Below are 243793 nucleotides of genomic sequence, written 5' to 3'. Positions count from 1 at the left end.
AATATTGTTAAACATCCCTAATACCTATATTATAATATCTGAGTATAAGCTAAGAGGTATCTGTTTAAATGATAAAATAAATGATAAATTTAAAACTCACATATTTCCTCCTTTTCTCTCACTGATAGAGTTTTGTATGATCCATTTGGTCTTACCTATTTGTTCATGAAGTAAAAATTCGGACCGATTTTGATAGATCATTTTGTAATCAATGTTTTTAAATGTTCACTGCTTTTATGCAAAGTTAATAATCTTAAATTATTTAAATATATTGTTAGATCACTGATTACTCTCTTTACAGTTCATTAGTCACATTCCTAGAAGTAAAAAAAATAACTTAACATAATCAGCACTCTTTGTAATCAACATAAAGGAAAATCCATTTCCATTTCACTCTGATAATAAAAATTCTACGCTTAGTTTCACGCGTAGAAATAATCAACGCGCGCTGAAATTAAATTACTTACACTTTATTTCTTACGCGTCCACCGCCATCTATCGGCAGCACGGCGTACTATTTACATATAGATCGATGGATCACGTGGTAAAGCGAGTTGTCGGAGTGCGATGTGAAAAAAACAAAAACCTGTTTAGTTCAGTGACGTCTATCGTGTTTCTGTGTCGTGCAATAGTTTAGTGAAAAATATTACCTATTTAATGTACGATAATATTGAAACAGATGCACCGATTCTGTACATTATAGACATTCCTATCCGGTGACTGTGTCGGTGCAAGTTTTAAACACATTTTGTCCTGTGTTGCGACCAAACGAATGTCACAGTGTTTCGTATCATACACAAAACACGGAAAAATGAGTGTCCGATGATACTGTTTGTTTCGTAGTGCAATAAATACATATTAATGGATGTGTACAGTGATAATAAATCGGCGGTATGTGATACGACATAGTCATTGAGAAATGGGTGACAGGTTAAAGCACCCATTTAAGGTGAAAACAAAAACATTACTAGTGGTTGTCGAAGCATTAGAATGGATTTAATTACGGACCTATCCCCCCTAAGTGAGTACTTCACCTTAAGATTTTTTTTTTAAGATTTAATGAAACAGGATCAGCGGTCAGGACATTTTAGTTAGGATTTTTTGAACAGATTTCAGTGAGTTTTGAATTTAAATTTAAGTTTGAACAGGTTTGATTAAAATATTGCAATATTTTATTTATTTTTATTATCATTAATAAATGTTCACGCCTAATACCTTAATGAGATAATCAGAGCTATTTGGGTACTTATTATGTTCTTGGATATATATTCACTTGGTAAGTAGAAGCTCTATTCGCCACTTTTAAACCTGTCCAATTGATGTCAGAATTAGCATCACACTATATTATTTATGATATGTCCATTTTACCCCTCATGCTAATTCTCTAAATGTACCCATAGATTAAGAATATGTAGTACCTTTATAAGTGTTGTGTATACCAAAGATATTGAATACAACTTAGTAGGGGGGAAAGGGATTGTTAGTAATGGAGACTAAGAATCCCATTGCTAGCAATATACCCCAGGTCGACCTCCTCGCGGTTCTCTCTGTAAACTATCATGGTTAATTCCTGATGAATTCATCATGATGGGCTAACTGGCCTGTTTTCATTCTCATCTATCACCCTTCACTGGTGCTCCGCCAGCGTATCCCGTTAGCGCAGGCGGGGTTACCATACCATTTTCATCCATCAAAAAAAAATACAACTTAGTTATGTGTTGTGTTCACCCGTATATTTTTGTGAGACTTACAGATTAAGTAAGACCTGTCGTATTGGCTCTTAAGTAGCTTGCTATATGTTTAGGGCCTGATGTGATGTAAAGGATGTTCTAGAACCGCAGGAACTATCTTAAATCTATGGATATTAAACATTGATATGTAAAATAATTTAGATATACAATCAGAGAGTAAAACGGTAAGTGGAGCGCATATAATCAAATTTCTATATTCATTTCTAAAAGTCCAGTTACATTTGTAGTCAAACGTGTTGTTGTTTTTATAAATTTTGTAAAAAAATTTAAGTCTAAACATGTACGTAATTTCATATTTACGGTAAGTATTCACTACGAATAATGATTTTTCCTATCCAGTGATAAATAAATGGGTGGGATTGTGTATCTTGACTTTTTTGTATATCAATATGAACAACTACATTAAATTGCATTAAAATAAAATAAAACATATGGAAATAAAAAAAAATCGTTAAGATAATTAAATTAATTTGGAATTTAATTCAAATTTAAATAAATTGATGGAATTGAAATTGAATTATTTAAATCTTTATGAAAATTTAAGGATCAACGCCCTCCTCGCCTCTAATTGCTGTGTCCGACATGATCTATAACGTACTTTATCCATTATTAACATGTTTCATAATAATATTGTAGAATATAATAAATAAATTGAAATTGAAATATTGCTAACAAAACATATTAATACATACGATATCGAAACCATCAAGAAAAGAGCATATTTCTTTTTAAAAGGCCTGCAGCATACTGTAATGCCTCTGGTGTTGCGTGTGCTCATGGGCGGCGGTAGTCACTTACCATCAGGTGAGCCGCATGCTCGTCTGCTCACTGTGTTATACAAAAAAAAATGTATTAATACGTAGTGCAACAATTTTCTAGACTAAAATACAGAAATACACGCATTTCTGCTTGAAGGAAAAAGTAACTAAAACAGTTGAACTGATCCTTAGGAGACGGATTTTTTCAACAGCATAATATGAATTAAATTTTATTGTTAAAAGTTTCATAAGTACACATTATGTTTTCAACCGATTTCAAAAAGAAGGAGCTTGTATTTTTTTTATGTTCATAATTCTGTCAGTTCTAAACCGATTGGAAAATTCTTCGTTAATCTAAAAGGATATACTTACAGATTGGTCCCATAGAATCAAAATTGGTACAGTAGTTTAATTTTTAGACCAAAACAACTGGTTTTGTGACAATTGAAGTCAGTTTTTTGTGAGACACAATTTTTATTTATAATGTATTAACTACCAGTTTAACTTATGTTTATTTTAGTTGAAGTAGCTCCACTAGTTTAGGGTTTATTCGGGACCTTGATTGGGAGCGCCAGCTAGACTCGCTTCACAGCCCCACAAATCTCGGATGGTCCCAAAACTAGTCAAGCTTTCACGAGAAAGCTCGTCGAAATAAATTACATACTTGAATATGTCTTATTTTGCAAGAATATAAACGGAAAATGTTCTAAAGCAAGAATTACATATCTATTTCGATCGCATCAGTAAAGGTCGCCCATTCGGAGTCTAGCCACGCCGTGCGTTGCTTAACCTCGAAAGTTTAGTGAATATTCGACACTACGTTATTGCTAGATGTCTTGTAGTGATTTAAATATGGCTTTGAGACCATACACTTTTACACGCGACTTTATTATTTAATTGGGTAATATGGATACCGATCTGATATCTGTATATTGGGTTGCTTTGGACAATGATGGCGGAAAAAACATCACCCATTTCGATATCGCCCATATCGGTCGAATACCTTTTTTTATTTTTTTTATACAACTTAGAATGGCAAACAAGCTGACGGCCCACCTGATGAAAAGTGGTAACCGTCGCCTATAGACATGAGCAGTACCATGAACATAACAGAGTATACTGTTTCGCCCATGATACCCCCCATGCGTTGCCATTCCTGAGGACTCAGATGTTATTTCTCTGTACCCTGTAAATTCACGCCATATCCCACCCTTCAAACCGAAACACAGCCATGAAAACACAACTGCTTCACGGTAGAAACACGAATGGGACAGAGGTACCCAAACAATCGACTTTTGTACAAAGTCTCCCTCTGGTATATCTTATGTATCTACGTATAAGCTGAATAAATTTTGTATTATAAAGAAGAATTCAAGGTATCATTATTACTCTGCCATAGATTATCAAAGCACAGTTTGAAAACTAATTAGAAAAGACAGACTTACTATTATAATAATAATTATTATTATTCAAAAATACATTTGTAATTATCACTACTCCATTACAAATATTTATTTGAATTCCAGGGAGGTCCATGCACATCGAATGAATTTAAGGGGCCATTGGACTAACTATTAAAAAGCGAAAAAAATAAAAAAATCATTTTAGTAAATATCGCGTAACACATAAACAAAGAAACTTAGGCTCAACTCGAATCCTTATTAATATTAAATATAAATGCGAAAGTAAGTTTCTTTGTTTGGTATTTCTTGGCACCTTAACGGCTTAACCAATAACTATAATGTTTTGTATACAGGTATTATGTGCGATAGAAAAGGATATAAGGTTACTTTTTATTCTATCTAGTGAATATATTCTAGTCATGCGGACGAAGTTGCAAGTAAAAACTAGTAAACCTATAATTTCAGAGTTAAAGTTTCTGGAGTTTTGTATTAAAAAAAATACTATTTAACTGTTACTTTCTGCTTAAGATTAGGCTGTATGGCTTACTTTCTTTGCTTTTATCATTGTGAAAAAATTGATACTAGTACTACTCAACTGTTCGTCCTACAACAAAAGAAAAACAATTCGATTTTTAAAATTCTTTAAAAATTTTCTTTTTGTAACCTTTTTTTTAAATCTCCTTTTCAAAGTAGCTTTAAAAGAGACCTTATAGTCTTATATTTATAACGTAGCTAAGGACGTACCCTCCATTTATAGGTTAAACTATATCTACACGAGTACAGGAACAGGACCTTCTTATAGTAACAACGATGATAGATGTAATTTCGTCACAAAGATCCTTAAATGGATATACAATGGTCGACGCTTCGAGATATCGTACTACCATTATCCTGTTGCGATGTATTGGTACCAAATGCTGCACTGTAGGGCTGCCATCCATGAATAATGGCTCCCTTTACAAACTAGGATTGAAAAGAAGATATCTTATTTTTAACTCTCGTTATCAATTTTAAGATTTATATGTGGCCAATTCTAAATTAAGAGCTTTAGTTACCAAATGGATAAAGACTTTGAATTTGTGTTTTAGTTTGAAAGGTGTCTTGATTGAGAGTGTTATTATATCATCATCATCATCATCATCATCATCATATCAGCCGTCAACTGTCGACTATTGAAATTATTATCTTCCACTTGGAGGGATTTGCAAGTAGTTGCTACGCTCGGCAAGTGGTTTGGCAACCGCAGTTAAGCTTTATTTTAATGGTTGATAATGAAATGGTAACCCCGCCTGCGCTAGCGGTATACGCTGGCGGGCAGTCAGGCTTAGGTGACGTTTTAAAAGGGACACTGCTGCCCATCCCTCGTCCAATAAGTTCCCTTAATTTGCCTCTTACGACACCGTGACTGTAGAAAAGGAAGGGGCGGCCCATGTTATACAGGGACCACTCGGTACGGTATTATTATATATTTAAACCCATTTCATTTCTTTTATTTATGTATTTAGGGACAGCTAATAAAGCATATATACAGTATATTTATATCTACTTAAAATACATGATAATATGGTTACATTATAAAATGCTGCCTCAATTAAAGGCTGCCATACGACATTCGTATTCATATTTTATATATATAAGAATGCAAAATAATAAAAACTACAGTACTAGGTATACAATAAATAGTTAGACTACAGTAATATACTAAATTTGTGTACTTATACTTTATACATATATGCGATGATACATACCAACTGATTAAACAAAACTATAGAATTTACATAATATGGAAAAATCCATATTATCCAGGAGATGAAGGAATGTGAACTAATTCGACTGATCAATTGATAATTTTGTATCCACTTATTTTTATTGCAAACATTTTTTTATCTGATAAAGATAATTATGACTAAGTTTTTAAAAAAAAACCTTTATTTGTGGCAAAACAGTTTTTTTTTTTTAAACTAAACTACTCAACTGATTTCGATAAAAATTCAATCAAATCTGCAAGTATATTATTATATTCCTTTCATATAAAAATAATTTTCCTAATCTAAGTTTAAAATTGACGGAGTTATGAGATAATTAACATAAAAAGAATATAACCGAATTCTGGACCTACTTTTTTTAAATTCGGTTAAAAATATGTAACCTTACTTTAATCTATCGTATGATAATACAGCATCATAATCAAGATATCTAACTCACAAGCGTATCATTCTGAAAATACATTCTCGATGTGTTAAAAAAATTCAGTCCACGAACTTTTAGGAAGCACTTTCCCAGAATAATCAGACTTCTCAAATAGATAGATATATAGATAGATACTCTTTGTTTTCTCCAAAAAAATTACAATAGTAAATTTATTATATATGGGGTATCATGGGCGTAACAGTACACTCTGTTATGTCCATGGTACTGCTCATGTCTATAGGCGACGGTTACCACTTTCCATCAGGTGGGCCGTCAGCTTGTTTGCCATTCTAAGTTGTATAAAAAAAAAAAAAAATTATAAGCCAATTTGGAAGATCCTTTTTTATCTGAAAGGATATACTTTTTGTCAGGTATGAAGTCGGTGTTTTTTTATGCAAAAAAAAAATTAAATTAATTAAGTAAACAAACTATGTTATAGTTGAACCAACTTATGTGTGTGACAGCCCTGAACTAAGGAAATTGATATTGTTTATTTTGATAGTATCATCATGACAATTGGTAGGTCAGTCCGCTGTCGGCGGATTCATCCCAATAATGATCTTTGGACCTGTTGTAACCCAATACAATTGGGGGGAAGGGATTGTTTGTAATGGGGAGGTTAGTCCTCATTGCTATCAATATACCGTACCAGGTCGACCTCCACGTGGTTCCCCCTGGAAACCATCGTAACTAATTTATCGATGAATTTGTCACGATGGGCTAACTGACCTGCCTATTCATCTTCACCAATCATCTCTCACTGGTGCCCCGCTAGTGTATACCGATAGCACAGGCGGGATCATCATTCCATTATCATCCATTAAAAAAAAAAACCCAATACAATTTGGAAATTGACAAGCGCTAGTTCCGTGGTGGATGGATCGTAGTAAAGTTCAATGCTTGTATTGTCTATATTAAGTCGGTTGTAAACATGAGCACAGACTCTAGTAAAGAACGATACCATAAAGTCTTACAGATTTTACTCACCGTTCTAAGTTTTAAGCGACTAGCTGGTATGTGTGTATCTGGATTAACCAACGGAAGGCGACCGGTTCGGTTCCGCAATTAATTTTCTAAGAAGTGATTATTTGATACTATCGACTCGGTTCGTGGCTCCATCTATGACAAGTCAAAAACGGAATAATTTAATTATTATCTTAATATTATTGAATATTTAATTTAATTATCATTAATAATACTGTTTATACATATATATATATATATATATATATATATATATATATATATATATATATATATATATATATATATATATATATATATATATATATATATATATATATATATATATATATATATATATATATATATATATATATATATATATATATATATATATATATATATATATATATATATATATATATATATAAACGAAATTAAAGAAACAATATTTTAACATTTTTAATATTTTTAAACGGTATGTATTATGTAATTTTAACATGAATTTAGTGTTTCGTTCAGTCCGGAAATTTCGGAAAACATTTCATAGTAGGCCCTCTAATCAGTTATTCGTTCGGTTACATTTTAACTTCTAATGATACAAACTGTAGAACGTGGAATTGTTTGTTTAGTACTTAGGTAATAGAATTTGTTTCATGACATGTAGTTTTTGTAATGTAATAACAACTGGATTAATTTACGAGTAATTTAGTTGAGAAAGTTTAAGCTTAAGCTACTAGTTTCGGAATCATCCTGGGCTCGTAGTCGTGAGCGACTGTGACGTGAGCGCGAGCTTGAATAAGTTATTATGTTCTGATAAAAACATACGTCACAAAATTAATATGGACTCAACACCGTTGTAAAACAGTGATGATTGAAAATTAATCATCTAAATCGGCCCAAGACTGATGACGTAATAACCTAACATAGTTACAAAAGGGGGGAAAGGGATTGTTGGCAATAGAGTTTGACAGCCCCTTTGCCAGCAATATGCCCTAATAGGTCGACCTCCACGTGGTTCCCCCTGGGAACCATCGTGAACAATTCTTGTTGAATTCGTCACGATGGGCTAACTGATCTGCTTCATCCTAATCTATCATCGTTCACTGGTGCCCCACCGGTGTATTCCGATAGCGCGGGTGGGGTTACCATTCCATTATCACCCATTAAAAAAAAAACATAGTTACAAAAGAAATTGACACGAACTGAGATACTTCCTCTTACTCGTATATGCAGTTCAAAAATAATTAGAGAGATTCTCAAGCATGTTATGTCATTTCCTATGGAGTTTTTGCGGATATCTTTTTTTAATGTAGTCGGTTAAACAATAAAAAACAATATTTTAAATCAATGTCGAAAAGTCACTGGCTCTCTCTCTTATCAAAAGTAACTTGCGTCGATCGACGCTTATCTGTCTGTCTGTCTGGTGTGCTGCGTCTGTTATAAAGGCCAAGGTGAGTTAATTTTTATATTATATTTTAATAGCTAATCTATAATTGTGGTTATTTGAATAAACAAAACATAAATGTTTACAAATATGCGTGTTTTAATTGTGAATTTTAAAGCAGTTGATTTTTTCACTCGCAATCCACGTAGAAACGTCGGAAATAAAAAGTACTATTTGCCTACAAAGGTTTTACATTGCATTAAGCCCCTATTGTGTATTTAAAATAATTTTAAAGTATTTAAAAAAAGGGCCAGCTTACTAATTTGACGATATTTTTGTGTATGTACGAGACTTGTCCGAGACTTGACGATGTAGGAATTCGGAACTGATTTTGATATTTCTTATTTATAGGCAATAGGATCTAATTTTGTCACGATTAAAGTGCTTGTTTTTCTTGGAACTTTTTAAAATATTATATGAGAAACGTCAAAAAGATTTCTTAAATTCATTAAAATAAAACAATAAAATTATGAAGATTGTGTAATATCTTAACTCTAACTTAAAAAGTAACGCCGTTTAAAAATATATTTAGTTAATATAAAATTAAAAAAAAAGTAAAAGTAAAGCAGTTGTGTTTGCATGGCTGTGTTTCGGTTTGAAGGGTGGGATATGGCGTGAATTTACAGGGTACAGAGGAATAACAACTGAGTCCTCAGGAATGGCAACACATGGGGAGTATCATGGACGTAACAGCATACTCTGTCATGTCCATGGTACTGCTCATGTCTATAGGCGACTGTTACCACTTTCCATCAGGTGGGCCGTCAGCTTTTTTGCCATTCTAAGTTGTATAAAAAAAATAAACTATACCATATCAGCCGTTTTTGTCCACTACTCATGACTACTATGAGGAGTTGTGCCAGTGGTTACCACACTTGACAGGTGAGTTGACCACCGCAGTTAGGCTTTAGAGATGTTTTAAGTAGGACACTGCTGCCCAATCATCGACTGTTATGTTCCCTTAGTCGCCTCTTACGACTTCCACGGGAAATGAAGGGATGGCCTATTCTATTCCGGGACCAAACGGCTACGGTTTTTTCAATTTAGTAACAAAATACAAAAAGTGAGTATCATCACATAACCTTGGTTTGTACAACAATAGATGACTATGGTACTGGGCTATTGATAGAGTAACGTTCTATTGACAATGGCGTCACTGTATAATTTTTTCACACGAAACAATTTAAGTGTTGATTTTGAACAAAATTTGTATTAGTTTATACTGAAAGGAAATTTTCGATTAATAATCGTTAATAGTGGTTGTACCCCGCGACTTTGTTCGCGTGTTTTAGTATATAAAGTGTCCTATGAGTTAATGGGCCACCCCTTCCTTTCCCGTGGGTGTTGTAAGAGACGACTAAGGGAACTTAATGGTCGAGGAATGGGCAGCAGCGACACTCTTAAAACGTCTCTAAAACCTAACTGCAGTTGACAATTCGGCTGCCCAACGTGGCATCTACTGGTATCTCTTTATGGGGAAGGCCTATGTTCAGCAGTGGACAGTTAACGATTGATATATATAAAATAATAGTTAATTTTTAATTTTCGTGTTGTTTACACATATTTAAATTTATGATCTTTGATTTCGATATTAGATTCCAGAGTAGGCCTAGTGACTTCGATTTTTTTTTTATTTCAATTACTTGCAACACTGAATTATAAATTATATATTTTATTTTTATTTAGAAAAAATTTAGTCAGACGAATGTCAAATTAGTTAAGTCTATTAATTAATTTGATAGCTGAGTAAGTTTTGACCCATTTAACTAAATAAAACTAACATTATTTTAAATAAATACCATTAAGTCTTAGGAGAGATTTTGCCTCACTCTGCGTGTTTTACCGCTTGAAAAACGGATTTTTTTTTTATGGGTAAAAATGGTATGGTGACCTCGCCCGCGCTAAAGGGTACGCTCGATACGCTGGCGAAGCACCAGTGAAGGATGATAGATGAGAATGAAAACAGGCCAGTTAGCCCATCATGATGAATTTATTAGGAATTAACCATGATAGTTTCCAGGGGGAACCGCGTGGAGATCGACCTGATTGGGTATATTGCTAGCAATGTGATTCTCAGTCTCCATTACTAACAATCCCTTTCCCCCCTGAACAACGGATTGTGCTACCATCGTACGGATCGCCATCGACAGGGAGTTCACCCCCATACCCTACAGCCTAAATGGTCGCGTACAACGCGCTTTCAGAGATGTTTTCTCCCATGAACATTCAGGTTATGAAATGAGCTCCTTGTCTAGGTTTTCCCAAGAGACTACAGCATGGAGTTCTTCAAAAGGGGTAAAGATGTTTTTTCAGGGTCGACAACGCGCACATAATACCTCTGGTATTGCAGGCGTTCATAGGCTACAATAACCACTTTCTATCAGGTGGGCTGTAAGCTTGTTTGCCACCTCAGTGGTATAAAAAAAATTAAATTGCAAGTATGTATATAATACCTATGTATGTAATATACATAAATGGCGTTCCTATTTGATTATATGGGACTATTGTATTGTAAAATCTTTATTGTACAGAATTGATACGAAATACATCAAAAGACAGATACAATGGCAGACTTATCCCATAAAGGGATCTCTTACTCTCTTGTCATTAATAAGAGTACATGTGAATTTATTAAGCACATTTTTTATTTGAATGTTCCTTGCATCTAACCTATTGTTATCTAATATTTTTGCGTACTTTATGTCTTTAGCGGTATGTACCACTAAAAATACGACGTACGCGAGCACACTGTCGCTGGCGACACGTGATGCTGTGGGATGATTATATATGTACGTATACCTACATACAATTGTATTATGTACAATTGTATATAAGTACTATTTATAGGTATTATCTAGTTTTACATGAAAACATCGCGTGGATAATTTATCCGTGAATATTAGAAACAGACAGTGTAATTTGACTGGCGGAATAATATTGACATGTTACTTAATTATGGGGATAAGTATGGAGTTTTTATAGGTGTTAATGGAATGATAACTGCTCTACGCTATCGGTATACGCCGCCGGCGCACCAGTGAGAAATGACAGATGTGAATGAAAGCAGGTCTGTTGGCCCATGGTGATAATTGAAGAATTAACCGCAGTAGATTTTATTGGAAACCGCGTGAAGGTCGATCTGACATGATTATATAGACTGTATTACTAGCAATACTAGTTCTATATTCCTAGCAATATAGCCTTATTACTAAAAGAAAAAACTCCCAAGATAGATTTTTTTTTTAACGAATGATAATGGAATGGTAGCCCCGCCTGCGCCAATGGTATACACTGGTGGGGCACTAGTGAGGGATAAGTAAGAATGAAAAAACAGGTCTGTTAGCCCATCGTGATGAAAACATATATACCTAATCCAGCACGATGGTTTCCAGGGGGAACCATGTGGGGGTTGACCTGACATGGTATATTGCTAGCAATGAGACTGGTAATCCGCATTACTAACAATCCCTCCCTCCTCAAGATGGAATTAGAATGAGTGAGTTCAAGGTTGGAATAGGCCCGCAAAGCCTGGGTATAGAATCTTATTTATAAGGCCAAAAATAGATTCAGAATTAAGCCCATAAGGATAAAGATGGATTTAAAAATACGTGTGCCCGGTGTGTAGAATCTGATTTTTGAGGCTAAGGATGGACAGAAATGGATTTAACAGAAATAGCCCTTAGAAGATGAAAAATTAGCTCTCTTTCGAAAGTTACAACCCTCTCGAAATGGAATTTATTTCTAATGAATTTAATTCGAATTCCTAATAATTTCAGAAGCGTAAAATCTCTTTCATTAACAAACAAATATTGTCAAAGTTCATGGGAGTTCATTTACTTGGAATATATTTATTTTTATATTTTAACACATTGTTTATCATTAGTGGCGTCAAATTACCAACAAAGTAGCCTATTTGTTATTTCATAATATTTACGAGTATAAACAAAATAATAATAAATAATAACTTTTAACTCCTTAAACAAAATTAGCCTGTAGTACAATATATGACCCCACACTAGGCAAAGCCTGTCTCGTGGAAGTCAAAGCTAGAAATTTCACAGTTATAGTGCGGCGAACAGGGTTAATTTAAATATGTGACATTGAATGTGAATTTGGATATGTATAGGTGTTTTTGTATGTGTGTGCGTGCCTGCGTGCGTGTGTGCGTGCGTGAGTGTTTGCATGCGTGCGTGCGTGTGTATGTGTGTATGCGTGTACGTAAGTTAGTGCGTAAACATTTGGGTATATCTATATATGAAGGTCGTAAACTTTTAGTTCTGTCCCATAAATCACAATGCGCTTTTTAAGATTTTAAGAAGCGCATTGTAATAAAACCGAGTTGGATAATACTTTTTTATCTGAAACGATATATTTTTAGTTTTTTTTTGTTAGGGAATACAGTTTTCCTAAGTCTGGGAGCCATTTGCGTTTCACCACTGGGATACTAAGTGTAAAGGTGTTTAACGATTTTTCCATTATTTATTTAATTTTGTTTTCATTTTTAAACAATCTCAGAAGATAGGTTTTTTATGCAACTTAGAATGGCAAACAAGCTGACGACCCAAGTGATGGAAAATGGTAAACGTCGTCTATAGACCATATAGTACCATGCAGTGCATGCAGTACCATACACATAACAGAGTATACTGTTTCGCCCATGATACCCCCATGCGTTGCCATTCCTGAGGACTCAGATGTTATTCCTCTGTACCCTGTAAATTCACTGCCATATCCCACCCATCAAACCGAAACACAGATTTTCAGATTAATCCCATAGAAATTCTATTAAAATCGGTTTAGTGGTTAAGTTTTAAAACAAAAATAACTGGTTTTGTCATGATTGAAGTTGGTATTTTTATTTGTGGAGCAAAAACTCAAATTATTACTAAGTACCTACCTACTTCTATCTGTTCTCCTTTAACCAAAGGTTGTGTGTAAGAGATTGCCCTAGTGATAAGACCGCCTTTTGTACCTTTATGTATATATTTTAATCTATACTTTATGCTACTGTATTTCACATGACATGCTCAAATATCATCGTATATTTTTAAAATTTTGGTACAATATAGAGTTAAATAAATAGTTAAAAACTTTGCCTATCTGCTTGAGAACTTTTTGTCGTCAGTGTAATCAGACACACATACTGACTGCCGCGTTTGCAATTTCATGATTGTTTGATAATATAAACAAGCCGTGATGATTATTAAGTATGCATTATTAAATGGGTTTTGCCAGCATCTTGTTTATGACAGAAACCTGTTGTGAAGAATTAACAGGTTTAAATAAAAAATGAGTGAACGCTTTGATAGACGCAGCGCTTGACTAATATTATATGATGATTTGTAAAAAGATTAATATTGTAATTTTAATCAACTTAAAAAAAAAAAGGATATTAGAAATTATCAATAGCAGTTGTTTTTTGTTATTTTTCTGTAGTTTGTAATAATATCAATGTTTTACTAATAAAAATTAGTCAATACATGGGAGATATTTAAGAAAAAATGGTTTTTTTTTTTTTATTGGATGAAAATGGAATGGTAAACCCCGCCTGCGCTAACGGGATACGCTGGTGAAGCACTAGTGAATGGTGATCGATGAGGATGAAAACAGGCCAGATAGCCCATCATGATGAATTCATCAGGAATTAATCATGATAGTATCCAGGGGGAACCGCGAGGAGGTCGACCTGGTTAGGTATATTGCTAGCAATGGGATTCTTAGTCTCCATTACTAACAATACCTTTCCCCCCAGAAAAAATGGTATTAGATGATGGTACATCATCATATTAGCCCTTAACCGTCCACTGCTTACCAGAGGGAGATTTTGTACAAAAGTCGTTTGCTTGGGTACGTCTGTCCCATTCGTGTTTCTACCGTGAAACAGTTGTGTTTGTATGACTGTGTTTTGGTTTGGTTTGGTTGTACAGAGTACAGAGAAATAACACTTGAGTACTCAGGAATGGCAATGCATGGGGGGTATGATGGGCGAAACAGTATACTCTGTTATGTCCATGGTACTGTTCGTGTCTATAGGCGACGGTTACCACTTTCCATCAGGTGGGCTGTCAGCTTGTTTGTCATTCTAAGTTGTATAAAAAAAACTGCTTAACATAAGCCGGGGAGGCTATGTTAAGCAGTGGACTGGTAGTAGTTAGTAGCCAGTTGTTGCCACGCTTGGCAGGTGGATTGAATGAAAAATGGATAAATTCATAATTTCCCATCATATTCTTATGTTTCGAGCGTACAAATACTTAAAAGCATATAAACTATCAAAATCAGTACAGGCACATCACAATTTTCCAGTTAATTACCAATTTTTAATTATATTTCTATGACTCTAGACCAAAAGAAAGAAAGAAAACATTTATTGCCAACAACAAAAAAGTTACATAAATTATCAATAAAAAAAGAAAAAAAAACTTTACATTTGTTATAAAAAAAACCTTACATTTGTTATAAAAAAACTATACATTTGGTATCATTACCAAAGATTTGTAATTCCTTCTTCTTAGCTCTAGGCTTAATAAATATTTTAATAAATGTCAATATAAAACATCAAAACTAAAATTTAATGGAAATACATCACAATTGTGGTAATAAGTTGGTCAATACACACACATTTTTTTTATTTCAGTTTTGAAATTAATTTCTTTTAAATATTAAGAATAGCACTAGAGAAAAAATATACTAGAATCGACTTATGAGTTAGACTTTGGATCCAAACGATCTGAGGGAAAATCAAAATATTTATAAAAATAAAAATATTACTTATATAAATAAATGTATGTGTATGTAATGTATGTGTTTAATAAGTAAATAAATAGTATATATATGTTTAGATGAAAATAAATGCTTATTACCGTCTGTGCTATCGGTATCTGCTGGTAAGGTACCTGTAAGTGGTGGTAGATAGGAGAGAATGAAGTGAGGTCATTTGATTGAATTCACCACGACGCTTTCCATTTGAAACTGCATCCAAATTTTTTAGATCGACCTCCAGGTCGATCGATTGATATATATATATATATATATATATATATATATATATGTATTTCTAATATTGGTTACCATCAGTTGTAAACCGATTTGGAAATTTTTTTTATTTGCAAGTGTGTACTTATAGATTGGCCTTATAGAAATTTTATCATAATCGGTTCAGTCGTTTAACTTTTAAATCAAAATAACTGATTTTGTCACAATCGAAGTTTGATTTTTCGCGGAGCACAATCTTATAGTTATTCAAATGCCTGCACGCTGACGGTTTATGTATATTTTACGAACTAACGGTAACTCGACAATGCGACAGGAAACCATGTTCTGTCCCGCTCTAACATGTACGCTACTATATTTGCTGCCTTTTCAATAAACGTGGTCCATGACCTATCGAATACCTTCGCTAGAGTTGTACATGCAAGACGATTTAAAAAAATAAAAGGTTTTCAATTCGCCTGGATATTTTGTTCTAATATGATTTCATTAATTACGTCATATTTCAGTACTATGTTTTTTTTTAATTGAGGTGGGTAACCCCACCTGCGCAATCGGTATATGCTGGCGGGGTACCAGTGAAGGATGATAGGTGACGATGAAAACGGGTCAGTTAACCCATCGTGACGAATTCCACTATAATTAATCACGATGGTTTCCAGGGGGAACCGCGTGGAGGTTGTATTGCTAGCAATAGGGCTGTCAGACTACATTGCCAACAATCCCTTTCCCCCACTAAAATTTATTAAAACATGAATACCAAACATACAAACATGTTTACAAACTTTCACATATAATTAATAGGTTTAAATCAGGGAAACTCTATGGGAAAGATGATACATGATGTGGTACATACATGATGTTATGAGTAGCGAGCACAATTCCTAGTGTATAGTTACTCAACGACATAGAAACAATTATAGTTGTTCCCACGGTTGGTAAAAACTTAGACAATGCATACAAAACGAGCTAGACACGGGCTTTGTGCCAACAGCATGGTCATAAATGCAGCTGCAAATATCGTTACAAGTGAAAATCTCGTAATCTACGCAATGTTTTTTTAATGGAATGGTAAGCCCGCTTGCGCTATCGGTATACGCTAACGGGGCACCAGTAAGGGATGATAGGCGAGGATAACAGCAGGTTGAAAGCTGTTGGCATTTATTTTTTTTATGCAACTTAGAATGGCAAACAAGCTGACGGCCCACCTGATAGAAAGTGGTAACCGTCGCCTATAGACATGAGCAGTACCATGGACATAAGAGAGTATACTGTTTCGCCCATGATACCCCCCATGTGTTGCCATTCCTGAGGATACAGGTGTTATTCCTCTATCTATCTATTCTATTTGAGAGCTGCGCTCTTGTCGGTGGAGCTCTTACCACTTACTACGATTTTCAGCGAGTCTCTTCACCTCTTAATACGACACGACACTAACTCCTTCCTTGATCTGTGGTTCCCCCTGGAAACTGTCGTGAACAATTCTTGTTGAATTCATCATGATGGGCTAACTGACCTTTTTTTTTATCGTGGGGAAATGCTTGGGCTGACCTGCTTCATCCTCACCCATCAATTCTCACTGGTGCCCTGCCGGTGTATACCGATAGCGCGGGTGGGGTTACCATTCCATTATCACCCATTAAAAAAAGACAGTACAGATTTGACGGCGATAGTCATTTACCATTAGCAGGTTTGCTCCACTTAATATTTAGTGTTTGTTTTATTTCAATCGATTTTAAATAAAAAAAGTTATACCAATCTAAAGATTCACATATAAAATGCTATAAAATAACAGATCAGTTGAATTGGCTGAAACTTTATGAAGGTATTAGGTACGTAATTATCATTTAAGTATATAATACAATATAAGACCGGATTCATGAAAGGCAATGGTAATGTTATACGGGAACTACATACAAGCGGGCATGGCCGCGGAAAACGGCTAGTATAGTCCCGGTGTACTTCGTATCACCTACAACGCCATCTATTAAAAATAATCCGAATTAGTGATTTCCATACAAAATTATTTATTTTTAATTGCTCTGTTGAGTTTTATTATTTTTTTACATATTAGATAGATAGATAGATAACCTTTATTACCAGTATTAAGAAAATTGAAAAAATAAAACAATAAAAAGAAAAAAAAAACAATTATTGTTGCTGGTAATAGGAGCCGACTGAGCTGTTGCTATATATGTACAGCTCCAGCGAGATGTACCTATATAGCGCTGATTTTCAGGCGGCCCTTTAACTCTTTTACCTTTAGCATGCGTACCAGTCGCTAATACCTATTTCTCAGATGCGAGACTCAACACGCTTAACAACAAATACATAAAACATTACAACCAAAACTGAAAAGAACAAACTCTGAATAAATTATCACACTTTAAAATGACAGCTTAAAAAAAAAATAAAAAAAAAAGAACGTAAAGCGTCAATTTCTCAACTGTTTTGAATTTGTTTCTCCAATAAGACTTTTTTAAGTTTATTTTTTTAAAGTAATAATAATAATTATACTGTATTATAACGAACAAAACAAAACATATATTTTTAATTTGCAAAAGATGCTTTTTTAATATACAGCACTATCATACCTACTTGTACAACAATTAGTCCATTACCTTAAGGTTGTCTTGAAAAGATTGCTCTCAGCAATAAGACCGCCTTACTGTACTTATACAATTGTATCGTTGTGTTTGTAAATTGCCTTGCTTATTTCCTATATTGTATAATGCAAATAAAGTATTTTCTCTCATTCATTCATTCATACATTCATTCATAATATTCAGATCGGTGTTCATATCAAAATACTAGGATAAACTAGTACATATATTAACTTTTTAGTATTTGAGGACACAATTCCACAAACTAATGTAAGGCACAAAGAGCCACCGTGAATACGAGACTGCTTCAATTATACGGTGAAACGGTTACACCACGTAGTACGTCGACTTGGCACACTTTTGATTTATTTACATTTGGTGAAACTATTCAGTAGTTTATTTTATTGTGATGAATTTTCATTTGTTTGAACTTTATTCATTTATTTAAACAGCCAACTTATTTATTTTATTAAGTGTGTAAATATAATGTGTGTGTATATATTACAATTAATATAAAACACATAAATTATTTACTTACCATATTTTTATTTTAATAGAAATTTATTTCTAATCAATTTTTAACTTTCTTTTACTCACAAGTCTAAATCTTTTCCAAATAAGTGTTTGTGGTAAATTTCATTAAATGTTTGATAAATTACATATGTTTTTAATAAGTTTACTTAATATTTATTGTAAAATCCTTCTACTTAATTTAAAATTTAAAGGAAAATCATGAAGATAAAATATAATATTATTTACTTTGTTTTTTTTTTGTTTTTATGATACAATCTATATCTGTAGTTGTAACCTATAGACATAAATTATGACATACGTAACGGTCGATCAATTCAAATTAATAGTTTGTAATTTTTATAGTACTTGAAATAATTTTTAACTATAACTCGTTGTGTAACCAAGCATTTACTTTCCGGTCAGTGCCGACATAAAAAATAGATGAATTTAATTATGAAGAGTTCCGTATAATTTATTGCTAAATCTGATTTTTAACGGATAATAATTTGGTGTAAGTATTTGTTATAATAATTTTGTGTAATTAAAAATTATTGTTTTTTTTTATACAACTTGGAATGGCAAACAAGCTGACGGCCCACCTGATGGTAAGTGGTAACCGTCGCCTATAGACATGAGCAATACCGTGGACATAACAGAGTATACTGTTTTACCCATGATACCCTCCATGCGTTGCCATTCCTGAGGACTCATGTTATTCCTCTGTACCCAGTAAATTCACGCCATATTTCACCCTTCAAACCAAAACACAGCCAAGCAAACACAACTGCTTCACGGTAGAAACACGAATGTGACAGAGGTGTCCAAGCAAACGACTTTTGTTCAAAGTATCCCTCTGTTAAATTTTATTTTAATTGAAGTTTCTTTGAATATACCTACGTGTAAATGAATATATGAATACCTATGTGTAAATTTAAGTTGTTTGTGAGGAGAAAATATCCCACCCTTCAAACCGAAACATTGTAGTATATGTTTAATTTTAATTAGGCACAAGTTTTATCTTGAGCTCGACAGCTTTTACCCTCGAACATTCTTTTCTTTTAGCTTCTTAAAGGTTGACTGTAAGAGATCCGTTTATGATGTAAATCCGTCATTTTAAATTAAATTATTTTTATGTGTCCAGTGTAAATTATATATACTCGAACAATAAAAATTTTACAATACCAATACAGTTATACTTTTTAAAAGTTATAAATTTGAGTAGATTTTTTTAGAAATTATATAAAATTATGCCGATTTTGCTTAAAATAGTAGATTATTTATTTTTTCAAATACAATGTACTTATTATACAAGTATTAAAAATCCCTTAATATTTAAATTTTCTACGAAACCCCGATAAAAACCTTGTAAAGTTTTTTTTACTCAAATTTTAATTTTCTGCTTTACTACACTTTATTAGCCAAGTTCGTAGTTTCGGTGGTCGCATATAATTCAAGGATGTACAATGCCGAGGTCTTTCATTTATTACTAAAATGTCCACTATTCGCTTGGATGGATCTAGATGCAGAAAAAATGGTTGTAAGTCTGTTTGTATATATATTAAAAAATGTATTTTTTAGTGTAATTTTTAATACACGAAAAAGAAAATGTGTTGATTTTACCAATTCCGAAAGTGTAAAGATTTTTTTTTATCGAAATTAATATTATAAAGGGGAAAGATTTTTCATTAAGGTCATATTTTGTATGATTTTCAGAAGGTACTGCATGGGGGTTGATCTGTCCGTCTGTCTTCATTAAAATTGTAAATATGTTTGGATATTTGTTACTTTGAATTAAACGGATTCTATGACACGAAAATACCCCAATAAAAAGCCTATAAACAAATTAGATACAAAAAGAATCATTAAAAACGGTTTAGACTGAAGGAGATATCGCGTAAAAGACAAACAAAAAACAAGCGAATGAGAACTTTATCTTTTTGAGTTCTCTTAAAAAACATTTACAGTTGAAATCATTAACATAATAATTGTTACTGTTTAATACTTCTTTTTGATAAAATGACACAAAATTCCATCAAAGCATCTACTATTACCTATACAATCTCCAAACCACCATATGAACAATAACCAGAGGGAAACTTTGTACAAAAGTCGATTGCTTGGGTACCTCTGTCCCATTCGTGTTTCAACCGTGAAGCAGTTGTGTTGGCATGGCTGTATTTCGATTTGAAGGGTGGGATATAGCGTGAATTTACTGGGTACAGAGGAATAACATCTGAGTCCTCAGGAATGGCAACGCATGGGGGGTATCATGGGCGAAACAGTATACTCTGTTATGTCCATGGTACTGCTCATGTCTATAGGCGACGGTTACCACTTTCCATCAGGTGGGCCGTCAGCTTGTTCGCCATTCTAAGTTGAAATAAATAAATAAATAAACAATAACAAAGGCATACAAAAACCTTAAAATAACTAATAAACTTACGGAAAAAAAAGAAATTAATAATATTTTTTGTTTATTACGATGTGAATACGTAATTTATAAGTTGGTCGATGTTCGTGAGCCGTTAACGTGATGTCATGCGCTACAGGCTGATCAAATATAAATATATAGGATAAATAGTTCTAGAATATAAGTAAACATGACTATAGATACGGATGCTAGTTTTAATTGAAACGTAAAAAAGCCGGTCAAGTGCGAATCGGACTCGCCCAACGAGGGTCCCGTACAAAATTATCAAATGAAATGTTTGCATGAAATGTTTTCGGAAATTTCGGAGCCGAACGAAACACAAATTTGATGTTTTTTTTTTATTGGATGAAAATGGAGTGGTAACCCCGCCTGCGCTAATGGGATACGCTGGCAGGGCACCAGTGATCTATGAGGATGAAAACAAGCCAGTTAGCCCATCATGATAAATTCATCAGGAATTAATCATGATAGTTTCCAGGGGGAACCGCGAGGAGGTCGACCTGGTTGGGTATATTGCTAGCAATGGGATTCTTAGTCCCCATTACTAACAATCCCTTTTCCCCCCTACAAATTTGATTTTAAAATCACATAATACTTACCGTTTAAAAACATTAAAAATATTAATATATTATTATTTTGGATTTTTATAGTAGGATTTATGATAAACGAAATGTTAAGCTCCGTTTACTGGGCCGATTTAGGTATGAACGAAAACCCGAAATTGAGTCCGAAACTTCGGAATTTCATTTCATGGCGGGCCCCCAGGGTTAATTTTTTGTGAAATTTTCGATTTTCATATTTTTTCCGTTACTTGTGCTTTATGATATTGTTTCTTACCAATTTTCATGATTCTAGGTCAACGGGAAGTAAGCTATAGGTTCTGATTTCCTTTGCTAATGTCAAAATATGCGATATAAATGGAACATAAACGGCCGTATCTTTTGATTGCGTCGATTTAGAAACTTGATTTTTTCACTGTTTTAAGAGATTGCAGACCTGATTATATGATATTAATTTCAACTTGATACCTCAACGCGTTTCTAAGTAAACGGGTCTTGACAGACGGACGGACGAACAACTAAGCGATCCGTTTTTTCCTTTGGTGGTACGGAACGCTAAAAAAAATCAATAAATTCATTTTACTGAATAGTTAGTTTATTATTATAATATGTATAATTATAATATATATATATATATATATATTTTTTTTTTTTTTGATGTATGAAAATGGTATGGTAACCCCACCTGCGTTAACGGGATACGCTGGCGGGGCACCAGTGAAGGATGATAGGTGTTGATGAAAAGGCAGATCTGTTAGCCCACCGTGAAGAATACGCCAGGAATTCAGCACGATGGTTTCCAGAAGGAACCACGTGGAGGTCGACCTGATAGGGTATAATGCTAGCAATGGGACTGGTAGTCAGCATTACTAACAACCCCTTCCTCCCTCAAAGGACGGGTTGGCAACTTGCTTGCTAAGCTTGGCAACTACTAGCTAAACCGTTAAGGAGGAGGCCTATGTTCAGCAGTGGCCAAGTTAACGGCTGATATATATATATATATATATTCTTTATTGCACTTGTAAGTTACATATAAAATAATCTATTTATAAATGTTGTGAGCAAGGGTGGACTTATCTCTGACAGAGATCTCTTCCAGTCAATCCAGTACAGTAAGAAAGCATTTCGTTAGCGGGCAGCTGAAGTAATACAACTATTAATACATAAACAAATATACAGTTAAATAAAGTATTAAAATATATAATAAAATATTACATAAATACATACACTATAAATACATATAATACTTACCTATTTATATAATAAATGTTAAAATAAATGAATATACTACTTACATTAGAAATTTCGTTTAATGATTTTAAGATTTGACAGTTCAATTAGAAAAATACAAAAAAAAATATGTATTTTATATTGTATAAATATACAGTAATAAGTTTAGATAATAAAAACAGCTTTTAAGAACATCTTATAAAATATTCAAATAGTCATTTTACCTATCCAGGAAGCTATTTTAGTCTCCATGTTTGTGTTTTAAAGCATAATTAGCATTAATAATGGAATATTAAAAATAATATAAATCGTCTGATGGAAAAACTAGTGTTAAAGGTCGAATCTTAAAAAAAACTATTCGAAAATATTTAAAATTAAGTTTTTTTTTGTATGTTACTTAGAATGACAAACAAGCTGACGGCCCACCTGATGGAAAGTGGTGGCAATCGCTTATAGACATGAGCAGTACCATGGACATAACTGTTGTAATAACAATATAATATTAAAACATAGAATAGATGTAAATCGTTTAATGTTAATGTAATCGTGACATAAGTTATTAATGACAGATCGCTTAGATGATAAAAAGACTATGATAGTAGGAGGTGTTATACCACATTACTCCCCCCCAATGGAAATACAGTTTTTAGAAACCGTAACGTGCTGGTATTTTCCGCTGGCGTAGTGAGCGACGTAGTAACTGTGGCCGCGGATCAGTAGGGGTAATTTCATCGTTTCTCGATGCTGAGGTGGCAACAAAAATACCATCATGTGGTGTTGAACCTTCAGGGTGTTGCCTGCTGGTAGAGGGTACTGGTGATGATTGTCTTCCACAATCACCACTATGTTGTAGTCGAGCTTCTCTATCTGTGATTCGTTGATAGTGAGTATATGCTGGAATGCCATCTTGACTGCTAGATAGTCTTGGGCGTAAATGATCGGAATGTTTGCGTTGTCGGACTCCGTTCGAAAACTGTACCTCATAGGAGTATGGTCCGTTGCATTTTATTATTATACCTGCATCAGATCCCTTCCCTGTGGGTTTATTTACCCAAACTTTATCTCCGTGTTTGTATGTTGGCGGAACGACTACCTTTTGTGTTGGTCTTATTTCTTTATACAGCCTCATCCGTTCTAAGTCGTCTTGTATGTTTGGTTTTAATAAATCGAAGGTAGTACGCATTGGCCTTCCAAACATTGCTTCAAAAGGAGTTCGGTTTGTTGATCGACGGGTTGTGTTCCTATAAGCTTGAAGGATCCTGCTAAGTCGTTCATGCAAATCGATACTCTTGTCCGAAGCTAACAAACGTTCTTTAAATGTACGAACAGCACGTTCTGCTAATCCATTTGTTCTAGGGTGGTATGGGGTCGTTCTAATGTGTGTTATACCAATATTTTGACAGTGAGTTTTAAACTCGTCAGATATAAATTGAGGACCATTATCGGTAACGATATATTTGGGCACGCCAAATGTTGCGAATATAGTATCTAGATGAGATATTGTTGATCTCGATGTTGTTGATTTCATTGGTATAATCTCTAGCCATTTTGTATAGGCGTCTATTACTATGAGCCACATATATCCAAAAAATGGGCCCGCAAAATCTATATGTAACCTATACCACGGTTCTGGTGGTACTCCCCAAGGATACACTGGCGCAGCATTAGTATTACTCCTTGAAGCTTGACAGAGTGTGCACCGTTTTAAGAAATTCTGGATGTCTTTGTCTATGTTTGGCCAATAAACATGCAGTCTCGCTAGTGACTGCATAGCATTGACGCCGTTATGTCCGTCGTGTAACATTTCAAGCATAGCAGGCTGTAACTTCTTGGGTATACATAATCTTCCATTCCACAAAATTATTCCATCTTCAAATGACATTTGTTCTCTTTTTTCGTAATATGTATGCATATCGTTTGATAGTTCTTTCTTTTCTGGCCAGTGGTTCGTTAGATATTGTTTAATTTTGTTAAGGTTTGTATCGCTACGTGTTTCTTTTCTGAGCTCATGTTTTGTTACAGGTATGTTACTTAGTCTAAGGTGTAGGAGATGTGAAAATTTCGGCAATCCTATTCGTTCTTCTATTGTTGTATCACAATTAGGTAGTGGCAGTCTTGATAATACATCAGCTGGGCTATTTTCCTTGGCTGAATGGTAGTTAATAGTATATTCGTAACTATTCAGAATCATGGCCCATCTAAGCAGGCGATTGCTTGCAATTTTAGGTGTCTCTCTATCTTGGCTAAAAATACGTTCGAGAGGTTTGTGATCCGTTAAAAGAGTAAATTTCCGACCATAGAGATATTGGTGGAACTTTGTTACTGAGTAGACAATACCTAATGCTTCTTTATCGATTGTTGAGTATCTACGTTCCGTTTCAGATAATGTTCTGGAAGCAAAAGCGACGGGTCGCATTGTATTGTCTATTTTATGAAAAAGGACTGCACCAACTCCCTTATCGGAAGCGTCACTGCTGACGTAGATGGGTTTACTCTCATCATAGTGAGCAAGGGTTTCATTCGATGTCAGAGTGTTTTTCAGATCGTTTGTTATTTGCGTGTCCTCGATGGTCCACTCCCACTTTTGATTCTTTTTTAAGTGGCGATACAAGGGAGCGCATCTAACATGTAAATTATCAATAAATCTACCATAATACGTAATAGAACCCAAAAAGGATCGTAATTCAGCTACGTTGGTTGGAGTAGGCATCTTCTTGATGGCTTCAACTCGTTCTGATGTTGGATGTAACCCATTTTTGTCAATTTTATGACCGAGAAAAGTCACACTTTCCTGTAACCAAGAACATTTGGAAATTTGACTTTTGATACCTGCTTCTTGTAGCCTTTGTAATACTGTTCTGACTCGTTTTATGTGTTCTTGACGAGTACCAGCTGTAATTAATATGTCATCGAGGTAGCATACAACTCCATCCAACCCACTTAGGATTTGGTGCATGATTCTTTGGAAAACTGCTGGTGCAAAAGATATACCAAAGGGTAATCGTTTATACTGGAAGTAACCTTTGTGTGTTGAGATGGTTAAGTACCTTCTAGACTCTGGATGTACCAATAGTTGGAGATAGGCATCTTTAAGGTCTATTTTAGTGAATAATTGTCCTCCTGCTAGTTTTGAGGTAATTTCTTCAAATCTCGGTAGTGGGTAATCATCTACTTGTACGTATTGATTGATTGTTACCTTGAAATCAGCACAGATGCGTACGTTTCCATTTGATTTTATCGCAATAACTATGGGTGATGCCCACTCAATCGGCGTTGCCATGGTGTCTATTTGTTCTAAGACCCCCTCACGTACTAAACGCTTCAGCTCCTCATTGACTTGTTCTTGTAATGCGAGAGGAACTGGTCGCGGCCGGAATGCCTTCGGTCGTATATTACTGGGGATATGGATTTTCGCGCTATGACAGTTAATTGTTCCCAACTTTCCGTCAAACAATGTTTCAAAATCTTTTAGAATGAGGTCAATCTCATAGCTATCTTTGGTGTTCATATCGGACTTCGTTTTTGTTGTGGGTTCCTTAATGTTGCACAGACGGGCACCAGGTGGCATAGGCAAGTTGAATTGTAGACACCAATCTAAGCCAAATAATGGCAGGTCATTATGTTGTGTCACATAAGCCGACAATACTTTCACTGTGTTAAAAGCCTTCACGGAAATGTCACAAACCCCTAACGTTTCAATCTTAACGTCAGTATAGGCAACAAGATTCTTACATGTTTTTAATGATGGCCGTCCAATTGTTTCCCAAAGTCTTTTACCAATGACGGAGCGTACAGCTCCAGGATCATATAACATTTCAACTAACTTATTGTTGAGTTCTGTTGATATCATAATTTTGCTAACCGAATTTGGGAACTTAATTGTACAGGTATGTATGCTCTCATCCCCTGAATTTTCATTCTCACTATCATTGAGATTTGATTGTTTTTTGAAAGCAATATGCCTTGTATTATATTTATTGATTTTAAGACGGCCACTACTAATGCAAACGTTTGAGAAGTGGTTCAATTTGTTGCAAGCATTGCATCTCTTCCCTTTTGCAGGACATTCGTTTATGTTTTGGTGAAAATTTCCCCCACAGAATATACATTTTTTTGATGAATTTGGCGTTTCTTTTACAAATCTCTTGCTGGTTCGAGTATTGATTTTGTTTACGGCTTGTAATTCGGCAGTTGTTTCAATGGTAGTGGTGTTTGTTATACGTTGGCTCTGGATTTCTGCTTGTTCTAGTTTGTTCAATGTAGCTATAACATCAGCGAGTTTGGAATCGTTTGTTGGGTGTTCTTTTATAAGTTCTTGTTGCCATACAATATTATTAATACCAATTACTAATTGATCTCTAATACGTTCTTCTAGTGTGTTACCAAATTCACAGTACCCGGCGAGTGAACGAAGTTGTAATATGAATTGTGAAATCGTTTCGTTTTCATTTCTATATCTTGTTGCAAAAGATACTCGTTCGGAAAGGACATACCGTTTTTTGCCGTAATATTCATGAAGTACTTTGACAAGTTCATCGTAGGTTTTTGACGTTACTGCAGATGGGCGAAAATAATCCACAAGTATCTTGAATGCTGTTGAACCAACTCGGGAGAGAAGTAATTGTTTCCTCTTGTTATTGCAATCTGGGGATCTTCCGTCGAGGCCATGGAGTTGCAGTTCTATTTCAAATCTTTGTATATAGTATTCCCAATCTTCTGTGTTATTGTCGAATGTATTAAAATTAAAACGTTCTAACGACATACCTCGTCGCCAGATTAATGTTGTAATAACAATATAATATTAAAACATAGAATAGATGTAAATCGTTTAATGTTAATGTAATCGTGACATAAGTTATTAATGACAGATCGCTTAGATGATAAAAAGACTATGATAGTAGGAGGTGTTATACCACAATAACAGAGTATACTGTTTCGTCCTCGATAACCCCTATGCGTTGCCATTCCTGAGGACTCGGGTGTTATTCCTCTGTACCCTGTAAATTCACTGCCATATTTCACCCTTCAAACCAAAACACAGCCTTGCAAACACAACTGCTTCACGGTAGAAACACGAATGTGACAGAGGTGCCCAAGCAAACGACTTTTGTACAAAGTCTCTCTCTGTTAAATTTTATTTTAATTGAAGTTTCTTTGAATATAGATTATTTATACTCTATGGCATAGAGTCTATGCTATTCGATGCGACAAGGCTGCCATTTCTCGGTTAAGTTTGGATTGCTAACGGTATCTAATGATTGTAAAGCATCGTTAATAAACCAAATAAAGTCAAGAAACTGGTCGCCAACTTATTATAGATATCAATAAAATTATTTTTAGAAATGACTTAAATTTAGTCCATGAATAGACTATAGATATTTGTTTACGCGGACAATGTCACGAAGTACAGTAATTTATTGAATTTTTTTATAAGTAAACTTATTTTTTTTATGTTACTTAGAATGGCAGACAAGCTAAAGGCTCGCCTGATGGAAAGTGGTAACCGTCGCCTATAGACATAACCAGTACCTACTGATTTTCACAAAATTTCAATGAAATGAATCAAGTATGTTCTTTTAAATAAAAAATAAGAATTTTCCAAATCGGTTTATTAGAACAGGAGTTATGAAGTAAAAAACAAACAAAAAAATACAAGTGTATTAAGAAGTTTTTTTTTTTAAGTCAGTGGATTATATATCTATAAACAATAATAATATCAATATAATACGAAATTGTGTGCTAATAAATATATTTGGCCATAACAAGAGATAATGCCGCCTTGACATTTTAATCAGCCATTTTTGTGACACAAATACAATTTAAAAACTTATATGAAAGTGCTATTAATTTATTTACGTTCATACAATGCAAGAGAATAAAGACAAAAATAATGATATATTATTATTATAAACTACCACTAAAAATTTTGCATCTAAGTTTCTAAATTATATAAAGATCTAATTTTTGCATGTAAGTAAGTTTTACAACTTTTAAAATTAAGCTTTTTAATTGGCTAGCAGAATACTTTTTTTTTTTTTTTAATCAGTCACAAATATTGAAAAGTGTTCACTTATTTTTGAAAATTGACAGTTAATTCGGACGTTGTCATATTTCGGCAAGCGGCAATATGAACACTCTTAATCAGGGCTGGATTGACCATGTCGGCGCTCCTAGGCAATGCACGTCTCGCTCACGAAAAAAAAAAGAAAACAACAATATTATTCTACATAACACGTTACGATTATGAAATATATTAAAATATTCTAAATAAACCCTCCTACCATCAGGTGGGCCGTATGCTTGTTTGTCACCTTAATGGTACAAAAAAACCCTCCTTATGGGGCCTATTTCAGTAGTGAATAATTAACGGCTGATGATGATGCTAAAGAAATAAAACGAGAGGTATCATTCTTAATCTTTTATTTCCAATCTAAAATTAGAAGTATACTAAAAATATCGATCATTTCTATGGTCCATTTTATTTATTTACATAAAATTCTATTCAATATAAAAGCAAATAAAAGAAAAAAAGAAGAAGATAAAAGTGAGACAGTTTTCTCTCATTTAAGATTATTTTTTTAGTTGCGTCCAGTAATAATTATGACAGGGTTGATTATTATTAATTTATTATAATAAAAATTTAAAATTATTAAAAAAAAAACAAACCGTTATCAATGTTTTTTTTTAATGGGTGAAAATGGAATGGTAACCCCGCTCGCGCTATCGGTATACACCGACGAGGCACCAGTGAAAGATGATAGGCGAGAATGAATGCAGGTCAGTTGACCCACCATGATTTATTCGACAAGAATTAAACATGATGGTTTCCAGGGAAAACCGCGAGGAGCACGACCCGGTTGGGTATATTGCTAGCAATGGGATTCTTAGTCTCCATTACTAACAATTCCTTTCCCCCCCCCCCCCCCGTTATCAATGTTGTAAAAGTTAATAAGATCTACTTGAAAGAAATACTTATTAAAAAAAAATCATAAAAGCCATTCTGAAATGGCGAACAGAGAGACATACAAACAAAGGAAATAATCGAGTTGGTGACACGATTAGCTAAGTAGTAATAATTTATATACCTATAGAAATACCTATATAATTGTTATAAAAATGCGTAGGTAGACAATTCAATACCTACATGTACTTAAAAAAGGATCTTCGAATTTATACATCATAATGAATTCAAGGACAAATGACTAAGTAAACATTAAAATATTTATATATTTTTATGTATTTGTGTAGACGTTTATATGTATGTATATGTGTGTGTGTGTGTATATATATTATATAATAAAGAGTAGGGATATATATTTACATTATTACATGTGTTACATCTACATATTTAAAAATAATAGAATTTTCATCGTGCCTCCGATCAAACTGTTTATAATTACTTTTCTCCATTCCAAAGATTGCCAGGAAGAGATCGCTTTTAGCGATAAGGCCGCCCATTGTTTTCTCAGTGTGAACATTTCTTGTAATTGTTTGTATCTATAATTAGTTAACTATTGTAATCTTTTGGGAGAAACAATAAAAAGAATCTATCTAAAACGGCAGACTTAATTTACATTATTGTAATTTTTTATGCACAATATTAAAAGTACTATGGAATATTTTTACGTTTATATATAGACTAGCATTTAGCTCATCATTTCACGAAATTTTATCAATCAATTGTTTAGTTTTTAAATCAAAATGAGGTTATACCACAATTAAAATCGGTTTATAATTTAACACAATCCATAAATCATGATTATTATAATCGATTAGTTAGAATTTGACCTCGAAAGTTAATATCCAGAATCTTCAAATAACATCAACCTGTACAATAACTATTTTGGGTTAAGCGATACGTCAATTTGACATTATCCAGTAGCGACGCACCGTCACGCGTTCGCAATTTAAATACTGCTTTTTTATTGGTCAATTTCAAACCCCCAACAAGGCAGGCCCCGCCCACTTTCGACTACTGAGGGGGTTACAAAATTGTTTGATCGATAAATGCGCGGTCGTGCGATTAAATACGAAATACCCTTGAACATGCAACCTTGAAGTAAGATTGTTTTGATACAAAACAAACTTATGAACGTAAATGGTACAGTAACGTTTCAGAGGAGTTTCCTTCCACAAACGCTCAGGTTGTGGAGCAAGCTTTCTGCCGAGGTTTTCCTTATAAACTACAATATGGGGTTCTTAAAAAAGGGTATACGAGTATTAAGGTTTCTCCAGAGTCGGCAACGCGCACGTGACAACCCTTGTATCCCCGGGGGAAGGGATTATTAGTAATGGGGAGGTTAGTCCTCATTGCTATCAATATACCATATCGGTTCTAACGCGGTTACCCCTGGAAACCATCGTGGTTAATTCTTGTTGAATTCATCAGTGTGGGCTAACTGGTCTGCTTTCATCCTAATTTATCTTGTTTCCCTGGTGCCCCGCCAACACATACCAATAGCGCAGACGGGGTTACCCTTCCATTATTATTAATAAAAAAACTCTTGTATCCCGTTAGCGAAGTGTAATTGGCTACAAACATTTTGAGAAAGGGCATTCCTTAACCCTTCTTTGCATAATGGTGGAAATTTCCATCATAACATTGAATGCCTAAAACTTATATAAAAGACCAAGTTCACTCTAAGATGATTGTGTTTGAATAACATTTTAATGTCCATTGCAGAAAAAAAAACAACTCAATTTTTTTGTTTTAACCATTTTTCCTTTAATTTTAAACATGAATTATATCACTTTGATTATTTGACTTTGATTTAACCAATAAAAAAATATCATGCAAAGAAGGGTTAAAAAACACTAATTAAAAAAAAACATCCAAAGGTTGCCTGGAAGAGATCGCTCTTAGCGATAAGGTCGCCCATTGTTTTCTCATTGTGATTATTTCTTGTAATTATTTATATTTATAATAAGTTTACTATTGTAATCTTTTGGAGGAAACAATAAAGAGTATCTATCTATCTATCTAATTTTACAGGCGTCTATAGGTTACAGTGACTGTTTACCATCAGACGAGCTGTACGCTTGTTCGCCACCTTCGTAGTATAAAAAATTTTCAAATTATCACATATTTCGTTCGGTACAAGTGTATTCTCCTCTTACTAGAGACAAAGTCGCATTAACGTTACTATATTTCGATATCTTGTAACAATAAGCGAAACTAATCTAATATTAAAAATATATTTGGTTATTTATTTATTTAAACTTTATTGACCATTATATTAAAGTGGCGCAAAAGGCGTGTGGGAATTTTTTTTTTATCTTATACTAAAATATAAATTTTTGAAATCGCCATCGAGTGTCTCTGAATATTCTAAAGGTTGACTGGTAGAAAACCCCTTTAGATACTTTGTCCGCCATATGCACCTTTGTTATGTACATGAAGTTAAATCGTACAACTAACTCTCCAGTGACTGTGAACACTTAAAACAAACCTAATTAATATGATGGTTTCAAATAAAATCAAATATGACCGTTGAAGAAGAGTTACTTCTTTATGTTAAGAACCTATAAAAACGGCCGCCATATTGAATGCGAGATATTTTTTTCTTACTTTAAGTCGCCGAAGAAAAAGTTGAAGAGCTTCGTGACCACCGTCACAATTTTCCTGTAAACGGAATCGATCCAACAATATTTTGCTATGGCAACCATCTCGATGACGTGTCTCAACGTTTGTAAAACAGGCGTGGGTATTGATTATTCAAAATACAAGTTGCTTTCCGTTGCTTTGTTTGTGCGAGATTTTTTTTGCTATATTTAGAATGGTAAATGACCTAGTTAAAGCGGCAACTGTCACCTATAAATATGTATAGTGCTACGGTTATCACAAATGTATGTAGTATTTAACATATGTATATATATTCTTTTATATTCATATATATGTATTAATATTGTATCTATATATATAATATATATATATATATATATATATATATATATATATATATATATATATATATATATATATATATATATATATATATATATATATATATATATGTAAATATTTATTTTTATTTTAATTTCTGTTTAGCACTACTACTGCCCACTCGCTACTTCCTATGCCACTGTGTTAGGTTGTCTGGAAGAAATCTCTTTTCGAGATAAGTTCGCCTTTGCTAACATTGTGATTAACTTATTGTTGTTACTGTATGTTTTAGTGCAATAAAGAATATATAAATGTTATATGCCAGATGCCCATAGCACCTCTCATACATTGTCATTTTTAAGGACTGTGCTTTTATGTTTTCGTACTGTAATTTTACCTCTATATTTGACCCTTTGCCGTGTGATCCCAGTATACAATGGATCATACTTTCCTTTCCCATGGGTGTCGTAAAAGGCAACTAAGGGAACTTAACGGTAGAGGGTCGGACAGCAGCGTCCCTGTCAAAACATCACCAAAACCTAACTGCAGTGGAAGGAAAGAGATTGTTAGTAATGGAGACTAAAAATCCCATTGCTAGCAGTATATCCAACCAGGTCGACCTCCTCGTGGTTCCCCCTGGAAACTATCATGGTTAATTCCTGATGGATTCATCATGATGGGCTAACTGGCCTGTTTTCATTCTCATCGATCACCCTTCACTGGTGCTCCGCCAGCGTATTCCGTTAGCGCAGGCGAGGTTACCATTCCATTGTCACCCATAAAAAAACCTAACTGCAGTTGTCAATCCGTCTGCCAAGCGTGGTATCTACTGGGAAAATCCGTCTTATGGAGAGGCATATGTTCAGCAGTGAGGAGTTAACAGCTAATATGATGACAATGATGATGAACCCTCCTTCCAAACCGAAATACAATCATGCAAGCATAGCTGCATCCCGGCAAAAATATAAGTGGGACAGTAGCGCTCAAGTAGACGACTTTTGTACAATTTTTTCGAATGTTCTTTATTATTCATACTCGATGGAAAATAGACTATATAAGTCAGGAATATAATCGCTTTCTCTTTTAGTATTACCTACTTCAATAGTTTCAAAGATTCTTTTATCATCGCACCGTTCGCCATCGACAGGGAATTCATCCTCACACGCTAGAACTTAAATGGTTACGTACAGTGTGGTTTCAAAGGAATTGTCTCCCGCGAACGCCTAGGCTGTGGAATGAGCTCCCTGCTGAGGTTTTCCCTAGAGACTACAGTATGGCGATCTCCAAAGAGAATATATTAAAATATCTTCGGGATTGGAAATACGCCTGTGATGTGTATTGCAGGCGTTCATTGGCTAAAGTAACCATATCATTACATTTCTGTTTTGCCAAAGGTTGACTCTGAGAGAACGCTATATAGTATTAAGTCCGCCTTTTGTACTAGACATTTTTTTGTAACGTGGTAAATAAATAAAAATAAACCATTTACCATCAGACGGTCTGTGTGCTTGTTTGTTACGTTCGTGGTATAAAATAAAATCTTGATTAACAAGTTCATTTTTAACAACATAGTCACTTTCATATCGTGAGACTCTTTAGTAGTTACTGCAAAACAAAAAAACAAAACAATATTATGTTTCTACGTTCAAAAAGAGAACATATTTAAAGAATGACTAAAATAATAATAATTAATATTCACAATAATTCATCGTTTTCTATTACAAAATTAATCAAAAATTACACCTGCTTGACGAATTAGCTGTATTAATATACACCGAACACATTCCCACGGCTGCAATTATCACGTGAGCGTTTATGGGGCGGCCAGTGATCGGTGTAATCTATGTCACAGTAGGGACACGACCAGTAGATCGGTTTAGTTCAGAATACTGGTCTGTTTTAATAAAATTTCATGGAAAGTTCAATATTCTTAACACAGAAACACCATGTAAATGAAATCAGTAACGAATGGAAATATAAAATAAATTAATAGATTTTTGATTTGTATTACTTAGTATAGGACTTCAGAAGACTGGTGATGGACTCTTGTGGTCGAGACAAATTCGTTTGTTTACATTGTTAATCAGTTATATTGGAAGAAATTATACTTACATTATTCCATTAATTTTTGCAACTTGGAATGGCAAACAAACTAATGATCAGGATCCCACCTGATGGAAAATGATCACCATTTCCTTAAATAACATCATTAATTTAATTGCTGTACTTGAAGACAAATGTTGTGCCTAATAATGAAATAGGATCATGTAAGAAGTTATTGTTAGCGTCAGTATAAGTATTCCTCAATGTTCTTGGCAGCAGAAGTGTGAATATTAGGGCAGAGGCACCCATATAAACTGCTTTTATCCGTGATCTCTTTTATCTCTAATGATCTTCTTCCACGTTACCCAGAATCCTGAATGTAGTCAATTTCCACAAATTGGTTGCTAATTAAATGCTATAATTATTATCTTTGTTAAATAAAAATACAAAAATCCAGATAAATTGTACTACTGCATATTTTTTGCTATGGCATCAGTAGGGTGACCAGCGATCGGTGGTGACCTTTGGAATGGCTAAGTAATTTGATACTGCAATTATATGAACTTTGATACGGAAATGTCAATATTGTGATATGTTTAATGTTAGTAAACGTTTGTTTAGTAAACGCGAGTTGGAGTAATTAATTGCGATTAGCACGATTTCGAAGCGATACAAAAAAAGAATAGAGATATCAATATGCATGTATTTTTGTACTTTACGCGATATTTCCGATAATTGTGAACAGATTTTAATTATTCTTTTTGTAGATGAATAAATGGAATTGTTGTCGAGTAATCCCGGTATAGAATAGGCCACCCCTTCCTTTCCTGTGGGTGTCGTAAGAGGCGACTAAGGGAGGGCAAGGGATATATGCTTTCAGTTAAAAAAAAAGAATTTTCTAAATTAGTTTATGAATGACGGAGTTGGGAGAAATGGATTGTTGTCTTGTATTAATTTGTATATATTCGTGCGAGGCCGCGGCGGATCGCTAGTCAAGTATAAATCTGCCGGAATCTACTCGTAGAGGCATACTTACTCATGGTGGGTCTCACAATAGTACATGGAAACAGATCAGCACACTTCACGACTTCGTGCTCGGCTAAATGTTTTGTGAATGTGTATGTATTTGGGTGGCTTTTCAGGATTCTGAAAATAAATTCATCGCTTATTATAAATTGCCAGCTAACCTTATGAACTGGGGGGAAAGGGATTGTTAGTAATGGAGTCAAATAGCCCCATTACTAGCAATATACCCTATCAGGTCGACCTCCACGTGGTCTCCCCTGGAAACCATTGTGTTTAATTGTAGTTAAAATTCGTCGCGATGGGCTAAATGATCTGCTTTCATCTTTATTTGTCATCTCTCACTAGTAACCCGCCAGTGTACACCGATAACGCAGGCGGGGTTACTATACTATTATCACCCATTTAAAAAAAAAAAGGGACAGTTCTGTGAGTTTGAAATTACCCCGTTTTTTGAAGTCGATTTAAAAGAAAACAAAAAGACCCGAATTATTCAGCGAAATTGTTCGGTCAGTTGTAGCGAACGTGCTCACTGCTTGCCACTTTCTTTCGACGAAGAAATAAAACCGTTCAAAAGAAGTAGTCTTTTCGCCTGAATTTTTTACTAGTTACTAGTTTTTACTTGCGACTTCGTTCGCGAGGCCGGGATATTTTTTTTATACCACTGAGGTGGCAAACAAGCATACGGCCCACCTGATGGTAAGCGGTTATCGTAGCCTATGAACGCCTGCAATACCAGAGGAATTACGCGCGCGTCGCCGACCCTGAAGAAACCTCTTTCCCCCCCCTTTGAAGAACCCCATGCTGTAGTCTCTTGGGAAAACCTCGGCAGGGAGCTCATTCCATAACCTGAGTGTTCGTGGGAGAAAGCATCTCTGAAACCGCGTTGTACGCGACTATTTAGGCTGTAAGGTATGAGGGTGAACTCCCTGTCGATATGTTTACTGACCCGGATAAAAAGTAGCCTGTACGCTTTCTATATAGCATTGTACTTTGTGGCATAATATAGGGGAAACCTATATTCAGCAACAGATTGTAATGACGATGAAGAGCTACTCTTCTTACTGAACCAGAAGCCTAGCAAAAACGCTGCTTGTTGACAAAAACGACTGAGATTGACAAAAGTCGATTGCTTGGGTACCTCTGTCCCATTCGTGTTTCAACCGTGAAACAGTTGTGTTTGCACAACTGTGTTTCAGTTTGAAGGGTGGGATATAGCGTGAATTTACTGGGTACAGAGGAATAACAACGAAAGGGGGTATCATGGGCGAAACAGTATACTCTGTTATGTCCATGGTACTGCTCATGTCTATAGGCGACGGTTACCACTTTCCATCAGGTGGGCCGTCAGCTTGTTTGTCATTCTAAGTTGTATAAAAAAAAACATGTGTAAAGCATAGTCGTATCCAGCTGTTTGATACGTTACAGTCGATCGATTTCGATTATCGACAGATATTGCACCCTATCTGAACTACCCTTTACACGCTTCACTGACTGTGGTGGTGCAGCTTTAGATGACTTGACCGCAGTGCACGGCGATTGGGCTCAGTGCTTTATTCTGATGATATTATATATTTTTTTTTATTTAAATTTCCTCTTTTTGAAGCAACTAATTCTCTTTCAGCCAGCTCTATTCGAGGCCATATCTTTGACCTTCATATACGACTTGACACCTAGTATTTTCTTTATCTAATATAGATATTTAATAATTTTATATTTTATCTCTGTTTACAAATACTGTAATAAGGGGGGAAGGGATTGTTAGTAATAAGGAGTTTAGTCCCCATTACTACCAATATACCCTATCAGGTCGACCTCCACGCGGTTCCCCCTGGAAACTATCGTGACCAATTTATCATTGAATTCGTCACAATGGGCTAACTGACCTGCCTTTTCATCCTCACCTATCACCGCTTACTGTATACTGATAGCGCAGGCGGGGTTACCATACCATTTTCACGCATAAAAAAAATACTGTAATTAACCGTGGTATGTTACCGGTTGTCAGATTAGACTGGTTTGTTTCTAATAAACTCTAATAATAATCTCTTAGAGAACATTTTAAGCAAACAGGTATATTTACTGTTCCCTCGCAATATATATACGAAAACATTATGTATGTACGTAAAAATATAAATCTTTTTAAAAATAACAGTGACACACACAATTTCAATACAAGAAATAAAAACAAATTGAATGTTCCTTGTTATCGCCTTAGAAAAGTCAGTACATCTTTCATGGGGAACTGTATACGTTTTTATAATAAACTTCCAGATGACGTTTTAAATTTAAATGAGAGAAAATTTAAGACATATATAAAAAGGACTCTCTGTACAAAAGACTGTAAATGACAAAACTGCATGGATTTGAATTTTGTATTAATGGGAATTGTATTGTAAATGTAATTATTGTATTTTTTTTTAAATCAATATTATTTTATATAGTAATTATTATAATTATAGATTGTCATATCATAAGAATCTGTAACAGATGTATATGAATAAAGATGATTGATTGATTGATTGATTGAAACGATATGTAAAAATGTTTGTAAAAAATTTATTACCAGAAGTTACGAAAATTCCATTTGGTATTGTGGGCTTATTTCGTTGTAAACATATTAGGTGGAAACACGGTGATAGGAGTTACTCCAAATTGTAATAATATGAATATAACCGTCGTATTTGCATGGTCCTGGCATAGAATAGGCCACCCTTTCCTTTCCCGTAGGTGTCGTAAGAGGCGGCTAAGGAAACTTAATGGTTGAGGGATAAGTGACAACGTCTCTCTTAAAATATCACCAAAGGTAAACAGCGCCAACTCACCTGTCAAATAAGTAACTACTGGCAAAACCTTCCAGAGGGGAGACTTTTGTTCAGCAGTGGACAGGGGGATATAATAATGATGATAAGTATAATGAGAGTGGATCTTATTTGTAAAAGTCTGCTACCTCTGTCTTTTTTTTATACAACTTAGATTGGCAAACAAGCTGACGGCCCACCTGATGGAAAGTGGTAACCGTCGCCTATAGACATGAGCAGTACCATGGACATAACAGAGTATATTGTTTCGCCCATAATACCCCCCATGCGTTGCCATTCCTGAGGACTCAGATGTTATTCCTCTGTATCCTGTAAATTCATGTCGTATCCCTTAGGTGCAATTCTGTGGCACTTACCATCATTAAGCCATATTGTTTACGTAGTCAAATTTATTGTAATATTTTAAAATAAATTTATGGTTCTTAACTGGTTTCAGAAATAAAGATTGTGTTCCACAAAGAAAGAAAGTTGACTTTAATTAGGGGAAAACCAGTTATTTTGATGTAAAAACTAAATTATTAAATTGATTTTGATAAAATTTCTAAGGGACCAATCTATAAGTATATCTTTTTAGACAAAAAAGGATTATCTAAATCGGTTCAGAACTGATAGAATTATCAAACAAACATAAAAAAATACAACCGAACTGAGAACCTTCTTCTTTTTGAAGTCGGTTGAAAAGGAGGATTTGTAACAGATTATTGATACATGAATTTTTATTCTATATTTACATATTTAAAAATGAAACGTTTACAATAGAATATATTTAAACAGTTAAAAAAAAATCTTTGAGATCACTGCCAGCTGGTGGGGTACTTAGGAGACTTGCTGCATTTCCACGCTGAATAGCTATGGAAATGCGTAAAAAAAAAGTAAAAGCAAAAGTAAAAAAAAAAATAGTATAATGTAATAGTTTAGTGAGTTTTTTTTTATTTTTAATACATGTTCAATTTTGTAGTCGATATATTTAAAAAAAAAAAGTTGTTTATTAATAATTCGATTGTCGTGAAATAATAAATAATAAACCAATTTGAATATTCAAATTTGAACGCGCATTAATATTTGTTTTTATCTGTCGCTACTTAATTACAATAATTGCTTTTTACATGAAACCTTTTCCCTTAAATGTTTAATAAATGTTTAACAACCCTAACAAACCTCAGTATACAAATTAGGCTCAACCCCCACCCTTGTGAAGGGAAACACGATTGGTTCCCACCGTTTTTCCAAACCACCAATATTTTTCGTGAAAACCGTGAAAAGTTAAATACGGCTGTCTCGCTCTGGCGCGTGTACCGTTCCGCTAGCTTGCTCTATCGCACGCAAGGGTGGCATAGGAGAATTTCGCGGTATCTCAGTGCCTTCTAAGTTTAATTTGTTGACGGACGTTTATTTGAACGAATAAGATTTTTTTTTAAATAAAGAACTGTGTTTGCCTGCCAGTGTTTCTTGGCAAATATTTATAATTCTAAGTAGTGGTTTAGGAAAAACAATAGAAAAAACATTACTAGATTAGAACAATAATTACAGGATAAACTCAGAAGTAAAGTGAATACAGATTAACTACGTAATAAGTAGAAAACGTAGTATTATAGACTTTGGCGTTATTTAAATACTTCTTTATTAAACACAGTGAATTAAAGTGTTAATTACTTTGTCTGTGAAACAATGCGTTAGCACAAGTTTGCATGTATATGAATTAATAAGTAATTTTGAGTAACGCGATGTGTATTATAGGATTTTTGGTAGATGCGACATAAAAGTGAGGATGACAATGTTTTTCTAATAATAAAATGGAATATTCTTGGCATATGGAGGACACCGGGGCTCAAGAAACTAATATAAGGACTGCAAACAGATTACCAACGAGAAGTCAAGGTATATTTCCCAATATAAATACATAACACCATAGATAAAAAGCATTATAAAAAACGCACCAAGTAATTTGAAAACAAAAAGGAAAATTGTACAATAACCAATTAATCATTTCATTATCATTTTATAGTTATAGTTTATATTTTATAATAATTTTATTATAGTTTATGTATATTTTCATATCTAAATATTATATTTTTTATGCAAAAATATTTTATTAATTATTTACTAGTTATTTCCCGCACGTTTTTCCGCATGAATCAGTATATAAAGTATCCTGTGTGTGTGTGTTTAAATATCTATAAAATTCTTTTAACAAAATTAGGTAACACACATACAAATATTTTTAGAAATTTTCATTTATAATATCTTCTCCCTGTTATTTCTTTTATAACATCAGTAAGATGAACCACTCAGTATAAGTTATTCTCTTTTAATTTATCGTGAGTTATTTTTAATTAGGTTTTAACTTACATTTTTTTATGTATTGATTTACTTAAATAATACATATATAATCCAAGTACATATAACACTTGCTGAAACGGGAAACGTTTTGCTCCCTACCGCCATCTACATGGTCCATTTTCTCTTATCGTAATAAAAACTATATTATCTCAATTTGAAACAAATACATTATTTATACGTTTTCATTAAAATTTATTGAACGGCTATTATCGTGAACGAACGTGGCGATACGGGATTTTTATATAAATAAGTTTTTAAATATTATTTTACAAAAAACACGGACCCTAATTACGACATGATTATAAAATCCAAAAATTACTTATTATGATCATAACTCATCCTTATCATCATCATCTTCTTATCCTTATCTCAATTATTATTTAGGATCTGCGTAATATGTTTTTCTTTGTTTTGGGGGGTATAATGGGCGAAACAGTATACTCTGTTACTGCTACTATGGTACTGCTCATGTCTATAGGCGACGGTTACCACTTTCCAGCAGGTGGGCTGTCAGCTTGTTTGCCATTCTAAGTTGTATAAAAAAAAAAAATTGTCCATTCATCTCTATTCACAGTCATTTCCGCATTCACTCCCATTCTGACCATATTATCTTTCACAGAGTCCATTCATATTTTTAGGCCTTCCTCTGCCCTTATAGCCGTCCACATTAATTTTTTATACCTTTCTTAAAACATCACCTATAATTGAGTATCATTAATCAATATACATATTTAGAATTGGCTATAACCTAATTGTGAACTTTCTCCATTTCGAAAATCGTTGAAAAACAGTTTTAAATAGCTTTTAAATAAAATATAAATTGGAATAACAAAGACAGATTGTATACTATATTATACGTATAAAAGTTAAGTTTCCGAAATATATATAAAAAAAACGGAAAAAAGTTTTGTGACAATTAGTTCATTACAGGAGGCTTTTAATTTTCTAACGATTCTTGACCAATTTTTCAGTTGGAAAAATCGTTAGATTCAGTAGTGAAATACTAACTTAAAAGAGTGCTAAAAATTCAAATTTTGAATGGATGAATGAATGAATATACATACTTTATTTGCATTATACAATATAAGAAATAAACAAGCTATGTAATAAATATAAAATCGTATAAGTACAGTAAGGCTGTATTATTGTCGACAGCAATGTTTCCAAGACAACCTTTTAGCAGTATATATAGTAATAGAAGATTTAAACATGTTTTATTTGCGTGTATAAATTGTACAAGAATTCCTGCATAGTGTTAGAACACAATTAGAACACTGTTCAACTGGTTTCAAAATAGATATTTTAAAATTAGGTGAAATTTTTTTATGAGATATGATATTTTTTTTAATTTTTAACTAATGATGATTATTTTATGATTAATGAATTTACTTCTTTATAACCGTTCATTACACATATATAGTCTATATTTAAAGGTTTTCTTTTGTTAAAAAAATTATTTCTTGTTTTTTTTTTATTCGTGTTGCCATTATACGTCATATCATTCAGACTATTTTTTAAAACTGATAAATTTAATAAATACAAAGAATCGTCTAGAAGGTACCGCGAGCATATTTATTTTTTTCTATAGAACAATTTTGAAGTGTGACCCCCTTCAAAAAACTACAAAAAAAAAAAACAAAATAGTGCGTCGTAATTTGCGACTAGTTTACCGTATCCAAATGAAATGGAGCGTTAACACTGCCTTGCTTTCATTACAAACACACAAATATTAATATACCTACGTATACAGTCCAGTACAGAAGTGTTTTCACCATTTAATATTTTGGAATAAAAAATTAACAAATAAAAAAAAAAATTATACAAAAAATAAAGTATTATATAAATAGATTCAGAATAGGCGAAGTTATCGCGTGACATACGATTTCTTTTATGTAACTCAGAATGGAAAACTAGCTGGTGGTCCACCTAATGGAAACTGGCAACCGTCGCCTATATACATGAACAGTTCAGAGTATACTGTTTCACCCATGATACCCCCCATGCGTTGCCATTCTTGACGACTAAGGTGTTATGTCACTGTACCCTTATAGATTTACATAAAAAAAATTTAACTAAGTTGATACCCTCCTACTTTTATTGAAGTTGTTTGAAAAAAAATATGAATATTGGTTTAGAATTTGCAAAATTATTAGATGAACTTTAAATCTCTTCTTTTTAAAAGTTAAATACTAATTAATATGTGCAATTAATACATGTAATTAATTAAAATTAAAATTATTAATATGCAAGTAAATTTAGGATGATATTATAACAATATTTTTTCTTTCTTCTTCTTCGAACAATAATAATGATAAATCGTTTACGGTCGAAAAATGTAACACTTTTCAATTGGTCATTACTCATTCAGGACCGGTTTACGTTATAGGTTATGTCGCGTGCCAACCACTTATTTACCTATTTACAGTATTTATTTATGTAAATAACGGACAGACATACAGCGATTGAGGGAAGTCCGGGCAATAACCGACTGTGGAAAAAAGATTGATGGCTTTCAGTGTTCTTTGACAAAACCGTGCGTGTGTTTAAAGTATCACTTAAACTACACCGATTTAAAAAAAAAATGGAGATTGATAATTGGGCTGTATTTTTGTATGCATGTTTTTTTAATTGATGGTAATGGAATGGTAACCCTGCTTGAGGGATTGGTATACGCTGGCGGGCTCCAATGAGGGTGATAGGTGAGGATGAAAATGCAGGTCAGTTAGCCCATCGTGATGAATATACTTGGAATTCAGTATGATTGTTTAATATGATGTCCATGGCCACTTTCTACCATCGTACAGTTCGCCATCGACAAGGAGTTCACCCTAAGTTCCCCTAACTTTTCATCAACATCACGATTAACTTGTGCATATAATGTGTCATTCGGTTTAATGGATATATTCAATTGTACAAAAACAGCCTATAAAAAAGGGGTTATTCAAATTGTAAGCAAACGATATGCTTTTGATATATTATTGAGCTTTTCTGCATATTTTTTTAATATAACACGTAAACTTAATATAAGTAACTCTTTTTTTTTTTTGAGCTAATTTAATTTGTGGTTGCTATTTAGTGTATGTGTGTGTGTGTGTGTGTGTGTGTGTGTGTGTGTGTGTGTGCATATGTGTGTGTGTGTATACGTATATGTATGTATGTATGTGTGTGTATGTGTATATGTATGCGTATATTTGTGTATTGGTGCATATGTATGTATTTGTTAAGGAATGTATATATCTGTTGCGTATGTGTAAAAATATTATTGTGACTTCAACGATTGCCTACCTATTTGATTTGTTTATTTTTTCTGCTTTTCCTTTAACAATTGTCAACTACATAATCTACAGAATTTAATTAAAAAAAAAACCTGTTATTGACCATACTGCTTTGTTTTTTTTTATACCACTGAGGTGGCAAACAAGCATACGGCCCACCTGATGGTAAGTGGTTACCTGCAATACTAGAGATATTACGCGTGCATTGCCGACCCCGTTATAAAATGTTTGTTAATTTTATTTGTAAACCGCTGTTTCTGTTTTTTTTTTTTAATAAATAAATAAATAAATAAACATCTTACTAGCTATATCCCGTAGCTGTGTCCACGTGAAACAGTACATTGAGTATATTGCTAAATTACGATGTAACCTACCCGTGTGTTAAATTTTTTTTTAAATCCTCCAGTAGTTTTTGCGTGAAAGAGTAACCATTTACCCAAATATCTATCAATCATTACAAAATTTCGCATTTATTCAATTAATAGGATTTTCCTTTTTTTATATTGGTATTTTTTACTTTTTTTATACAACTTAGAAAGGTATACAAGCTGACGGCCCACCTGATGGAAAGTGGTAACTGTCGCCTATAGACATGAGCAGTACCATGCACATAACAGAGTATACTGTTTCGCCCATGATACCCCTCATGCGTTGCCATTCCTGAGGACTCAGGTGTTTTTCCTCTGTACCCAGTAAATTCACGCCATATCCCACCCTTCAAACCGATACACAGCCATGCAAACACAACTGCTTCACGGTTGAAACACGAACGGGACAGAGGTACCCAAGCAATCGACTTTTGTACAAAGTCTCCCTCTGGTATGTTGTGTTTAATTACATTACTCAACTTTTACAATGGTCTAGGAATGAGACGTATCACATATCACACTGTATTATTATCATACTTTGTCATCATAATGAACAGTTTTTATAGTTTTGCTCTAATCAGACATGTTCCGGTAAATATATTTACTGTAATATTGTATTTGAACGTATCATTATGTCCCTAACCAATGTCTCTACGCATCGTGCGCAAACAGTGATTAGAAGGTAATACGATATTATTTAGATAATTTCTGTTAGAACACGAGTACCTACATTAACATGGATTCCAGACAGTCGAATGACGTATAAGTTATTTTTTGTAGACGTCATTATGACGTACGAGAGCGGAATGTTTTGGGACGTAGATATTTGATGACCTGATGACAGTTCATAGAAATTGATAAATTTATTTAAAAATTAGTTTTATAAATTAGAATACACTAGTCTACTTTCATCGATTATTTTAATGGATGATAATGGAGTGGTAACCTCACCTGCGCTAACAGTATACGTTGGCGGAGCACCAGTGAGGGATGATAGGGGGGTAATGAAAAAAAGCAGGTCAGTGAGTACACGTGGTATTCAGCACTATGGTTGCCAGGGGAAATCGCGTGGAGGTCAACCTGACATGGTATATTGCTAGCAATGGGATTGGTAGCCCGCATTACTAACAATCCCTTCCCCCCACTACCATAGATTTACAAGTATAAAATGTGTTCTTCATCATCATCATATCAGCATCACGTAACCTTCAAGAAAAGAGCATATTCCTTTTTAAACCTGCACCTGCAATACTTACCTTGGTGTTGTGGGCGATCATGGGCGGCGGTAGTCACTTACCGTCAGGTGAGCTGCGTGCTCGTTTGCCCCCTGTGTTGTAAAAAAAATTAATTATCCACTGCTGAACATAAGCCTCCCACTTGGGGGGGTATTGCCAGTTGCCACGCTATAAGCAAGCGTCTACTAGTGCTTAATCTGGAATTAAGTTAGTAAGTAATTACCAGAGGGAGACTTTGTACAAAAGTCGATTGCTTGGGTACCTCTGTCCCAATCGTGTTTCTACCGTGAAGCAGTTGTTGTTCCGGTTTGAAGGGTGGGATATGGCATGAATTTACAGGGTACAGAGGAATAACACCTAAGTTCTCAAAAATGGCAACGCATGGGGGGTATCATGGGCGTAACAGTATACTCTGTTACGTCCATGGTACTGCTTATGTCTATAGGCGACGGTTACCAACCTGAAATTCATCACGATGGTTCCCAGTGGGGACCACGGGAAGGACGACCTGATATGATATATTGCTAGCAATGGAACTGGTAGTCTGCAGTACTAACAATCCCCCCCCCCCCTTGGAGGAAACAATGAAGAGTATCCAATTTATAGGTTCGCCTACTTCTAAAATTCACATGTTCCATTTAGTGAACATAAAGTCAAAAAATAGTGAATAAATAAAAATAAAAGGGGCATTATTATGTTTTGTATTTGGGTGCTGGACAAGGCTAGAACAGTATTATCATACAGTGAGCACGATAAGCGACGCAGTATGTCGACACGTGGTAATGGCGTGATAATTCATTCCAATACTAGCGACCCAACCCGGCTTTGCACGGGTATACATTACATCACATCACATTAGAAACCTCTAAAATTATCAGTGTTTATTTATTTATTTATTTAAGGCAAACAAACAGCTAGAACAATACATAATTACACACTTAAATAGTAATTTAACAGCCACTAAAGGTTGCACAAATGTAATACAAGTGAAGGAAACACAAAATTAAACAATACTAAATTAAACAAATTAAACAATACTATTGAAAACTACAGCAACATTGTCAATAATAATGCTCAGATGTTAACAAAGTCATCCATTTTTTTTTTATACAACTGAGAATGGCAAACAATCTGACGGCCCACCTGATGGAAAGTGGTAACCGTCGCCTACAGAGATGATCAGTACCATGGAAATAACAGAGTATACTGTTTCGCCCATGATACCCCCCATGCGTTGCCATTCCTGAGAACTTAGGTGATATCCCACTGTACCCTGTAAATTCACGTCATATCCCACCCTTCAAACCGAAACACAGCCATGCAAACACAACTGCATCACGGTTGAAACACGAATGAGAGAGAGGTACCCAAGCAATCTACTTTTGTACAAAGTCTCCCTCTGGTTTTTGACGACATTTTTTGACACATTATTTGAGAATAATACCTGTATTACAATTATAAAAAAAAATAAAATGGTATAATTTGAAAATAAATTTAAATTCAAAAGTGTTTCTCTATTATATTATGCATGTATTATACATATAAACCTTCCTCTTAAATCACGCTATCTATTAAAAAAAACCGCATCAAAATCCGTTGCGTAGTTTTAAAGATCTAAGCATACATAAGAACAGACAGACAGAAAGCGACTTTGTTTTATACTATGTAGTGACGATGATAAATCAAACGGATTTATTCAATATTTATACAAATTACCGGTTTTATATTTCCAGTTTAGTATAAACAATTTTATTATTAGTATTAATAAAAATAATTCACATGCCGGAAAGTAATTAAAATTCTTTTAACAAAAAAAAAAGATTTCAATTGTGACAAAACCGGTTAATTTTTTACGGTTTTCAACGGTTTACGGTTTTTACGGTTTACAAACTAAAGTACTGAACCGATTTTGATAAAATTTCTTTAGGACCAATCTGTAAGTATATTCTTTCAGGTATACGCCTTGTGGTCCTGGCATAGAATAGGCCATCCCTTTCTTTCCCGTGGGTGTCGTAAGAGGTGAACTACGACCTAAAAACCTAAAAGAACTTAATGGTCGACGAATGAGTAGCGGCGTTTTAAAACATTTCTAAAAGCCTAACTACGATTGCCAACCCGCCTGCCAAGCGTGGCAACTGTCAAAACTCCCCTTATAGGGTAGGCTTATGTTCAGCAGTGGACACAACGGCTGAAATAATGATGATATTCATTCTTTCAAATAAAAAAAGGAGGAATTTTCCAACTGGATTTAGAATCGACGGAGTTATAAAGTAAGTATAAAGTAAAAATATATAACCCAAGTGAGAACGTCCTTTTTGAAGTCGGCTAAAAATAACTCACCTGCCGAAAGAAAACGACAAATAACAAGGTTGACCGAGCAAGCCCGTACTACACCCCAGCAATATTACTAATTTGTTAACAAAATTATGTGAAACGCGCCCCGATTGTTTTTGTGTCCATTCAGCCGTGAAAATGCATCTGGTCCGTGTATAATTTTTGTTTTAATCGATTAACTATTTTTTTTATGCAATGGTAGCTGGCGGTCCACCTGATGGAAAATAATAACCGTCGCCTATAGACATGAACAGTACCATGGACATAACAGTGTACACTATTTCGTCCACGATACTCCCCTTGCGTTGCTATTCCTGAGGAATCAGGTGTTATTCCTCTGTATCCTATAATTTTACTGCCATATCACACTCTTCAAAACGAAACACAGCCGTGCTAACTGCTTCACGGTAGAAACACGAATGGGATAGAGGCGCCCAAGCAAACAACTTTTGTACAAAATCTCCCTCTGGTTGACGGCTGATATCATGATAAGGACGAATAGAGAAGTAAAATAAGTTTAAATTTGCGTTTAGTAAACATCCCGTCGTTAATGTACGTAATTTCATGACAGAGGTGTTTTTTTTTTTAGCGAAACAAAATGTATGTATAAATATTCCACACTGAACACTTGAACACTAAGTTAATAATTTAGTATAACTTTTTAGAGCATAAATATCTATTTATGCTCTAAAAAGAAAGAATCGCTGATCGACAAAAATTTTCACGTTTGGGACAGAGGAAAAGTTAAGTTCTTATGCTTTATCTAACCAGTCTGTCAAGGTGACTCTATGTTAATTATAATTATACCATTTTCAAAGCAATTAACTGTATATTTTAGTGAAATTAAAAAGGAAGTGATTCTTAATTCGTTTGCAGTTTTTTTCATATGTAAGTTACGCAATATTTTTGCCAAGTATGAATTTTTCTTGATTTTTGTCAATAAGGTTACCTTGAATTTGTTGTGATTGAAATCGTTACTTTTTACGAAGCAAAATTTTATGGTCATCTTAAATCTTGATTGATAAATAACTTTATATAATATATAGCATCATAAATAAAATAAATAAATAACTACTTAAAAGGTCTGTTTACTTCTTTACATTATTTTAAATATTTTATAATAACGTGACTAAGGGAATTTAATGCTGGAGGGAAGGATATAAGCTACTTTTTATCCTGGTCACGCGGACGAAGTCGCGTGTAAAAGTTAGTTAAAATATCAATTAAATATATGTATTATTATTACGTGTAAGGAGCAATGATCGCCACTGAAACATCGACTCAATCTACTCTCACTCATGTACTGAATGAAATACTAAATGTTACAGTGTCAATGACTCCTAGTTGTCTTGTTAGGGTACTGTAGTCATACATACTAAAAGGAAAAATCGAGAAAAAAAAGTATATTCTTTTAAGAAAGTATTCTGATAGTGTAACAGGACATATTTGTACAAAGAAATATAAATACCTTTGAAGAACCCCATAGTAATCTCACATTTGGACGCGTCATGTTAGTATGGTCCTTTTGATAACACACATTTCTTTCACCTTATATTGAAACATTTTTGGATGACGCAACGTTTAGATTCTCAGTCTCTCTCAGATCGTAAATCAAAACAAATGCTCCCCACCGCTGCAGGTTAACGTCAATATCTTGGGACACCATGGCCTCTTTTACTTTAAGATACTGGGCGCTTGCTGCGCCGCTCAGTTATTAATGACATTCTTCGTCAGGCTATTGTCATCCCAGGCGTGCTTGCCATTCTAGAACCTCCAGGATGTCCTTGGTACATTAGAGGATGAGGCGTCCGCTTGTATAGGACTTAGGCCTAGGTCGATACGGTGGCGCCGTCTCACCTTCCAAGTATATCCATGAGGGCTGGTACCGCAAAACACTAAGAGACTATCAAGCGCCGTAAATATTCATTCCTTGAAAATGGATATATATTTATAGCGTCTGGAGTTGAGACTCTAGGCCCGTGGGCTCGTGGGCCCAAGGACATGAGTCTTTTCAAAGAGATTCTTTCATTTCATGCGTCTTTTCAAACGTCTGATGGAAACCTCTGGCGACTAGAAGGCTGGTCTGTACTTTGGTCAACGCATCTCCATAGCCATTCAGCGTGGAAATGCAGCAAGTCTTCATTTGGCAGTGATTTCAAAGAAATTTTTTATCTTTAAGTAATTTTTTAAGGTTTTGTTATTAATATTTATAGTATGGCGAGCGTGTATGAAAAGATTGATGAATGTGGAAGAAGCGAAAGGGGTTCGTTTGAATTGAAGCATTTGGCGTTCCATTGTTTCTGCCTACCCTAATGGGAGATAGGCGTGACAGATATGTATGTATTTTTTTTTGATCGGTGAAAATGGAATGGTAACCCCGCCTGCGCTAACGGAATACGCTGGCGGAGCACCAGTGAAGGGTGATAGATGAGAATGAAAACAGGCCAGTTAGCCCATCATGATGAATCAGGAATTAACCATGATAGTTTCCAGGGAGAACCGCGAGGAGGTCGACCTGGTTGGATATATTGCGATATGTATGTATTTATAGTACTTAAATGTAAGGTGTGTATATAATAGATATATTTTTTACGCCATGTGCCAAATATTGTAATTTGGTGAATAATATTTGAAAAAAAAAATCTAATAGGCAGAACCTTCATTCTATTCCGTATATCACACGTGTTCTTATAAAACATTTCTCAATCGATCTGCCGTGATATAATGTTAAGTGTAATAGATGCAACTATTTCAAACTTGTCACGGCCTGCCGGTCCCGAGTGGCGATTGAACATAATTTACAACTAGAAACGACACGTATGATAATAGGTATATGTCTATCAAAATGTTACTTTTTTTTAAACGATCAATGAATTTTCCAGAAGGTACGATTAATTTTTTGCTAGTACGAGTTAGCGGGAATAGAAAACTTAGTTTTAGTAAGTGAATCGACACTAAGCCTGTAAAGACGTTTCTATGTTTGTCGTAACTTTATACAATTGTAAATAACTGTGAATACAGATTCTGTTGTTGTGTACTTGTGTATGTATCAGTCTGTGACATCGCAGCTCTGGAACAGATGGGCTGATATCTCCGTAGTTTTTTTTTTTATTTTAATTGTTTGTTGATAATTTGTAGGAAGTTTTTGTTTTAATTTCTCAATCATGAAAATAATTAATTGATATGTTGGTATTTAATCGGCTTAAAAAATATTATTTTGATTGTTATTGCATTTGTTACGCAATATTTTTATTTATTGTGCACTAATTTGAATGATTATTTTTTTAATAGACAGGATTTATGTCCTTTTTGATCCAATACTAATTTTTGTCACTAGACTATTTGCTTTTTGCGGAAAAATCTTTAATTTATTAAACTGTCATCTTTGTACCAGGTCCGGGACTGATTGACGAGTTGGAAGCATATATGGCCCCCGTCGGCGAGAGCTGCTACCCGCCGCAGCCTATAGACGCACGCCGACTTGGGTACGTACCCTATGTTTTATTGTTTTGGGGTGTTTATGATGCTTTGTTTAGGCAACCAGTCCTCACTATTAGTTAGGTGCACTATGTTAATTAGGGCTCAATACAGTTATTAGGGAAGCATAATTTCCTATGTACAGTTATACAGTTTTTCTTTTTAATTCTTTATTGTATTGTTAAAAATTTCGTGAGTACGCTTTATATTTTAACTATAAGAAAATTGACATACTTGTATATATTTTTTACGAAAATGGTTGATCATGTTTCGTTTAATTGTACTTTAACTTACTAGAATCATGAACCTGTTAAACGTTAAATGCTGTTTTGAAAAGTTCATCCGCATCAATTTTTAGACAATCATCAAGTTAAGTCAATCATTTATTTGCATAACACACATATTTGCAAACATTATTTATCCTAAGATTGATTTTTTTATAACTAAGATAGTGCTAGATACTTTCTAACCACATAGTCCATTTAATATACAGGCTATGCAATATCACCAGTAACTATGTATTTTGGACTTTCAGTATACACAGAATATCAGATGAAAATTATTTTATGATTTTATCCAAATGAGATGAATCATAATGAATTTAGACAATTAGTACAAATTTTGTAAAAAAAATTAATCACTAATTAATGTTAAGTAATAGCTAGTATATCTTTCATAAAGTAAAGTTTTAAAATTCATCTTGATCCACCATAGACTAAGAACTCATAAAATCTAAAAGCGGTCTTATTTGAACAAAACATTATTCGTCCTTCATTAAATTGTTCATTTCTTATTGAGTTAAAGCATTGAAGTTGTAAAATAAACTATCTCTTTATAGGGGCCACCAACTGCCAGAAAGTCCACCGGACTCCGGATCGGAAAACCCATACAGTCCTGAACAAGTACCTCATGCTATCGCCGTTTCCCAAACCGTTCTAGGTTCAGACTACATGCTTGTACATGATCACATAAACCATGAAATTCTACAACAGGACGGAGATTATATTTATGAGGAATTGAAATCTGATAACTTAGATCATGAAGTACTAAGGAATAACCTTAGCGATGTAGTAGTTTTGCCACCAGATCCAAATATTGTGGAGATGGGTATCAGAACTGTGAGACACGACCTCAATTTGGATCCATACCACAATAGATACAATCAAATGAGAGTAGACATGCCTGAATTAGAGCAGGGGATGTTGAATCCACAGTTGGTTGCATTAGGACATGAAACCTTGACTCCAGTCTACACAAGCCTACAAGAACCTAATGTTAAAAAGAGAAAGCACTCGCAAGATACAAATTCTCAAGTTAAATGTGAACCTGGTAAGATATTTAATATAATGATGCATGAGTTTAAAGTATTTACAATAGAATAATGCTAAGGGCCTATTGTTCAATATTATGTAAGAAACATTTAGACTTGTATTTTATTGCTTAAATTTGTAAAGAAATAACTTTAGATAATAAAATACAAAATAGATCGGCCATTTTTTCTATACTGATATATTAGATTTCATGTTAAAATAATTTAATTTAAATTATATACTCGTAGTTGTTTATGGTATTAATTTTAAATTCTTAGCAAAGTTAAACTATAATTTGTATTATTTGATAGCGGCTTTGTCTCCTGAGAGTGTGAGTCAAGTACCTCGTCCAGCGCCACCTTCGGTAGACGGCTCTGAGGCAGGTGATGATGCTCCACTGCAGTGCATCAGATTTGCCACCTTCCAGCAGGGCTCTTGGTACTCGTTGTATGATTGCAATTTAAAACCACTGTGAGTATTGTTATTTTTAGAATTATATACGGGAGAGTTGTGGACATATTTAGTCAAATAGTAAGGTGTAAATAATTACAAAAATTATAATAAACCCCCTTCTTTTGCCAATACATCAAAAGATATAATAAGGTTAATGCTTTTTCGTGCAAGTATAATTCTATACGTGATATTTATAAACTCATCTGAACTTTACATATATTATGACTTTTTTATTTTCTGTAGCTAGCTTGGGATATTATTAGTAATAATGCAGTGAATTTTGTAAATAGTGTATCATTACTTATTAAATATACTTACTGTCCCATGTAAATATATATATGAAGTATGCATATTCGCGAAAACACATTTACATTTATTTAAAAAGAAAAGTGATCTCTGTAATTTTAACACAAGAAATCCTCAAAACTTAGTACTACCTTATAAAACTACAACTTTGTATAGCAGAAATGCCTACTGTATGACAATAACCATTTATAATAAATTAACGGACGACATAAAAACTTGAATATATTTAAAAAGAAACTAAAAAGATGGCTGATAAAAAAATGTTTTTACTCGGTTAATGAATATTTTGAATATTTTAAAGCTTAAATATGTGACTCAATTAAAGTAATTTGTAATCTGTATAATTTATTATTAATAAATACGTAAATATATTGACATTTATATAATATGAGGATTTAAATAAAATAGTATTAGCATAGTATTAGCATAGTATATTAGCACAATTAAATAAATTTTGTATGCCACATTTTGGTGAAAAATGTGAACAATATTTAAATATTATATACCATCTTTTATACCATTTTTCAAACAAAATAAAGCTATTTGTATTTGTATCCATTTAGTGAAAGGTTTTTCTTCAGATCATCACCCTCTTATGTTGTGGGAGCGGACAAAGGATTTAACTACTCTCAAATAGACGAGGCGTTTGTCTGCCAGAAGAAAAATCATTTTCAAGTAACATGCCAGATACAAACACAGGGCGATCCACATTACGTAAAGACGTCAGACGGATATAAGAAGATTAACAACTTCTGTCTACACTTCTACGGTGTTAAGGTAACGCAAAACGAAAAATAATTTCATGTTTTGATCATACATAGTCTTCTAAGGTTATATTGTTTATTTAGTCTACTAAATTATTTATATAAAAATTGTGTTTAAAAAAAGTCGATCAAGTGGCTGTCGGACTCGATCAACGAGTGTTCCGTATAAACTTATTAAATATAATTTTTTTATGATATTTCACTACAAATTTACGGTTTTTAGATTTCCTTTACTTGTGCTACATGACGTTGCTTCTTGCCAAATTTTATGATTCTAGGTTAACGGGAAGTACCTTTTGATTCCCTTTGCGAATGTCAAAATATGCGATTTAAATGGAACATACATGGCCATATTTTTGAATTGCGTCGATTAAAAAGTTTGAATTTTTCACTAGTTTAAGAAATTGCAGACCTGAGTGTATGATAGGGTCTTGACAGACGGATGGACGGACGGACGGACAACGAAGTGATCCTATAAAGGTTTCGTTTCTTTCTTTGGAGGTACGAAACCCTATTAAAAAGTGATATAAATTAAGAATATTAGAACAGAGAATATACTTTTTTAAACAACTATTATGCTTCAATTGCGCTGTTAGCAGCATACAGACACTTTACTTGTTTATAATCTTAGACCAACACCTTATAATACTATTTCACTGTAACGATTGACATAGACAACATTTTGGTGTGTAAATCTCTTATAAACTGACCATATATGAATAACATCTATAAACATTACATCCATAATTGTTTACACAGGCGGAGGATCCAAGTCAAGAAGTGAGAGTAGAGCAAAGCCAATCAGATCGGACGAAGAAACCATTTCATCCTGTCCCGTAAGTATTTACTTAAGCGTTATTATTCAGTCAATATGAGCAATTAAAAGATTTGCTGCTTCAAAATTTTAGAGACTTAAAAATATTGGTTCAATGATTTTGGTTATCTTATAATATGCAATCAAAATCTTTGCCTGCTTTGCCCAAATGGACATTATATCCCATATCATAGTTTGTCTCTAATTTGGGAACCAGGTAATTATGTGACTATCTGACATTAACACTGACCTGATTATGTTTTAGAGTGGAACTCCGTCGGGAAGGTACTAAGATCACCGTAGGACGTCTCCACTTCGCCGAAACAACTAACAACAATATGAGAAAGAAAGGCCGACCTAATCCCGACCAAAGACATTTTCAGCTAGTTGTGGCTTTGAGGGCACATACTTCTCATGCAGACTATATGATAGCAGCTCATGCTAGTGACAGAATTATAGTTAGGGTGAGTTATCTAAGTTTTTAAGCAAGTTAAATGTAATATTACAGACACAACTTAGAAATGGGATCGTATAAAAGGTTATAGAGTCTCACAATGAATTCTGCGACAACAATGATGTTATTCATATCTATACGCGGAGATTGATGGTTACCGCTTTCTATCAGCTGGACAGTCAACTTGTTTTTCAAAGTTTGCTCATATAAAAAAATAATAACAGATATTATCAAATCTACTTAACTTCTTAATATTTTTGGAATAGCAAACAAGTTCACAGTTCACTTGATTGTAAGCAGTTCCCGTAGTCTTTATACATAACAATATTAAGAGCGTTGCAGAATATTTGTGTCGATTCACGCACGTGCGTTAATATCCTTGAATACCAGGGTGTAATGTATAGATTACATATTACCAAGATTTTCTTTTTTATTTATTTTTTATGATACTTAGAATGGCAAACAAGCTGATTAAAAAGGTAACCGTGACCTGTAAATATGAACAGAATCATGAACATTATGTATGGTGTATAATGCATGTATTTCTGCTGCACGGCAAAAATAATTCAATAACAATTTCACTCAAGCATTTCTCATAAAACTAACATCTCACTCTTACTTGTACTTATAAACTGGTTACGAGTCTTTGCTAAAAGCAATATCTAAAAGTTGTCTTTAATTTTTATAGTTTTTTTCCTCCTACTTTTTTTTATTTTTTTCAATGTCTTTTTATTATTTACTTTAATATTACCTTCTTTAATTAAAGGCATCGAATCCCGGACAATTCGAGTCGGACTGCACGGAGAACTGGTGGCAACGCGGAGTCTCCGACAATAGCGTCCACTTCAACGGACGTGTTGGAATAAATACTGATAGGCCGGACGAATCATGCGTCGTTAATGGTGAGTAAACATTATAAAAGTGATATAAAAATATTATACTAGATATAGTACTCGTATATTAAACTAGATTAGAATTTACTGAAATTTTAATACTTTCATAAATATTGAATAAAATGTTTAGTCGAAACGATTGAATTTTGTAAAGGAGGATGCGTGCAACAGGAATAAATAGCGCCAAATTTACCAGAGGGAGTCTTTGTACAAAAGTCGTGTGCTTGAGCATCTATGTCCTATTCGTGTTTTCACCGTGAAGCAGTTGTGTTTGCATGGCTGTATTTCGGTTTGAAGGGTGGGATATGGCAGTGAATTTACAGGGTACACCCGAGTCCTCAGGAATGGCAACGCAAGGTATCATGGGCGAAACAGTACTGCTCATGTCAGTGTTTCCATAGGCGACAGTAATTACTGTCCATCAGGTGGGCCGTCAGTTTGTTTGCTATTCTAAGTTGTATAAAAAAAGTTTTGTGCCTTCGATCAAACTGTTTATAATAATTCCACTCCATCCAAAAGTTGCCTGGAAGAAATCGTTTATAGCGATAAGGTCGAATTGTATCATAATTGTAATAAGTTTAGTACTGTATCTTTTGGAGGAATCAATAAAGAGTATCTATCTATCTATATTTAGGGCCAAGAAATTTGCATATTGCTTTCATTGTACAAAAGGCTTTTAATATGCTTTACCACACGATGAAGACGGATTTATATACCCTCTAAAGCACAAAGCAAGTAATAATCATTTTAATTTAATACAATTTCTTGATACGACACTACACCAACTTTTTCCTTGATTTGCCTGATGTAACTATGCCTTGGTCTCTCCCTTTCCCTCCTTCCTTCTGTCTTACCGTCTGTCGAATCAAGTGTCTCAATATTTTTTCCCTTTTCACCTCAACAGTTTTTACAATTTGTCTCTTTTCCTTAACCCTAAGCAGGATCTCCTCATTACTAACTCGATCTTTCCAGCTAATTTTCTCCATCTATCTCCCTTCAATCCCTCTATGTCGAGGCTGTTTCGACGCTGAAGAAACGGCTGCTCACATAATCCTAGAATGTGAAGCTGTGGCCCATCAATGTTTAAAAATTCTCGGAATGGTGAGGTCGCTCCGTGAGGTCTGTGAAGATCCCAGGAAGCCTCTGTGCTTCTGGACGAGCTAAGTTGGCTGTACTAGCCTCGACTCTAATGAGAGGCTAAGCGCTGAAAATAGAGTCCTATTTACATTACAATACATTCTTCATCCATCTCCAGCACCACATTTCAATGGTCATATATATTATTATTTGCTGACAATGGTAATGAGTTTTGCGGTTAAATATATTAACTTCTACTCATAAATACCTATATGTGCTGGGTGCTTGTGGTTATTACTGACCACTATCGTTTAATATCAGTTTTTATCAAGACATTTGATACGCTTCACTAGCCGTACCCTGCGGCTTCGTCCATAATTGTATCATAACATATTGCTCACTACATCTCAAATTAATACTTCAACAAGAAATAGTAATATTATGTGGGATACTTTAATATTTGTTGATAACGTTTATATTTCCATATTCCATATATGCATATGCATACATCACGCTCGTCTCCCATTGAGGTAGGCAAAAGTATTTCATACGTGTACCTATATGCATATACATTGATATCAGTTTCTTTTCTTTCTTTTCCAACTATTTCTAATGTATTCCATACATACATAACATATCTGTCACGCCTGTCTCCCATTAGGGGTAAGCAGAAACAACGGAATGGCATTTGTTTCGATTTAAACAAGCCTCTTTTGCTTCCTCCATATTTATCAATCCTTTCATACACGTTCGCCAGTTATGGGTAAAATATATATATATATATATATAAGATATATACAATGCCAACCTAAAATAATATGTAAAGGCATATATAAATATACATGCATATCTTTTTACAGGAAACCTAAAAGTTATGGGTCGAATACTGCACCCATCCGATGCAAGAGCTAAACATAATATAGAAGAATTGGACACAGCTCAGCAACTACGCAATGTGCAGAGTATTAGAGTCGTTAAGTGAGTTTTTATAGATTCGTTTGACCCTCTGTAGTACATAGTACTATATTAGTATTAGTATTTATATCAGTTTCTTATTCAACGCAAGTTATAAATAACCTAATGCAGGGGTCGGTAACCTTTTGAGTCGAAAGAGCCAAAAATTACAATTTACAAAAATTTAAAATTTTTAAAATCTACAAAAATAATTCTTATCAACAATAAATAGTACTTGCATAAATAAAGTTTGGTGCCTGTTTCTCGTTAATCGATTCAGAACGATTTTTTTTTCATAAAATAAATAATATTTGTGTATGTATCTAAATAGCGGCAGCTTTACAATTATTTACAAAGAGCCGCAGGTTGCCGACCCCTGACCGAATGAGATTTTATGCAATTAAATTATATTTCATATATGAATTCTATTTTCGATATTACTAAATTAAAGTCTCTCTTAACTCTTTTTACTATTATTTATTTACATGATATTTTTGCATAGGTTTAACTACGACCCTTCTTTTGCTGAGCATTCCGGTTTATTAGGCTATGACCCCACTGCGCCGACCCCCCAACAGGACACAGGGGTCATAGCCCAGGAAGTAAGGAACGTGCTCCCCGAAGCTGTCAAGGAAGCAGGAGACATGATTCTGTCTAATGGGGATACCATATCCAAATTCTTAGTTGTTAATAAGGTTAGTCTTTAGCCAATTTTGAAATAATCTAAAAAATAAATTTTGTGTAATTCTAAGTTTTAATTCGAATAAATTGCTTTAAAGGTAGAGCAAGTATCATAATATAATGCTATATGTATTTCGTATTAACGTCAAATAAAACAAATAAACTAAATTAAATGGTGAATCACGAAAATGACGTAGAGACCTTTTTTTTTGACAATTAATAGATATATGGGCTTTTTTTTACTAACTACTTAACATTTTTTTTTATCAGGATCGTATTTTCATGGAAAATTTAGGAGCCGTCAAAGAACTGTGCAAGGTGACTGGCAATTTGGAGTCAAGAATTGATCAACTCGAAAAGATCAACAAGAAATTGTGTCGAATAAGTATACTGCAGCGAAGAGACAGCTCCAGGTCGAGTGTCAGCAATGGTATGTGATTTTTATTTAAAATTTTAATGTTAAAAATTTACAGTTACTCGTCAGTTCTAGGACTAAGTATAAAAGTGACAAATAATACAAGAAGTCCTCTTGCTGTAACTGCATATTTTTTTATTCTTAAATCAAAACTCAGATATATTAAATTAGACTTAAATTAGAGACTATTACTGAAAAACAACACATTTCTGTCTTCAGATTCACGTTACTCTGCGATATCAAATACATCAAGAACAAACTACAGCGATAGTAAAATATCCATTGACCCAATTAGAGGTATTGCCCGGAATATCCGAAAACATGAATGTTGCCATAAACTAAGCCATAATTCCCCCCGTTTCACAAAAAAACAGTGCAAGAACTGTCAAGGGAATTCCAAGTATGGCAAGTTTTACAATTACAACAAAACGTGTGTCCGCTATCATTCCAGTAAAGAGGATAAGACGGAAAAATTAGATGCAAAATATGTCGAGACAGACTCGAGTAGGGTCGAAAAGTTGCCAGATGAAAATTACAGTTCAGTCTCGAAGAAAGATTCTTGTCTCTGGTTGAGGGATGAGGACGATTTTTCATATAGCAACTCTCGATTACCCTTTTGTTGTCAAAGGAAAAATACTTATGACGCCAGCAGCGAGTTGATCTCAAACAAGTTTTTGCAAATTGTTATAACTATATTGATATTTATTATGGCTGTATGGTGAGTATTTTTATAGATTTCTTATCTTCTTTAATGTAATCCCATGACAGGTGAAATCTATAATATTATAAACCACTGCACATGACTTTGCTTATTGAAATTATAAACAGTAAGAAAGTGTTACCAGGAAAAAAAATATAATTTTTAACTAAGATCTATTCAACTATATTGAAACTGTTTTATACTTCTATATTTGCATTAATTAAACTTCAAACACCTTTTGCAAAATAAAATTACATGTAATAAATTATAATTTTATATTTGCAGTCTAGTTGTCATGTCAGCATTATACTTCAGAGAGCACCAAGAATTGCTCTCTATGAAAGAAACGAGGATGCACGACAAATACACGAACTACCCGCATTATAGTAAAATTAATATGAACAACGCGCATAGAGCGCCGCCGGACCAAAACCAAATACAGGTAAATTAATACTGTTAATATTATGGTCCTGATTAGAATACTTGGAACGTAATCGAATGATCTACTAACTAAAGTGAATGACAATTATTCAATAATTGATGTATTTCTATTTCAGAATTTAAAACCTTCCCAACATGCCACTGTAAAGAAAACGGTCAAAGGTTAGTTTAAGAATTTTATAAATATATCTTGAAGTAAGTAAAGTAAAATTATATAGAATATAAAATATTTTAGGCAAATTTTCAAAATAAAGGAACACAAGAGATATGTGCACATAAAGACTACTGGAACTTTTAGCATGATTTTTTTATACTTTTTTTATTTTATTTATTACGATTTGCGTTGTATCAAAAACATAATTGCTGTATAACTTTTTTTTTATCTATAATAATAGAATGGTAGCCTGCACTAATGGTATACGATAGCAGGCTACCAGTGAAGGATGATAGGCGAGAATGAAAAAGCACGTCAGTTAGCCCATCGTGAAGAATATACCTGGAATTAAGAACGATGATTTCCAGAGGGAACCACGTGGACTTGACAGTGTATATAGCAACCATTGGGAGTAGCTAACTGGCAGTTCGCATTACTAACAATCTTCATCCTTACTTTATGTATTAGGAATGAAGATTTTGGATTTATAATTCGTACAGTCAAATGGAAAGATAAACTATTACTTTATTACAGAGAAAGGTCCTCACAAAACTACGCAGGAGTACAGTACCAGTCCACCCACTGATCTGCCTCATACCATCGCTACAACATTACTAGCCTCAAGAAACTATGTCAAAAACTTCATTAGCAACAGTGAGTATCAGACAATAGAAATAATAGTAGTGCTGAATAGTTACTGGCTTCAACGATCATCATCATCATCATATCAGCCTTTAATTGTCCACTGCTAAACATATGCTTCCCCCTTGAGGGGATTTGCCAGTACTTGGTCTTGGTTACTATCATTCTAGTACAAAGGACAAATATGCTGAAATTGTCAAGTGATGGCAACTCACATCGTAGTCTACGAAATAGATTAAAAGGGTTTACCTATGACCGTCGTTGAAGACCATCTGAGAAGAATTGGCTGCATGGCCCAGGCATAGAATAGGTCACCCCATCCTTTCCTGTGGGTGTCGTAAAAATCAACTGAGAGTTGGCAAGGGATGGGGAGCAGCGTTCCTCTTAAAACATCTCTAAAGCCTAACTGCGATTGCCAATTCGCCTGCCAAGCGTGGCAGCTACTGGCAAGACCTTCCAATAGGGGGGGGGGGGGACTATGTTCAGTAGTGTACAGTAACGGCTGATATCATCATCATGATAATGATAATGTTCTTTAGAATGAGTAGATTCTTAATTTTATGTACTGTTCCGATATTACCCTATATATTCAGGAACGAAATGTATCACAGCTGCTTTGCAGATATTACAAGAGTAAACGTAAGAACTGATCCATATATCTTAGATCTTGGATTTTCATTGAGTTGAAATGATAGATTCCTTTATTTGATGGTAAGTACCTTATATAGGCTCGTACCTCGAAATGTCGGATTTACCTCATTAGTGAATATTTTCTTTTGTTCAGATATAGAACAGACCTCCCAAGCACCACTGGAACAGCTGATCGCGTTATCCAGAACCTCGGACGTGATAGGCGCCGGTTGCGCGTTCCCAGTCAACCTGAACGAATTGGACCCTGAGTGTCAGGTAAACAATCAACGCACATCTTTTACTTTTTTTGACCCTAAGCATAAAACTCGTTCGATGCCTTTATCTTTGGAGATATCATGTACGCATTCAAGACCTTAACGAATTTTTTTAAATTTGGAACATCAGATTGTAGATTTATTTCACAAATTGGACGTTCGCAGAATAAACTCTTTTGCAAACGCAGTACACAATGTAAGGTGTAAATGTTACTATTTTACTAATTAGAAAATATACATCAAAACGTCAGTAATAAAAATCAGGTATGTAAATTCTATTTACCTGTAACTGCGTCGCGTTAATGCCCAATAAATGTATTTTAAACATACATCTACGAGTAGAAGAAATTCTAAAAGACCTTAAATTATGACGAATACAATGGATGTTGTAGTGTTTGTGTGTAATCTTTGATGTTTATAGTATTTGGTCATTATATACATTTATTATTTAATTGTAAATTTTTCACGCTGCTTTAAAAAAGGATTTTAAGCATGTCATTCGATGGGTCCAAGATGTTTTGGTAAGATTAGTTAAAGATACTCCTTCTTTTAAGATAGTCCTAAATACTGTTTATCTATACTTAATTTTATTTTACGTAATATTGATTTAGACCTTTCTTTCTCAGTCATCGTGCGGCCTTGACTCACCTCAAACATACGAGAACCAAGAACCGTTAGAAAAGACAAAACCAGATAAAGAATTGAATGAAACTTTCGCCAGACCTCTAGAGCCCTTACCCAAGGATAAACTACCTAATATCCCGGTCCTTGGAGATGGGGAGAAAAACCATTCGTCGTTTAAAAATGACAATGACTCTTTCAAGAGTCAATTGCATGACGAAATTATAGCCGAGTCCAATCTTTTAGACTCTAATAAACAGAACGGAACAGAAAGTGCTAGAATGAAACGGGATATAATTCAGGCCCTTGGTGTAGTGAAGAGGACCGCTAGGCAAACGAATCAAGAGGTACTGAAGACTAGCTCAGAGGAAAATTTTAGCGATGATGGTTAGTTTCTCTATTTAATTTAAAAAAGTATACAGACATAATAATACAGATAGAAAATACAAGAATACAGACAGAATGCGGCAAGCTTCCTAGCTACCCTTCCAGTTGGTAGTAAGATTTTTTTACATTTAATTAATGTAAATCATTCTTTTATTTTTTTTTTCCAAATTTTATTGTATTTCATTGGTGTGAATAGGTTTATTACATTAATAATAAATTGAAGTAGAAATGTAATCACCTCCATAATTTATTTTTACTGTAATAATATAATGTGAAATATATATGTAAATGTCTTATGTTGTTAAACATTCGCACGCCGACATAGAGGCAGGAAGTAAGTATCCCTCATTTATCTAAAAATTATAGCAAATATAAATTCATTTTATTTCAACTTTTTGCCTATTAACAACAAAATATCAACGACTGCTTTGATTAAAATGTAGATCCAGGAATAGTTGGAGCTAATTATTCAAAATACAGCCGCATTACTTGGAATGTCGATTTCTCCTCTTGAATTCACCGGACACTTATTTCTTTCACAAGTTTACGTGTATACAGGGAGTATTTATATGAATAAAATACAGTATGAAGTGTTTTTCAGAATGCGAGAAAGTCAACGTGGGCATACTGTCCAGCCAAGCGATAACAAACACCTCTATCTTCGTGGAGACCGTTTGCCCCAGGGTATCATATACCTTCAACTACACCGTAAGGGTGTCTCACTGCATGAATTATAAGAACATCGATATTACATTTAGGCAAGTAATTTAAAGATATAAACTTACTTTAATTGCAAGATACCAGAGGGACACTTTGTACAAAAGTCGATTGCTTGGGTACCGCTGTCCCATTCGTGTTTCAACCGTAAAACAGTTGTGTTTGCATGGCTGTGTTTCGGTTTAAAGGGGGGGATATGGCGTGAATTTACTGGGTACGGAGGAATAACACCTGAGTCCTCAGGAATGGAAACGCATGGGGGGTATTATGGGCGAAACAGTATACTCTGTTATGTCCATGGTACTGCTCATGTGTATAGGCGACGGTTACCACTTTCCATCAGGTGGGCCGTCAGCTTGTTTGCCATTCTAAGTTGTATAAAAAATAAAAATCACAGCTGCGAGTCGTCTTAACGGTTTGGTATCAATACTGCAAAAGAAATACGTGTCGCAAAACGTATAAAAAATATCATTTTTGATAACTATTCGTGAATTAATAACTTCCCTTCACCCACAGGTCATCCAATCGGCGAGAGTTCCGTCGATGCGACCTTCATAACTGCAAACACGAGGGCTGTCACAAACTGATCCCGAATGGGGACATGTGGACATCTAAGATGCCTCTTCGCACGGACTGCAATATCGAGAGCCTCATGAGAATAAGGGGCGTCGCTATACCCGTTGAGGTCGGTAAAAATGTCATTTGAGGGCTCAACGATATGGCAGTGTAGTTGCAGTCTTTATTTAAAGTACATTCAAAACTATTTTGTACAAGAAATGGTAGAAAATTAATTTAACTTAAATAAAGTTCTGAATGTCCATGAATTGAAATTAAAATTATAATAAATACATTAATTTATGCTATTTTTATAACTCTAATTTGATATGAATTCAGACCTGTCATATGCACACATTTACAATTCACGCACACTAGTGCAGTAATGTTCTTTTTTCCTTTTTGTGATTGCATTGCCAGTTTGTCAGTACTTAATACGTTATACTAAATACATTTATGGGTAAGAAAAGGGTTGGATATACTTTTTAAGCAAACACACAAAAACAAATGAAAACTTATTTATCTTATATATATAATTTACATATTGCTTCCTTTTACAGGATATCTGCAACTTAACCGCTGAAGATAAGGTATCCTTTCTGGAATACAACATTCGTATATACAGAGATTGTCATAATTAATCATATATATGACATAGGTTAATGAAAATACACGGACAAAACAAATAACATTAATGTCTAAATTTATGTTATCAGTCATCGGGCATTGTATTAAATTATTTGAAATAATTGCAAAACTAACATAGGTACAATATTAAATGTTAAGATGTTGTATTGTAACTTGTCACATAGTAGAAAAAAAAATGTTTTTATAATGACGTCAGTTTAAATCTGGACCTATAACATTCCTATAACCGCGGATCCTTCAAATGTAGCGTGAAAAAGCACTTAGTTAGCCGCCATAGTGCTGCCAACCGTTGAGAGTGGAACATTCTCTCTGGTTGACCGCAGTCTATACTATGTTGTCTCTGTGTTAGCTCAGGATAGTGTGGTCACATAATAAAAAAAAAAGTAAACTGGTGTTGATTTTTTTTCATATTCTGAAATATTGTGTTGATAAATTAAAACACAATATTCGAGTGTACAGTATCTTTGTCGACAACATATTTTGAACGAATACGAAAAACATAAATCTCATTTTAAAATCATATTTTATTTTAAAAGTAAATAGTTTAAATATACACTAATATAGTTTGGCCGTGAGAGAATTGTTAATGAATTAATATTCTCAAATTATTCGCAACATATTGACCGCAATTAAAATAAATGACACACATTTTTGTATAACAATGTAATATACATTAATTATATAATTAATTGATTACAACAGTGCATATAAAATATATACAAATCATGTTTAAAATATATACAAATTATAAGTTTAAAGTATATTAATTAAGTATATAAAAAAAGTTCTTTACTGGTAGCCTTCGTAGCATCATATAATTACGTTGTTGCATAAACATTTATTAGTTCGACAAGTGAAAATATTTAAAATGTCCAGAGACATCAGTACTAAGACAAAGTACTAGAACGTTCAATCACCATTGTGGTGCACTTCAATAGAAACACAAAAAATAATCGAAAAGAAATACAGCTTTATTTAGTTTTAAATTTTAGTTTTTATAGTTATTTGTTTACGATATAATATCGCTGGCTGAAATTTTTGGTAATACAAACGTAGTCTTTAAATTTTGTTTCAGTTCCTCTTATAATGTAAGCATTCACTAAGAAAGTTTTTTTTTGGATTTTTTTTTTAATTCTGCTGATTCTTTTCAATAGGTATATACATTTTTATTTAAAAATATGTATAATTTATATTTACGTCCAATGAATCTCTAAGTGTGTAGATATATCGTCGTTGTGCAGCGAAAATTCAACAACTACAAAAAACAGATTCTGAGAATAATCGCGTTTAAATATCTTTTTTACGTAAAAATCTATATAGCTTCTAAATGCTAAATGCTATCAAAAATATTTGTAGGAAGAAAACATTGCTTACAGTTTAATAAAACTACGTATAATGAATGAAATTCAAACAGCTGTTTATTTGTTTAAACTAAAATAAAAAAATCAATTTCGCGGTGAAATGTCCGGTAGAATTGGTACTTAGGTACTTAATGACATTCTGTAATTTCAAAATGATGAAAAAAAAGCTCATATTGTTTAAAATAGGGTAGATTATTATATTTCAAATCAAATGGGGTAAAAAAATTGGGTTCACCAAAAATGTTAGTGATATTTCGCTGCACAATGACGATATGTCAGTGTATTATAAAAATAATAAACCATTTATACCGTCTTTACTCTTTATTGCTTCGTGGTTTCATTCTTTTATATACTTGTTTTAATATGAATAGGTAATAATGATATACTTAACATTCCAAAAAGTGCAATTATATTAATGTATCCGTCCTGATATAAAAATATATGTATATTTGAAATTTTATAATGAATTAGCTTCTTGCGTGCTTTTACGTACGCGTGGATTTCAGAAGTAGAAAAAGCAATTAAATACACTACTTCTTTACGACATATCAAGATAAAACATATATTAGATTTTAAGTTAGACCTTCAGGAATATACCTGAGATAACAGCGTACAATTTGGTGTTGTAGTTTTTGCGTGAAGCCGGAACAAACATACCTACAAGATAAAAAACATATTTAAAAAAATTTTATTGCGGCTTCTATTACTCTTATTAAGACTCTTCATGTTATTGTTTTTAAAATATCTCATGTACAGATATCGTTTAGTTACAGTTTTAATATATTAAGTAAATCAATATTGAATTTCAAACGAATCTCCAATGAAAATAATAACTAAAACAATATTAAGATTGCTGTTAAAATTCTTGGTAAAATTAACAATTTACGATTTATAAGGTATAAGTAATTTGAAGATTTATCAACAAAACTCAGTCTATAAATCTATGCTATCGACGTAACGCTAATCACAACCGAAACATTTAAAACGACACTGACGACGAAAGACTTTATCAAAGACAAATTTGTATGTATTAAAAAGAAAAATTGCTTACATTAAAAACGCATCAATTTATTTATAGCGCGTTGTAATTATGTTCAACGCCATCTAGCGATGTACAATCGAATTAATCTCTACATTTATCTATTTCATCTAATTCACTAAAATGGTGTCTATTTTTTCTGATTATTATGTTATTATAATAATTTTTATTTCGTAATTTTAAATAGAAAATTATTGTTAATCAGGAATTGGTGTTTGATATAAGTGATGAATATATTGTAAGGTATTTTGTAGTCAATGTTAAGAAAAGTAAATAATTTCTAAACAACATTATATTATATAATGAATCTCTTTTTTTTTTGTAAGACAGTTTATAATAGTTTGTATACAACTTATATATAGGTACATACATAATTTTATTTTAGACTGCAAAAATCTTTTACATTCCAGTAAATAAGAGATAAATATTTTAGCTTTATTTTAAGAATATTGTAATTTAAACCCATTAAGTGTAATACTCAACGTTACATTTATTGATAGGTATATATATTTTTTACTTTTATTAATTTTTAAGGCCATAAATGAGCCATATTGTTTAAAAAATATAAGTGAACGTTAATATATTTTCATTATATTTAAAAAAAATAATGAGTAGGTATACTGTAAGTAACCCAGATTTTGAAACAGTACTTAATTATATTATTTTTTTATTATCTGTCATATTTTAATTTAAGTAATTTTTTTTAATAAAGCAATTATTAATTTTACTGTAAACGGCAATACTTGTTATAACTGCTATTTATGAATTATGGAATTATAAATAATTGGAAAATAGTTGGAAAAATATATTTTTTTTTCTACCAACTTATTATCAACTATAAAAGTTGGTACAATTTTAAATTTATTGTATAATGGTAAGTTAATAAATAGAAAATAATTATCTAAATATTTACAATTACTTCATTAAATATTCATATAATATTGATAAATGATTGTGTCTTTAAAATTAGGTTATTTTTATATATTTTTATATTTATTTCTCTTTCGAAATAAATTTGTGAGTTGGAAAAAAATATTTTTCTCCTAGCTGACCTGGCAAACGTTGTATTGCCATGTAAATAGATATTTTTTCCTTAACCTAATCACTTAGCGGTATGAAATATACTTTACGACCTTAGATTATATAAATAGAGCCTCGAGCCTTAAAAACGAGTCAACTTTTGTCAGCTAATTATCAAATTAGCTGACTTGTTTTTTTTTTCAGTATTCTATATATTTACGCATAAAATGATGTATTATTTAATAAATAAAAAGTGTTTACGCGTTATAAAGATGCAGAAATTATAAGGCAAAATAAATATAGAAGTTATAAAGGAATCACTCATGACTATTTATCACACAAAATTGTATGAAAAAGTTGACTCGTTTTTCTCAAAGCATTTCTATGGAAACACTCTATCTATACAATGTAAGGTATTGCCGTATAAATATTTGTTTCTGAATAAGGACACCTTAATCACACAGCGGTATGAAATATACTTTACGACCTGTTCTCATACCTATCAATTATACATAAAAAAATTTCATAAACATCGGTCGAGTCGTTTCGGAAGAGTTCGATTATAAACACTGTGACACGAGATTTTTATATATAAGAATATTATTTTTTATAATTTTTACTCAGTATTTTTTATTACTATTTTTTTTTTACAGTGTATAAAGAGTAGTTAAGATAATTATAGCGTTACAGTAAGCTTAATAATATCACAATAGTTAAATTTAACTTTGAAAACGTTAATTTAGTATTAGTAATCACTAAATAGCAATTAGTATATTTAGTGTTCTTGCCATATTTTAGTATTTCCATAAAATATTTGTCAAGTCTCCTTACCTGATTTGTTTACTATTGAAACAGCTCCATAGACTTTCATCCAGTGTTTTGGTGCTTTTAAATTATGGGTTTTTAAGCAAAAAAAAAATGTGTAATTTTTCTGTAGCCAAGTCCTACTTGAAATACTAAGAACCCACACACTGTTTCTATTATTAATTTTTTTATTTTCTGCATAATTTTGTATATTATAAATCAGTTTATTTTACAACCCTAATTACTTTTAAAAGCGAGACTTTTATTTCTAGAAATTGAAACCATTGAAAGTAGTTCTGTAAAAAAACTTCTATATATATATATATATATATATATATATATATATATATATATATATATATATATATATATATATATATATATATATATATATATATATATATATTTTACATTTTGATATTAAAATTCAGCATCTTACACAGAATAATATTTTATTCTTGACATTTCAAAATAAGTATAGATGAAGTAATAACAACTTTTTCGTCAGGAATATGATATTTTGAAATAATTTGAATTTCAAACAACATTTTACAATGGCGAATAATTAGCAATAATATAGCTAATGTTATTTATATGATATGATAATCTGTTTTAGCATACATTTAGTAGTATTAAGTGTCCGCAATTTAGTATTTTTAAGAAATAAATAATTAAAAGTAGTAAATGATTTATTGAAGTTTCATTTTTATGTAAGTATTAGCTTTTACCCGCGACTTTGTCCGCGTGACCGGGATATGTTTATTGATCGGGATAAAAACTAGCCCATATTCTTCTCCGTCTCATTTTTTTTTATCTTTTTTATTTAGAGGCATTTATCCTATAAGGATATGTCAGCCTCATCAAACCCTAATTTTATAAAATGCCTCGCATACTTAAAACATTAATACATAAATAAATAATACATAATATCTTAGTAGGCTATTTTCATAAAGGGAATTATTGATACAAAAATATAGTAATTAAAGATTTCACCATTCCGGAATGTGGTTCTGTGAGTATTTCTCCATCTCATATAATACGTGTATATAATGTAAAAATGTGTTAAATTTTATAGTGATTGATTAAGCTGTTTAGGCGCTATAAGGTACCGCACCTCTGTCGTGTTGGGTTAAAACGGTCCTGAATGAAAATAAATCCAAGTAACAGCCGAACGTTAATCTGTGACTCCCGCAGAGTCCCGTTCGAAATAACGGAAATGTAAGTATGAGCGATCAAATAATCTTATGAGTGTATATGTATAAATAACGTACCCCGGATACAACAACAACCTGATAGGGTATATTGCAAGCAATGGAACAATTTTTTATTAAATGGGTAATAATGGTATGGTAGCCTCGTCCGCGCCATCGGTATACACTAGCGGGGCACCAGTGATAGATGACTGATGAGGATGAAAGCAGGTCAGTTAGCCCATCCTGACGAGTTCAATTAAAATTAACCACGATGGTTTCCAGGGAGAACCGCGTGGAGGTCGACCTGACTGACATGTCAATATACCCCTGCTAGTAATGGGGCTATTTGACCCCATTACTGACAATCCCTTCCCCCCCTTGACGTTACATTATTATTTGCAGTATTTAAAATAAGATTTGCTCCAACGGACACCTCGTGAAGGTACTTTTAGAAATATTTCGAAAAAGGGTTCTTTTAGATGAGGTCCACAAGAGTTACTATAAATTACTGTATAAATAAAGATTGTGTCCCATAAAATAAAAAAAAAAAACCGATTTCAATTGGCGAAAAAAAAACCAGTTATTTTTGTTTAAAAATTGAACTGCTACACATATTTTAGTAAAATTTCTATGAAACCCATCTGTAAGTATATTTTTTTAGACGAAAAAAGAATTTTCCAAAACGGTTTAGAATTGCCGTAGTTATGAGGTAACAGACATAAAAAAAATACCTACAAGCGAATCAAGAACCTCCCTCATTTCGAAGACGGTTGAAAATCTAATGTTGTTTGTTGCATCTCGCCAACTTGGGACCAATCCAGTAATGATGGTGTAACAAGGAAATGTACAAATGAGATAATAAATATTCCGTACCAAATGACTTGAGATCGCTTCCCGCTATGTTTGCGAACGCTCTCGCAACCGCAGCTTGCAGCGGTTAGGTAACTGCACAAAACTGTGGATGTCGTGAGTTTTCAAATAATATTCCATACCGCAATATTGTTTTACTAGTTTATTTATTTATTTATTTATTCATTATTACATATATGTGTACATGGCGAACTTAATGCTAAAAGCATTCTCTCCCAGTCAACCATAGGGAAGTGTCAGAATACTCGAATGCGGTACTAGTAATTATTGATATACATACATACTAAAATCACATATATAAACGAATAAATATATATAAAAAACAAATATACTTACACATATATTAAATATAGTATATTATACACGAAATTAAGAATAATATAAAGTACTTACTGCTCGGATAAAGTAAAAAAATGAGCATGAACGTGTTTTTTGAAAGACGGTTTAGTTTGTAGTCCCTAAATTAAGTGAAAAAATTACCGTTTTTGATGTAACTTACAATGGCAAACAAGCTGACGGCCCACTTGATGGAAAGCGGTAACTGTCGCCTATAGACATGAGCAGTGGACCATGGACATAACAAAATATACTGTTTCACTTATGATATCCCCCATGCGTTGCCATTCCTGAGGACTCAGGTGTTATTTCTCTGTACCCTGTAAATTCACTGACATATCCCACGAATGAATATTCAATAAAACAATTTTTAAAATTGATTTTAATATGAATGAATCAATGAATGGTTTATTTTCACTTCACAAAAAAGAAGTAAAAAGTAAACAACTTGAGGTACAATTAAATATGTGAGACCGATTTTGTGAGAGACTGGTGCCTGTAGTCACTAGTGCCCTATCTCCATGGACTACACAAATATACATGTAAGAACATAATATAATAACAAAATTACATGAATATGAATTCAATACTAATTTTACTAAGCAAAAAGTCCTCTAAGTACAATATTAAATCGCAAAATCACTAATGATATTATTAAACAAAAAAATAAGAGGAATAAAGATAAGAATCTTTCTGACATACATTTCTTAGCAAAACACTGGTGAGTGGCCAGTCAATGAAATACAATGCACGTTTTTTTTTGGCTAGTAAGCTGGTGTCTTCTGCTTCTGGCACTAGCCCCATTTCCCCTATCTATGACCATTGTAAATGAATAGAATTTAAGGGCCGCTACTAGAATGTGCCTCCCCACTTCTTTAAACTTGTTCTACGTCGAATACGAACCGGAAAGCGGTATTTTACTCGTAGAATAGTTTTTGCTTGACCACGACAGCGTTTGCACCTGTGAAAGTTTTGTGATTGGTTCTCTATGAATTATTTTTACGAAAAATCAGGTAAGTTTTAGTTGTAATTATTCTGAATTATTGGATGAGTGTTATACTAGTGAATTAATTAATGTAATGTATAATAAAACAAGGAAACCTTTTAATTTATCAACTTTAGTTATTGTCAATTTGCAAGTACTAAGTCACTTGTTATATATAAATTATAAAGTTGGTAAGTAGCTATTTATTTTTAAACTTATTTATTCAAAACAAGTTTAAAATGATTTTATTATAAATGGAAAAAACCGTAGGTTCCACTTGCGGCATCACTATGTATCTATCGACACCATTATCATCCACACTTCTATAATATTTTCATTTTTGCCATACATTTTTCTTTTTATGAATGACAAAGATTATAAAAAAAAAACTATTTCTTATTTTTTGCATCTGACAAGTTTACGAAGGACATTTCAAGATGACTTAATAAAAGACTTTTTCAATAAAAAAAAAAATACTTTATTCACAATTTGCAAAAATATGATTGCTCGTATCTAAAAGACACGTGATCGAATTGAAAACTTATTCATTATTGAAAGTCGGTTAAAAATGTTAGTTACGTGAATATAATGATGACGGTGCGATAATGAACAATACTACCTTTATATAGGTATGCCTATCGGTTTAGCGAATCCATACGCGTATTGTTGGTTAAACCGTTATCTTTAGTAATATTACCTACCTTTAGGAATATACCTATTATAAACATCACATTTCATCACATTTAACCCTTCTTTGCGTGATTTTATTTTATTGGTGAAATAAATTCTTACCAGACGGAGACTTTGTGCAAAGTCTTTTGCTTGGGCACGTCTGTCCCATTCGTGTTTCTACTGTGAAGCAGTTGTGTTTGCATGGCCGTGTTTCAGTTTGAAGGGTGAGATATGGCAGTGAATTCACAGAGTACAGAGAAATAACACCTGAGTCCTTAGGAATGGCAACTCATGGAGGGTATCATGGGCGAAACAGTATACTCTGTTATGTCCATGGTACTGCTCATGTCTATAGGCGACGGTTACCACTTTCCATCAGGTGGGCCGTCAGCTTGTTTGCCATTCTAAGTGGTATAAAATAAAAATTAAGGTGATATAATTCATGTTCAAAATTAAAGGAAAAATAGTTAAAAAATACATTTGACAGCTATGTTCAGTATCCAGACACGATCAACTTAAAGTGAACTTGTTCTTTTATATAATTTTTGGGCATTCAATGTTATGATGGAAATTTCCACCATTATGCAAAAAAGGGTTAACCCTTTTGCACTCGTATGCCCCAATATGGGGGGGCATCAGTCGTTTTATCGTTATTGGCAACATTCCCATCCTAAGTCATAGGGTGTATTCAGGGGGTATATTTTGAAATTTTTGATTTAAGGTTGATGAACCTTCTAATTACATTGGAATACATTTCCATACAAAGAAATTCATCTTGATCGAATATGAAAAAAAAATCCGAGTTATTTGCTAACTTTCTAAAGCATAATTACGAGTACAAAGGGTTAATTATCTTGTTTCGATTACGAAGTTCCTGTAAAAACTAATTAAATATATAAACAACATATGAAGAATACTCAAAACAGTTATTTGTTTAAAAAAGAAAAATACAAAAGAAATGAGAAATAATTAAGAGCGTTCAATAACAAATAACAATATAAATATAAAACATAATTAAATAAAAATAAAATACTTACCGAAGTGTGGTGACGTCAATATTAACTCTCAATTAAAAAAAAAATACAATTGTAAATTTTTTAGTGCTTCCGATTGATTCTAGCGAACTAACACGCTGATCATATATGTTACATAAAAATGTACCTCGTAAAACCTTCCACCTATTTCATATATTGTTTCGGAATTTCCCAAAATAACTTTTTCCATCAAAATACAATTTTTCCATCTAATCATCGTCATCATATCAATCGTTAATGTCCACTGCTGAACATAAGCCTCTCATAATCGCAGTTAGGCTTTAGTGATGATTTAAGAGGGACGCTGCTGCCCATCCCTCGATCATTAGGTTCCCTTAGTCGCCTCTTATAATATCCACGGGAAAGGAAAGAATGGCCATGCTTTGGATGCAAGGGCCACGTGGCAATTTCTATCTAATGTTTTGTTACAATTGGAGTTTTTTGGGGGAAAGGAATTGTTAGTAATACGGACGATTAGCCCCATTACTAGCAATGTACCCTGTCAGGTCGACCTCCACGTGGTCCCTTTGGAAACCATCGTGCTGAATTCCAAGTGTGTTCAACACGATGTGCTAATAGACCTTTTTTTTTAACGTCTGGAAAATGCTTTATGCAGACCCATACACCTTGTGGGAGGTGAATGCATACTGTGTGAATCCCCCCGTAAGGTGGGGGTGTACCCACCAAAAACCAGACGATATACCTTCGAGGTGCCATATGTTCGCTTTCGCACTCACCACATCTCCGACGGCAGCAACCCGCCCCCTGATGGTAAGAGCAGGTCTCCTCTCTCAAGATAGGGTGGATGGCGTGCTCATCCTACCATTCGGGGGATGCGCCGGTATATTAGCACATCCCCCAGGATGTGCTAATAGACCTGCCTTTTCATGCTCACCTATCATCCTTCACTGGTGCTCCGCCAGCGTATACCGTTAGCGCAGGCAGGGTTACCATTTCATTATCATCCATTAAAAAAAAATTGAATTTTTTTATGGGACACAATCTTTTATTATTAGTGACAGCTTAATAAGAATATTATCTCATGATTAACGTTTCAGATCGCTATTTAAAAAGAACTATTTAATTACTCAGACAGAAACATTGTTTTTTTTTTTTAATTGGCATATAATTGCGACGTGACCACACATCGGTAAAGTTATGGACGCTTTTAACCACATACTTAATTAAAATAATACATAATTCCACTAATAACATGATTCAATTTCCATTGAAATCGTTTTAATGTAGAAGGACGGAGAAGGTCAGCCGTCAAATAAAAAGTACATAATCATTGTTTTTTTAAAGCACACTGACACACATAGATAGTACAAATTTAAAAAAAATAGTAGATACAATAGGTACTTATGTATAAAAAGTAGGTACATTTAAAAAAAATATCCTATACACTCAATACGGTCGATTATCTCTCTCTCTCTTCAGTCGTACACTCTTGACAGAGTGGTCGTGGTTTTCACAATGACAGTGGCTCGTCGATGAGGCTCTCCTTCGCGATTGAGGTCCTCGCAATATGTCTCCATCTACTTCTGTTCGCCACCGAGCGAGAGCATTCCACAATTGACTGCTGTGTGGCCGTTTTGATGAGATCAGTCCATCGTGTTGGTGATCTACCCCAAGAACGTTTACCTTGAGAGAGACATGTCACAAAATATCGTATACACTCAATACGGTCGATTCTATGGAACTATTTTTCTAAAGTATTTTTTTAATATTTTACTTTGATACCACACCACATCAGCCGTTAATTGTCCACTGCTAAACATAGGCTTCTCCGCATTGGGAGGTTTTGTCTGTAGTTGCCATGCTTAGCGGACGCATTAGCAAACGCAGTTAGGACTTTGTGATGTTTTAAAAGGGCTGCCCATCCCTCGACCATTAAATCTTAAATCTATAAATTATACCAGAGGGGAAATCTGCAAAGTCGTTTGCTTGGGTACCTCTGTCCCATTCGTGTTTCTACCGTGAAGCAGTTGTGATTGCATGACCGTGTTTCGGTTTGAAGGTTGGGATATGGCGTGAATTTACAGAGTACAGAGAAATAATACCTGAGTCCTCAGGAATGGTAACGCATGGGGGGTATCATGAGCGAAACAGTATACTCTGTTATGTCCATGGTACTGCTCATGTCTATAGGCGACGGTTACCACTTTCCATCAGGTGGACCGTCAGCTTGTTTGCCATTCTAAGTTGTATAAAAAAAGCCTTAAAATCAAAGAAATTGTCATTGTAAAATAACTTATAATTGGCCTAATTATAAATAGTATTTATAATTAAATAATAAATTATACGGAATAAATAAAACAAGTACACAGTTAATTCATTATAATCATGATCAGTCAATTAATGCCATGTCACAGTTGAACACAAATAACAATACATTTTAATTGTAAAACACAATGTGTAGTTACGCAACTTTGAACAATAAAATTAAAATACAATAGTGATGAAATTTGTTGTTGGATAGAATGAATTTTTTTATTGGTGTTAGTTAAAGAAAGTACTAGAGTTTCAGAACACGTGGAAGCTAAAATAAAATATTAGGTCAATTAGACTAGGCTTCGTGTCGTATCAAGAGGTGAAGGGACTCGCTGAAAATCGTAGTGAGTGGCAAGAGCTAACTAGACGATGTCTATATATGGGAGATATTTAAGAAAAAAATTATATTATATGAGGAATCTTAAGACCAATAGATGCCAAAACAATAAATTTTAGATAAATTTTTCTGTCTCTCTGTTTGTTCCGGTATTACGCGACAACTACTGCGTCAAATTACATATGTTTTTCATAGAGGTATTTCTGAAGGTCTAACTTCAAAACTGGTGCATATTGTATCTTGATACATCATCTAGAAGTAGCCTATTTCAATGTTTTTAACAAATACTCACGCACGCACGCACGTACGCACGCACGCACGCACGCACGCACAAACGCACGCACGTTTGCACGAACCGCATACTACTATAGTCAACTTTCTGGCTCTGACTTCCACGCGACAGGCTTTGTCTAGTGCAGAGTCATATCTATATTATATTATAATCTAATCTTATTTAATAAAATAAAATATTCTTAATCTTCTGAAATATAGGTACGTGTTCGAAGAAACGAGCAAAAAGCTTGTATTGTATTATTCTTATGATTATGCCATATGCGACATTTAAGATGAAAAATAATGATTGTAAAGTATTTCATTAATATTTATGTTTTTTGATGTCTGATAAATACTACCTACAAATATGTGCATGCTATTCAATATGGCGAAACATGCTGAACATTTAAAAACAAATTGTAACATCGTATTATGTATCTATGTTTCTGGCAAATAAATTATTATTATTATTAATAAAAAAGATCCAATTTCTTTGATCGGATATTTATAAAATATAAAATAGAATTGCTTGTTATTGCATTAATTGCATTTCACATTTTTTTTTTCACACTTCACTTTCCTTCCGTCCGATGTCTATTAATATCATCATCATCATCATTAACAACAAAATACTCGTTAACTGCCCACTGTTGGACATAGGCTTTCCTCTAATGAGGACTTTGGACAATAGTTGACACTCTTGCCAGGTGGGTTGGCAATTGCAGTTAGACTTTGGTGCCGTTTAAAGAGGGACGCTGCTGCCCATCCCTCGATTATTAAGTTCCCTTAGATGCTCTCTTATTATTACTTTTTACTTTTACAGTTGCGTTACCTCTTATACCTACGGGAAAGGAAGGAGAGGTCCATTTTATGCCGTGAACACATAGCAACTATTAATATATGTTGGGTTATCATGATTCAGTCCTTTATGTTGGTATTATTGTGATTTCGAATTTGCACAGCTCACAGAACTAACAATTCGTACTCCGCAAGATTTAATAGCAATAGGCTTTTTCCATTACTATTAAAAAATAAAAATAAAGAATAAAAACGTAATAGGTGATTCAATAACTAATATAATCACGCCATTTATGTAAGCGATGTCGTTTGGTTGTTTAAATATTCCGAGAAACACAGTGAAAGTAAAGTGCTGTTTACGAGTATATTAATGGGGACAATGAAATAAGTAGGCACTAAAAACGATTTACTGATCAGGGAGCTCTTTTTTTTAAAACTATATAATCAATTTGAAGTTGTTACCTTGAAGATCCGTCACAATTTCATCCTTCCATTATTCGACTGTTCAATATGTTCCTCTCCCATATAATGCTGTAAGAAACGGTTCAGAGTCATCTGGATCCATCCACTTTTTTATGGATGAAAATAGAACAAGACCCTGCTGCACTATTGGTATGTGCTCGCGGGGTACTAGCGAGCAATGGAGATGAACTGATAATGTCAGATCAGTTAGCCCATCGTGACGATTTCAACGATAATTAACTCCAATCGTTTCCAAAAGAAACTGCGTAGAGATTGCCTTACAGGTTAGGTATATTTTTAACAATAGGGCATTTTTTATGAATAATAATGTAATGGTAATCCCGCCTGCGCTATCGGTATATATTAACGGGGTACCAGTGAGAGATGATAGGTGAGGATGAAAAAGCAGGTCAGTTAGCCCATTGTGACGAATTCAATTATAAATTCGAATTAATTATACATACGAACACTCAGGTTATGGAAGGAGCTCCCTGCCGACATTTTTCCAAGAGCCTACAGCATGGGGTTCTTCAAAAGGGGGGTAATGAGGTTTCTTCAGGGTCGGCAACGCACGCGTAATCCTCTGGTATTGCAGGTATTCAGAGGCTAACCGCTAAGGTAACCGCTTACCATCAGGTGGGCCATATGCTTGTTTGCCACCACAGTGGTATAAAAAAAATTGTCACGATAGTTTCCAGGGGGAACCGCGCGGAGGTCGACCTGACAGGGTATATTGATAGCAATAGGGACTAACCTCCCTATCACTAACAATCCCTTCCCTTCCCCCAACAATGGGGCTGTTAGACCCCTTTACTAATAATCTCATTATTCTCTTGTAATATATTTGAGGTCGGCATTTCATTTAAGGTTATCTACACTAGATGGAGCGACAATGCCACTCTGTCCTGTGGAGGAGGGGATTTTTAGCAGCGGGGACTAGCTGTCCCATTGCTAGTAATATATCCTATCAGGTTTTCGTCAATGCGATCCTTCTAGAAACTATTAGTTTTTGGAGATCCTCTAAACACTCACTGGTGCCCAGGCATCGTGCATCGAGAGCACAAGCGGGGTTAACATTCTATTTTCATCCTACGTCCGCCTGTGAGTATGGAATCAGAACTTTTATCAATATTTTGAGTTATGACCAGCTTTTTGTATTTCAAATACGGCTAACATTTTACAGATCCGATCACTGTTTTTTTCTGACCATATTGAATGATAATTAATTATATTTAAAAAAAAAATGTTATTTATGCAGACTCTGCAGACAATATACATGCGCACGAATATCATATATATTCATATACATTTTACTCACGTGTACATGAGATCATAAAATTTCTATGGATTAATCTATAAGTATAGCCGCTTTCCATCAGGTGACACCGTCTGCTCATTTGCCTCCCTAACAATAAAAAAAATACTTAGAATGGCAAACAAGCTGACGGCCCACCTGATGGAAAGTGGTAACCGTCGACAATAGACATGAGCAGTACCATGGACATAACAGAGTATACTGTTTCGTCCATGATACCACCCATGCGTTGCCATTCCTGAGGACTCAGGTGTTATTCCTCTGTACCCTGTAAATTCACGCCATATCTATATCCCACCCTTCAAACCGAAACACAACTGCTTCACGGTAAAAACACGAATGGGACAGAGGTACCCAAGCAATCGACTTTTGTACAAAGTATATGTCATCAGAAGTTATTATTGTATATCTTTTTGTTATTCGCGCCAAATAAAACTATTAAAACAGCCATCAGCTTGACTTTATAGTTCCAGTAAAACGTACGTACTTACTGTTTCTCTGTATTCACGACCAACGCTATTAAGCGAACAAATAGGAGTAAAAGTAAGCACTTTCCGCAAGCACGTAATGGTTATTTTACATAGTAGTTGACGTAACGCTATAGATGGCAGACAAAAAACCGGTCAAGTGTGAAATTAACACATAAGAAGGTTCAGTTTTAAAAATAATTTTTATTCTGTTTTCTTTACTTGTTAATTTATTTGAGTAAATAGACATCAGATGTTGTTAATATTTTTCACATATGATAAATATCTATACGATATAGAAGCGAAAACGATAATTTTCAATTATTTTATCTGTTTGTTCGTTTGTATGTAACATTTTTTTTGTATAGTACTTAAATCTTAAATTATAGGATACAGAGTTCTTAAGAAAATATTTAGTACAATGGTGGACTTATCTCATAAAAGGGGAGACTTTGTACAAAAGTCGATTGCTTGGGTACCTCTGTCCTATTCGTGTTTCAACCGTGAAGCAGTCGTGTTTTCATGGCTGTTTCGGTTTGAAGCGTGGAATATGGCGTTAATTTACTGGGTACAAAGGCATAACATCTAAGTCCTCAGGAATGGCAACGCATGAGGGGTATCATGGGCGAAACAGTATACTCTGTTATGTCCATGGTACTGCTCATGTTTATAGGCGACGGTTACCACTTTCCATCAAATGGGCCGTCAGCTTGTGTGCCATTGTAAGTTGTATAAAAAAATTTACATAGTTGTATTCCTTAAGCTCTATATGTTTTATCTTGATTTTTTTTATAGCTTATTTCATTAGTTTTCCTTCTGAATTCCACGCGTACAAAATAAAGAACAAAAGGTTAATATTATTCTATAAATTTTCAATAATTATATACTTATAAATTATATACTTTTAAATTTTAAATGTTAAAGTTGGTCTAACTTCAAAGAACACAAGTGTGTGTTGGAAAATGGCATCCAATTTGGTGTTGTTGTTTTTGCGTGACGGCGGACCAAATATATAGACAGGCAAAATTTATAAAAATTATTGTTTTGGCATCTTTTGTTCTTATATAGGTATAGACTTCTTATATATTTTTTCTTAAATATCTCCCATGTACAATACAGACATAGTTTTATTATATTAGTAAGATAAGATCAGGGAAAACGACTTTACAAGTTTTTTTATTTCATTTTTTATTATGTTAAATAAAACGAGTTCTAAATATTTTATCTCTCTAAATTACTAGCTTTAGAGACTTGAAATCTCGAATGGAGCGACTTCAAAAAGCAGAGGGCCTACCATGAAATGTTTTCTGAAATTTCGGGGACGAACGAAACAAAAATTTGATGTTAAAATTACATAATACATGCCGTTTAAATTTATTAAAAATGTAAAATATCGTTCCACTGAACTATTAGGATAGAATTTATGGTGAACGAAATGTTAAACTCCATTTACTGGGTCGATATCGGTAATAAATAAATTAATAAAAATATTTTTCTATTCAAGTGAACAAAATTATCAGCAGTTTTGAATGGTAATTTTTTTTAGGAATGTACTGAACATTTCAGAAAACAATTTCAGTTATGAAGAAGCAAGAATCTCAGCTGCTTTTTTTCCAAAAGTTGAATTTATAAAAACAAATGCTACAATGGGTGATCATGGGTGGCGGTATTCACTTACCATCAGGCGAGCCGCATGTTCGTTTGCCTCCTGTGTTGTAAAAAAATAACTATCACAAACTTCATATAGATAAATAAAAATTACGATCAATTGCAATACTGCAGTATTCTTGAATACACCAATCTGTACTATAAGCGTTTGTTCACGAGTATGATGAATAAGCCAGCCATCTTTATGTTCGACCATATTATGCTGGAACAAAAATATAGACACAAAATTTCCAAAAAAATATTATTTTGGTATCTATTGCTCAATTTAATTTTTCTTAAATATCTCCCACATTATGAAGATTTTTTTTTTTATATTATTTGGTCAGCACAAAATAATGGAGATAAGATTTTTTTTTATTAATAGAATAATACTTACCTATAGTATGTTTTTTAATAATTAAAATTACTATTTTTAGTAATTTAAATAATTTAAACCTTAATTTTGTGTTTATAAATATAATTTCCGTGTGATAAATTTGGCTTAAGTACGACATATGAGATGACGACACATAATAAAGGTAATTTTCCAACGACCTTTACCGAATCAGTGTCACAAATAACAAATGTTGCAAGAGGTTGCAAGTTTTTATTTTAATTTTAATTTTAAACGGATAAAAATGGAATGGGAATTCCATCTGTGCTGTAGGTATACTATAAGTTTTTTTTTCGGTAATTTGTGGGATTACAATGGAATGGCCTGCGCTATTGGTGTACGCTGGCGGGGCACCAATAAGTGATGATAAATGAGAATGAAAAGGCAAGTCAATTAGCCCAACGTGATGAATACACCAGCAACATAGTTTCCCTTCTCCCCCTCCCCCCTCTAATCCCAATTAAGCAATCAGTAGTGTCATTACGTAAATAAAAGTGCTTATTATTTACATGTAGCATGGTATAATTATTGTGGATCGTCAAATAGAACGAGAATGGAACAAACCAATGAGTATATTATGCTACGTCTATGGAACATACCATAGAGACCGAGTATAGACCAGCCGCGACAGTTATAGAGCGATTTTTTTTTAATTATGTCAATGATTGTATACTACTGTGAATATGTCTATGTATTTTAATTTAATAACGTCTTTGAACATGCAGTGGTATTATACTTGTAAAGTATCTAATATCTATAGTAATATTATGAAGAGGAAAGATTTGATTGTTTGTTTGTAAAGGATAAACACAAAAACTACTCAACCGATTTTAAAAATTCTTTCACCTATAATTAGCTAAATTATTAGTAAATAACATATGCTGTATAATATTTTTGAAAATTCTATTTACCTTAAGTCGGGCTGCTACCTTTCTTTTTCGTGCCGATAGTCTTCTGCCTAATGCTCTTAAAATAAATTAAATAAGTAAATCCATGTCTCCGCCTATAGAAAAAAAAAAAAAAAAAATGAAAATAGCTACCAATTAGAAGGCGTCAAGATTTTCATATAATGTCGTTTTTATATTTCGTTCTATATAGCCTTTTTTCTCTGAACTATCTTCGTGAACGATTTGATATGTGTGCATGCGTATGTGCGTGTCGTTTCACCAGAGGGAGACTTTGTACAAGTCTTTTGCTTGGGCACCTCAGTCCCACTTGTGTTTCTACCGTGTAGCAATTATGTTTGCATGCCTGTATTTCGGTTTGAAGGATGGGCGTGAATTTACAAGGTACAGAGGAATAACACCTGAGTACTCAGGAATGGCAACGCATGGGATGTATCATGGGCAAAACAGTATACTCTGTTATGTCCATGAGCAATAGCTCATGTTTATAGGCGACGGTTACTACTTTCCGTCAGGTAGGTCGTCAGCTTGTTTGTCATAAGTTGCATAAAAAAATATGTCTTTGTATGTAAGTATGTGTGTATATATACGATTAAATATAATATAATTAGTTATATATAAACATAAGATCGTTTAGTTTTTTCGTTTGAAAATTGTCACAATATTGTACAAAGCTTTACCTGCTGATTGATGCTCCTTTACGCTTTGGGTTTGCTGGAAGAGAACTCTTTTAGAGCTAAGCTCACCTTTGTACATTGAATTACCTCTGTCATATTTTTATGTATAATTAGTGTGTACAATAAAGTATTAAATAAAAAAAAAATTACACTGCAAAAACAACGTCATTAATTATCACAAAATAAATATATGTTGTTTTGTACTACTTGGATTGAAGTTAAAATTTAAGTTGTTACTATGTAAAAAACATATTTGTAGCTTTTTAAAAATTAAATTTTGTTTACATAGATATAATAAGTTTTAATAGAACTTATTAAAAAGATTGTGTACAGTAAAAAAAAAAAACTGATTTCAATTGCGATAAAACCAGTTATTTTGATCTAAAAACTAAACTACTTTTTATTTTTTATTTATGATAAAATTTCAATGGAACCAAACTGCAAGTACATCCTTTGAGATAACAAAATTTACATCGGTTTATTACTGGTGGAGTTGTGAGGTTACAAACATAAAAAAAATGACAACCGAATTAAGAATTTCCTTTTTGGAATCGTTTGAAAATGTAAACAATGAATAATTGATTCAACCATAGACAGTCTGCTGATATCAAATAGTAATACAAAATAAAAAAAAAAAAAATAGAACAATCGATTGAACGTTTCGATTTGATACTAATATCATTAGTGTTTCTGTAATAATCTAAACAAAACCAGTTTTTTTTTTTCATTAAGTTCTGTTGAAACTGATTAAATAGGTATGTAGAAAAGTGCGTCCAAATTAAAAACCTCTTTATTTTTTTTAGTCAGCAAAAAATATTAAATAAATAAATAATATAAATAAATTGGACAATTAGGAAATATCCAAAATCTTGTAAATAATAATAATAATTTTTGTACTAGGAAAACCCATGGCGAAATTCTTATAGGTACCTAGATACTACTGCTGATAGCGCAGGCGGGGTTACCATTCCATTTTCACACATTAAAAACCCTTCATATATTTCATACTACTAGTCTTAGATCTTACAGTTTATTCTTAGATCTTAAGCAGTGATTATTACCTTGTAAACAACTCACGTGTACTGGATTAACCGTTAATTATTTCCTATTTGTATATAATTAAGTCGCTTGTAAGAGGTTTATTTTAGGCATACCTAACCCCAGTCTACCATCATGGTTAATTCCTGATCAATTGATCATGATGGGCTAACTGGCCATTTTTCATTCTCATCTCACCACCCTTTACTGGTGCTCCGCCAGCGTATCCCGTTAGCGCAGGCGGGGTTACCATACCATTTTCATCCATCAAAAAAAAAAAATATATATATATATATAAAATGCATTCGAATCGAATACCTCCTTTTTGAAGTTTGTTGAAAATTGAATTTTTCACCTACATAACATATAAAATGTAAAAAAATTCTTTAAAATTTTTCATAGAAATGAAGTAAATACATTTCGTTTATTATAATAATAAATATAAATGAATAAAGTAACTATTTTTATGATAAATATCAAGAATGTTCTATGAAAACGGGCGGATACGGTTTTGCGTAAGTAAAACTACGGGTAGCAGCTTGTTTTTTTTAATACTCGTATGCCAATAACTAAAGTCCACGTTCTATACAAAGGAAAACATCTTTTCGCCTTGAATGACGTAAATCGTCGGCTTGACCAGCGTTTCATTCTCGTGTCCACTGTTTGCACATTACCATGTCAATAATTGTGTACCTATACCTTTTTATGTATATATTTACATCTGACATTGTGCTGTGAGATTCATAATTTTTATATAACTTTAAAAAAATATATCATATGTATACTACCTCTGTCCCATTCGTGTTTCTACCGTGAAGCAGTTGTGTTTGTATGGCTGTGTTTTGGTTTGAGGGGTGGGATGTGGCAGAGAATTTGCAGAGTACAGAGGAATAACACCTTAGTCCTCAGGAATGGCAATCCATAGGGGGGTATCATGGCCGAAACAGTATACTCTGTTATGTACATGGTACTGCTCATGTCTATAGGCGACGGTTACCACTTTCCATCAGGTGGGCCGTCAGCTTTTTTTTTTATACGACTTAGATGGCAAACAAGCTGACGGCCCACCTGATGGAAAGTGGTAACCGTCGCCTATAGACATGAGCAGTACCATGGACATAACAGAGTATACTGTTTCGTTATAATATAATTATTCACAAAAATACAACCTCACCCCGAAACCCCGTGTACAAATAGCGACGATAGATTCTAGACGATACGTTTGTTGTTAAGATACGCATAAGAAAGAATACGATGCCAAATATCGCTGTCTCGTTTCATCTTACACACCGTTGAACACGGTAACGATAACATATGTATGTAACTATTGTTTCGATCCGAAACAGATTTATTTCCTTTACATTATTATTGTATATAAAAAAAAAACTTATTAAAATATTACAATAAAAAGTTATTAAAAAATGGCTCCGTAAGGAAGGAACAGGGTGAATATGTGGTTTTATTTTATAAAATTTCCCGAAGTAATATTATCTACCTAATAGCCTGCGGAGACAAACTAGCTTTCTTCTTGGACTATCCACCTATCTGGGAATACAGTCAGTCCGGATAGCACAGAGATGTGGGTTCGGATCCCATAAGATCAAGTCAGAAAATATTTTTGCAACCTTTTAATACCTCTATTTATTATTCGTAATATACACATAGTTTTCAAGTTTTCCCAAAATGCACTCCATCTTCGTAATGTATCCCAGTAAGATTGAAATAAAATCACAATGTTTATTGTATATTCTGTGATATCTTCCTAAATCCTGAACCGATTTTGGTAATTATTTTTGATTGCGATATTGTCGTTTTTGTTCCATGATATGAATTTTATTAGGATTGAAGTCATCGTATTTGCGAATTATTTATCTCGGTAAAACGAGCAAAATCGCGAGTTAAAGCTAGTAGCTATATAATAAAAAATACAATAATATATATAATAAGTTTACTATTGTAATCTTTGAGGGGAAACAATAATAATACATTGCTGCAGCAGCTGAGGTATTCATGGACGAACGTGCAAATGTGGGCCGAGGCGTAGCCAAGGCACACATACGTGAGTCCATCAATGCCTAGTTGTGGCCAAGGCTTGTATAGTACTTTTTTCAAACAATGCGCGTAAATCAAAAACACAATTTTACTTTTTAAATTCAATGACGAATAACGAACAATAATAATTTTTCACGCGCCATAATGTTCCTTTGTTTTTTTTTTCAATAAACAGCTTTCTATTTGCAAGACAGTTCGAAATTTAAATAAAACCTTTTATTAGTTACCTCCTTGGTAGCCATGTTTCGAAGTAACAGGTCATTCCATTTTTAAATTACAGGACAGACAGACAGACAGTTTACATAGTAATTTATCTGGCCGCAAAACACGACAGATATGGATTTCCATTCAACTTTTGCTGGCCGCTGCCCATGTATCTGGCCAGTATGGCAATTTTGATTTATCTCGAAGAAGATTGTCAAAGTAATGCTCACAGTTCCAAGCATGTTTGAAAAAAATATTATACAGGCACCTTTATTTAATAATTTTTAATTACAGTTGTTAACCCTGGAAATCATCGTGGTTAATTCTTGTGGAATTCTTCACGATGGACCGACTAACTTGCCTTTATCCTCATTTATCATTTTACATTGGTGCCCCACCGGCATATACCTACTGATAGCGTAGCCAGGGTTACCATTTCAACATTTCATTATCACACATAAAAAAAACTAGTTGTTACTTATTGTAATATCTATCTACGACAGATTTACAATATACTCCATATGTTTATGTTTAATATATTCATATTCTGCAATTTGATGGAAAAGTAGCCTACATACCTAGCAATTTAATTATCATATAAGTATCATAATACTTAATTACGTAGGCATCATCAAGTATTTTTCCATTTCCATCAAGTGACTGCGTAAAACGTAAATTAAGAATGCTATATTTCTGTTTTTTTATTGATATATCACATCGAAATATTTATTTCATATTAGTCCACACAGGTGTAATCGTTAACATCTTTTTATTAATATTTTGACCAAAGAAACATTGACAAAAGTTTGTCTTTTTTTTTAATTCGGTCCTAATATGTTTTAAGGATCCTAATAGATTTTTAGATTTACATACTGTTTATTATTTCAGTTTTCACTTATAAAATATTAATTTTGAATATCTGATATTGAAACTATATATTTCAATAACTATGTATTGGTATATACTGAAATTCAAGTAGTACTAGAGGATATTATGATTTTCATTCAACACTTCATTTTATTTTAAATTCTTATGGTTTGTTCTAATTAAATACCTATTTACATATAGTACACGATTACAATTTCTTTGTACATTGATTATCGTTTGTAGAGTTATTGGAAACGGTTGTCAGGCGCCATTTCATTAATTTTATTTCTAAAAATTTTAATTTGATGTCACAGCGAAATCTTTATAGTAAAAATTATTATAGTTTAAATTTATGATAGTCCACAAAATAATAATTTTGTCTAATTATCAAATTAAAATATTATGTTAAGACATAGATTTAGAGAAATGGCGTTTCAGAATCGGTATCATTCTATTTATTTATGATACCTACGTATCGTTTATGACCTTTCTTATGTCGGGGTCAATAACATGAATACATAGTGGATAGATACCTACGTACTTACTTAGTTGCCATACCATACCATGCAAATTATATTAATTAGTGATGATGAGACGGATTTTCTAGTGAGTAATAAAAATACTTACACACGATCAGTGTTCGAGTACCGTAGTTACTTAAAAGTGTTCTAATACCGTATATTCGAGTTCTGTTTACTGTCACATCACTAATGTCACGTCATTATTTATTTATCGTCACTGTCATTCGCATCGCTATTCATAGATAATGAAAAAAAAAAAGGCGGGAAACTCGAATAAGAACAAGCGGGTTTTTTAAATTTTTTTTATTAATTTATTAAAACTATCTCTATCAATTCTTATTATTTAATAAAATATTATATTTTCACTAAATTCAGCGACAGTAATATAATTAGCATTCATGGGGAAGCGCAGTTGTAGAAAAAGGAAAAAAAAAGATGACGATTCAGGTGATGTAGACCATGAACCTTGTAATGACAAGGATATATATTCGGAAGATACTTCTACTGACTCAGAATCTGAAATTGATAAGGCCGATAAGTATAAACCTTACTACGTCACAGATTATATTAGAAGATATCCCGAGGAATCCCCTGGGACAGAATTTGTTGTCTTTGTAGAATCCTCAGATAGTCAGAAAACCATTGGATCCAGAGACTTGCTCTCACTCTCCTCCTGTTTAAAACGATTTAATAAAGGGGTAACTTATCTTAGATCTATAAATAAATTCAAAATCGGAGTATACTTTCAAAAGCCAGACTTAGCCAATGCTTTTTTAAATAATAAAACTTTTTTAAATGACTACCATTTTAAGGCCAGTATTCCTGCTTCTTCAACAGAAGTTACAGGCGTTATTAGAAATGTACCTACAAATATATCTAATAAAAAAATATATACTATGATATCGAGTTCTAAGAAAATTATTGCTATTAAAAGAATTTTAAGAAAAAATACCTTGACTCATGGATATGTGTTACAGCCAACTCTAACCGTGACAATTACTTTTGCTGCATCTGTATTACCTGAATATCTGGATATTGGAGGTTGGCGCCACAATGTCACTCCATATATACCACCAGTTAAACAATGCTACCGGTGCTTGAGGTATGGACATTTAGCTAAATTCTGTAAGAATTCTGAGCGTTGCAGCATCTGCAAAGGTGAGCATAATTATAAAACTTGTACAACTGGAATGGAAAACGCTATTTGTGTACACTGCAATGGAAATCACACAAGTGTATCACCGCAATGCCCTGTTAAACAAAAGAAAATTGCTGAAAATAGATCTAAATTCAGACCTGCTTCTTTTGGAGATATACTTAGCACTGAAATATTTCCTAAACTGGGTAACAAACCTAAAAAAAATGTAGACCTAATTTCAATTCTAAATTCTGATAACAAGAGTTTATCACTTTTAATAGAAAGCATAATCAAACTTATTTCACTACATAACACAAAGAACACATCTATTAACACTAAAAGTGTTTTGAATGTGTTATATGATACTTTTGGTAATACACCTATTTCACAAAATTCAATCGAGACCAATTAACTATCATACAGTGGAACGCTCAGAGCCTACTGAGCAATCGACATATTTTTACACAATTTTTAAATGAACATCATATTCACATTGCTCTCATCTCAGAAACTTGGCTAAAACCACATTACAAATTAAAAATTAAAGATTATTGTATAGAATTTAAATGATTGTGGTAATAACCACAATGGAGTAGCGATTATTATACATAATAGTATTAGATATAAAAAACTTCACTCTTTTTTCGACAATTCTTTGCAAACTATAGCTATTAGTATTGAAGTTAATAATTCTTGGTATTCAGTTGCCAGTATTTACTGTCCTACCAATAGTACACCTAGTTTTACTAAAGCCAAATTTAAGTTCTTTTTGGAGTCTCTTCCTAAACCCACTATCATATCTGGAGATTTAAATGCACATCATACTATGTGGGGTTGTACCTCCACTAATACAAGAGGTAAAGACATTCTTGATTGTTTAGATGAATGTAATTTGGTACTATTAAATGATAAGCAAGTTACTACTGTTGGCTCTCATATTTGGAGCCCCAATGGCCTTGATTTAACTATGGTATCCCCATCCATATCATTAAAATGCGAGTGGTCGGTTCATGATGATCCGTTAGGAAGTTATCACCTGCCGACTTTTACTAAAATAAACACAAAGAACTCTTCATCAACTCCGTCAGGTGAACAACATGCTCCTATAGATGAAGTTAATAAACTTTTGTTAAATCGTATAAACCTACGTCTCGTTAATTGGGATCTTTATTCTGAAACTGTTAATCGATTACTTTTGGATTTCGAGTATGATGTCAATGAACCCTTAAACAATTACAATAGGTTCTGTAAAATTATTTTGACAGCTGTGGAACGTTCCGTTCCACGTAGGAACTTATCAAATAGCGGTGCAAATACTTCAAAGAGGCACAAACATATTGCAGTACCTTGGTGGAATAACAGGTGCGACAGCTGTCAATGATAGTAAAGCGGCTTACCTTAGGTTTAAACAAAATCCAACTCTCGATAATTACATAAATTTTAAAAGAGTTCAAGCTGTTAAAAAGTTAGTAATTAAGGTAAGACAACAGGGGTGGCAGGAATTTTGTTCCAAATTTAATAGATTAACACCAATTTCCACTGTTTGGCAAAATATGAGAAAACTAAATTCAAAACATCGTCAAAATCATTTTAAAGATATATCATGGGTCAATGATTTTTTACGCAAATATACTCCTGATTTTGTACACTCACCTTTTGATGACAAACAGTTTAATTCTGTTAATTCATGCCCAAAATTTCTCACTGACCCATTCTCAATTGATGAAATATCCAGTGCAGTAAAATCTAGAAAAGATACAGCTAGTGGCCTTGATCGCTTAACATACAATATGTTTCGATTGCTGAATAAAATAAACCTTACTAAACTCTTACAAATTTTTAACGATTTATGGAAGGACTGTATTATCCCACCAGAATGGAAAATGGATTGTTTGATTCCAGTAATTAAACCCGGTAAAGATCCTACAAATTTCGACTCCTATAGACCTATAACATTGACGTCCTGTGCAGGCAAATTATTCGAACAATTAATTAAACAGCGTTTAGAGTTCTTTATTGAAAGTAATAGTATATTACCATCGAATCAATTTGGTTTTCGCCGTGGATATTCAGCGCGCGAAAGTTTAGCGAACTTCTATGTCGACCTTAGTACTGCTTTGAATAACGATGAATATGTTCTATCTGTTTTTTTAGATGTCGTAGGAGCTTTTAACAATGTAAATTTAACAGTTCTATCTTCGATTTTATCCTCATTTCTTCCAATGAAACTTATCGAATGGATTTATAATTTTCTTAGTAATAGAGAAGTGTATGTTAAAGTAAATAGTAAATTAATAGGACCTAGGTTAAGCTCTAAAGGAGTATGTCAAGGTGGTATTCTAAGCCCGCTACTATATATTTTATATATCTATAAACTTAATTCAATTTTAGGAAACAGTGTGAACAACTTGCAATTTGCCGATGATTTATTAATTTATATAAAAGGAAAGAATATTATTGATATGCAATTAGTGTTAAATGAGTCATTAAAAAGACTTGAGAAATATTTTTCTCTTCTTTCCCTCGATATTAGTTTAACCAAAAGTAAAGTAGTTGTTTTTCATCAAGTTCATAAATATGTTCCATTAATGAATATTATATATAATAATCAAACTCTTCCAACAGACTGTAGCGTTAAATTTCTGGGGGTAATTTTTCATCAAAATTTAAAATGGGATCTATACGTTGATTGCTTAGTAGATCGTGCTTTAAGAGCCACTAATATAATAAGATCTGTAATTGGTCGTAACTGGGGAGCTGATCCTAAAATTATCCTTTTACTTTACAAATCTCTTGTTAGAAGTAATTTTGATTACGCTTTGTTATGCCTCAGAACATAAATTAGTAGAAAAACTCGAAAAAATTCAAAATATGAATTTAAGACTTATTTTAGGTGCTATGTATACTTCTCCAATTATCTCAATGCAAGTAGAATGTAATTTGCCTCCTATCCTTCTTCGTTTCGAATACCTAAAACTCAAATTTCTCTTCAAAGTTTTTTCAGTTTCCAATAACCCACTCATACTCAAATTATTAAATTGCCCCATTTCTATGTTTTTGAATAAAACTATTGTCAATGATTTGAATTTACGAGATGAATATAACATCTATAGTAGTAAGATACTTCCTTGTTATAATGGCCTTTATGAGAGTAAGTTCTGTAAGATCAAAATTGTTATACGTAAAGACATAAAAGAAAAGCACGATATGTATGAGACTTTATCAGAATTTATTGACTACAGGCAGATATATACAGATGGTTCCAAAAATGCACTTAGCACTTCAGTGGCTTTTTACGATTTGTCAAATAGATTTGGTCACGGTTATAAAATTTCAACTTTGGCTAGTATTTACACAGCAGAAGCAAAAGCTATATTTTTAGCATTAGAATACATAGAAAAACAGGTACTATATTCGAAATGGATTATAATTACAGATAGTATGAGTGTTCTTATGGCATTAAAAAATAACACATTCATTTCATCATCAAACTACTTAATTCAAGAAATTCGTAATAAATATTATCATCTCTGTAATATATATGGAAAAGATATTATCTTCACATATTGGAGTGTTTGGGAATGAACAAGTAGACACTTTGGCTAAAATTATTAATTCAAGTGCTGCTCGTGTTCAAGATTTACCCCTTTGTTACTCAGATTGTAGTATTGGAATACATAAAATCGTTACAACTAAATGGGAGGAGCATTGGACTCAAATATTACAGACTAAAGGCAAATGGTACCGCAAAATTAATTGGCGTATTGGAAAACCGTGGTTCTGCAAAGGAAAGGATACAAACAGAAAATTTTACACCAATATTTGTAGATTACGAATCGGCCACGGACATTTCAACGAACACCTGCACCGAATGGGCATGATCGCTTCCCATCATGCACATGGTGTAACTCAAATACAGCCCAATCTCTACATCACCTTTTTTTTGATTGCTCTGAATTTGTCATTCAAAGACACATTATGTTTGACGAACTTAGGATTATCTTCAAAAAACCCGAAAATATCCCGCACTCAATCCCGCTTCTCTTAAGATTTCCTTCTTGTTTCAAAGCTATTTTCACTTATATTACTACAACATTCAAGGAGCTATAAGAATACTTTTATTGAATTGCAAGACAATGATTTTTTATAATTATTTATTTTTAATTTGATAAATCCACTGGTTTAAGAAAACTCAAGAAAAGATATTTATGAAAATGTACTTACCGGATTTGACAAATGAAATATTGAAGATTATGACAATAATTGAAGCGACATTAGAAAAATAAAATTCCAGACAATTTATCTTTTTGAAGACTAGGCAGCATGGTCTCCGACCTTAGCCTGTTCCAAACGGAACAAACGTACTAAAAAAAAAAAAAAAAAATCATAGATAATCTAGGTATTTATACCTAATTGATTTACAATTGTTTGCACTATTTAATTACTTAGGTACGTGTACACCCACGGTTTACGGTATTAGCCCTCTTATTAAAACCAAGAATAAAGCATTTTATAAACTGAAATATTTATATTTCCAGTGATATATCAAAATGTCTGAAGAATCGCAAGTGCGTGCTTTTTACTCCGGTAAAAATTTCTTCATCACCGGCGGCACCGGCTTTGTAGGATTATGTTTGATAGAGAAGATACTGAGGAGTATACCTGAAGCTGGCAAATTGTACCTACTTATGAGACCTAAAAAAGGCAAGGAAATATCTGAAAGGCTGGAGGAATTCCCAAAAAATCCAGTAAGTTGTTTTATCCTATTCTATTAATATTTTAAACCTTATATTGTTTGTTATTCAATCACGCTTGAATTTATTTTAAAGTAATTTCATTTTTTAGTGTAAATTGAATCCGTGCAGGCAGTATGCCGGTATACTGTTAGTATTTTACAAGTTGCATTTAGGTTATAAAAAAATTGCAAGAATCTAGAAATTTAATATTCTCCTAAAATAATGGTGAACACTGCAAAATCTTTTGTAGTAACAGCATTATTTTGTACTGCCATTTTGACATTATTTTAATACTGTTGACTCATATTTATATAAGTGAGTGTAACTTGTATGAACAAAAATTTATTTTTTGCATAAATATTTTTATATGTTTATAAATAGGTACATAAGTTACATTAAACAAATAGCAGATGAAAATATATTAGAACATATATATCTATATAATTATTGCATCAATATATATATATATATATATATATATATATATATATATATATATATATAATTTATATATATATAAGTAAAAATTACTAAAGCTTAACTGCAATTGCCATCCCATTTGTCAAGCGTGGCAACTAGAGGCAAAGCCCCCCTTTATGGGAGAAGCCTATGTTCTATAGTGGATAGTTAATGACTTATTTTATGATGAGTAACAAACACACTTAAATAACGTTTTTGCTGAAAGCATTGGTTTACATGGCTGTGTTTGTTTTGGTTTGAAGAAGGGGATATGGTAATGAACATACAAGGTATAAAGCAGACATAATACCTTAATCGTCAGGAATGGGAACACATAAACGGTATCATGAGCGACACAGACACCGTTAATTTCTATAGGTGATGGTTACCACTTTTTGTCAGGAGGAACATCTGCTTGTTCATCATTTTAAGTAGCATGAAAAACAAAATAAAAAATACTTTTTTGCAAAATTTCATAGTTATAATAATAGGTAGGATTAAGTCATAAGAAATTTAATATAAATATGTATTTACAAGTATAAACTATTTATAACATTTATTTTTTTAATAATATCATTTATAAGTCAGTCAGTTTAAATTCCATTAACGCATAGACCTGCTCTTTTTCTATCTCTCCCTATCTTGGACCAAATCCACTATATATGTGCATATAATCATAGGTATATTTAAGGGGGCCAGGTAGGGCCTACCAACACCAGAATTTTGTCAGGGCCTAAGCAAAATTTAACAAAAGACATGTCTGACTGTATATATACACAATGCCAGGTCCCCTCTGAAAAATAATCTTAAATATATCAATGTTATATTTTAAACTAATTTACAGATATTCGAAAAACTCATAGAAAAAGAAACAACAGATGTGTTCAAGAAAATTGTTCCAGTGTCCGGCGATGTTGGGCAAGAGAACCTCGGATTGAGCCCTCAGGACCGTGAGCTGCTTATCAATAATGTAAATGTAATAGTGCACTCGGCAGCCACCCTGGACTTCCAGGAGTCTCTGCGGCCGACAGTGAAAATTAATCTTTTGGGTACAAGGAGAGTGATGGAATTAAGTCGTCAAATAAAAAATTTGAAGGTATGTTTTAATTTTAATATGCTGATTATTATATATTTATATATATATATATATATATATATATATATATATATATATATATATATATATATATATATATATATATATATATATATATATATATATATATATATATATATATATATATGATATGCTGTCAGACAGATTTGTGTAAAGTTCATTTTTATGAACTGATTGTTCACACACACACATGCACGTTCGCACTTTTTTTTTTAATGGATGATAATGGAATGGTATCGGTATACACCGGCGGTGCACCAGTGAAGGATGATAGGTGAGGATGAAGCAGGTCAGTTAGCCCATCGTGATGAATGCAACAAGATTTGTTCACGATGGTTTCCAGGGGGAACCACGTGGAGGTCGACCTGATAGGGCATATTGTTAGCAATGGGCCTGTCAAACTCCATTGCTAACAATCCCTTTCCCCCCACGTTCGCACGTTGCACGCACGCACACACGCACGCACGCACGCCCGCACGCACGCACGCCCGCACGCACGCACGCCCGCACGCACGCACACGCGCGCTTAGTATAGATAACACTTATGTTTATATATGTAGAGTAATAAAAGATTTGACATCTTTACTAGATATTAGTGGCTATGATATAAATCATGTAATTGCTGATATATAAACAATCGAGTGCGTGATAAGCAAGTAATAAAATTAATCTTATTTATTTTTGCATATGTTTAGTTTATATTATTATATCTCAAATCTTGATAAACAAATAATGTATAAACTATACTATCACTAAATTATATAAAACAATCTCTGTTTGTTCTGTCCGTTTGTTTGTTTAGATCTAAATAGTTAAAATTTTTATTTCACGACCTTGCAGGTATAGATAGTTCTTTGAAACACTGCCTTACCCTTTGATGGTTGAGAGTTCGATTATCACATAGTAACAGTATTTGTTTGTTTATAGTCTAGGTGTTTATAAGTGTTCTAAGTATTTCCGTATTTACAAAAATATATATATATATATATATATATATATATATATATATATATATATATATATATATATATATATATATATATATATATATATATATATATAATATGTTGTTTATCTGTAGAGAGGTTAATTCTGCACATGAAATATATTTCCAAAATAACTATCAGGGGGTGATTAGTGATCGATACTGATGCCAAAAATGCAATTAGTAAAATTTTTTTTTGTCTGTCTGTCTGTATGTTCATTATAGAAACAAAAACTACTCGACGGATTTTAACGAAACTTAATACAATTATTCTTCATACTCCTAGGCAGGTTATAATAATGATAATAATACGGTTACCACTTTCCATCAGGTGGGCCGTCAGCTTGTTTGCCATTCTAAGTTGTATAAAAGAAAAATGTTAGAATAAAGTCGCGGGGTATAGTATATAGTTGTATAGTATAATGAAATCGGTAATAACGTAATTAAAAATAGGTTATCACAAAATTGACTTATGTTTTATCAACTTGTTCGAATTAATATTGTATACAATAATATATTATTGTCTATTTAAATTAATATTCTATAATTATATATTTATCGTATTTTATACGGAATTATAAGTTTTAATGAATCAATCATAAAATTTATTTATACTCGCAAAAGACGTTCATGATTATAAGTAATAGCATACGGCCCGCCCGAACTGCCACCGCAATATATATTTATATCCATACACCTTATATAAAATGTGTAATACTTGTAGAGTATTTATATCCAGAGATATATAATACGTAATACCTCTGATATTGCAGGCGTTCATAGGCTACGGTAACCGTTTATCATCAGGTAGGTCGTATGCTTGTTTGCCACTTCAGTGGTATAAAAAAATATATATAATTGTCTTAATTCTTATACTTACTAACATTGTAAACCGCGGGGAGGGGGGGGGGGAATTGTTAAAAATGCAGACTATAAGTCCTATTGCAATATACCCTGCCAGGTCGACCTCCACGTAGTTACCCCTGGAAAGCATCGAGTTGAATTCCAGGTGTAGTCATCACGATGGGCTAACTGACCTGCTTTTTCAATCTCACCTATCACCCCTCACTGGTTCCCCGCTGCCGTATACCGTTAGTGCGGGCGGGGTTGCCATTCCATTATCAACGATTAAAAAAAAAAAATGTAAAAACCCTATGTCTTTATTCATAAAAATACCCTTATTTTTACCCCGTTATATTCTGTCACAGACAAAGTCGGCAGTAAAAATTAGTTTGTAAATAAATGTTTGAGAAATAATGTTATTGCAGGTGTCACACAGACGTAGTTGTACTTATAAATTGGTATTTAAATAGATATGTTTTATTACAGGTGATGATTCACGTTTCATCAGCATATGTCAACTCGTACCTGACAGAGGCACACGAGAAGGTCTACGAGGCGCCTGATGACGCCGAGAAGATCATAGCACTGATAGAAAATAAGAATGACGAGGAACTGTTGCAATTAGAACCCAAGTGAGTATACAAATCATCAGAGGGAGACTTTGTACAAAAGTCGTTTGATTGTGTACCTCTGTCCCATTCGTGTTTTAACTATAAAGCAAGTTGTGTTTGCATGGCTGTGTTTCGGTTTGAAGAGTGGGATATGGCGTGAATTTACAGGGTACAGAGGTTTTACCTGAGTCCTCAGGAATGGCGGTGCATGGGGGGTGTTATGGGCGAAACAGTACAGTCTGTTATGTCCATGGTACAGCTCATGTCTATAAGCGACGGTTGCCACAATTTTGTATGGGAATCGCTACTTCAAAAAACTTTTAATAGATGGTGTTGTAGGTGATATGAAGTTCATAAGGTATTTTTTTAAATGGGTGATAATGGTATAATAATAATCCCGCCTATGCTATCGGTATACACTGGCGGGGTACCAGTGAGAGATGACAGATGAGGATGAAAGCAGGTCAGTCAGCCCATCCTGATGTATTCAACTAGTATTAAACACAACGGTTTCCAGGGGGAAACGCGTGGAGGTCGACCTAATACGGTATATTGCTAGTAATGGGGCTATTTGACTCCATTACTAACAATCCCTTTCCCCCCAGTTCATAAGGTTAGCTGGCATTTTATAATAAGCGATGAATTTATTTTCAGAATCCTGAAAAGCCACCCAAATACATACACATTCACGAAACATTTAGCCGAGCACGAAGTCGTGAAGTGTGCTGATCTGTTTCCATGTACTATTGTGAGACCCACCATGAGTAAGTATGCCTCTACGAGTAGATTCCGGCAGATTTATACTTGACTAGCGATCCGCCGCGGCCTCGCACGAATATATACAAATTAATACAAGACTAGCATGGGATTCTACAAAAAGGGCGTATTAAATTTAATTGATTATATATTAAAATTAGTACGAGGGAGGGGGGGGGTGATGTAACCAAACTGTACTGGTATCAATATCAATATACCAGAGGTAGACTTTGTACAAAAGACGATTGCTTGGGTACCTCTGTCCCATTCGTGTTTCAACCGTGAAGAAGATGGCTGTGTTTCGGTTTGAAGGGTGGGATATGGCGTGAATTTACTGGGTACAAAGGAATTACACCTGTGTCCTCAGGAATGGCAATGCATGGGGGGTATTATGGGCGAAACAGTATACTCTGTTAAGTCCATGGTACTGCTCATGTCTATAGGCGACGGTTACCACTTTCCATCAGGTGGACCGTCAGCTTGTTTGCCATTCTAAGTTGTATAAAAAAATGCATAATTATATAGGTGTTTAATTTGATTTAATTCGAAATTGTATTTTACAGTTGTCGGGTCTTGGAAGGAGCCTATTCCTGGATGGACTTGCTCCAAAGTGGGACCCCAAGGATTCCTCATGGGCGCTAGCAAAGGTATTTACTGATATTCGCCTATATGTTATCTGTGATAGTCACAGATAACATACGGGGAAAATATTGTATTAATAATTAACCCTTCTTTGCATGTTTTTTTTTTATTGGTGAAATAAATCGAGGTGATATAATCCATGTTCAAAATTAAAGGAAAAACGGTTAAAAAAATAAATTTGACAGCTTGTTTTTTTCTGCAATGGACAATAAAAAGGTATCCAGACACGATCAACTTAAAGTGAACTTGTTCTTTTATATAATTTTTGAGCATTCAATGTTATGATGGGAATTTCCACCAATATGTAAAGAAATGCATGGAGGTCGAACTGATAGCAGCTAGCATATCATTAAACTAATATTGCTGGCAGTGAGTTTGATAGTTTCTATTACTAACAATCTCTTCTCTCCCTTACCAGGCGTGGTGCGACGGTTGCCGCTGGCGACCCAAAACGTGGCCGACTACATCCCCGTCGACGTGGTGGTCAACCAGCTTCTAGTTGCCGGCTGGCACGCCGCCCAGTCTAAGTAAGTACTTTTTTATTTATCATATTAAGAATGACAAACAAACTGACAGCGTATCTAATGGAAAGAGGTAGCCGTCCTAAAGAAATGAATGGTCCCATCGGTATCAAAGAATGCATTATAATACCTATGCTTAGATTATATAGAAGCATTTGTATATGCTTCGGCAATACCATAACACTAATTTGTTACTCAGAATATGGGGGAATTATATTGTAAGATTGATGTGAAAAATAAAAATTATACTAAATATTTACAAATATTTTTGAAATAACAGGGTAAATAGTGCATAAAGATTTATTATTTATTTAATTACTCTTTACTGAGTTACTGATTGAAAATTTAATAAATCGACCGGAATTGGTAAGTTTTTAATCCAATTACTTGCAACACTGAAAAAATTGCGCGTTTTGTTTTTATTTAAAAAATATATGTATCAAAGTAGAGTTAGTGTTTTTTTTTTCTTGTATTATGTAATACTTTTTATGCAACTTAGATTGATAAAAAAATGACGGCCCATACAACTATGTAATTTTTTTTTTATACAACTTAGAATGGCACACAAGCTGACGGCCCATTTGATGGAAAGTGGTAACCGTTGCCTAAAGACATGAATAGAACCATGGACATAACAGAGTAACATACTGTGTCGCTCATACATTTGTATTCTTTAATTTCATTGCCATATGAAATTAAAGAATGCTCACCCTTCAAACTGAACCACACAGCCATGCAAATACAAATGGGACAGAGATACCCAAGCAGACGACTTTTTTTACAATGTTAATTACCAGAGAGAGCTCTGGTAATTGCTGTACAATAAAGGATGGTGTTTCAGGTCCGGTCTAAGCGTATACCATTGCTCGTCGTCTACGTGCAGGCCGTTCACCTGGTCGCTCATAGAGTTGTCGGTCAACGAATTACTGCACGCTTACCCGCTCAAAAATGCTGTATGGTAAGGATTCAAATATTTCTAGATCAATAACATCTAGATGGAGTATAACAGATTAAAAAAAATAACAAAAAAAAAAAAAACAAAAATAACCTTTTACAAGAAAGCCACTTTCAAAATAAGTTTGGTGATTGTTATAACAGGACTACTACAGGACCCCAGGGGGAGGGGTCCCCCATCTCTCTCTTCCCCTTTTGAGATTCGTTGTGCACCCCTTGCATATGATAGATTTGGTGGGACCTTCGTACTACTCCCTGCTCTATACAGAGGGGGGTCAGTGGAGATATTAAATCAAATTAAGAAAACAATGAACGGCATTACACCTAAAAGCGATTTCGATCAACCTTTAGATGAAGACAAGTGATTATAACTGATTTGTTTTTGCAGGTACCCGCATTTAAAATTCGTTTCGTCGCTGTGGTTGTTCCGCTTGTCGGCCATATTTATCCACTTCTTCCCCGCTATATTACTAGATACACTGCTTCGTATAACTGGCGGGCGTGCTATGTAAGTGTTATCATAATTTTAATCTATTTACATTGGTTGATATCCGTACCGATGTCTATATATTGGGTTTCTCTGGTAATTTACGGTGAAAAAAAAAAACAGCGGGTCTACCATGAAATGAAATTCCGAAATTTCGGACTCAATTTCGTGTTTTTGTTTATACCAAAATCGGACCAATAAATTCAGTTTAACATTTCGTTCGTCACACGTCCTATCATGAAAGTCTAAAGGAACAATATTTTAACATTTTTAATATTTCCAAACGGCATATATTATGTAATTTTAACATCAAATTTCTGTTTCGTTTGGTTCCGAAATTTCGGAAAACATTACATGGTAGGCCCTCAGGTCATAGCCCATTTCGATATCACCTATACTAGTCGAATATATCAATTTGTTTCCATCGTGTGCCTTATTTTAATGAAATACATACATAAAATATTATACATTTGATAACATATCTTTAATTGGACCAATATATAGATATTGAATCTATTTATTATATAATATTTTTGTATATTACCTATTTTTTTTTATACAACTTAGAACGGCAAACAAGCTGACGGCTCACCTGATGGAAAGTGGTAACCGTCGCCTATAGATATGAGCAGTACCACGGACATAATAGAGTATACTGTTTCGTCCATGATACTCCTCATGCGTTGCCATTCCTGAGGACTCAGATGTTATTCCTTTGTACTCTGTAAATTCACTGCTAAATCCCACCCTTCAAACCGAAACATAGCTATGCAAACACAGCTGCTTCACGTTTGAAATACGAATGGAACAGAGATACCCAAGCAATCGACTTATGTACAAAGTTTCCCTCTGGTATATATATAATAAGCTAATATTGAAATATTATACATGTCTATAGGCGACGCTTACCACTTTCCATCAGGTGGGCCGTCAGCTTGTTTGCCATTCTATGTTGTATAAAAAAAAAAAGATAACCGATATATAACATATTTTTAATCGGGCCAATATATAGATATTGAATTTATATATTATGTTGTCTGTTCTATTTATCATATTTGTTCTTCTCTTCTACAGACTGTTCCGTTTAAATAAAAATGTATGGAACTCACTCAGCCGCTTGGAGAGGTTCATATTTTCCGAATGGAAGTTCTACAATCCGAACACGTTAGATTTGTGCAAACAGCTGAACAAGACAGACAGGGAGTTGTTCTTTATAGATATCTCCACTTTAGTTGTGAGTATTAATTTATTTGTCTATTATTATAAATTAAAAAAAAAATGGTACGACCACGGGCGAAGCCACGGGATACAACGAGTAATGAATGTCAGCTTTCTTTTCTATGCAAGTCAAGCCTATTTGGGGCATCAAGTTGTATCAGTGTACGGACCTCTGGAGAAAAAGAGTAGATTTATTTTATTTAGTATGTAATTCTAGTATTTAAGCCCTGTTTAATATTGCGGTCGATTCCATGGAATCGTGTCTCATCAAAGTGTGTTAAACTTGTGATATCAAAATTTGATATCACAACGTAATCATTATTGTAAAGACGTATTATAAACGGTTTTTTTTTCAATATCTATTAGAAAAAATCGTTTATATAAGTCTTGTCTTATATCTATAAGTCAATATTATTATAATTTAATTTATAAAGGTCTATAAAACAGTCATTTTGCAAAATTATCATTTTAAAATATTAGGTTAAGATGTAAGTTTCAAGAAATGATACCTCTGAATGAGCCCCACAATAAATATGTATTTATGGGTAAGTTTAGTTATATAGTTCTGTATTTTAAAGAGGTCTGATTGAATCGCAGCATTTGGCGTTGCATTATTTCTGCCTACCTCAGTGGGAGATAGGCGTGACCAATATATTTAGATATGTTATTTTATGTAATTTAGGATTCCCAACAAACTGACGGCCTATCTGATGATAAGTGGTAACTGTCGCCTTTAAACGCTATACAATACCATGGACATCACAAAATACGCTATCCCCCATGGTACCATACCCTACTCATGTATTCCTGAAGACTATGTTGTTTATTTTCTGTATATTAATTTGTTAATATATAATTTCAGTGGAAGGATTACTTCACGAACCTGCTTCTAGGCGTAAGGAAATATTTGAATAATGAGAAGGAAAGCTCACTGCCGGCAGCCAGGAGGAAAGATTCTGTGTAAGTAGCATTTACTATGAAAATTTATGTCTGTAGTGATCATAGGTACATATCAACTTAGGGTTGCCAACTTTCGAAAGGACAAACCCGGGAGAATTTTATCGGTATATCTCCAGATAATCATAAAAGTGTTTACATGAAAAATCAAAGTTTGTAACTACTTATAACTTTGCTTTTACTAAAGATTACTCATTCGGTTTCTTTATTTATTTCATACTTGCTACATAATGTCGAATACGCGGTCGCATGAAGCATTAGAGATAGGAGTGGAAAGAACATACGTGAACATTTTGAGCGATGGATCCATTTAATTTTTATAAAAATGTTAGAAATTATTGCACTCCGGGATCATATCTTCGGTTTTTCTAAAAAATAAATACATTCGGCAAGTTAACCATTATTACCGGAGCCTCCCGGGCAATGCGGGAGGGTTGACAACCCTAGCTGTACTGTATGTTTGTGTTGTGAAGTATCTTATTCTGATCTGGCAAACATTCATTTGCCCCCTACCACCATCTACCGGATTTATTTTGTCTTGCCTTAATAAAAACTATTCTATTTCTCAAGTAGCAAATAATACAATGAATTTGCATGCTATAGACTATAAGGCGAACATGTGTACTTAACAATAAATCAAAACCTGTAAAAAAATCTATCTATACACATTTAAAAATCTCATTAAAAACGGTTAAGCAATTTCGGGAATTATCATTAATAAACGTCGTGACATTGGTTTTTTACGGGTTTAGGTATTTATTTTTTTCAATAGATTTACAATCACTGCTAGAGAAAAAAGTATTAACTTTATTATAACAAAAAAATGTCAAATTTAAATTTTCGCGTTGTTAACACATATTTTAAATACACAATCGGGATTTAACGTGATGAAATATTTTATGGATTGTACCACGTCCTGTCGTGACCATGACGTGGTGCAATCCAAGTCGAAACGTCGGTAATAAATTAATAAATTTTGTTCTAAGTTAACTATTATCATTACATTAACTTGGCAGATGGGTTGGTAACAGTTTAGGCTTTGTTGATGTTTTAAAAGGGACGCTGCTGTCCATTCCTCGAGCATTAAGTTCCCTTAGTCGCCTCTACATACTATATATGTACATTAGATTATATATATTACATATATATGTACTTTTTATTATTACTTTATTTGCAGATTATTGGTGGTTCATATAGTCTGGCAGATTTTCATCATCGGATTGCTGTGGTATGCCTTCGCAGCTCTCGCGGGCCTCACCATGATACAGAGCGCTTGGGTCGCCCCCGCTATATACATGTTGTACAGTTTATTATAAGTGTATTATAATATAATGGGACAGATATAATGATTACCTGCGACTTTGTACGCACTTTGACTGTGACGCAGAGCGTGAAGTTATGAAAACGTGTAATTTTTCTATACTATTATGTCACTATGATCGATTGGAAATCTTAATCTCTATCTCTAAAACTACAAATTTGATATTACCAGCGATTAAGAAACTGGTGCTTAAAAATAAATAGTTTCAGTTTATATTGATAAACTAAGTTTATAAAAGAATTAGATGATCCGGTGAACTTCGTGTTACATACAACGCCATCTATTGAAAGTAATCCGAAGTAGCGATTCTCATTAGAACATTATTAATTTTTAATTTAATTTCACTTTTTATTTCTTTGACACCACCCACTGTAATGCAACGAATAAAACGGCAAAAATCAATATCGGTCAAGCTGTTTTTATTCGTAACATAATAGTTCAGTTAAAGTACCAAATAAAATGTGCGTTCACGGCATAATGAAATCTTCAACACAATAAGATTTTTAGTATCGTCACGTCATGATTGGATATAAGCTATATAAATATAAAAATTTCATAATCGTTCAATAACTGTTTACTTATATATAAACAAATTGTGTAGATAACTGGATTGGGACCAAAGATATTTAACATATAGTAATTTGAAACTTCAAAATTTACGCTCAAATTTGACGTATGTGCCATGTTATCTTTTGTCGTGTCTTAGAGGCTAAACTATTTTATAATGAAACTGGTTAATTGTTTATATATAAGTAAATTGATAGATAGGTGAATTACAAACAAAATATAGCATGCAGTGTGTTAATTAATGAAATTCATGCCTTAAAAGTAGTGTTAGTAATCATTAGCAAGGTCTCAGTTTTTTTTTTTCTATACCAAATATTACCAAAAACAAAATTCTTTAAAAAAATTTATATCCTTACCAACGACTCGATGTAACATAAGTACAACATATGTACATATCTATTATTATGCATTGAAAGTGGTATAAATGCAGCTTGTACATTTTTTCGGGAATATTATTTATTTATTTATACTTTATTGTACACACTGATAGTACAAAAAAATATGACAGAGGTTAGTATATATACAAAGGCGAGTTTAACTATAAAAGAGTTTTCTTCTAGCAAGCCCAAAGTGGAAAGAGTATCAATATCAGAGGGTAGAGCAAAGTAATATTAATTTATTTTTTAATATTTGGTAACATAAAAAAAATTCTAGGTAATAATAAATAAGTAATAAATTTACCAGAGGGAGACTTTGTACAAAAGTCGATTGCTTGGGTACCTCTGTCCCATTCGTGTTTCAACCGTGAAGCAGCTGTGTTTGCATAACTGTGTTTCGGTTTGAAGGGTGGGATATGGCGTGAATTTACTGGGTACAGAGGAATAACACCTGAGTCCTCAGGAATGGCAACGCATGGGGGGTATCATGGGCGTAACAGTATACTCTATTATGTCCATGGTACTGCTCATGTCTATAGGCGACGGTTACCACTTTCCATCAGGTGGGCCGTCAGCTTGTTTGCCATTCTAAGTTGTATAAAAAAATTTTTTTTGATACTATATTAATGAATAGTAGCACTAGTTTTAAGAAATTTATTTTGTCAACACACTGTATATTAGTATATAGTAATTCATTTGAGAAATAACAGTACATGCGATTGTAAATCAAATTTGACGTATTTCATATCATATATTTCACGCATACAAAGTTGTGGGTAATATTGAAACATTGTAAAATTAAAAACTAACCCTCTTATTTATAAAGACTAAAACATACAAACTTTATTTCAAATATTTGAGTGTTTTGTCACCTTTCAAATTGGGAATTTAGTGTAAGCAGGAGAAAGTAGTTCAATAGCTGAAATAGATTTGAGAGACGTTTGACCTTTTTATGAATAAGGGGGTGAGTTTATGTAGGTGACTTTGTGTGGACCAATCACGGATCAGCTCATCGCAAATCGACTAGAATACATTTTTATTACTATACCAAAAGGAGGAAAATTTTGTATGAAAAATGTGTTATCTCGATCATCCATGTCTTATCTATCATCTACAGATAAGAGCATTTGCTCTTGATACACGTAAATGGAATCGAAATATTTAAATATGGAAACCATATTACAGTCATTATTATGTCATCGCAATTAATCATTTTTCAAATATATAATTAATCTTCTGTACGAATATTTCATAGTTATTTGCAAAAGTTAAAAAGTAAGTAGAAAAATTATGTGTTATTTTTTCATAATAATTATGTTTAGTAATCGAATGTTACTATATTACTTAAATATTACTAGTTCGCTAGTAGAACAGTTTTTTTTTTTAAATAAAAACATATTGTTTTGAAAAATTTACAGACGATTGCTACACTTCTAAATCTACAGTATGAAAGTACTTAAGTTCTATTCAAGCCATAGACATTTCTATTGAAACCATAGACTTAGTACAACGTACTATGTACTGAGAGAGTAGCAATGCAATCACAAAAACGAGACAAGAAAATAATTACACCAGTGTGCGTATTTTGTAAATGTGTGTATGTGGCAGGTCTGAATGTATATAGAATTGAAGTTGCAAAATAGTGAAAATTCACGTATTACATTCATTATATTTTTAATCCATGGACGTTTAGAACATTGTTTGGGTCATATTAGATACGTTTTCTACTAATTCCTGTATAAAATATTTCTGATTATTTTATAATATTGCATTTAAATAGATAAATCTCTAAAGCGTTAATACGAGAGAAAATTTGCAATTTTGTGGTTCTGTTATGTTAGAGCATAGAAATGACAAGTATATACACTATACTACACTCACTTGAAACTAATTCCACTTCAAAATATAAAAAAAAATAATGAGAAATTGTTTAATTCATACTATCTATTATGTGTCTATTATATATTGCGTATCTACTTGTTTGTCTCGCTCTAACGTATGTTATTATGTTATGTCTCTTTTACATTATCAATCTGTATCCTTTATAATCTAAGATTGAAACAGATTATACTAGACGAGTTTTAAAGTTCCATCGTCGAGTATTGAACGTTTAACGTAAATTTTATCATTTTACTAACGTAAAGGATGGGTCTCGAATAATTATCAACGTTAAGTATTGTCTATAATCTCAAACTTTAATACATTCATCTTTTCAGCCTTAGTTTTTGTAAGAGCACTTCTAATAGCATTTTAATATATTAATTTTATTTTATATTTTATTTTATAAACAAAAATTATTCCATTTACATAAATAATGAATTGGGGAATTATGTTAGTTCTAAGTAAAGCTATTATTTAATTGCATCATTTGCCTTTGGCATTTTGGCGTGCTTTTTTTTATCGAAATAAATTATTATTTGCCAGATGGTCTTTTTATTATACTTCACCCATACACTTCTTACAAATATTGTGATTTATGGTTATTTCTACATGAATATATCTGTGTATATGTACACTCTAGATAGCTTAAAATTTTTAATTTGATTGTTCTATTAATCACCGTTTTATGGAGTGTCTTAAAGTTATATTTTTAATTTCTAATAGATTTCTATTATAAATTTTTATTTTATAGATATTGTTTTTGCTTGGAATGGATGTTAGTTCTAGATTTATAATGAACTTTTCATCTGACTATTGTCGAATTTTACAAAAAAACGAGATAATCCAACGTACACTAATTTCCACCTTTTAAATGTAATAAATAACAAATTAGTGATGTAACGTTAGTCGACCGTGATCGACTAGTGATGCGCCTAAACAGACGTGTAGAAAAATTATGCCTCACAATCGACCCCATCGGTTGAGACGGCAGTAAATAGATCTTGAAGACAAGAAAGAAATGAGATACAGACAAGACGATAAAGGTATTCAATAGTAAATAAAAGAACAAGTAGATACGTAATTGATTTATATTTTGTTGCAGTAGTTCTTAAATAAAGAAAAAAAAAATCATATACAACACTATTCTGATCAAACCCTCTTAAGATTTTATTTAAAAACCACCAGAGGGAGACTTTGTACAAAAGTCGATTGCTTGGGTACCTCTGTCCCATTCGTGTTTCAACCGTGAAGCAGTTGTGTTTGCATGGCTGTGTTTCGGTTTGAAGGGTGGGATATGGCGTGAATTTACTGGGTACAGAGGAATAACACCTGAGTCCTCAGGAATGGCAACGCATGGGGGGTATCATGGGCGAAACAGTATACTCTGTTATGTCCATGGTACTGCTCATGTCTATAGGCGACGGTTACCACTTTCCATCAGGTGGGCCGTCAGCTTGTTTGCCATTCTAAGTTCTATAAAAAAAAAAAAAAAAAAAAATTTAAAAAACATTTTTTATTTTTTAAATGTATTTATATTAGAAAATATATTAATGAAAAAGTATTGGATATAATCCATAAGTACAACCATGTACACAGACATTAATGTGATACTGGGGTTTCTATAATACAATAAATAACCAAACTACCTGAATACATATTGTAAGTAGGCAAACAAGTACAAGTCTCATAGCTCGGCAAACGCCTTCATTACGGGCTCACTACAGTTTTACCCAAAAATTATAATGTACATATATAATAAAAAAAATATAAATAACCTTGCTACACATGGCAACACTTTGCAATTGCATAGAATTCTATTTGTGAGTTTGATTGGCTAACACGCATCACATTTGTCACTATGACAAACTCCATTTTTAGAATAACTGTATATAATTACATATTTTAATAATAGAAATTGAGTGATTTTTGTCTAATTTTGGTGAACTTATTTGGTTTTGAGTCGACAGACAAGTTGATATCCCTAAAAACATTTTATAATAGGTTTCCTTCTAATACTTCGGAGGTATCGGCTTTTTCGAGAATTCGAAATTGATAGGTTCTTCGAAGTCGGACAGGGGTCGCACTTACTGAAAATCATCCAAGACAGCACTGCTCTGCCCTTTTAAGAAAAATTTTAAAATATAATGAAAAAAAAATGGCATTTAACCTTATTTCTAATGAGTTCAATAAAACATAATATAGTTTACCTAAATTTTTATTTACAGCAGCTTTATTTATAGAAAAGAAATCCAGATACAACATGTATTTATACTGTTTTATATGCAACATCTTGTGTCTCATATTTCAAGGGAATCATTATTAATATCAATAATAATAGAAAAAACAACATATTTTCCTACATCCGGGAGTATAATTGACACAATTTTACAAAATTTGTGACTTGTTTATCTTAATAGGACAAAATTGAGATTGTATTAAAAATGTAAGTACAAGAGAATAATGCAATTATAACTTTTTGGGTAAAAACTGAAGTACAATGATGGATCAAAGTAAATGTAACAAAACACTACCAAACTACCTAAATGAATTTGACTTACACAATCATTAGGTATTGCTTGATACGTATATACAAAGACAAACGTTTATCCGGCGGTGGGACCAAATTTTGTGCTACTTGAAACAATTACGCTCACTTTTATATAAAAGCTAAGCTTATAGATTATAAAGTAAATATTGCACTGTGAGATAAGGGGGGTAAAACCTCAAATGCAATATTGAAAGACGAGAGAAGGCCTTCCCGTCACTGAGTTGACAAAAGAATCATCCCAAATTGATTTTTAAGGTTATAGACTTTTATTATCTGTTGATGTAAATATACGGTTTAATAATGTTATGGATGCTGACCGCATTTTTAAATTAATACATTACGCATTCAATTTTAAGTAGATAAAACATTTATCTATGGCTCCAATAATTAGGAATAATACAATCATCACCTTAGCAGTTATATAAGTGGCGCTAAGTCCTTCTCTGTACTAATAAATCTACCGATCTTAATACATAAATTGTTCCTTATTTACACAATGTAAATAACCTATACATCTATAGTATCATATTAAAAATATGATTTTGTGACTTAAGAATATTCAGAAATCTTATTTGCATACATACATACATACAGAGTTTCACATAATAAAAATATCAGTTAAAAAAAATAACAGAAACAGATAATGTCGTTTGTATAATGGCAAGCAGAGTGCGTAATTATTACAAGGGTTTTAATACCTAATTGTCTATAGGATAATAGAAACCATTTTAAAAATATAAGGATATTTTCTTGAACTTTGTGTGTATGTATGTATACATCAAGACTGCATATGTATATTCACAACTACATAACAATATAGCACAAAAAAGCACCCAAAATATATTCATATTATGAAAATATCCCATATGGGGCTCTCTTAGAAGATGGACGGCAACAAAATGGTCGTAAATAAAAATTGGCAATATTAATAATATTCATACACCTGTAAAGTCCATTGCAAGGACTTGCAAACCAATATTTTGTAACACTGACGTTACTGATAATTTCAAGATCATTTTATTGCAAACAAAAAATGGCAATAACGATAATAATCATAAACTTGTAAAGTCACTTGCAAAAATTTGCAAACCAATATTTTGTAACACTGATGTTACTGATAATTCCAACATCAATTTATTGTAAATAAATATAGAAAATAATGATAATAACCAAACACTTGTAGTCACTTGCAAGAACTTGCAAACCAATAATTTGTAACACTGATTTTACTGATAATTCCAACATTAATTTATTGTAAACAAATATCGACAATAATGATAATAACCAAAACTTACTTGTAAAGTCACTTGCAAGAACTTGCAAACCAATATTTTGTAACACTGACGTTACTGATCATTACAATATCAACTTGTTGTAAACAAAAATTGGCAATAATGATAACAACCAAACACTTGTAAAGTCACTTGCAAGAACTTGCAAACCTTAATGTTTTGTCAGATTGTTCTTGACAATTTCAAGATAATTTTAGTGTGAAGTGGGTGGTTTTATTACGTGCCTTTCGCTTTTTTCGTTTGTAACATTTCCGAATGTAAAGCATTGAATGTATATGCCATTCGGCCAGTATTGAAGTTAGTTTGTTTTAAATTGTTTCCAATAACTTCCTCTCTCCTATAAGTTCTTAAATTTTAATGAACTACAATTGCATAAACTGTAAAACATGGCTTAGAGTTATAACGACTCCAATGCCATCTAGTAAGACAGTTTTAAACTGTGAATGTTAAACGACCACAAAACAATTATCAGCGCAGCTATCACACGTCTGGAGTTACATCATTCAGGTATTTATGTACTATGAATTCGACAGACTGTCTTTGATAGATTACAAACATTTTTTTGAGAGTAAATAATTTGACTCGAAGAATATTTCGATTTCAACGGTTTACCTAATAATTTACATAAGAATTTTACAGTATGGGGAGGGAAACGAGTGCCAATAATAATAACTAGTATCATTTAAAATTTTGAGAAAAAAAATTAAGAGTTTACCCTTCCATGTAATAAATTTGGAAGGAAATTATGCAAATAGATTAACTTAGACCTACAACCTTTTCAAATTAGTTACGAATTTATAATTAAAGTTTAATTAAATTAATCTTATTTGTAAATTTTTCAGAATACAATTAACATCGAAACATTGAAATGCACACCCAATTTATATTTACTTAAATTTATAAAATATGTATATTATTATAGTATCTAATACATATATATATCTATATGTATATCTAAAACAACACCAATATTTTTACTGAACTGTACTTCATTTTTGTCACGATTCAAAATAAATATTTATTCATTTGGTAGAGGGATGGACAACATCGTTCATGTTAAAACTTCTGTAAAAGCCTAACTGCGGTTGCCAACCCACCTATTTTAGCAACTGTTAGCAAAACTCGCTTTATGAGGAAGGTTTATGCTCAGCAGTGGGTAGTTAATGGCTCAAATGAATTAATTTATGCAAAGCTAGTCCTGACAGAAGTGTACAGTTAGATTCGTCGATATTGTAATATATCGTATAAGACTACTTACACATAATGACAAAAAGGTATTTAATATATATATATATATATATATATATATATTATGTTTTAATTAACTTAGCAGTAATTATAACTTATTTTATTTACAATATATACTCGATAGGCATTTAAATAGTTGAGAAATATTGACTTAGTGATTGTAAGCATTTTAAAAAGTTTTTCCTTTTTTTTTTTTATAAATATTTTGCAATTACGTCTAGTATCTACTACAGTATATTTATATTAGATAATTTGAGACAGCACCTATATCTTGCATAAGACTATGATGCAAAATTGACTTTAATTTTCACTTAAACCAATTTAAATTGGTCATAGAACCGAAACGTTCGTCTAAACATGAATGATGGTGATACTCCTACAAAAATATTTTATAAATGAAATGATATTATATTTATATTGAAAATTAATGAACAAACATTTCTTTGTTTATTTAATACACAAGGTTTATAATGAATATTAGAAAGAGTTAACAACGCTAGCAATAAAATAATATGAGGCCAGAGTGTTATCAAAAATAGACAACTTGCTTAAATAACTAAACGTTTTTCCTTAATATTTTTATTATATTAATTTATAATTAAATAGAAATAAAATATATGAAGAGTTTATCGCAAATAATATCTTTAATTTTTTTTTTTTTCAAGCGAGACTATACATTGAGGACCCTTGAACGTTAACCAATATTCTAAAATGTATTATGTTATGTTATAAATTTAAAAATAGCTTTGATAGTGTCGGGGCGTATGTAATGTACCAATTAGTACTAAAGTTACAGTAAGTAGTTCTAATATTTGAAACCATTATGTTCAAATTGATTGATTACTTCTACATTCAGTTACATTCAAATAATACCGGAAACGTGATAAACCTGTTCAAACATCTTATCTCTGTGTCTTTCAATATTAATAACTTAAAAAAACTATTACAGTTTAATAATAAAAATGCGTAATTGACTTGAAGTTGTTATTAAGTATGTTGGTTTATTAGAACAAAAACTTTGGGGGCACTGACCATAAAATCGTGAATGTGAACATTAATTAATATTTAATTAACGAAAAAATTATTAATTAAATTAAATAATATTTAATTAAATTTAATTAAATAATATTTAATTAATATTATTAATAAAACTGGATGCACCGACCACATAATTGTTAAATGCGAATATTTAATAATTAAATTAATACTTATTAATAGTATAATTAATTATTATTTAATTAATATTATGATAATTACAAAAGAGAGATGAAAAAAAGAGAATAATTTTGGACATTGGATCATAGAGTGTATAGAACATGACTGTTGTTCAGGCTGCCTCTATATATATGTACATAGGTATGCTAAAAATAGCATTAATATTTTTTATATAAAGGAGCGTTAAATTAAATTCAATATGAGTTACTAATAATACATAAACATTTTAATGACGCGATATAATTTTATGTAATAACTAGAACAAAGAATTATGTAAACACAAAAAAAAAACAAAAGAACAAAAAAGAAAAAACAAAACATTTAGAATGTATATATAATTAGTACATGCTTTTAGGAAATAAACCGTTTTGAGCAGTATACTAAACAAAAAGTTTTAGGATATACTAGGATATACTATTGTGGATTCTACTTTATATATTATTAATTTAATTTCCACCTAAGCAAAGTAAAATCTTCATATTGATTGAGGCAATGACAGTCTTTATTAGTATTGTGTAGTATTCAATATGGTATATTTTAAACATTAAATTATCCATAATTACTTGTTTCACTACCGTGGCTCTAGAGGGCAGGAGATTGAATTGAAGATAATATTTGGTCCTTTGAGCCGGATAGTCTTCGCTAGCAACCTAATAGTTAAAATAGGAACTAGAGGAAACAGGAGGTAAGCATAGAGTAACTATAATGTTTAAATATTGTTTATATAGATACTAGTAATAAGTAGAAAAATCAGGAGGTCAGTCTATTTTAAAAGAAATACATGAATTTAAATATAATTTCGTGTACTCTACTGAACAAAACGCATATTTATATTTTCTATTAATTATATATGTGGTATAATTTTTATTTGCTATGGCAAACGTAACTTAAATCTGACACAAGTAAACTAATTATTGTCAAACCACGAAGCAAAGTACGATCGAAGTTGTTTTATCAGATTAATTCATTAAAATTGGCACAATATGTATTGCACTATATTTGTGTAAATAAATTAATAATTAAGTATAACAGAATGATTGTAATTTCTCCCCTTTTGTTGGGTAAACCATTGTTCTTACAGTCTTAGACTTAAGAAACAAACCCGGTCAAATTATAATTAAGTAGCACGATAAGCTATATCTTAAAATCTAAGCTCCGACCTTGTTCCGCCGTTTGTTTAACAATGTGTTGTTGCTATGTTCTAGCGCTTTGATTTGTACCTGAAAAGAAACATATTATGAAAATTTATATATGTTAACAATGCACTTTAATTATAGTTATATATAGATTTTTAAGTCACTTCCATGAATGAATATTCTTCTCAATTACTGTATGTTTTTTTACAACTCATATGATTATGTTGGTAACACTTAATCTATTTAATTTTTTTCTCGCAAGTAATAGGCTTCTCTCCCGTGTAAGTCTCACTTAAATTTAGTGGCGATTAAAACTGCAGTTCTTTTGCGGACCAAAGATCTACTTGTTGCGAAGCAAAATCTATATGTAAACACACAATATTTACAATGTGAGTGTATCTAAAAGCAACAGTATTAGCAAATGATCCATTATAATAAATGACTATTTTGTTTTGTTTTGCTCGCCTTACCATAATACAGAGAGTACTAACACCAACACTTATGTATGGAAACGAAACGTGAGAATGGCAGAAGCTGTTTGGAGGTAAGTGTGGACAAGAAGAGAATGTAGTGACAAAGATCGAAAATGGAATGATGTGTTTGGTCATTTGGAGAGAATGGAAGAAAGAAGAATTATGCAAAAGATTTATCGAGCACAAATGAAAGAGATGTCGGTAGGGGTCGCTCTACGTACTCAATAGTCCATGTGCTGAAAAAGGGCCAAATTAAAAGTACCCGTAACCGGCAAGCGTGTATGAAAATATTAATGATTGTAGAGGAAAGTGTGATATGGTAACGTAACTAATGACACGTTCCATGAACATAGCAAAAAGTTTGAAATAACTTCCTAATAATACATTCCATATTAGCACGTAGAAGTTAAAATAAGAGATATTGTAATTGGTTATGACCAGAGTACTCATCATGTAAATCTGAAGTGTGTTTTACTCTGCTCACCTCCCTCATTGCAAAAGAAGTCTGAATCGAAGCATTTGACGTTTCATTGTTTCTGCCTACCCCAATGGGAGATAGGCGCGATGGATACATATGTATGTCTATATCTAGCAATGTTAGCTTACTTACAAAGAAAAGGCGCTTTAAAAATATTTAAAAATGCACAATCAGATTCCTAAATTATTTGCAGCATCAAAAATTTACTTTCCCATAACTTGATCAGATGGGAATCGAAGCCAGATTTTTAAATAATACAAAATGTGTTAATGTAAATAAATTAAATAAAGTTTTGAGGTAATGAAGCATGATTACAGGACATACTTGATCATAATCGACTCGCATCGTGGCCAACGATCTTGTCATCTCATCTTGGACATCCGCCCACGCCTCGCCCCCTTCGCGAAGTAGCGTGTGTGTGTATAAGGGCGTCTGTGGTACTTGCGTGTACTGTCGGATCCAGGGGCTGGCCATTACCTGGAAATATTTATAAAAAATCGTATTTTAAATACACTATCGGGACTTAACAGGATGAGATTTTGTTTGCAGGAAAATAGTACATAATATTTATATTATTATAAATATCCTGTCACTTTCCATTAGGATATTTTTAGCTTATTGGACAATCCCGAAAAAATATATTCCTGGACATATCGCATAGTATCATCTGATCCGAAAATAAAAAGAGCATATACTAGACGACTGATAAGAAGCAGCTGTGTTTGCATGGCTGTGTTTCGATTTGAAGAGTGGGATATGGCGTGAATTTACTGGGTACAGAGGAATAAAACCTGAGTCCTCAGGAATGGCAACACATGGGGGGTATCATGGACGAAATATTATACTCTGTTATGTCCATGGTACTGCTCATGTCTATAGGCGACGGTTACCACTTTCCATCAGGTGGGCCGTCAGCTTGTTTGCCATTCTAAGTTGTATAAAAAAAAGCACACATACTGAAATAGTATTTTTTCAGCTGATTTCAAAAAGAAGGACGTCATAACTTCGTCAGTGGTAAACAAATTTTGTAAACACTTTTTTATTGTATTGTGTTAATTATTGTAATGTTTAACCCAGAAAAAAAAAAATAACAGAACACCCAAAGTAAAGTCGCGCTTAGTTGCTAGTATTACATACTTGATGTATGGTGAGGCGCTTGGCCGGGTCCACGGACAGCATTCCCTTGATGAGATTCTTGGCTTCCGATGACACGTTGGACCACTCTGGCTCAGGGAAGTCGTATTGACCCAGCCTTATACGCTGGAAGGGAGAAAAAAATTATATAAAAAAATGGTATGGTATAAATTTGTTCATAATAATATAGAAAAATGTTTGTTTGAACGCGTTAATCTCTGAAACTACCACCAGACGGATTTGAAAAATTCTTTTTGCATTAGATAAGCGGATTTCACGAGAAAAATAGGTTAAAATATTTATAAAAATAATAAAAAAAAACCGTGACAAAAAACAGGACAACATTGTAGGTATACAAACCTTTTTCATTCCGGGCGATATGGCAAGACCGTGGTTGGAATAGAATGGAGGGAACCCACAGAGCAGAATGTACATCACTACGCCCAGAGACCAAATGTCGCACGATTTATCGTACTTTTCGGGACCCAAAACCTGTAATTATAAAAAATCATTTTATTACAGTACAGGTTTATAAATGTAGAAAACGGCGAGGCACTTTTTGTACTACGAATGTAGCAAGCATACGACCCGCCTGGTATTCCATAGACATCAGTAACACTGACTGTGGCACCCCTTTTAGATGTCGGCGAGTTCGGGCACTACTTGATTAACTTTATTACTTCAGTAGTTCCATAGCTAGCAATATTTCCCAATATCCATGGATACCGTGTTTAATTCTTGTGAAAATTGTCATGGTGGCCAACTGACCTGCTTTCATCTTCATCTATTGTCTCTCACTAGCGTCTCGGCAGCGTGTATACCAATAGAGCAGGCCACTCCATTTCTATCCCGTAAAAATACCTCAAGACCAGTTTGCTTATAAGGAAATTGGGGTGATTTAAAAAAAGGTAAAATAGTTTAGTTCAGATCTGATCCTTGTTTTATAAAGTCACCATTATTTACTTAATAACTTTTTAATGGCTGATAATGAAATGGTAATCCTGCCTGCGTTATCGGTATACACTGGGCATCTGTGAGAAGTGATAGGTGAAGAAGAAACAGGCCTATAGTGACGAGTCCATAAAAAATAAACAAGATGGTTTCCAGAGGAAACAACATGGATGTACAGGGGGAAAGGGATTGTTAGTAATGGAGACTGAGAATCCCATTGCTAGCAATATACTCAACCAGGTCGACCTCTTCGCGGTTCTCTCTGGAAATTATTATGGTTAATTCCTGATGAATTCATCATGATGGGCTAACTGGCCTGTTTTCAATCTCATCTATCACCTTTCACTGGTGCTCCGCCAGCGTATTCCGTTAGCGCAGGCGGGGTTACCATTCCATTTTCACCCATCAAAAAAAAAGAAAAATTTAGATACAACAACGATAGTAATTCCCTTCTTTCTAATAATAATGACGCTGTCAGATCCCCATTACTAATAATCCTGCCCCCCCTCCATTATCTACTTCAATTTGTTGACTGTATGAGGAACATAAATCCGTTACGAACCTCGGGCGCAACGTAGTACGGTGTGTAGCAGGGAGTCTGGAGCGTGTCGGCGGGTGTTAGCGTCTCCTTTGCGAATCCGAAGTCTGTGAGCTTGAGGAGTGCGTTCGGTTCCATGCTTGTGTACAGGAGGTTTTCGGGCTTGATGTCGCGGTGTGCAATGTTGGAGTCGTGCAGATGTCGGACCGCGACGCAGATGGAGTGCATTATCTAAAAATATATTTATATAAGGATAAGCTTTTGCCCGTTATATAACATGAGTGGATATCAGGGGTCGTATTATGAACTCTTATTTCCAGGCAGATTACGGCGTAAATTGAACTGCCTTGCTAATTTATATTATGAACGTTACAAACCAGTCATCGGTCACGTGACAGTTGAACGTCATCATTAGGAAAACTAATGACATAGACTACTTTTAGATTGCGTATCAAGTAGAAAAACCCATCAGATTTTAAGTTTGACATTTAGGAACACAACTGTGAAACTAACACAGTTTTGAAAACTGGATCAAATTTTGTGCAGTAGTTTTTGTGTTGCGGGAACAAAAATACAGACTGACAGATAAAAAAAAAAAGATTGCCTTCAACTCTTTACTTCAACGTGTGACCATATACAGATGTGATGCTCTGTTTGTGTGCGTGAGGAAATGTCTTCAATAGGTGTCCAGATAGAGAAGTATAATATTATAAGCCTTGGTCGACAAGGTTGCGACCAAGGCATTTAATATAAGATAGAATAATTACATTCCCACATTTTTAATTTTTTGGATTTCGAAGGGGCGTGCCATGTTATTGTAGACAATCTATAGACACAGTATCTAGACCACCATTGTAAAAAAAAATACTTGCAATAAATTTATAGTGTCACTTGGATTATTTTTTTATCTATAAGCGACGATTACAACTTTTCATCAGGTGGGCCGTCAGCTTGTTTGCTATTCTAAGTTGTATAAAAAAAAATTAAGGTAAGAATTCAAACAATACCCCATACATCAAAATCTGTACAGGCATTTAGAAGTTATGGTGTAATAAAGAAATCACTCACATATTTAAATTCTGAAAATGGTATTCTTTTAGGCAGTCGTTTAATAAGATTTTTTTTTGGGTGACAAAGGTACTTGGTTTAAGCATTCCATCCTCGCTATGGGATATAGGGGCGCAATATAATTATTAGGGGGGACCTTTAATAAAGTCAGTACTTACTTCGGCAGCTTGTCGTTCAGTGAATGCTCCCTCGCTGTTGTCTTGTATTCTCTGGAACAGCTCGCCTCCGGCCATGCATTCCATTACAACCAGCAAACATCGTTTCCCGCCGTAGGTGTTGTCGTACACATCTATTATCTGTGGTTTAGAAAAAAAAAATTTTTACTTTTTTTATTATGATTAGACTTAGTTATTAATATTAAGAAGAATCTTTGAAAATACTGTTGGTATAGTTCCGGCATAGAATGAGCCACCTAGCTGCATTAGTAGCAATATACTCTATCAGGTCGATCTCCACGCGGTTCCCCCTGGAAACCATCGTGGTTAATTCTTGTTGAATTCTTCACGATGGGCCAACTGACCTGCTTTCATCCTCACCTATTATCTATCACTGGTGCCCCGTCAACGTGTACCGATAGCGCAGGCGGGGTTACCATTCCATTTTTACTCATAAAAAAAAAGAATATTATTTGCATTTGTATATACAAAACATATTAACTAAACATATAGATGACGCACATGCCACGAGGATGACATTACGTGCGAAGTAATTTGTTACAAAATTAGATTTAAACATCGAGATTTATAAAACAAATCTGCACTACGATGGAGTTTAGAACAATGGTTCAATAAATCGTCTAGACGTAACGGTATTAGTTTATAGAATAAAATCATTTGAGCGTGAAACGTCTACAGAAGATATTGAAATCTCCGAGTAGGTATTTGGACAGACTAAAATATATTTTCGATGTTTCGTACTCGATTCCTGGTTGGGCCAATTTAGAAAGAGAACTTTTCTGAACTATCCGGGATCTGGGAGTCTACCATGAAATGTTTTCCAAAATTTCGGTGCCGGACGAAACACAAATTTGATATTAAAATTACATAATACATACTGTTTAAAAATATCAAAATCTCGGTCCTTTGGATTTTTATGGTAGGATTTATGACGAACGAAATATTAACTTGCATTTACTGAGCTGATTTCGGTATGAACGAAAACACGAAATTTAGTCTAAAAATGTGGAAATTATTTTATAGAAGACCACTTGGGTATTTTTAGTTTGGTTCTTTACAAAGGGTATCCTAACTAGGACCAAGCGTTTGGGGTGATCGTGTATCGCTAAAAACAATAATGTATGTTATATGTCTGTCTTCAATTATATTTGGAATTTTTTTGTAACTATGCCTAAAGAAGGCAGTGTAGGCGACCCTTAACCAGATGGAGCAACGACCTTAAATACGTTGCAAGGAGTCAGTGGATGCATGTGGCTTGGGACCGTTTTTTATGGGGAGAAGGCTTATGTTTACCAATAACTTTATTTTTAATACAACTGAGAATGACTAACAAGCTGACGGTTCATTTGATGAAAACTAGTATTTATCATATATAGGCATGAACAGCACCATAAATTTGAGTATATTAAGATGGTTATGGTATTTTATTATCTGTGTTATAGTACGCCTTTTTTTTCGTGGGGAAATGCATCATGCAGAGCCAAACGCCCTAAGAGAGGCGCATGGGTACTGCCGGACTCCTACGGGCTAAAACCACCACGGCATCCCTCGCCGCGCCATAATGTTGGGGTCCCGGGTTCCGTGTTATAGTACGCCTATAGCAATGGAGGTTAACCCTTCTTTGCATGATTTTTTTATTGGTGAAATCAAAGTCATATAATTCATGTTTAAAATTAAAGGAAAATTGGTTAAAACAATAGATTTGAGAGCTATGTTTTTTTTTCTGCAATGGACATTAAAAAATTATCCAGACACAATCAACTTAGAGTGAACTTGGTCTTTTATATAAGTTTTAGGCATTCAATGTTATGATGGAAATTTCCACCAGTATGCAAAGAAGGGTTAAAGGGATTTTTAGTAATAGGGTTTAACAGCCTCATTGCTAACAAAATACCCTATGTGTTGAACCTCCACGCGGTTCTCTCTGGAAACCATAGTAATTAATTCTTGGGGAATTAGTCATGATGGGCTAACTGACCTGCTTTTACCTTCATCTATCCTTTCTTACTGGTGACCCGCCAGCGTATGTTGATAGTGCAGGCGCGGTTACCTATTCTATTCTCATTAAAAAAATCTATAGTGACGTCATTTGTGAATAAATCAAGCACACTAGGTACTTAGATATACGAGAAATATGTATATAATTTACATAAAAAATATATCTGCAGACTAGTAATTAATAAATGCGAGTTCAAACCGTACTCATTTGAATTTTTATTATAAAAAATATCATATTTATCGTAAGTATATTGATTATATTTAAATCTACAATGATTATTCGTAATTAATCATTGCCGAGTGCTCAATCATTTTAATATGGATTCATTTTATCGCTGGAGATACGGAACTTTAAATAACCTAGAAAATGTTGACTTTACATTGAAGATTGTTTATACTTATATTACTTATGAGATATTAAAATATATATATGTATATATGGAGTCTTAATAATTATGTTCCGGTATCATGCAAAAATTAGTGCAGCAATGAACGAGGTTTCTAAATAGCTAGTTAAAAAGTAACTGAAAAAAAGTGAAAACTCTTAGGATTTTTTCTTTAAAACTAAGCTAAGAACAAACTGAAATTAAAACCTAAACTGCTTTGGAATTTATCTATCCGTTTGAAAATTCGATACTAGAGAGTTATTCCGAATCCGAGTTCCGAAGAAATAAATATACAAAGGCTTCAAACTTGTAATACTACTTTGCGCCGAGAGTTAAAGTTTAAAAAGGGAACGATAAAAAGTTAGTATTTTCTAGTTTCTAACGGTTTTATTTCTATGCTATTTGAAAAAGAAGCCTCTTACTGAAGTCTACTTACTTTATTTTATTCATTTATTTATTTTGTTTTATTTCTTTATTTGTTTTATCTCTAATAACGTGATAACCACGCCAATTATAAATTGATTTTGATAATTATTTTTCCGATCGATAGATTATTTTTACCATAGATAGAGAACATACTCCCATGTTGCAGATGTTCTAAAATCTTTAATACATTTTCTATTTTCTTTACAACTGTTCGCATTTCATTTAATAATATCTAAGGAATTTACTAAGAAAAAATGTTGGGACACTTGATACGACACGACGAACTTATGAACATTATAATAGAAGGTAAGATAGAAGGAAGGAGGGGAAGAGGGAGACCGAGGCATAGTTATATCAGGCAGATCAAGGAAGGAGTTGGTGTCGTGTCGTATCAAGAGGTGAAGAGACTCGCTGAAAATCGTAGTAAGTGGCAAGAGCTTCACCGACAAGAGCGAAGCTCTTAAATAGGATATATAGAAGGAATTTACTAATGGATACATAATGTATACTAACTTCCACTATGTGCCTACAACCGCTGGCTCTCCAGTGAAGTTCTACCTCTCTTCTGGCCTTTGCGCTGTCATGCAGAACTTTAAGCGCCCGTTTCTTTTGTGTTCTCTTCTCGTGACATTCCACCACCTGAAAGATTGAAATATGTTTGTTATAGAGAATTACTTATATCGCTGACATATAACATATATATTAATCTCGAGCCAGGTTTATTTTTTACTTAAGAGCTTTTACCTTTTGCAGGTATATCAGCCCTATTGTACCCTGAACTAATTTCTTAGATAAGGTTTTATCTACTCTCCCTAGTTAAAGAAAGAAAGGAATTAATGGGTATCAATAATGTACAGAGGTGTTCAAAAAGTTCCTATTTATAAAAAAATAAAACTTAATTTTTAGAGTCGGTTGAAAATGTAATGAGGATATCTGTAATTGGGAGATATTAAGGAAAAATTATATGAGGGGTCTTATATGAGCTATAGTAAAAAAAAAAAAAAAATTTTGAAATATTTGTCAGTCTGTATGTTTGTTCTGGCATCACGTAAAACTTACTGCACCAAATTGAATGCAATTTTCACAGTTATACTCCTGAAGGTCTAATTTAAATTCTGGTATTTGTTTTATTTCGATACTCTATCTAGAAGTATTCTATTTTTTTCTACTTTTGAAATCCTTGCGTACGAAATAGCAGGCAAAACGCTAGTAAACTTTATTTATATTATTTATTAAACACAAGTAATATACTATAAGAATATAAAATTTTGTTGCACAAAACAAAAACCGACTTCAATTGTGGCAAAATCAATTATTTTGGCCTAAAAAGTATATTATTGAACCATTTTTAATAAAATTTCTATGGGACCAAACTGTACATATATTCCTTCAGATAAAAAAAAAAGAATTTACTAAATCGGTTTACAACTGAAGGAGTTATGAGGTAACAAACATAAAAAAAAAATACAATAGAACTAAGAAGCACCTTTTTGAAGTCGGTTAATGATACGAACGACGAATGAGTCTATAATAGATACGTACAAACCACAACCACAAATATAATGTTTCAATATAGATAAGCAAGTATCCTATTTGGTTTACAGTAGCGAGATATTAATTCCGTTGTTCTCGTTAAAAGTACAATCATAGCCATTTGACTCACAATCTAAACGAGGTATTGTAAATACAGTAGAAACTGGGATTTTACTAAGAACAATCTGTTTACTGAACTAAGATATTTGTTGTTTATTCTTCGAAATTTACAACATGTTTACACCAAATGATAGGTGGCAAATGTAGGCGAATTACGTTCTTTTACGCATTCATATGAAATAAAAACCAACATAAAATTGGTTAGATTTACGACCGCAGTTAGACATTAAGTGGCTAACAATAAAAAAAAAACTTGTGATAGATATAATGTTGTTTATGTCTATTACAAGTTTTTTTTTTTACATAAACCACATATAATTTATACACCATAGACCGCACAGAATGCATTGTGATACTCATGGTATTCCTCGTGCGTTCTCATTCTGGAGAGCTAGAATGAAAACATCCTACGTGGCTTGTAATTTTCCTATTAAGTTAGGCTTTGGTGATGTTTTAAGAGGGACGCTGCTGTCCATCCCTCGACTATTAAGATGCGTTAATCGCCTCTTACCACACGTAAAGGGTGGCCCATTCTATGGCACAGCATAGAACGTGGTCCCGACAACACGACAAAAGATACGATATAATAAATATTAATACACAATAAATATTAATAAGGCGAGGATTCAGTACAGAGAAAGCACATGCTTTGATCCTTGTGAAAATTTTGGATGGAGCCTACATAGAAAATTTCAATTTATTTAGCACCTACGCGCTAAAACTACGGTATAATAATATTATACATAGTCGTCTAGTTTATTTTCGTTTATTTATTTATAACTGGCTGTTTTCCGCGGCTTTGTCCGTTTAAATCAGTAAGTATAAAGTATTTTATGTACAAAGTTACAATATTATCTATCTGTGTTTAATACACAGGTTTTTCTATAACTAATAAACAGATTTCATTCAAATCTGTTTATTAGTTTTTGCATAAAAGAATAACAAACATGCATCCATGCATCGTTACGAACTGTCGCATTTATTATATTAATGGGATAACTAAATACTTATTGAATCATTAAATTTCCAAAGCTTTGCTTTTTTAAATAAATTTCATATATTGCTCTCAGAAATTCGATGAAACGTGAATTTTTTTTTTAATACCACAATGATGACAAACAAGCATACAGCTCGTGTGATAGTAAACGGTCACTGTAGCTTATTGAATATGTAAATATATATCACATGAAATTTATTTTACTGCTGACTTTTTTTGGATGATAATATATTGATAAGTTCACATTTTATTTTAATGGGTAAAAATGACCCTGCCTGCATTATCTGTATACACTAGTGGGGCAACAATGAGGGATGAAGCAGGTCAGTTGGTCCATTTTTCCAGGGGGAACCGGGTGGATGTCGACCTGATAGGGTGTATTATAGAACCCGTGAATCACCATTGCATTATTTTTATTTAAAAAGTTTAAAAGAAACGCTCATGGTCACTACAGTTAACAGTTGAAACGTCAGCTTATTCGTCATACTTTGGCATTTCATTAGTAATGGAATAAAAATACCGCAATCATTAATTCACTGCAGTAATGGTGAATAAGTTTACACTCCTACAGTGGCGTGGGTACATTAGCGCCGGGCCAATAATCAAGTTGCAGCTCTACTACGTAGTTGGCGTAATTTCCGAGCATTTTCCGTTCGCGAACCGGTTTTCCGATAACGTAGGCACTATCTGTTTACATAAAATTACATACGGGAATTAGGCGGAGATAACAATGCGCAGTATGAGGCATTGACATTGTGAACAATGTGCGGTGATACGAAATCTTTATTTTTACATATATTGGAGGCAGACTTTGTACAAAAGTCGTTTGCTTGGCACCTCTGTATAATTTTTTTTTGATGAGTGAAAATGGAATGGCAATCCCGCCTGCGCTAACGGGACACGCTGGCGGAGCACCAGTGAAGGGTGATAGATGAGAATGAAAACAGGCCAGTTAGCTAATCATGATGAATTCATCAGGAATTAACCATGATAGTTTCCAAGGGGAACCGCGAGGTGGTCGACGTGGTTGGGTATATTGCTAGCAATGAGATTCTCAGTCTCTATTATTAACAATCCCTTTCCCCCCAATAATGGACCTCTGTACCATTCGTGTTTCTACCGTGCAGCAGTTGTCTTTGCATAGCTGTGTTTCGGTTTGAAGAGTGGGATATGGCAGTGAATTTACAGGGTACAGAGGAATGCATGGGCGAAACAGTATACTCTGTTATGTCCATGGTACTGCTCATAGGCAACGGTTACCACTTTCCATCAGGTGGGCCATCAGCTTGTTTGCCATTCTAAGTTGCATAAATAAAAATTAATAAGTTGCTATATGTACGTGTACCAAATTTAAAATAAACCCGTTAAGTAGTTTTTGCGTGAAAAAGCAACAAACATCCTTCCATTCATCGTTATAAATATTTCGTATTTATTATATTAATAGGATTAGAACAAATTACGAATGACGATCTTTGACAAATAATGAGTATAGCTATTTCCCTTGGTTTTGCCCACGTCAATCAATATATCAAGTATTCTACGCGATAAGTTAATATATAAAGCACTTGTGTACCAAATTTCAGCCGTTTAAGCATGATTAACAAATGTACAAATATAATATAATATATATCATATTAATAATAATATAACTTAATATAATATATAAAAAGTAGTGTATCAAAATAGTGATAAGTGTGGAAAATAAACAATGAGTACAAACAATAATTTTTTTTTTCTACTCTCTATTTTTTCTCTTCAATTGGAATACACAAACATAGAAACATGAAATCTCTCGTACAATAAAGACATCTACTAAAAATAATCGAGTTTTTGAAATCCTCGTGAGAAAGCTATTAAATTTCATGATAGTAATTATTAGCAAAATTTATCATCGTTAAGTTGGCAACGTAATATCGAAATAGCATCACTTTACACCAATTAGATACCGTCTAAGGGCCTCATTTGCAACTTTATGAAAACTTGAGATAAAGACAAGCAATCAGGCTACAACGATAGTTACAGATAAGTAACTAATGAGGTTGTATATTTATATTTGGATTAGTAAACATCCTTGATTAATAGGTAATTATAAACAACTCTGCTATTTCCGATTCACCTCGATTAAAACTATTTGGCAATAAGTCAAAATTTGTACAACCTCTCATTAAAGGAAGAATGCGTTTCCTCCATGACGGACGGCGTATAAATACCGTTTCATAATTTCATAATGTTTTAATTGATGACCACCAACAGAAATAACCTATTAACATCTACAGACAGACACGGGATTATCTCTGTATGTAGACAATTAAAATCGTATAACTTTGTCGGGAGATAGGTTAGCGATAAAACCGCCATTTGTGTCATTTATCATTAAAATTTTATGTATTATTTATTTATGTATTAATGTTTTAAGTACGTGAGGTATTTTATAAAATCAGGGTATGATGAGGCTAACATATCCTTATAGGATAAAAGCCTCTAAATAAAAAAGATAAAAAAAAAATATCATTAAAATTTACTGTATTCTTTTGTAAAAGGTCCAATAAAGTGTAAATAAATAAATAAAAACTTATACTATTTGAAGTTGAAGAAAATTACATGACTTCAATTGACTTCAAATTCTGTCCAAGTGGCAAACGAAATTACCGGAATTAATTAATTATTCTCATTTTATTGATTCGCTAGCGTTAACGATTCTATTGTTCTATTCGTTTGCTATTTATCTAGAGAAGCCGTTTGCTATTTATCTATTGTGACTGATAAAATATTACTTATTATTGTAATATACTCGCCGTGTGGTCCTGGCATAGAATAAGTTACCCCTTCCTTTCCCGTGGGTGTACCACGGGAAAGGAAGGGGTGACCAATTATATATCGGGATCAAGCGGTACAAATAGGTATATTACATTAAAATACTGCAATAGCAAGTTAAGTCAAAATCACATAAATACGTCTTGTTTATTTAATCATAGGGTAGAGTTTTTATAACGCCAATGAGAATGCCAATGAAAACTCCCTAATCCCAGTGCAATAAAACTGTAAATTACATTTTTTACTTCGTTCATTGATAAATCTTATTGAACTAGGTTTTATCTTGCGGAAGTCCATATCACTGTTTATTTGATTAGGCTTATTTTGTTTAATTCCGCTAACATTAGCCAACACTTGAAGAAATAATGATAATTAATAGTAGTGATCAATCTTCGAGTGTTGGCACTCACACACATACTAACGGTAGCGGATTTAAACAAAACAATTGTAATCAAGTTACCAGTAATAAGTCTTTTCATAGGAGCACGCAGTTTGTATGTGAGAAAAAGAAAGGCGAAATTTACTGCAAACTGCACTTATTCGAAATAACCCACGTACTCTGAGTCCTCAGGAATGGCACCGCATGGAGGGTATCATGGGCGTAACAGTATACTCTGTTATGTCCATGGTACTGCTCATGTCTATAGGCGACGGTTACCACTTTCCATCAGGTGGGCCGTCAGCTTGTTTGCCATTCTAAGTTGTATAAAAGAAAAAAAAAAAACTCGTAGTTACTATCACAGCCATGGCTCGCTATAGTAAGCAACATTTTTTGGAAATTTCTCGACAAACGATCATAGGAAAGTTATTCTTTAATTTGCATCAAGACAAGAACTCCTACACGTAAGAAACGGTGCGTCACGGTACTGAATAAGTGCGCCAAGAATTAGTCAATACTTCCCAAAATTATTATATACATAGTCGTATCTATATTTATAGAAAGACAATCTTGTGTTTATTTGATTCTGAAATTTGAATTTACCAAATTTCATTACGACTTTCTCTGCACTATAAAAAAGCTCTCATATACAAGTATGTCAAAAATCAAGAGGTAAGAGGCAACTATGGGAACTTAATGGTCGAGAGTTGGGCAGGAGAGTCACTCATAAAACATCACCAAAGTCTAACTACGGTTGCCAATACGCTTGCCAAGCGTGGCAAGTACTGGCGAAACTCCTTTTATGGAGCTTTATTACGTTCAGCAGTGAATAGTTAACGACTGATATATTTTTTTTTGATGGCTGAAAATGGAATGGTAAACCCGCTGGGATATGGGATAGGGAATGGGATACGCTGGCGGGGCACCAGTGAAGGGTGATCGATGAGAATGAAAACAGGCCAGTTAGCCCATCGTGACGAATTTACAAGGAATTATGCCATTACCATGATAGTTTCCAGGGAGAACCGCGAGGAGGTCGACCTGGCTGGGTATATTGCTAGCAATGGGATTGTTAGTCTCCATCACTAACAATCCCTTTCCCCCCTAACGGCTGATATTGTATGCTAATATAATACTTATACCATTAAAAATAAAACACTAGCGAAACAAAGAAATGTTATTACTTTTGGAGTCTGTTTAGTGTGATAGGCATGACATACCTATATAGGGGGAAAGGGATTGTTAGTAATGGAGACTGAGAATCCCATTGCTAGCAATATACCCAACCAGGTTGACCTCCTCGCGGTTCCCCGTGGAAACTATCATGGTTAATTCCTGATGAATTCATCATTATTAGCTAACTGGCCCGTTTTCATTCTCATCGATCACCCTTCACTGGTGCCCCGCCAGCGTATCCCGTTAGCGCAGGCGGGGTTACCATTCCATTTTCATCCAATAAAAAAAAAAGACATACCTATATGTATGTGTATTACTATACGCACACATATAAGAAAGTAGGAGAGAATAATTAAATTACATATTTCAACATTAACCGTAACCCAAAAACGTCATACTATTCTCGTGCCGCCCTCCATGTGGTAATTCAGACGCTTTGTCTTGACTTCTTGGCACAATTAACTAGATGATTAACAAGGCAGGTGGCTTAAACGTTAACACTATGACGTAATCTGACCAAAAAGGATCAAATAGGTTAAGCAAATACTTGTCGTAGGTACTCGTAGATTTAAAATGAATCAAGGAATATAAATTATTTTTATAAAGAGGATAGATTTGATGTGTTGCATATGTTTGTTTGTTTGTAATGGATAATCTCAAAAACTACTCACCGATTTTAATTATTCAAAGAACAAAGCTACATTGATAGTAACATAGGCTGTATTTTATTTAAAAAAAAAATTTAAACCTTCAAGATTATTACAATAATTTAATCTAAAATACCATTTTCTTTATGCAACTTAGAATGGGAAACAAGCTGACTGCCCACTTGATGGAAAGTGGTAACCGTCGCTTATAGACATGAACAGTATCATCGACATAACATATTATACTGTTTTGCCCATGATGCCCCCCATGCATTGCCATTTCTGAGGACTAAGATGTTATGCCTCTGTACTCTGTAAATTCACTGCCATATCCCACCCTTCAAACCGAAACACAGCCATTATTTTAATACTACTGCTATTTGCCAACAGCAAATTATCTTCTACCAATAATTTACTACCATGAACCTACATAATAGTAACATTTCAACAAAAGATGAAGGCAACAAGACAGGCATTCAGTAATAGCTATGCTCGCCCCTGACATTTCGCAGTGTAGTTTTTGTTCTTTTAATTTATATAAAGCCAGAAATCAGTCAATTGATTGTGCGGAACCTGTTACTTTTAACATAGTTATGTTTGTAAATTGTCTTGTTTATTTCCTATATTGTATAATGCAAATAAAGTATACTCATTCATTCATTCATAGTTATGTACTTTCAAAATATTTATAAATTTTACGATACCTATATACAGGGTGAAATCATTAGCATCGATGGTGTTCTATTTTTCTTTCTTTTCTAATGGGTGAGTATAAAATAGCAACTTCGCCTGTGATATCGGTATACATTGGCGGGCGGGACATCAGTGAGAGGTGATATATGAGAACGAAAGCAGATTAATTGACCCATCATGACGAACCGCGTGGAGGTCGAACTGATAAGGTATATTGCTAGCAATAGAACTTTTATACCCTTTATCAATCCCAATACGTTCCTCCAGGGAGTGTTCTATAAGTGAATATATTCACCAAAGAAACTTGAACAGATGTCGAAAATTGACAGAAAATTTTAAGCCTCCCATACTAACACGGGGCTGTTGCTGCAGCTGTTGGGTTACGAGTTTGTTTGTAACACTTTATTGTACAGTAAAATCTTAAATTATAGGATACAAAAAAAAAAAGTAATGTAATGAGTACAATGACGGGAACCATTAAAGGGTTTCCTTCCAGTCAACCTTTGAATGTCTGATAGAAATTGTGCATTTGTAGAGACAAAAAAAAAAATAAAATAAAAAAAAATACAATAATAATGGGTGTTACAGTTACAACACAAGAACAACATAACACATCTGAATAATTCCTAATACATCTAAAAGGATTATATCTCTCGAATAGTATACGAGACTGAACATTTTATTTATTTATATATATTTTTAGAGATTTTGAATCTTTGATTGACGAAATTTCTGTCTTATACTGTGAATTCATTCTTAGTTTTACGTACCGTTATTGAATTTTACTTTACCCTGTATAGTTTAAAAATGAATTGAAAAGGACAGTTTTTTTGAGGTCGTTTGCCTTCAGCTGCTCTGGGTAAAATAATACATATGCAATTTGTGTGAAGCAATCGTCAAAAAGACACATTTGGCTGTTCATTGCTGACAAAAGTGCCAAGAAAATAAAGTTATAAACAGTAATAGCTGTCCGTCCATGACATTTTGCGGTGTTCACCTTTACAGTGTATTGCACTTTTGTATTGTCAAAAGGTAGAAGTTAGTCAATATTATAATTTGTATTACTTAAAACGATTATATATATTATATATGTAACATAGGGGGAAATCGAGCACGCGGCTCACCTGACAAGTAATTACTGTCGCCCATAGGCGCCTGCAACGTCATGCACGTGGATTGCTAGCCTTTTAAGAAGAAATATGGTCTTTCTTGAAGGTTTCAATGTCGTATTTGTTCGGAAATACTGCAGCTGGGAATTGATTCCATAATTTAGTTATGCGTGGAAGAAACGCACGATCGAGGATCGTCACTTATTCAGATGGCGGCGATAGAACTTTAGCTTGTGTCGGTTGTACGGTGACGAAATTCAACAGCTGGTATTGATCCAAAAGACACGTGTCTACGCAATACCAATGGATCGAAGAGTCGTTGATAATCGATAATTCGAGTCGAGATATAATACTCTAAGTAATATATAAATATATACTATTATTATATATAATAAATAAATAATAATATATAACTTATATATTTTACGCGAATTAAATTAGATCTAAGTCGATCTAAACTACCGTGGTAATAAATTCAAATTAGGGGCAAGAAAGCAATACGTATCCCTTCTGAAGGATTTATTTATCTAAATGTAGCTCCGAAACATATTGATGTTTCCTTTGTTAAAAAAGAAAACTAAGTCATATACTCACGACAGTAATCATAGACGTTTAATTTTGAGATATTATTTTTATTTATTAAATTACTAAAAATAATTATCTTTTTATTATAATTTTAAATAATAATATTGAGAATTATTCTAAATTTTTTATTTAAGTTTATACTAAAATATAATTGTATAGTAACTAAACAATGTTTATATAATACAGAGGAGATATTTACGAAAAATTCGTATGAGGTTTTATTAATAAGAGCTAAAACAATTTAGAAATTTCGTCTGACTATATATCAGTTTGTATGTTTGTTCTGGTGCCATACAAAAACTACTGAACAAAACTAGATGTGGCTTTTACTGTTGTGTTCCTAAAGGTCTAACTTAACATCTGGTTTTTTTAAAGTCATGAACGCTCTTGACCGGCGATATAAGTACGAATGGACGGATGGAATACAACTTAGTATCAATAGGGACAATCGAAAGGTAAATTTCATATAAGGAATAGTAAAACCTTTTAAGGGCAGTCTGTCTTTGTACTACAAAAATAGTCAAATAATTAAATAACCAGAGGGAGACTTTGTACAAAAGTCGATTGTTTGGGTACCTCTGTCCCATACGTGTTTCAACCGTGAAGCAGTTGTGTTTGCATGGCTGTGTTTCGGTTTGAAGGGTGGGATATGGCGTGAATTTACTGGGTACAGAGGAATAAAACCTGAGTCCTCAGGAATGGCAACGCATGGGGGGTATCATGGGCGAAACAGTATACTCTGTTATGTCCATGGTACTGCTCATGTCTATAGGCGACGGTTACCACTTTCGTCGTCGGCCGTCAGCTTGTTTGCCATTCTAAGTTGTATAAAAAAAATGCAATGTTGCCACACTTATCGGAAAATAAATAGGTACATATATAAAAAATTACATACATAAATCTGACCCTTCAGATGAGACAATGATATAACTGTCACGTGATTGGTGAATGATAACAGTGTCGTGCACGACAAAAAGACGAGCACGATAATGCCGTTCAATCCCCTAATCGAGCGGGCCAGTCGTAATGAGTCATTGTTGTGCAATTATCAAACCACGATGGTGAAATTGCCGGCAATAGATAAAATGAACGTTACATAAAATTACTAATGGTTTGTATGACTTATGACTCAACTATTACATAATTGGTCGTAGCATATTAAGTATTAACACTAGCGACGCGCCCGGCATCGTCTGTACTGTATCTACTGAGCATTTAAGATATTTAAATGTATACTTCCATAACTAATAACGCAATTGTTTAAATATTTGTCGCCTAGTATTATTTAATTCCTTAAAATTGTTTACTTCATTTCATACCATATAATTATTTTAAAGCAAATGCTGTGAATACCTTTAATAGGCATTTGTATTAATATTGTATTGTATTTAATGTTTGTTATATGTTTTATAATGCAATATGCTGTTAGTGTTCCTTTAAATAAATAAATAAAAATAAATGCGTTTAGATATTTAAGAATTCATAAGTTTTTTTTTATACAACTTAGAATGGCAAACAAGCTGATGGCCCACCTGATGGAAAGTGGTAACCGTCGCCTATAGACATGAGCAGTACCATGGACATAACAGAGTATACTGTTTCGCCCATGATACCTCCCATGCGTTGCCATTCCTGAGGACTCAGGTGTTATTCCTCTGTACCCAGTAATTTCACGCCATATCCCACCTTTCTATTTCTCTCGTGGTTCCCCCTGGAAACCATCATGGTAAATTCTTGTGGAGTTCTTCACAACGGGTGAACTGACCTGGTCCCTTTATAGCTTATCATTTTTCACTGATAGCGCAGGCGGAGATACCAATCCATTTTCACCCATTAAAACAAAATCATTTCAGACTACAGATATGGTAAACAAGCCCCTCTGATATTTTAAATACATTATTTTTGCAGGTAAATAGTACCTACTTACAAGACGTCTGCGATAAAGAAGCTGGTACATAGTTACTATTTACCCGCATAAACAAATGTATCCCATTAAGTTGCAATAGTGTATTTAAAATATGTGTAAATCGTTATTTAAAAGGCGTTCCTTTTTTAAATTAACAATCCCGATTTTGTAATGTTTGGATGTTTCAATCATGTAGAAACAGCTGAATAGTTTTGTATGTATATTTGTTTATTTGCATTCCATAATGTTACAATAGATGTCTACTAACATAAACTAACTAACATAGTAACTTAGTTATTATTGCTTACTATTTACCTAATAATTTTATAACAATTTATCTGAATAACTAAAGATGAAAAAAAAAAAACAACTTCAATTGTGACAAAACCAGTTATTTTGATCTAAAAACTAAACTGAACTGAACTAATCTGTAAATAAATATATCCTTTCATAAAAAAAAATCCTACATTGATTTATAACTGATGGAGTTATGAGACAACAAACATAAAAAAGACTGAATATTTTTTATTGAGTATTTTTTAACCACTTGAAAAAGAAACAGGTTCTTACTTTTTTTTTGAAATGGTTAAAAAATACTCATTGATGTTATAATATGTTTGTTTACTAATAAGTTTTTTAAATTATATGCAAATGATTTTGCATTGTTTATAGTTTTAATGGATTGTTTTATAGATACTAATCTAGATTAACACATTGGGTAATTTTTATCAATATTTATTACAGTCAAATTGCAAGAAACAGTCATGTTTAAAATGTAAGAGTTTGTAAAGACGTTTGTTACTTAACTATGTTCGAATGGCTTAATAGATTTCAATAAAATTAAGAACCAATAGATAAGATACTTTTTATCCTAATTCACATAGATAGAGCCATGGTGCAAAGGTAGATCAGTGTATATATGTGACAGTATATATTATAATAAACTAACTACTCCTCATTGTTCTTATTCAACTCTTAGGACAAAGTCCATATAAAGATAATAAGTGAATATTCATTAACTTCCATGTTTAAAAGTAATATATTAATATAATTAATGAGGAAAACACAGTACAAAAAAAATCTATCAAGTATACAATTAGTTTAAATTCCTTCAATTCATAAATAAGTAAAATAATGTTATGTAAAAAATTATTATATAATAAAACTATAACAAAACAATGTGTGTACATAGAAGATGTTTAAGAAAAATTAATATGAGGAGTCTTAATAAAAGCATAAGAAACCAAAATGTTTTCTTTTTGTGTTTTGTTTGGCTATTGTTTACTTAAACAACCTACAAAAACCACTACATAGGATATATATAAAACTGGATGCAGTTTTTACAATTGTGCTCCTGAAAGTCTGTTCTATTATAATTGTAATGTTCTATTTCGATAAGCCATCTAGAAATGATCTATTTCATTGTAACTCTTACTTCCGAGATTCATGCGCACAAAGGCGCAGGCAAATAAGCTAGTAAACAATACAGATGTGCAGGCCTCTTGTTGGTACTGCTCATGTCTATAGGCGACGGTTACCACTTTCCATCAGGTGGGCCGTCAGCTTGTTTGCCATTCTGAGTTATATAAAAAAAAATGCCTTCAGTATATTTAAAGTTTTACCTTTTCAAATTGCTGAGTGATCATAGCATAGAATAGACTACTTCTACCTTTCTCATGGATGTTGTAAGAGGTGACTAAATGAAATTGAATGGTCAAGAAATGGGCAGCAGAATCCCTCTTAAGACATCACTAAAGCCTGAATGCAGGCCACCCATGGGCCAAGTGTGGTAGCTACTTGCAAAACACCCAAGGTGGAGGCCTATGTTCAGCAATGGACAGTTAATGGCTGATATGATTCTCATATTAATTTTGCTATGATTGAAGTTACTTATTTGCAAAGATTTGTTATGCAAAAAAGTAAATCTTAAAATATTCTATCCCATTTTATTTATTATCTTGATCTTGAATTTAAATATGATATGATTATTCAGTGGGTTTGATTCTAAAATATTAATCTTTAAACTTCGCTTATTTTTTTTTTATAAAATCAATGATTATTTAATTAAATAAAAGTTTAGAATAGATAGATACATACTTTTTATTTGAGCCATTTATGACACACATAAATTTACAAATAAAGAATAACATACAAATGAAGAAATAGAATTAATGTAATTCTACTGCATTCCTTTAAAGACAATATATATAATAGCTGATGTGCTAAGTACATGCATACAAGTAATATGATTGAAGTGTTACATTTATTTAGCTTGCTATATGATTTTTTGATCACATATTTGACTTTTTCAATATATTGTCACCATAAAAACCAATAGCGCAGCTATTGATTTTTGTTGGCAGGCCAGCGGTGAGCAATGATAGGTGGTGGTGATGCCAGGTCAGTAGGCCCATTGCAATGAATTCATAAAGAACTACCCACAATTTCCAGGGCAGACCATGTGAAAGGTGACTTTGTGGAAGAATATTTTGCTAGCAATGGGGCTCTTAGTACCCATTACTATCAATTCATTCCCGACCCCAGATGTTAGATATTGGAAATTATTTATGAAAATGAATTAAATGAGAGATTTACTATTTCAGATTAGGTGTTTTTTTACGTAAGAAGTAAAAAAAAGGTCGTAATTGGGCATCATTATTAGTATAAAGGGCAAAGGTATCCATAAAATCAAATTATAGATAGATAACATAGTAGAATGAGTTAGACGTTCCCGGAAGCTGGAAACTTTCATCAACCTAATTTACACATATTAATATTTACATAAATATCTCAATCTAATAAACTATTAAATATTAAAATTGCGTAAATTTGTAAATCATAAATTCTTCGACACTATGCTATATGCAAATGCTAAATGATAAAAACTTATGCTATTTTGGTCTTTGACGTCATAGGTAAACAAAAATGTTGAACTTGAAATAAGGGATTTTCTTTATTTTTGTAAAAATTAAGTATTTCCACATACCTTGCCATTGATTCCGAGTCCAAGAACTGTGTTTGAAATGTCATAGTCTTCAATAATCGGTGTGGTTTTCGGTGTTTTTGTGAAGTTATTCATTTTCCCGGAGCACTGCACAACATAAGATTTATTTCCCAATAAAACAAAATTACACTAGGTAACACAGCGCTTCAGTCAATAACGTATCTAACAAAAACTATTTTTATATATTACTTTTATACGACACCACAAAATTTATGAAAACTTAGTTTTTACTTTTTATCTAAATTCGTAATGATGACAAATTGTGATTCTCCCATTGAGCAATCGACAATGCTGCCAACATAATTTTGTCTATACTTACGCAATAAATAAAATGACTTTTATAAGATCCGAGGACAGTTAAGCGGCTTAAATCAAGGATAAAGATTTTTATTTCAAATAGAATTTAATGCTAAGTGCATTAAATTTTATTCCACTTAATGGTAAATGCTGGCAATACTTATTTACCATTATGAGAATACAGAAGTAATAAGAGCATTATTTTCCATAGCAGTTTTTATTAGAAACAACAATTTAAGTTTAACATTATCAGTTTGTTATTTTAGTTAAGTTTAGTGTTATTGATAGTCAATGGTTCTTGAATAAAATCAAAATAATAATGCCTTCATTCTCGCTTAATTCAAGCATTAATGACTATGTGGTTTATTTAATATTTATGTTTGATGGAAAAAGTAGATTCTTATTAATTTGAATAAATCAGATGTTTTATAAAATCGCAGGTACATCAGGTATCAAAAAGGTATTTAAAACTGATATTAAAGAAAATAACTTTAACAAGAAACTTCAAATGTCAAGGGTTGATAAGCAACTTGATTGATATCTTTTAAACGACAAAAATTACGTGCTAGATTAAAGCCGCTTGATTGACTATGATCTTCAGAAGTTTTCGCAAGTAATATTGTCAGTATTGTCGATTTATTTATGGTTAACTCATTTAGGCCCGCGTTATTTGAATGTGCTTTAAACTTTTACATTAGGTTAAACAAAATAATAAATGAATACGTGCTTTTAGGCACAGGATATTGATTAGTTTGTATCTAAAGTACATGGATACTAAGAGACCTAAGTAGTAGTTTAAAAAGGCCGCGGATAGCTTACGATTAAATTTGGGGAATGAAAATAGGTACCTATTGTCTATATGCAGTTATTATAAAATGTAAATTACTACATTCTATACATAATATTTCTTATTTCCAAGAAGTATAGTTGTATTATGTGCAGAACGTAATTTTTTTTGTTTTCAAACCTAACATTATTTTATATTCTTAAACTCTAGGATTTATAAGTTATAATAGAATATAGAATTTACATAAATCTTGAAAACATTATCCTTCTTTTTTGTGTAGTCAAGTAAAAATTCAAGTCACATGGAGAATCTCACTTTCAAAATCACACACTTAACTTCTTTTTCATGTACATAAACGCCTGATATAAGTCAATGGCAATATCATATTAAAACATATTATATGAAATCAAAGCAAAGTTTAAAAAATACAAAATGGTATTTGATACTCACGACACGACTATGTCTTCATATCTAGTTTAAAATGTAATTATTGTCAAATTTAATTAAATTTAGTCCATTCCGCAGTAAATCTATAAAAAAATATACAAGCAAATTAACGACCTCATCCAAGATGCTTTTATAATTAAGGTAGGTAATTATTGGCAAAAGTGTTAATTATTAAATCCTTTATAATAAATTGATGCCGAAGCTTATATAAAAACTTTAAAAATAAGTTCTCTATGTGTATTTTTGACCAGAGACTAATTATTTTATTGCGTAAGTATATAGTTTCAACTATAGGGGAATTATTGATATCAACGAATTTCAAAAGGAATAGTGTCTCAATTCGTCTCAATTTTTTATGGTCCTGTTACGTGACTATCAATTGTGAACCGATTTTGATATTTTTTTGCAATCAGTAAGGTTTATTTTTGCGAAGTCATTGTTTTTATTCGCGCAGTGTAACTTGTCAACTTACTTGTAAACACACAATTCCGTGTTCCAAATTCAAATAGGTATTTATGCGTTTACTAGTGTTAGACCCCGACTTCGCGCATTTGACCGGAATATATTCACTAACCGGGATAAAAATTAGCCTATTACCTTCTCCATCCCATATAGTAAGTGTATAAGTACTAAAATTTAAAGTGATTGGTTAAGCCGTTTGATAATATGCAAACACATTTAAGGTAACAAACAAACTCTCTTTCACATTTATAATATTTGTATAGAAGAACAATCTCGTCATTCATCGATGATTTTTGTCACGATTGAAATTTTTCGAAACGTTATTTTCCTGAGCTCAATGTACTTGTTATGTATTGATCGTTTTGGCCTCGTTTTCATTATATAAAATGTTAAAATGTTTGTATTTATTGCTGTAACAAATTACCTTGTTTGAATGGAGGCATTTCGTTGACAAAAACAAATAAATATTTCGATGGCAACATCCGTAACCTTTCCTGATAAGGATGTAGGAAAAAACATCCTATTTACATATAAGGCAGGTAATACATTGCTCAATGGATTCGCCCGCCTTCTCGGCGCGAATTGAGCAAAACTTTCTACATCTGTGACTCATGGCGTGTATGGCTAGAAAATACGCGACAGCAATGCATTTTGAAGCGATTTTTTAAATGAATAGTTATTGCTTTATTTCAGATCAAAGATAGCCACTGCAATAGTAGATTGATGTTACAAGGTGAGTAAAATATAATAATTGATACAAATAAGAATAAGATATAAGTTTTCTTTTTTATATAATAGTTCGACAAATGATAGTATAACAAAAGTCTGTAAAAGCAACGCTGCATGTGTATATTGTGCATTCACGAACAGGATGTACACGTGAGCTAGGTGAACCTAACCATTTGACCCCGCTATGTCGGTTTACTTGCTTTTTCAAGCGTATTAATTAAAAACTTTTAGTGAACAAAGTTTATAGCAGAAACAGGAGTATATTGTTATTAGATCTTTTCTCAACGGATACAAAAGCTGAATTCTTCTTCTTACTGAATGAGCTAAATTCTTTTTTTATTTTTTTGCCAAATATTTACTTTTAATCTTTTCCGAGTCCTATCCATGTAATCATCATCTTCACCTAAGGATTGAAGTGAAATATCTAGGTGTTTATTGTAAATGTTGTATCTTCTTTTTAAAGTGCCATTTTTTACCAGAGGTCGGCGTTCATCATGGCAATCTTGATCTTTTCACCGCCATCCTGAAAAGAGATCTAATGCTCATTCCAAACCACTGTTTTAAATTTTTTACAATGAGCTTCGGCGTTTTTCCGGTCTTTAGCAAGCTTAGATCTTTCCCTGTATTATAAGCTGTAAAAGATTGTATTTTCTATTCCGCATTATATGACTAATTATCTCATCCGTAATATGTCTTAAATATATTCAAGTTGTTTCAAAATATTAGAACTGATTTCATTAGGTCCGACGGCTTTTCTAGACTTTGAGTTACGTAACGCAAAATTATATAACTAAAATTAAATATTGTATACATCATATATGTAAATTAAGAGATATATGAAAAAGAAACAACTTCGTGCAATACAGGTATGTATTAAAAAGTTTAGGAATAAAAAAGGGGAATTATAAAAATTATGGTTTTCTTTCAATAAGTAAAGAAATTTAGTTCCAACAATATTGCTACCTGTTTTTCCTATATGGACTGCACCTACTTTACTAATTTAGTTTATATGTACTTAAGATTTATTAATTATTGTAGCGTACTTACGCCTATTTAGTGGCTCCATCTTAATTCGCGGCAGACTCTCTGTCTGTAAGTTGGGTAATAAAACTTCACGATTTATACGTAGTACCTAATTGTTATAACATAAATAAATTACATTTATATGTATGTATGTTTCGTATTTGTTAGCTTAATATGTAACTGCCATAATAATCGTGTACAATACATATATTATATAGTTGTCTTAATAAAATTAATAATATGTTCTGTAAAATGGAACGCTCTTTGTCGTCCATCTTAACGTAAACTATAAACAAAGATAAACTACATATGTTGGTGCGGGGGAGGGATTGTTAGTAATGCGGATTACCAGTCCCATTACTAGCAATATGGGTATATTCGTCAGTTCGACCTCCACGTGCCCCCCCCTGGAAACCATTGTGCTGAATTCCAGGTGTATTTATCACGATGGGCTAACTGACCTACTCTTTCATTTTCACTTATCATCGTTTACTGGTGTACATTATATACACTGCGGGGGCACCAGTGAGGCATGATAGGTGAGGATGAAGCAGGTCAGTTAGCCCACCGGTACGAATGTAACAATAAATCAATCACGGTTTCCAGTGGGAACCACGAGGAGGTTGACCTGACAAGATATATAGTTAGCAATGGGGCTACTAATCCCCATTACAAACAACCCCTTCTCTCCCCTCATCCATACGTTTCAGGCAGGTATTAATAAAAAATGAAATAGTAATCCTGCCTACTCAATCGGTATTCGCTTGCGGGGCATGAGTGAGGATAGGTGAGGATGAAAGCTCGTCAGTTGAATTATCCACGGTGGTTTCCAGATAACCGCGTGGAGGTCGGCCTGACAAGGTATATTGTTGGTAATCGGACCACTATTTCTTCGATCCTAAGTCTGCGCTCTGGGTCTATACCCGGTTTGCTTAAAAATAGAAGGCTAGCTGCACAATAAATATGATTTATCTATCCCAAAGAATAACAGTGAAAGGCCTTTAGGATATAACGTTGATAATCGTAGTTAAAATTCAAGATATTAGAGGTTTATGTAATCATCATGACTCATCACTATCACAGAATATAATATCGATTCGTTGTTTTTGCTATTAGAAAGAAATAATCGGATTTCGTTCCAATTTTCACGAATAGATTTCTAATAAAAACTACTTGATGCATATTTGTTTTAATGGGTGATAATGGAATGGTAACCCCACCCGCGCTATCGGTATACACCGGCGGGGCACCAGTGAAGGATGACAGGTGAGGATGAAGCAGGTCAGTTAGCCCATCTTGACGAATTCAACAAGATTTGTTCACGATGGTTTCCAGGGGGAACCACGTGGAGGTCGACCTAATATGGCATATTGCTGGCAATGGGTTTGTCTAACTCCATTGACAACAATACCTTTCCCCCCACTTGATGCATATTATTTTTATTATTTGGAATTGTTTATTGGATTAAGTTTTGTGAGTAAAACACATGTAGGTATATAGATATTTAAAGATTCAAGATTCAAATTAAACGTAGATTTTGTTACAAAAAAAAAAAAAAACATTTCCTACACATCGTTCTAAAATTATTTTGATTTAAAATCGAAATTTCTATGGTACCAATCTGAAAGTAAGTATTCTGAGAAATAAAAAAAAATTTAAATTGGTTTAAACTGACGGAATTATGAGCAAATAAAAGGTGATAAACATAAAAAAAAACCCTTTTTTTAGTTCTTTTTTCAAATTCACAAAAAAAAAAAATGGATAAACGAATGGATAATCTTTTTAAGAATTCATTTAAAAGTGAACATAACAATCAATACCTACGCCTCGAACATGCAGTATTTTTCCAAAAAACCAAAATCATTATACAGTGACATTTATCTAAGGAGATTTAAAATGGTGATAATTATGTCTAACAAGAGATATGATACAATAAAATTCATCCAAGGACAACAGGCTCGTTTAAATTCAAAATGAAAATAAATGACCCAATAGCTGGCAGTGATGAAAAATATATATTAAGTTGACATGGACGAAAAAAGTGCTTTGATGTTGTGGAATGGAAAAATAATAAATTCTTTGAATTTGATTAGTGGCAACATTGTGTGTACAAAAGTGGTCGGTAAGGATAATTACCATGGCGTTGATTTTGAGAAGTGATTGCTCTGATCTTATGTCTAAATCTAATAATTTAATTTGATAGTAAGTTCATGAAGAATTTCCTTAAGTTTCTACTGTTTTATAAACCAATACTAATTAAATTTATAATAATTTTGACTTATATAATAGATAAGACATTGAATCCTTCAAGAAAGACCATATTTCTTCTTAAAAGGCTGGCAATCTACGTGCATGACGTTGCAGGCGCCTATGGGCGATAGTAATTACTTGTCAGGTGAGCCGCATGCTCGATTTCCCCCTGTTTCATATATATACAGGGGGAATTTGATAGTCGAAGAATGGACAGCAGCGTCCATTAATCAAAATTAAAATTAAAAGCATTCAACAGTTTTCTTATTTACCAACCTAATTAGATACTTTAGTGGTATAAATAAACCTAAATAAACAAATATAATGGTAACATCAAATTGAAATATGCTAAATTTTAGTCGTTCAAACCTATAATAATAAATATCTTTACGACTGAAATCCCTGATGGTAAAGGTCGAAGGTCGGAGGGTCGCTTGAAAGGTCGGGAAGGTCGGAATGTGGACATCTAAAGTAATAAAATAAAAGGCAAATTTCTTGTCTGAAAATAATGTCCGTCTTCTTAGTCGGTCTTCGTCAAATAGTATTTTATACTTTATATTTTATTAAGTCTACAGAGTACAGTGGAATGGCAAAGCATGGGGGGTATCATGGGCGAAATAGTATATTCTGTTATGTCCATGGTCTATGCTCTGCTCGTGTCTATAGGCGACAGTTAACATTTTCCATCAGGTGGGCCGTCAGCTCGGTTGCCATTCTAAGTTGCATAAAAAAAGTCTATGATCTTCGTCGTAGTCATTTGTCTTGTCAAAGCAGTTAGTTTTTGTCTGTGGAATGTCTTAGCGGCCAGCGTTAAACTGGTCAAAGAGGCCACAACATCCCATCAGGGATCTTACAGATTTAATTAGATTTAATTGTTCGTGTGGTCCAGGCATAGAATAGGCCATCTCTTCCTTTTTTATGGGTGTCGCAAGAGGAGGCAAAGGGAACTTAATTGTCTAGAGATGGGCAGCAGCGTTCCTCTTAAAATATCTCTAAAAGCCTAACTGCGATTGCCAAGCGTGGCAATTACTAGTAAAACTCCCATTATGGGGAAGATGGCTGAAATGATGAATTGTTATGTATTATTTTTTCACCTTAATTTTCCAAAATATATAGCATAATAATAAATTGCGGCAACTAACTGGTATTTCATGAATATTTATATATTCTATGTACAGACGCTGTTGAATATTAATTATTACGTGGAAAAAAGGCCACAAACCTGATTTCTCGTAATTTGTAGCGAGACTGCTTGGTAACAGGTGGTAAATATTACATTATTATGTGTTAAACTAGTTAGTGCATGCAGCGATTTCTGGGTGCAAATATTCCTACCTGATTTGTACATGATACGGAAAAATCACGGAAATTGGTTTACATTTAGAGAAAATACCGAATAACCTACTTGGTTATCTTTTTATTAAGTTGTATAACAATTTATAACTTCGATTTTATCCGTGTATATATAATATAATCTTAGATAATATAGATAGAGTGTCTCTATAGAAACGCTTTGAGAAAAACGACTCAACTTTTTCATACAAATTTGCGTGATAAATAGTTATGAGTAATTATTTTATAGCTTCAATATTTATTTTGTCTTCTAATTTCTGCATCTTTTTAATGCATAAACACTCATTTTATTTATTAAATAATACGTCAAGGTACATTTTATGCTTAAGTATATAGAACACTGATAAAAAAACGAGTCAGTTAATTGGACAATTAGCTGACAAAAGGTTGACCCGTTTTTTAAGCTAGATGCTTTATCTATATAATCTAAAAATATAATCAATTTTTTCTTATAGGATATCTACAGTGTTTCACTCAATTTAGAATTTAATTCTCAAATGTCAATTTAGATGAACGGGTATTTTCAATATCATTATGTCAGACTTTATTTGTCCACTGCTGACCATAAGCCTCCATCTTGTTTTCAATATATTCTTAGATAATTAGTATTTGAGATTTCCATATAAAATAGTAAAATAATGATATTAATAAGAAGCGAAGCATTATATTTCGTAACAACATTTTTAAAGTAATCAAGTAAAAACTCATTACATTCACTTATTCTATTGTTTAAAAAGAAAAACTAATTGAATGGGATACCTGAAAAGTTTAGAACAAGCGTGTGAATAGTGTTTACGACATAAAGGTCAAGTGTGAGTCGTAAACAATGAGCGGGTTCCGTTTAGATAGAATTGAAGCCACAATGGCGGAATTCCGCTGGCGTCATGCTTTTTTTCTGGTGCGCATAGAATCCATTCTCCCTGTTGTCTATTGTGTTACTCATGTCTATAGTATCAGTTCAGCTTTCTATATCTTCACCTTTAATATATCTGCTTCCAATATCTTTGTAATTTTAAGACGAACCTGGAGTATTTTCAGGAAAAATAGTTCAATAAAATTATTCTAAAACGTTTACACTTTGACTTTATAAGAACAATATGTCGTTTCACAATCCACTCATCCGTATGTGTCGTAATTATAATGAAATATCAGCTAATTATCCTCAAATTACCGCGTGGTCCCTGCATAGAATGAGCCACCCCTTGTTTTCCCATGGATGTCGTAAGAGGCGACTAAGAGAACGAAATTGATGAGGAATGGACAGTAGCGTCCATCTTAAAACATCACCAAAAGCCTAAATGAGGTTTCCAACCCAAGCGTTGCAACTACTGGCAAAACTCCCCCTACGGGGGAGACTTATGTACAGCAGTGGACGGTTAACAGCTAATATAACGATGGTAATGATGGTAAAGTTTCTCAAATTGACATCTTCGACTTGCATCTAAACACCTCCAAAAATGTCATCTAATTTCTTTGATATGTTTCTATTTTATATATTTTTGTTAGTTACATTATCTCGTTTCATGTTGTTTATTATATTTACACTCTTTATATATATATATACATAACTAGCTAACTCGTCAAACGTTGTTCTGTCGTATATAAGTATTTTTTCTGAATACGGACACCCTAATGACTGAGCGATATGAAATATACTTTACGACTTATTCTCATACCTACCAAATATACATAAAAAAATCTCATAAAAGTCGGTCATGGCGTTTCGGAGGAGTCCGATTACTAACATCGTGACAAGAGATTTTTATATATAAGATTAATAATTACATATTTACAGGGTACAGAGGAATAACATCTGAGTTCTCAGGAATAGCAACGCATGGGGGGTATCATGGGCGAAACAGTATACTCTGTTATGTCCATGGTACTGCTCATGTCTATAGGCGACGGTTACCACGTTCCATCAGGTGGGCCGTCAGCTTGTTTGCCATTCTAAGTTGTATAAAAAAAAAAAATGTTTCCTAACTGTTTAACGACATACAGCATTTATGCATGTACACTGGTTTCGCTCTCAGTCTAGTTTCTAGAAATCTAATTCGTTTTCATTAAAAGACCTGTGAGGTAAAAATTTTGGTATTGTTTTTGTTTTAATAATTAATTATATATAAAATAAATTCAACTTATTTCAGTAGTTATATCTTCTTTTATAAAAAGCGATCTGTGTTCACTAGTGGGATGAACTACTAATGACTTGTCATGATGATAATGAAGATAATAAAATATCTAATAATTCTAATTCAATTAGACTAGAAAACACTGGCGATTGAGTAACTCCAATGAAGTCATCAATGATTAGGTATAATTCAATGCTTAGGTAAATAATGGAAATTTCTCAGTGACGAGAAATAAATGAATGCAAGAAGCATCCTTGTTTGAATTACTTTAATTAAATGTAGCTTGTAATAATAATATAAATCTTATTAATGATATTATTTTAAAAAGCAATGAAATTGTTTAAGTAATATATAGTAACTACAAAACCAATATTTCAAGATTGGGGGAAAAGGATTATCAGTAATGGGGTCTGATTTCCCTATAACTATAACAATACATCCTATCAGGTCGACCTCCACGCGGTTTCCCCTGGAAACTATCGTGATTAATTCTAGTGCAATTCGTCACGATTGGCAAACTGACCTGCTTTTTCATCTCTCACCGGTGCCCGTCAGCGTATACCGATAACGTAGGCGTACCATTATCACACATTAAAAAAATATTTCAAGATTTCTAGATGCGAATCTAAAAACAAAAAACTACACAAAGTAGTATTATTATAATACCTTCAATTGTAGTTTTTAAGGAAATGAATACAAATAATAACTACTTTAATATAACGACACCTTTTTTGCATTGTGCGAAAAAAAAATTGTGTATTTTAAAAATGTACAACAGCGAATTGGGAGCGGACGCGTTCAAGAGATATTATGCGTCATCAAATCAGAAGACTGTGAAAAAGTCTTTTTAAAGGGTTGAAAATGGAAAAGTAATCCTGTCTGCGTCATCGGGTGGCGGTGTTAAAAAAGTAGATATAAGTAAGCAGGAAGAGTTTCTAAGTGAGATTATACATACATACATATTTGCCGTTATTTGTCGAGCGCTGATCGTAGGCCTCTCCCAATTACCAGTAATCGCCAAGTTTGACAGGCTGGTTGGCAACCGCAGTCAGGCTTTTGGTGATGTCACTGCCCATCCCTCAACCATTAAGTTCTCTAAATCGCCTCTTATAATATCCACGGGAAAGAAAAGGGTGATCCATTCTACGCCGGGATTACACGATTTCGGTAAATAAGATCAAATGTAATAAAATCAAGTTACGGAAAGGATTACCGATTTTTAATAATGCAACAATAAGGATTATACATTTTCAATTATGTACTACCTTGTTATTAGATATTTCTAGAATATATCATTAACTCGAGGTATAGTTTTGTTATTTTATACAATAGAAAACGATTATTTTTAAACTGTATAGAGATAATCGTTTATGTTTATACCTAAGTTCATAATAATAGACATAGCAGTTTCTGAAGGAATAAATGGATTGAAAAAAGTGCTTGTTAAAATTATCATCTCAAGTGTGTAGACAGTAAACACTTATAAAGTCAAGCTAACATATTCAGTCTAAAACTGTTAGAGTTGTTTGTCTTTCCGTTTTAAGATTAATATTTTATATCATTACTATTTGAGAGAAATGAAAAGTCAACACTGATCCAGGTCTACGCCCACGTTTTTAACGCGGTGACGTGTCAAAAATACGACCGTGTACTCTCAAATTGAACAAAGGCTACTTCATGTTATACCTCATAGATGGATACCTTTTCACGCCTGCTCGGTCACATTATAATATGACCCTTGAAGTAAGGTCAAAATTATATTGTGATTTTGATTTCCGCAAGGCACCACATTGGGTCCTTTGTTTAGTTTTAATGGACAAAGCTATTTAAATTCTATTATTAAATTGTTATTAACTTTGCACGAATCTTTGTTTTAATGTGGATGACTCAAATATTTTTTTTTATTGAACTTAGAATTTCAAACAGACTGTTGGTCTACTTGATGGATAGTGGTAACCATCGCCTATAGACATGAAAATAATCTATTTATTGTCCATGATACCCGACATGCGTTGCCATTTCTGAGGAATTAATTAATTAATCTAATATGAATGCTTTGTACAAATGTGGGGACACGTTCTTACCGACAGTAGATTCAATTACTGAAAACCAAGGCTTTTATGATCACTGATAATAATTCATTGCTGAACATAGGCCTCCCCTAAGGACTGCAGCCTGCGGTCTGTTTAGCAGTGGACAGACAATGGCTGAGATGATATTGATAATAATTCGGACACATTAGCCATATTATTATCTATTATAATATACTAGTGTGTGTGTATATGTGTGTGTGTGTGTGTGTATATATATATATATATAATAGTAAGTAGGGATATATATTTATATTATTACATGTATTATATCTCCATATTTAGAAGTAATAGGAGCTACATCGAGCCTCCAATCAAACTGTTTATAAAATTACCTTTCTCCATCCAAAGGTTGCCTGGAAGAGATCGCTTTTAGCGATAAGGTCAATTACAAGAAATAATCACAATGAAAATATTGTGATTATTTCTTGTAATTGTTTATATCTATAATATATATAAGTTTACTATTGTAAATAGTATTATATTATCTGTGGTTTAGGTTTGCGAAATGCCTTAATATAATTCTACCAATCGTTGTACTTACCGAGTGACTATTAGCGCAAAGTACAGTTTTGTTATAGACTGTCCTGTCTGGCTGTGTGACGCTGTGAGACCTCACAAATAATCCTGGAAACCATCATGTTTAATTTTTGATGATTTTACGATAAACAAACTAACCCACTTTTAACCTCACCTATCATCGTTCACTGGAACTTTGTCAGCATATATCGATAGATTAGGCGGGGTTACCATTTCATTATCAACCATTAAAAAATGCCTAATAGCTTAGTCCATAAAAGTGGTGACGCATAAAGAGTATCATAGAACAGCACAATACTCTTGTTCATGTTTAGAGGCAACTGTTACCATTTTTCATCAGGTATGTTACCAGTTCGCCATTTTTAATGGTATAGAAAAAATATATGATTCATCAACCTCCGCGCGAAACAACCGTTGTATGTGTCGAAACATAACACAATAGAGAACAAAGTGTGGTTTACAGAATTGCCATAGCCCCGGCGTCATTTCCCCTACACTTGTGGGTCATTTACATTTCGCTTTTGTTTATATATTTGTATGAAACTGATTTCATCAGCTAGCGTGACCGCCAGAATATTTCAGATTAGCTTATCCTCAAATGACTTTTTTTTTACGTCTGGAAAATGCTTTATGCAGACCCATACACCTTGTGGGAGGTGAATGGGTACTGTAGGAATCCCCTCGTTAGATGGGGGTGTACCCACCAAAAACCAGACGATATGCCCTCGAGGTGCCATATGTCGGAGACATGGGTTCGCTTTCGCACTCACCACATCTCCGACGGCGATCCTCAAATGGTTATGGGTCTGTTACTGATTATAATTTAAATTGGTCATTTCCAGCAAGTGCGACCTTTTTTGGATATCGGTGAATCTTTCTTTCAACTTTGAGTCCCCAGAAAAGCCAAAGCCCCCGAAATACAGGAGGAACAATAACATGTTTTCTGGGGACAGCAAATTTTCTTAAGACATGAAACCAAAGATCACCAAAATTAGACAGAAATCTCACTTGCTTAAAATCACTCAAAACCTTTTAGCTCAGTTGCTAAAGATATACATAATTTATTTCTGTTTCATCATAATCTTGTATATCGCTACCAAATGCAGCTGTCTTGTATGAGTGTGTTTCGATTTGTGAGACGAAATACTGGCAAAGGTAACTTTGATGATCTAGTGTCCAAACATGTCACTTTACCTTCTGTAGGTCGTGGTTTCGATCCCGGCACACGAGAATTTGTATTCACGATTTTGTCTGCTTGAATTAATCAGGGTGTTTTCTATGTAATTTGAAATGATGGATATTTGTTATTTTTTCACACAAAAACTTTTGAATAGATGAATGCAATTTGATACACAGGTAGGGTATATCCTAACCTAAAACATATGTTAGAATAATTTATATACAAAATATATCATCATCATCATATCAAGATTTAACTGTCCATTGCTAAATATACGCTTGGGGGGTATTGCCAGTAGTTGCCACACTTGGCAGGCGGATTGGCAACCGCAATTAGCTTTTGGAGATATTTTAAGAGGAACTCTTTGGCCGATCCCTCGTCATCTCTTAGTCGCCTCTTGCCACTGGAAAGAAAAGGATGGACCTTTCTATGCCGGGAACACACGGCAACAATAAATTCAAAATATATAGGTATAATAACTTTAAAATATATATAAGTATGCCCGTCACTTGTCTAATATTCTCTCTGCTTAATTTGATAAACTTTCCAGCAGGCCTTATATATCTGTCACTATCCTTAATTTTTATAACGGCTTCATTTGCAAATTATCAAGTACTCGTGTATGGCCTTAATTACCACCTGTTAGCTAATTAATCTTAGAGACCAATTTAACAAATTCAAACTCGGCCATCTTTCGAATCCGACGTTAGATCAGCTCTTTAACATTACAATATTGGACAGTCATCGGGTTTATAAATGTGCACTAAATCTTAGACATTTCCGATAACGGAAACTGGTTATAAAGTTACTTGCAAAATTGTGCTCTCGAAAGTAATGGAAGTGAAGTGATGTACGTATGTTTATGATGACAAGTGAAGTTAAATAGAAGCTTGTCAATATAAAATAGTTTTTATAGTCTGCACGCTTAAGATACAAAAAAAAAAGGATTGCAAAATAAGTGCTGGACAGTGTGTTATTATCATTTCAGCTCTCAACTGCCCATTGTAGTAGTTGGCAACCACAGTTAGGCGGGGGAAAGGGATTGTTAGTAATGGAGACTGAGAATCTCATTGCTAGCAATATACCCAACCAGGTCGACCTCCTTGCGGTTCTCCCTGGAAACTATCATGGTTAATGCCTGATGAATTCATCATGATGGGCTAACTGAGCTGTTTTCATTCTCATCTATCACCCTTCACTGGTGCTCCGCCAGCGTATCCCGTTAGGATGGAGGTCAACTTGATTGATACTGCTAACAATGGAAGCGCTAGTCCGGGTTACTAACAATCCTTTCCCTCCGAAACTAATGTTTATCCCTTCTTTTCGTGACTAGTATCCAAGAAGAAAAGAGTGCCTTTTGTAAAAATTGATCATAAAGGTCTACAGGTCACGGAGTAGACCAATAGGTGCCTATTGCTGGACATCTATTTCCAAAACTCTACGGTGTTCTACGTCTTCTGTAGGGGCCATGAGTTTGTTTTATTCTTCTACTACAAATTCTTATAAAGTTAACGAAAAATACCACTTTGATAGTGATAAGATATGGATCCAACGCGAGAGCAAACCTTTTACAAATACTTTTTAAAATAGGTTTATATTTGGTCGAAGATAAAAATATGTCGAATCGTAATATAAAAATAGAACCTGATGGCCTACCTGATGGAAAGTGGTAACGTCGCCTATATATGGAGGGACATTCTTTTCGCCCAACTTTTGCCATTCTTGAGAACTTTTATTCCTCTGTACCTAGTTATATAATAATACATCAAACACAACTGCTTCACGGTTGAAACACGAATGGAACAGAGGTACATTTTTGTACAAAGTCTCCCTCCTAACAAGCCATTTAGGCTACACTGCGTCAAAAAAATCAGACGTTGTGATATATATCCGAAATAAATTATCTTCTTTTTTTGGCAGATAAATAAAAGATTATTCTTATTTCCACTAAGTTTGCATAGCACAAGTGACGGCCACATAAGTAATTTCCTTGGTCCAAGACCTTAATTCGACAAAACCTTGTACATACTAATGGTAACATAAACGTTGTAATTATCATAGGGATGCAACAAATTACAAGCATATAACAAAGAAGGTTAAAAATAACTGTTACAACATAACCGTTAACTGATTAACTAACTGCTCCAGATAACTACACCATAACATTGCGATACGACAACATGCTTAGTGTCAGTTAAGTAACTTTTCTTTCCATAGGATCACTTAATTTTAGATCTGACATTTCATGCTAAAAATGATTCACGTTCAGTAGTTTAAGTACTGAGTTGTATAGTTTATTTCTTGTTATTTATTGTTTTATTATTTCAGTCGTTAACTTTCCACTACTGAATATAAGACTTCTTCATAAGTAGAGTATTGTCAATAGTTGCCACGCTTAGCAGGCGGGTTGGCAACCGCAGTTAGGGTTTTAGAGATGTTTTAAGAGGGACGCTGTTCCCCATCTCTCGTCCTTTCTTCGTTGACTCTTACGACATCCACGGGTAGGAAGGGTGGACTATTCTATGCCGGGACCGCACGGCATATAATTGTTTTGTTATTTATTATTCATTAATTTATAGCCTGCGGTATTCCGCTGGGTCTTCTATACTTTCTTCCGAACTTGTGGAACTGTTCGTAATTTCTCCATCATATACAAGATTTGCTGCGTTCTCTGTTTGGAAATTCAGGTAGCCAAGATATATAAATTTTGACTGACCTATTTTTATTGTATATAATATTAATAAAAATGACAATGAGCTAACTGCTGATAATAAAAAGTGGCAATCATCACTTATAAATATGAAGGGCACCATGGATACCATAGAATACACTGTCATATACTGTAACACTTCTTATATACTGTAACACTTCTTATATACTGTAACACTTCTTATATACTGTAACACTTCTTATATACTGTAACACTTCTTATATACTGTAACACTTCTTATATACTGTAACACTTCTTATATACTGTAATACTTCTTATATACTGTAATTTATGAGGACAAAGGTGTTATACTTTAACATCACTGTCATATCTCACCCTTCGAACTGAAGTGAATGTTTTACGCTACCCATCTTTCGACCATTAAGTTCCCTTAGTCGCCTCTTACGACACCCACGGGAAAGGAAAGGGCGGCGTATTCTATGCTCGGACCACATGGCATTAATATTAGATTAATTCAAGTTAAGACCAATTCAACTTAAGTATACTGCGATATCAATAAAAAAATGTTTGAAAGGTTCATCGGTATCACCGTTGATAAATAATCCTTAATATTCTTATCTTTACTAATTTTATTAAGAAGAAAATAAGTGTATTTGTTTGTTACGGCTTAGCGCCTTAACGGCTTAACAAATCGCTATGAAGTTTGATAGACACACATTTATATTATAGGTAATAGAAAAAAGACAGATCACATTTTATCCTCGCCAGTGAATATCATATCACGCGGACAAAATCGCGTGAAAAAGCTAGTATATTAATAAACTCAAAAAAAAAAACTACGAATACAGATCTTGAACTTGACTCCAATTACATAATTTGTCAACAAAAGTCTCTTTATTATTTATTTTTTCTTTGCAACAAAAAATAGTTAAACCTCAACACGTCTGGCCTGAATGTTTACTGTACTATGAAGAGTCACTTGTTCATTCAATCAATCGGCTATCACATAACCATTCATAATAATATTTTAAATAACTAAAATAACTAAATAGACATTTGAAAAAGCTCCATTGCTAGCAGTATGTTTATTCAGGTCGACCTTAACGCGGTCCCCTCTAGAAAATATCGCAAGTGCTTTTAGTCGTTCCAATGGGACCTCTGTGTGTTTCCACTCTTAATTAATAAAATAAACAAAAAGTAAGGGACAAAAAATATATATATTTTCTTTATACATGTTTTTAATTAATTTTAAACGATTTAAAAATAAAACATTAGGCAGTTACTAATGAATTAGTAATTTGTCACTTTATTTTCATCACAAATAAGCTTTTTATAGTTTAGTAAATTTCCAAAACAGAAGTCACTTCGGTTAATTCCATTGTTAGTATTCTAACGTGATGGACACGTTTGTTTGTTTGACTGTTCTTACGTCATAAGATTAACTCGTTTGTTTATAATTATTGATGTCGGGTTAATTCCGTGTTATCTTAGGGATTGCCCGACCAGTTGTTTGCCTTGATTGGCTATCTGTAACTAGACTAGGTAATAAATACTATTGTGGTACTAGATGTAGATAAATACAACTATTGTTTTCTACAAAAGATTGTATTAAGATAATAAAAAAAAAATTACAAAAACTAGATTATAATTTTAATTTTGCATGATCAAACCAAGATCTTTCTCAAAGCCTACTTCTCTAAAAACTGGACAGAAACAATAAATTTTAAGTGATTTTAAGATATTTCAATTATAGTTTCTATAAAATGTATTCTATATTGTAAATGTTCTCTCTCAGCTTTATATATACGCAAACATTTTTTTTTTACAACACAGGGCAAACGAGCATGCGGCACGCCTAATGGTAAGTGACTACCGCCACCCATGATCACTCGCAACACTAAAGGCAGGTGTGCTGCCTTATTTTTTTTATTTACGATTGCGTATACAATTTACATGTAAGTACATTTACCATTATCATAAATGCGAAAATTTATAAGGAAAAATGTATGGATGGATGTTGACAACTCTTTTACGCAAAAACTATAAAATGGTTTGAAACTTGTGGTACACGCATAATTTATTACTTAGCATCTAGGATATTTTATGTACTGAACTACACGGGCGAAGCCGCGAGATACAGCTAGTATATTATATTTGAGTTCATTCGAAAGGTCTTAGTGCGCTTGAATAATGTCTTAATTTGTCGAGTAACTGATGTGAAAGGGTATTTCTCACTGCAAAACAGAAAGTGAGCATTGGACTGCAAAGTGTAGGCATTATGGTGTTCTATTGGTTGAGTCATTTGTTTGAAGTTTTTGGTTTTTAATTATAAGTAAAAGTATTGAAACATGCACAGTTAGGGTTGTCAGTCGTCGGTTTTATTGGTAACTGGATGTTTTTCGTGGCTCTGCCCGCGTATAAAATGATGTAACAGTATATTTTAATTCAAACACATTCAGCTGTTGAAATATGTTTGGTGTTGTTACCACCTTCACTGCGAGTAATCTCACCAACAGCAACGGTAGTCTACAAACACCGCCGTTGCTTTTCATCGATGTGGAAAAGGAAAAGGAGAACGTAACAAAACGATAGAAAAGACGAAAGGACAGAAAAGGTAAATAACCAAGTAAATTAAAATAAAACAAAACAAAAACAAAATAATGAAGAGATAACAAACAAAGAAACAAAACAAAAGGGCAGCCTGAGCAATACATCCCCAGAATTATCAACTTAATTGACAAGACGGAGAGCATACAACCTGCGGTGTCACAATATTAGCCGTAGAATTAGTATGTTATGGCTTTTGTTTATAACACAGGGGGTAAACGAGCATGCGGCTCACCTGACGGTAAGTGACTACCGCAGCCCATGATCACCTGATACACCAAAGGCATTGCAGGTGTGTTACCAGTCTTTTAAAAAGGAATCCGCTCTTTTCTTGAAGGTTACTATATCGTATCTGTTCGGAAATGCTGTTGGAAGTTTATGTGCACTTTGGCCCGTGATATTGCTTACAGTCCTGCTTTAAGAGATTATCTTAAGATATTTTCCATTGGCATGAATTGTTTTGTATTACGTGATATTATATCTGTTTATGTATAAAGACGGTTACTGTCTTCCATTAAGTGTTTTATAAAAAAGAAAATGTCAGATTTAAAACGATTTTAATAATTCTATTTACCCTATCGAGGGTTGCATCGGTTTAAGTTGCATATTAATTATATTTAAGCAGTCGCATCTTTTTTTATAGAGAAAAAGCCTGCTTGTTGTCAGTCAAAATCTATATACGATTCCGAGTTCTAAATTCAAACATTTTAAATCTACATTAGATTTAAAATGTTTGAATTTTAAACTCAGTCTATAAAACTATTATTTTTTAAATAAATAAATAAATATGGAGAGATAAAAATTTATTCGTATTTCAGCACACATATTTATATTATACACATTTTTATTCTATACTCGTATTTGTACTTTACAAATACGAGTATAGAATAAAAACTAATAAAGAGCACAAACAAATATTGGTATGCCGAGCTAAAAATAAAAAAAAAAGTATAAAAATAATAAAAATAAAATATGCCCAAATAGGCTGAACATATATAAATGTTTTCTTAACTGATGTATAGTATAACAATCCAAATTTTATTTTTAGGTGTTTAATTATTTTGACGGTGATCATTAAACTATCAAGTGAAGCATGAACTCATTTTACGAACTATATTTGGAATGTTTGTCACTCAATTACGTTTCTTTGCTTTGACGTATTTGAATTACATTTGGTACAAAAATAGATCATAACATCTCAAGTCACGCGAGTAAATCCGCAAGTTATAGCTAGTAAAACAAAAATAGCATCCATAAAGTGTAAAAACCTAATGAAAATTAGAAAAAAAAATGCTTCGAATTTTGAAATGCCGTGTTTTTGTGTTATTGTTACGTCATCTCGCCTCTAAAATGGCCCGTTTGTTGACATTTAAATGAATCTATAATAAGCCAAATGAAGATTAATAGGACAACTTTATTAATAATCTGCATCTACTTGTATTAATTAAAGAAGCTTAATATTTAATTCAAACTATATTTAATTATGAAGTTATTATTATTATATTACCAGAGGGAGACTGTACAAAAGTCAATTGCTTGGGTACCTTTGTCCTATTCGTGTTTCTACCGTGAAGAAGTTGTGTTTGCATGGCTGTGTTTCGGTTTGAAGGGTGGGATATGGCGAGAATTCACAGGGTACAGAGGAATAACACCTAAGTCCTCAGGAATGGCAACGCATGGGGGGTATCATGGTCGAAACAGTAAATATTCACTCAAAAAAAAATATATATATATTATATAAGAATAGAATAGAAAACATTTATTGCCAGTGAACACACAATCACAATAGAAAATATAGAAAATACATATACAAGAAGTGTCCCATACTAGGCAAAAGGAACCGACTCAGCTGATGCTGTGAGCGTCCCAGCGCAATATGAACCAGCTATTCTCTTAACAAAATACAATAAAAATGCAAAGTATCACTGCAATTGTCTGCAATATAATAGTGCGCCACCTATCCTTTGTCTTTTTCCTCAATGTCCTCTACCCAAAGGTTGTCTGGAAGAGATTGCTTAGCGATAAGGCCGCCATTTGTATCACTTCTCATTTAAATTAACTGCATTTATTATTTTTATAAATGGTGCAATAAAGTGTAAATAAATAAAATAATACATATGTTGCTATATGAAAAATACTAGTAATATTCCGCGGCTTTGCTCGTGCTTGTATTATGATGTTAATAGTGTGATAATGTTTCTAAAGAAATGAGCTATCAAATGCAAAAAGAAACTTTCAAGTTCAATTGGTGGTTTCAGAGATTAGCATCTGCAAATAAACATACTCTTCAGTTTTAGTTTTATATTAGTAATAGATTAGTTGACATCTACGGTTTTGTTTGCGTTCTTTTACTGAGATCCGTAAAGCAGTATTATATTTTCACCAACTACTCATATTAAGTAACTATATAATAGTTATTATTACTCGCTGTAACATCGTGTGGTCCCGGCATAGAATAGGCCATCCCCTTTTTTTCTGTAGATGTCACAAGAGGCGACAGAGGGATGTTAGAAGTGAAATAAAACACATTCAGATTTCTTTCAATTTTTTGCTTCTCTGTCTGACTGTTTGTACGGGCTAATCTATAAAACTGTTATACCGATTTAAATGAAATTTTACATGGTGGTACCTTACATTTCCGGTCAATATTTTACATACTTTTATTCACGGAAAATAAAGAGTTCTCGTGGGATAGTTAAACAATTATAATAACTTATACAGCTTAGTACACAACCTAAATTATAAAAAAAAAAAAACTTAAGTCACTTTGACCTGGGTCAAAGAGTGAGAACAACACGTCATTTGTTTTGGTCAATTTTCGTCCAGTATTCCCAGACATAAAAAATTGGTAGGTACATACATTGTTATATACTAAAAAGGAATAACAAATACCACGCGAACGAAGTCGCGGGTATCAGCTAGTTTATAATATTGGTAGAAAAATCTCTATGTGGCATTATATATATACTATTTTTAAACTGTGCTCCTATGTAAATCATGTTATACTTTTTTTTTATCCATTTACCACAAAGGTCAATCACATGGGTCACGTTATTATGTTTTCTCGCCAGTAAAATCTGGTATCATAATTTATTATAAATGTGAAAGTGAGTTTGTTTGTATGTGTCTCTTAACGTCTGAACTTTAATTTTAGAAATTTGGAACGAAGAAGGATATGAAGTCATTTACATTTCTGTTTTGTCAAAGGTTGACTAGGAGAGAATGTTATTATAGCATGAAGTCCGCCTTTTGTACCAGAGTTTTTTTTATGCAACTTCGAATGGCAAACAAGCTGACGGCCCACCTGATGGAAAGTGATAACCGTCGCATATAGATATGAGCAGTACCATGGACATACGAGAATATACTGTGTCAGCCATCATACCCCTCATGTGGGATCGTTTCCGAGGACTAGGATAATATGCCTCTGTAATCTATATTTTCATTGTCATATCCCACACTTCTTACAGAAACACAACCATGCAAACATTATTCCTTGCAAACAATTTATGTAAAAAGTCTCTCCTGATAAACATAGTGGTAGTATTACTTTAACAACATAATGTATACATACATACATATCTGTCACGACTGTCTCCCATTAGGGTAGGCAGAAACAATGGAACGCCAAATGCTTCGATTCAAACAAACCTGTGTATAATTCAAACAATATGTATAATAGTAACAATTGGAGAAAGAGATTTTCAATGATAAAGTTTAACAGCTCTATATTCTAACAGGTCGACCTCCTCGCGGTAACCCCTGGAAACTATTGTAGTTTCCGTTATTATTATTATGAATTTCTGGTGAATTTCGGACAGAATGATCTGACTTAATTTTCCCATCATTTACTAGTACCCTACGAATGATCACTGACTAGACGCTATGTTATATTAAAAATTATAGATTACTAGTTTTTATTTATTTATTTATTCTTTATCGATTAGACCACATTAAAAAAAATGTCTAGTACAAAAGGCGGACTTAATACTAACATATATAGCATTATCTCCCAGTCAACCTTAGCCAAAACAGAAATTTAAAATTTTTCGCGACTTTGTCTCTTTGTCTTTTGTTGGTATCTTTACTGGCCGGGATAAATATTAGCCTTTGTCATCCCTTATAATACGTGTATACCAAATTTCATAGTGACAGCTTAAACTATTAAGATGTTATAATGTAACAAACTCAGGTTCATATTTATACCTAATATTAGTAGCCGTATGGTCCCGGCATAGAATAAGCCACCCTTCTCCTTCTCGTGGGTTTCGTAAGAGGCGACTAAGGGTAGTTAATAGTTCATAGATAGGCAAAAGCCTAACTGCGGTTATTAGGGGGGAAAGGGATTGTTAGTAATGGAGACTGAAAATCCCATTGCTAGCAATATACACAACCAGGTCGCCTCCTCGCGGTTCCCCCTGGAAACTATCATGGTTAATTCCTGATGAATTCATCATGATGGGCTAACTGGCCTGTTTTCATTCTCATCAATCACCCTTCACTGGTGTTCCGCCAGCGTATCTCGTTAGCGCAGGCGGGGTTACCATTTCATTTTCACCCATAAAAAAAAAAACCGCCTGCCAAGCGTGACATGACGATGATGATGATTATATTAAAATTAATATTATTTATTTTATTTATTTACACTTTATTATACTATTTATAAAAAAATATTCTATATCTATACTTATAATAAATCTATAGAGAGGTCAATTCTGTACATGAAATATATTTCCAAAATAACTATCAGGGGGTGATTAGTGATCGATACTGATGCCAAAAATGTAAAATTTTTGTCTGTCTGTCTGTATACTCGTTAAAGAAACAAAAATTACTTGACGGATTTTAACGAAATTTGGTACAATTATTCTCATACACATGGGCAGCTTTACTTTTCATCACGCTACGATCAATAGGAGCAGAGCAGTGAAGGGAAATGTTGGGAAATCGGGAGAAGTTACTCCATTTTTAAGCTTTCGTCGCGTGTGCAGCCTTAATGGCCACTTTTTAAAATGTCTACCCGTCTGAAGTCGAGACGGGCCGCTAGTCAATACTATTTTTAATAAGATGTGATACAAATGCGACCTTATCGCTAGGCAATCTCTAGACAACCTTTGGGTAGAGGACATTGTGAAAAAAGACAAAGGGTAACATTATTATATACATATTAACACATATACATACTCTATAGCACACATATAACAGGAAAGAATGATGGAGGAAGATGAAGAAAGAACACAGGAAAATAGTACTAAAGGGAGAGAGTAGGACTTAACAGAGGTTTTGAAGCTAGTGAGAGATTTACTAGTTTTTATTCTTATGATATTATTATAAGTAAGTACCGATCCTTGTCAACAGACGTGATGTGATGAAGACACTAGAAGTTTTAATTATAAAGGTATTTCAAATTAAAAAGACAAGATGGAAAAAATAAACAACTATAATAAAAATACAATACGTAAATGTACCTAAGCGATTAAAAAAGTATCTCTTGTTTATTAAGTAGGTATACCATATGCAAAAGCTTCAAGTTACTCAGCGAGCTATGGAGAGAACTAGGCTTGGAGTTTCTTTACTTGACAGAATCCATAATGAGGGTACCCGTCCAAGTACCAAAGTAACTGACATAGCCCGAAGGATAAGCACGCTGAAGTGGCAATGGGCTGGTCACACAGTTCGAAGAACCGACAACTGATAGCGAAGAATGGTTCTTGAGTAGCGACCTCGTGATACAAGCGTAGTATAGGTTAAGTCTCCATTACATGGTGTGACGACCTCAAATGCATTGCGGGGAGCCAGAGGAAGTAGGTGGCTTGGGACCATTCCTTATGCATTCTATGGGGGAGGCCTATATTCAGTAGTGGACAGATAATGGCTAATATAACGATGTAATCTGGAGATATAGCTATTTAGGGCTTTATTTTAGGGTTTCATAAATGTTTATAAATATGACATATTTAGATTTGTCCCAAATGTGGGAGTGTTATCGACATATAAATATTATATGTGGAACACTAAATCATGATATATTGCACTATAGAACAAATAAAGCGGCCATACTGTCAAAAACCACAGACATGTGTCAAAAACTTTTATCGTCTTTTTTGTGACTATTACGTCCATTTGTAGTCTATGACACAGATAATATAACTCTATACTAATATCCACGCCAATAGGGTTCTCTAGCGATTTAATGGATTCTTAGCAGGTAAGTAGATCAAACTGACAGTATTCGAAGGTTATGAAAATAAAAAATATACCTTGTTCACAATTTTTTTTTGTAATATGAGGTAGATTTACACATTAGTAATTATGAAAATTTGTGTTTGCCTATGTTTGCCTCCACGTCAGTAACATTATCCAAAATCAACCACTCAAATTAGGCACAACAAAAAAAAAAGAAGTAAAAAGACCATAATTTCGCAACAAAGCCAACCCTGAGACATCAGTGCATTATAAAATGATACATCGATACGCCATCTTACCGCTCACTCCCCGCCATTGGTCAGCAATAAAACTGCGCGGGAATCGCTTTGCGAACTCAGTTGTGTCGCGCGGACGGTGCTGCCAACAGAAAAAAAAGCGGGAATTTATTTTTTTTATACTCCGCACTCGTAAGGTGTTGGTTAAGATGAAATACCTGGTTGTATTCGCCGTTTTTGCTCTGGCGCTGGCCGCCGAAGAAGCTAAGGAAGAGGAAAGGCCAAAAACTTTCAGACGGCTTATTCCTGCTGATATTCTGAGAGGTCAGTGTTTTGTGTGAAAAGAAGAGAGAGAAAGGGAGAGTAATGGAGAAATGTCCGAAAGGGGCAGTGTTTTTTAATATAATTTCTTTTAATAAATATCCCGAAATTTATAATAGTTCCTATATTTGCATAATAATATTTCCATTTTAAATAGTTTTTTTTTATGCTATTGACAATGGTCATATACCCACACAACCACGATTCAAATGTGTATCTGAAATTTATTTTAAAATTAAAAGATAAATGTTATACCAAAATAAATTAAAACATTTTAAGTCATAGGATTTGGTGTTAACGACCCAGCTGAAAATTATTATAAAAATTACCCTACATTGAATTTCTTTGTGAATATTTTATGCATTTTAATGCCATTATTATTAATTAATTACTTTTTATATTAGATTAGATTAAAGTAATTTATTAATTAAAAGTAATTGATTAAAGATATTTTTTTAGACATTTAAAGTAACAAATTATTATTGAACAGAGACGAATTCAATATATTGTTTTTAACATACACATTTTATGAGTGTAACCTATTACTTGAAAAGGTAGTACAAAATTTTTATGCACCCTCTAAAATTCATTAGTCTTCATTTCGTAATACAATTCAAGTTATTTCATCAACATAGTTATTCATTAGCTTTGAAAACAATTATAATTAATACACCCTTGATAATTAAACAACATTGTTAATGATAGAGTTCCGTAATTAAAGTATATTTTGTATATTGAAATAATTATGATTTTTTTTTTCATTAAAAAATGTACCAACTTCCTTAATAAATATCTACTAATTATAATTTAATATACTCATATCTAACTAATTAATGTATTTTTTAGTGTTTATGACAAATTAGGTAGTACTTATATGTTTCTAAGGTTTAGGCATATATTTTCTTGTTTTTTTTTTTGATGGGTGAAAATGTTATGGCCTGCGCTAACGGGATACGCTGGCGGAGCACCAGTGAAGGGTGATAGATGAGAATGAAAACAGGCCAGTTAGCCCATTATGATGAATTCATCAGGAATTAACCATTATAGTTTCCAGGGAGAACCGCGAGGAGGTCGACCTGGTTGGGTATATTGCTAGCAATGGGATTCTCAGTCTCCATTACTAACAATCCCTTTCCCCCTGTGCCTCCATGTTGTTTCCTCTGGAAACCATCTTGTTTATTTTTTTATGGACTCGTCACTATAGGCCTGTTTCTTCTTCACCTATCACTTCTCACAGATGCCCAGTGTATACCGATAATGCAGGCAGGATTACCATTTCATTATCAGCCATTAAAAAATTATTAAGTAAATAATGGTGACTTTATAAAACAAGGATCATACCTGAACTGAACTATTTTACCTTTTTTAAATTAGCCCAATTTCCTTATAAGCAAACTGATCTTGAGGTATTTTTATGGGATAGAAATGGAATTAACCATTATAGTTTCCAGGGAGAACCACGAGGAGGTCGACCTGGTTGGGTATATTGCTAGCAATGGGATTCTCAGTTCCCCTATATTTTTTTATTATATTATTATTGTGTTAGTCATTACCTATCCGCTGCAGTACATAGTCCTTCGCCATAAGGGGAGTTTTGCCAGTAGTTGCCCCGTTTGGCAGGCGGATTGGCAACCGCTCTTAGCTTTTGTTGATGTTTTAAGAGGGACGCTGCTGCCCATCCCTCGATCAATAAGTTCTCTTAGTCGCCTCTTACGACATCCACCACGGTGGCTCATTCTATTCCGGGACCACATGGCCTATATTTTCTTATTGGTATTTGATTATTCAATTATTAAACAGAAGTTATTATAAGAAAAAAAGAAAGAAAGAAATTATAGATAAGTTTCAAATTTATTTTTATATGAATACATTATATCGCGAGAGAATTAAATAATTGAAATTTAATTAAAAGACGTGTATTCAAGACTTCATATCAGCCCTTAACCGTCCACTGCTGAACATAAGCTTTCCCCTTGGGGGGGTTTTGCCAGTAGTTGCCATGCTCGGCAAGCGGATTAGTAACCGCAATCAGACTTTACAGACATTTTAATTCTTCTTAACTAAGTAATATTGCGTTCCTATTTTATATAAACACATATAGATATATATCAATATCTAACTTGACATTAACAATAAATTGACTCGAGACAGATTGAGCTTAAGGCTAATGGCTAAATCACAATAATATTAAATTGAGATCTAGATTAGAGCGTTAATAAAACCGGTTGTAACTGGATTGATCTTTAGTCTAGGTATATTGCTACATGATTATTTTGCAAGTAGGTTGTACTTTATTTCAAAGCGTGGGTTAGATTATATTTGTGAAGTTCAAACAGCTCTATATATATTATTTATTGTATTATTATTATTATGCATTCATGTACATAATATAGAGTTGTTACAATATTCTTATGAAGAGTAACTACACGAACCCTGTTTGGGTGTAGCTAAATTATATTGATAGATAGCTAACATACATGCATTAATGTCAATTTACAAGTTAGATATATGCCTAAATAGAAGAGATAGTTAATCTAGATATATACTTAGAGATAAGTAATTAAATATATATATATATATATATATATATATATATATATATATTTAAAGATAAAAAAATTCCTTGAGATCACTGCCAGCTAGTAGGGTGCCTAGGATACTTGCTGCATTTCCACGCTGAATAGCAATGGAAATGCGTTGACCAAAGTATAGGCCAGCCTTCTGGTCACCAGAGGTTTCCACCAGCCGGCGTGAAATGTCTTTGAAAAGATGGCCTGGGGGCCCCACGGACCCAGAGTTTCAACTCCAAACGCCGCAAATATATGGTATATCCATTTCCAAGGGATGAATATTTACGGCGCTTGATAGACTCCTGGTGTGTTGCGTTAGATTATATTTAATTATTTTACATATAATTGCACTTTTTTTAAATTAATTGATTTGTCTTGCAATAATTTCTATTTACATTAAATAAATGAACAACAATTTAAAATATCATTTTTATATATTTATCATATAAAAATAAATTGACGTCAGTCTGATTATTTAGATATATAATATTTATGACAATCTGATTAATTATTTGCAAGTCATGTGTGATTTATGTAAAAATGTGTCAAAATCTAATTTAATTTTAATATTAGCTTATTATCTTTCTACCCTTGTTCCAACTTTTATTTGGGGTTGTCGTAATATGTTTTTCCCTTCTATTCTTCTTTATTCGCAGTCACTTCTGCATTCACACCCATTCTGGCCATATCATCGTTCAAACAGTCCATTCATGTACTTTTAGGTATTAATTTTAATTAATGAATTAGATATTAAAATCGATTAAATTATATTTTGAAAAAAGTTTATGAATTTCTGTAAGTAATAAAACAGACTTATGGCTTACATGCAATAGGGATTTACTATTTCATTCAATTATTTTCATTCAAGTTTTATGTAATGACATATCTCAGAATTAATAATTAATTCATATATTATAAATATTAGCATTTAGGTCACGATTAAAGTCAACAATTACTGTTTTCATCATATGAGTCGTTAACTGTTCACTGCTGATTATGGCCTTCTCCCATAAGGGGGTAAGGCGAGTTGGCAAACGCAGTTAGACATTTGGTAATGTTATAAGAGGGACGCTGTTGGCCAGCCCTTGATAATGAAGTTCCCTTATCCTTTCCAGTAGATGTGGTAAGAGCCATAAGTTTCCTTATGTCTCTTACCACATCTACTAGAAAGGAAGTGGTGGCCCATTCCATGCCGGGACCACACTACACGGCATGGGGTTATCCTATTTCATTTTCAAAATAGAGTTTAGTATGTAAATCACAATTATTTTTTAATCTTAACTAAACTTTTGGAAATATAACACAACTATTATAAAATTATAAATCTATACTTACAGTTAGTGATGCTATATTAAAAATTTTAAATGAAATTTCACTCTTATTTGATTTTATCGGCGTCCCAAGCGTAGGAGAAGTTTGTACAGACAAAATGCAATTCACGAATGTTCTAAAATGGCGTGCAATAATTTCATAGAAATAAACAAGCGAGAAACACGAAAGCTCTCACGTATTCAGCCACTTTCACGGGTTGGTCCGATTGTTGTTGCACTTTCGCGCTCCTACAGTGACCTTATTGAAAAGTTTCGCCGAAATATTCTTCTGTTCAGTCAGTTGAATTAAATTAGAGTAATTTAATATTAGTTTGTTAAATGTTACACAGTTCAGAGTATCTTGTATTTTCAATTTATGAAATCACATTGAGTGTCAATCATCAAGTTATTGTTTTTGATGATCTTTCTACTTGGTTTCCTGAGGTATTTATTGGTAGTTAAGTATTGTATTTGAAGCAATGGGATTCCTAAGTTTACAGTACAAAAGTTCCTAAAGAAAATGAGTTCATCATATTCTTTATTAGATTAACCCATTCTTGTTCACGATATTTATAACGGAGTTATTTTTGTATTTTTTTTTTTGTTTTTTACGAGAATATATTTTAATAAAATATCTAAATTTAATTTTTATGCATGACATTCAAGTTAAAAGTCTCGTACAGATAGAAAAAAGGAGGTTTTGCTTACTGTATAGACTTCTTTTTTTCTTGGTGGTAAAAATCGTTAATAAAATCAATTTTGCAATTGAGTTGGTAATTTTTTTTTATAATTTTGGATTAAAACATTTACGTGGGTAAGACAATAACGAGAATGTGACAACCCTATGTAAACCTTTAGAGCGTTTTACCTGAGATCACCTAGATAGATTGACATAACATTTAGTTAATGCTATTATTTAAACAAATAGGTCTCATTATACATTACTACATAAATACGGCTGTGGTTTAACTATAAACATGATTCGTGGTGTCATTGACAGATTCATGGTCCAATAATCTCTCTATGTTATAATAGAATATTTAGGGTTGCCACTTTAGAATATAAAACTTTTAACGTAAGTAACAATATTATTAATTGCAAATCATTTGTTAATATAAATGCACAGCTATTAAATGAATAAATGATCAGTGGATATTTGAAATTATTATATAAATAAAATTTTGCCCAAAAATTTTTTTCTTTTATAAAGTGACACTAATAAGGGAATAATAAATGGTGTGTTCATCTAGTATTTTTATTGCTTAATAAAACAAATGAGTTAAAATTTTCAATTATAGGCTGGCAACCCTGTATGTAATTTTGATAGTCGGGTTTTTTCGAATGAATTTCTTTAAAGACAGACAACAGATTTTTTGCTAAACTAATAATCGAACCCTAATTTAATAGTTAGTTTAGTAATAATTTTAATTTAGTATAATGCACAGTAATAACGGGTCTGCCATTATAAGATGCCAATCATTTTTTTGTTTCGATACATCGATAGGTTTTTGTTCGAATCTTATATTGGACATTAACTGTTCCTTTGCCTGTAGATATACATAAAGAAAATATGAGCGATATTTTTTATTGTCAACAAATAAGTAATAAATAGACATAATATGTATATTGTGATTATTTTTTATCTCATTTTTTATAATATTTTTTAACACTGTTTAATAAAAACTAAACGCAATAGTTGGACGAACACGCTTAGCTACCGTGACGAAACCAAACAAAATGTTTAATTAGCTTGTGCCCTTGTAGTTTTTAATACTAACATGTAAGGCTAAGCTCTTTTTTGGACGACTTCTAAAATGGCATTACATTATAGGCACTATACTCGTATATATGTCTTAATTTAAGAGATTCCTCTTGTCGGTGCAACTAATTTATACATCTTCTTCCAGCCAGCTCTATCCCAAGCCATATCCTTGATCTCTCTATACGACATGACACCAAGTGTTTCTTTTATCTGTCCCATGTAGTTATTCCTCGGTCTTCCTCTTCCTTTTTTGCCCTCGATTTTTCCTTCTACTATGCTTTTAAAAAAATCGTAAAAACAAATAAAAAAAATGCTTAGGACGGCAACCGTAGATGGGGAGTAGTGTAGTGTGTAGGTACTATAGTATTAGTGTACACAAATTGTCAAAGTAGATATAATTTGATTCTTACAGATTTATATACATATTTTTAAATATATTTCAACTTAATAAGTAAAAATAGTCATACTTTGATTTTTACTGATTTATATAGACTTTTTAAGTAAATTTCAACCTAATAAGATAGGTTACAAATAAACTGTTCTCTTAATTTAATTTAATTATTACTGGGGTTTATTAACACAAAAAAATTGGAGATTTAATGCACAAACTTTTGATGTTTGCAAGAATTTAATAGATTTTTTGACCTGATTTTTGCAATCTATAGAGTAGCTCTAAATATTTGAACATCATAAGCATCTTCACCCATTTCAAGAGTTACGTAGTCTAGAATTTCGATTACATACCTACTTGGAGCGAAAATTGTTTTGCAACAAGGAATTGGCGGTAGAGTGCCACTTAGTTATCTATGTCTATAAAAGCTGAATTCTAGTTTCAAATAGGGTGTGTTCGGATATATCCACTGGGGCGTAGGTACGTATTACGCGAATAATAGGACAGTGTTGAAACTGTACGGAAATGTTGCAAACGCGGCACTCTGCTCATTAGGTACACTGCAACAGTTGATTCGCAATAGAAAACGTCGATTTGGATACGGTGGCATCGTTACTAATATGTTCGGTTTTCAAATTTATCGTATCCGAATGCGTTTCGTTTTTGTTTCCGTATATTTTGTAATTTTATGTTGAAACATTCGTAATTATATATTTTTATGTGTCGTAAATTAATCTAACAAGTTTAATTAATTACTTAATAAATAACATAATTAGTTATGAGTCGTAAATGTATATAACAATATTCTGGTAATTTTATTTGTATAATTTAAAAAAATAATTATTAATAATAATAATATTCTTTATTATTCCGGTACTTAACCCATAGAGGTACAATTGTATTACAATGTGCTGGGATAACATATAAAAATATAATAATCAAAACAAACAAAAAAAAAGAACATAAAAATTAAAATATGTTAATATTAATTAGTTAGGATATGTTATGTAGTTAGGATAGGATAGAATGGAACATACAATGAAGTTTTCTGTTATGAAAGAAAAAACTTGGAATGGCAAATACGCTGATGGCCAGCTTGATGTAAAGTGATAAGTGTATTGATGTAAAGCATTATTAACATGACAGAATGAACTGTGATGCCTATTGTACAATATCTCCTTCTTTTCAGTATTTTTTTTTCAAAATAAATCCTCATCTTACAGGTGATCAGAAACTTCCTTCAGTTTTGTTCACAATGTGGACGTTTATTGTTTGTAAATTTAAATTTCATTCTTTTTTTAAATCCATAACTTTTTTTTATATTGTCTTACTATTTTCATAGTTTTCTTACGGAACTTATACTACTGTTCACTGCTTAATTTTTATGGTTTCTATATTTTTTACTTAAATCTTATAAGCTTATCATTCATTTACATCCCTTTTATAAAATTTAATGTTTCTGGATTTTGTTTTTTCAGTACCGATATATCAATCAGTAATTCTATTTTTAAAATATTTTAAATATATATTATAATAATGATAATGGAATGAGGAATTATTTATGCCATTTACTTCTTGTAATATCAAGTTTCCAAGGTTAAGTCCATTTCCTCGCAAATATTACGCGAATGCGTTCTTAATTATATTTTAAGTGTACACTAATATTAATGGTATCTACTATAATTTATTACAATTTTAAATAAAATAAATGTACACTACTTATATACTTACAGCTACCCATTCCTGTATATATTTGTTAGATACTTGGATATATATATATTTATTTCTATGTATAAAACTTTATAGTTTGCAATTCCTTTTTCAAATATAGGTTATTTTTTAAATTTCGTCAAAAACGATAAAAAGGCATTGGAGGCAAAAATCGAACCCCTTTAGTGGTGCTGTACGTGAAGTAACCACTAAATTATATCCAAGTTTAATAAACAATCGTGTTATGAAGCATAGAGCAAACAGTATTCTACGAGTATTTTTATGAAGATTTAAATAAAAGTATCCACTGTATTTTTGTGTATTTACAAAAATACAATATTTTGTGTATTTTCAAAAATACAATGGACAAAAATATTGTGTATTTTTGTAAATACATATAAATACAATGGATTGTACTTTCATTGACTTGTGTACTTTTTAAAGTTGACTAAAATAAATATATGACTTTTACTAATATATATGAATTTTAAATATATTTATAATAGATATGAATCCCACTATATAATATACGGTGACATAATTTACTAGTTTCTTCACAAACAAATAAATGACTTAAATATTAATCAGATGAACAATATTCTAGATTTAGATTCTAAATAGAATATTTAAGTGTTAGTATTATTAATACAGATAAATAATTTCGAACATAACAACACGATATGTTATTTTTTATTATCATAACTGGCTGCCATCAGACAGTCTTTAGTCCGTCGGTTTCGACAAAACCAGTTTCGACACACAGGATACTTTTGCCTTAAACTTTTTAATACCCCGGGCCATGGCCATTTCGCCAGTTATATTTGTGCACACTGAAATCTTCTTTTTTATTATGCAATAATCAAAAGTTGAATCAATTTTGAGTTTATATTTTTTGTTTCAATATGAAGCATGGATATTTTAAAAGTATTTTAAAGACATTTTAATTAGTAGTTTTCTGCCTTATTTCTCAATAAACTGTCGAGACTAATATCAGTTGTATGTGGATGATACATCATCAAATATAATTGAAAGTAAATAGCTGTAAGATGAATTGTTTTTTTTTTAATTTTTGGAAAATGCGGTGAATATATAAAAAAAACCCACCCTCTTCCTACGTTTTGAATCAAATACTAGAAGAATTAGATAAATTCAATAGTACTAAAAGTTAATTGTGAAATAGTTGTATATGCATTGTTGTGTTTAATTTTAAAGGTGTATTTTGTAATTTCCACGGTCTTCCACGATTCATGACTATAGCCTATAGTCATGAACAGGACCGATTGCCACTTATCATCAGGTGGGTCGTTACCTTGTGTAGCATTCCACGTATTAAAAAAAAATACATTCAGTTCCATCAGTGTTACACACGCCAACTTTTATTATATACATCTCGAAACTGTTGTGATCTGGATTTTATAAAAACAGTTTCCTGTTGACCTTACTGTTGTAAAAGGTTCCTTGGAGTTACGTTCAAAAACTGAGTCATTATACACCCAATATAAAATGACAAAGTGAACGGATAGTGTTTCTGAACTGGCCTTGGATTGTTCTAGAACACGCACGTGGCTAAAATCGAAAGTGTTTGACAACTAAGAAAAAGATGTCACGATAGGCTATTTGAATTTCAAATATGGACGTCGTTACACTAATTAAGTAACGGCCGGCATGGTTTTAGAAAAAAAACTAGAATATATGTTATATTTTTCCGTAGTAGAATCACAAAAAAAGAATGCTGTTTTATTTTTAAAATCAAGTTATTAGATAATAATAATAATATTAGATTTATTATTTAAGAATATATTTTTAAAAATGTAACATTCGGTTACATAAAAAAATACATACCCACTGGAAAAAGATTTACGCAATTTTTTTGGAAACACTACTTTATATTAAAATATATAGATACATCTAGGTAATTACTAATGAAAAAATACGACTTTATGAATTATGAAGCTGTGTTTTGTGACTTTACTTGCGTGAATTAGTATGTAAAATATTCTGTGCATAATATACATATAATATGTGTTATTTAGGATAAAAACTATCCATGTATCAAATTTCATTTAAATCCATTCAGTAGTTTTTGTGTAAAAGAGTAACAGACATCCATCTATCGTTACAATCTTTTGTATTTATTGTATTAAAAGGGCGTCACATTTTTCATAAAGCCAGGCATATTATAATTACCTATTTATATTCTGTCCTCATCCTTGGGGTCATGAAACTAAATAAAAAAAGCTCTATAAAAACTAGACTAATAAAATATTAGATTGTGTAGTTGGTGATTTTGCGTTGTCAAATGTTTATAGGGTTCTGCATATCTATTTTTTATATTATGTATCTTCGCGCCAAGTACGTTGCAGGGCAGGCGGAAATATTTCTTATTTATACTTTATTAAGACTTCTACTAGAAAGATATCAAGCTAAAAAGTTACAAATAATAAAAAAAAAAAACAATTGAAACAGGCAGAGATTTTTTTTTATTTAATAAGGCTTTGGCTAGAAAAGAGACAGAGATAATCGTGTGATGAGACCTAAAGTGTTCTGAGAGCAGAGGGACAATAGTACTATGCTTAATCTATGAGTACAAGATACAGTTTGTAGGTTAGATTTTTACTGACCTTGTTATTAATTTATTTTTTCAATTTTGTTCTATAATAATATTAACTGTCAACACACTCACTTATGCATCTAGTAACGAGAAACCAGAAATAAATACCATTTGTTCTCTGTGCAACTGTGAGTCACACTTTATTTTTATCTGCATATGCTAATACGACATTTTAAGATACGGCTGTCGAAGCCTTAAGAAATAAATAATGAACTTTTCAAATAAATTATAATGATTTGTTTTATTGTTAATTTAATTAACTATTGCGACTAAGGATCACGAATTGATTCTGAAACTAGTTGTGATTTTTCGATGTAATCACACGTAAGTTAAACCAGTGGTTTATTACATTAAAATATAATGATCTATTTGTTGTTAGAATAGATATGTTCTGTACTAATTAGAAGTACTACTAGCTTAGACCGCGACTTCGTTCGCATAATCAGATGTATTGATTAATTGGGTGGGACAAAAATTTGCCTATAACCTTTTGCTATGTCAAATAAATTTCTACTGAATTAGGTTGTAGTTGTTAAGACATTAGGGTTTATTTATTCCATAATAACTTCTAAACGTCTGAATAGATTTAGATATTGTTAAAATCTTTACTAAAGGCTTATTGCGATTATTAACCTGCCTGCCAAGCGTGGCACCGACTGGTATAAATCTCCTTGTTGTAAATCGTCGAATATATAAAGTGATTGATTATTAGAAAGCAAAAAAATATTCAGAGAGAATTGTGTATTTTTATTAGAACAATAGGGGACAAGACAAAAAATAATATCGAACAGTCATTTTAAAATTATGTCAAAAATTTACGTATTAAAATATTTCCAGCCATTATAAACACTCCTTTATGCGGGAAGCTTTTTTTTAATGGGTGATAATGGAATGGTAATCTCACCCGCGCTATCGGTATACACTGTCGGGGCACCAGTGAAGGATGATAGGTGAGGATGAAGCAGGTCAGTTAGCCCATCGTGACGAATTCAACAAGAATTGTTCACGATGGTTTCCAGAGGGAACCACGTGGAGGTGGACCTAATAGGGCATATTGCTTGCAATGGGGCTGTCAAACTCCATTGCTAACAACCCCTTTTCCCCCAGGGAAGCTTATATTTAGCAATGGATAGTGAATGACAGATATGATGAATATATTTTGTAGTTACCAAACATGACAACAACTAATAAGGAAGCGTAGTGTAAGACGATAAACTGGTTCGCATTTCATGCTTCATTAATAGAAAGTGAATACTAAGTTTTCATAACTCATTGAATATTTAGTAATAGGCAGTCATAATTATGCGTATGACATACAGTTATGCAACGTTCGATTATAAACATAAAATATATTGTCTGCATGAATTATGTAGTCACCGTGTAGGTCCCGGCATAGAATGGGCTACCCCTTTCTTTCCCGTGGGTGTCGTAAGAGGCGACTAAGAGTGAGCGAGGGATAGGCAGTAGCGTCCCTCTTAAAACATATGTAAAAGCCTAACTGTGGTTGCCAACCCGCCTGCCAAGCGTGGCAACTACTGGCAAAACTCCTCATTATGGAGAAGCCTAATGTTTAGCAATGGACAGTTAACGGTTGAAATAAAAATGTATAAAAAATGAATTATGAATGTAAATGTTAACCATGAATATAATTTTCGATTAAAAGGTAAAATGTTCTTAATAATTTTGTACATTTTTGAGCATATTTTACGTTATATCATAGTAAATTAAAAACCAATTTCGTTAAGTCTTTTTGTTTAAATTTACTCCCGTGTTGTTTGTCAGGAAAGTAGTTATTTGTTCTTTAGGTCAGAATTTTAAATCATTCCTAAAGTAAAATTATTTATTATTATTTATTATCAAACTTTTTTTTTATTAAAGTGAATAAAGACTTCTTTTGCTTGTGACGAGGTTGACTGGAAAGGAGCGAAATACAGGATTTATTTTTATTTCACAAGTCTAGATATGTGTAAAACTGGGAATCCATTGTTAGATAGACACATATCTTTAGTAATTTTATAAATATGAAAATAAGTTTTTTTTATTTTTTTTTTTATGCAACTTATAATAGCAAACAAGCTGACGGCCCACCTGATGGGAAGTGGTAACCGTCGCCTATAGACATGAGCAGTACCATGAATATAACATAGTATACTATTCCGCTCATGATACCTCCCATGCGTTGTCATTCCTGAGGACTGAGATGTTATTGCTCTGTGCTCTGTAAATTAGTTTGTTTGTTACTGCTTAGTCAGCTTAGCTTTAATGGTTCTGAAATTTGGTATATACGTTTACGTACTATAGGAGATGAAGAAGGGTATAATAGGTGACATTTTAATCTGGTCAATAAATATATCTCGATCACACGGTAGAAGTCGCGGGTTAAAACTTGTACATAATAATTAAGATTGTTTCCCACAAAAAAAAAACCGACTTCAATTGTGGCAAAACCAGTTATTTTACTAAAACGACTTAGATAAAATTTCTACGAGACCAATCTGTGAGTTATAGAAATCTTTGGAAAACTTGGAAAATCCTTTCTATATATATAAAAAATTTTCCAAATCGGTTTACAACTGACGGAGTTGTGAGATGACAAACATAAAATCAAAATATAACAAAATTGAGCACCTCCTGTTTGAAGTCGATTGATAAGTCGTTCTTATACGAAAACTATGTTAAATGCATATTTCATTCAACGTAGAATGAAATGAAGATGCAGATTTTTTTTATATAACATTTGTCATTATTACTTCTTGGAGAATTAATTTATTTTGCTGCCAACATTTTATATAACAACTGTCACGTCTGCAATGGAACAATGATAGAAGTTCATAAGGCAAAAAACCATATCGTGACTTGATTGCATGCGGAAGGCGGTTTAGACTTTAAAATCAAGTGAAAGTAGATACAGCACCGTCTGGTTCGATTACAAACTGCGGTCCGCTAGTGTTATGCGACCCGAGTCAATGACATTCACAGACAATATAGAAAAACGAAGACTACGCCGTCCGTCTGTCTGTAGAGAGCAACGGATTAACTTTTAAAATACCTTTTTTTTGGGATTTATAGGCATTGGTGGATTTATCAGCAGGCTGAGTAGGTTTGATGCTATGGTGGTAGATTTTAGAGGCAGTAAATTGGGGGCATTTTTTTATAATTATAAAGTTACTAGTTCCAGAGGGAGACTTTGTACAAAAGTCGATTGCTTGGGTACCTCTATCCCATTCGTGTTTCAACCGTGAAGCAGCTGTTTGCATGGCTGTGTTTCGGTTTGAAGGGTGGGATATGGCGTGAATTTACTGGTTACCGAGGAATAACACCTAAGTCCTCAGGAATGGCAACGCATGGGGGGTATCATGGGTGAAACAGTATACTCTGTTATGTCCATGGTACTGCTCATGTCTATAGGCGACGGTTACCATTTTCCATCAGGTGGACCGTCAGCTTGTTTGCCATTCTAAGTGGTATAAAAAAAATATTTCTTTTGCCAAATTTTTTAATAAATATGATTGTGATTTGAAGTGTTGAGGTTGGTAGTTGCGGTAAAATTTCAATAGCCTACTGGCGGCAAATGTGTAAATCCGCCACTGCTTCCGAATAGAATGGTAACCTACCCGATGGAAAGTGATAAGAACTAAATTAATCTGTTTTTAATATTATTTATTTTTCGAAGGAAGTTTTTATATAAATATTATTTTCACATGCAAAATATAGGATATGTATTTTCTTTCTCTCTTATCTCTCTCTCTCTAATTAATTTTATTATAATATTATTTACTGTGAAAGTTTGTAGACTTATTTAGGTATTTTACTCAATCATGTTTAAATGGATAGACGGCTTTGAATGTTTTTGGTATACGAAATTAGACCATATCTGGGATTAATTCATAGTATACTATTTAATGGCAATTCACGTAGATAAAGTTGCGAAATCAAAGTTCATAATAAAAAACATCATTTAAAATGCTATTGTATGAAAAAAATACAGACTTTTATCGTCATAATGTTAATATGACACTAACAAAAAAGTATGTCAATTAGGACAAAAGAATCATCGAAATCAGTGCAAAAACGGCGAAGGTATTGCGTAGCATACAAACAAAAAAATAATACGGTCAAATTGATTCATTCCTTCTTTTTGAAGACACGCTTGTTTATACGAATACATGCTTCTACCCGCGATTTTGTTCGCGTGATCGGAATATGTTTACCGACCGGGATAAAAAGTGTATACTAATAGGTTAAGTTGTTAAGTCGCTATAAGGTAACAAATAAACTTACTTTCACATTTATAATATTAGTAAATATTACATGAATATAAGGGGCCGCAGAAATTCTCTAGACTCATGTAGGGCACTGATAGCACTGGTGTTAAGCTATGCAGCTAAAGACGGATCATATTTCGTAATGCATTGTGCAATGAGCCAATGAGGGAGCTCGCTTTTTTATTTCTTATTCGAGGCAAAGGATGCAGTTTTGTAATATAGCACCGATTATGTAAAGTGTGAGTGCAATTGAACTAAATAATTTAATTAACATTTCATGCATACGACTAAGTTTAATTTCTTATACGGTTTCGTAAATGATAATTCTATATTATAATAAATTATATATATAAATAAATTTAATATAACAACATTAAGGTCCGAAATGTAAACAAAATTAGCAATCCAACGCACGGAATCGTAATAGCACGGGTAGTGGGCAATTTGTCACGCTCTGAATGTGGGTTACAAATGAAATGTTACGTTCACATCGTCATACGTTTTACTGTTAATTCAATATTCAATCTACTTTTTTTTTTCATTTTTCATTTAAATTTGGTCCTTCCTCACTTGATGAGGAACTATTCTTAATAATATCATAATTGTGAAAGTGTGTTTATTTGTTATTTCTTCGCATTTTAGTGGCTATAATATATATATATATATATATATATATATATATATATATATATATATATATATATATATATATATATATATATAATAATTAAGTATATATGTACTAATTGGGATGGAAAAGGACGTGGGCTACTTTTTATATCGGCCATATGGAAGAAGTCAAGAGATAAACTAATAAAGAATAAAATAAAAAATATCGTAGAAATATAATGATAATAATTATGTAATCGGTAATTTTTATGTCTTGTAAATTATCTCTTTCTCCTGGATTTAGGATGAGGATGCAAAAAATAAAATAAAAAAACGACTGAGGATTATTTACGATAATTTAAATCTTTATATTTATATCAGCCATTGTCTGTGTCACTGCTGAACATAAGCCTCCCTCGTAGACGGTCGACAGCAGGCCACAAGGAAAGGTCCTGAACCACCTGCATCCATTGACTCCTGAATGCATTTGTGACTTCATCTAGTGAGGGGACTTAAGAAGATATATTCCCTGACAGTTGTTGGTTCTTCAAGCTATGAGACTAGCCTATTGCCACTTTTTTTTATACAACTTAGAATGGCAAACAAGCTGACGGCCCACCTGATGGAAAGTGGTAACCGTCGCCTATAGACATGAGCAGTACCATGGACATAACAGAGTATACTGTTTCGCCCATGATACTCCCCATGCGTTGTCATTCCTGAGCACTCGGGTGTTATTCCTCTGTACCCTGTAAATTCACGCCATATCCCACCCTTGAAACCGAAACACAGCCATGCAAACACAACTGCTTTACGGTTGAAATACGAATGGGACAGAGGCACCCAAGCAAACGACTTTTGTACAAAGTCTCCCTCTGATAAACTTTCCACTTCAGCTTGCTTATCCTATAAAATTTCAATAGAAGGATATTTTAATGATGAATGATAAATATAGTAATAAAAAAGTTAGATTCTAAAAATTACGCAATGCACTATGATTCAATAATATGAAAACATAATTTGAATTCATAACCGCCGTTTATTTTGACATTCTCTATGGAATATTACTTAATTACTTATTCAAAGTAGATAGATCTGTTAGACATATTAGAGTTAGTCCTTGTGGTATTTATATAAGTAATATATATATATATATATATATATATATATATATATATATATATATATATATATATACGACAACGACAACATAACCTTCAAGAAAAGAGCATATTCCTTTTTAAAAGGCCGGCAGCACACCTGCAATGCCGTTGGTGTTGTGGGTGACCATGGGTGGCGGTAGTCACTTACCATCAGGTGAGCCGCATGCTCGTTTGCCCCCTGTGTTGTAAAAAAAAAGTTAATATTTATTATGTACCGCGTGGGCCCCGGCATAGAATGGGCCGCCACTACCTTTCCCGTGGGTGTCGTAAGAGACGACTAAGGGAGGGTGAGGGATGGGCAGCAAAACATCCTTAAATGATATCTTCGGATGCCAATCCGCTGCCAAGTATGGCAACTACTGGTAAAATCCCCAAAGAAGCTTATGTTCAGCAGTGGACAGTTAAAGGTTAACTGATATGATGAAGGCATTTAATTTACCAGAGGGAGACTTTGTACAAGAGTCGATTGCTTGGGTACCTCTGTCCCATTCGTGTTTTAACCGTGAAGCAGTTGTGTTTGCACGGCTGTGTTTCGGTTTGAAGGTTGGAATATAGCGTGAATTTACTGGGTACAGAGGAATAACACCTGAGTCCTCAGGAATGGCAACGCATGGGAGGGGGGTATGATGGGCGAAACAGTATACTCTGTTATGTCCATGGTACTGCTCATGTCTATAGGCAACGGTTACCACTTTCCATCAGGTGGACCGTCAGCTTGTTTGCCATTTTAAGTTGTATAAAAAATATATATAAATTACGTGTTTAAAAAGTTATGTTCACGTATTTGGTTCCACAATTATGAATCTATTATAGTTGAAAATAACGATATAAAATTAGAATAAATGCACACTGTAATAAATAAATGTTCACGCTTTTACCGGTGAGTTAGAGAATTGTTAGAAAGTCGATAACTGTTAGTTCAAAACGAATATTTGTTATCGTTTCAAACAGTAATTTATTCATTGTTTGTTTTTTTTTGAAAGTGCATCTATGTGATAATTTCTAATATTACTTAACTGCCACTCCTTTATAGCAGGAAAGTGTTTATGTATTTTTTTTATATTAGGAGCTAATGATTAATAAAGTCAATGCGTTTATTTATAAAAATTAAAACTTTTTTTATACAACTTAGAATGGCAAACAAGCTGACGGCTCACCTGATGGAAAGTGGTAACCGTCGCCTATAGACATGAGCAGTACCTAACAGACATAACAGAGTATACTGTTTCGCCCATGAGAGTATACTGTTTCGCCCATGACACCCCCCTTGCGTTGCCATTCCTGAGGACTCAGGCGTTATTCCTCTGTAACTTTTAACAAAACTATTTTAACTATTAGTTTTGTTACTTTAGTATTTACTTTATAATCATCGTCATCATATCAGCCTTTAACTGTCCACTGCTGAACATAAACCTCCCGTTTAGGAGGTTTTGCCAGTAGTTGCCACGCTTGGCAGTAGAGTTGGAAACTATACTAACTATAGTAGCAGCGTCCCTCTTAAAACATCTCTAAAGCCTAAGCTTTAGAGATGTTTTAAGAGGGACGCTGCTACCCATCTCTCGCCCTCCTTTAGTCGCCTCTTACGACACCAACGGGAAAGAAAGGGGTGGCCTATTCTATACCGGGACCACACGATCATTTTTATAATACTTTTGTATATATATTAATATGATAATTCAATGAGACTATTTTTCGCTATTGTTTGTTGCTTAGATTCATAAATATTAGGTTGCGAGTTCGAATCACGCGCATTATAAATATTTAAGAGTATATGTAAATTCTGTTCGTATTTATATATTTTAAATACACTTTGAGTTTGATAGGTGTTGTAATGTCTAGGTATTTATATATTCTGTGGCGTTTATAACAAAAATAGATATAATTAGATTCAAGAAAAATAAATTTTAACATATTTTTAGAGCAACAATTTATAATATTAGAAACTTTACAAAATAATTTGCGTAATAAAATGTTTTATGTTATAAAAACAGTGCGAAGGCCTATTGTTTTTGTAACGTTACTTATAATTAAATTAAATAAAGTAATTAAAATATTACGGCATTGTTAACCTTGCAATAAAAAAAAAATAATACAGCTGTATAGACTTATTTCCTTTGCATTGTAATTAAACTTTTTAAATCATGACATTAAGTAAATTATTCAAAAATACTGAAGTTTTCTGGCAGTTGAAAGACATTTTAAAAATATTCCTGTATTTAAACCTGATATACCTGTCGTCGTATGGTCACAGCATAAAATAAACTACCCTTTCTTTTCCTGTGGGTGCCATAAAAGGCTATTAAGAGAACTAAAAAGTCCAAAGACGAGCAGCAGTGTCCTTCTTAAAACATCACCAAAAGGTTTACTGCGGTTATCAACCCGTCTGTCAGGCATGACAACTACTGGCCAAATCCTCCTTATTAATGTAAAATTCTGTAAAGATATTTGGATATTTTATGTTTGTTTTTCAATCATGCTTAAATGAATGAACAGATTTAAATAAAATTTGATACACGAAACTACCCGTGTTTAATCCTAATTTAACACATAGGATAGTTTATACGTATGTCGCTGCAAACAGCTAGTATTTAATAGATCCATAAACTGTAATGGCGACCCTGTACGGTCAAATGCAGTGTAAATCGACCCCCCACTAGATAGCTCAAGACCATTCTTTATGGCATTCTATTTAGCAGTAGACAAATAATGGCTGAGATGAGGATTGAAAAGATTTTGTATATTTAGATGTTTATTATTTTATTTTATTTTATTTTATTTTATTATAATTATAATATTCTCATTGCAGACTTCCCCGGCATGTGCTTCGCCTCAACCCGGTGCGCGACCGTCGAGCCTGGCAACACCTGGGACCTGGCGCCCTTCTGTGGCAGGAGCACCTGTGTAGTCAGCGAAGACCAGCCCCCAAGACTTCTGGAGCTGGTCGAAGACTGCGGACCACTGCCGCTTGCCAACCCCAAGTGCAAGCTTGACACTGGTTTGTACAATTATAGTACATCCCTTAGTTTTTTTTCAAATTTAACTTTGAATTTTGGAATTTAAACAAATGAAGAATCGAACCGACTGTAATGTCTTACAGTCTGCCGTTGTCCAAAAGTAGCGTAAATAAAAAAAAATAATTTATATAGATTGAACGTTTCCATTTGTTACTAATTTCATTAAGAGATTTCTGTAATAATATAAAAAAATTATTACATTTCCATTAAGTTCTGTTGAAATAGAGTTGCTTATTTTTCTACGTAGAAACAACGATTTATGTATTTGTTACTCTTTCACGTAAAATTTATTGAATGGATTTGAATGAAATTCAGTACACGAATAGGTTATAAAAACCTAGTTAAGACATATAGCATTTACGATACTTTATAAACTGATTCAAGGGGACGAACCCGCGGTATACAATTAGTTTTGCAAAAGTGAAAGTTTGTAAAAATGTTTGTATGTTTGTTACTCAATCACGTTTAAATAGCTGTATGAATTTGAATGAAAAATGTATACCTTAAGCTTATACCGATCGCGCAGATAGGCTTAACCGTTTCATTATCACCCATAAAAAATATGCTTTCCTCTAAGTATATTTACAATCTATTTTGTTGTTCTAATATCTAAAGGAACATTAAAAGTCATAAACGTCAAAGTCATCAAAAGTGGCAACACATTGAAAGTTTCATGGGCGTCACAGTAACTGCGTGATTTCTATTCTATTGTTCAGAAACAAAGGGATATAGATAAAACGAAGCGAGTACTTCGTGAAAACTGAGTGTGCCCGTACTAAACTAGTTACATGTCGTAACGTGTGTACTATATTTGATAGGGGACTCCTTTAACAAACTAGTATGAAATGTGGTATATACTCGTACGTACTACACGGGATGGAGAAGGATATAGGCTACATTTTACCTCGGAACGAAGTCACGGGTCAAAGCTACTTGTGTTATAATTAGATCGTCCTTTATTAATATAGATGAACAAAATGCGAATCTATGTGTTTAAAGCTAAAGTTAAATTTATCATAACAACTTTTTTATAGAATAGACACAAAGTTCGAACGGTAAAAATGTGACATTTAAAAAAAATTCCATTTACAGAAAAGACCAACAAGACCGCACCATTCCCTGGATGCTGTCCGATCTTCACCTGCGAAGATGGAGTGAAATTGGAGTACCCAGAGCTCCCCACCCCTCCTCCGGAAGGAGAAGAGAAGAAAGAAGAGGAGAAACCTAAAGCTTAAGAAAAAATAGTGTAAATAAAATAGAAATTCACAGATTATTCGAACGCAGAACTACGTTGGCAGTTGTGAGAAAAAAAAATATTGACGCGTTCTTTCCAAATTAAATCTGTGAAATATTTGGTCTCATGAAATTGTTATACCAAAATTTTTATTTTCGTGTACAATACATTTTTGTAACTGTTATTTCTCAGTATCCACTAACAATGGGATTACAATGAACAAATAAATTCAAACGAAGCTTCATATTTCCTGTTCATTCAGCGATATAAAAGATAATACATGACTAATCTTTTGTTTGAAATGATCGCTATGCATTCGATATCCAGATAAAAGTGGAATGCATAGACACAAGTGTTTGTTTTTTTAGAAGTTTACCAGCTTTTTTATTTGAATACATGCCTAATATAATGTGATATTGATACAATTAAATAAATAATTAATATAAAAGTTATTCAATAAAAAAACACAAAATTTCTAAAATTGTTTTTTATTTATACACACCTATGAAGGAGTTATATGAAGAAAAAAGAAACTACAGTTAAAACTCTCCAAAGGGGAAAGCTATATTCAGCAGTGGACAGTAAAAGGTAGTTATGGTAATGATGGTGATGTATGAAGATTTATCATACTTCTTCGTTTCTTAACAACTACACCAAAATAAAATACATACTTGTATTTCTAAAGATCTAAGTTAAAATCTAATATATATTTTATCTAGATACATCGTCTAGAATTGGTTTATTTACATCCGAAATTCTCGTGTACAAAGATGGGAGCAAAAGACAGTTGTGAAATAAAACAACAAATAATTAACTCAATATTTTATTTGGGAATAATAATAAATACATGTTATAGTATGATTGTCAACACTTTATAATACGTGTTTAATATAAACGTACAGCTAAAGTACCTATCAACTAAACATTTAAAATTTACACCAAAACAATGCGTGTGATAACTGACAGTGTCTTGTTTTATGTTAAGTATAAGTATAAGTTTGTATTCTAAAAAAAAATCGACTTCAATTTTGACAAAATTGGTTATTTTTATTTAAAAACTAAACTCTTGATTCGAGTTTGATAAGATTTCTATGGATCCAATCTAAATTCCATATCTGTTTATAAATGACAGAGTTATGAGGCAAGAAACATAAAAATACAACTAAATTGGGAATCTTTTAGAAATCTGTTGAAAAGTAGTATTTAATAAATTTCACTTTTGATTTAGGTGTTAAGAAACAAAGAAAAAATGTCATATATAAAGGCTGTATCAAAAGGAATAAAATTAAGACCAATATGAAAGTAAACCGTTTGGAAAAGAACTATCAAAATCGAATTAGAATTTCTTTTATACAACTTTGAATGGCAAACAAGCTGACGGATCACCTGATGGAAAGTGGTAACCGTCACCTATAAAATTGCCAAAAATATCGAATAAAAGAACTTTCTTAGTACTGATCAATAAGAATATTGCAGTTTTTGTAATATATGTGACATATTTTAGTAATTGAAGTTAAATTTGTTATGTGGGTACGAATCAAAACTTTGACGTTGAAAAGGGACTTGAATCGGTGTGCCTTCTTTAATCTTTTTTTTTTATTGATATAAAATGGAAAAGTATTGTCTCAGCTATTGGTATACACTGGTGAGTTATCAATTAGTGAGAATTGGACTTCTCCAATAATAACTCATCAATCAATTCGGCCAGTTAGCAATTAGAGAACAAACTATATTAGCTTGTTCTTTAATAAACGTTAAATAAATTTTTATTGCCTGACTATTATTTTTTAATTGTACACACACTCACAAGTACAATTTAATAAAAAAAAAAACTTTATTTATGGAGAAGAATTACCAAAAAATCGATTTTAAATCGGCGAAGATTATCGCGGTACATACACACACAAAGATCCAAACTGAGAACTCTTTTGCGAAGTCGATTGGAAACATAAAACATGACTATGTCAGATGCATTTCAGTAAACGATGTTTGAACATTATAATTATTACATAAAACATTTATTTAGCGAAGTATATCCAATTGAACGAATAAATGTTTTCACTATCATAAAATAAATATATATTAGCCAATATATCAACGTAACAGTCTATATACTTGTAACTTTTCTCTTCTATAAATCTAGACATTGAACCTTAGTTTTACATGATATTACATATATTTTTAAAACATTTTTTTTTTCATTCAATTAAACTATACGATAAAATATAATCAACTATATTATTAAAATCACAATTGTCCTAATAATAACATTTAATACAATTATTAGTATTGCACGAAATAGACACTGAATGCGTTCAAGTTACATTATATTAGTTTTTGAGCCAATATATGTTTCAAGCCGTCCAAGTAACAGTCGAATCGGAGAATAGCCCACTCGATGATCATAAAAAATCACTTTAGCCAAATAAGATATAATATACTTAATTAGAATTAAAAGAGGCGAATTTCCGTTAGTAGAAAAACGTCCAATTTCGATGCGATCAAGTACGTGACATATTTATTTTTAATTCGGTTGAAGAAATTAATTTATAAAAGATTAAATCTCTTTTCTACTATGCTATTCCGTGTTTTTTTTTTTTAATATATGAAAATGAAAGTTAATTTCTTTCAAGATAGATAAAATCTTTTGGTACCAATCAAGTTTTTACTACAATTGTATGAATTAAAAACCAAATTGAAGCGAAGTGTAGTCTATTTTTTGTTCCATCAATTATTTCAAATCATTTTGGATCATCAATTTGTAATTATAATGCCATTATCAATTAGGGGTACGAGCAAGGAGACAGTGAACTAGCGAATAGTGATTAAGAAGTAAACACTCCCTTTAGTGGCAATGCTAGTTAAAATGCTATCAGAGGCCTCCATGTATAACGACAGTGGCCTAGAATCTCTTGACACTAGAGGGTACTCTATTCATATATACGCATTATGTGAATACATATAAATGCGCAACAGTAGGCTGACTTTTTACGTAACAGAAATGGGATCAATCAAAAACAAATTGAAATCACATTGAATAGACTTAATATTGACGTTTATTTGACCTGTATTTTGATATGATTTTAATTCGACCCCAATTCAATTGCATTGAAAATAAGCCAATAGTAACGATAAAGACAGTTTTTGTAATCTGAAGATATATCCGAAGATATGTCAAGTGAAATTAGCAGCAAACAAGTATAGTCCTACATACGTGAGTTGTATGCAGACTTGTATATTTTATTCAGTTCATTGATACATATTGCATAATCATTTGAAAGCTTGTCAATTTATTACATTTGCGACAAGGTTAGTAAGGACTTGGACCACTCCTAATTCTATTAGCTGCGACATACTTCCATAAAATCAGGGTCTATGTATGACACTGTGTTAGTAAAAAAAACGATGCGGTCATTTTCCTAATAGTTAAGTAGGTAGAATGTCTAATTTAAGATTAATTTGATCTTAAAGATACATTTTGCTATATATAAGAGGTATATATAAATTTGTTTAAAATCTGCAACATAATTCATTATTACAGTTTGTAGTAAAATCTTGAATAGGTTCAAAAATCTGACGCAGGTATTTCTTTTTAAGTGAAAGAAAATGGATACATTTGTCTAAATTATGTTACATACTGGATATTTTCAAAATTGGACGTTATTTCGAATTTATTTTTTCAAAGTAACCTAATTTTCTAATTATTTTTATACTCAAATTATCATAATTTATTTTTGAGAAAATATCAATTGAAATGACTCGCCTCGTCTCGAAGAATAAATCGATAGCTACCTACGAGCGTTTCGTTTTACAGTATTTTCGAAATTTGTTAAAATAAAAAACCTTTAGGTAATGCTAATTGAATATTTTAGACAGCAATTACAGTAGAAAAATTATTTTTTATTGAATTCCACTTTTGTCAATAGAAAATTTTACAAGAATCCATTAGACAAAATGTACAATACAATACAATTATTTTGGCGACATCTTTACTAATTGAATCATTCATTAATGCAATGATAATGAATAATGATGATTTTTATTTATTTTTTATTTTAATTGAAAAAAAAAAACACAAATTTCTATGACAAAATTGAGAATACATTGAAACCTAGAAATGGGCTGCTTCATTAACAAATTTATAATTTTTTTAATTAAATATATCAAAACAGAAAATAAAGTTTATTATATGCTTATTATCTGTATTATTAAAAATAATCATTATGTTTTAGCGAAAAATATATACTTATATCTCTTTTAGAACAATAACTTACTTCCATGAAAATATATCCTCAGAGGCGTTTATTAAATAAAAAAATGTATTGATATGTTCTAATATTGTACATCACAATGCTTCGGAAATTAATCACAATTATTTTTAATTAAATCGCTGTATATTCGTAAGTAATTAACTATATATTCGTTTGATAGTTTAAAAAGAAAACTAATATTTGTGCTAGTTTAAAACTGGTTTAAAATCTTATAATTAAAGTTTAAAAAAGCAAAAAAGAGAGGTAGTATATTCAAAAGGTAAAATACTTGAAAAATAACCTTTTCACACTCTTCGCGAATTCTGAATGACAGCAATGCATGTTACACTATTAATATGTACATTTATAGAATAATTCCTCTCATTTTTGACCTTTCTTTTATACTTACAATTTTTTTTTTTTTATTTTAAAACTCCCTTAGCAACACCAGGATATGCCTTTATTGATTTTAAAAATGGCACGCGTAAATTATATTGTATGATGTAATGACGGTCCCTAACTATAAGCGTAGCGTACCTACACGTAAAAATAACGATTAAAATGCATAGCAAAAATAATTAAGAAGCACACTTTATAGGTTCACCAACATTCGTAAGGGAGATTCCAAATTAAGAAGCGTACGCTTCAAAAACACGAGAGTAAAAAATATAGTTTTTAGCTATTATTCTTTATTCTTTAATGACTATGAATGATAGATCTAGCCAACACCGCCAGGGCATAAGGCCGCCACACACCGACTACAGTATAAACCGTTAGGTTTGAAGTTGTCCTAAATATGGAGTTGGTTGCATCGATACTTGCTAAAGTGTTGCACAAAACGTATTCCGCGAAAAAATAAGTTTTACAACCGGAACGTCGAACCTGTATTTTTAAGCGGCTCGTTTGGCGCAATATGACATTTTATTACAAAAAAGTGCATAATAATGCAATCCTAAAAGTGTATAAACAAAAATAAATAGTAAATAATAAATAATAATGAATTATTCTATAGAACCATAATTAATTTGACTAGGTACAAAAATTTATAAATAGCGAATTTCCTTGTGTCTTTTACTGAGCAAGGTGTGTTCACTTGAGGTTGTATTCCCTCGACAATAGGTCACACAATTCTTAGAAATTTGTAAAATATAATACTAAATTAAATTATTTAATTTATTAAATTAGATAATTTAAATTATTACATTGCATAATTTAAATTATTAAATAGCATAATTTAAATTATTAACTAGCATAATTTAATTTATTAAATTGTATAATTTAATTTATTAAATTGTATAATTTAATTTATTAAATTACATCATAATCATTTATTAACTTAAACAATTTAATTCATTATATAAATTAACTTGATAATTTCGTGAAAAAAGCTTTCTTGTACTAAAACATACATTGTAAGTATCGATGAAACCAACTGTAAGGCTCAAATTACACACTAACCTAGATCTAAAAATAGCTATTAAGTACCTTATTAACCTTCTACTGAAATACCTTTGTTTTGTTGGCAAATTTCTCTAAAATCGGGTTTAGAAGCTCTGTAGGGTTTTATTAATTCACGATGAATGATTTAGTGATTATTTTCACTGACAATATTTTTTTTTATTGTTCATCAGATGTTACTGCAACTAATTTACATAAACTGTCTAACATCTATGACAACAAACTACGCATATTAAAAGAACAAGGCACTTCGGGCATGTATTAAAAAAAAATTAGTTGTTATGTAAAGTTTTATGTCGCATTATTTTGTGCTATCTAAAAAGAAAACCTTCCATCGAACAATGTCTTAAAGAGATCTTTGTATCTATGCAATTTGTATTACATAGACCACATATTATATGAATAGATGACGAAAGTATCGTTATTTACATGAAGATTACAATATAACACAATACGAAAAATATTTTTTTTTTGTTGAAAGTATATATAGATTTTTGGACAAAGCGAAACGTTAATAACGAAAGCGAAATGTATGAAAACTAGTTTTAACTTAAAAAAACTAGTTTGTTTAAATAATGTAACCACAAACACAAGATTTTCTTATAAAAATAAAATATTATAAATATGAATCAAACAAATAAATTTAGAAATACAGTGTTATAATTTGAGAATAAAATTCTGATGATAGGATTACAAAATATATTTCTAAATTAATTCATATAAAATGTTAAAAAAAGATTTTATAATCTTTTATCATATGTCACATCAGCAACTTGTTACCAAACTAAGTCAAGTTTAAATTACGAAACTAGCGGAAAGATACTAGCTTTAAATCATTCATTGCATGGACAGTTTCACGTGTAAACCATTAATTTCGTTATATATGCAGTATTAAATTAATTAAACTAACTTTGCTTCATTTCATTTTTAAATAAATGTATAGTAAATTGTCTTAAATCAATTAATAAAATTTAAGGAAACTTATATATAATAAGTGTTTTCTTGTTAATTAATACTTATATATATATATACAAGTAAAATATGAATGTAAAACATGAGAAAATACAAACATTTACCCCATTTCGAAAAATAAATTTCCTTCATACGAAAGCGACCTCTTTTTTCTAATGTCAGTTTTTATACTAAAACCTGTTTTTATTTTTAACCGAAGTGCCCAATTATTTTAATATATTATTATAACGTGGTTTTAGGTACACCTATGTATATATATAATAACTACACTTCACTATAAAACTTTTATAAATGTATACAATATTTTGGATTCTGATGATTTTATATACTCGTTCATTAATAACATCAAATTGAACTACATTATTGAATGTAAGCATCGTAAACATGTAACAATAAGCATCTTGATACTATTATATTACTATTTTAAATACATCGTCAACGGAAACTATAAATAACTATCTGATATTAAATGAATCCTTTCATATTAGTACCTAACTCGCTGTAAAAAAACTTCCTCGGATTTTTACATGTTTTTTTTTTTCTCACCTAAAATTGACCAAACACTTACACGTCCCGTTCTTACTTAATTTAGAATGTCTGAACTTTTAATGATTAAGCAAAATATATAGATATATATATATATATATTTTGACACATATCTCAACATACTTATTAATTTGTTCTTTGTTGCTCGATATACGTAACAATTTGGCAGTTAATATTTTATTATTTTTATTTTATCACAAAAATAATAGAATTTACCCGTGAGACATTCAGAAGTATTAGGATGGTTTAAAATAGCTCTATGATATTATATATTTTTTTTTGCATTGTATTTGAGCAGTATTAAAATGATATAATAAATTTGTTATTTTCATTCATTAAAACTAGTTTTTTACATCAAAAAGTAAAAAAGGAAATGTCTACACCCTTTTGTGCGATGCGAACTCGACATTGTTTCGTATATTCTCTACGATTTAACAATTAATTTATATTTCTAACAATTTATTAAAAACCTTAACATCGATTCCAACCATTATATTAAAACGTCAATGTTTAAATTTGGAAAGATATCGTTTGCAAACGCTATCAAAATATTATATAATATATTATATATATAAGAGAAATATAATTGTTTGTGTAATTCAACAATACAAAAAATAAATCCAACAATAGACTATAGAATTTATTTATGTATATGTTGTTTACTTGTCGTTGTTTTAAAAGAAGCTCTTATTTATTGTTTAATAATTTATATTGTGATTTATTTATTGTAAAATTACTGTTTGGCAATTTTACTTTATCAACTTAATCAATTACTTATATAAAAATAGAGAAAAATATGATGAAAATAAATGCATGTTATATATATAACATTTTGATAGCGTTCACTAACGCGTGTGAAGTGCAAGTTTTGGGAAATTCGTCATAAATACGCATTGGCGATAGAAATCTCTGAAGATTACACCATTGATAACTTTTGTGAAGTTTTTTTTTTCATTAGAAAAGGTATTGAAGATTGGCCGTGCTTATCTTTCAAAGTTTTTAGAATAAAAAAAAATTGTTACGGTAAGTAAAAAAAAGAGCCACTTATATTTTAAATAACCTAAAAGGAATATTTTAAATTATAATTAAAGTAATAATTAATTTAAATTAAATGCAACCAGGACGTTGTCAAATGGATATGTCAGGTATTTTTTAAAATTAGTACCTGGGTACATAATTCTATTAAAAATTACAAATACTTAAATATTGAGTCAATATATATATGTATTTTTTAATTTCTGTTAATTAATTATCTAATAATAATAAATATAATTGAACCAATAGAAATATATCTTTATTTATAGTCCTGGTTGCTAAAAAACGTCGAGAAAAAATTAAAAGAAAAAAGTGCAATTCGTCAAAGTCCAGTAAGACAGAGTAGAGATTCTCTTTGGTTTCTGTGCTTCCATTTAATTTTTTTTTTTTTGTTAACCGCTCAGTCTTATGACGTTTTTGTATTAACTTTTTTTTTGTTAAAATTTTCTTTTCTTTTTTATTTTAATAACAATAAGTATTTATTCGGGTTTCAGACGATGCCACTGCACTATGGTTTGTCGAGGCTTTGTTATCATGTCTTGCCAGTGTTTCGTTTCGGTTGCGCCGGAACCATTTTTGCCTGGAAAATAAACAAAAAAAAATTCTTAGACTATAAATATGTAGATTGGTAATAAAAAAGAGTACAACATATATATGTTAGAGTGAGATAGGCATACAAGCAAGTACATATACAGTATAATTTATATAAGCATAAGAATATAGTACTAATTCTTATGGTATTAGTTCCATATTTCTCGGGAATTACAAATAAAACACATGTTAAGTATTTTTCCGTTTTAAAGTTTGTAACAATCAAATCTTTAAAAATAGTGTGGACGATAAACTGCCCGTGTAGCCTATGGACGCCTGTAACTCTAGAGTTGCCGACCCTGAAGAAACCTTACGCCCTCTTTGAAGGACCCCATACTGTAGTCTCTAGGGAAAATCTCGGCAGGGAGCTCATTTCATAGCCTGAGCGTTCAATTAATTTCATTCAATTCCTCACATTTTCTTTCTGATTGAAAATTTAATGTAAAAAAAAAATACATGAAAAATTCAATAGCTAAAATAAGTTTCTCACTAAAAAAAAAAAACTACTTACCGGCCAGCAATATTCTGCCAATCAACTCATTCCGACCAATATTATCGAAGTCCATGACCTGAACGTCTAAGGAACACTCCCTGATTTTCTCCCAGGGCACGTTAAATGAGAACGAATCGTTGAACACTGGGTTCAGTGTGCATTTGAAGATGGCCGTCTTGCGTTTCTCTATACGTTTATCGCCGAATTGCAGCCACACTTTCACGTAAGGATCTGGAAAGGGATATTCAAAAAATGTTAATTTAATCCATGAAATTGTATATATTTTTTTATTTATTTTGTCAAAGTAAGATTTTGCAAAAAATGCATGAGTATTTCATTTTATTTCACTTATTTATGATGTCATATCTTCCTTGTATGTTAGGTTAGTCTGATTAGGACCAAAGTGTATGTGAAATAACAGCAAAAAGACTGAGGAAAGGAATAGAATGGATGGAAATTACTAATTTGTTAAAAAAAAATTTTTGCAACCTACTCTAAAATCTACAATGACGGACTAAACCCTTTAAATTAAATATTTATAAAAAATCGATTATTACGCAGTTATCGGGTAACATACGCACAAAGATATAATCAAGTTGGGAGCCTTCTCGTTTTGAGTTGAACATTATCCAATTTAAAAGAACTTTTCCATTACGCAATTTGCAGATCACGATCCATTGTAAAAGTTGCTTATAAAATTTACGCCCATTATCAAAATATCCGTTTATTATTAAAACACCGGAGAAAACTGGATAACTCAGACAGTTCGGGCACCACTAGAGGAAACGTGAGGGGGCTCATAATTGGACGCCTCATGGCGATGCTATCTTGATTTACGAAGTTCTTGTAAATGGAATTAAGGAGATGAGAGGGTGGAATTTTTGAGGAGTCTCTCGGGCTTCGCTTAGTTTATTAAATCGTATTTTATCAGACTGCTGAAGATGTTTTATCTAGGTAATGTTTTTGGGAACGTATATTTTGAACTATGTTGGTGGTTTATGGTATAAATACGAACGAACCAGTTCTTTTGATTTAAAAACTAAACTACATAACCGGATTTGATAAAATTTCTATGGGATCAATTTCTAAGTATATATCCATTCGGATAAAAAATTTCTTAATCAGTTTACAATTGACGTAGTTATCAGGTAACACACATAAAAAAGCCGAATTGAAAGCCTCCTTATTTTGAAGTCGGTTAAAAAAAATAGTATACCAGACCTAAAGCCTTATTTGTAAACCTATTTTACCTTCTTTTCTATTTTCATCAAAATTATCACGTGATAAACTTTTAATTTTGTACTACATTATACCTAGTACAAAATTAAGAGCTTAATATCGCATATATTATTTTCAGAAACCAAATCAGTTTTATCACCCGCCTGCCAAGTGTGGCAACTACTAGCAAAACCCCAAGGGGGAGGCTGTTGTTAACTGTGGCTAATATGATGATGATGAAGAAATAAGTTTTTTGATTATGTAGTTAAATTAATATATAATCAATATTAAAGTCTTTTTTATTAAATTAAATCTTAAGTTAATCAACAATAACAAATACGATTAATAAGACAAATTATTATTGTTAATGCTATTTAACATTATTATTATTAATGATACTATTATTATATTTTTACGCGACTTCTAAAAGGAGATTTTTTTTATACAACTTAGAATGGCAAACAAGTTGACGGCCCACCTGATGGAAAGTGGTAACCGTCGCCTATAGACATGAGCAGTACCATGGAGATAACAGAGTATAATGTTTCGCCCATGATACCCCCCATGCGTTGCCATTCCTGAGGACTCAGGTGTTAGTCCTCTATACTCTGTAAATTCACGCCCTAAGCTACACGGTAGAAATTTTGTCATGATTAAAATGGACGTTTATTTAAAGGAGTAAATTGTACCTACTTATTATGCATCTAAGATAAAAAGTTTACTAGAACGCGAACGCACAACAATATAGGGAAATGAGACAGCAACAAACTAGATGGAAACGAGTTACCTCAATTTACATGACTTTTTACCCCTCAATTTATATGACTTGGTACTTCTCAATTTACTTGTACAATGGCGTTTCACGAAGCGTCAAATATCAAATGAAGTGACATACCATTAATGGCTAGCTAACTTCATTAATTGTGAAATTTAAGTCTGTGAATTCATTCAATCCGCTATTGAAATTGGTATTTTCGCTTGTTGAAGCTGAATTAAAATGTAAATGACGTAAAATGTAGAGTATTCTAAAGGATTCAGAATATTTTTTTTTTTGATGGGTGAAAATGGAATGGTAATTCCGCCTGCGCTAACGGGATACGCTGGCGGAGCACCAGTGAAGGGTGATCGATGAAAATGAAAGCAGGTCAGTTAACCCATCCTGACGAATTCAATTAGAATTAACCATGATGGTGTCCAGGGGGAACCGCGAGGAGGTCGACCTGACAGGGTATATTGCTAGCAATGGAACTGATAGCTCGCATTACTAACTATCCCTTCCCCCCCGAATTCAGAATAATTATAAAATCAAAATATGCACTATGATTATTTATACCCGCCAACGATCGCGTCCTTTTTTTCTTACTGGAGTAATTATTCAAAGACGAAAGGGTTTTTTTAGTAATGAGCTCTAACTGTCCCCTTGTTAGCAATATACCCTATCAGGTCGACCTCCACACAGTGGTTAATAATTGTTGAATTCGTCACGATGAACTAACTCACCTGGTTTCATCCTCATCTATCATCATTCACTGGTGCCCCGCCAGTATATACCGATAGCACAGGTGGGCACATTATTTCATTTCAACTGTCAAAAAAAACTAGCAATGGGGCTATTAATCCCCAATACTAACAATCCCTTCCCCATAAGAAAGAAGCTTGTTATAATTTACAGTATAACCAAATATATACCTGATTTCCCATTAATGTCCTTGGCTTTCAGGTTCCTCGCTTTCAGCAGGGTGAGAGTGAGAACACTGTTGCTGGGATGGTAGCAGAGTGAAGTCAGCAGCTCCCCACACTTGTCCTTCGCCGGTGGCTTTAGAGCCTTCCAGAAGGATGGCTTTTCGCTTAGATCCACCTGGAATTAATTCAAGCACTCAGTATAGTTTCATACATTTCTGATATATATATATATATATATATATATATATATATATATATATATATATATATATATATATATATATATATATATTTTTTTTTTTTTTTAATGGGTGAAAATAATATGGTAACCCCGCCTGCACTAAAGGAATACGCTGGCGGAGCACCAGTGAAGGGTGATAGATGAGAATGAAAACAGGCCAGTTAGCCCATCATGATGAATTCATTAGGAATTAACCATGATAGTTTCCAGAGAGAACCGCGAGGAGGTCGACCTGGTTGGGTATATTGCTAGCAATGGGATTCTCAGTCTCCATTACTGACAATCCCTTTTCCCCATTTTTGATATATTCAAATTATCTTTTTACAAGTAAACTTGTTACAAGCATTTTTAAATCGTCTTTTTTTATGAATCTACTGCCGGGTTCTGAGAGTTGTTATCTGCTGAGAAGAATCCGTAAGAAACTAAACAGTTACTCTTTTAATATCTGTTAACATTATGTGTATTTATTTTAACGTACTATGTCTAAAATTACATGGTCATTGAAAAGCCTATTATGATCGACTAACACCGTATACCTACATTTTTTATTAAATTAATCATTTAGTATATAATAGGCTTTGTTCAGTGTTTCTTGAATAACAATTTAAAATTTATTAAAAGGTAGATCCAAAATATCCTTCAGTATCTTATTATAACATTTAATGCCCATTCCTATAAAAGACCTATTAACTTTTTCTAAACAATATTTCGGAAAAACAAGCCTGTATTTGTATCTTGTATTTTTTTTTCTTGGGTGAAAATGGTATGGTAACCCCGCCTGCGCTATCGGGATACGCTGGCGGAGCACCAGTTCAGTCTCCGTTACTAACAATCCCTTTCCCCCCTGTATCCTGTATTAGGATTATTAAGATTACTGTTTACACAGCTTAACAAATAACATTCCAAGCACAACAGTAGATTAATAAAAAATTATGATTTAAAAGTGCTTGTAAACAAATTTATTTGGATAAAGGTGATTCGAATTTAAATTATTAGTGAGTAAAAAAAAAAAAATAAACAAACTCACTTCAATATTTGTACTATTAGAGATTAAAATCATCACTATAGCCGTAGTAATAACAGTAATTTACGTTCATATTCGATAATGTCAATAAAACCCATGCTTTTATGGGTTTAATGTCATTAGTTTGATGAAATAATTCAACGAACACATTTGTAGTTATTTTTTCTTTTATTACTTTGTATAATTATGTATATGGAGGGCTAAGTTCATGTTACAATGTAATATTCCGGGAAAGGCTTTAATGATATTGTGTTAAAAAGTTTTGAAGTGGAAATAGTAGCTACTTATATAGAGACAAGGATTCTATATTTATATCAAAGTTTTTAATGGGTAGGCAGAGATAATCAAGTATCAACAGTATTGCAATATATTATTGGTGTAAATTATATACATATCAGTTGTTTTTAAAATTGTTTTTAATGCAATAAATATCTGTTGTAAAACAAAATTAATGAATTCTTCTCTTGTAAAATTAAAATATGAGATTAAATAGGAATGTCTTCTAATATAACCAAAATGATGCAAACAAAGTCGTGAGTACTAGATAGTGTCAAATAAAATTTCACCTATAAAGTGAAGAAGTCAGAGCAATTTATTTAGAAACTTTATCCATTATGCCGTGAGTTATTTAGAAACAGATAGACGCAATATAGTGAGAAATAATGGAGTGAACCTTGTAGGGCTTACTGTAAGCAGTAAAACGCACGTTTTGTAAGATGATGGTAGAAATAAATAACGGTAAACGTAATATAAATTACGTTTAAACAGACGTTTACCTAAACTAAGACTTGTGAAGCGCCTACACAAAATAGCCGAGCAAAAGTTTTACGCTCCGAGTAATTTTGCTGCTTAGAATTTAAGGCGCTAATTCCATTTAAATCCTATAATTATTCTTTCTTAGTAAAATTTTCTTTTATGCCTGATTAAATACTTTAGAAGCTTTTATATTTTATATGGGTTTACTTTGCTTATAGTAAATTCAAGAATTTTAATTATTTTGGACTATGAAATGAATAGATAGGTGGGCATATGTTTAGTAAGGTCATGCCCCAATTTAGTTGTTTATTTAAGTATAATAACTTTATATTTATTTATTAATTCATTAGTACATATATGTATATTTGGCAGATTTAATGTTATAACCATTCTCTCCCAGTCAACCATAGAAAAGTATCAGATTATTCGAATGCGGTACTAGTAATTATTGATATACATACATACTACAATTTAAATATATACACGAATAGACATATATAAATAAACAGATATATTTACACATATATAAGATATACTATATTATCTACGAAAATAAGAATACATAGTACTTTCCGTAAATATAAAGCTGAAAAATTAAATATAATATTTATTACTTTAGTAGACACAGGACAAAGTTCGAGGGAGGGAACTCGAGCTGATTTCCGCCTGACTTGATATGACCTTTAGATGGATTCTTTCTATAGAAACTCAAAGTGAACAGAAAATTATATGATTAAACAGTAGAATAAAAGTAAAAATAGTACGCATACTTCTAATCTTGTTACAGAATGGCAATTATTATTTATTAAAAAAAAGGAAGGAGCCTTTAAATATAATACAATTAATTTAATATTATCATAATAAGTATATAAATATATATTACGTTTTATTTACAAGTTCGTCGATGTGACCGACATATATTGATTGGTTGGGATAAATACACAATAGCCTATTTCCCTCAGGTCCTTCTTCACTCCAAATAGTACGTATATAAAATATTTCATGACGATTGGTTAAAATATAAAGGCGCCAAGGGTTAACAAATATTCATCACCATCATTTCAGCCGTTAACTGTCCGCTGCTGGACAAAAACCTTTCCCATAAGGGGAGTTTTGTCATTAGTCGCCACGCTTGGCAGGCGGGTTGGTAACCGCAGTTAGACATTTGGGGATGTTTTCAGAGGGACGCTGCTGCCCATCCTTCGACCTTAAGTTCCCTTAGTCGCCTCTTACGACACCCACAAGAAAGGAAGAGGTAGTCCATTCTATGCCAGGACCGTCACGGCGAATATTGTATGAGTATATAGTAAGAATGAAATACGAATTTTAAAAATTAAATTATGAGGACCTTACCTGGCACAAAGGTAGAAAAACTTCACCGATGGAGTCGTCCCTTGAGAACCGATCGTAATCGAACACATGAAGATGAAGTACCTGGACAAAGAAATAAAAGAAACCATTGATTTGTACATCATTTCTATACCTTTTTTTATTCAACATCGAATAGCAAATTAATGGCTAACGTAATGGACAATGATAGGGGGGAAAGGGATTGTTAGCTATGGAGTTTGACAGCCCCGTTGCTAGCAAAATGCCCTATTAGGTCGACCTCCACGTGGTTTCCCCTGGAAACCACCGTGAACTATTCTTGTTGGATTCGTCACGATGGGCTAACTGACCTGCTTCATTCTCACCTATCATCCTTCACTGGTGTCCCGCCGGTGTATACCGATAGCGCGGGTGGTGATACCATTCCATTATCACCCATTAAAAAAATAGACAATGGGTGTCATAGAATATATTGTAAAGCTCATGGTACCTTTCATGCATTGCCATTCCCGAAGAGTCAAGTGTAATGCTCGAGACTTTGTAATTTCACTGCCATATCCCACCTTGAAGGGTGGGAACACCGAAACACATGCGTCATGGCAGACACATGAGTGGTACAAAAGTACCCACGCAAATATCTTTTGTACAAAGTCACCCACTCGTAATGACCTCAAGACATTTAAAAGGTCGTATAACATCTCATTTATAATTCGAATAGGAATGTTTTGTTGTGGTGCGCAGAATAAATTATTCATTATCCTGAAGACATCCAACAGAGAACACTAACTAGGGCTTTGTGTCAAATAATAAAGTTATTAAAGTCAAATGTAAAATGTAAAGAATTACAAACCTCTACAATACTTTTATACATATAATATAATATTTATTGGATAATGCAGTTTTAATACAATTCAGAATGGAAAACTGTCTGACACTGTTTTTTTTTTATACAACTTAGAATGGCAATCAAGCTGACGGCCCACCTGATGGAAAGTGGTAACCGTCGCCTATAGACATGAGTAGTACCATGGACATAACAGAGTAAACTGTTTCGCCCATGATACCCCCCATGTGTTGCCATTCCTGAGGACTCAGGTGTTATTCTTCTGTACCCAGTAAATTCACGCCATATCTCACCCTTCAAAACAAAACACAGCCATGCAAACACAACTGCTTTACGGTAGAAAAACGAATTGGACAGAGGTACCCAAGCAATCGACTTTTTTACCAAGTAAAAAATCGTAATTTCTATTTATAGTGTCAAACAGTGCCGTGTAATTTATAAAACATACAGGTTCTTATTACGTATTGACATTTCTGTGGACTATCATCATCATCATCATCTCAGCCATCATCTGTTCACTGCTAGACATAGCCCTCCTCCATAGATTGCCATAAGGAACAGTCCTGAGTCATCTGTATCCATCGACTCCCTGTAATGCATTTGAGGTCGTCACTCCATCTAATGGGGTGGTTATCCTACACTACTTTTGACCGTACGTGGTCGCTACTTAAGAACGTTTCTTCTATATCGGCTGTGCATGGGTTTTTCGAGATATGGGACTAGCATAGTGTCTTATTATTACGAGAAATATCTAGTGAAAAACTTTTAAATAGAATAATACTGTAAATAATGATTTCAGAGATATTTTCTCTCACAAACACTCAGGTTATGAAATGAGCTCCCTGCCGAGGTTTTCCAAAGAGCCTACAGCATGAGGTTCTTCAAAAGTGGATAAAGAGATTTCTTCAGGGTTGGTAACGCGCGAGTAATACCTCTGGTATTGCAGGCGTTCATAGACTACGGTAACCGCTTACCATCAGGTGGGTCATATGCTTGTTTGCCACCTCAGTGGTATAAAAAATAGCATTAAGGCTCTATTACTAGATTAAAATAACGAGTTTAAATTCGATTAATTATTCTTTGAGTCCAACATTAAAACAGTTCTTGTACAGAATAAAAGAAGACTCAAAAAAATATGAAATGTTTCCTTGAAAAATTATACTTTTGGTTTCTTGGATGGTAACGGATAGTTTAATCAGGGCGAATTCGTTTGTTTACACTTTCATTAAGCTCTATTGAAATAGACTATACTGATTTTGATACAATATACTTTTCCTCCATACCGTAAGTGGCGGATACCATCAACAAATTAATTTCCAAGGAGGGTTTATAAATTTTCTGATAATAGAATGATAACCCTGTCTGCGTTATAGATATATGCTGACGGGGCACCAGTGAGAGATGACAAATGATAAAAGCAGGTCAGTCAGTCCATTCTGATGAATTCAAGAATTAACTACGATGGTTTCTAGGGGGAACTGTGGTGGTTAACCTAATAAGGTATATTGCTAGCAAGGGGCAGTTAGACTCTATAACTAACAATCCCTTTTTTCCCTCCCAAGGAAGATTGACATCAGACAGGTGGCTGGTCGTAAAACCATAATTACGTTGACTCCAAATAATTGGATTAAAGGCAGAGTCGATGGTGATAATTACCCGGCTCTGAAGCTTCTGTATTGGGAAGCCCTCGAAGTAGAAGGTCTCGTTCCACCGAGGGTTCAGCGTGCGCCTCTTGATCTTGGTCTCGAGCCGATGCTTCTTATCGGGTAGCAAGGTTACCCGCACGTAAGGGTCCGATGTACCGCTAAGATCTTTGGCGGGCAATTCCTTCCCCTAAAACACGACAAGAGCTTAGTATATCTTACAAATATATTAAAACAGTAATTAGGCGATGTCTATACATGGGAAATATTTAAGAAAAGTTCATGTGAGGATTTTTAATAAGACCAATAGGAACCATAACAAAATTTTTTGGAAATTTTGTCATTCTTTTTTTTTAGAATAACGTAAAGACTACTAAACCAAATTAGATGCGGTTTTTACTGTTATTTTCCTAAAAGTCTAATTTAAAATCTGGAGTATGTTTTATTTTGATATAACATCAAGAAGTCGACTATTTTATTGATGTTCCTATTTTTAAAATTCACGTACAAAGTAGCAGGCAAATAGCTTGTGTTAACTATTATATCAAATCAGTATTATTAATTTTAGATACCATTTCATATATTATGTATTAACTTTTGCCCGTGACTTTGTATGTGTAGATTTTGGAACTAGGTAAAACATACTGCGGAGTTTATGTTGGACCTTTAGGAATTCAACTGTAAAGAATACGTGCACTGTGATGCAGTAGTTTTGCATGTTGCTGGAAGAAACGTAGATAAAAATAAAAAATAGATTAGCTTCTATTACTCTTATTAAGACCCTCATACCTTTTCATTTTAAATATATTCTATGTACAGATGTCCTGTTACAATTTTACTATGTGAGTAAGGATAAGGATTAGAAAGGATAAAGATAAGGATTAGAAAGGATAAAGATAAGGATTAGTAGGAAAGAAGGAGGGAGACTTTGTACAAAAGTCGATTGCTTGGGTACCTCTATCGCATTCGTGTTTCTACCGTGAAGCAGTTGTGTTTGTATGGCTGTGTTACGGTTTGAAGGGTGGGACATGGCGTAAATTTACAAGGTACAGAGGAATAACATCTGAGTCCTCAGGAATGGCAACGCATGGGGGGTATCATGGGCGAAACAGTATACTCTGTTATGTCCATGGTACTGCTCATGTCTATAGGCGACGGTTACCACTTTCCATCAGGTGGGCCGTCAGCTTGTTTGCCATTCTAAGTTGTATAAAAAAAAAGAAATATTTTAATTCAAGTGAACTTAGATTAAGGCATTTTTGAATAGTCATTGTTCGGAATGTAATTTCAGTTAAGAAGAACGAGCAATAAATTCAGGTGTTATTTTTTTAGTTTATTGTTTTAAAAAAAATAGGGATAAAGAGTGTGTATTTGCTGCGTTTGCGATTCCTTTTGCGTGGTAGTCGAAACTATTATGGCAGATGTTAACAGTATTAAAAAATATAATTAGTGTGTCTAAGTAGCTTACCAAATTATATTATTCAATAAATGTATTTGTATAGGTTATATAAAATCACTGAATATTGATTCAAACATTTAGAAAACATCCATTGATTCGTGACAATGTAATATAAGTTGCATGTTTGTTTTATATTTAACATTAATAAGATTTAAAATAATATTTATCTATCGTTGTTAGTAAGTATAAATAACTATGATACTGTGGTATAAGTTAATAATATTTATTTTTTATTAGTTTAATAATAAAAGGACAATATATGTAAATGCAATGTTATTTTACTTCTTATCTAAATTTATGGAAGAAAGAAAGAAATATTTATTTAAATTATTATTATATATATATAAATTATTATATATATAATAATAATTTAATATATTTTAATATATTTAATATATTAAATTATATTATATAATTAATATTATATTATATTTATTGAATTATTTATTTAAAATTAAGCACAATTTTACACTAGTAATTAATATTTATTATTATTATTATTATGGGCATCTAAAAATGTGTACAATAGGATTTTAAAATGCGTATCACAATAAAGGCCTGAATTAAAATATATTTTGCAAATATAACATGTTTTATAATAAATACACAATAAATAAGTGTTTTGGTTATAAATATGCATTTTTAATGTCTATTTTTAAAGTATAAATAGATTTTTTTTTTCATTTTTTATTTTCAATCCATGTATTATTATAATGTTCTGTTTGGTGAGTGTATTAATAAATCTGTAAGCTCACCAAAAATATGTACATATTATAAATAAATAAATAAATATTTAATAAATATCAGGATACATTATACAACAACATCTAGCCCCAAATTAAATAGAACTGGTACAGTACTAGACAACTAGTAAACATATTTATATTTTTTAATATAACTTAGAATGGCAAACAAGCTGACGGCCCACCTGATGTAAAGTGGTAATCATTGCTAAAAGACATGAACACTACCAGGCACATAATAAAGTACACTGTCTCACCCACGATATACCTTATTGCTATTCCTGAGGACTAAGTTATGCCTCTTTACTTTGTAATTTCACTACTATATCCCCTTCAAACTGAAACACAGCTATGCAAACATAACAGTTTTACAACAGAAACACGAATGGGATAGAGGTGCCCAAGCAAACGACTTTTGTACAAATATTTTGAATTTTGGGTACTATAGTTTTTTTTTAATAAATACATATAGGTAAAGCTAAATATTATATAAAATAGTATTAAATAAAATATAAAAGTGAAATTTATAATATTTGCTCATTGGGCATATAATTTTAATTTAAAACATTGAAACTTTATTTACGATTGAAGTAAAATAATGACTTTGAGACAATGTTAAAAAGTAATCTTTTTTATATTAATTTTGTTTGTTAAATTACTCACATATATTTAGTGCTGCTGGCAACTTAGTTAGTTGACCTTTTTATATTATTATTAAATATTCATAATAATAAATTTCATATTTTTTTTTTAAGATATAGCTTTTGGTCACCCATTGTTTTCACAGTGTGAACATTTCTTGTAATTGTTTGTATTTATAATAAGTTTACTATTGGACTCTTTTGGAGGTTACATTAAATAGTATTTATCTATATTAATAATACAAAATTTTATTAGTTGTGTTTTTTTTTTTATAATATTTTTAAAGGCAGTTTTTCTTTTTTCTTCAAATACTATTCTGACTAAATGTCAAAGTTTGATATATTAGTATGCAGTATTACTTTAATAGAATTCTCACGACAGTTATTTCCATATATCGCCATGAAATATGAAATGAAATGAAACATGAAACATCAAATTTTATACACCTACTATATAAGAATAAAAGAATTGATATATTTTATTGTTTAAAGTTTCCAAGTGCACATTATAGGTAGGTAGGTAGGTACCTATTATAAAATGTTTAGCATATTATTTTCTTTAGTTTCTTGCCTAATTTAAAACAAAATTACGTGTATTATATGCACTATATGCAAAATTATACCCCGACTTAAGCGAAGTACGTTAAGTTAAGGGATATTTACTGTATCAGTTTTACTTATACGTTATGTATTGTATGTTTACCAACCTGAATAATCCTCAAGATGAGGGTGGTATTCTGAAAGTCGTACTCCAAACTGAAGTGGATCTGGCCGACATTCTCCGTCGGCTCAGAGTTGTCGATGTACATGTCCACCAGGGATATGGAACGATTCTGCAGGAACGCCATCTGTTAGCCCAAAGCGGAAGCACTTTAACTTCGTGACGCTATGGACTATTGGTTGCTACTACATCTGAACTTAGAGGTTCTATTTAAAACTCACGGTATAGGTTGTTAGGCTAATGTTTAATGACCTTTGACCTTGACCTTTTGGAGGAATACCTACGCTTTGTAATACAAAGCACAATTATTTTAAGACTAAAGCATTAGATATTCCGGCAATGATGGTCGTGGGCACTCGAGCCGTATCTCAAAAAACTAAAAACTTTTAAATTTTCAATTATAGCAGCAAATTTTAAAGATGTCATTTAATAATATTTTGGAATCGAGATTCTTCTTATGTAAATTTTCACTTTGTATAGACATTAATAATACAAAATGTGATGCTATTGAAGTCGATGATTATCATGTTTGGGAATTGAAAACAAGACAGATGCTTATAAGTTATTGAGATATTATCTTTCGAACTTTCTAGAACCTCTAAGTTAATATACGTAATCATAATAAGTAATTAAATATTTACAAAACTCCAAAGCAGATGTCACAGTGAAATTATAAATTTGTGACACAAAATTTTACTTTTTATAAAAAGCGTTATTTTCAGATATTACTGTTCTACAACTTCAAAATGCAACATCTGTTTTGATAGTATATTAAATAGTATATTTTTGGCGTTGAATATTTTAAAGTTTACCGTTGAAAATTTTAACTGCATAAATTTTACTGTATTTAATACATTAATGTTTTAAACTACTTATCTTTTTAAATAGACCAACATGTCATTAGATCGGGATTATAAATTTTCTCTTGGATGAAAAACTGTATTTTAAAAGTAAAAATATTGAATAAATTATTATGAAAATGAGTAGAAATCCTATTAATCCATTAATGTTGCTTTGTTGGGTACTGATGGGCCCATAAAAGTAGAATATAGTCCATTATTACCTCACTAGCCAGGCGGTTGTTTTCAGATTCTTTTTTTCGTACTGGTGTATTGTATTGTTTCCTTCTTTGTCTTTTACTACATTCTAGAGATGAAATTTCACCATCATAACGAATGATATATTATAATAATAGAAAATTTAGTAATATTTTACTTACAATATGTTTTTTTATAGCTCTGCGGTGATTACTTAATCAGGTGAGCCGTATCCATGTTTGCCACATGGATACCGCGCGCCTTGCCTACCCTAAAGGAACTTCTTTATACCTTTTTGAAAAACCTCATGCTGTACTTTCTAGGAAAAACTATATATACTAGGAGAAACTATATAAATTAGCACACATTTCAAGTGAGTGGGCTGCCTATAAAACTGAATATTTTTCTCAAAGAAACATGGGTAAGGAGAAAAAAATTGTGGGTGAGATTTTTGCCCTAACATGGCTCCTTTAGCAATCAAACGAACCTAACTTAGTTCGTTGGATTGTCGTCCAATTGCACTATCCTTATATTTAAATATCGTCTAGCATTTTGTATTAAAACAGGAATAATAAAGAGCACTTTAAAATATTCAAAGCCAGATAGTCTAGTGGTTGTTTGGTGACATTTCTATGTGGAGTGGTATTTTAGTGGATTTCTGTATAAATAGTTCGAGATGGTTTATTGATTTTGTTCGAATCTCTCTTCTATTTAAAATACAGTAGGTAATGTCATTTTTGAAAAAATATTGAATGTATTGTAATAGTTCTATTTGAACATTTATTTTGTTTGATATTTAAAACACCTTAATAAATTATATATATGATATTTTAGTTAAATTAGTATTAGTCATGTATAATTAAGTAAATGTAAGCAAATTCTGAAACAATCTCGAAATATTTTATAATGCAGCAAAATTATACACTGCTTTAAATAGTTAAAAGTTAACTTTGCGGCGATTTATATTGCAAATCTTATTAAAACTTTAAAAGTAACCTTATTGTTTGTAACGTAAGAAAAGGGTTTACGCGACCTCCAGAAATTGGGTCACATAAATCATTAACGTTCATAAAACAATTGTTTATTTTCCTAGCATGCATTTCAATAATTTATAATAATTAAAAATTTATATTAGCTTTTAAGAAAAAATATTAAGAAATTTTTAATGCACTTATATTAATTTTATATTGAATAAAATATTTCTTAAACAAGTTGTATGTACTTATTAAAACTTGTTCTTCAATTGCTTTTTATTATTATTTTTTTTGTGAATTTCATTATAGTTACATTATAACGTTACAATAGATAGTTAAATATTAAAAATATTAAGGACCATGTAATTCCCTGTCTTATTTTTTCACAATGATAAGTTCCAGACAATCTCAGCGATTGCTTTGTACTCTTTGTACTCAAATTTCTTAGTATTCATCGTAATAAAAGAATCCAGACTGTAATTCTGGATTAAATTGAATGAAAAATATAACGAATGGACAGTATATTCTTACAAACAGAAAATAAAATATTTTACAAAAGTACAACTAAATTCGAATTATTTTGCTTTTCGTTGGCTGGTAATTCTTTTTATTAGATTTCTTTTTGATAAATTTTTTTCCTATGGTCCTATTCTCTATGATAAATATATGTCTTGTTGAAACAAAAATATTAAAATTAGGTTTACAGATTTTTTTTAATATAATTTATTAAAATATTAAAAAATTCATTGTAATTTTATCACATCGTAAATTAGGTTTTGTGACATTAGGTAATGCATGCAGAAACTTAACAATAATAACTATTATTTCCTATTTTTATTATAAAGCTACTATTATTACTTTAAAACTAGAAACTACAACTACTTCTTAGATAATTCCATTTGTTGATTTTTTTTACAAATAAAATAAATAAAATCATTTACATTTTATATAAAATTACTCTTGTATTCATAAAACGTCATACAAACCTATTTTTACTATTACACTGTTTTGTGACTGTTACTTTTAATTTGAGAAATTAGTGTAAAAGAAAAAGATAAAAGACTTTAAAAGTTTAAAAGAGATTTACGGAATGCTGGACGTTATTATGAACAAGAGGGTAGTGTACGGTAATCATTTAGATACCGTTATAAAATGTTAATTAAAAATCACACAAATGGAATATTGTAATGACTAGAATAATAGCTCTAATAATATTTAAAACAAAAAATCAAGAAAAAGAAAAATACAAATAAAAGTGCGAAACAAGATAAAGACAAAAGTAAACGCTTCTCTTTCGCACTTTTTATATGTTGTATAAGTTAAATAAAATTCTAAAAATTAAAATATTTTTTTTTTTTATTATTTTCGAGTGCATTAGTTTTCTATTAACGACTACCTATGGTTTGCAATTTCTAAATCTAAAACTATTCTGACTATCGTGGTATATTCGTGTCTTATTATAGTGAAAATATTTTTATTTATCAGAAAATCTAGTGAAAGGTGAAAAAAACAAAAATCACTCCAGGTTTAGTGTGGCGATAAAGTATTGTATTTTTCTAAAAAGCCGTCATTGTTGTCGATAAGTGCCTCTATGTATGTACAAAAACAATATATATCATTTGCAAAAATTTCAACTATACTGTGAAGCGGTTTTATTGTAAGAATAAAGCATTTAATTATTATTAAAAAAAATATATATAGTGTACAGAGTTAAAAAGCAAAATTTGTAAATAATTTGTTAAGCGTATGCTTTTTTGTTCTATTGTTTGTATTGTCCTCTATTTTTTCTTATACAACCTCTTCTACCTACCATGTTTGAAGGAGAAAGCATGGAAAGAGAATCCATAGTTTAGAAAAATTCACCAAAAATAATATAGGAGAAAACAAAAAAAAAACACATTAAGAACAAGAACAGCTCGTATTGTCTAATAATTCAACACATCATATCGAATTTTAACACAGACTCGTAGTGTGTTCACGTCACAAGGTACAAATTGATTGTAGATATTTCTCTCAATATCGTGTATTTTCAATTTCGCTAGATAACACAAAGAACTGGAAACATAACACGAGTATTATTTGTTCATCGTGATTTATCAATTCCATACTAGAAATGATGTAGTAAATATGTAATATATAATAATAATTTGATAGTTATCGCCTTATTCAGGTTTTGTGATTATTTAATTAATTTTGAAAACTTAAGAGATTCAATCTGTATTGCTATTGGAAAGGGATTGCAAGTAATGGGGTCTAACAGCCCCCTTGCTAGCAATATACCCTTATCAGGCTAATTTCCATGCTGTTCTTCCTCGTGAAATCATCGTGGTTAGATTTTGTGGAATTCGTCACTTTGGGATCACTGATCTATTTTCATTTTCACCTATCACTCATCACTGGTACCCCGCCAGTATATATTGATAATGTAGGCAAAGTAACCACTCTATATTACCCGTTAATAAATTCAGTATATTATAAGTGCATGTGTACTAAATTTTTTTTATTCCAGCCGTTATTTGCCCACTGCTGAACATAAGCCTACCCCATTAGGGGAGTTTGTCAGAAGTTACCACGCTTGGCAGGCGGGTTGGCAACCGCAAATTTAGAGATTTTTTATACCACTGAGGTGGCAAACAAGCAGGTCCACCTGATGGTAAGCGGTTACCGTAGCCTATGAACACCTGCAATACTAGAGATATTATACGCGCGTTGCTGACCCTGAAGAAACCCTTTACCCCCCTTTTGAAGAACCCCATACTGTAGTCTCTTGGGAAAACCTCGGCAGGGAGCTCATTCCATAACTTGACTGTTCGTGACATTTGTTCGTGTGTTAGAGATGTTTTAAGACAGACGCCGTTGTCCATCTTTCAATCGTTAAGTTCCTTTAGTCTCTTACGACATCCATAGGGAAGGAACGGGTGGCCTATTCTATGCCAAGACCACACGGACAAAAATAAAACATGATAGGTACTTAAAATTTTTATAAAAAAATCGATAAAATATTGTAAAGTCACATTTATTAAAGAGTTTTATCACAGTATAAAATATAGCACCTTCCTTTTTGAAATTGCATCTAAAAAAAAGTAAAGGGTATAAAATGGCAATAAACTAAAAATAACTCACATCTGCTTATATTTCTAACCGTTTAGAGAAGAAATAATATTTCTAAAGTATACGGCGTAAGGTTCTTTTGTCATGCTACGATTGATCCAGACCCAAGAGATTCGAATGATAAATAATTCAGAGACTCAAGTCAATAAAAGGTTAAATGGGTAGAAATTTGGGGTTTCTTACTGAACGTAGCCTTGGGAATTTTTGTAAGATATTTTTGAAACATCGTACCGAATATGAAAGGGTTGGTAATACAGCAATATGTGGAGATATCTAAAATAATAAGAATTCTCAAGAGGGATTTTCTGAAGTTTCCAGAAGAGCAGGTGATAAGTTCATATTGTATTTGTTGGGATACCGTACCATCCGTTTATCTGTGTTATAAGAAAGCTATTAACGCTAGAATTAATATGTTTTGCCAGAGGGAGGCTTTGTAGAAAAGTCTGCTTGGGTACCTACGCCACGTTTCTGTTCATGTTTCGGTCGTAAAGCAGGGGAGTATATATGGTTGTTTCGATTTAAAGTATGCGATATAGTTGTGGAATCAAAGGGCACTGATGAATAAAAGATTAATCCTTAGGAATGTCATTACATGGGGGAATTGAGGGCGTCACAGTATATTATATAGACTATATCGCTGTTTATATCTATAGGCGATGTTTACCAACTTTCCATCAGGTTAATCCTCAGCTAATTTGCCATTCTAAATTGAGTAAAAAATAGAACTTAACTAAACTGAACTAAGGATTACTTATTAGTATTATTTTTTAAAATCCCTAAATATGAGTTTATAATATTGTAAGCAAATAAATTTAGTAACTTCCTTAGAGACAGTATAAAATGTCTATATGTTGACATGCATATATATATTAGAAATCAGCTTATTTGTAGTAAACAACATGCACTTATTTAAAAAGAAATCTGAAGTTCGACTTAGAAATGTACCCATGAGACAATATGATCATTTATATTTGCCGCAAGCTAACTCAATGATATACAATAAAAGTAGTTATATAATGGCTATCAAAATATATAATCATTTGCCAAATAACCTAAAAGAAGTGCCTAATACAAAATTCAAATTATTATTAAAAAAAATGGCTACTTGCAAATGCTTTCTATAATATGAATGAATTCTTTGCTCTTTGACATTTTTCTTTTTTTTTACATTGACATTATAAATAATTTAATTAATATATAGGATGATAATTAATATGTTCTAATGGTGACCATGAGTTAGTTTGTGACTGTGGATTGACATGTTTTATTTTATTGACAATTTTATTGACAATTTTAATGTATGACTCTAAAATAATTAATGTTTTGTAATTAATCGTATTGTATGCCCGATGTATGGGTAGGCTGTTTTCCTTTGAGACGTTAATAACATCTTACGAAAAATTGTAACATACAGCTCACAATAAATTTATTCTATTCTATTCTATTCTATTCTATTCTATTCTATTCTACAATATACAAAAAATCCAGGGGAAAAACAAATTTTGTCAAAAAACTTCGACAATTTTTTTTTATAAACCTGTTTACATGGTATATAACCAATAGTTTTATTTTTAACGTTTGATGCGATAAACTCCATGTCTCGTCTCCTTCCGCCCAATTCGATATTAACTTTTTAAAACATTTTTCTAACAAAACTGAATAACTCCAAAACTTAAATATATTAGAACAACTTCTTACAAAAAATATCTCAGTTATTTAAGGTCGACTAGTTTGAATAAAATTATTTAACCATAAATAATCCGTTTGGTCCCGGTATAGAATAAACCTTCCGTTCTTTTTCTGTGGATGTCGTATGAGGCGACTAAAGGAAATTAATGATAGAGAGATAGGCAACAACAGCCCTCTTAAAACCTCCAAAGTCTAACTATGGTAGCTAATCCTTAAATAATATGGCGTGAAGTTACTGGGTACAGAGGAATAACATCTGAGTCCTCAGGAATGGCAACGCATGGGGGGTATCATGGATATAACAGTATACTCTGTTATGTCCATGGTACTGCTCATGTCTATAGGCAACAGTTACCACTTTCCATCAGGTGGGCCGTCAGCTTTGCCATTCTAAGTTGTATAAAAAAAAAATCCGCCTGTCAAGTATGTCAACTATTGGCAAAACCCTCGAAGGTGGAGGTTTATGTTCAGTAATGGTTCTTTTAATGGGTGATAATGGAATGGTAACCCCACCCGCGCTAACGGTATACACCGGCGGGGTACCAGTGAAGGATGATAGATGAGGATGAAGCAGTTCAGTTAGCCCATCGTGACGAATTCAACAAGAACTGTTCACGATGGTTTCCAGGGGGAACCACGCGGAGAGCGACCTAATAGGGCAAATTGCTAACAATGGGGCTGTCAAACTCCATTGCTAACAATCCCTTTCCCCCGTTCAGTAGTGATTAGTTAAAGGCTGAGATGAGAATGATGATGATCCTAGAACGAGGGGCAGGCGATTGGTATGATTGGATGACACTTACTATTGTTGCTTTGTATCCTAATCCACGTGGGAGACTTTGTACAAATGTCGTTTGCTTGGGCATCTCTGTTCCATTCGTGTTTCTACCGTGAAGCAGTTGTGTTTGCATGGCTGTGTTTCGGTTTGAAGGGTGGGATATAGCAATAAATATACAGCGTACAAAGGAATAACACCTGAGTCCTCAGGAATGGCAACGCATGTGGGGTATCATGGGCGAAACAGTATACTCTGTTATGTCTATGGTACTGTTCATGTCTGTAGGCGACGGTTACCACTTTCCATCAGGTGGACCGTCAGCTTGCGTTCAATTCTAAGTTACATAAAAAAAAGTGGACAAAGTCGAGGGCTGCAGCTAGCAAAGGATACATCAAAAGAACTGTAACACGAGGACAAGTGCCGTTCTACCCGTATCAACTTCAAACGTATACGCCTTGAATGGGTAAGGACCGGCATCCACTGACATCTCTGTCAATTTGCGTCTGTGTAAAAATGGAGCAATATTTCCAATATGTTCGATGAGAGGTAAAAAGTCGATCGGTTCTTACATATCGGAAATAAAGCAAGTTAATCCCGCTACTATTATATTATATTATACATGGGAAAGTTTAGAAGGAAAAGAAGAAAGAATCATTAAAATCGGTTAACAATTGGCGACGTAATGGCGTAACATATATATATAAAACAATATACCAATTGAGAATTTTCTCCCTTTTGAAAGTCATTCAAAATAATGATAAAGCTTTTTTATGCAACTTAGAATGGCAAAAAAGTTAACATCCCACCTGATGAAAATGGTAACCGTCACCTATAGCCATTAACAGTACCATGAACATAATATTTACCAACTACATAAGCATTAAATACATTAGGTCAGGTACGAGTTGAACTTGCATGCTGAGGATCCGTACATAAATATTTAAATTTGAGGTAAAATATATTATATGCATTAATTAATTACGAAACATATATCTAATATTATTATATATATTATATATATATATAATATTGTTGACGCTACAATTCGTAATTTCTTATAATTGCAGTTAAAAATTGGACCTAATTTGTATTTTTTTTAGAAGTTTCTTATTTTCTCATAAATGGTGCTAGTTAAAAAAAATCTGTAATACCCACATTAGTCTGTTTATTAATCTATATATTTCAGATTTTTGCTTCACAGATATAGCGCTGTGAGACGAACAAAGTAGCACTATAAGGGCTTCTTTATACCTTTTTGGTACGGAACCCTAAAACCTACAAGTCAGATTGAGGTAAAATAATGGTACTTCATTGAAACCCATAATCAAATTGTATTAGACATTAATCTACTTTATAGCTCGTCTACATTTTATCTCAAATTGATTAAAATAAATTATTCATACAACGTAAAACCATTGAAACTCATTTCTAGAATGTTCTATTGTCATGAATAAAAACATTCATATTGATTAGCTGTTTGAATTAATTATTTATGTGGCTTTACCAGATTTCCAGTATCTATTGATTGGCTCAGCACTTAGCAACCAGGGTTGCCAGATGTGAGTTTTGATATCTATCCAAATGTGAAATACTTTTCTCCAAATCGGTACAATTTACTTTTTTTATTCAATTACAAATATGTGTTAATTGTCGAGTAACCTTAAGCAAACGATGAAAAAAGGACTAAAAGAAATCGCTTCATTTCTCTTACTCTCTCTTTTACATGTCACTGTACAGTTTACAAATAGCAAATGTTTCAAAAATCGTCAGCCAAATTTCTACAAGCCCATTTAACTTTTCTTTAAACATTTCTTTAAGAATTTCATTTAACCAATTACGAAAAATAAACACGCAATCTGGTAACACTGTTAGCGATTGTGAGACTAAACGTTACTAAACCAATGATTATTTATGACTACTGCCTGAAAAAAAAAGGATATAAGATTTTTAAGGTAAAATTTTATTCTACCAATATTTCACGCAGATAAGATTTTTTGCCCAAAATTACGAAAAATAAACATGCAAACTGGCAACACTGTTAGCAATTGTGAGACTAAACGTTATTGAACCAATGATTATTTATGACTACCGCCAGAAAAAGGGATCTAAGATTTTTAAGGTTCAAAAATCTTACATCTTAAGTTTTTAAGTTTATATGTTGGGCCTAATCTTCGGTACTACTGATCCGATTTTGAATTTGAATTCTTCTACTGTTAGAAAGCTGTATTATCCCTGAGTACTATATATAGACTACTTTTTAATAAATATTTTCAATAATTAATAACAAGAAATATAATTGAATTCGGCATTAAAATTGTGTTGCCTGAAAGGTTTGAAATAAATTAATAAAATTTATTTAAATAAATTATTCATTACTTTAAACAATAACAAATAAGTCTGCGATATATATATATATATATATATATATATATATATATATATATATATATATATATATATATATATATATATATATATATATATATATATATATATATCTAAGTTTAATATCTCAGTCAAAAGATAGTTTATATGTTTCTAATTCAAATCATTTTTATTTAAATAGACTTGTTTACAAGCACTTTTAAATCATAATTTTTTTTTCAGATCTACTGCAGGGTTCGGAAAGTTGTTATCTATTGAGGAGAGCTTGCAACAAACTCAACAGTTACTCTTTTAAAGTAAAGTAAATTTTACAAGCCGTTTAAAATCTTAGCAAATATTTGTACAGTACTTTCACACACCCTCATATAATAGATTATTAATATATATCCTAATTATACCCTAATTAATATATAGGTTGGGAAAACGGGAGAAGTTACTCCATTTTTAAGCTTCCGTCGCGTGTGCAGCCGTAAATGGCCATTTTTTTAAATGTAAAAATGTCCACCCGTACGACGCCGGGACGGGTCGCTAGTTTATAATATAATTGTAAATATAGACAACTAATAGCAAATCTTAATATGTAAAAAAATCATATCACAATATTTGTTTACGATAATCTCCGAAATTGCTCAACCGATTTTAATGAAATTTTACAAATGCGTATTGTTTACTCCAACTTGTGAGTAGGTGGGTGTTAGGGGACAAAACGACGTTTGTTAGGTCAGCTAAATATAACAATAACCTTTGTACACTACTGGAGAAGCGTATCAGAGTAAGGTCTTATTCGATTTTGTTTTTGTCGAGAATAAATTGTATCAAACCCTTGACACCAATCAAGTTCCATCCGCACCTAATCTGTCAACAATACGTATACGTTATTTTCTATCCAGTCCTCTATATAGCTAAGTAGTACACGAATGCTTTGATAGATATGTTTTCGCTACTATATGCGTGGGAGAGAACGAGAGAGAAAGAGTTTTTTTTTGGATGATAATGGAATGGTAACCCCGCCCGCGCTATCGGTATACACTGGCGGGGCACCAGTGAAAGATGATAGGTGAGGATGAAGCAGATCCGCTAGCCCATCGTGACAATTTCAAAAATAAATTAATTACGATGGTTTCTAAGGGAACCGCGAGGAGGTTGACCTAATAGGGTATATTGCTAGCAACGGTGTTGCTAATCCCCATTACTAACCATCCCTTCTCCCCCAGCCAGAGAGTATTAAGGACTATTTTAAGAGATGACGACGTATTTATCTATTGCTAAATGTAAAACTTATCTAGGAGGGAAGAGGGGTGATATCGTCCTATCAACCGACTTCAAAAAACGAGGTTTTCGATTCGGCTGTATAGGGCACCAAAGAAATTTTTACAATATAGTAGTATCGTTTTTAAATTAAAATCTAAAATGTTATAATTATTACTTCCTTTGCTTACTTCCTTATTTCTCTTCAATCCTTTTTTTTTTTTTTATTTTTTTTTTTTTTTACAACATAGGGGGCAAACGAGCATGCGGCTCACCTGATGGTAAGTGACTACCGCCGCCCATGATCACCCACAACACCAGCGGCATTGCAGGTGTGCTGCCGGCCTTTACATCATAGTTAGTGGATATCATTAACAAATGCATTTCGAAGGGGAAATGACGTCAGACAGGCGACGGATGTAAAAAAGCCTATTCTTTGTGTAATATGAATAAAATCATATAACGCCGACCCCAAATAATTGGGATAAAGGCAAGAAGATGATTGGTTTGATTTGGATTAAGGATAGTGTAAAATATAAACGTATTTCTGTCGTGAAGCACTTGTGCTTGCATGGCTGTATTTTGTTTTCAAGGGGATATGGCAGTGAAATTACAGGGTACAGAGGCGTAATATCGTAGTACTCAGTAATGACAACGTATACTACGGGTATAGCAGTGTATTCTGTGATGCCCGTGCCCATGTTTATAGGCAACGGTTGTTGTTTTCATGAAGGGTCAGCATGTTTGCCATAATAAGTATTATAAAAAACGCACCCATACAGTTTTATAACTGTTGCCGACGTGTTGACAGTCGTAAATTTTAGATATTTTAATATTTTATTTTTATTTTGTAATTTTTTTTTAATGCAACTTAGAATGGTAAACAAGCTAACTGTCCATCTATTAAAAAATAGTAAAGGTCGCCTATAGATATCGCCGATAGATATAGAATGAGAGGATTTTTGTAAATTTGGTCTGATTTCCTTCATTTGCGCACCCGTGTGAATCCGGAACGGGAAGATAGTATTAATAAAATGTTGATAACCTTAACATAATTTATAAGGAGGGAAAGGGATTGTTAGTACATGAGTCTAACAATCATATTGGTATTTGCTCCTTCCTGATTTTTTTGGAATTCGTCACGATGGACTAACCTCACCTATCATCTCTCACTGGTACCCCGTCAGTGTATATCGATAGCGTAGCCAGGGTTTAATATTACATTTTTACCAACTAAAAAAAATAATTTATGATGACCGTATTATTGATGTTTCGCAAGAGCCAGACAGTAATTAGTTGGCGTCCGCCATTATTTCTAACCCACCCTCGCTAAAAAGCCACTTGTTTTGTTTTGTTCATGAATAATTCATCACATAAACGTGACCGAAACGCCGCTTCGGCCAAGTACCTAATATATACAACTACGTACAGGTGATTTGCAAAGAAAAGGGTCGAGAGGGTAAAAGAAATCTTATGGAATATGTGATTTTTATTGTTACAACCGGATTGGTATACGAAACGGATGATGTATAGAATTTGTTTAACTTTTTTTTACTAAAAATAAGAATGTCTATATACTCATATGTACGAGTATATAGACATTCTTATTATATTCGTAAAGGAAATGTAATAAAATTATTTATTTATTTACACTTAATTGCACCATTTATAGAATCGTAAATACATGTAACTTTTTTTTATACAACATAGAATGGCAAACAAGCTTACGGCCCACCTGATGGAAAGTGGTAACCGTCGCCTATAGACATGGACATAACAGAGTATACTGTTTCGCCCATGATACCCCCCATGCGTTGCCATTCCTGAGGACTCAGGTGTTATTCCTCTGTACCCAGTAAATTCACGCCATATCCCACCCTTCAAACCGAAACACAGCTATGCAAATACAACTGCTCCACAGTTGAAACACGAATGGGACAGAGGTACCCAAGCAATCGCCTTTTGTACAAAGTCTCCCTCTGGTAACTGTAATGAGAACTTATACAAAACGCAGCCTTATCGCTAAGCAATCTCTTTCAGACAATCTTTGGGTAGAGGACATTGAGAAAAGAAAGAAAGAATGTGTATGCACAAATACAAAAAAAAAAGTTAAAAAATAAAAAGAATATCATTTGAATAGAGAACTAGATATAATAGGATCATTTATGAGGCGCTATTTTTTTTTAAATTTGTTTTAAAATTTATATTATAAAAATATTTCATTTTCATTTTATATTATGTAATTGATACTTCCTGTATGTACTTTATATTACAAAATAGTTACTAATTCATGTATAAGTTTCAACGAAACTATCAGTTGTTAAATTTAAATTTGATAACTTTATTCTAAGGACCAATATGGACTAAACTATTATACATAATAGAATTTTTTACTTCTTTTTTTGCGTATGTATATTTGTTGCTGAATGCTGTGTTAAAAATAAATTATATATCTATTTATTTATCAAATTTCTAATAGATGTAAGTAAAAATTAGGTATTTTACTTAACCTTTTAGTCGTAAATAATGAAAGTTCAAAGAAATAACCAATAGAAACATTTTACTTCACTAATTTTATGTGGTATTGCGTTGAAGGTTGTGACGTAATGTTTTGTTTATTTTTGTTTAAATAATTTGATTGACCAAAAGAAAATATGGTACAAAAGGCGGATTTAATGCTAAAATCATTCTCTACTAGTCAACCTTTGGAATGAACAAATAATAAAATCTATTAACCTAGCAGAATATTTAAGAGCGGCTTCAAAAAGAAGGAGCTTTTCGATTCGGTTATATTTTTTATGTTTATAACCTCATTACTCCGTTAGTTTTAAACGGATTTAGAAAATTCTTCATCTATCTGAAAGGATATACTTACAGTTTAGTTTTATAGAAATTTTATCGAAATCGGTTCAGTAGTTTAAGACCAAAACAAGTGGATTAATCATAATTGAAGTCGGTTTTTTGTGGGATACAATTTTCAATTATTTATTACTTCCTACAATTAGTTACATAAGTATATTTGAATGTAATTTTGAACACGGGAAAAAAATATATATTTATTTATTTATTTAAAGTTTAATACACAATGTAAATGTATGAACGTTTAGCGGATTTTACACCAGACGGTGTACTTTATCAGTTAACTATAAGGCCAAATGTGAAATACGTAAGAGGTGCATTATTGAATTGAGGCAACAGACAGCAATATTTAACGCATTATTATTATAAACGTATAATTTAACGAATATAAACACACAAAAATGTATAATATAAATAAAAATATACATATTTGTCAAATAATAAATTTCTATTCTATTTCCATATATAACAAATAAATACATAAAATATTACTATAACAAACAATTAACTCTATTAGAAGGGTAAACAACACAATTATATCTTGAAATGATACATATAGAATATTTTTTATACGAACAAACGCGGGAAAACCCGTAGAATATACATAAACACAAAAAAAAAATACAGTTTTTCAATTAATTTCGACAAATAAGTCGCAATTGTATTTTAACAGTTGTTTTTTTTTGTGATATTTTTATGTTTACTTATTTTTTATAATTATTTATGAACGAATGAATGAATGATAACTACAAAAAAAGATACGATTATATATATATTTATATATATATATACATATATTTATCTTCATTAAAAGTTTCTGTTTTTATTTATTTCGTGTATACCTGGAAATGGCAAACAAACTGACGGCCCACCTGTTGTTTGTTTATCTTTTCCATTAACGAAATATTCCGTTGAACGAGTCTGACGTTTTCGCCTGTATAAAGCTATGTGCGTGTCTGTACAAACACTGTTCAATATATAAAGTAAAGTAGTGTGCCCACATTGTGAGCCAATCTCAGGATTACCGCCCAATGTTTTCTTTTGCCTAAGACCGTGACGGGATTAGACTTACGCTCTATCTGTGTTTGTCTTAAATCCAGCGACTTAATGAAGTAAAAACATGTTTAAGTTACTTCAAAAAAGTCTCTTTCAATTCGACTTCAAAAGAAGGTTTTTCAATTCGGTTGTTTTTTTTTATGTTCGTCACCTCGTAACTCCGTCAGTTGTAAAATGATTTGGAAAGTTCTTTTTTTCTTTGAAAAGATATACTTACAGATCGAATAGAACTATCTAATAGTCAAATTTGTAATCCCTTGAAGCTGTAAAAAAATTATCTCCTATGTTAATATAATTAGAAGATATAGCTGTTTATATCATATACCATATTTGGCCATTTGCAAGGGAATCACAATCTATAGAGTACTTTTCGTAGACCTAAAGTCACGTAGTTTGGTAAGAAACAATATCGAATAGCACAAGTAAAGAAAAAAAAAACGGAAAATTGTAAATTTGTAGTTACGTCACAAAATATTTTATTATTGCAAAACTTTTTTTTTTATTATAATTTGTACGGAATTCTCTGTACGGGAATTCGACTCGCATTTGCCCGGTTTTTTACCAGTTGATATTCTTTTGGTGTAAACGATAAAAAAGAATTGTCGTTTAACACAAAAAAGTAACAACTGACGTTCTTCTGGTAACCGATTTAAACGCTTCTTTTTGCAGTCGACAGATCATACTGAAATATCCTTTGAATTGTCCTGATTCGAATATAATAAAAGAGGACCATATTGATTCGACCACAAAAATAGAACTAGCGCAAAGATAACAATAGTCGTTGATTCGAGAGGCGTAACCCTCAGTCTTTAGTAATGGCGACGCATTAAGGGGTACCATGGATGGCACGGTTTATTCTATGGTGTCCGTAATAGTATTTATGTTACCCATAATGGAGATCCACTCTAGCATTATAGAAATTTTATTACTAAGGTAAATTTACAGACATACCAGACTCACCTTGACATTATTGGCATGAGTTGGCATGGATAGACTTCACATATTGAAATTACATATCTGAATTGAATAGAAAAAAAAAAAACAATAGTAATATATAGGATTGGAGGAAACAATAAAGAGTATCTATCTATCTATCTATCTATCTATAAAGTGCAAGAATTCGTTTGTTTGAACTCGGTACTTGAAGTTGTCAGTCGTATTTTAAAATTTACCTTTTAACATTTTTAGCTCATTTTAAGGAAGGTTATAGGATAATTAATATAACGATACGACCATGGGCGAAGCCCAGTTAAATATGACAATAATTTTTTTTCTCGTAAGTTTCTGTTCTGCCCACGTAAGGATTTACTTGGGCAGAATAAAGGTTATACAAAATGATTGACAAAGTTTCAAATTGATTCTCATTCAAAATTATACGTGTATAATATGGATCACATTTTGTGTGCAAATTATTCAAGTTTTAAGCCGGCTTTATAATTATCCTCTTTTCTAAGTGTTTGTTAACACGACGTACTCAGTTTAAAGGTCTTTAACTCTTAATTAAACTAATTTATTTTTTAATACACACAGAGAATGATATTTCTCGCATGTTTCTGTGTAACTTCACATTTTTGTAATAGTTAAAAGTCTAGAACTGTTTCGATCAATCATCATCATGATATCAGTTTTTAACTGTCCACTGCTGAATATAAACCTTCTCCTGGAGGGCTTTGTCAGTAGTTGCCATGCTTGGCAAGCGGATTGGCAACCACAATTAGGCTTTGGAGATGTTTTAAGAAGAACGCTGCTGTCCATAACCATTAACCATTTAGTCGCCTCTTACGACACCCATGGGAAAGAAGGGGTGGCTTATTCTATGCCGGGACCACAAGGCCAAATTTGAGTCTTTGTTAATAAATATAAGGCAATAATATTATACCATTCGTTACATCATAAAAAAAAAGTGATTAACGATTCTGAACAAGTTTCCAGATTAATAGTTTCCTTTTCATTTTGTATTTTTTTTTTAATTAATTCATTTCCATGAAAAATTATAACTCTTTTTTTATTTAATTGACTGTTTTCAAATAGTTTTTTTTTTTCAATTTAAACAAGGTATTCTAACCATTCTTGGAATACTAATATTTAATATTGGATATAATAAAAATAAGTATATATTTAAGACAAATCAAAAAGGTAAATAGGTTTTTTTTTTTAATCTACTGGAAACGATGAAACGATCCACCTGTAGATAAGTTTCTATTACCCGGAATCAATGCAGGAGCAAAACTCTATCGTTTGTAAAAAGAATCATTGAAATAAGGCCACCCATTGTTGCCTCTTTATCTTCTTCTTATTTTAATTAGTTTGTGTTATATAATTATATATTTTGTTTGTGTACATATTGTTAATTTTACTTACTTCATTTTCTCGCACTGTATAACTATGTAAAAACTATGTATATAAAGTAAACGCTGTGAATACCTATAATAGGCATGTGCATTAATATTATATTATATTTAATGTTTGTTATATATGTTATAATGCAATATGCTGTTGGTGTTCCTTTAAATAAATATATAATTTTTATAATCTGTATCATTCTTTGAAGAGATCAATAGCTTTTATTCATTCATTCGTTTATTCAAAATTAACTAATTAATTAATATGGTAATAAAACTATAATAATAAGTTAAAAGTGAAAATATCACGTATGAAAAAAAAATCTAATTGAGAATATATATATTCTTTATTGCACTAAAATATACAGTAACAACAATAAGTTAATAACAATGTTAGCAAAGGCGAACTTATCTCTAAAAGAGATTTCTTCCAGTCAACCTAACGCAGTGGCATAGGAAGTAGTGTGTGGGCAGTAATAGTGCTAAACAGAAATTAAAATAAATATTTACATAAATAATAAATCATTATATATATATTTGAAAGATACAATATTAAAACATACATATGAATATAAACCTACATAAATAAGAATATATATATACACATACACACACTCATACACACACATATATACACACGTACATACATATATACATATGTTAAATACAACATATGTATATATGTATGTCACCTGTTTTAAAATCAAATATAAAATACTTTTAATCGAGCCTACAAATACGTTCGCATGATTACATTTCATTGCCTCGTATGTGAACACTTATTGTTGCTGTTGTAAAATTAATGAGATATTGATTCATACACTGTGTTACTTGATAGGACAGCAATTGGAAACTCCAATTATTTTACGGAACAGAACAATTGTATATTTGTTCCGTTAAGTACTTTAAAAATTTAATTAATACATAAAAACATATAGTTTACTAGTATGTACACATTATATTTTATTGTAATAACGATCGGATTAATTTACATGTATTTTAGTTATTTAGTTGAGAAAGCTAGACTGACGCAACCGCGAGCCTTACAGCCGCTTACGACTAATGGTCCCGGATTGTCCCGAAACTAGTTGGCTTCTTCAAGTAAAATAAAAAAAATGAGTAAAAAGATTAAAGAATATTTCTTTTATGGTACTTAGAATGATAAAAAAAACTGATGGACCACTTGTTGTAAAGTGGCTATAGACATGAGCAGTATCATGAATATCACATAATTTACTGCTATGTTTATGGTATCCCTCATGCGATGGCTATATTCGGTCTATAATAATAAAAAAATGACATTAAAAAGATAGCTATATTGTACAAGTAATTAATATTTATGTACTAGCTGAGTCGTTGAACTTCGTATTACCTACAACGCCATCTATTAAAAGTATTACGAAGTAGTGATTACTATACAAAGCCTATTTCAAACTATAACTCTAATTTAGGGGGGGGGGGGGGGGCTATTCTTTTCTTTTATTAAACCGATATATTATAATGAATAAAATGTCAAAAAAAAATTCAAGTCTGTCAAATTATTTTTGAGTTTTAGTGAGACTAACGAACTGAAACTCTTTTTGATATTGGTCTATAGAAGACTTTATTTTTAGACACGTGATACGATGATCGAAAAAAAAAACGGTCAGAAGGAGAAAATTTGAAATTTAATGGAAGCATTTAAATCTCTTTATTCATTCATATTAAATCCCTTTTTTATATTAAATCGATCATGTAATAGCGGTCTTTGTTTTCATTGTCCAATTGGGTATGAGATTCAAGTATCCATATCCTATTAACTTATCATTGAATTTAACATAAAATATTTTACTATATAATTAAAGATTGAGATAGAAAATATTTTACTAAATAATTAATGCTCCTTTCCACTCAGTGTTAAATTCAAATAATATCACTGTTGATATAATAATCTGTTCAACATTATCATCATCATCATCACCATCATCATCATCATTTCAGCCATTATCCGTCCTATTCAACATATAATCATCGAAATGGGATTATCTTGTGAAAGATTAAAGTAAAATATGGGCGTCGACTTAACAGTCTCTCCCTGTTTTGTTTTAATCTATTAAAAATACTTGGAAAATTATTCATCTAAATTGCTATTTAAATCCGTGACGTTGAATTATGAACATTAATATAATACTTATGAAATATAACTATGTTTTTTTTTAGACAATATTTTTTTAAAATGTTAACTAAAATGTTCACGTCCCCTGGAGTAGACTTTGACCTGTATCAGGTAATACGATTCAATGTGGGAAAATACCAAGGGAAAATTGTCAACTGGCAATCTTTTGTTAGGTACTTGTTCTTTTTTTAATATGCTACAGGGAATTGAAAACAGCTAACAAAAGATTGATTCAAAGTGGATACTATACAATGGACTATAAGTACCAACTACAGACAGTATTAATATGTTTGAAATGTTTAAAGATGTTTATTATTAAACTAGATATTTCCCACGGTTTTAATCACCTGTATTATTTTATAATTCGCCATGTAGGTACCGGCATAGAATAGGCCACCCCTTCCTTTTTCGTGGGTATCGTAAGAGATAATTAAGGGAGCTTATAGTTGAGGGATGAGCAGCAACGTCACTCTTAAAGCATCTCTAAAACCTTAATTGCGGTTGCTAACCCACCTGCCCAGCATGGCTACTACTGGCAACACTCTCTTTATGGGAAAGGCTTATGTCTATCAGTAGACAGTTAGTGGATGATGCAATAAAAAAATATATTCTATAAACTATCTTGTTTCTTAGGTTAGAATATAACTCACCTATGTATCAAATTTCATTGAAATCCGTTCAGCCGTTATTGAGTGATAAACAGACAAACATATAAATATACAAATATCCAAATAGACAAATATCCAATTTTTCACATTTATAACCATTAGAAGGGGGGGGGGGGAAAGGAATTGTTATGGAAACTATCATGGTTAATTCCTGATGAATTTATCATGATGGGCTAACTGGCCTGTTTTCATTCTCATCTATCACCCTTCACTGGTGCTCCGCCAGCGTATCCCGTTAGCGCAGACGGGGTTACTATACCATTTTTATCCATCAAAAAAAAAAAACCATTAGAAGGATCACAGTTAACTGAATGGATTTAAATAAAATTTTATATACAAGTAGTCAATATTCTAAATTAAAACACGCAATGCTGTTTTATGACAGAAAGGGATAAAACATGTTTTTTTTTCTATTTACCCGAGTCATGCATGATCAGTGCCAAAAGTCAACACCATTCGCTCTCAGTTCAATTAACTTGAGCTAATTAATTACTATTGATCAATGAGATCAAGCAATATTGATGTCCATTTTTAGGTTGATGAGCAATTCGACAGTGTAATATGATTATTATTATTATTATTTAATATATAATATACTCGTATGATGGTGAGTAAGTATGATCAACACGTATAATCGATTTCATTTTTCGGAGAATAATATTAATTAATATGATATCAAATCAGATTAATAACTGATGAACATTTTTATGGAGATATATTAATACTGATGTAATTTACTGATATAATTGCGTCAGTTTTATTAGAAAATAGGTGATCATTTATAGTGACTGGTACCACAAATAATAATGCAGTGTTGCATTTAAGCATAGGCTACATAGGCTATAACCCGGGGGTCTCCACTACAATGGCATCTCCGTAATGGACTCTTGCCACAGATGGACATAATTAATGAGAAAATTAGGCAAACGGAAAAGTGAAAACTTAATTTTCTACCAAATGTGCTGAAATTTTATGACTAGCAACACTGTCTGGGGATTATACTTAGTCAAAGAAGTTATTTTGAAAAAAAAAACACAGGGATAGTTATTTAAGGCCATTTGTAAGAGTGGAATGGATAAGCAAATTGCAAGGATCTAAATGACAATTTTTTAGGCAATATATTTTATATATATAAAATCGGCCCCCACTGTAAATCTAGCCTAGGAGCCCACAGACCCTAAATACGACGCTGTAAAGATTCCTATATCGAAACTAGTATTCTGAAATATTATTTGTAATAATTTTTAATTCAAATTTGTAATTCAAAAGAAACGAGCTGTCCTTTTTCTTATAAGAAATAAAAATAAAATCCAATAAGTTACGACTTAATACAAAACCTACCGATTTCCGCCATTAGTAAATCTGTTAGGAGAAAATACCAGAACAGTGCTAGAAACATACGTATATTTTTATAAATATTAATAATTTTATTATCTTATTCTTAAGATAAATAACATACAATTTAAAATTGAATAGAAAATAAATCAGTAGCTGATATAAATAGTTTACATTTTCTAATAACTGTTCTGTAAAGAAAACAAATAAAATAAAAAAAAATTAAAACAATGAAATGTAAAACGTCATCAATCAAATTCCTTCAAAAAGATATATATATATATATATATATATATATATATATATATATATATATATATATATATATATATATATATATATATATATATAACAATAACTTTAACGACATTCTTTAAGGAAAAAGAAGCTAGAATCTCTATACTCATTTGTATGTAAGTGTTTGATTGATGACATTACATTATACACATCGAAAATACACACACACAATAATATCTTGGAAACATCAATATTTCTCGATTCACCTACACACAATATACCTGTAAAAATACGTAAAATACGTCAACTAAGCTAATTTGAACATTTCTTTCAGCCAATAACAGTTACATCTAAATAACATCAACCTACGTTAAAGAATTGAAGTATACTTTTATACTTACTGTGAAATTATAATTTTGCCTACATAATTTTTGAAAAAAGAATTGGAACATTTTAAAATATTTTAAAATAATTTCTAGAATTGTAATTTTTAATTTCTTTTCAACAAACTTTTGATCCAAGAATCAAATCTCCAATTGTAATTTTATAGCAATGTTTTACGCGAAGGATTGCGTAAACATCTACCTAAAAGTCTAACGTTAATACTATTTTATTCTTCTTCAGTCCAGTGAATCTTTTTAATATTTGTAGTTGTGTACTTACGGAAGGATGCGGCGGATGTTCTTGTCCCTTGACATTTTGCAGCTGTTTATTCTGCGCTGTTGGTGTCCGCTCTCCTGCAGCGCTGGATGCGCTCGCAGCGGCCCCAGCGCTGCTACCAGCTGGAGATTTCGCTTGTGGGGAGCTTGTTGATGTGGTCCTATAGAAAAATAATAGTTTTATTATCAGAGGGAGACTTTGTACAAAAGTCGATTGCTTGGGTACCTCTGTCCCATTCGTGTTTCAACCGTGAAGCAGTTGTGTTTGCATGGCTGTGTTTCGGTTTGAAGGGTGGGATATGGCGTGAATTTACTGGGTACAGAGGAATAACACCTGAGTCCTCAGGAATAGCAACGCATGGTGGGTATCATGGGCGAAACAGTATACTCTGTTATGTCCATGGTACTGCTCATGTCTATAGGCGACGGTTACCACTTTCCATCAGGTGGGCCGTCAGCTTGTTTGCCATTCTAAGTTTAATAAAAAAAAAAAAAAAAAATTTAGTTTTTCGTTTTAGAACAATGTGAACAGTAGCCTAAGCTTGTTTACTCGACCTTAGTTTGTAGGTTCTAAGTTTGTTTGCCATTCTTATTTTGTAGGTTTGTTTACCATCCTTGCAGTGATAATGCTTTTTATAAACATAGTAAGTTAGCTAACTAGTATAAATAGAAATACAGAATTAAGGAAGAGTAAAGAAATATATATATATATATATATATATATATATATATATATATATATATATATATATATATATATATATAATTCTATGTAGGTATGTATTAAATATGTATTTTTTTGTTTTATGTTTCTGGGGATGGCAAACGTAATTAAAAGAGCGTCTATACGAAATATGATAAAAAATGGTTTATTCAATTTTTTATGTATGTGTCTGCCATATATATGTATGTGTTTAAACTGGAAATGTACTTACTCGAGTTGCGCTCTGCGTGAACAGCACATGGAACAAAGAAATTAAATAATTTAGTTTATTCGTAACTTCACATGAGATGCAATAAAATGTAGAGTAAGCAAATTGGCAAATTCCTGTATCTATGTAAAATAAAAACAGTAGCAACCAATTATCAGATAATTATTATTAATAATTAGACTTCAGATTATTTGCAATATTAAAATGCCAAAATATGCATTACAATATGGAATAAATAAGAGTGAAATATACATATAATATGCATAATCAAAATGCTACGTATTTATTAATAGAATTGACGTTTATTTTAACAATATAATTAAACCAATCAGCTGTAATTCTCATGGAAATACATAATTAAATATTTTTCTGAATTTTCTAGAGCAAACTTGTAGCGTTTGTCACTTAATATTAATTTGTAGGCTTAAAATAATCTCTCTCTGTCATCTGACGTCACAGGGCAGGAGTTGAAATTTCGCGCCATTTCTGCAGAAACCTCTTTAGGCAGTGTTTGGCCGGTGCCGTTGATATATGCGTTAAACTTTTTTTATTTCTTCAACGCCCAGATTTTTATGTAGAATTGAATGTTTACGAGTAATATAACACGCCTAACATATTTAACTATTAAAATGAGGATTATCAATGGAAAAGTATGGAAACATGAAATATCGCTATACAATTATGTTCCATTAAAAAAAATAAAAAAAAAACGAGTTCAATTGTGTCAAAACCAGTTATTTTTATTTGGGATTTAAACTATTGAATTGATTTAAAAAAATCTGTAAGTATATCCTTTCAGATAAAAAAATGAATTTTCCAAATCGGTTTATAATTAAAGGAGTAATGAGGTAACAAACATGAAAAAATACAACAGAATTCAGAAACTCCTTTTTTTTTAAAATTGTTTGATAAAACTATAAAAGTCATATATACTTGTATACATATAATCCAATGTCGATTAATAATAATCCACGGAAAAGTATTTTTTACTATTTTCCTTAATTCATCAGAAATGCGAAGAAAACATACAATTTTAAACTTAATCAAAATACAACTGATTTAGATCAAAATACTGTAGTTAAACTGGCAACATTTGTGTCACCTGTCAAATTTCAAAGAAAAAATATTAAGAAAAAAAAGAAATTATGTAACCTTATCTGCCAGTCTTAAGGAAAGCGCCCAGCGCCAATCGCATCCTTGATCAGAATAATTCTTTTCACGATTTTAATACCGATTTAGATAATAAACACAAACACGGTGGCTCAAAATAAATCGCTAACACTTCAAGTATCAATTTTAACCACCTCGAAAAGGCTTAGTGTACACAATTGTAACTGTATTGTGGGTAACGAGAGGCGCATTTGAGCGCCTTTATTTCACGGGCGATTACGATCGACGGCCGACCGGCGACCGGTCCGGATTACGGCGGGATTTATAACCCAAGGGTTGTGTAAAATTCGACGCTTATAAATTTTTGTTCTTTTTTTGGGATTTCATACCCGTACAGTATTTATGGGACCATGTAATTATTATTAACTTGCGATGCCAGTTCAGGCGGTTTCTGTGTCAAACCCAAAGCCTCTGTAGCATGGAAAAAGGAATTTGCGAGCTATAAAATTGGCAAATAACTTATAATTAGAGATTTGTTTAAAAAAAGATAACCACTTTAATCAAGATATTTTTTTACAACGAAAGTGGCCAAACAATTAAACGCGTACAGCTCGTTTAAGAGTAAACTGTCACTACCTATAGTCTATGGTTAAATTTAAATTTAGAACGCAGAATAGTGTACCTGTCAAAGCATAAATTAAGAATAGTACCTGTAGTCTTCTTTATAAGTAGATTTAGTATCGTATGAAGTAGTTTATGCAAGGTAAACAAATATGACAACTTTAATCATCACAAATTTACATGGGACTAATACCCTATCGTACTATAAGAAATTTTAATAAATCTTTTCTGATTTAGGTATGTAATCGTATGACATAGTCACAAATTGAGAACTTCCTACTTTTGGAAATAGCTCATAAAGTTTTAAAATTAAAAGACACTTGTTTATGTCGGAAATATGTACTTTAAAATGAGACGTATCTTGTAATTTTTACAACATTACCAAGGTTCTTTTTACGATGGCTGGTGATTTTAATATAAAATTTATGGTTTTTAGATGTTACGGTGCATATAGTTTTAAACTATCTACATTGTTTTAAACTAACAAAGTAACTAACTATATATTCTGTAGAAAATTCTTATTTTATGACTTTAGAAACATATTATTATAATGCAGCTTGGATAAGGCGACGCATGTGAAGGAAAGAGATAATCAGAATACACTGTGACACACACGGTACTCCCCTAAAGTTTCATAGTACCATACCTAGTATTTTTACTATCATATATATATATATATATATATATATATATATATATATATATATATATATATATATATATATATATATTTTTATTTTATTTTATACAAAAATCCACAGCTCTTAAAAAATAACTTACATGCTAAGTCTCTTATAAATACAGCCAATAACGGATTTTATTTATACAAACAAAAATGTTGATTTCAAAGCGAGGTATTATATATTTAACTAAACGACAGGTAAATAATCACAACTGATAAGTAGTAAAAACAGAATTAGGCCCTTTAGAGATATTAGCTAATGCTGAGAAAAAAGGAAAAAAAAAATTGATAATTTAGAAAAATCTACGTTCTTTTTTTAAATACTAGCATAAACAATATATCGATATCTTTTTATATCTATATTAATTAGTAGCTATACAGAACACTGTATTTATTTATCTATTTTAATTGTTCCGACGAAAATGGCCAATTAAAATTCACCGCGTGTAGCCAGCGTAAGTAACATATTGTAGCGACATTGTCAGCTATTGTGTGTTCGCTTTGTATACTGTAACAGGTAACTAGTAATGGGAGAATGTGGGCAGGCGTGGGATGGGAGGCGAGGGGAGAAAGGTAATTACAGAACGGTCGCCTTGAGGTGGAATATTCATGAATACTGACAATTATTGCAGTGACTCTCGATATATTCACTATTCCGGATGTAAAAGTGGTTGAACGACGCATTTCCCCGTTTTCCCGTGGGTATCGTAAAGCCACTAAGGGAATTTATTGGTCGAGGGATGAGTAGCACCGTGCTTAATAAAACATCACCAAAATCTAATTTTGATAGCTAACTCGCCAGCCAAGCGTGATACTACTAGCAAACCCCCCTTATGGGGGAAGCCTATTTTCAGCAGTGGACAGTCAACGGCTGATATAATGATGATGATTATGAACGTTGCATGGGTGATAGCTATCTCTATAGCTCAAGCGAGTTCATCATCTCTATTAAATAAATGAATAGAATAAATATATTGAAATTATTAGGTTTTATCAAGGTTATCATAAAGGGGATTGTCATATCCTAATCTTGGGGAGAGGCATTGTTAGTAACAAAGATTAGTCATCCCATTTTTAGTAATATATCCTATCGGATATATCTCCTGATGGTCTCTCTGGAAATCATTGTGATTAATTCCTGGTGAAATCGTCTAGCCAATTAATCAATCTTCATCTTCATCTACAACCTTAACTGGTAGCCACCAACATGTAGCAATAACCCCGACGGTTTTTTAATGAGTGATAATGGAGTAGTAACCCCACCTGCGCTATCGGTATACACCGGCAGGGCACCAGTGAAGGATGATAGGTGACGATGAAGCAGGCCAGTTGGCCCATCATGACGAACTCCACTAGAATTAACCACGATAGTTTCCAAGGGGAACCGCGTGGAGGTCGACCTGATAGGATGTATTGCTGGAAATGGGTCAGTTAGACTCCATTACCAACAATCCCCCCCCCCCCCCCGCAGACAGGACTACCACCTCATTACAGCACTATAACAAAGAAATATAAGATCTTTATAGTTATAAACAACACTTACTGGTGTATGTATGGAAATTATTGCTACATTTAATGCATTATCACTTAGAGAAATTGTTATTTTTATTTAAAGTGATATCACCCGTGACAAATAATGAATAGCGATTTTCGCTTGCAATGAGTTAATGTCGCACTCGCTACTATTTGCAATTGAAAGTGACATATGAACTATGACTTATGATAAGAGCGAGCGAATAGAGACTTTAAGGCAATGTGTTAAAGTTTTTATTCCCTCGCACTTTACGGTCCAGTCGACCTTCTGCTGCGAACTTCACTACCAACCAAGCGCAGCCAATGACATACAAATAAATCTGAATGCAGCTACTACCTGCGATTTTATTTAATGTATTCGCAGTTTATATGAAGTGACGTCCAGCTTATCCTTTTAATTCCAATGGAAAAGATAAACTGGATAGAAAAAGTAACTAACAAGGAAGTCTTGAAAAGGGTGAATGAGAAAAAAACATTAATAAAAACAATAGAGAATAGAAGAGGGAAAATGCTGGGACCACCTTATACGACATGATATTTTTTTAAAGAGGTACCAGAAGGAAAAATAGAGGGCAAAAGGAGAAGGGGAAGACCGAGAAATAACTACATGGGACAGATAAAGGACACACTAGGTGTCATGTCGTTTAGAAAGGTCAAAGATATGGCCTAAAATAGAACTGGCTAGAAGAGAATGCTTAAATTAGTTGCCGTGACAAGAGGAAACTTTTAAATAAGAAGAAGATGAAGAGATTTAGTTGGAGTGACATACGATTTCGGATAGCATATGAGATTTCAATCACATGTGAAATATTCCACGCCTAATAATCTTAATTTAATAACTAATAAAGATAGTGTATACTGAAAAATAGCACTACATTTAATGCATATACCACTAGATGGCACTAATTTGATAGTATAATGTTTTACATTATTATGTTGGCACCTTTATGCTATGTACCTACAAATCCTTGATTAACGAATCTGATTTGCATTTGACTACATTTTTATTATAAACTTAGTTCAAAACAGACCCCTATAATTAAGTTGCCTTTTCATTATAGATGCTATCTAACAAATTGTTTGGTTTTCCTGAATCCCGCTAGCCGCCAGCGTTACCGGAGTTTGTTTGAAGTTAACAATAATAGTAATGTTTATCATAGAGCAAAAAGATTAGATGAGCGAAAGCTTTTGGGTATTTTACTTCGAGATCCAATGATACTTACAAAATTAAACAACTTTCTCTAATGGAGGTCGAAGGTTCGCATACAAAAAATATTCTTTATACAAACCTCCTTGTAATATGATAGCTTCAGTAAGAAAGGTCAATAAGATTGTGTTCGATGGAAAAAAAACAGGCTTTAATTGTGGAAAAGCCAGTTGTTTTGATTTCAAAATTAAACTACTGGACTTATTTTGATATTTTTTTTATGAGACTAATCTATAAGTACATCCTTTCAGATGAAATTTTTTTTTTTTTATACAACTTAGAATGGTTTACATTGACGAAGTATGAGGTGACAAATATTGAAAAAAAAAAACTGTATTGAAAACTTTCTTCTTTTTGAAGTCATTTGAAAAGTATTTGACTCATAATCACTTAGAGAAATCCACTTTAGTTGGTAAGAAAGCTGACCTTGATATGGCATGGAAGGTGCGCGTTCGAGTCTCGCCTGCTTCAAAAAATTTTCATTACCCTACTTCTAATATATTAATTTGCAATCATGCAGTAAATTGTCAAGTGTCTAATTATAAGTCAAAATGTTTAAATTCAGTTCAGTTAAATAATTTCTTGGATTTTTGGTTATTAAAAACTTTGCCCTTTCGAAACGTGCTTCCTTCCGTTCTCATAGGAATTTCCAAAAACTGTATCTTAGCAGGAGTGTTTATTAAATGTAATATGAATAATAACTTTTTTAATTCTATTTAAAGATAAGGTGCTATTATTTTATCAGCAGTTAACTGTCCACTGCTAAATGTAAGCGTTCCCCTGAAGACGAGTTTTGCCAGTAGTTGCCACGATTGGCAGGCGGGTTGGTAACCGCAGTTAGTATTTTAGTGACATTTTAAAAGGAACGCTGCTGCCTGTTCCTTTATCATTAAGTTCCCTAACTCGCTTCTTACGACACATACGGAGAAGGAAGTCTCACTCCTTTCTATTCTGTGCCAAAACCACACAGACAAAAATAAAATACTACTTAAAATTTCAATAAAAAAAAAAATTATAAAAGATTTTGACATAATAACATAAGATTGTTTCGCAAAGAAAACCGTTGGCACAATTGTGCCAGTTATTTTGATTTAAAAACTAAATAACTGAATCGATTTTAATAGAATTTCTATGAAATCAATTTGTAAATATATTCTGAACGAAAAAAAAATTTTTTTCAAATAAATTTACAACTGACATAGTTATGAGGTAAGAAATATAAAACAATACAACCGAATTGAGAATCCTCTTTTTTTAAACCCTTAAAAGCCTGATTTTTTAAATCAAATTAAAAAAATATATAAGGGTACACTTATACTTTTACTGTGTTTACTAATGGGGAAAAATAGTAAAAAAAAAAAATCAAAATGATATATTTAAATATTTATTTTGAAAAAAAAAATAAACATTTGGTAACATGCAAACAGCCAAATATTAAAATAAAATCGATTGTAGGCGCCCAATGCGATTTATAACCCCGGTATTGAATTTGAAACTTCAGGTATTTAAGGGGCTAAGTCATTTCCAAGAGTCTACTAGATTAACTTTTTTACGTTTTTACTAGATTCTCGTCTCTCGGGGTATTCAAATAGTTTGTTCCAGAAATTAAATGGCGAAATATTAATTAATATTTAAGGTGTTAATATCACAATGATCAGCAATGTATGATTGATGATGTCTCCTTTGTTTTACAAGTATTTAGATCCCGCAATGATCGCTTACCATCAAGCTAGCAGTAATTGCTTGCTTGTCATTTTTATTTTTGAAATATTGACTTTCGACTTCAAATTTTAAGAAGTAATTTAAAAAGTATTAATTTAAAAGTAATTTACACAAAAAAAAAAAAAACAAATTCAATCATGTCAGTCAATCTGTTATTTTGATTTAAAAATCAAACTATTAAATATGTTTTGATAGAATTTCTATGGGACAAAGCTATGGGAGAAAGTATTTCTTGTTCTAAAAAGATAATTTTTCAAATCGGTTTATAAATGACGGAGTTTTTAGGTAACAATAAAAAAAAAATACAACGGAATTAAGAAAATTATAGCGTCCTTTTTTTTAAGTTGGTTAAAAATGTGCCAAAGATAGGTACATAGGTACATTCGAACACGTATATTCCGCTGCACTTTTCCTGCTACCGGTGTGCTATTTCGGCGCACTCTATTCAACAGCTTCTTCCGTATTCACCTCACACAATTCCTTTGTGTGGAGCGCAGATTTTAGCAGAACAGACAGTGATGATGATAGTTCGTTTTTATGAAAACAAACATAACACAATTTCAAATACGATTTAAGTTTTAAATTTAAAATTTAAATTTCGCACGTTTTACTGGATTCGTCATATTTTCTTGTATGTGTTATGTATATATATATACATATATGTATGTGTTAAGTCCGCCAAATGTACATAGAATTTTACTGTGCAATTAAGTTTAAATAAATAAATATATATCTCAGACAGTTCATGTGTTTTTATGTTTTCCTTTGCTGGTATATCCATATGAAAAACACTATAGATTTATTAAAATATGCAGCATTATTGCGTGCTATGCATTAGGCTTCCTTTTGTCAGAGATTGTACTAGACGTCGTGCCTTTGAAACAGAATTCATAGTGCATGCATTGCTGTTTCACCTGCACTCGTTCGATTCGCTAAACACGTATTGGCAATTTGCCATCTTTTATTAGATTTTATTATGGCGCATACCGCATTTTTGTCGCTGACTGTACTTTCGTCCGTTTGATTGGATGTTATTTAATTTTCTGTAATTTATTACGAGGTTAACTCTATTTGTACGATGTTAGGGGCACTTAGTGATAACATTTTCTTTTCTATTTAATACTTTGTATTTTATTTATTAATTTTATATTTTGTATTTTTTATTTATTATGTACTTTGTATTTTATTTATTTATTATATAAGAATATCGATAGCGTGTTATTATACGATTTTAATACGTTTTTATATCTTTATTTAAAATGTAAACATTAATGTGAGTTTATAAAATATTTTACTAAAATAGGTTGTTTTATTGCAACTTAGAATGACAAACAAGCTGACGGCCTACCTGATGATAAGTGGTAACCGTCGTCTATAGACACGAGCAGTACCATGGACATAACAGAGCATACTGTTATGTATAAAAAAAATATACTCCTTTGGTAGTTAATTAAAAACCACGAAGCAATAAGCACGAATAGATATTTCATCTTATTTCGTCTACTTTTATAATTCGTCTCATATATGCACGCCATTTCTAACTGGTCAATTAAGCAAAAAGCGCGTCTCTATTATATGCCAAGGGAGTAATATACACCAGCGAGGTGATAATATGTTAATGTCAGCGACCTCTTACCGCCAACGAAGGGCGGTAAGTATGAAATTTAAATTTTCAAGCACCAATAACGTTTACACATGGCATTCGTTAAAAGTGATGGAAGGCACTTTTTTTTTCGTTGGATAAAAAAAATATTTGTTTACGTTACGTACTTATGTGTTAACATATATAAATATAATATTCTTTAGTATTTCTACTCTTTTATACATTTCTTTTAATAACTAAAGATTGGGTTCAACAAAAACCCATTTCAAATGTGATTTGATTGTGAAAATGTGATTTCAAAACAAGCTATTTTGGTCTAAAAACTAAACTACTAAACCAATTCTAATAATATTCTTATAAAACCAATCTGTAAGTATATTCTTTTAGACAAAAGGGAATTTTCTAAATCGGTTTGTAAGTAACGGAGTTAAGAGGTAACAAACAAAAAAAAAACAATCGAATTGAGAACCTCCTTGTTTTTGAAGTCTACTGAAAACAAATAAATGTGTAACAATAAAGTCTTACAATATAAAAATATATTTTTTTTTATACAACTTAGAATGGCAAACAAGCTGATGGAAAGTGGTAACTGTCGCCTATAGATATGAGCAGTACCATGTATATGTATATTAAATATTATCTGTTTGTTAGTTTCAACAATTAATTGTTATATTTTACTGCAGCTTTAACGATCATTATTGTTCATATTCGGGATTTATAATGTATATTTTATAACAGTGTTAAGTTTATAATCCTAAAATTAACACCGTCCAAATTATATAGACTATTAATGCTTATTTCTGAACACAAATATCTCCTCGTAATAAAAGAAGAATAAACAAAATACGTATAAATATGGACGAAATACGAGTAATATTCGTACATACAAAAGAAAACACAAAATCCCTCAAATTTACTAGAGGGAGATTTTGTACAAAAGTCGTTTGCTTGGGCATCTATATCCCTTTCGTGTTTCTACCGTGAAGCAGTTGTGTTTGCATGACTGTGTTTCGGTTTGAAGGGTGGGATATGTCAGTGAATTTATAGGGTACAGAGGAATAACACCTGAGTCCTCAGGAATGGCAACGCATGGGGGATATCATGGGCGAAACAGTATACTCTGTTATGCCCATGGTACTGTTCATGTCTATAAGCGACGGTTACCACATTCCATCAGGTGGGCCGTCAGCATGTTTGCCATTATTAGTAGCATAAAAATAATTTAAGAATGAAATTAGACTTTAGAATCCTGTTAAAAAGAATAATATGAATCTAAATATTAAGATGTCCTTATTATATAATTGTACTAATGTAGATATTTTAATAAAATAGGTCGTATGTATAGATTTAATACATTTCTGAAAAGAGAGCTCGAGCCTTTGTTTCTCTTATATTAAATTTTATGAAAAAATATACTTACACCTCTTCACTAGTATACTGTTTTAATGTAATTAAGCTGACGCGGGAGCTTCCCCACGAGTTTAGGAGTATTTTGATGTACAAACACTTCTAATTGCGGCAGTAACCATTTTACATACTTCGCAGTTATTTACGTACATTACAGTCGTATTGTTTAGAGGTATGATATAGTTAAATGTTCCTTAAATAGCTTCAATTAAGCACGAATAATAATTGTCTAAATGTATTGAAGTTTGGTCCAAAAAATGTTAGTTAAAAAAACTACCGGATTATAGAGTACCAGTGAAAACTAGAATGTTTAGTAGACACGACCAAATCTAGTCCAGACAATCATTGATTTAAAAAGTGCGTCCATATTTATTTATTGTTTACCGAAAGCAGGTTTACAGTTCGGTTGTATTTTTTTATATTTGTTACGTTATAACTCTGTCAGATCTAGATCGATTTGGAAAATTACCTTTTAAAAAATAATATACGTACAGATTGGTTTTATAGAAATTTTATCAAAATCGGTTCAATGGTTGAATTTTTGGTTTAAAATAACTGATTTTACTAAAAACGACGTCGGTTCTTTTTGTGGGACACTGTTGAAAATAAGTGATTGTCTTATAACAATGAATAGCTACCTTATCTTTTGAAAGTAAAATTTACAATGAAAGAAACAAAAGAAGATCAGTGGCAGGCAAAATAAAAATAAATTAGGCTATTAAAAAAAAACAATAAAGGTTGCGATCTTCAACAGACACAATCTTTAATTATGTGTACAGTCAGTCATGGACAAATACATGAAAAAAAGGCTTCCCGTTAATTTTATCCATAAATATTAATTATAACGTATTTACTCTGAATTTTACGTTACAATGTGCGTAATATGTAACAGGAGACGAGGCTGGGTGTGAAAATATGAACAAGCAACTGAAATCAGGGTCTCCGGCGTAAGGTAAGTGAATTTTGTTATTTGCTGACCTATGGGCTGGTCGGAGTGTGGAAATTGATTTTCCCGGGTAGTCGTATTTTATCTTGTGAAAATTTCTTATTGAAGCAATGCGGTTTACTTTGTAAGTCTTCTGGTATGCATTAGTATATCCAATAAAATGTTGCCATTACATTACGCTCTTATAATTTTAAGGGGAAATATTATTCTTGTGACGATTCGCTTGTGTCGAGATTTCCTGTTGAATTTTGTAAATAGATATATTTTTATTTTATTTTATTTTATATTATACAAAAGTCCACAGCTCTTAAAAAACAACTTACATGCTAAGTCTTTTATGAATATAGCCAATAATGGATTTTATTTATAGAAACAAAAATTATAATTCCAAAGCGAGGTAGGCAAGTTAGAGTGGGTGTATGCAAGTAATATAAGTACATGTATGAAAGAAACTATATATAATGATGAGTGTCCATAAAGTTAAGTTAATTGATATATAAAATAATTAAAATCCATGTTGCTAACGTTCAGATATTGACAGCAATGGTTAAATAATACAAATTCATGGTCACCAATTGTAAAGAGGTATAAATGTATGCGTGGGTAAAATAGTGTGATATAAATAAATGTAAATATGTAGTGTATATACGTACTATGTACATGTATGCACATAGGTAATTATGAACTATGTGCATATATGTACATATACACAAGACATATAGATACTTTTTATTGTCACCTCTAAAAGATTATAATAGTAAACTTATTATAGATACAAACAATTACAAGAATAGATTACTCTGAGAAAACAGATAGTGGATTTAGTACTTATAATCTTTAACGTCATTATCATCATTTCAGCGGTTAACTGCCCTTTGCTGAACATAAGCCTTTCCCAGAAGAAGTTTTGCCAGTAGTTGCCACACTTAGCAGGCGGGTTGGCAACCGCAGTTAGGCTTTTAATGATGTTTTAAGAGGGACACTGCTGCTTATTTCTTTAACATTAAGTTCTCTTAGTCGCCTTTTACGACACCCACGGGAAAAGAAGGGGTGGCCAATTCTATACCGGGACCTACACGGCGAACTTACTAATTCTATTAATGTTGTAAATCTATATTTGGATGTTTGATGCTAAATCACATTTATACAGTTGAATAGATTTGAATGAAGTTTATGCATGGGTAGATCAAATCCTGAATGGACGTATAGAACACCATTTATTTTATTCACGTGGATTATAGCTAGTATTTCATGAAATTTATTTAAAATAGAACAAAAATTCATTTGTATTGACATTTGCCATAGATCCGGATATAGTACCTGCTTATTTATTTTTATTTATTTATTTATTTATTGAAATAATTATGTACGTTATGTAATATAGGAACTTTTTTTAATTGATAATTTATGTAACTTTTTTGTTGTGGGCAATAAATGTTTTCTTTCTTTCTTTCATAAAAAGGTATAAAATATGTGGCTGTCACATCCGCAATAAATGGATTTAGGTTAATTTTTATTGCGATCAATCAATATATCTCCATTATGTACAGAAAGTCACGAGATAAAGCTAGTACCTAATAACAGTTACGAAGGCATGACATCATAGTCCTCATTAATGGCAAGGCATGAGGGTTGTCATGAGTGTGTTTATAGGCGGCAGTTACGATCCGGTCCGGCTTCACATTAGAGGGTAGATTGAATTTTCGAAAATATAGTCTTTGTTACTAGCAGATAGTGTAAAGAAAGAAGAAAGAAAAAGAAGTGAAAGAATTTTTAAAATTAGTTTTTAGTTTTATTTACTCTAATCTCTCCTCTCTATAATATTAATACACATTGTTCAAGACAATTAGACCATAAAGTATTTCGTATTTTTTATTTATAATTATTAAGCATGGCAACAATTGAACTAGCTAAAAAGTTATAGTGCAAGCATTTACTTCTTTCTGTTTCTAACCATCCTATGGAATAGCTGTTACTTCTTAGAATTGTCTAAGATATAATAATATTACATAATAATACTGTCCATTTATAATTTAAAGCAGTTTCTTGTTTTTTTTTTTTTTGTTACTAATATATATAAATAAATGCATATTGTTTGTGAAACCTTGAAATTATGATACCAATATAAAACCGTGATTCGGCCCAAGTCAGGATCGATATGACCTTATTGGAAGCGTAAACGTTTAGGAGACCTTTCAACACAAAAGAAACGCGTTATTTATTGCCGAACCCGTCTGAAGTTTTGAGTTATTGGATGATAAAAAATTGTTAATTGAAGAATGTTTAAAAGTAAGCCGTAACAATTTAGACTCTAATTTATGTAGACTAGCGATTCGCCCTGGCTTCTTACGAGTAGTGAAATAGTAAGATTATGATAGTTATATATTAGTATTTTTCATCGGCTTTAATAGGCATTTTTTTTTTTATCTTGGACTACATTATTGTGATTAATGTCCGATTAATTTATTATTAACTTTTTTTTTTTAGGTTAATTTCATTATACGATATTATATATAAAATAAGTGAAGATCGCTATGTTCCGCTGTTATTGGGTATGCAAATATTATAAAATCCTTAGCAAAATTATTAAATACAATATTAATCATCAATTTAAAAAACGTAATGTATTTGTTATGGGAATTTTTATGTTTCTAAAAATTTTATTATATTGTACTGTAAAATCTTTATTGTACATAATTTATATTAATTACATTTGTACAAAAGTCGATTGCTTGGGTACCTCTGTCCCATTCGTGTTTCAACCGTGAAGCAGTTGTGATTGCATGGCTGTGTTTCGGTTTAAAGGGTGGGATATGGCGTGAATTTACTAGGTACAGAGGAATAACACCCGAGTCCTCAGGAATGGCAACGCATGAGGGTATCATGGGCGAAACAGTATACTCTGTTATGTCCATGGTACTGCTCATGTCTATAGGCAACGGTTACCACTTTCCATCAGGTGGGCCGTCAGCTTGTTTACCATTCTAAGTTGTATAAAAAAAATGCATAAGTTTTTATAGCTATATAAAATATATATGTGAAATTCAAACAAGTACTGTTTTTAACCGACTTCAAAAAGGAAAATTCGGAAGGCTTCGATTCGACATCAAAAAGAGGTGGTTCTTAATTCGGTTATTTTTTTTTCTGTTTATTATCTCAGGATTTCGTGATTTATAAACCGATTTGGAAAATGGAAAATCTTTTTATAATTGACAGGATATACTTTTA

The 243793-nt window shown here is 32.5% G+C and overlaps 5 protein-coding genes and 2 long non-coding RNA genes across 10 annotated transcripts; 3 read left to right on the top strand and 4 right to left on the bottom strand.

Annotated features, from left to right (window-relative positions):
• Positions 1–577: 577 nt before the first annotated feature.
• LOC113509501 (uncharacterized) lies at positions 578–70439 on the top strand. Of its 2 annotated transcripts, none has more exons than XM_052893000.1 (20): positions 578–1021; positions 51554–51644; positions 52475–52965; positions 53258–53417; positions 54287–54482; positions 55229–55305; positions 55549–55747; positions 56504–56639; positions 58568–58685; positions 59164–59356; positions 59613–59772; positions 59977–60475; positions 60743–60899; positions 61015–61060; positions 61587–61706; positions 62479–62600; positions 63226–63607; positions 64209–64365; positions 64841–65009; positions 65440–70439. In XM_052893000.1, the coding sequence occupies exons 1-20, from the start codon at positions 991–993 to the stop codon at positions 65518–65520; spliced, it is 3585 nt and encodes a 1194-aa protein (XP_052748960.1). In that variant the 5' UTR covers positions 578–990; the 3' UTR covers positions 65521–70439. The 2 variants fall into 2 exon arrangements, with proteins under 2 accessions (XP_052748960.1, XP_052748959.1); XM_052892999.1 differs by lacking the exon at positions 578–1021 and adding an exon at positions 39994–40485.
• A 2583-nt stretch (positions 70440–73022) lies between these two features.
• LOC113511445 (putative fatty acyl-CoA reductase CG8306) lies at positions 73023–109184 on the top strand. 2 transcript variants are annotated; one of them, XM_052893172.1, is made up of 12 exons: positions 73023–73163; positions 94749–94958; positions 96250–96501; positions 98837–98982; positions 99616–99725; positions 100281–100364; positions 100778–100886; positions 101722–101838; positions 102223–102342; positions 103396–103555; positions 104402–104499; positions 105674–109184. In XM_052893172.1, the coding sequence occupies exons 2-12, from the start codon at positions 94761–94763 to the stop codon at positions 105810–105812; spliced, it is 1533 nt and encodes a 510-aa protein (XP_052749132.1). In that variant the 5' UTR covers positions 73023–73163; positions 94749–94760; the 3' UTR covers positions 105813–109184. The 2 variants fall into 2 exon arrangements, with proteins under 2 accessions (XP_052749132.1, XP_052749133.1); XM_052893173.1 differs by lacking the exon at positions 73023–73163 and adding an exon at positions 94587–94659.
• Positions 89361–91544, bottom strand: LOC128200269 (uncharacterized). Of its 2 annotated transcripts, none has more exons than XR_008252651.1 (2): positions 91247–91544; positions 89361–90222 (listed from the first exon to the last, which is right to left on the bottom strand). It is a non-coding gene; the product is annotated as an uncharacterized LOC128200269 (long non-coding RNA). The 2 variants fall into 2 exon arrangements; XR_008252650.1 differs by having other exon boundaries at positions 91359–91544.
• Positions 109185–110841: 1657 nt separating the features above from the next.
• LOC113515814 (MAP kinase-activated protein kinase 2) lies at positions 110842–138960 on the bottom strand. The gene is made up of 8 exons (XM_052893174.1): positions 138655–138960; positions 124223–124348; positions 120882–121019; positions 119680–119886; positions 118527–118658; positions 118170–118292; positions 117357–117509; positions 110842–116165 (listed from the first exon to the last, which is right to left on the bottom strand). The coding sequence occupies exons 1-8, from the start codon at positions 138745–138747 to the stop codon at positions 116094–116096; spliced, it is 1044 nt and encodes a 347-aa protein (XP_052749134.1). The 5' UTR covers positions 138748–138960; the 3' UTR covers positions 110842–116093.
• Positions 138961–163761: 24801 nt separating this feature from the next.
• LOC113522301 (uncharacterized) lies at positions 163762–185103 on the top strand. The gene is made up of 3 exons (XM_031908223.2): positions 163762–163986; positions 183181–183369; positions 184481–185103. The coding sequence occupies exons 1-3, from the start codon at positions 163872–163874 to the stop codon at positions 184621–184623; spliced, it is 447 nt and encodes a 148-aa protein (XP_031764083.1). The 5' UTR covers positions 163762–163871; the 3' UTR covers positions 184624–185103.
• Positions 185104–185429: 326 nt separating this feature from the next.
• On the bottom strand, positions 185430–210265 carry LOC113522302 (synaptotagmin-7). Its single transcript, XM_052893121.1, has 7 exons — positions 210091–210265; positions 206256–206396; positions 202719–202895; positions 200243–200323; positions 196875–197043; positions 193986–194198; positions 185430–193463 (listed from the first exon to the last, which is right to left on the bottom strand). Exons 1-7 carry the CDS (start codon positions 210124–210126, stop codon positions 193363–193365), a joined length of 918 nt encoding a protein of 305 aa, XP_052749081.1. The 5' UTR covers positions 210127–210265; the 3' UTR covers positions 185430–193362.
• Positions 210266–228838: 18573 nt separating this feature from the next.
• Positions 228839–233817, bottom strand: LOC128200257 (uncharacterized). The gene is made up of 3 exons (XR_008252645.1): positions 233691–233817; positions 229738–229749; positions 228839–228963 (listed from the first exon to the last, which is right to left on the bottom strand). It is a non-coding gene; the product is annotated as an uncharacterized LOC128200257 (long non-coding RNA).
• Positions 233818–243793: the final 9976 nt, after the last annotated feature.

The sequence above is a fragment of the Galleria mellonella genome, unplaced genomic scaffold (assembly GCF_026898425.1).
Source record: "Galleria mellonella isolate WM207_F2 unplaced genomic scaffold, CSIRO_AGI_GalMel_v1 utg172, whole genome shotgun sequence".
Taxonomy (NCBI): Eukaryota; Metazoa; Arthropoda; class Insecta; order Lepidoptera; family Pyralidae; genus Galleria; species Galleria mellonella.
The sequence above is the reverse complement of the archived record's forward strand: the minus strand, read 5'-3'. Positions and strand labels throughout refer to the sequence as shown.

Bases quoted from the DNA above. Each gene is read 5' to 3' on its own strand.
- LOC113522301 (XM_031908223.2), top strand. From the start codon at position 163,872: ATGAAATACCTGGTTGTATTCGCCGTTTTTGCTCTGGCGCTGGCCGCC. The intron at 163,987-183,180 runs GTCAGTGTTTTG...TTCTCATTGCAG, and splicing joins TCCTGCTGATATTCTGAGAG to ACTTCCCCGGCATGTGCTTC. The intron at 183,370-184,480 runs GTTTGTACAATT...TTCCATTTACAG, and splicing joins CAAGTGCAAGCTTGACACTG to AAAAGACCAACAAGACCGCA.
- LOC113511445 (XM_052893172.1), top strand. From the start codon at position 94,761: ATGTCTGAAGAATCGCAAGTGCGTGCTTTTTACTCCGGTAAAAATTTC. The intron at 99,726-100,280 runs GTAAGTATGCCT...TGTATTTTACAG, and splicing joins TATTGTGAGACCCACCATGA to TTGTCGGGTCTTGGAAGGAG. The intron at 102,343-103,395 runs GTAAGTGTTATC...TCTCTTCTACAG, and splicing joins ATAACTGGCGGGCGTGCTAT to ACTGTTCCGTTTAAATAAAA.
- LOC113515814 (XM_052893174.1), bottom strand. From the start codon at position 138,747: ATGAATAACTTCACAAAAACACCGAAAACCACACCGATTATTGAAGAC. The intron at 124,349-138,654 runs GTATGTGGAAAT...TCAATCTTTCAG, and splicing joins GACTCGGAATCAATGGCAAG to GTGGTGGAATGTCACGAGAA. The intron at 118,659-119,679 runs GTTCGTAACGGA...TTATAATTACAG, and splicing joins CGTACTACGTTGCGCCCGAG to GTTTTGGGTCCCGAAAAGTA.
- LOC113509501 (XM_052892999.1), top strand. From the start codon at position 40,401: ATGGAATATTCTTGGCATATGGAGGACACCGGGGCTCAAGAAACTAAT. The intron at 52,966-53,257 runs GTAAGATATTTA...ATTATTTGATAG, and splicing joins TCAAGTTAAATGTGAACCTG to CGGCTTTGTCTCCTGAGAGT. The intron at 60,476-60,742 runs GTGAGTATTTTT...TTATATTTGCAG, and splicing joins ATATTTATTATGGCTGTATG to TCTAGTTGTCATGTCAGCAT.
- LOC113522302 (XM_052893121.1), bottom strand. From the start codon at position 210,126: ATGGATTCTCTTTCCATGCTTTCTCCTTCAAACATG. The intron at 206,397-210,090 runs GTAGGTAGAAGA...TTGGGCTAACAG, and splicing joins TGCTTTCTCCTTCAAACATG to ATGGCGTTCCTGCAGAATCG. The intron at 194,199-196,874 runs GTATATATTTGG...ATCCCTTTCCAG, and splicing joins GGACATTAATGGGAAATCAG to ATCCTTACGTGAAAGTGTGG.